We start from the raw sequence: 288,358 nt of genomic DNA on the forward strand, positions 1-288,358 counted from the left end.
GTGAATGCAACACAGTTTCACAGAGCTACATCACAGTCAAGAGACATACTGATCTTTTCTTTTCTCATGAACTGTATATTTTGTATTTTTTATAATATCCACATGATCACATTAGTGAAATTGCATGACAAAACAAATACCCTACCCAACCCACCAGTAACAAGGAGGGGTCGTACCAATATAGTGGCTATTAATATCTCAATCCAAATCCTAACTATAACCAGGGAGAAATATGACAGACATAATAGACATTATGTAACCTGAAGAAAAGAAAATATTAGAATTAACCCTTACATACTGTTCGGGTCAAATTTGACCCGTTTTGACATTTCACAGCAGAAAAAATACCCTAAACATCATTCTTTTAGGCTGAAATTTTATGACTTTTCCTAAAGTGACCCAAAATACACAAAAATGAAAATATTTTTAAATTGTATACTTTTGAACAGGTGCTACAAATTTTTATACACTGAGGCTGTTTCGGGTCAAATTTGACCCGTATCTGTTTAGATGGATTTTAGATCCACCAGTGTGGGTCAAATCAAGGAAAATTGTGGTTTTAGGGAATCTTGAAACTGTGGAACTGTACAGGCCATGTTTTTGTGTATGATTTATGGGACAGTGGTGACAGAAACAGAGTTCAAGGGGGACTTTGACACTGTCACGAGAACTGCCTGTGTTCCCACCACATTTGCCCAGAGACAGACACCTGCTGGTCTTTGAGGGGGCATGGGGGACCTCGAAACAGTGAAATAGTAAAACAGCATAGTAGTGATCATATATGGTGCACAAATGGAACAGAGGTCATCTGAGGTCAAGGGGTGCCTTGACACAGACACGAGATCTGCACCTGCAAGCACCTGCACCTGCAATGTAATAAAATAATCTATAAAGTAACAAATTTGAATCAATTTGCGTTGGGAGGGTGGTGGTGGGGGGTCATGACATAGAGGTTCCTGAGCTGCCATTTCAGTGACTGACATCATGGCAGCGAGACTTGGTACAACAGGCCCTTTATCTGATCTTCCAAAAGGAGGAGGTTGATAGTGATTTGGTGGAGGATGTGTCAGAGCAGGAAGACAATGCCAAAGAAAACCATATTATATATAAAGCAGGGAGAGTACATTTTTTTTATAATAAGCATTTTATTATTTAATGTTTTTGTGTTCTAAGTGGTAAATGTTGAATTAATATTGATAATTATGATTTCTTATGATATAGCATCTACCTTATAACATATAGCACCTAATGGTCGCAATTGTTAAACATGGTCATATTATGAATTCCAACAGTTTCACAATGTTCATGCCATTTTAAAATTCAATGAAATATATTTAAATCATTGTGGCTTTTATGTGTTTATGTCTTATGTAGAACAGGATGTAATACTGTGTAATAGTAGAAGTTTTTCTCCAAAAACGAGTGTTGTAAAACTTAAAAAATGCACTCTCCCTGCTCTCTGAATTTTTTTTTAACACTTAATCATACATTAATTTATGTGTCATAGGCTATTTAAACATTCTAAATAGATCTGTAGTTTAAAATTCAATATAGACACTTACTATGAGGGAATTCTTGGTCCGGGTCAAAATTGACCCGAACCATACTGTGAAGGTATCAAATTTAAACAGTATGTAAGGGTTAAATAGAGAAAAAACTTTGAATTGTAATGATACTTATCATCATTGCATCACCATCACATCTCCACCTTATTCACTACAAGTAATGTGCATCCACTTGTTCTTGACACGTTGTCTAGGTACTTGCCCAACTTCAGGGGATACCTTTCTGTTTTGGTCTGGTTTGTTTCAATAATTGTCTATATTAACAATAGATTACATGACTGCAGGTTCTTACAGCTCAGTACTTTGGTTTTACAGTCTTTAACTTTCTGGTTTTGTCTCACCATAGTTTCAAGCAGCTGTTCTGGGACAGAAAGCTCTATACCCACTGTGTAATGCCTGCCACACTAAAATTGTAGTGTAGTGTTAGTAACAATCTGGTAAACATCTTGAGCTTTTAGCTGCTGAAGAAACGTTTTGAAGATGTTTTTTTCCCTCTTGAACCCAAACTTAAAGAGCACCCAGAAATACAACTCCACATGAACGTAGAAGTGCATCAAAGTCCTGCAGAGGATAATGATGGTGCACCTCTACGCTGCCATCATTGAGTCCATCCTCATCTCCTTCATCGCCACCTGTTACTCTGCTACCATGCCAAGCACACCAGCAGACTGCAGCATCATTCACTCTGCTAAGGAGGTGAGTGGCTGCAGTCTGCCGTCCCTACAGGACCCTGAGGTGAGCAGTGAAGATTGAATGTGACCTTGAGTTTTCAAATCTCAAACCACAAGAGTAGCTTCTTCATGACCTCAGATAGCATCATAAACAGGACTAGACAGCTCAGAGGATCTGCAGATATATTGTTACAAAGTTCAAAAGTTGAACATAAGTTAGATAGATAGATAGATAGATAGATAGATAGATAGATAGATAGATAGATAGATAGATAGATAGATAGATAGATAGATAGATAGATAGATAGATAGATAGATAGATAGATAGATAGATAGATCACACACCCCCTCTCACAAACTGGCACAAACTGTTTTTATCTACCTGTGCCTTGCCAGTTTCCTGCTGCTATTCATCCAAAACTGATCACAATATAAGACAATTCAATCCCCACCTTGGATGTTTGTATTTAAGACAATGGAAGTTTCCCGCAGACTGAAAGGAGCTACTTTGTATGTTCTGTGCTTTTGGTCATTTATAATTGAACCAGGCACCTATGATTGATCTTGATCATTTGGTGGCTCTCTCCCATCACCCTGCAGTGTTTCCATAACACTTCTTGTCTGCATATGCTCACATGAGCACATCTGACTCCACTTGAAATATTGAAGCTAAGCTGTATTTTTTATAATATGTCTTTAAAGTCCCACTCCCGCGACCCTTTTCGGCCATTTTAAAAGCAGCTCATTAGCCATGCACATTAGCAATGCACCTCTGGAGGGTTCACAGCAGTTTGAAGGCAGAAAAACTCTGAAATGCAATTTTGCACTTCCTTTTCTGCTGATATGTGCTCTAACACAAGAAAAATGCCAGAGGAACACGTGAAAAGCTCAAAAAACACGATTTTCACGGGAGTGGGTCTTTAAGGTCTATCACAGCCACCGCACTTGGCAGGAGCCGCCTCCTGCACCCCATGTGGGTGGTTGGCATGAAAGTTGCTACCTTCTGACCCTGCGTCTTCAACAGAGTTGAGCCAAGTACAAGAAACTTGATGCAGGACCTAGGACCCTAACCTGTCACTCTGCCTACCAGTGAGCAGTGGCTACTGACATGTCTCTGGGGGGTCATCAGGTGGGAGCCTCCCTTTGTTGGTGTTTCACCTTCCTAGTGCCACTACACCTCCAGGGGGCTAGGCGGTGAGCTCTGACATCCCAGTGTCAGCCCCCCTAGTGCCAGTGTCACAAAGCCAAGAAGAGACTCTTTATTTTGTGTGTATTATTCACTGGTGTGTTTTGCACTTTTTTGGTGTGATTTCATTTTATTATGAGTTTCTCTTCACTGCTCAGAAGGACCTCCCCATCACACCTGCAGCGAGTTGCCAATTACTGTGCCATGCAGTGAATCAGGCAGCAGGCTGAAAAGCATTCAGGGCAGGACTGTGTGCGAGCTGGCTGATTAGCGGAGCTGAGGAAACAGACGCTGATCGACGGCAGGGCAGCTTCGTCGGTCGAGCTGATGGAAGGACTGTGAACGAGAGACAAATAGCGATGGCTCGTTGGAGGTAAAGATTGCCAGGGACACGCTGCCTCCCACGAAACCAGAGAAATACACAGCCACGCTGTGTGTCGGGACCAGGACCACGCCGCCTTCCTCACTGCACGTCGTCTCACCCCCTCCCTTTCCCCACTCCCGTCCACTGCCCGAGCCAAATCATTGAGGTGAAGTAAACGCTTAAAGACTCTTTTAAAGACTCTTTTAAAGACTTTATAAAGACTTTATACTCCCCCTTGCCACCAGCGTCCATTATTTTAGGAAGTTTGAACAATTTTCCCTAAAAAAATAAACTTCATTTGCCTGGAACTTACCTGTCTCTGTCTGTTCATCTGTGTGCCAGAGAAAAAGAAGTAAACCTGTGACACTGCCAGCTTACACTGCTCGACCAAAACAGCACTGCCACGTTCAACTAACCCAGGTTCTGTTCTTGTGAGCTCCAGGTAGTAGCCAGTGCCGATGCTACCGTCTCCAGCAACTACTGCCTGTCCTAGCATTTTACCCAACACAGTGTTTCCTCTACATTCATTTAGGAATGGCAGGCTGCCGCGTGTCTCCACCTTCACAGCAGAGTCCTGCACTATCATAGCGGAAACACTGCAACAGCACTGCCACGTTCAACTGACCCAGGCTCCGTTTATGCGAGTTCTAGGTAGTGGCTAGTGCCAATGCTGCAGCTCTGCCCCTCTCCTCATTCTCTGCCAGCATTGTTAGCCACGGCTCACGTCTCTTTAGCCACAGCTATCTGGATGCTGACTCTGCCTGCTTTGAGATGTTGTTCACCAGTCCCTTGGGTCGTTCCTCTGACCCCCGGCATTCCCAGTGCTTTCCAGAGTGACTTGCCTGGGAAGGCCGTGCACCCCACCTCCACTGGTATGTTCCAGGCTCTGTTGGCTCTCAAGGATGAGAGCCTGATATTTCCCCAGCTTTCGCTCATGTGCCTCTTCGATCCTTTCCTTCCAGGGTACCGTCAACTCCACCTGCCTCGACGCTTGGGACCAGAGTACGATGTCTGGTTGGAGGTTCGTGACGGCGATCTCTTCTGGAAACTTGAGCTGCCTTCAAAGATCTGCCCTCATTTGCCAGTCCTTTACTGTCCCTAGGATCCCTGAGCTTCCATCCTCCTTGGCTGACTTCTCTCCTGGCCTGACAAAGCCAATGAAGCGGGGTCCTTTGGCTTGTATTGGGCCTTGGATCTATTTCGCTTCCTCTCCTTCTCCAGAACCTCCACTAGTTGCGTTAGCACCTGGTCATGGCGCCATCAGAACCTCCCCTTGGTCAGGCTTACTCTGCAGGACAACAGAATGTGTTCCAGGTTGGAGGGATCATCTGTCAATCTCCATCTGTGGAGGTTTGTTGGTGTTGGGGACATCATAAACCGAGCTAAGGGGGAACTTTATCAGATTTCCCTCCATATCCCAGATGTCCTTCCAACTGCATGAGTGATCTTCCCCGGTCACTGTCTTACCAGGTCCAGCTGCCCTCCTGACCCATGGCTACTGCCCTAACCTACCTGGCCTCTTCCTCCACTGCCCAGATCTCCTTCTGCACCATCTCTCCGGTCCTTTTGCTTTACCCTCTTTCCAGCTAGATTGGGTGATAATTCCCAGGCCCTCCCCCAGGTCACTGTCAAGTAATGTCAATATACAAAGGTTAATACATTTCTGAATCTTGGGAGAACTGATCTCTGGTCGACAGTCCTCCTCCTACCTCTTGTCATGTAAAATACTCCCTGACGATCAAAAGGTCTCCAGATGTGAATTATGTCTCCATGTAAATTTCCATTTGATATATAATTTAGAAGTGTTGCTCTGTGTATTTGGATGTTAAACTGGTATGTTAACCATTCATCGCTAATATTGCTTTTTTTGAGACTTTTATTCCAGTAGCAAGGGGTTCTGTTATTAGTTACCTTTTAGATCCTTGGTTAGGCCTATGGTAAGTTTCACTGATTCATACCCTTAACCTCAGAAAATATAGAGTAGCCTATCATGTTCTGAACATCTGGAAATATTAACTCAGGTGCTAGGGTTGTTCATCCATGTTAAGGTCACTGCTTCAACCTGTATCTGCCATCCCTGAACTAAGATTGATTTGTCTTTAACAACAAATTATAATTCTTAAGAGGTGTACATTCTTAATTATATTCACCAATACTATTAATGATAGTTATCTTTAATACATTGGAGACAGATTGATTAATTACTTTAACGAAACCTAATTTTAGTACTGGAAGGACAGGATATGTACCTGGGGGACAAAGACACAGATCTCTAAATATTTCCTCCCCTACATCAGCCTGTCCAGTTTTGCATTATGAAAGGAAGGAAATGCATTATGTTTGATGATTTCACTGTGAAAATCTAAATTACTGATTAAAAATGTCTTTCATTTTTATTTTTTATGCTATATGAAAGGTGTACATAAGTTTACAATGTGTAATTCACTGCAACACATTATTTTATATCCATTAATTTTAAAACTGGTTCATTCATGTGCATCAAGCCAAACTTTGCTCCTCCTCCCACCTCGACCAACCAGCTGATAGGATGCATGAGTGTGTGTGTGTTTATCTGTGTGCCCAGTACAATAGAAGCGAGACACAGAGAGAGAGAGAGGGAGAGAGAGAAGGAAGATTTCAGTAGCTTGCAAAGTGATGATGTGGCTGCACTCGCACAGAGAGCTGCTGCGCTCCGCTCTCTCTGCCTCTCTGTTCCCGCTCACTGTTAATTAGTCTCACACATGATCCTTTTTTTGCCAGCTCTTTTTCTGCTTCACTCCTTCCATTTAACTCCGTTCAAGGAACATTTACTCCAACTTCTTGCCACACGCGCACACACACACTCTTCCGGAGAAGAGGGGAGAGCAGCAGGTTTGTCTTTGGCTGAGGGGAGCAGATGCTTAAAGAAAATTGCTTTTCTTGTTGAACCTGAAGTTGAAAAATAAACATTGGAAGAAGCCTTCTTTTTTCATTCATTCCTATTTGAGGGGGAGAGATTGTCCTCCAGATAACAAAGATGACTGAGAGCCACATGTGCTAAAACCCTGGATGGACGGATGACAACGGAGAGAAAAAAGACTTAACCCACGAAGAGAGGGAAAGTAACACAAACGGGTTGACATCATGAACACCACAGAACATGATGGACTGATCCAAGGCTACCACAACCGGAGCCAAACCTCAGCCGCTTCGCCTCTTAACAAAGACCTATCGGCTGAGGACGACTCGTCTGCGGGATGCTACCAGCAGCTGCTGATCTCCACTGAGGTTTTCCTCACTCTGGGCATCGTCAGCCTGCTGGAGAACATCCTGGTTGTCGCTGCTATAATCAAGAACAAGAACCTTCACTCGCCTATGTACTTCTTCATCTGTAGCCTTGCTGTTGCTGACATGCTGGTCAGCGTCTCTAATGCCTCCGAGACCATCGTCATAGAGCTCATCGACGGAGGCAACCTCAGAGTCCCCGCCACTTTGATCAGAAGCATGGACAACGTGTTTGACTCGATGATCTGCAGCTCTCTGCTGGCGTCCATCTGCAGCTTGCTGGCCATCGCCGTCGACCGCTACATCACCATCTTCTACGCCCTGCGGTACCACAACATCGTCACCCTGCGGAGAGCGATGCTGGTCATCAGCAGCATCTGGACGTGCTGCACCGTGTCCGGCATCCTCTTCATCATCTACTCGGAGAGCACCACGGTGCTCATCTGCCTCATCACCGTGTTCTTCACCATGCTGGTGCTCATGGTGTCGCTGTACGTCCACATGTTCCTGCTGGCGCGCCTGCACATGAAGCGCATCGCGGCGCTGCCGGGCAACGCGCCCATCCAGCAGCGGGCCAACATGAAGGGCGCCATCACTCTCACCATCCTCCTGGGCGTGTTCGTGGTGTGCTGGGCGCCCTTTTTCCTCCACCTCATCCTCATGATCAGCTGCCCCAGAAACCCCTACTGCACCTGCTTCATGTCCCACTTCAACATGTACCTCATCCTCATCATGTGCAACTCCATCATTGACCCCATCATCTATGCTTTCCGCAGCCAAGAGATGCGGAAAACCTTCAAAGAGATCTTCTGCTGCTCTCATGCCTTCTTGTGTGTGTGAGCTGCCTTTTAAATGCCAGCAGAGCTACAGTATGACCTTGGCGGCAACAGATCTGCAATTTAAATAAGAGCCGGCCAACGCGGGCTGTGAGGTGTTGTGCTGTAATCACTATGGACTGATGGGACTTTGTTGTTCCCAGTGCTTTCACCGTTGCGTGTGAAAGATTGATGCGTCGAGCGCTTGCCTGTGGCATGCTGAAGAGGTAGGTTGGCAACAAACACCCTGTAATATAGAGTATATTGCTCTGCTATCTTGTTATTTTGCTCAACGCTGCTCTAAAGTGCAATTTGGACTAAAATGTGACCAGCATGTATATAAACCAATACACATGCTTAAACTGTGGTTGATTTATGAATCTAAATGTATCTTTCTCAATTTAAAATCTGCCTTTTTTTCACAAGTAAAATCTAAATACCACAGTGCATGTTCTCTGTCTGGCATTCTGGATGTATAACATAATATATGACACACTACCTCCATGTTTCAGTGCAATCCTGCTCAGAAAAGAGATCAGTATTTGGAAACTTTATTAGGAACACTATACAAACACTGGGTATGGCCTGCATTTGTATTTTCAATCAGCCTCACTTCTTTGTGACGTGGATTCTGCTCCACTAATGGGATTGTGTCACGTCCTCATCAATGTACTGTCCTCTTATATCTCAACATTGTTCTACTGGACGGATCTGATAACTACACAGGCCACTGAGGTTCACTGTTGGGTCTATGAAGCCATTTGATTTTCACTTTGTGACACACACCATCATACTGCCTGAAGTGGTCATTAAAGGACATTAAGCTCTGATCACATGCTCAGTAACTGTACTTTGGCATTTAAACCGTGACTGATTGATATCAATGCCAAAGGTGAGCCAAGAAAACATCCCTCACACCATTACATCACCACCAGCATCAGCAGTCTGCACTGCTGACACGATGCAGACCGGACCCATGGATTCAGGCTCCTGATACCAGATTCCTGCAGTTGCAGGTCGGACGTGTTGTTCACAATCATCTTTTTTCCCTCTATTTTAGCCTTTCTCTCAGTCTGTACATTCTCCCCTGATGTCTTTCATCAGTAGTGTTCCTAATAAAGTGCTTAGTCCTTTTTTTCCTGCATCTGTAACTGCATCCATCCTCATGTGATACAGGTAATAGTGGGAAAGCCATCATACCTCATTTATTTCCCTCGTGCATTATGAGCCAATGATGAGGAGAGAGTCTGAAGTTCAAGTAAGGTGGAATTTTTGTCTTTTTATCGAGGTGGCATTTTAATAACGTCGATGCCCAGAAATCTAATACAGGGGAAAGCATCTGATTTCCTTGGCTGATAAGTATAGAACAGTTGTTACGGGTGATTTTCCAAGCTATTCTAAAAATGTAAAAGCACAAACATCAGACTTGATTACATCTGATCAATAGAAACAAGAGCTAAACACTTTATATCTGTGATTTGCCTCTCTGCTGTTTCCCATGCAGTGAACAGGTTGTTTTAGTGTCGTCATCGATGATGCAGGGTGGTAAAATCATGGGTCTAGAGGGGGAATCACACAAAAGCTGCACATTGAAATTAATGAAGGTTTGTATGCTGAAGATGTACAGAAAAAGAAATAACTGAATCAGATAATTTAGAGCATGACTATTTCTCAGGCAAAAAAGGATGGTAGATTTTGTTTAATTGAACCTAAAAGCGAGTGGCAAAATACTTCAGAATGGCTTCTGTTTTTTTCTTCTGTGTATTCCCAGTTGTATTCCCACTCTGTGATGGCAGTTTTACAGCCTACCTGTTCAGGGATGAAGCTTTTGTAGACCCTGTCTTTTGATTTCCTGTTGAAACAGGACAACAAAAAATAAAAATGAAACAAGTCTTTTTTTTCACACAGTTCAATAGAAACCTGCCGTGAATCATGATCTGCTCAAACAGACTCCCCATTCTCCATGAGGAAGCCGGTCCCAATTTTTTTTGTTTTTTTTTTGTTGATTTTCAATCAATGCTCTTGTGACTCTGTGGTTCTTGTAGACATTAGTGTAAATTTGCACATGTGGGCTGTTGACACGCTCACTCACAGCATGTAAATGTGACTGTACAGAGATCTATTTTTCATCATGTTCATGCAAACAGGGCTGATTTTCCTGAGTGTGTTTTTATCGTACATGTATTTATTCTGTCGTGTTATGCTTTTTATCCCTGCCTTAAATATGTCGCACTATGATGTAAAGACCAACCGTACCTGTGATCAGTATTCGCCACACTGACGTGATCAGTCTTTCTTTGTAGGTAAATGCTATTTTCAATATTGCCTTATTTATTCGTAGGCCTTTTGAAACTTGAAGTGAATTTCTAAGCTCACGACTTTCACAAAAAAAAAAGAGACTGACGTGGATGTGAGTCCGATTCATTTTTCTGCTTAAAGCTTCGCTGGGAGTTCAGTTTGATTCACGTGTGCCAAAGTCAAAGTATTTGCTGGACCACTGCATCCTCTGTGAATCACTGCTGCACAGTAACTTCAATAAAGCCTTCACAGCCACACCTGTATGTGTCATTGTTCCTCTAATGTGCACACTGCGACCTTCACAAAAAGGCTGTTACAAGCAGAACTCACATAAAAATAAAAATAAACATAATACAGGCACGATTTTATTTGTTTGTGTTCAGTTTTTTTTGCATAAACTAAACCTGAATAGCTAAATGTAGCACAGTTTCCCCCCTCAGGTGGGGAGGTGAAAACCAATGAAAACCCACACCAGGTTTTCGATAACACTGAATAATTTAAAAGTGAAGTAAACAAAACATTTGGAACTCTATAAAATTATTTGTGTGGTTCACTTTCTATAGCCCTCCGCCCAGCACTCACAGTGCTGCTTTGAGAGCATCAGCGTGACGAATGTGTACTGGAATGGAGTCACTGATTAAAGTCGATGCAACATCAGGGGGGACTTTTTTGTTTGTTTGTTTTTAATTAAGTGAAGAAACAAAGAAGTTAACAATAAGTTCACAAAGATTACTACCAATAACAGTAATTGAAATATTCAAATCCACTTTTAAAAGCACCTTCATTAATAAACCTATTCAAGCTGAAAAAGGGTGATAGTATGGAGAAGCAGAAATAAGCCACTGTTTTAAAAATGGATCCTGCATATTATTGCAAATATGATATAATACAAAGAAGCATTCAGGGAGACACAATAGGACCAGAATAAATAGAAAGGAAATAAAATCTATTTCAAAACCTAAAGATGCAATGATGCCCCATTCAACGCTGTTTTCATCTCAGACTGACAGCTTCAACTTAGACCCAGATGTATCAGATCCGCCTCTCACCCATTTACTTTTCTTCACCTTTGCACAATGAAAAGAAAAATATCACTGGCACAGGTAGGTGTATTTCCCTCCATTTAGAAGCTGTATTTGTGGGGGGCCTTCAGCAGGTCACAGTCACAAAGAATTCACCTCAGATATCAGCGGACTCCTTCCAGGCACCTAAGACCTTAAGTGAAAGGTGGAACAAGTTGACATTTGGACACTTACAGGTTACATATTTCTGTTTCACTGGGCTCCACGGATGCACTGAGGTGGCATGATGGGAAAGACAATTAACTGCATGTTTTTGTAGAGTTTCTGCAGCTGCTATGAAAAACAAATAAAGAAAGCCTGAACATATTCTTGCTCTAATGGAGGCTTGATGTTATGAAAGATTTTCAGGCTCACACACAGCATGTACACATGTACACACTGTGGTGACTTTCAGTCGATAGGAAAGAACAATGTTCACAACGGTTTACTGAGATCTTAGTTCACACAATGCAGCCTGACAACATGTATGTATCATCATGTGTGATGTAGTTCCAGTAGGAGGCAGAGAGTCAGGTATGGTAAGCTCTGCTCCTCTCTGTATCTCCCTGCATGTCATGAAAAGACAATCAAAGATGGTGGATTCACTTCTGCATGTATTTACACCATTAAGTCATTAGGCTTCATTTAGGACTCAGGAACAAATGAGTGGTGTAACAAAGGGTATTTTATTGTAGCAATGGAGAGTTGACAAAAGGACAGAGCACAGCACGGTCCTCAATCCCAAACGGGTGAAGGTGAATGTGGAGGGAAGGCTGCAGTCACAAGCATAGAGGGAGCAACCCACTCAGAGTCAGGGGTTATTTGAGTTCACTAAAACTGAGACTATAACTGAAACTAGCAGTGAAATCCTCTTCACACCCTGATTACAATCAATTAATGGACAAAAATGAAAAATGGCAGTAATCATGTTTCCATCCACTTGATCGAATTCTCTGAAGACTGATAATGCAAACAATGCCGGTTCAAGTGCGTTTTTATCTAAGACCTTTAAATTGAATAAAAAGCCATGCGCACTGACTTTGTTTGCTGTTTTGCGATGATATTACTGTATCAAAATGTTTTCTTGCAATTTGAGAACAATTTTCATATATTTTTGTGGTAAATCACAAAACAGAAGGACATCCATCCTTCATCTTTAAAGGGGAATTGCCGTTTTTTACTATCTGACCAATTATTTCTAGCATAAAATATGATCATTTCCTCACCCAGATAACTTTGGTGTCATTACGAGTCGTTCAATTTGTAGCTCCAGCCGAGAGCCGTGTATATCCATATAATGCAAAACTCATTCATTTCACCAATATTTTGTTATAATATGCTAGTGCTATTCCCATCTGAGTCTGGGGTTAGCTCTTATCAACATCCAGGGTCTGTAGGTTGACCTACTAACCTCTGACCTGGATGATGTCATCTATGAGCGCTGCGTGGCGCAGCTTGTTGCTACCGCTAATACTATGGCTCGTTTCTGTGTGTTTCCGACTTGTCAGAACAAAATGAGCAGCTGAACAAACTTCAGCTTCCACAGGCTTCCTCTCCGCAACCTGGACTTACTAAAGCTCTGGCTAGTTGCGCTAAAAATGGATCTGAATGCGGAAGTGGAATCATTATTATCAGAATGAGCCGTGCAGCGCTCGGAGATGATATCATCCAGGTCAGAGGTTAGTAGGTCAACCTACAGACCCTGGATGTTGATAACAGGTCAGCCCGGACTCAGAGGGGAATAGCACTAGAGTATCGTAACAAAATAATATTGGTGAAATGAACGAGTTTTGCGGCAGATACTGTAATGTGTTATTTTGAGGCTGCATTCCATTGCCCTGTAGACTCGCATATGGATATACGCGGCTCTCGGCTGGATCTAATTTGGATCTAATAACGGCTCGTAATGACACCAAAGTTATCTGGGTAAGTAAATGATCGTATTTTATGCTAGAAATAAGATCCACATTGTAAAAAACGGCAAGCCGAGGTCGGGCTGCACACAGGAAAGGTGTGATGAGCTGCTGGGGTCGTTGCCTGGAAACCACTGAGCCATACGCCTGCCAGTCAAGTTGAGTTTGTAAATAGGCAAGTTATAGGCTCTAGGCTGGTGTTCATAATGCAACATGCCTGTCATCAGAAGACAGTGGCGTGTAAACACCGTTTTGATGCAGATGACACAGGTGTGAACGGCAGCGCTTCAAACTGTTCTGGGAGATCGTGACATGATCGTGACGTGGGGGTCATTCCTATGTTCCCACAGCCCTATGTTCCCTCAGCCCTATGTTCCCTCATTTCTAACTTTTGTTGTCACTGAAAAATAGGCCCTATGTTCCCACAGCCCTTTGGTCCCACCATTGGTTGGGTTTAGGCAATAAAGAAAGGAGTTGGTTAAGTTTAGTAAAAAGACCAGATAGATTAGAGTCCAGATAGGTAGAGAGAGTCCAGAGGGAACATAGGGCTGATGGAACATAGGGCTGTGGGAACATAGGCACGCTCCCGTGACATGAAGCCAGTCTGTCCACCTGTAAAACATGATCACAACCCACATTTATCCAGCAAAGAACTGTTACCATCAGCAGTTGTCGCAAAACTTTGTACATCTGCCCCTCCCTCCACTAATCGCACATGTGCTCAGAGTCGATTTGCTATACGGAAAAGACGGCACCAGAGCCAGAGGTTATGCTAGCTTGGCTTGCTAAATTCCATCAGCAACATCATGGCAGAAAAGAACATGCATTGCAAGTTATTGTGCAATTGAAAACAAATGCACATGGCCTGGAGGAAGGTTAGCAAAACAGTGGAAAAGTGACTGGACTTGCATACCCTTTACCTGAAATAAAAATAAAAATGACCATTTAAAAGATAATGAAAACTAAATAAAAACTACGATGAACAATGCAGGACTAACTAAAACTAAACTAAATTGCAAATAAAATTAGCTTAGTTTTCATATAAGTGGCTAAATTATAGGAAGAAAACACCACAGCCTAATATGATAGATAGATGAAAGTAAATGTATCGTGATGAGGAGTGAGGGGAACATTGTTTAAAACTAAATTAAAATGACTCAATTCCTCAAAATAAAAACTAAACTAGAAACGGCATAATCACATGTTGAACTAACTGAAACTAAACTGAAATAAAAAGACAAACTGAAAAACTACTGTAAATGAAAACTTATGGAAATTTAGAAAATGTAATAACCTTGCTCAGCGTTTGGCTGGTACATAGACTGACAATCTATGATAACACAAGGCAGTACGGGAGAGACAAAGCTGATACCTCACAAATCAAAGTGTCTAATTAAGGTAGCAGAGCTGAACAGCCTGTTCACAGTGAGAGAGAGTATTTGTTCTCTTTTTCTTTAGCCAGCAACGAAAACGTAATCAAAATCCTTCATGCTGTATTCACCACAACAATGACTCAGTTTCTAGGATGTCTGATTTACATATTGGTTTGGTTTTTGTATTTTGGCAGGGTGGACATGGATACTTAGCATTGATACAGAGGTTCCAATTAAATCCTGCTGATACATGCTCTAGTTCTGGATTTTCTTTAGTGAATAAAAAGAAAACCTTTTTTGGAGGGTCAGCAGATGGTGATGTGATGAGTACTGTTTCTTTCCGGGCTGCTTTGTTAAATAATTCAAAATGCTCACGGTTGCAGACGGTATCCAGCAAGTGCAGCTGGCAAAACATGTCACCTTTGTATAAAGTCTAGACACGGCAAGCAAACCAAACACCTACTGTACCAAAAGTAGACAGAAGACAAAAGACTGAATGATGGGGAAACAGTTGCTTAAGTTGAGTCACTCAGCAAACCCTGACCTTAAGTGAGGACATGCATTCCTCAGTGTTCATGTAACTGTAGTTGGAAAAACATCAACAATATAACAATAAAGTCTAATAATTTGATGATGCACATTATATGGATCCAAAGGAATCTAGGGGAAAATGCTATAAGGAGCCAAAGAGACAGTGATAAAATGTCATTAACAGAGGCTACAGCTAAAGTACAATGTGATTTCAGACACTGACATTGAAGATAATTATTTTGATGTGAATGATGGGCTGTAACGTCTGTTAGGGTAAGGGATAGGGCCTCTGTTGTTCAGGGTTTTGTAGTAAGGAGGTGGGCGTGGCTTCATCTCAGACTGTACATAATGTGCCACCACGCAGCTTTTCTTCATGCTAATGTCCTATTTCCAGCCTCCACTTTTTTTCCCCTTTATGTCGAAAACTTTTGAAATGTCAGACCACGAGGATTGACTTTTGGATTCAACCTCAAGTGGTCCTTTCAAAACCGCAGTTTTCAAAGTGGTTGCCGCTTGGTTGAAAAAGAATGGAGACCAATTACGCCTCAACATTAACTTTAACTTATTTGGACTGTCCTTAGTTAATCCATAAATTATCTTTGTTATCTTTGTTATCTCATCCAGTATATCCAGAATATCTTAAATTGTATTTAATCCTCTTCATAAGATTTCCAAAACTTTAACAAATTCACTTTGTGGTTGGCGATCAGTGATGTGCTGTAACGCTCCGTCTCCCCTCTGCTTACATTGTGGTTATATCATCTTAAACCAGGCTCCCATTACAGCTGAATCCTAATAAGCTTGAGGGAAAGCCGTGATATCACCAGCTCCAGCCTGCAGCGCCGTGCCTGACTGCTTCCCATGTATCATCTACACACTCATTACTACACGCAGCCACACAGTCTGCAGAGACTCCTCAAAATTATCAATTCAATCACGCCTTTTTAACATTGATTCATTTCCCCCCCCCTTCAATTTACTGTGAACAGGGTATTGGATCTTCTTTTTCTCATTTTGCAGTGCTTTACCTCTGACTAGCTGTCTCTATCTGTCCTTATCACTCTGGCCTCCTGGGGATTTGGGCGGAGAGCTGCTTGCATCAAATTAGTCCATGTTGACTCTACTCTTTTCTTCCCCAGATGCACCAAATAATGCTGGAATTTACTTCCAAGTCAGGTCCTCCCTGTTAAGTTCACTTAACAGCATAAATTGGACTGTTAAAAATGCATGCGTACCATCCCCAGCTCTCAAAAAAAAGAAAGCAATTCTCTTTTTGCATGTAGAAAATACTCATTGTCCTCTATGGGATTGGGGAATTACAGTTTTCCAATTAATTGTACAAGACATTCAATCTTAACTTTTGTCGCTGTGATTTTTTAGTTAACTTTTATGATTACAAACTGTATAACCATATTTGTTCATCCCCTGAAGAGTATTAAACAGTGTCTACTTAGTTTGTGTATGAATGTGTGTGTGCTCTAGAGAAAGTGGAGTCTCAGTCAGTGGGTGTCATGGTCACCATAACAACGCAATATATCAAAGAAAGCCTGCAAGGGAACAGAGTTCTTGTTTTTTTCCTTCAAAGTAATTGACTAGGCACTCCTACAATCTCAAACCCCTGCATGACACATAAAATTACAAAAAAAATCAGAGGTTACAGATTACAAGGTCTGTGAATTGTGAAGAACACCTACACTTGAGCCAATCTGGCAACTCATGACACATCTACTGTATGTGACAAATCTACCGCTCAGTTACTGTACAGTTGATAATGTCTTGAAATCTTATCTGGCAGTACTGTGACTAGTTTAGTGTAATACTGGTTTACAAACTGAATATTTAAGTTATCAATGTCAGCATGTTAGCCAAGCTGGCCCTCCATAAGCTACACAAGACTGAGTTAGGTTGGGTGCCTATGTTAGAGTGCAAAATAATAAAGCAAATGCTCCACTTTCAATGTATGCCGTCCTCACTTTGTTGTCATGTCAACTGAATGACACCTTTTTTACTGTTTCTTTTTCCTACAAAATAAACATTTATGTTGTGCTGAAATAATTTGTACTCAAATCACATCAAATACAATTTTGTTTACCTGCATTGTGCAGGTGAACATGATTCATATTCGAATTAATTTACTACTACACTTTTAATGTGCAGGCTGCACATTTAATAGTCAATGAAATGAAATAGGTTACACCACCATCCATCTAAACTTGTGGCCAGTCCTATTTTAACAGGGACCAGACTAGTTATAAATTTGACCACTGGTGCATCTTGTAGAAGACTTATCCAGTTTACAAAATACAAAAAAATGGGACTATCCAACAAGTAATCTATTGAGCTTATGGCTCACTAAAACTCACTAGGAATATGACAGACAATGCAGGCTCTCTGTCACAGTGACAAAGAGCCTCAGAATGAAAGGAGAGGGTGTTTGTCTTTTCCCCGTTGTTTCTGCTCAGTCTGTGTGACCTTCAGGGAAGCAGATAGCCTAATGAGCTGCTCAACGGATTGTTTATTTAAGAATCAAGCACGACCCGAACCGAGCCAGTTGGCCCCGACTGTCGGCGGTCGATCGTCAAGCGAGCCAGGCCGGTGGGAAATGTCCTGGTGCTCCCGATGGCCAGTCCGCCGGGTTAGGGCTAGTTACAGTATGTTCTTCTTCTTCTTCTTCTTCTTCTTCTTCTTCTTCTTCTTCTTCTTCTTCTTCTTCTTCTTCTTCATACTACTAATTATTGCAAGTTTTCACAGGAAGTATTAGAAGCCTATCATATAAGCTAGTTCAGATAGTTTGTTGTTTTTTTATGCGCTATTTGCTAATAAAGTAGATAACATAGCCTTTTTGCTAAAGTTCATTTTTGCAAAGCGCAAAATAAATCCAGCTCATATAGGGCCAAATGCTTGTTTTCTTCTTGCCCATTATTTGCCCAATTCCACAGCCCAAATATGACGGTCCAATGATTCTGCCATTTCCCTATCTGGACCAATTGTGGTGCAGTGAAAAGCCTCCAGTTATCAGCGAATACCAGAGGAGAACTGAATCTATATGAGCTGGAGGTTTCAATTTTAAACGTATAGACTGTGGGGAAACAAGCCTATTTGCTACTGTGGCAGAAAATTAGATGAGGAGATGGATAACACATTTAGGATTGTACATCAAGCAACAGCCAGAAGCTCATTCAGGCTGTAGCTGTCGAAACAACAAGTCTGACTTTGTTTAAATGTAATAAAATTCATCTTCCATCACCTCTTATTATCTCACCCTGTTTGTTTCTGACCATGTGTCTAACAACTCCTTGAACATTGTTTTTTATGGAGACTAAGGGCAGGTTCACACCTAAAGATCTGTTATCTGATTCAAATCAACCCAAGTCAAGCCAAACTCAAGTAGTCCAAAAGTTATAAACGAAAGTTGTGTGCCCACAAATGATGCTCTTGGTCATACAGTTTAAACTAGACAATACGTTTTTGCATTTACATCATGGAGCATCGTTTCTAGGCCCTCTGTGTCCCTCTAAGCTGCACTGAGAGCAGCTTATTTGGGTGCAGTTACGCCTGGCTCTATCTCTGCAGCGGATTGGGTGATTTGAGTGATTGACAGCTCATTTGAACCGTTAGAGCCAATAGAATGATGCTATACCCACGTTGATGTGATTGACAGTACTGGCAGTCAATCAGAATGTGTGCAGCGCTCACAAAGGTTCCCCCGGCTCCTAAAGCCCGGCCGGACCGATTTAGATGTAACACTGGTCAAAGGTCAAACTGGAAATATTGTGGATTTACCCATAAAACAAATGTAGGGTTCTCTAAAAATGTGTATAAATATTCATTCTTTATTTTACTGGGTTTCTATAATCTTAGTGATGGTAAAAAAAAAAAAATGCAGATTATCCCTTTGCTTCTAGAAGACGGAGTAAAATAGGACTTCATTTCCCAGAATCCTCTGTTTTTTCTCGTTTTGCAATAGTCCTGTTACAATAAATATTGTTCATATATTAATTCTGTAATTCATGAATTATATTGTTTAAAAATATTCTATGGTCTTTAAAAAAAAGATAAAGGTTAACTTTTTTTAATAAAAAAAAGACTAGAACTTTCTCCGGGAGGAAGTATACCACAGTTCACCGGGACAGTGAAGGAGCTGGCTGCATTTTCCTCGGCAGAGAGAAAGAAGTCAATGTTTGGAGACTCGGACTAAAGGTTGGCCCAGATATTGCACTGCCCAGAGAGACTTTTATCGGTCAGAATACTCTTTGCACGTAGCTCAGTCGAGTGTGTCTACTTTACACGACGGTGAAGTTTTTTCCCGAGCCGCGTCAGCGTGGTCTCCGCCATTAGCTCCGACATTAGCTTAGTTAGCAGTGTTGCTAGTTAGCTCCTCGACAGAGAAACCAGACTGTTTCACAACACGGACACGAGGAAGTCGCCACCGGACATTCGTGCGGGTGCGAGCACGAGCGGACATCAGGGAACGAGGACGTGTCGCAGGTCGCAGGTATCCGGAGCTACGAGAGTCGGCGGGGAGCTGTCTGGACATCGCTCTGCGGCCTGGCTGGCTACACCGCCATGTTGCTGCTACACTGAGAGGTTGGTGAGTACTTGACATTGGAACGATACCGAGTGCAGGATACAGACACGGGACTGTGTTAAAACAGACTGTGAACTGTTTCAAAGTTAACTCTTCTTCTCATAACTGGATACAACTTCATGTGCACCAACCCTTCAAATGGGCCCCAACGGTTAGGGAAAATTATCCAAGGCTTGGGTTAGACTTTTTTTTTTTAGTATCATTATCATCTGTGTGAACTGTGAAAAATACTGTGGTACAAGTGTGGGTACTGGTACTGTGTTTTGAATGCACTAAAGCACTATTATTTGATATTTCTTTGCATTTGGGTTATTGAAATCATGTTTTGCACATTTAAAAGGTGTGAATACAGTAAGTGAATGGTTTATTAAAAAGAGAACCATAATTTGATTTAGTTTGCAACTAAGCTAAAAAAATCTCATTTCATAGGTTTATTTTCATTAAAGAGATTGGGTTGAGCTCAAATTAAAACAAATTCATTTCATTGATCTGAGGTAGCCTAACTGAAAGGGTTAAAAACACTCTTTTGATTAAAACTTAGATATATCTGGTGGTGATTAAAATTTATTGGTTGGTTGAAGTAAACTAAAAACTGTTCTATTGATATAAAAAAGGTTCAGTAACAAGCTTCAGGTTACTGTGTTGATTAAAGGATACAGGAAATGTTTGTTTACTATTTTCTATTTTATTTTCTATTTGCTGAAGCATTTCAATTTAAAGGTATCAATACAAAAATCTAAAACGGTTTAATAAAATAAATATTTGTGTCTTACCTTTACATATTGTTGTTTAACATTCTTTTAGAGTAATCTGTATTTCTGAGGGCTTACATAATTTTTGCTAACACCTAGCATAGTAAGTTTTCAGTGGAGGCACCGCGCTAGTATTTTCCTTTTTCCCACTCTAGTGATAAAGTCCCTTGTTTAATTAAGAACCACAGCAAATTCACCATCCATGGCTGAGAACCTAGGACCTGTTTTATTTTATTGGGTGTGACCACAGTGTAAATTGTAAACACTAAGGGAAAAAGGGGTTACACAAACTTTTCACGGCAAAACAGCAAAGGTAAGAGGAAATTTACAACCATGTTTTGGCCAAGCAGTGTCAGTGTTTGCTCGACTTTGCTCGTTTTTGTCTTCTCTCTCTGCCGTGCTTCTGTGTAGCTGCGGGTGCTATGTATCGTTCGAATCTTTGTAGCCGGTTCTTTCATATGAGCGGTAGCTGATGTGTTTTGCATAATATACAGTAGTATACGAGCCAGAAATGTGGTGACTGGGTCCACACAGAGGTGCTTCATGAAGTTTGATGTTTAGTTGTTTATTTGAGTAGTGTTTGGGCTGTGTTTGGGTCATAAACATGGTTTTTACACATTGTAGGCCAGTCCCCCAATTGGGGGATACGTGAGTTTAATAACCCTGTTTGCTCATGCATGTAAATGGGTTATTCCGAATGTTTCAGATACCGGAATACTGACCTTAACCTGAATATTGACTGCATGAACGTACTCCATGTGATTTCGGCCCCACCCTTCATTTACAGACCCCTCAGGAACTCTGACCCTCAACCAGACATGTTATGGTCTTCCTAACCCTGCCTTTACCTGTTGCCAGCTAATACTCTAGAAACCTCTCACACCCTGTCCCTGTCCCTATCCGGTCTTAACACTCATAAACGGCCTCTTTGTTGTGCTGCTTTTGGGTCCCAAAGCACTAGCCTACCTGTTAAAGTGTTTTATAAAAAAAAAAAGCTAATATCTAGATAACAATCTAAATGTATGCACATTCACACTCCTAAGAGGGAGAAGCCATTGATTTGTTGAACCTATAACCTTTACTCTATCACCAGTCTCAGTCCAAAATATCTCAGAGCAACATGGTTACATGTATTGATCACAGTGGGATGGACCTGTGTGTGTTTGTGTTTGTGTGTGTGCGTGTCGTGTGTGTGTGTGTGTGGGAGTGTAATATAGTGTGATCTATTGATTTAGGAGACCCTGTCGACTTTTCCTGTAGAACCAGTGTTACATTTGCTCAGTTTTAAAATGTATCTCTTGACAAAACACTGCTTCTCAGAAGTAAACAGACCAGTGAGCGCATGGCTCAGAATTTTGACACAGTGTTGACTCTAAAAGTATCTTCTGAGAGTCTGAGATTATTACATCTCACCGTCACTGATGTTTGTCTTTTTCTGTGAACACTTTGCTGGTATTTTCCAAAGAAGCATTTTTAATGATTTCCATATTAAACAGTTATGCAGGGAGCACTGCTTATGAAAAACAGTGGATTAAAAATGAATGCTACAGTATGAATGAATCTAACCCTTTGATTGCAAGGGTATTTTAATAGTCATGAATCTAAATTTGCAATTTATCAAACATGGATTAATATAGAGATGACTTACTCTGTAGTATGAGACACTCATTTGCTGGTGTGTGATTCATTTGGTTACACCTCATTCTGGTCAGGGAATAGAAGAGGAAAGGGGATGACAGTATCTGTGGAATTGAGTGTGACTCAAGAATTTGACTCAGCTGCAGAGTTTACAGGATGTCACCAGCCCCACTGTTATCTGATGGGCCGCCGTGTGTGCACCCTAATAGTGAAGCTCTTAGTGATGATTATGTAAAGTTGCCACCCACCCTTCTATTTTAGCCATCTCTGAATGTTTGTATTTATTGTGTAGTATCTTGCCCATGGGCTGGGCATGACACTTGAATAAACAAATCAATCAATCAATGTTAAAATGGAAAGTTAGACCAGGTAGTGAATGCAAAGTAAAGGAATGGTGCTAGATACAGGTCAATTTGTGCCAAAACTACCAGGCTGACCCAGAGGCTCTTTCCTCAAACTGTCAGGCAACTGACAACCCTAAGATGAAGTGTGATGATGATGATTTGCATTGACATGCCCGAAATAAACAAATTGATTGATTGAACCCATTCTATACCCCCGACCCACCCCCAGAACTGGACTTTGCATTGTTGCAACACTTTCATTGCACTCCTCCTGTAACCTGCCCCACCAGATCCGACATAAGAATGCTGACATTTTATTAATATTCCATCTGGTTTAACTGAAGTTAGCTAAATTAGCATGGTGGACCGCTTCACTGTTGCAGCAATGGCTCTTTTTTGCAACATGATCAAACAGCACAAGTTTTTATTGTGTTTGTAGACATCCTGGTGCCGCTTATTCTGCTTAAGGCAGGTTCAGACACGATTTTTGTGTCTTTCATGATGGTCACCATTACAAAATTGCTGTTCTTCAGTTACACTACACATCCGTTCGTCATTCCTGGCGTTCATTATTGATCCCAAAGCTGGAAATTTGTTGGCCACGACAAAATCGTTTGAAAATCGGGCCGATATCATGTAGTCTGATCCTTAAGTCTACTAATTTATTTAGTAAAGAGGTGTCGGTGGTGTACGTCTTGATCTTGCACAATTCATCGCACCCACAGAAGAGTCAGATGTTGATGAGAAGGTTACAGGGAGAGATGTTGATCAGGGGCCGTATTCACAAAGCCTTTTATCTTACCGCTAGGAGTGCTCCTAACTCGCACTAAAAGTTTTTACGTAGGAGTTTTTTCTTAAAAGCTATTCACAAAGCCGCTGAGACCTACTCTTACTAAGGATAAATCACTAAGAGCAAACTAAGAGTGACGCCCCTGGTGACGCCCCGTTGCTATGGATTACGTCAATTCTCGTGCCCGAATTCGAGGCGCTCAACACGGTGATTGGTTGTTGAGTGCCGGCGGCGCCTCCCCTCCCCTCCCTCCTCCTTCTCCTCCTCCTCCTCGCCGCCGGCCGCTCCGCTCCACTTTTTTTTTTTTTTTTTTGCCGTCAGGTCCGACGGGGCTTTTTAGACAGCTTCGAGTCCAAACCACTCTCTCTGCTGCCAAGTTGGGCTCTGAACTTTCTGTCTTTCTCTCTGCCATCTGCATCTTTCTGCTAGCCTACAGTTTTTGTCGCGTCTCACTTTCTGCAGTGTGACGCTGTGCAAATGCAATGAGGGTCAGTGCGTCCACTCGCAAAGCAGCCGCTGGTTTTTTTTCTTCCCACATTTTAATATTAATTTTCACATTCGTTGACAGCCCTGTATGGTGATTTGATAGGATTTGGACCCAGACTAACAATAAGTTTAGTTTACTGGGGGAGCAGCCTTATCACATGAGCTATTACTACTAACAGATGTGTGTGTCTAGCGCACCCACCAACTTTTTAAAAATATTTTTGGCTCACATCAGCATGACTGCATCGCAGCAGTCGCAGTTACCTCGGTCCGACCGTTGTGACGCCTATATTGGACAGTTTGTCACTGTCACTACTCCCGTTTTATAGCGAAAATGTTGTAGATGACCCAAAAAAAAAAAAAAAACCACCGACAAAAAGGCACTTTGGGCATCAAAGGGCAAAGGGGTAGGTGCTCCAGCTCCCCCCTCTGCAGCAATTCGCAGTCCTCCATACATTTGCCTGGCTGCAGCCATTTCTGATTCTTTGTGAATAGGTCTTACTGAGTTAGGAGTCCTCACGAGGACTTTTAAGCTCTCCCAGACTTAGGAGCTACTTTTAGGCCTAAAATACTTTGTGAATTACTCTTATTTTAAAAAACTAGGAGTCCTAAATTTAAGACTGACGCGCCCACTTTTTTTAGGAGTTGCTCCTAAATTCGGCCCTTAGGAGCTACTTTTAACCTTAAGATTCTTTGTGAATACGGCCCCAGATGTTTAGTGTTTACCGTGGAAAATGAAAAGGCATGTACACAAGTTTATGTGGACAGCTAAAGCTAAATGAAGTCAGAAATGAAAATACTTTGGATCTGTCCCTGATTGGACCAAGCCATAATCAATGAGACTAGACTTTATTAAAGCAGAAGTAAGCGGAATGTTTGTGTTAATATAAATAGATAGTTATATCTTCTGACAGTAATCACTTATATAGAGTGTTTGGTCTGAAACACGGGTCTGTCAGTCACTCTGCTCTGCTGTAAGCCGAGGAGAAAACTTTCCTTGTATCCTACAACCTTTATCCAATGAGGAGAGAGAACGGCATAAAGGGGCGGTCCTCTCTGTGTGTGCAGCCAAGGGATGCACGTAAATGTGGTGACGTAGGGATGAGGGCGGGGACTGCTAACTCCATCGGCTGACAAGAAGTTAGCCAAAACGACCGGATCGCTTACTTCTGCTTTACTGTAACTTATAGGCTATAACATTATTAATTTATTTACACTGTCAGAGGAAACTTGTGCTGCAACTCACAACTTCTTAAAAATTTAAACTGACAAATGATTCTGTCGTTTCAGTCTGACCTGGTCTCAGTTGGGAGTCCAAAACTGCTACATCATAAAAAAGAGAAATTACCATGGTTGCCATTTTCATTAATTGTATATGGTTTATATATCGGTTTGTTGGTCAAACTAAAGCAAAGTAACATTGTATTTTTAAGAGGTAGAATATTTAAGCAAGAGAGCAAACGTTGCTTCAAGCTGTTTGAATGACTGCAGCTGAATAGTACACATTAAGCTTAGTGCATGAACTGAAAATGGCCAAAATATATCTGCAGGGTGTTAATGTGATTGTTGACAAATACCGCTGATTCAGTAATTACTTCACCGGGAGCTGATGTGTCTAGTTTTCAAAGCACCCAGTTTTGCAGTAATGGGGACGTGGCTCAACATTAAATAGTTAAGTAAGAAAAGTGCTGCAGCAGAGTTATTGAAATTGTTTGACGTGATTCACTGTGACAATCAAAAAAGCAAAAACTGACAAAGTCACAGCCCGTAATTACATCTTTATTCATTGCTCATCATTCAACACATGAAGAAATAAGTGGAAACAACTGGCCTTAAGTGCAGGTTCCATCCAATCGCTCTAATCACCTTGATATTCAGCTGCACAGAGACTAATTAGTAACAAGCAACATCCCAGCAGTGGTTGTGTCAGTGCAAAGTCATGCAGCCTAAAATATCACTACTTCCCATTCTAATGGAGCTTCAAAGATGCCTGTACTCCACTGATTGCTTTATATCAGTAGGACACCGACATTCAGATTTGACATACAGTAGTTAATCATCATACTACTGTATGCAGGGGTGTGAACAGCAGTGTTGTTTGTAATCTGTCAGAAACAATAACTTGAATTTGTTATGTATAATTCAAAATGTTGAGTTTTAAGACATTTGAAAAGTAATTTATTTGAACCACAATTAATAAGTTGGCACCCTAACCCTATTATTGTTTAGAATATTAAGTGTAAACTTAAAACTCTAAGTTATTTCAACTACATAAGTTGTCTCAACAAAAGATAATTTGTTTGCCTACAGTAATTTTTCTTCAAAACCTAAAGCAGAAGTAAGCGGAATGTTTGTGTTAATATAAGTTAATAAATAGTTTTAGAACACGGCTCTCTTGAATACTCAATTCTGATTGGTCAATCACCAATATTCTGCGGTGTTTATTTCTCGATAGACCACCGCTGAGCGGACCGTTGCTAGGGACTCCATAGCAACGGCCGACTCTGCATGTCCGGTCACGGCCGCTGTTTTGCTGAGCCTCCTCCCGTTCGTGCATTTGAAGCCTTTGATAATCAATCAGTGGATCGATAGATTACCATACACGTTACGGTGTATTTTGTGTAGTCGTATCTGTCAAAAACAAGCGATTATGGGGTGCGTTTGTGTCGCAGAGGAGAGGACAGGGGAGGAGAGGAGCTGTGACACGGGTCAGAGGCTTTGATGCAAGTTTGATTTTCAGCCACGATGTGGAAATAAGGAGACTCCGGCCTCCACTCTCCCTGTAACAGGTTACAAGTCGTTTATCTAACATCACAATTAGTCCGAAGCTGTTTAATGACGGTAAAAATTAAACATAAAGTAAATATCCTGCATAGTTTCTCTTTTCTGTGCTGCGCTTTTCAGAGCGGCGTCCCTAGCAACGGCATAATTTTACACGAACATTATTTTGTGTTACATTAATGAATGATTTAGTTGTAGGCCGTGTTCTAAGCGGGATAATGTATAGTTGGTCGGTTGTTATGGAGAAATAAACCCCTTCATGTTGTATGAAACCCCTCCGCTTCGCGTCAGGTTTCCATACAACCTGTCGGGGTTTATTTCTCCATAACAACCTCCGAACTATACATAATCCCTTACATATCTTCCGACGGCAATCACTTATAGAGAGTGTTTGGTCCAAAACACGGGTCTGTCAGTCACTCTGCTCTGCTGTACAGTAAGCCGAGGAGAAAACTTTCCTTGTAGGCTACAACCTTTAGGGGCATAAAGGGGCGGTCCTCTCTGTGTGTGCAGCCAAGGGATGCGCGTGAATGTGGTGACATAGGGACGAGGGCGGGAACTGCTAACTCCATCAGCTGACAAGAAGTTAGCCAAAACGACCGGATCGCTTACTTCTGCTTTAAGAATTTTAGTTCACACCCAAAACACAAAAATCTATCTCAGCCAATTACATGCTAGACATCTTGTTGGGGCTTCGTAGAGCATCCTAGATGCAAAATCGCTGTTCGTCAGTTGCACCATACCATTTGACGTTGCCGACGTTCATAATTGGGCCCCACGCTGGAAATTTGTCGGCCACAACAAAACTGTGTGAAAATCTAATTTGTGTAGTCTGATTCTTCGCCACTAGTCATTTTCACTACAATGCAGACAGTACAGACTCCATGGCTCCACCATGTTGAAATAGCTTCAAAATCCCCTGTCATTTCATTCATTTCCTGCACTGACTCATAGGATTCTTGGGCACAGACGTCAACTCAAGTTTCATATGGTTTGTTTTTGCTGCTGCCTCGGTGTACAGACTTTTGCTCATCACAAGTGGAAATGCTGTATGTATCCAATGGTTTTCAATCTAATTGGCCATTTTATTTTAATTCCTTTGGTGCAATGAGTATGCACAAAAGGCATATTATCTGTAACACTTCATCTCTGAGTTTAACTTTAATTCCAGTCAGATGCTGCTTTTATTACAAGTGCAGACTCTCCAGAGATCTGGAGCTGGTGGCTTGTGGCTGTGTAAGTCAAGTCAGCCGTTAAGTAATTAATGGGCTCGATATCCAGCGCCTCCTGTCAACACGTCGATGTGTCCTACAGCAAGACACGCAACCTTGATTACCCCCGATGGTCTGAGCTAGTGCCTCAGACACTAACCTGCTGCTGGGGGTATATGAGTGCGAATGAGGGGCAAAATTGGACAGACCCTTAGATTCAAAGTGCCACGCAAATGCAGTCCATTTATCTTCTAGATCTGGAATAACAGCATGGTGAAACACTTTGATGTTTAGACATTTGCACTTGGCACGCTCGCATCTAGATGCTGTCAGAGCAATTTCAGCTGAGGTAGTAGAGGACAGACTGGTAGAAATAAAAAAGGAATTAGGGTTGTGAAGTCGTCCTGGTTACTGAAAGACAAGAAGGTTGACTGTTTTCTTCTTAAACAAGAATAATGACCTCGGCCTTAAAAATGTTACACCAGTCAGCAGAGCCAGCCCTAGCCAGTTTGGTGCCCTAGGCAGGATATTAACTGGCACATACTGTTCCTTTAACTTCAGTACCGCTAACCGCCACACGCTGTTACTTCTCCTTACTGGTACTTCGTGACTGTGACTATACCCGCAGACCTCCGTTACACTTAATAATAATCATAATGTACTTTCAGTTGATCATTTATTGCATATTACTTTGTTTACCTATTGGAAATTATTATAGGTAAACATGTGTAACTACCAGGGCCTGAAGTTAACTTTTTTGGCCACCTGCCACAGCAACTTTTTACGAGCCAAGTTTTTTTGTGCCTAAAATAAGGGTGAACAACACGGAAAATGCATAAGCAAAGTGCTGTCGAGTTAACCAACCTAACCTCATTATAGGCCAATACAGTATAATGACTTAACAGTGTATCTGACATGGGTGCAGGCATACAGAATAGAAAATAACAGAAATAGAAACAGCCAATTAAGACTCAACTGCACAATAGCAGTTCATTAGCCATTGTTTGCATAGCTGAGGTCATTCAACCAAGTTCGACATTATCTTGGATTTTTAGACATTTAGACATTGGACTTGATCCAGCTGAGAATATTACTACTGCCAGGTAACCCTCTATTATGAAAGGATGGTAAAAATACACAGGATATGTCTGTTCTCAGGCTGTGTTTGTCTTCTAAAATAGACATTCTACATCTCTGAGTAGTCTTCCACATTCAGGCTTCCCTCTCTTCCTTCTCTGGGCTGAACTCGGCAGGAAACAGTAGGAGAGACACGAGCACAACACCGGAGGGAGAAGCAGGTCCATGGAGCTGTGTGCCATGGACTTGCACAAAAAAACAAGGGTGTCGCACCAAATGCGCGCTGCTACGGCGTCGCTTGGGTTGTGAGTGCGCATGATACTACGTCTACATTGAAAGTTATGGGTTTGAGTGCGCAACTGGCAAAGTGAGTAGAATCTGCAGTCGGAGTCAAACAAGTCATATGGGCCCCCATTTGGAATTTGCCTATAGAGAGCCGAAGCGGAAGAAAAGTATGCCATGGGACCTCAATTCAGGAAAAACCTCCATTTAAGTGAATGGGAGTCAACATTTTATTTTGTGATCTGATTGACTTGTGTCATGAGAAAATTATATGACCTTAACCTACTGAAAACATTGCGTTTCATGCCAAAAAATTATCAGTTTGTCGTAAAACGGCAACAGAAGAATTTATTTTGTGTGGAGACCGCTCTACAGACTACAGTACAAGATTGGGTGTCTCACAAAAAAATACCTTATCAACTGACACGGGAAAGGGTGACATGAGGTGTGTGATGTCAGCTCCGCGACCTGTAGTCTTTCTGGTTACGGATTTTTTGGAATTTTATTTTATAATAGTTTTACAACAAACTGCTAATTTCTTGGCATGAAACGTGATGTTTTAAATAAGTAGAGGTCATATATTTTTCTCATGACACAATTCAATCGGATCACAAAATAAAATTCTCAGTCCTGTTCACTTAAATGGTGATTTTTTCCGAATTGAGGTCCCATGGCGAGCGTTACTTCCTGCTTCCACTCCACTCTCTATACCAGGGGTGCTCATTACGTCGGTCGATCGCGAAGACAGTGTGGGTCGATCGCGTGATGAAGAACAACAAAAAAAAAGTATATTTATAAAAACACAGTTGTCTGGACAGTAGGCATTTTTCTCACAACGGACCCCAAAAGGGCAGGTCCGCCGAAGCATCATTCCGGGTGAATCACGCTCTCCGCCCGTTGTCTTTGTTGTTACTTTGTTGCTGCTCCACAGAGCGCACATGGCTACTTAATTATGCACGTGCTGACCATATATGGTTGTGCTGAGACATTCTGGGGGCGGAGTATGAGGTGTGTTCATGTCCGCACCATTCTTGGGTCCGGTGTGATTTATCAATGAAATATTGCAGAGAGTTGTGCGTATGCACAGCTTGATCAGTGTTTCCCACTAACAGAAAAAAAAAAAGTGTCCCAAAATTTTTATTATTTTATTTTATTTTTTTCTCCTCACGTGTGTTTACGTGCGGTGCGCCCGCACGCGAGAGTGGCGGCAGGTTGAGAGGCTGACGGCTGACAGATGAGAGATGGTGAAACGCTAGCATGATTATTAAAAAAACACCATCTCCCATCTCTGCCGGCACATAGACAGACACAGGTTCACATACAGACAGGGGCGCACGGTAAATGCAGCTGCAGCGCTATTAACCCCCCGTCGCATAGTCCGACAACCAAAAATTGGTAGATCATTTTGACTTGGCCACTTTAAAAGTAGCTCTCAGGCTGAAAAAGTGTGAGCACCCCTGCTCTATATTGCCTACGCCACGGGCCGGCCCTGCCAGTCAGAAGTAGTTATCAGGATTCGATGGTTTGCAAAAGTAGGTTAGTGCAGGTGAAGTGTTCTGACACCCTGATACTCACCTGTAATTGTTTTTGCACAGCTGTAGAGAAAAAAAAAAGAATAAAAAAACAGTCTCTCACAATTTTTTCATCTCACTTATATTCTCACATCTGTAGCACTGAAGCAAATGGAATAGTGGAAACTGAAATTGGCTGAAATGAATGTTCAGACCCACTGAGATGACGCTCAGGTGTAAAGGACTGATAAAAACACCGATCAGCAGTTTGCTCTGGAGAAAAACCAAGAACTTCTCTAGGAATCCTCTCCAGCTCTAACTTCTCATTTTGTGGAAATGTAATAAACTCCTTCGATTGCTGCTCCGCCAACAGGAACTGCCTGGGAGGTTCTGTCAATATTTACTGTAAAATCATCAACCACCGTGTTTGTAGGCTTTACTTTCCTCTGTGGGAGCTGTAACAAAAGAACACAAAGAGGTTACAGTTCTTGGTAGCAAAGCTGAGCCGGTTTCTCACCACTCGTGGCTGCAGGAGAGACACGTCCGTCCCGGGGGGTCGTCAGCAACAGAAACCTTTCTCTTCCTCCTGACAGCAGCTGACATGATCATCTCCCCTCCATACTCCCCCTGCTGCCTTTATGCGTGCTACTGGCATACTGATCCTCTCTGTTGTCTCTCAGTGTGTTGTTTGAGTCTGTTATTTATTCAGGTTTGATGCTCTGTTGCCCAAACTGTTAATTACCCACTGGGTAACCAGGCTTTGTGATACTGAATAAAAACACTCGAGCACACAAGAATTAATTTAGCAACTACACCAGAATGTTTTATTCTGTTTTATTTATTTATTTTTACTTTTTGTAGAGCAAAGCCTATAAGTTATCTGACATCAGCTTTATGTCATTGCTAATAATACACATCTCTAAACTTCTTCAAACAAACATCATTATAAATCCATTTAGACAATTAAGTACATTTATCAGTCCCAGAGACAAATGACTGCAGATTTAACCACAGGCAGACACATTTAGCACTTACTGTAGAATTTCTAAGAAAGAGCGTCTAAATAGAACCACTGAACGTTAATGAGAGACTCGGCTATGAAAATGGTATTTACTTGCTAGTTACATGTGACATGCTCCAGTTAATGTAGGCATGGTAACTCTCCGCCTGTTATTTTGCTCCGCACGACATTTACATAAGCTGTTGAATGCATTAATGAATGGGACATGGAAACAGATGAGCCACGGCCACTGGATATCATTATGAACAACACTCAGTGTGATGTGATGTATTGTTCTTATGTGAACTGAGTGACTTTATCTATAGGCTTTGTCAAGTGCAAAGATGGGTCGATTGCCTTTTATTGTCAGATATATATAACAAAATGTACGAGTGCTTTTCGTGTAAGGTGCTGTAAGTAGGAAAAACATAAATAAAAAACATTCAAATACTGCAGCAGCCATTCACACACACATATGCAGACATTATACACATCTTAATACTTAGTTTTAAAGAAAACCAAGTTGGTATGAAAATGTAGGTGCATAGCGTTAGCAGCAACAAAACAAGAACATTAAGTATGTGTTTGTGTTTTTATACTCTTTTTGTGTGTCAATCTATTTCAGTAATACAAATAATTACAATAATCATAGATATCCATAATTAATTGAAAACTAAAGGCTACTATGAAACCAATTAGGGAATCTGAAATGAATGTTCAATGCAAGTTTGAAACTTTTCATTAAGTAGTTCATTCACAACTGTGTGCAGCTCTCACATCAGCCTGTCTATTCTTTACGGCTGGATTTTCGTTTCATAGTACAGAACACTGAATTCTTCACAGCTGCATTCGGACAAAACAGAAATCTGGAGCATGAGTTAAATAGGATGTCATTCAGTCTATCATGGGTTATCAAACCATCGACAAGGACTCCTTACGTCATGTTTGATGAAAACCTGACTTCTCACTATCGCATTAAGAAATTGGTTCAATCTTGTTGTTTGAAGCTCAGAAATATGGTCCAAATTGCAGCACTGTAGAGTAATTGAGAAAGGTATTTACGGTATCTCTTTAGGTGTGGATGGCTGTACTTTTCTTCCAGCAGATCTGTGATTTTACAACTTCACTTGAGTGTAGCAGCCTGCAGTTTGGTGACAGACAGTGAATGAATACAGGCAGAGCATATTACCCCTGTTCCACTTACACTGGCTTCCTTGTCTCTGTGTAAGATCTTCCTTCACACATCAAATCCCTCTGTGGCATCCCCCACACTGCACCAGATAAGATAAGATAAAATTCATATTTTCTGTGTTTCTTTATTGTTGAGTACCTGTTTTCATTTTAAGAGTTGTTTTCATTCTTTGTACCTTAATACCTTCTCTGATGCACCACACAACTGTTGTTTGGAAAAGTATTGCATAATGAAAGTTATCATTATCATAATCACGTTGCAATGTAACTGAGCCTCATAGACTCTAAGAGGCTTATTCTCTACTTATACATGTGTAATATCTCATCAACTGACACCAGAAAAAAAAAAAGAAAAAAAATCCTGGAGCACCTCTAAACTTAGTAACAGATAATGTCCAAACCTCAGTAAATAGAAGCACTATAAAGCCTCAAGATCTGACTGCATAATGAATGGCAGCAGGAATTCAGCTGGGAGCACCCCCACATTTTCTATTTATCAATTCCCTTTCTCTGTTGAAGCAAAGTGAAAGCTCTTTTTCCCTGAAAAAGAACAACCTGGCCTCCTCTTTACATACATTATGCTAAAGTCTGCTTAGAATTCCATAGCTTTTACACATTGGAAGAGCTTAAAGGCAAAGAAGAACTAGAGGGACATTTTCACAATCACATACACATGAAGCTAGAATGTCCTAATGGAATATGCAAAGTTATAATAACACAAACAGTACTCTGTTGACAACTAGCTCCATTGATTTGGATAGTGTTGCTGCCGTGCTAACAGTGTGATTAATTAATGCTACATTGTTGGTGTGCCGATTTGAACAATAATAATAAAATGTATTTGTAGACAGTATGAAACAAATCTCAGAGTGCTATAAAGGAAAACATAGATATACATAAAAGAAAAAAACAAGGAGACTAAAAAAAGTTAATTAAAAACAAAGTCTTCAGTTTTCAGACATGAAACTCATTGAAGGCTTTGGCAAAAAGGAAAGTTTTTAGTTCCTTCTTGAAATTTGGTCCAGCTACTTTTGCACAGACATCGCCAGAGGATGAATCCCTCTGACTTTCATGGTAGCACCCATAATAACACCACAGATTTGCTGCTCACACCATCAAAAACCAGTCCTCATAGATATTGCCAGTTTTGACTGTTTGGTGTCTCCATGATGGATATTAGATCCTGAAAAAACTCTAGAAACAAATAACAGAAGTTATCTAAAGTAAAGTGGTATTAGAAAGCTGTATTTCTGTTCATCATGTTTTCTGCAGCACACAAAGTTGATACTGAGTGCTTTTACAGTTGCTATAACAAGTTGTAACCTACACCTACAGTATTACGAGTACATAAGCACAAGACATTTGTTGACCTCTTGCGTCAGGTTCAAACCCTTAACATTTCTCTTCTTTTACCACAAATTGCAGAATGATCCAGTCACTCCATGTTCTGTGTATTTAACCTCCTTGCTCCAAAGTCCAACCCTTTCTCTTCCGTCTCACAGAGGTTACAATAAAGGAGCAAGGTTGACTGGTTGCACTGTGAGGCAGCCATCAGCTATCAAGCTTTGCAACTTGATTTTTTTCTTTTTCGACTCTGATCAAAAGTACTATTTTCCTCTGGTCAAATATGGAAAAATCAGCAGGGTGTCATTACAATCATTTCAGGTCCACTTTGCGATTTACTTTAATGACACAGATGTATTTTTGGATAATGAATAAAAGCCGAAACAACTTCAGCTGCCTACTAATCATGTTTTATTTTTCTTGCTCATGCTTCACCGGACAGTGTGAATCCTCTCTGTTTGGGCCATCTCCGAAAAAAGCTCTTCATCCAACGTGAACTGAAAATAAATAGGACTTTGCCGGCACTGATAGCGGTTTCCAATCCACATCTCAGCTATAGATGCTTTCCTCCACTGATGAGAAAGTATCAAAGACATTTTATATTCTTCAACGGAAATAACCCTCTTGGCAGAGGCTTATTTCTGCAAATTACACATAATTCTATGTGATATTAAAGCAGAGTTTCCCTCAGGAGACAGTTGCTTGAGAGGCTCTGCTTTAAAATTACATCTCTGTCATTTATAAGGAAATGAAATCTGAAAGTGGAAAGTGTGTTCGTGTATTGCTATGACTGTGCTTGAACTTTCACTGAAAACTTAAGTTTATAAAAATTCAAACCTTTGTCAATTGGTTTTGACTCAGTTAATACGATATAGATGTAGGTTTATACCCAGATCAGGATTTGTCTGATGGTTCAATCATCCTCATTTAAACCTCCTGTCTGACTTATCACGGAGAGGTGTCTGCAGCACAACAGGTTGTAAACACTGTAAGTCACACTCTGTTAAATCATGCAATGCTCCCGCTGGGGCAGGCGACTGAGAGATCATCGCTTGTGACGCAAAACTTCATTTGATGATCAGCACCTGTGGAAATCATTGCGAAACAAGTGTCATTTTAAATCATAGTATAGCAGAGGCAGAGTCACTATAGGAAGAAATCAGTATTCAAAATGAATCTGTTTCAGATCTCCCAACAGACTTACTTATTATGAATGAGTGTCCATGACAAGGACTCAATCCATCCATTATTTAAACACATAGTTATATTATAATTCACAACTTAATTTAAATTCATTTAGCAATGGAATGGATTGATAGTTTAAAAGAAGCTTTTGGGTATACAGTATTCTGACTGTTCATAGCTATAGCATCATCATCAAGTTGAACTTTGAATCTGTTCAAAACCAATCTAGTGAATGCCATTTTTTGTGTACATTTCTAGTTTGATAAACTGAAACACTACAGTAATCAGGAAAAGTATAGTCTCACTAATTAGGCTGCTGTTAATTATGCACTTTCTTGTTGACTTCGCCTTCACAAACAACATCATAAATAAATCTAACTTGTTTTCTGACAGTTTTTTCCTGCAGGTCGTCCACCTGTCAGAAACAATGAGTTAAGTTACCACGGGGAATATGTGTCATATTAATCCTGTCCAATTGTGGTTTAACACTGTGACTAAAGGACCTTCTAACCTTCAAAGAAGCATTGTTTAACGGTGCCAACAACTCTACACAGTCCAAGATGAAGTGTTCTTTGCTGCCTTTGTAGCTATTAGAAGCCTTGGTGACTGATCCATATGCTTTCCAGTCTTGCTGTGATTGATTAAGACAATTTAAATTGATCTTTTGTAGATCTTAAAAGGGAAGACAGGCCCTCTGGTGTTTCAATAGATCTTTCTCTGACTTGCAGCGTATGAGTTAAGAAACACATGTACGTGTGATATAATACAGGGTCATAAGAGTATGATTTTTATTAGTACAGAAAACATGTCATATGAAGTCTATGTCCTCCACAGCTCTTGTTATTATGTGAAAACTCCATCCACACCACTCAGGAAGCCGTGCGATGAACCATGTTACACTCATCTGGCTTTGATGTTAGACGTATTATCCAGCCCTGCTGTGCCAGGCGTCTGCCCTGCTCCTCATGACAGTGGAATCCCTGCTGCTCATCACTTGTAAAGGTCATTGTATTTCTGTCTCTCAGGGAAACACAGAAGGAACAGACTGACTGACTGACTTTGGCGGGATACTGAGGAGTCTTCTCTGTTGTTGAAGGTAAAACCGAGTACCGAATAAATTCTGTCACTTTGAACGGGGTCTTGCTGAATGCCAGGAGTGACTTGACTTTGCTATTGTCAATCTACCTTAAAAAAAGAAAAAAGGAAATAGGTATGGTTTGGATGAGGGTTAGATGTGTTGTTTTTGAGTGAGTGCATAAAACTTGAGGCAAAGGTAAATCTGGTAAAATGTAATTATTTTACACCTCCTTATGGCCTTACCTTAAAGAGGATTATGCAAATTCATTTCAGGGGCTTTTAATGTGATGTTAGACCCCAGTAGGGCGCTATTGAAAGTTTTGATCGATAAAAAACTCAATACTCTTAACTATCAGATATAACAACATTGGAGATGCTACTCCTAGTGGTGCATAAACACAATGCATATATAGCTAAATAGAATTAATTAATTAATTAAAAAAAAAAAAAAAGCAGCAGTCATCTCATTCACACATCACACATAAAATAATCATAATCATAATCCATAGTGCAAATTGACATCAGCTGCCATACTACAGTGCATGACAGTAGTGAATGGTCATGTTGTGAATTTGTAGTGCAACAGTGTTTATTGAGAGTTTAGTGCTGTGATGGCCTGGGGGAGGAAACTGTTTCTGAATCTGGATGTGTGTGTCTTAATGGACCGGTAGCGGCAGCAGCTGAAACAGGTTATGGCCAGGGTGAGTGGAGTCTATTGCAATGTTGGAGGCTATTTTGAGGTAGCAAGCAGTGGCTATCATTGAGGGAGGGTAGTGGGCAGTTGGTGTTTTTTTCAGCTGTGCAGATGATCCACTATAGGGTCTAATAAATAAAAGGCAAACAGGAAGCACAAGACAACGCAATGACACAGTAAACAATTAAGTTTTTTTAACAGGTGAAATTGGAGCAGCATCAGCTGGTGAAGAGGGAGCTGAGAGCAGATGGAAAGTGCTCTTCAATTTACTGGTCAATCTTCATCCCAGCACTCACCATCATGATCGTGAGCTCTGGGTTCTGACTGAAATAATGTGATTATACATACAAAGGCCTGAAATGAGCTCCCTCCAAGAGTATGGGCAGAATTTGATGTGTGTCCAAAAGCAATCCCCAGATCTTTGTGTTGTCCTTGGACAAGACCGTGAACCCCCAACATCCTGGCCAGCATAATAACTAAATGCAATAATGCGGCCATTCGCCTCTTTGACTATCTGTATGTATGAGCACAACTAAGCAATGAACCATCTCTCTTCAGACCAGCATTGTAGCACTGTATCAAATATAACCTCCATTCATATTACAGTAACATTCATGACTGTTTACCATGCAGATGATCAGTTACAGAAAATACTATTGTAGGAACAGCCAAGACAGTTCTAGCGTTAAATTGCATGATGTAATTACACAACAGACAACAAGGTCAATATAACTTGGAATTCACTTCCCATGATCCATTCACCACTAGTAGCTGTGACTGATGGGACCCCATCAGGAGGCAAAGCAGGTCTCTGTATCATCCCATTCCCTACCAAATTATGTGCTTGCAAGTCCAGACTATAAAGTAAGCTGCAGTGTGTCTAGAAGTCTAGGTTTAAGGATACTAAATCTCCAGAGTAGTATTGATGCCACTTGTAAGTAGCCTAAGGCAAAAGTGACATCTTTTAAAATTCACATTAGACATGAGCCAACTTGTAACCAACTCAAAAAAACTATAAAACTTTACTAAAAGCCACCACCACTGCTGAGGCAGGCAATCTGACTGTGTATACAAAGATGAATAGAGTTCCATAGTTTGCAGGCAAAGTTTTGCTGAGTATGTAGACATTAAAAGAAAGAAAAATAAATCTTTTGGACATTCCAAAACTCCAAAGTGTTTGATAAAAAAAACCACCCACCCTCAGACTAAGTGCTGGACACTTTAGACACTGTTGGAAAAAAAATAGAATTGCTTTGGAGGTTTTGATGGAATTTTCTTTAGAAGATTTTCTTTCTTTTTTTAAGAAACCAAGAAACCTGATCTTTCACTTTTCACTCTTTTTACAAAGGCAGAAGTATCAACTAAGATAAAACATCTCACAGACCGAGCAGAGTGCAGGGTGGTGAATATGGCAGAGCTTTTTAGAAGCTCTAATGAACCATTTACACTTACCCACAACGCAAATAGCTTTTTCTAAGCATTATTAAGTGCAGTGATTTATTTATTTATTTATTAATATTAGGGTGCTAGTCCTTTTGCAGACCTCTTTGCCCCCATTCTGATCCATTATCTGGAGACTCGCTCCTCATTACACTAATTGTGTAAAGTGTTTGTGTGAGTGCCAGATTGCGGGCTCACTAATTGATTGCAGGTCAGTCATGTAGTGTTTCATATTGCGAGGACAATTAACTAAAAATGGTTAAATTCAGACAGATTCAGTCGTCCTGTTCTGGCTGCAGCACAGGGCCAAAAGCTTTTGTACATTACAAGTGCTACTGGAACCTGTGGCCTTAAAGCATTAATGATGACTCCAATTTACGTAATCATATAATACGTTAAGGTGTCCTGATTTACCCTTGTTATACTGACAGAGAAAAGGGAATTTCACTTCTTGTAACTGAGAGGTTTTTGCATGTAGTTTGCAGCTGCTCTCAAGCTGAGATGGAAGACTGAGCAGAGGAGCTGAAGAGAGAGAGGAAGGTGAAGTGAAATGGAACTGATTTTGAACAGATGGAACATATTCTGGCAGAAGTGGTCCATGGGTTTCAGGTCGACTAAAGCTCCCCTGAATACTGGACACTGGTGGTGGTGGATGGAGAATGGAGCTCAAGGATGATTAGACATCCTGGATGGTTAAATAGGAGATGTTTGACCTTGAATGTTGAGGTGGTGAAGGGTTGGTGATGTGTCAGGAAGTGTTCACAAGGGGAAATGACAGGTAAGAGAGAGAACACTTACACTCTGACTGCTTACAAGTGATTGGCTAAAGGTCAGGCGTGTACAGAATATATATACAGAATAACTATTTTCTTTTCTTTGGAAAACTGACAAATCTTATCAACTCAAGGTCCACTTCCCTAGCTTTCTTCGCTGCCTTCATCAATCTCCATCAACAGCTGATGTTGCACATTTGTCAAATGATAACCACCTGTCATCGTAGGCCCAAAACTCCATCATGGGATGGAATCCCTATCCACTGACAAAGACTGAGGTGTTCAGGCAGGAATTGGTAGAACTTCATTAATCCTTTAGAGGGGAAATTAGATGTCACCTTTACACAAAGACAGCAAACATACAACAAGGAAACAAGATAAGTGCAACGCATCACCATCATACAAACAATCAACAGTTAATAACAATGTTCATTCATTAAAAAAACGTCACTGCACCAGGTATAAAGGACCTTCTGAATCTTTCTAAGAAGCACAATGGCTTCACTTATTGAGCACTAGATGAGCTCTTCATGTCACTAAAGACATCATGCAGTGGGTTGTCCTTATCGTGCAGGATGCTCCTGAGTTTCCTGCCTACTCTCTTCTCCATGACCACCTCTAGTGAGTCAGGAGGCAAACTAATGAGGTACAGTTGAAAGATGGTCAGTGGACATTGCTGAAATTGCTCTGTCAAACTCTGCTACATTGAATTCCTTTACAGAATGGTTGTACTCTCTTTGGACAAAATTTTCTTTTTGTACTTTCTTTCCCCCATCCACAGACGCTTTACGTGTAATTTACGAACCTGTACAATTATTAGGCTCCTTATGATTGCAATCATGTTGACGGGACGTTGCGACGTTGCAAAGAACTGTGGGTTTTCCAGATGGACTGAATTTTCAAAAATTTCAATTGCACAATACTGGAATATTTGAATTAGAAGCTCTCTCTGCATAATCTGGCAGGTGTGTGTAAAAATTTACAAGCTCATTTCCTCTGCAGTGCTTTCCATGACTTGCAGTCTGTGTGAGCCTTTTTCTAACCCGGTTCAGGTGATTGAAGAGTTGGCAAGAGAAGCGAAGTAAATGGTCAAATAACAGTGGATAAAAGACAGGTGCTGAATGCATAAACAGAGCGGATAATCAAACAGCTGCCCAGCCTTCACGCTAAAGTATTGGCTTCTTTACAGTTCTGAAAAACAAGAAAGACGAGATTCACTGAGGGTCAGAGATTAGCAAAAGCTCGAGGCAGATATCTCCCAGGTTCACGAGGTGCCAGTGAACCCATCGTGGGCAGCATGGCTTTGTGAACCAGCAGAGGTTGTCATAGTTGCTCACTCTCTTTGTCTGGCATTTTATGTAAAAGAAGTTCAGATAAAGTTCTGCCAAACTCCTGCTTCAGGGGAAGTTGAGCTGTCCGATAAAAACAAGATTGATTTAATATGAAATGAGTTACTGCCTCAATTTAACCTTTAAAACAAAGTTAGTCACTACAGCTGACACTTATAGCGTTTGATGGCTTTTGGTGTGAAACCTTTGATGCTACATAAACTGCACTACTTATTATACATGTGTAGAGCTCAGAGGCTGCTGATCCCATGGTGACATTTTTCATGCAAGCTGGCCACAGTAAGGTGCAGAGACGCTTTTAGTTGGGAATGTATGGGGAGTTAGGTGCAGGAATTTCTTTTTCATGTGTTCTTTGATCTGAACGTTTGCGAAACACTCGTCTAAACATTAAAGACGGGATTATACATTTCTTGCAGCACCCTATTGTCACGGGTCAGGAGGAGCTGGAGTCAAACACAGAAATCAATGAGGCGATGGGTAACAAAAGGTCATTTATTGAAAAAAAAAAAGGGGGTGGGGGGCAAAGAAGGCTCTAAAAATGTGTCAACAGAAAAGGTCAATGGATCTGGGTCCTGAAACAAAAAAAAAGGAACAAAGGGTCAAACACAACCAAAAATCTGAAAAGCCAAAGGAAACCTGAAGAACCACAAGGACAAAAACACAAACGAGAAATCACGAGGTTCAGGAAACAGAGGAGATACACAGAAAACAGTACTACATAATTTAATACAATACAATACAACATTGGTGCTAAAGGAACAAAACATGATTTTTAAAAAAGAGGTAGGCCTATATTGTTTTATTTTGCACAATTGTTAGTTGTTAGTGTTTATTTTATTAATTTAGTTATTTGCAACATGCATCATCATTTCAACCAATTCAGTTATTCTCTCTTGTGTTTATGGGTAAAAAAAAAAAAGTGAAATATTCTTTATCGTTTTAATATTGTTAGATGTATCTCTAGTGTGATTGGGGACAGGAAGAGTTCAGACAGGAATTGGCTGTTGGGGATAATTGGAACTGAAATTAAATGAAAAATCTGAGCTCCCTCTTGAGTTTGGCCTTGGTGTCTGTGTTTCCACAGATCCACCAGAGCTCCATCTCTTTTTTTTTACCAGGCAAATTGCTTGAGATAAAAAAAAAATCTCTTTTACAAGCATGGCCTGGCCAAGAAAGCAGCAACAACATATACACACAAAGAAGAGGGGACAAACATGAGAGAGAGAAAAAAAGAGAGAGAGAGAGAAAGAGAGAAAGAAAGAAAAGATGAATGACGTCCAGAGTTCTACAGTCCGGCGGGGATATGGGGGGAAAATAAAATCTCTCTGCATCAACCACCCCCTTCCCCTCTCCCCTGCTGTTAAACCAACCTGCCCTCCCTTCTCACGCACCAGTCTGCCATCCACTACTCATTAAGCTGGCCTGCTCCCCCTGCCTTTCCTCCCACGAGAAGCTGCCTTCATCAGCTCTTGTTAACATTTCCATGTTCTGTGTTATAAACTGTTTTCTTGTCTGTATACATCTACTGCACCTCTGCCCGTCCTGGGTGATGGATCCCTCCTCTGTTGCTCACCCTGAGGTTTCTCCAATTTTTCCCTGTTAAAAGGATTTTCCTGTGAGTTTTTTCCTCAGTGGATGTGAGGATCTAAGGGCAGAGGATGTTGTTATGATGCTATGTACTGTAAAGCCCTTTGAGACAAACTGCTTGTAAAAATGGCCTACAGTAGCCTATACAAATTAAATTGCCTTGCCTCTTGAACCATTACATAAGCCTAATATCAAAATGACTGTGGGTGTAACAGAGAGTAATGCTTTTCAATGTCATGCAAATAGAGGCTATTGCAAAACAGGTACTTCTGTTATGCAGACCCATGTGAACCAAAGGCTGGAACATTTCCTCTGCAGAATATTATCAGTTGCTTATGGGTTATTTATTTCAATTTCTGCTGTAGGTTTTACTTCTGCTGCTCAGTTCTTGGTGTGCCCGGGGTTGCGCATTCATTTAATGTTCTCTGATTTGTAACTGATTCAAATGAAGCACAAAATGAGTACAGAAATTGAAATGGTTTAAAAGTTTAACTTCTATTTTCTTTGCACCTCCACCTCCAATCTGTGTCTGCCTCCAGCTCACAACTGCCCTCTTTCTACTGATTTTGATTTGAATAGTTGAGTTAAATACCTGGTTTTATTCAGCAGTTTTTATATGAAACGACCTCAAATGTAGGCTATTTAGAAATGTTATCAGTCTCGACGGTCTTTTGGGTTTATTTTACATTATGCTAGATATCTATCATCTCTGTGAGCAGCTGCATTATTCAATCAGATTGCTTGTTATTCATCAAGCAGGCAATCTAATCTGACCGTAAAATGACCACATAACCATTTTCAAACATGAGTCCATCCTTGTTGTGTGGTTCTGTTGGTAAAGTTGATTTTTTTTTTTTTTGATTGAGTCATCTGCTTAAATTCCACTGTAGGCTATTAAGATTTGTACCATGCTTTGGCTTCTTGCTTCTCTTTTCCTCTCCTCACATCTTCATCTCATTCCTCATGAGGTTCATCTAAATAGACTGAGGTCCTTACAGTCAATGGAATTTATACAAACAAATCAACTTTCCAATTTAAATGTAGCACAAATTTTAACCACATTTTCAGAAACGTAGCCTCAGTAAATGCAGATTATTGTGAGTTTCCATCCTCTGCTACTGTCATATTAGGAAATGGGAACATTGGGATAAACATTTTGAGGCTAGAGTCACATGCTTCATGCTAAACCATGGGTCCATCACTCATGCATATAAAGCAACTCATATGCATAGTTGGCATAGAGCCTGTTTAATCTGCAGTCTAAACAGCATGAGGAAAACATTCACTGACTCTGTGCCCATTCATCCCTCTGCAGCATTACAGCACAAAACCACTTCCCACTGCATGCAACAGGCAAAATACCTCATGCATTGTGCTAAGATGAACATGTTTTGACCAGTTCTGACCGGAGATTAGAGTGGCAAACTTTGATTTGTTTACCTATGATCCAGGATCAGCGATGTGTCTTTTATCAGGCGTCTGACAGAGCTCTGGTTCTGCCCTGCTCCAGCAGCCGGTCACAGACCCTTTAATAAACCTCATGGCTTCCGTTCACAGTAACTTCGCTGCTCAGCCTGCGTGATGGTAATCCCTCCTTTCTACAACCAGACACAAACATCCACATCAAAGAATGTGATGTGGATGTAAATGTGTGTGAACATGTGCAGCGTGTGGTGTGTGACACTCGCTGCAGCTGATTGGAGTAGATTTTTACGTGTTTTTTTTTGCCTGTTGCTCTCCTTCCCTTCCAGAAATTGGGATGTTTGTGAACTTATGCACATTTTTTTCAGTGTGTGTGTTTTTCTAATTAGATCATCATGTCCCTCTGCTTGCCAAGTAAACAGCCCAGATGCGGTACATCCTCTAATGCGTTAAGTGCCGTTTGATATCGCATGCAGGATATTGTTCTCTGGTTTATTTCTGGAAGAGTCATGACAGAAGAAGAAAGACGGTGTGTGAGGCAAATTGCCCGAACCCAGGTGTGGAGCGGTCTGCTAATAATATTCCTGCTTTCACATGGACACCATGAGAGAAATGAATGCTCCCAGTGCTGATAGAGATAAAAGTCTACCATGCGTAATGGAGCTGAAAACCATAGACACAGTAATAGCTCTTGACCATACTGTTTTTGTCACATTTCTCTGCAGATAAAGTAACTTGCGTCTGACTCATATGAACTAACATTCAGCCGCTGGTTCCTGGCCAAAGCTGGATTCTATAACTTAACAGCATCTTTCAATAAACCTCCTTTGCACACATATTTTACAGTTCACAAGTCCATGACCCCTGTTAGTAATGTATAATAGATATATCTTTAGACAATATAGATAATATAAGAGAGATCTCCAAGTCCATGCTGAGTCCTCCAGAGCCATGAAAGACATTATGTAACTGTTTTACACTGGTAGAGTAGAAATCCTTTGATAAGTCCTTTGTCATCAGGCTTTTTTTATTCTTCTGCATATGGCAGATGAGCTGAAAGATAAATGAATTTCCCTTCAGGGATAAATAAAATCATTTGTTTTCGTATTCATAGGTAAAATGGCCTTCATGTGTAAAGAATCAATACTGTTTCACTTTGACTAAATAAAGTTATGTGGCTATATAGAGTGTCAATGTTTTCAACACAACTTCATTTTGTTGCAGTCTGGTTACATTTGATACAACAGGCTTTGTCTGAGAAGACATATCTTTTCCAGAGTCTGTTTTGTTGTGTTTTGCTCTTTGTCATGTTTTTCTCATCACAGTTCTGTTCAGATGTCTTTCAGCTGGCTGTCACTCTGCAGTTGATCGGAGCTTCTCAGAATCACAATAGTTTAAACAAACAAAACATACAAAACGGATGCAGCAGAACCCAACAATCAGGTGGGTATACAGTAATACAAAACTCTACACAATGGAGGGATGTATACATGTGTATTCAATACCTTAAACAGAGGCTCTGGATGTGCAACAGACAGTAAAGCAGCATTGGACAGATAAACCTAGATAAAGAATACAAGTTTAAATGATTAATGTGTATAAATCAAAAGTAAATAGTCTGTCTTCATTAGAGGAAAAACCTGGAACATGCTGCAACTTATTACACAAAGTATCAAGAGGGATCTGTTGTAGTTGTAGTATTGGTATTGTTTCCATGTCACTGATGAGCTGGAAATTATTCTACTACTGACACGCTGGCTGTGTAGGGAATGTAAAATGACACGCATGATGATGAGTTTTGACAGATCTGGTCTCATGCATCCGCTCCAGGAAGTGGTCGGACACAAGAAAAAACAGTGAGCTAAACATTTTAACAACAAATCCACTATGTTTTTAGCCTGAAACATGTGTTTGGAAAACTACCGGTGTGACTAAGGCATAAATGGACCCTCATCGGTCACATCCTGATTTTGAATCAAAACCCTAGAACCGTCATGGGAGGACAAACCCCTGCATGGTTTGTACCTCATGTAGATAGAAGGAGTGGATCATGTGGAAAAACCCTACCAGTGGCTGGAAAAGGCTTGGCAGCATAAAGGCAGTAATCATGGCAGCACAGGAGCAGTCTTTGATCACAAGATCAATAGAAGCTGGGGTCTACCTCACCAGGAAGCACCCCCAGGTGTAGACTGTGCAAAGACCCCCCTGAGACAATCCAGCACATCAGCGGCGTGGTAGGGTGCTAGGCAGGGTGCACATGGAGCACCATATCCAAAGGGGGTCCCCAACTTTTTCTTGAAATTTTACCACTTTTTTTTCTAGAATTTTCTACAAAGTTTTTTGAGAAATGTTTACCACTTTTTTCAAAATTATTATTTTTTTACTTTTTTTTTTTTTTTACATTTTTGGAGAAGTTGTACCAGTTTTCTCCAGAAATGTCTTTACAATATTTCCAAATTTTCATGCCTTTGGCCCTGTAATCCGTTCTTCAGTCTCAGAACAAATGTTTGTGTATTTCTGGTTTGAAAAATCCGGGGTCTGTGGTCTAATTTGTTTCAATTTAGGTGTCCTTGATGTAAAACAAAAAAAAAAAAGTTTGAGAACCAGTAGCCTACAGCAGCATCTGTGCTGAGTATGGGCTGGAAGTTCTGTGGTCGAAATGAGACACGCCTCTGAAGATGGTTGAGCCAAGACCATGTGGGACTTCCAGACACAGACTGATAAACCAGACATAGTAGTGGTGGAGAAGTAGCACAGAAAAGCTATAGTGATAGATGTATCAATCCTTACATATCACAGAAATATCAGAGAGAAGGAGTACCAGAAGCTGGAGAAACACAAAGGGCTGAAGAAGAATTGGAGAGAGGAGGTGGAGAGTGGAGGCAACAGTGGTCCCCATGGTAACTTGGACACTCGGGGCTGTGACTCTCAAACTGGGAGAGTGGCTCCAACTAATTCCAGGAACAACATCCAAGATCTCTGTCCGTAGGTGTGGTCCTAGGAACAGATACTGTCCAGGACCCTCTAACATCTCTATCAGTGCTGTCATTTTGTGGTGCTGCTGAAAAGCCTTCAGAAGCAGAATCCTGAAATGAAAACCGTGACAGTGTGTAAAGATGAAAGCTTTTAAAGAGATTCATGTCAGCTGATTGACAGTGACAGTAAAAACACACATTTTAAGTGTATTTAAATTAGCCTAGAAATCTTGTGTTACGCTAAAACAGTGTGGCAACTCTATAATTAGGTTATAATAGATGTAACATTTGTCAAACAGGAGAGTTTTCTCATATTCATTTTAGGAATGTCGCAGTCTGGTCCACACAGATATGATGTTGATTTTCCTCTTTAACAAAACATAAAAATCAATCTGTCTGTGGTAGACATCTAATCATGACAGTTTTGGTTTTCATATTGTCAGCACAAGGAGAGAAGAAAAGGATCCAGCCTGTGCTGCAGGAGTGATTTTAAAAAGCCTCCTTGGGCATTTGTATGGTTTGCCTTCACCATGAACCAGGGTTACTGTTGGAATTCACGACGTGAATCCAAGCAGACGAGAGATGTGACAAGAGCAAGTTCTCAAATCCGTTCAAACGGCTCCTGCTCTCGCCTGAGACTTCCCCTCAAAGATTTGGGACAAAAATCCACTCAGTCCTGTAGAAACCATCGACATATTCTGAAGTAAGTTGTCTAGGTCCGTGAAGTTATATCATCTGTTTTAGTCTGTTTATTTTTGTCAGTTTTCCCTCGCTTCCTGTTTTATTTTGACAGTCTCTGGCTTGTCTGGGGTCATTCCTCACCTGTCAAGTTTCTCTCCTTTGTGATTGCTAATGTCCATGACCTGTGTCTCATTGGCTCTTCCCCTTCCTCTGTGCATAAGGTGTGTTTCCCTTCCTTTCTGTGCTGGATCTTATACAGTTGAGGACGAAATTATTACCCCCCCTATGACAATTTCACTTTTTTGTTAGTGCCATTAAACAGAGCAAATCATTTTTTAACACAGCTTTTTTTTCAAACGTCATAGGTGTACTTTGGATGCTTGCATTGGTTTACTTTGCACACAGAAACAGAATTAGTTCACAAAAAACAAAAACTACCCGTGTCAAAATGATTACCCTCCTGATCCCTGATGCTAATAGTCAGTTGTGTATCATTTTTGCTGGATAACAGCCTCTATTTGTTTGTTTTAGTTTCCAACCAGACAAAGCAACAACCCAGACCCAGTTTTACTGCTGACTGCATAAACTTTTCTTTCAAAATCATCACATATTCTTTTGATTCCTTCCACCTGATTCCCACTTCCAGAAGCACTGAAACACCCCAACAGCTTAATACTCCCACCACTGTGTTTCACTGTGCGGACTGTGTTCTTTGGGTTATACACCTCTCCCTTCTTTCTCCAAACATAAGCAATGTGTCAAAGAGTTGTAGTTTCATCTCATCTGACCAAATGACATGCTTCCAGTATGCTTTATTATTATTTTGTTATTGTCCTTAGCATACTTAAAGGCAAGGCAGCTTTATTTATATAGCACATTTCATACCAAAGGGCAGCTCAATGTGCTTTTCATAAAAACAAAACATTTAACAGTAAGAATTGCAAACGGAAGAGAGAAAAAAAACTTCAGTCTGACAGTCTGAGTTGTAGTTGACATTTAGAGATAGAGAAAACTTTATCCCTGAAGGGCAATTCAGTTTCTACAGTAGGCTACACGATCATAGAGCCATTCATACAACATAAATTCATAAAAACATACATGGAGATGTCATGAATATAGAAATAAATAAAACAAAACACTATTGCTTACTGCTGTAGGGTTAGCATTGCACAAATTCTCAAATGATTTCACAAATTCTGACATGCAGCTATAGGAAAGGAAAAGGAGACATGGTTGCTTCCTAAGCTGCAGTGGTGCTCACACACAAGTAAAAGTACAACATGCCTGTTGAGTACTCAGTAATCAGAGAAATTGTGAAAATTGTGTTGTAGCTTGTCACTCTCGAGCAGGGACTGGCTGTTCCTGCCTGATTCGCAGTGCTTTAGTGGGAAAAAATAAGTGTCGGTATAGCCTACTCCCCTTTCCAGCTGTTGGCTGGTAAATTGGGCGGTGGGCGCTCGGTACCAGAACATCATTAAGTGATGAGCTACTGTAGGGTGGAGTGAGTATAGTTGAGATGTGTGTACAGTTGAAACACCCTTAATTTCTTGCCGCTGCAAGCCTGAGCCACCATTTTTACTCAGCACAGTTTTTGTACAATACAATCTGTTCAAAAATTGAGAAGCAAAAAGTGTCTACCCTACATTCAAATATGATGCTGATTTTTTTTTTTAAATAGTTCAATTGAACTTTCCACAAAAAAATGTAACAAGTATTTTCTTGTTAAAATCCATTTGTGAATAATCTATGAAAACAAATCAGTGTTTGTTATTTGAAGTTTACCCACTTCAAATAATAATCGGACATCCTGTCCTAATTGCCGTTTCTTTTGTGTCAACAAATTATTGCCAACATGAGTTTATTCACTGCTGTAACTGTTTCTACAGTAGACATAGCAACGTTACAACAGCAAAGTCATAACAAACTCAATATCTGGAAACAAAGATACATTTTCACCAAGATTGATTCCTCCTATTGTTGCTGTGATTCACTACATTCAGGTAGCCTAATGTTAACACAGGGGCTTTGTCTTAGCCAGAAGTTTTTGTGATAAGTGGCAATTAAGACAAACAGCCTCCACAGACAGCTGTCATTTAGGTTGTTCCTAACAAGCTGACTGTAAGCTTCACAATGTTTCTCAATAAGAGCTTTCATTTTTCAGTGCTAACAAGTAGTGTTAGCCAAACAAGCACAAATGGGCGCTTTTCTGAAATACTGTACTGTATGACTCATATAAGAATGTGAAATAACTGGTAGGCTAGGTGTTCGTATCTAGGCAACCTGGCACTGGGAAGTCATGTTGATGGCTTTATAACTCACAAAGGTTTAAGTTGCTCCACATTCACGTCTCATCTACAGTATGTCTGCAATGCATGGAGTTATACGAGGCAGCGGCAGGCAGCGGTATGTGCATGTGAGAGAGCCATGGATGTAGCTACAGTATGGAGAGAGCGTCCCCCCCTCAGTGAGTCACAGAGAGGAGCAGGAGAGAACAGAGGAGCGGCAACAGGACCTTGGTGTTCAGTGTGAGAGCAGCATCACTGTCACGAGTCGGTCAGAGTTAGAACAGGTATGTCCTGACTCCTGACTCCCAGTACGCCCCGGGATGCTGTAAAAACCAGGGATTAAAATCTAGAAGTGCCGGTACACGGCCGGTTCGTTCAGTTCTGTTCTGATGTGATTGATTTAACCCTGTGCCCTGAGCAAAAACATCATGAAATATCTAAAAAAAAAAGAAAGAAAGGAAGAAAAAAAGACAAAGCCAGGACTTTGAACATCTTCAAAGGATGAACTGAGAGAAACATGGTCCATAATTTAAATTTTAAGAGGAATGAATGGGGTGACATGCAGGAAAGGGCCGCTCAATGCAGGATTCGGACCAGGGCCTGCAGTGAGGACTGTAGCCTCAACACATGGGGCGGCTGCTCTACCTCCTGAGCTAAACACCGCCCCATGCTGCTCACATTCTTGATGAAATACTCCTCAGTCTGATTCCTCTGAGGATAAAGATGTTCAGTCTCACTTCTAAGTCAGATGAGGCTTCATCTTCTTTCAAAGAAAAAACACCATCCATGCAGAATGTCTCATTTCATGATGCTGCTATTTCTGTATGGAACATTGTGTTCTCAACAACACCATCATCTCGACACCTTCATTTACAGGGGCACTGCACTCAGCAAGTAGATGCATTACTAATGGATAGAGGTATGTACATGTCACCTACAGTAAATGCCAGGATACAACAAGCTACTACAACTACTAAAGCTTGTGCAATGTCCACAAGAGAATGTAACTTTTTATTTTAATTATGCATTTTGGGCTTTTTATGCATTTTTATTATGATGGGACAGTTGGATTTGAACCCAGTCCCTGAGCATCCTGTCTCTTTTTATTTTGAACCTGAATTATTTCGAATGCTGTTTTATCACATGAAAAATACGGTACAAACTAAAGGAGAAGTATGTAGCATTTGTTTAGACTGCAAAGGAAATGAAGGCCTTTCTGCCTTCCACCACCATTAACATTAATGCCAATATAGCCTAAACTTAGTACAAGTAGCAAAACAGCTCCTTTAAACACTTTAAAGTCTTTAACTTTGTCTTTCTAACTCCTTGGTTCACAGAACTCCAGCAATGAGGCTCAAATCAAGTAGCAAGCATCTAAAACACGTCTCTGTGCATACAAGTGAAGGGGGTCAGCCTCTGCTAAGAGATGTTTGGTGTTCAAACACACAACCCTTAGTTCAAATGGCGCTGCTCTGTTTGGAATCCCAGGCCCTCTAACAAACCCTACAAGTTTGCTTCTACTTAGTCCTCGACCAACATGACTTTTCCTTGTTATGAGAATTGCCTGCATAAATCATTTTTGCAGTGATGACATGTTTGGAAATAGAAAATCACTTTTGTTTGGATGTATTGGAGATCTCTGTCATAGAAAATCATTATGTAAGTTGATTTACTGTAGTGCTTAAAGCAGAAGTAAGCGATCCGGTCGTTTTGGCTAATGCTGCGTTCCAGGCAGGCTTTTGAAACTGTAAATTACAGCTTCTAGTCACGACTTACGACTTTGTAGCGTTCCAGGCAACCCACAACTCGCGTTTCTCCGACCTGTTGCCTGTGAAAGTCACTATAACGGCCACTCGTAACTTCCGACCTGTGAACTCGCACCAGATCGAACTGGTACGACTTCACAGGTCGGAAAAACACGAGTTACGGGTTGCCCTGAACGCACCATAACGTCTTGTCAGCCGATGGAGTTAGCAGCCCCCGCCCTCGTCATGGATCTATTGGTCCTCGTCCCTACGTCACCACATTCAGGCGCATCCCTTGGCTGCACACACAGCCCTTCATGCCGTTCTCTCTCCTCATTGGATAAAAATTGTAGGATACAAGAAAAGTTTTCTCCTCGGCTCAGAGCAGAGCAGAGGGACTGACAGACCCGTGTTTCGGTCCAAACACTCTATGTAAGTGATTGCTGTCGGAAGATAGAACTATTTAAGACTTATATTAACACAAAAATATTGCTTACTTCTGCTTTAAATCTATCAACACACTGGGCTTCTACATTTCAAAAAGAGAAATAAACTGAATACGCCAATGCACATTTAATTTGTGTGTACGTTCTTGCAAGAACAAAAAAAAAAAGAGCTTGTTGAGAATGTCTTCCATACTGTTGTACTGTCCACCTTTGCATTATACCATTACTTTAGTTTTGTTATGGTTACTCCTGTCATGTTCTGTTGGTTGCTGTCGGAAGATAGAACTATTTAAGACTTATATTAACTCATTGAGTGCCGCGCTCCTTTCCAAAGTTTTAGTCAAGTGTACCGGCAAATTAGACCATATTTGACTTTTTATTTTAGAGCCATAGTGTATTCTATATTATTGCCACCAACACATACTGTAGCTCATTTGAAAGGTTTAACTTTATCCTTCAAATGGCCACAAACCGTTTGTTTCTACGTGCCTCCGTTCCTGAGAAAAGTCAAGCTAAACATGGCTGGGTTTCACCAAAATCCCTCCTTTTTTTCTAGAAAAGGAGATAGAGCGTCTTTTATGAAAGCTGCGCTGTTTGTGCCTGTCGCTCTTCAGACACTCGCATTTCTGGATCAAAGGGCTCGTATAAGATAAATATACACAACAATTGTTGTTCTATTCACAAAACCACCATCGGGGGCGGGGGGGCGCCACTAAACAGCAATAACACAGACGCACCGTGCCGTGTCACAGCCTCTCGCCGCGGAACGTGAGGCTCTGTCGGCCACAGCGGCTCGGGAACACCGGTCCCGCCGGTGGTCGCGGTCCTTCTGTGGTACGGGTCGGTGGTGCCGGTCTGCTTTGGTCCAGAGACCATCAGATTTTACCGCGGGAGGACTTTGGGGAGGACACGGTGTTGCTCCAGATGAAGACCGGGCGGGACAGTGGGCTGAGAGCTTCCTGGTTCAGCTCCCAGCTGCTGCAGCCTCGCGGGTGAGAGCGGAGCAGCAGCGGAGCAGCTGCTGCATCTGCATGCAGAACTCCGTTTGCAGAAGCTGAGTTATGATAAAAACTTCCAGATCATGAGCTGTCATGTGACTTTGATCGTCATCTATTTCAGTTCTCCTCGTCGTAGAGTCCCCAAATTTACATATAATGTGTATTAAAGTGTCTATTTTCATAATTTAAAAAAAAAGCAAAAAACGAAAAATTTCGTTTTTGGCACTCAACGCATGGGAACGAAAAACGAGAAATTACGTGGTTGGCACTCAATGAGTTAACACAAAAATATTGCTTACTTCTGCTTTAAATCTAGCAACACACTGGGCTTCTACGTTTCTCAAAGAGAGATTATATTCATAGACATACTATTTTTACACATACAGTTGTGAGATCTATGATGAAGAATGAAGGAATGAATGAAACATACAGGTTGTGTCTGATGATAAAGCAACATAAAAGAAGCTCCAATATTTAATTGGGGAGTATCCACCTCACTTTTACAAGACTGTACAGAGAGGACAGACTGAGGGAGGGAGAAACATGATGAATCATTTTCTCCTTTATTTGAGTTATGCATTTGTGCTATGTTGGTTATTTTAACTGGAGCTTCTTTCATTGGTTTGTTTTTTTGTTACCTGCTTGTCCCAAAATCATTTTCATCTGTCATCTCTGTGTGAATCGATCCTTCTTTTGTGCCTGAGATTGTGTTGTTCCTGCTGATAGATTCTAACATTTTGGTCGGAGAGAAGAGAAATAAAGAAAAATAGTAATGACAGCCAGACTGAAGGACAAATCTTATGGAGATTTCAACATCAGTGACTCAAGCAGTCCCAGCTGTAAATTTGTAAATCTGTTGACTGGAGATAACAGTAACGTAGTCACAATGAAACTGTTTTCCAACAAAATAGTGATCCATCAGTTTCAATCCTGCTGGTAGATAGCACAGCAGTTCATCATGGCAACACTTAAATGGTTATGGTTAGACTCAAGCATCTCTCGACTGCGGAAAAAGTCCAATTTCCCTCATTTCTAAGGTATATTGCTATGCTGCCCTTGTGTGCAATTTCTCTAGCAATTATCTGCTGCCTCTACAAACATCCACTGGAGATATGGATGGAGAATGGAGAATACTCATTCAAAGATTGTCCTGGAATCACTCCATTACCAAAATTTAATCTTCAACAATTAATATTTTAACAATAAAAAAGATTACCTCAAGGAACAAAAGTGTTTTCAAACATCTTTGTCTATATTGTGTGTTAGCTGCTTTTGAAGGTCCTGTAATTAAATGTGTCTTTTATGATATTAAAGCAGGTGTATGAATACTGTGAAAGCAGCAAAGCTTTCAGTCTATAAAGAAACACAGCTATAAAACAAGCCATCACCAACCAAACCAGGGGTCAGTCCCCTCAGCCTTTGGTTTGTGCAAGTGTTTAAACACACTGACGATGGATGAAGGGATGACATTTTGAGTTTTAATTTCCCCATATAGGGGTCGTGTCCACCCATCACGCTTTTTGCACTGACAAAGCCCTCGACCTTACTTGTAGAGCACTCTCTCTCTCTTTTCAGAATAATGGTGCTGTTGCTATAGGTTACAAAACAAATCCTCTTGGGTTCCTGCCTTGCTAATGTAAACACTTCACCAACCGTAAGAAATACACAATTGCAATAGTGGAAGGTTTCGACATGGGCCTTGGGGACGCTTGCCTTTAAAACAAGTGTGGCTGCATGCTATAAACTGAGCTACGTTGCAGGTTGTGTTGTAATGTACTATGTCCCCCCTTTTTGTTTATTTGATTGGTCAAAGTGGGAAAAGTCACACTTATGGCTCAGTATTCCATCATCCTACCACGCATCACTCAGAAAACAGATCATCCCCTCTGACTGGCTGACTGGCCTGTTGAGAAAGCTCAAGGGAGAATAATGGCAGAGGAGACATATTGGAGAAGTTTCATCAACACCACACATACAGTACTGTACATGTAGATCTGCACTTCTTGTGGATATGAAAACCTAAAACATATAGTAACACCATAAAAGTGTAATATGGGACCTCAAACTTAATGCATTATGGGCAACTGCAATAATCACATAAAATAATGGCATCAACAAGAGCCTCAGGATTTAGGCTGAGTACATCAAAGTCAACTCTGCGACCCCTTATTTTTCTGTGAAATCAATTTCCTGTTCCAAGCAAACCATCATCTCTTGCCAGATGGAAATTGCACCAATCTCTGCATGTTACCTCTGTAATTATGTGTTTCCATGTATGCACAGGCACTACACTGCACAATAAATGTGATGAAGGCCAACCAATAAAGAGCATGTTCCACTTGAAAAGGAAAATTAAGAAAGTGGCTTTCTCCGGTTTCAGTCATCAGAGCCAGAATGTCTAGCCTACATATTTTTTATCTTTTGAACAGAAAATGGCTTCAAACAGCAGTTGAAATTATAATCTGAAGAATCTAAATTGCTGTCACTTGTTTTGTAAATGTGCTCAGTGTAGCGCAAACTGTTTATCCCTGGACTTTATAACCTCACATAATGAGATGTACAGACAGAGGGAGGATCCTGGTGGAAATGGGGGGGAACATAGTTGACTTCTGGGTAAGTAATTTAGAGGCTTAAGACAGCACAGGTACGCTCCACGTAAACAAAAACCACACACTCTGGTACAGCTTCCATCTGCACAGTTATGAAAATTCAATGTAAAAATGCAAATTAAAAGTTTGTGCGCATTTTGTACAAGTTTTGTGCAGGTATAGTAAGGAGAAAATGCACTTTGCAATCAGTCCTAAAGTATATGCTGCAAGAGTTATACTATAGCGTTAAATGGTGGATAACTGCACTGCATTATATGTCTAGACAGCCAAAGAGACTGATTTTGTACCAAGGGCTGAATATCAGTTAAATGTCTTTGGAGTTAATCAAGTGAAGAAAAAGTCTGCTGATGTCAATTATTACTTTTTTGCTCTTTTCTTTCTTTTTCCAAACACTGACTTTTCAGACAGAGTTGCTTGTCACTGTCCTCTAGTGGACAAAGAAAAAATAAGAGATTTCAAATATAAAGTCATGCAAATCAGCATCAACAATTTGTCAACATGTGCTACAAATAATAAGAATGAATGGCCTTTTGCACCGTATCATCCCCCCTGACTTCCCTTTCTTTCTCTCTTTGAGGTATACTGTAGAAAGCACTAATTAAAGTAAAAAAAAAAAGGGGATGATCCTGTAGGGACACATGTGTTGATCAATGCTTTCAAGCTGCGCAGTAACACTTGGGCATTAGTGTCCCCTGGAAACACTTGTGTGTTGTGCAAACTTGTGGAGCATGTGCTGTCAAGCCGATGAAGATATTTTCAAATATATTTGCAGCGTGCTTGCATGGTTTTTCTTGTGTTGTGTTGAACTCCCAGGGCCACCATATCCTTCCACATACCGCTAACTGTGGGTAATTTATTTAGCACGGCAATTAACTTTCTTCAAAGTCTATGTGTAACCTCCGTAGCTGAATTATCCCACTTGTGAAAATTAAATAACTCTTCAAATATTCTCCAGGGTGATTTTACACCTTGCATTTTAAGTAATTTTTTCTTTTGATTGGGGTGGGTGGAGTTAAACAGCTTTGATTTAATGATTTGATTTTGATTTTCATACAACAATGAAATTACCAGTGGATTATGAAGGACTTCCATAAAAGCCTTAAAATACATCAAATAAAGTTCAGTTAGAGCCAAGATGACAGTTTATATGTGTATATATGAAATCATACCAGGTTGTTTCCTGGGGATGGAGAAGTGCTCAATGTAACAAACAGCTGAACTTTTTGAAAATTATTATTTGCTACAATGATCAGAAAAATATGCCTGCCTTTGTTTTGTTTTTTACATCTCATCAACAGCCCAGTTGCTGAAGGGTCTAATGCTGTGCCCAGTCATATACCAAACTGCTTTGGCAATACAACGATCATTGTCAGAGTCCTTGTTTCCGCTCCCGTGCACCTCTCTAATTCCTGAGCCCAGATAATACATTGCTTTCCACCATGCTGCTCAGGCCTCTTCTACCCTCTCCTTCATTTGCCACCCTGCAGGCTTGAGGCTGATATAATAAACTGTGCAAATCTGACTTTCTCAGAGAAGTAACATAAGTCCAGAAACTGAGTCATTGTGCTTCTTGGTCCTGTTTGGTCTTATTACACTTTTAGATTTCAAACAATAAAATCAACTCTTTGCTGATCCCCAAACTCCAATTTAAGATGAGTCTTCTTGGGGATTATCCCATTCCCAATACCTTTGCTCTCATGAATCACTTTGATGTCAACAACAGTTTTCAAGACTGCTCTTCATGGTTTTCGCCCAAAAAGATTAGAAAAAAAAAATATAATATTAAAAAATAATAATACTTGGACTGTTTGACTATGACGGTTTTGAAATTGATCATTTGTTAAATCTTTTTTTTCTTTCTTTGAATAATTACATTATCTGCTTATAATTGAGAGAAAAACTGTTCTACCCAGATTCAAGTAACTTCATTTCCCTTTTATACAGGCTACTTACAAAGCACACAGATATTGGAGTTATTCACCTATGCATACATTAAACTAATGGGTTGACATTCTAGATAATATGCTTGTTCGTGTTCTGACCATGGGTTAAATTAGAAAAACTATTCTGTTAAATATTAAGCTGGATCCAGGAGGTGAGTTTAGTGGGCAGCTTAGATTAATATAAAGGAAAGGGATGGGAGGAAACAGCAAGGGTCCAAGGGAAACCTAATCACTGTAAATAGTCCAGATATGCAAACTGATGACCTGCAGAAGTTCTATAAGGCTGGTTTTCCCTTGTTTTGAGTCTTAACGTTAAGCCAAACTAAGCAACTCCTGCTGTAGCCTCATCTTTACTATAGTACCAATACTCATCTGTATGCAAGATCACAAAGAAACATTATTTCCCCACATGTCAGACTATTCTTTGGCACTACAGGCAAAAACAAGACTTTGCATTTGCATATATGCATTTACATGGCTTCTTGGTGAGAAAACAACCCAGATATGGATATAGGTGGCCATGCTTACTGCACTTTGTCTATTCGCATCTGTAGATTTTTTTTCCATCTTCATTCTTAAAAGGAGTTTTTGAGCCTGAGATCTCCACTTCTACAGCACTTAGACACAGAAAACTCTCCAATTTTATTCACATTTATATTCTAAAGGTTTTTGACAGAGTTGTCTGCTCATATATCATTCATAGCTTGATTTATGAGTAAGATTTTATTCCAAAAACATGGAAAATGGATTTTCATGGTTTTTGGAAAGTATTTTTCTTATTTATGGAGTGATAAAAACTGATCTCTTCCCCGCTGTAAGACCTGTAGCTCTATACCAGGGTTTACCCAACATTGGTATGTTTTTCCTTTATGCAAACAAATGTGCACAGTTAGACGCAGAATTTGCAAATATATTTTTTAACCTATTCACCTCTGTGCCCCTTTATTCCAAAAGGGTATACCCTGAGGCATGTGATGTATACACACATATTATGATCATTTTGCAGAAAGCCTCTGTGTGAGGAAAGCTTTCAGCTTTTCACCACATACTGTATGAATGCAGAAGCAGAAAACATCAAGGGAACATGGACATCAAATGTCCAAGAAATTATCATCAACATGGTGTAGGCTGAGAACGGCATTACGGAGACGTGAGATGTGCAGAAAAGAGTAAATGCAAGGACCAGGGGCACAGATGAGTCAGACGCACTCCTCCATTTTCAATTAACAACCTTGAATCAAAATAAATGAATAAGAAAAAAAGGATTACAAGTTTATCATCACGGTGCAGTATGAATCAAAAACATATTAGTCAGAGTCTAATACGTCAGCTGAGATGCTCTGTTGTTGCCTCCCTTACCACTGCTGCTACTCAGTCTAATCAAAGAGGAGAATCTCACAAGATGATTATAGGTATCACATGCTGTGTGCTCCTCGTTGCTGGGTAGCTCAGGGGTCTAATTTGTTCTGCATTCATACTGATCTTTGTTAGAGCCATGATAGGCTGTTTGACGTATATCAAATATATATTTTGCATTTGAATGATGCTGTGAGGAGACATGTTCCCTTGGCTTCTGCAAATAGAAAACTTAGACATATTTGGTCAGATATAATTGCTTGTAAATTCAATTTTAAAATGCAAATGTCAATTAAAAGCCCACTCACAATGTGACATTTGAGGTTATCTTTCTCTGGTACTGTCCACAGAAACTATCAAGTAAATCCTCCTGAAATGTTGCCACAGAGCTCATCCATTCGTGTTAGGAAACCTGTTGCATGCGAGTGTTCCCTGGCTCAACCTTCACATGAGTACACTCTACTCCACTTTCACTTCAAGTCATTCAAACATGAAAAAAAAACCTAACAAACCCCCCCCACACACACACTTTTTTCCTTTTTCAGATGGTGCAACATGTTTGTTGTTGCAGAGGTGGTGTACATCTACGTAACGTAGCCTCAGAGTCTGACTAGCACTCTAGGGATCTGCTTTCTAAAAATCTATAAATGCAACTTTTCAGATCCTTGAAACCTACCAATAATTTTTAATACTTGGAAAAAAAAATCTGAAAATTCACAAAAGCAGAGAGGACATTTATCTGCTGAGGAGGGAGTGCAAACTATATTTTCGGTGGAAAGTGACCCCTCACCCCTGTCTCATGGCATCACATTCTTTCTAAATACATATTTTCAACATGTCAAGTGAATATGATGCTTGGTTTTGAATTCCTCTTGAGAAAGAGAAAATCACTTTTTTTCCCCTTTCTTTTGAGGTAGAGAGGGTGAGAGACCGGCACAAAAGGTGGAGAATATTAATGCTGTTTGAGGAGACCTGCAGTGCCTCATAATTGAGCTCTCCTGACCATCAGATGTGTCAGAGCAAAACTAAGGAGAGATTAAAGTCAGGAGTCAGATTAAAATGTATTTTTTCTCATGAATTCTGTTCATCTCACCTCTGGCATGGACATGGATGACAGGTGTGGCATTTGAACCTTGTACTTAGTGACGGCTGAAACACTGTGGTGGAAAACACACACCTGTGGAGGGTAAAAAGACAAATGACGGGTTCATTGCTCCAAAAGGTGAATGGAATACAGATCGATTGGCTCATTTCACACAGACTGTTTAAAGAGGAAATCCATAGTCTTCAGTTGTTATCTCCAAAATACAAAACACATATTGTGGACATCTATACTGCAAAACTGTGAACTTAAAATGCTGCTTTAAATTCAAGAGGAACCATGGAATATTTCCCTGCTGATTAAACAGCAACATACATACAGGAAAAAATGACCTTTTATCTTTTAAGAGATTCTTTGACTTTGGTTGGGAGAACTCATGTTTGTCCTATCTTCCTTTTTAACATCACTCAAAACACTACCAGAAGTATTAAGAATATGAATCAAACCTAATGTGTTGGTTAAATGTCACTTAAGGCCAAAAGCATGTCGGCACCCAAATAAACTATTTGAATACATTTCATCCATGGGCAATAGTGGAAATTAATTTAAAGTTGTTCTCTTGGAGTTTAACAAAGTGTGAATTTATTTTATTGTATGCGCCATGAACACATCGCTGCAGAAACCACACACCCACTGTACACTCAGAGTCTGACCTGTCTGGATGTCGATGCAGGGCCTTAAAGGGTCAGCCAGGGCATACACAGGAGTCATTTATTCCCTATATGTCATACTGGCGTTGAACCCAAACTGACAGCACCAGGCAGAGGTTGTTAGTTGTCTTGTTATTTTCTAAGATGTATACCACTGCTATCTGCTTAGTAAATGTTGTGGTTTAATGTTCTGTTGTGTGTGTTTTTACTGTAGGCTACTTAGGAACACCCCCCCCCCCCCAAAAAAAAAGAAGAAAAAAAATCCATTCAGATGGAAGATTAAGTAGGCTAGCCCACATCAATCAATCACAACAACAACAACAACAAGGAAATAAAGAAATCAGCCTGTTATCAAACTAAGAGCTAATTGTGGCCACTTACACTGTTCCAGTTCATCTAGTTTGGGGCTCTGTGCCAGTAGCCTAAAGTTTTTCTAAATCAATAAGCCTACTAGGAAACCAATTTCTTTATCGAGCTGGTGATTGAAAGAGGAAATGGCTTCCCCAAACTGCTGAAATAGCCTATAAAATATGGCTATGCTGCAATGATCCTTCATTGGGGGAAAAAAAACAAAACTGAAAATAAATGAGCTGTGTCCACATACTTTTGGCGTGAGCAGACGCCCTATCTCCCAAGATAGGTGATTAGTGGTCAGAACAGAACGTAGGTGGTTTCTTCGAGCAAACTGTGTGGGCTTGTGCACTTTGACCTCGCTCTTCCAACAGTGATTCATCCAGTGAGGATACACCGTGCATAACAGATCACAGCAGGGACTGGCGGCAGTACTACCACACAGAGGTTAACAACTGGGCTGTGGCGCATATTCATACCACCATCTCCTGAGACAGGTTTAGATCAATGAAGAGCAGAGGTTTAATAGATTCTCCATTCAGAATAATGCTGGAGAAGCTGCTTGGACTGAGGCCAAACTGTTCCCCTGATTCTTCAAGATTTCAATAACAAAGTTTAGCCTTAAGAAATAAATGTACTATGTCATGTGTAGTTTTGACTCTGGAAAGGACTGTGATGTGTTTCCATGGCAATGTTATACAGATACATGGGTAGCCTATTGTATGTTTTTTTTTTTTTTTAAGAAAAAACACTGCTACCCTCTAGTGGATGTATAACCATTGCACACTGTAACGGTTTAGGTCCTATAGATGCATGTTTTCTTTCTTTGTTTTTGGTCAATCATTAATTCGTTTCATCTCAAAACATTAAACTTGATGACAAAACGAGGCGAGTTTGATTTCAATAACTAAAACTAATTATCCTGTCACGTTTCTATGTGGTTTACAACCTCTACAACACAGATTCAGTATTTTCTGTGGAAATTGCAGACTATTATGTTCCTCTTATGTTTTAAGACACTTGTAAACATCAAAACAATGTTGATTATAATAAAAACAAAGCAATGACACATAACGCAGTGACTCTACTTGATAAAAACCATGGTTTGTTGATGTGCTACAACGAAAACCGACCCGACGAGAAACAACTGGGACCGTAACGCTCTCTCATTGGCCGAAGGACCGAGGTCCTGAATGTGATTGGTCAATCCGCGCTGCACACCCTAACGGGTCCGACCAGAAACACTGCCACTCGGAAAGCGTGACACCTGCAAGGTAACTCATTGTGCTGCACGTAGCCTCGCGTAATTAAACAAGTTCAAGATAATTTAGACTGATATAATTGTTCTGGTTTGAACTAGCAGAGAGACGGAGTGATGAACGTCATTTCCTAGCTCCTCTTATTTTCTCCCGTTTTCTCTTTCCCATGTATCCTGACATGATGCGCTAGCTAGCTTGTTAGCATGTTGCGGAGTTACCAGTGGATGCTTAAACTAGCTGCTGCTAGTAGTTCATAAATATAATGTTTATATTAGCCCAGAGTGACCACTTCCTCTTCCTACAGCAACATAAACGTGGCTGCTTTTGTTTAGGTTTTGCGTTTTAACGTAAACGACGGCTTCACCAGAGGTGGTAATTGTGGCTTCAAAAAGTCATCTCCATGCTATGTTACGTTACCATATTTGTTTCGCTCATACACTTAACCAGCTGATTCCAATCAACACAGCTCTTCAGCCAGGAAGATGAGCTAATTAGTGAATGCACCTACACCTGGTTCAGTGACTGAGCAGAACAAATACATGGCATGGAGATGACTCGTTGAAGCCACAGTTCCCATCTCTGGTATTCACTACTACTAGTAACGCAGAAGACGAAACTGTTTAATCGATGCTCAGCTCTTGCTCATGCTGTAAACTTTATCACTACGTATGACGTGACATTATTGCCATTGCATTGTAATATGTGATAACTGTGTTTATTTATTTATTTTAAACATTTAGTAAAGAGGGTAGATTGAAGCAAGTCAGTGTGACCCTACATTTTCAGCTTGGACCCCTAAAATGTTAAGTTAGGGGCCACTGTGCTCCTAATAAAAAAGATAGTCTGGAGCTCTGTAGTGATAATGATCTGTCAAGAGATTATTGGTCACCTCAGCTTGCAAAGCAAGTATTCACATTTCCCTCATCATTCACCTTTTCATTCATGATCCTCACATACACTGGCCTGCCACTTGTTATGATAGATTGCAGATTATTGGATTCCCTTAAATTTACTGGTTGCACATTTTTAGGGGCAAAATGCCCACATTTCTGGAGCCCTGTGACAGCTTCACAGAATGAACCACTGAATACTTAAACTTCTGTGTAGAAAACACTGAACGCCCCATTGTCTTTCAATGTCAAGCTTTCTTTTTACTGCTATTTCTTTGCCGTTGTTTGCTGCTGCAACCCTGTGAATTTCCTTTATTTTATCTTATCTTAAATCCAACTAGTCATCTCTGTAATTTCTAACCATAACCTCCTGGTGAAAACCCTGCATCAAGCCTTAGCCACAGAATGCAGTCTCATGAAACACTGTTAAGAGGAAACGCCCTACAACGGAAGAAAGGGGTAACTCCTCAGAGTGAAGTTCTGAGAAAAATGAGTTTAAAGTATTTTTGTTGTCCAGTCAACTGTATTGAACTGTGTAAAAATATTTAACTTAACATTTTACCTACCTTATTTCAGAGACACCTCTGTCTGTTTGTGTTTCACAGCAGTTTTTGGGTGTTACTCTGAAAACCACCCACAATATATACCAAATAAGATAACGTTGAGTCAAGATATTTATCCACATGATGTAGCAGACCTTTAATGTCCCAGAAATGACAAAATCTCATTTTTGAAGAAAAAAAAAGAGTTGCCCTTCTTGCGTTGTAGGGCAACTCTCCCATAGTTTACAGATGGTGCCTTGGTCATTTAAAAATCCATTCTATGGTATGAAGTCACTGTTAAGAATTAATTAGATTTTTACTTAATTAAATATCTAGTAAAGAGCAGGCGTTTAATGATGTAAATGAAGTAAGTCTCAGTTCTAACTCAATCCTTCTGTCGTGTCCACAGTCATGTCTTTCCATCAGGATCGTGGGGGTCCCAGAGGGGGCATGGCCCAAGGTCAGCACAACTCCCCTCAAAGCTACCGACCTGCCAACCTGAGGCCTCCTCCTCCCCAGCCCCCCGTGCCTCCGTACCACTACGACCCGCAGGCTCCCCCCAGCTCAGGGTACCACGGAAACAGCAGCTACATGCCGCCGCACTCTGACTTCATGCAGTACCCTCCCCCGCCGGCGTCCCAGACCCCCAGCTCTCTCAACACGTGTCCAGTTCGCCCGCCTTTCCCCAAGCCCCCGGTCCGGCAGGGCTTCCTAGAACCTCCGCCTAACTTTCCTCCTCCTCCGTTGCCTAGTTCCACGGGGGGTCCGACCTCGGGGTCGCAGGTTTCTGCTCAGAGTGCTTACCACTCTTACATGATGCCGCCTGTGCCCCCTCCACCATTACCACATCCGCCCATGCCTCACCCCATGGCCTCTCAGTCCATGAACTACCACCCTCCGTACTCCATGAACTACCCCCATCCTCCCCACCCTCCGTTCCCCCCTCCCACCTTCAGCCCCGGCTACACCCAGAGCGCCAGCTCATTCAAACCAGACCACAGCTTCAGACACGGGGGGCAGTATAAGTACGAAAAACCCATGGACAACAGGAGGTCTCCGGAGAGAGGGTACCGCCATGACGACCACAGGCAGAAGGGCTATGGGTACAGTAGCCAAGGCGATAGGCACAAAATGGAGTTTCCTGGGGAGAGGAAAGATCGAGGCAGAAGCCCAGACAGGCGCGTTCGGCCGGAGGGCGGGAGGTACAGGTCTGAGTACGACAGAGGCCGGACCCCGCCCCGGCACAGGAGCAGGGATCGCAGCAGGTACGCAGAGAGCAGTTTCCTAAATGGAATTAATTTATGAAACTTTTTCTTCTCACTACTCAACTACTCTGTGTTTGCCCACAGAGAGAGGCATCGTCACAGAGACGGCCGGAGATCCCAGTCACCTGACAGACACAGGAAGAGGCCTCGGAGGTACACATATAATCCCTTATGTATCTTTTCTTAAAGCTGTTGTGAAATATTTAGCTCCTTCAAACATTACCAGATAACCACTTAGTAAGTGTGGCTCAGCTTCCACCCATTCTGTGAACTTAAATATATGGAAGACACTTTGTGCTCTAAATGGAAATGTTCAGTATCACAGCTAGACATGGGCCGGTATGAGGACAAATTCCATGATTTCACAATATTGCGGTATTGCAATTACAGCTCTAAAATGTGTTGTTTTGAAATGTCTGGGTAAATACAACTTTTACATTGAACACAGTCTTTTATTGTTAAATACAGTGACATATAGAATATTTGGATCATTAGTACATGTGTATCAAGTTAAAATAAATAATAAAACAAATAATCATATTCTTCTAAATAAAATTAAAATAAATGCAGTCCTTTAAGGGAAGACAGTTTTTGTTGGAACAGCCCCACCTCTCTAACCTGTAACATGAGCCACACCGCTAGATGTAACATAACAACAACAACAACAGTAACAGCAATGGCCAAAACATGTCTGTTGAATTGGACCGGCACGACTCCCAGTTGACATATAGTTGATAATCTGTCTTTGATGAGATAATAAACTCATGCCACAGATAAGATGGAAAATTTTAGTGGTTTTGAAACGTGACTTTTTCATACCGTGGTTAATCACAGCTGAAGGAACTGTACTGTTGAGGTTGTTGCAGACCATATGGAACACTGAATACTCCTAGATCTATCATTGTGTTATTTGGAGTAGGAAATCAGAGCACAAGCAAATTTTCTTAAATACAAGCACTTTCCCCAGCATTATTTATTCCCCATGTTTTCCCGGACTACGGATGATTTAGTGCAGATTATGTAATTTAGGTAATTTTCCCAGACAAAGTTCTCCCAGAGCCACTATCAGATATTTTACAACCATTAATGTTCGCTTTGTAGCACCTTCAATGACTAATAAATAGTTTTCAAAAAGACCAGTGTATACTATCAGGCAGATCTATATGTGACACTGTCATCTCAACTCATTGTGATCCTCCTTTTCTGTTGTTATTCGCAGTCGGTCCACAAGCCGAGACAGGAAACGCGGCCGCTGGGAAGAGGAGCGGGACAGGAGGTCGGAGGCCTCGTCGGGGCCGAGCAGAGAGCGCAGCTACTCGTCCTCCGTCAGGAGCAGGGACTCTGACGAAGCCTTCAGCGACAGAGAGCGAGAGCGAGAGCGAGAGAGGGAACGAGACCGAGAGCGAGAGAAGGATAGAGAGAAGGGGGATGAGGAGAAAGAGGAGGAGGAGCTGCTGAAGCCCGCCTGGATCCGCTGCACCCACGCTGAGAACTACTACTCCAACGACCCCATGGACCAAGTGGTACTGTGGCGCTTTATTTAGCTTCTAATTATATCTGTCCTGTTCGGCTGCTAATTGCCTGTCATGATAGATATTTGTTGTTTTTTGCCTGGTACCCTTTTGCAACAGAGTCGATAAAAATATCACTACCTGCAGTCTGATGTCATTAGTTACAAAAGAACAGCTTTAACACATCGCTCATTAACAGTGACAACAGATGGGTTTCATATTGTCGTATCCAGCTGATGACCGAAGGGGACTTTCCCCAGCCTGGTGTCTGTCCCTTTTATTAATCCTGTCTTCCAAAGTGTTGTTGGTGTAGTTTCTCTTTAAGACGATATGTTCTCAGGCTCTCACTTAATTGCGAGCACTCAAAACACATTCCCTGGTCGACCTTTACAAATCACCACCTGCCTTCCTCGAACGCTTTTGGAGCTTTTGGATCGCGCAGGCGCCCTCTTTTTTATTCTCTAAAACTTTGACCTTTACCGGGAGTCTCTCAGCGCTTTCTTCCTGCTGTCCTCAGCTACTTCCTCTTCTCTGCAAATTACATATTCTAGGAGAGACCTGACCCGTCCTTCAGTGAAATTAAAGCAAAGGAAAATGTCGAGACAGAGTCCAAGTCTATTTCTTTACAGATGTACCACTCTCTCTGTGCTGCTGCGACAGCGAGGATACAGGTGTCACTGAGAGAACAGGATGCAGCGATATCATCTATGTGAGGACAAAGTCTAGATATTATTTTCTAGCTGTGTTTGTAAACGGATCTTTTTCCTTTTTTCTTTTCGTGACACCAAGTCATCAAGTACTGTATTTTGTCAGCCAAGGTTGCACACTCGGCTGCATTTGTACTTAAATTTAAAAAAGCCGTTGCCTCCCTGGTGGCCTGTGGGTTAAAGACACTGGTGGTGTCATCTCAGTGTCACTGGCTTCTTAATTTCATGTCGACACCTCAGAGCTCTCCTTGTATCTTGCTCATTATCCAGTGAAGGCATGAAAGATCCCTAACATTTATATCATTAACACAGCATCAGTCTCTATCAACAACATTTAAATACCAAATGAATAAAAAAAATCATCTCTGTCACAGATTTTCATGTATTTTATTTAAATGTGTTTTATCACAGGGAGACTCAACAGTTGTGGGGACCAGTAAACTGCGGGACCTGTATGAGCGCTTTGAGGAGGAGCTGGGGAGGAGACAGGAGCGAGCCAAGGAGGCTCGACCCAAATGGGAGCCGCCCAAGACCAAACTGGACGAGGATCCAGGTGAGTAACGCTGAGACACTAAACTGAGAAATATCTAAACCAAAAATACAGACTGTAATTCAGTTAAAGAGGTGGTACTTCAGTGAGTTTGACATTTTTAGCGCCTGCAGTTTGGATTTTGGAGTTATGCTCACAGGTGTTTTTTTTAAAATTAATAATCAGACATACCTCTCTGTGTAATATCTATATGAATAACTTAATTGGTTGCAGCTCAGAAGGCAATTTCACTGGGTTTTGTTCATTTCCACTGTCCCTCTTATTGTTTTTTATTTTTTTGAGCTTTTTGCCTTTAATTGACAGGACAGTAAAGATAGACAGGAAAAGGGGAGGCAGAGGGAGGGGGAACAACATGCAGTGCACAAACTCAGACATATGCAGTGCCCCTTCTTTTTTGTGCCCAGAATTCTCAAAGAAATCGGTTGCAGGTCTTAACACACAACATAAAGCTCCTTCTGACTGGAACAATTTTCCTCCTTATTTGAGATCCTTGACCTCCTTTCACTGCTTTAGGTCATCTTAACTTTCTTTTCTTAAAACAACCTGTTCATACAGCTTGTGTATAATCAGCTCATTGTATTTAATTGAGCTTGTACAGCATTTGAGGACTGGGGGTGTGTGTGGGAGAGGGCGAGTGAGCATCTGTTTCTGTGTACTTGTAGTTATTGTTTTTGTCCTTTTGCATTGTTTATTTTGTAATACTATTTTTGATGTTAGTATGTATGTGTTATGTGTTTTGTAATTCGTTATTTGTGTACTTGAAAATGAGATGCTGCATCTGAAGGGGCTTTCCTCTCAATTAAATCTAGATATAATGTAATACAGTTCAATAGCACCACAAGTTCATCCACACTTGCAGGACTGTTGCATTAGATTTAGCCTGGGGTAGGTGATTAACTGTGAACTGAATATACTTGGTTATAATAATAATAGTAATACAATTATTTATACAGTGACTATATAGATTATTGGTGTGTTCTCTCTGTGATTTTCAAACATCATAATTCCTGTAGTAGTAAAAGATTTTCAGTGTGTAAAAACTACAATCGCTTAGATTTGTTGAATTAATATGAGAAATTAACACAGATCAAAGCCAAGCCAATACTGCACTCAGAAAGTAATCTGAGGTTTAATTGTTCCTTTAATCTTGCAGCCCTAAAGATCACATCTTTTTTACTCACAGCAGCTACTGCGACTGAGTCTGTAATTGAATCTTGTACCGACTCATACTTCCTGTCTTGTTACTTTCGTAAGTTGTTGTGGATGCAAGCGCGGCAGCTAAATAACAATGAACAGTTAATACACCCCGTCGACAAGCCTTTGTTATGGGGCGCGCACAGAAACTGGCTGTGTTCTCAGCGGTGCATTGGGCTGAGACAGAGATTAAGTTCGGTGTTTATGATGTTATCTGCGGGGCTGTCAGCTGGATTGTCTCTCTCAGCGTTGCAACGGTATCAATCTCGCCCAGGGAGATCTAATTTTGCTAAATATGTTGCTCAGGGCCCTGACTTCACAGTCAAGTGCTCAAGTTAAAAATGTTTGATAAGAATTGAAGACTTTGCTTCCGCTTAAAGCCACAAACTATTCAGCGGAATTGTATTTATAATCTTCATTTTAGTGTGACGTTTCTCTCCAGTCAGGCAGAGTGACAAGTGTGAGAGAGAGAGAACAAAAAAAGGAGAGAATGTGAGATGTCAATATTGGCAACTGTGCTGCTCTCATAGAGATTCAAATCTGCAGATGGAGGAAAAAGCAGATTGTAATAAACCTGAATATTTAAACAGTGAATCCAACATACTTACTTACTTACCGGTACTTGGGCCTTTGTATTCCTTTCAGAACATAGGCCATTGATCAGTTGTTTCGCCCCTCGTCTGTCTTTATCTGTGCTCCTTTTTTCGGTTCTTCATCTGCCCTGTTTACCTTGTGGATTTCATGTTGGTGCCTGTTTAGTTATTCCGGTTTTGTCCCTTCTCAGCGTGTGGCCATTCCAGCTCCACTTTCCACTTACAGGTAGGGTTAGTGATCCTGGAAAAACGGTTTGAACAGGCCACAATTTGAAAATCCAAGTCCAAGCCCCTGTCCTCAGACTTTTCTCCGAAGCCATGCCTCCAGAGCACAGGAATACGATGCTGTGCAGTGAAGCCCCAGCTACACGCATCAGTATCGCCCAAAGCTGCGTCGCTCATAGTCAGCCAGTGTGGCGCATCTTCCAATTGGCTTTATGCACAGCTCCACTACTTCCTGAAATAAGACAGCTCTTTTATTTCCTGTCTTACATTATTGGAGCAACTGATTAATCCAGGTGTGTCTGACCTCACAGCAATGGTCAGGCACACCCGGCTGGATTAATTAGTTGGTCCAATTATGTAAGACAGGAAATGCAAGCCCATTGACTTGAACTTGGGCGTTCAACGTGATTGGATGGTGTTTTCACAGGGTTGTCTGTTCCACAGGTGACTTTTTTTTCACTTTTGTGAAAAAGCATTTAACTACTTGGTGGAGTGAAGAGGATTTCAGGCAATTCAGTAAAAAATGCTCCGGGAAAAAGATTTCCAGCCCTTCCCTTTACAGTACAAGCGGCACTTCTATTGTTTTTTGTTTGCCTTGTTCCCACTGGTTGATGTTATTAATTCTATCGGGCTGGATGATTCCAAGGATGTGTCTTAAGGCTGATTTGTACTTCTGTGTCAAGCCCTCTGCGGCGCTGCGAAGCCCTACGTGCTGAGGCGACGCAGACCGCAAGGGCTGTGATTGGTCCACTATGCCTGGACTCAGCGTATCAATTTATTGTAGTGACTTACGTTTCGAGCAGTGAAGGTGTGCTCTTCACTGCTCGAAACGTACGTCACTACAATAAATTGATACACTGAGTCCTGCAGAGTTGCGAGTACCCTCGTTTTTTTCTATGTTGCCTATTTTTTGTACTCTGCACCTGCCCTCGCTGGTGTGATGTGCGTGTCTACTCTGGTTTGTTCTTGGTCCACTATGTCTACCATTATGATGGTGAATTGCACAGCAACACATTCCCTCGATGCAGAACTTTGAAGGCCCCGGCGTAGTTACGGCGTGGAGTTTAGAGTTTAGGCAGTGGTTGATGAAAGTCTGAAGTTTATTGGGGAGGTTTGTGGTGGTTCTCCAGGTTCTGGATCCGTACAGAAGTACAGTTTTAACACTGGAGTTGAAGATCTTGAGCTTTGTTGGAAGTGACCTTTTTGTTTTGTTGTTTTCCAAATCTTGTTTAGGCTGTTGGAGGTTGTTCTTGCCTTCTCTATTCTAGTCTTTACTTCCTCATCTGTCCCACCATCCACAGCTAATATGCTTCCCCAGGTATGGGAATTTTCCACTTCTTCGAAAATGAATCCAACATAGTGATTGGTAAATCATGATGTCCCCCTGAAGAACACTGAGATGTGAAAGTTTGCTGTGTCATCACCATTGTGCGGAAAAGTATTCCTCTACAAGAACTGGCAAAGACAGAGAGTGCACATCATTTGAACACACTGTAACACATTGCTTTACTGAGACTTTATGTTCAAGAATACTTTGTGAAGGCAAAGCAGAGCGAGGGGGCGGGGGGGCTTAACCACTCGACCGGCTCCGGCAAATTATGTGTTGAGTCGTTGGCCCTGTAACGTTGTAATGATTAAAGACCTTTTTTTTTTTGCTCTTTGGTTCCAGACGACAGCAGCAGTGAGTCAGACTGCGAGTCAGACGGTGAAGGAAGCACCTGCTCCAGCAGCTCCGACTCGGAGGTTTTCGATGTCATCGCTGAGATCAAGAGAAAGAAGGCTCATCCCGACCGGCTGCATGAGGAGCTGTGGTACAACGACCCAGGACAGGTCGGTGTTAACGGAGGAATATAGAATTTCTTATGCTGCGGAAATAAATCTTCATCATCTACATCTGTCTAAACAGACCAAAACAAAAACATCCTGTATTATGAAATAGATAAATGGCAGGCAAAGAGTGCCCAGTAAGCCAATGCTACTATAGAATAATATTGTACGTGTGTGTTAATGTAAATTCTGATAAAGATGATCTTGGAACATGTGCTTGTGCCCCTATGAGAAAAACCACTGCCTCTGTGCTAGGATATTTGAACAGCACACTCTGCTCAAATGAAGGCCATACACTTAAACAGATGAATAAAACGAGCAAATAATATAATCCAATTAATTTAAATTAAACCTGCAACCCTTGAATTTTAAACACAGTTCTAATTTTACGGCTTTATCAGAAATTGTGCTGATAACATTTTTTTCCTGAGGCAAAAGCAAAAGCAGCACTTTCATCCAGCCATCACTGAAGCAGGCCACTGTTTGTTGAGTGCGTAGTGCAGAAACAGAGCATGCATTTGCATATATGAGTCATTTTTTTTTATTAGTTAATGAGCCTAAGCTGCTGTAACTCTGTTAACCCTAACTTACTAAAGGAAAACTGATTCTGCCGTTGGATACAAACCGAAAACCAACAGAATTATGAATCTATTTTAAAAGAAACAAACAGCTGATGCATGTTCAACCTATAGACCTGCTACACTGGGAATCTGCCACAGAAAACAAAGCAAGACAGTGATGCTAGAGTCTGTGGCTCAGGGGCCACAATGTGTTTTAAAATTTGACGACAGGGCTGGTATCGGATGGAGTGTTTGTGTGAACTCATTTAATTACATGTAAAAGCCATGACCTAAAAGTAAACTTACATTCAAATTATATCAAAGTTTGCGGTCTTTGCTATAATTTGGACAGTTTCGTACCAATATTTGAAGGGTTGGATTAAAAAGCCCAACGGGCCACGGCCACATATGGCCCACAAGCCTTAGTTTTCCCATGTTTGTATAGCTCAGGTAGGTTGAGGAGGTAGTATAGAATAATTGAGAAACTGTGTCTCTGTAAAATGTCTCAGTTTCTTAATTAGTGTGACTGCTGAAGCAGTCACACTATTGTTCTTCTGTTTGGCCATTTTCTTCCGCCTTTTTACGGTCTTCTTCTAGTCCTTCATACTTTGTGCTATTTCAACAATTCATATATCAAAACGTGCAGCTTCTTTTGAACTTTATCGGCATTACTTTTCTCTTTTTAACTATTTATACTTTTTCAAATATTTAACTTTTTCTGATTTTTTTCAGCTTTATAATGTGTGTGTATTGCGTCTAACGAGCAGAGCCAGAGTGGTGTCAGAGTGGAGAGAGGCAAAAAAACATTCTAGAGTTTTTCTGGCTAAACTGTCAGCACGGCCACAAATTAAACTCTAGACAAATTATTTTCTCCAGTTTTGTAGCCACACTTGTCTTCTGGCTAAAATTCTGGTCAAAAATGCAAAGAGACTTAGATAATAATTTTAAATATTTTTTAAATGCAGCCAGGGAGCTCTCTGCTCTCATTAAGCTCAATGCATTTTTTTCACATCAGCAGGAGAAGGAGCTCAACTTTGTAACTTGCTGTTAAGTGCTTTTTAATTCATTTGAATTCACCAAAAAATAGTCACAGGTCACAAAAAAGTCCTCTTCTCACTTGGTGTGGCTAATTTATATTAATTTATTTTTGTTTTAAGCATCATTGAAAAATCTCACATTCATCAAAGTCTCAACCTCTCTTCTTAATATCTCCTCTGTAGTGTAGGGGTTAGGGTAACTGCCTGCCAACCCTAAGGTCACTGGTTCGAATCCAAGGGAAGAATTCTTGTTATGTTATGTTGAATTCTGCTCTCCTCCCCCGCCTTCAGTTGGTTACAGGTGTTTGTTATCTCCTTGATTACTCGTACCAGTTTGCAGCACATCATCACATTACAATGAATGACAACAGTCTTGAAAGCAGTGTGCTCTCTGTAGCCGAGTGGCAGAGTAAAGGTTTAGTGATCATATGGTCACGGGTTCGATTCCTGCCTCAGTCATTGCACATCATTGCTTGACTTTTGATTCCAATTATTCAGCTGTCATTGGACAGTCTTTGATTCCTCATAGTATAAAGCTCATTGTAACTCAGGTTCTCTGTGGCCATATGGTTAGTGTGTTAGGTGTTGTGCTATTTCAACAATTCATATATCAAAACGTGCAGCTTTTTTTGAACTTTATCGGCGTTACTTTTCTCTTTTTAACTATTTATACTTTTTAAAATATTTAACTTTTTCTGCAAATTAAACTCTAGACAAATTATTTTCTCCAGTTTTGTAGCCACACTTGTCTTCTGGCTAAAATTCTGGTCAAAAATGCAAAGAGACTTAGATAATAATTTTAAATATTTTTTAAATGTAGCCAGGGAGCTCTCTGCTCTCATTCAGCCCAATGCTGAGAATTCTCCACAACTCTGTCTGAAACATGCTTATGTCTGTGCTCTCTGTGGCGAAGTGGCAGAGTAAAGGTTTATTGATCATGAGGTCATGGGTTCGATTCCTTACTTTTTTTTTTAAGCAGAAGCCAGTGATCCTCTTATCAAAGGTTTTCTTTACCCCTCACATACTGTCTCTGTCTGTAGCCTAGTGGTTAGCTTGCTGGTCTGGAGACCTGAAGGTTGCTGGTTCAATTCTTGCCTCAACAACAATTATAGTGAATTATTTTCCCAGTTGTCCTCTGTTGACTTCTGATAACTTGCTTCATGTTGAAACTGCTGCTCTCAGCCTGAAATTCACAGAAATTTTCATTCTAAGTCATTCAAGCTTGACTCTCAAGCTTTCTTGATGTTGACAGTGTGCAGATCATTAACAGACAACAGTCTCTGCAACTGTGTGTGCACCGTGGCCTAGAGGCAGAGTGGAAGTCTAATGACCATGAGGTTGTGGGTTCAATTCCGACCTTGGTCAAACATTTGTATGGTGATCACTGCTTGCACTATTTGCTAATTCTGCAACAGCGTTCAGTTGCTATCAGCAGTCACACCATTTCCATTCTTGGAAATGCTTTTTCTAGTTCCTTATCAAGATTGTTTTTGTCTTGTGTTTATATTTTAATGATTTCCAATAAGCTGTTGTCAGGAAAACTCAGGGAGAAAACACTGGCACATTAGCAAAATGATTAAAAGCATAAATTAATCACAGACTGTACTAAATTCTACAGCGGGGACATGAAAAAGTCCAAACTTTAATCTCATTCAAGTTCAAAAAAGGCACAAATAGTAAACATAAACATAGAAAAAACACAAGACTAATGCTTGGATCCACTTCGGTCCAAGTTGGTGTCTGTGTGTCTATAATGCAGACAGATACACAACATGGTGTGATACAAGTGCATTTCCAACATGACTGGATTGTGAGCACCAAGTTCAGGTCACTGGCAGCTTCTCATCTTACTTAACATTTTCCATTTTTCATCAGATGAGACAGTTTGAAGTCTGACTTCACACTGTGCGATCTGCAAAAAATGCTCAAAGACTAATGAACAGTTTGTTTCTCCTGTAAATTCTCTTAATTACCAGCTGTTGATACATTTAAAAAATGCATAAAAACATCACCGTCAGTGAAAGTCTGAATGCGGTCGTGGGCTGGCAATTTGTCATTTTACTGAACAGCTGTGTCAGACTTTGTCAGGGAGGACTGTCACAAAGCAAAACTTTAAAAACTCCAAACTCCTGTGGAGGAGTAAAGGTCAGGAGCGTGCGGTTTAGAGGTGGGAAAATGTTCAGCGGCTCCGGCGTTATACATGGCAAACGGAGCGGTCGTGTGTCTGATTTACGTATTTTCTTTCTGTCCAGATGAATGATGGTCCCCTGTGCAAGTGCAGTGCCAAGGCCAGACGTACAGGGATCCGCCACAGCATCTACCCGGGGGAGGAGGTATGACACGCTGTGAATAAATCACCCTTTCATAACCTTGAAGTTGTGCCACGCGGGGGCAAGGACGTTATTCTAGTCCACCAAAATGCATTCTCTATACAGAGGCCGTTTTCTATTGTATTAGCGGAGGACAAGTAAGTAAGAGTTTATCATCCCAAAGAGCCAAATGATGATATTACATCTGTAAGGATTTGGCAGGGGAGTTGGTCTATACCAGTGATTCATGGATTCTTTTGGCCACCTGCGGAGATTTCTTGTTTTCATGACTCATTTTCTTGTCTTGACTGTGTTTTGGAACAAAGACTCCCACGTAGATGCATCTCCAGCTGACCGGTGTAACACATCACAGCAACAAAGACAACAAAGCGGCAACAGATCTCAAAGCTGCTTTAACTGTTGCCGATGCGATGGCTCATGAAAGGGAGGCTTCATTTGCCATTAATTACCTGATGAGGTTTATAATCTACGTTAAAGCAAATTAACGTCAGCCACTTTTGCGAGCGTTAGTGTGTTACTTGAAGGTCACGTCGTGTCCTAAAACACTGTTTGGGTTTGAAAATGAATGGGGCACGATCCCTTGTTAGTCGAGCAGTTGACTTAATTGCTCGTTACAATCTTGGTTGACTGGGTTATTATTAGTCAATTAATTGTTTTTTAATGAGCAGTATGGCTGTATTCATTTAAAGATGGAGATCAGGCATCACTGAGACGTGTTTGTCACATCTCTGTCTGAGCAGGAATTTTTCAATCATTCTCATAGGTAAAAAAAACAAAAACAAAAACAAAACACATTAGGAAAGTAGCTATTGGTTTAAACTCTAAGATACACGATTTAACAGAAAATGAATCAGCAAATGGCAAATATTTCAAAGCCACAGCTTCTTAATTGGGAGGTTTTGCTTCCTTTCTCTGTTTTATATAATTGAAAATTGATTATTTTGGGGGTTTTGGGCATTTGTCAGACACAATGAGATGAATATTTTTCATTATATGCTGGTAATAGTTGACCTTCTATTTCCAGGTAGCAAACAAGGCAAGGTTAATTAAAAATGACAATTCACTTGATTGGTAGACAAAAATACCTCATGATTTGTATCTCCTCTAATCGTTTTTGACTTGTGTATAATGTGTATTATGTAATATGTGTGAGGTGCTGAACTGAGTTTTAAACCGAGTCTGTGTGTCTCTCTCTCAGTCTGTCAAACAGTGCCGTCTAATGAACAACAACGCGGGGAAGCTGTTCCACTACAGGATCACTGTCTCTCCTCCCACCAACTTCCTGGTAAGAACTGATCTTTTTTTTCTTTTTCTTATCGAAGATATGTTTTCTGCTGTTTGTTCATTTTAACCATATTCGTCCAGCTGCAGCATGTGTGACCAGCTGTTCTCTGTTTCAGACCGACAGGCCGACGGTAATCGAGTACGACGACCATGAGTACCTGTTCGAAGGCTTCTCTCTCTTCTCCCACAAGCCTCTCACTAATGTAAGCCTGCTGCCAGTCGTTAGCCACGTAGGCGATACAGGCCGTGAGTTTTTACACTGCAACAGTTTCAGATTTGTTTGACAGTAAGTGGGTGTCGCTGCGCAGTCCTTCTCCTCAGCTACGCCTGTATTTTTTTTATATTTTGTGTCATTGTTATTTACTTTTTTGCTTGGAGTCTGCAGAGTTTCTTTTGCATGTTTTTTTCTTGAGGCAGGTGTCACACTGGGTTTATTTTTTTTATGTATTTGGAAGTATTGAGATGAAATCAAAAAAGTTTACACGGTTACTTACAACTTCTCTGTGAGCTTTAAAACCCACATTTCACTATCAAGAGAGCTGTTTCATACTCAGACACAGAGTTTTATACACATAAAAGAAGGCTTTTACTGTAAATAATCTCATTTATGACTCAATGAACCTGATCTAATAGGAGCAGGAAGAACAAATTTATTGTTTAACCGCTATGCCATAGGCATATCTTTAGAATCAAACTTCAATAAAATCATATCATGATGATATAATCATGTCTCACAGTTAAAAACTTTGACTTAACCCTTGAATGCCAGTAATTCTCAATTGATAGTTGCACAGGACTGAGAGGGAACAAGGCTTGTTGTACTTATCTGGGAAATCTCAGGAGACCAACCTTCATCATGATGTAATTTGATTTCACTCGGGTGTCGGATTTCTCTGATATTTATATTGTCAGATGAGATAAGATTTACTCATGACTGACACGATGCAAGGTACCTAATCTCCCCTTAATTCAAAACAAACAGAATAAATGATTGAAATGCGTGCATCACTATTTGATGATATTTTTCGACCTTTTATTACAGGAGGAGGTGTTTTTATTAATACTGCCTATTAGTTTCAGTTGTACGGGCCGAGTCCAGGTGTTCCTCCCACGTCTGCTGTAAACTCCGCTCTCTCTCTGCTCTCATGTGTGCGCCTGCCTGTGTGAAACAGGTTCATGATGGGTTTTATTACCACTCACACACAGGCGGATTGCTGCTCTTCCCCAGCCATGCACGACACTATTTCTCCTTCTACATGTCTGTTAAGGCAACACATATAATTTAGGTCAGGGTTTGAGTGAAAAATCCCCTCCTTCCTTTAACTCCGCTCTCCTTTGAAAAAAAAAAACAACAACTTCAAAATCGGCTTCTGGCTCAGGGTCGGCCTCTTTGTTGCCGGACAAAGTGCTCCTCTCTCGCTGTGGTGACCTTGTCACCAACTCCTCTCCCCACACGTTTGAAGGCCCATCAGTGGCTGTCAAACATTAGAGAGGTTGTGACTTAAAAGGACCCTCTCTCTCTCTCTCTCTCTGTAGCCATTTCAGCTGTGGGCCCGACTTCTTTTTCTTTTATTTCTTATTTTTATTTCCAAGGAGGAAGTTAAAAGACGAAAAGACATCGACAGGAGGCAACAAAACCAAATCAGCAGCCACGCACGTGTGTGTGTGTTATTCCTGCATCATGTTTGAATAATAAACTACTTGGTCAATATCCTTCTAGCTTGAAAAGAGCCCTGAGGATTAGGCATGATTTGAACTGGATAATTTAAGCAGCCCTTGTTAAAAGCTGGGCTAAACGCTTCGTGGCAGTGTGGGGATTAGGAACCTCGGAGCGTGGTGATATTAGCCACCCCCCCTCCTCCCTGCTAGTTAGCCGCCGGGATGGGCAAGAATGAATGTGACTCCCAGGTTAATCTCTTAAAATGGACCCCTGTGCTCCGGCAACAAAGACCGTGTAACTAGGGAGATTAAACACAGAAGAGCAGGCTTATCTATTTAGTGAGATTTGAGTTACTTAATTTTCAAGAGTCAGGTGCACCGCCTGTGTGTGAGTGGTGGAGCATATGTAGTCTTTCTTTTCTTTTTTTTTAAGTTTGTGCGTGTTCCAAGAGTGGCATTTCTTGGGCGCCCCTTCTTTTCTTTACGCACACACGTGATGGGTTTTTTGCGAGCGCCATTTTTTTCGGGGCCAGCTCGGCATCAGAGATGAGGTTTTAATGAGTTTTCCTTGAAAAGCTGTAACCTCTGCCTAACGCCATGGTAATGAGTCGGCCTGTCCTTTCTTCTGTTCGTCCTCTGCTCCTTTCATCATCACAGATTCCATTGTGCCGTGTGATCCGCTTCAACATAGATTACACCATTCACTTCATAGAGGAGATGACACCGGAGGTCAGTAAAACCCCACTTTATCTCCCAGCTCTTTCTCTCCCCTTTCTCACCCCCCTTTTTTTTTGTTTTTATCTCAAACGCTGAGTCTGAGCACAGCTGAGCCACACGTAACCCTCGCACCTCGGCTCCTGGGTGAGCGAAGGTGCTAATCCTTTTAGAAGAGAGAGAGGAGATTCTTTTTAACCTGCTGAAGTTGATTACATCGATAAGGTGGCTTATGTGATAAAGTTGCACTGGATTTGCTTATCAGTCATATCTACATGAATGCACTCCCGCTCTTTTTGAGTCTTGTCTGAGCTCTGTTCTCACAAAATGTTGCTATCAAACCCCATCTCCCTCCTCCATACAGAACTACTGTGTACGAGGCCTGGAGCTGTTCGCCTCCTACTTATTCCAGGACATTCTGGAGCTGTACGACTGGAACCTGACAGGTACGAGTCCCAAAAGACGGCCCAGTTTAACCAGGAGTGACTTCTCAAGGTTATGCACGGGTCGCATGTGTGACATTTGTTTTTATAGTATATAATACATATGAGATATATAATTTAAGGTTAGCGAGGAAATGATCTTATCTTGCACACTTCAGATTCAGTTTCCTTTATTGGTCCCAGAAGGGCAGTTCGTTTTCATTATAGTCAACCCATTCATAATAAATAGAGTAAAAGAATAAAATGAAATAAAAAACACAATAAATTCAGCTGCTGACATCCACAGTCATTCATCTTAACAGCATCGTTACAACAACATCAGCACCAACCAGTGACAGCACAGTGAACAACGGGATGCAAAGAACTGGGATTCAAATTTCCTCTGTTGTTGACTGTGGGAGCTGATTTTCTTCATTTCGGGTGGTTCTATAGGGGTTCACATTCTATCATACACTGTGAAAGTTTGAATGATGTATTCAGTATGGACTAGAACATCACAGTGATGTTCATGTTATCAGTTGAAATTGATGACATTTGTTCATTGTTGTCACTTAAATCTGACTCCATTAAAAGAAACATCTATACATCATATAGACCCTTTCAGAGAGTATAAACAAAGACAGGTGTGGCTCATTAGAAAACGCTCTGGTACACTAAATGGAATGGAGCCTTAATTAGTATTCTTGGTAACACCTGTCTTTGTTTATACTCTCTGAAAGGGTCTATACAGTATACAGTACAGTGACAAATAGATGAGGTTGAGGAAAGCACATTAATTTTGTGTGTTGTTATTCTGAAAGTTTTTTTGTTTTTTTAACCTTTATTTATACAGTCAGTCTCACTGACACATGGGGTCTCATTTCCAAGAAAAATATGTTTGTTCTGTACCTGAAGAAATTATCAAAAGAAATAATGTGTGCTCCTTTGTCCAGGTCCCGATTTTGAGGAGGATGCCTCTGGATGCCAGCGCTTCCATTTCATGCCCCGTTTTGTCCGATTCTTACCCGGTAAGACTCTTTATTACCAACCTGCACAGACTTGACTGCTCCCTGTCTCCCTCTGGTGGCAGCTTAGTTCTCCAGTTCAAACCTGCCACAGAAAAGGGAAAAAAAGGAAGCCCATCTCCAGTGTAATGTCTACTCCCAGCATTTCTGCATCTGATGTTGATGTATGTGGTGTGCAGTCACAGAGCCTGAGCAGTTAGTGCAGCCGCATGGTATTCACCTTCGATACACATGATGGTGCTGGTGCACTACGGTATCGCCGCCGAGCTTGTTATGACAGCCGTGCCACCTACCTTCGTTCCATCATGAAACGATTTCTCTCCCAGCTTTTCCCAATTTAGTTTGCTACAAACACTTAAATGCCTCTTTCACGAAAGGAAAAAACAACGGTCCAAACTGATGTGATCTGTAGAGAGGGAGAGGGAGAGAGAGAGGAGATGTGGAGCTACACTGAGAGTATTATGATGCTGCATTTTGAAGTTAGAGGGAGAGTGTGTGTGTGTGTGTGTGTGTGTGTGTATGTGCCTGCATTTGTTATTGTCTTAATGCATTTCCAGGACTGAGATCAGAGTGCATTTTTGTGTGTCTGTCCATTCCGACACTCCTAAATGGAGGTCAATCAATTTTGCATGAGTGCCTATTAAGTAGCCTCTCTCTGACCCGGCAGATTGCATGTGTGCTCAGATTTATTTCCCTGCGCACGCACTCGTATGTGACTGTCGGCCTCGCTCTTGATTTTTTGCAACACAGATTTGAATGTGATTTCATGCGCCTTCACGTATCGCGCGGCATCTAACCTTTCATCAGAGCCCGTGTTCACCTGTGCGTTTCCCTGAACAATGCGATTGTGATGCGCGGGGACATTTTTCACAGTATGTAATATTGGCTCAAAAACTGTGAGTTGGCAGAGGTGAGGTGGGGTGAGATGCTTGTATAAACACAAAGTCTTTCTCCAACATGAACGCTGATTTGGGGCCAAGGATTTTTCTGAACAATGAGGGAATACATTGTAAGGAAGCTCAAGTGAAACATTTCACCTCCAGGAAAAAGTCACAGCTCGTTTCATTCCACGAACTGCAGCTACAAAGACTGAGATCTTTGTTTTTTTCTTCTTTTTTTTGTATTCATGTAATAAATATTTCTGTCTTAGATGGCGGGAAAGAGGTGCTGTCCATGCATCAGGTGCTCCTCTACCTGCTGCGCAGCAGCAAGCCCCTGGTCCCCGAGGAGGAGATTGCAGACATGCTGCAGTGGGAGGAGCTGGAATGGCAGAAATACGCGGAGGAGTGCAAGGGCATGATCGTCACCAACCCGGGCATGGTGAGGCCTCAGCTTCTCTGTTAACGACAGGAGGTGGCCTTGTCTGCCGCTTTCAAGGGCATCGGCGGCCCCCGGCTCGCACCGCAGGAATAAGGCTGTTCATGTTAGCCTGTGACATGAGCAATCTCACCTATTATCCCCAAGGGCGTTTGCTGTCATCAACACTAGTCCGGCCGAAGCTTTTATGTCTCGGTGAAGTTGGTTAACCTTCTTGTCTTGGCCCATATTTTAAAGAATGTAGAGTAATTGTGTTTGGGTAAAGGTGAAGATGTCAGCGCTAGCTAAAAGGCTGCATATGAACAGTGAAGATGATTGTGTAACCTTTGGCGTGGGTGAGTTATTGAGTCAACTGGCTCCTCTGGCAGGACTGAATTGTTGCTGTCAGGTCCCCCCACATACAGTAGGTGGGTGTATAATAGTCTTCCATCCTTAGACTCAAGTTAAGAGATTGCTCTGTCCGTCAAACAAAGTCTATTAATAAGGTTATATATAGAGACTTTGTGAAAATAGAGTTGTGGTGACGGTCAACATTAGTCATCCTCACTGTCACTCTCAGACAGAGTTTGGTGGTTTGTTTATTGGTTAAAAGGCTGTTTTATTAACGTTTCACTGAAATCTAAATATTCTTCTAAAATAAGTGTCACTGAATGTCACATGTCAAATTACTGCCAACACCAGGCGTGTCTGGATCAGCCATGATTGAATCAGTTTCATCAGCAACAGCAGAAAAGACATTTTATCACTAGTAGCGCTGTCATCAGCGTACACAGGAACACAGGAGTGACAGAGTGGACAAACCGCCCAACCAGCTACGTTAAACCCCCTATAACTGAAGACATCAAAATGTAAACAGAAGGCTGCAGCGTGCTGGACAGTGTGGGGCGGAGCAGGGCAGGCCAACCTGTTTTTGTCGGCCACTACGATCCTCTCAGCCGTTGTGTCCGGCTGACAGCGCTGTCAGAGGCATAGCAGGAGACACCCGACACAACTCGTGCTGTAGTAGGGTTACCAAACTAAACTTTCTCAAGTTTCTGTGTGGAAACCTGATATCTTGACATCTCGCATGATGAACAAAGACATTTAACACGAGTTTCTAGGTAGAACATCAGAGCCAGGTACAGTAGTTGAGCTGAGCTAACACGACATGTGCAAGGGAGTGCATGGTTTAGTACCGCCGGCTGCCTCGACTCCAGAAATCTGAAACTGACCTGTGGGCTCCACTAATCACATGTTCCTAAAACTCAAGGGAATATTTAAAACATTGTTTTATCCAGCTAATAGTCCAAAGCCCAGAGATATTCCACTTTAAAACACAGAAAGGTCTTTTTTGTTCTTTTTTTTTAGTCTAGTTTATTTTTGCACATATAGTTAGACATGGGATTTCATAAAAAAGAGCTATTTGAAGCTATTAAGCTTTTAAATCCCTACCACAAAACCTCCCCATTGATTAACCCTCTAAAGCTATTCATAATTTAAATCCAAACATATATGTCCATAAAGTAATGTGTAATAAAGTTAAATGACACAGGGAATAAGTATTGAACACATGAAGAAAAGGAGGTGCAAAAATGGAAAGCCAAGAAAGCAACTGGAGTCTGTCAGTATTTAGAAAGTCATCCTGTCCCCTATTAGTGCAAAGTAATATCAGCTGGTTTAGTCCAGTTGTTGCCTATTAAAAGGTTTCTCATCACCAAGGTGTTGCAGAACATACTGATGGCATCGGTTACATATGTGTCTGAATGCACCATTTTATTTATTAGTGCTGTTATCCAGAACTGAACAGAACTTCATTTCACCATAAACTGGACACAGCCAGGTCTTCACAAGATTTCTGACAGAGTCAAACGAAAACTAAGAGGAGTTGTCCAAGAGCCAAGGAGCCCTGACAGAGAGCTTTAGAGAGACCTGCAATTAGCAGCTACAGTTGTAAAAGAAAAAACAATGAGTAATGCATTTAACCGCCATGGCCTCTATGCATGCTCACCATGCAAGTCTATGGATGCGTTCAATACTTATTTTACCCACTGTATATGTTAACTCATTAACCCATAAAGAACCTATAATCATCAAATGAAACCAAGACACATGTCTTGCAATTGAAAAGTGGGAGCCAGTCATTTTTGCCTTATAATTATCTGAAATGATTAACCAATAAATCATTCACTGGTCATGATCAAAACTCTAGAAGTTGCCTTGACAGAATCATTTAGATTTGATCCACTAAACTGTCCTCTCAGCTCGGCGGCCCGTCTCGGCCCACACATGCTCTTACTTCGTGGACATCTCAACTCATGTGCCGTGCTGAGGTCACATACCTCTTCCACATGATGCCAATCAAACCCCACACTCTCAAGTGATTATTTCAAACTGAGGCACGGTAAACAAAATCAGGGCACACATGTCATCAGCCTTTAAATAGCTCATGGCGTCAGCATTAAAGCTGATCTAAAGAGCCAGTCGATGCTAAATGTTACACTTTAGCCTTTACGTGGTACTTGTGTCGGGACAAATGTAAACAATGTGCAATCATGGAGCCTTCCATCAGGACAATCTAACCTGATTATGTCGCTTTCCTGAGAGAATCAAAGTTGCCCGGTGACCTCTGGCTCTCAGATCAGAGTTTGTATGCAGGCTGTGACGAGCGTGCTCGGCTAATGTCAAGGTGAGCCCGGGCCTCGAGCCATCTGCCGCACCGCTCATCACGCCTTATGCTACAACAACCCCCTTCTTCTGATCTTGCAAAAAAAACAAAAACGGCTGACAGGCTAACTGTGATTTGGGGGAAGCCAGCTGAGGATGCGTCGCATGTCAATCTCCCTCCCTGATAAGAGTGTCACAAGTTAGCACACGGCCCCATCCCCAACATCACTTTATCATTGTTGCTCCGGATCTGAGCCTCATCTCATTACGTCCCTGTGACAGACGACCCTCCTGGCCTGGATTATTTGTTACTCGGCGTATTGGTAGCGGTATGATTGAATGATGGCTGCCTTGTAGCTAGATGAATGTGTTTATACTGTAACATGACTGGCTTTACTGACTTCCTCCTCCCCCTCCTGCCCCCCCACCACCACCACAGAAACCCAGCTCAGTGCGTATCGATCAACTGGACAGGGAGCAGTTCAACCCCGATGTCATCACCTTCCCCATCATCGTCCATTTCGGGATCCGCCCGGCTCAGCTCAGCTACGCCGGAGACCCTCAGTAAGATTACATACATGTGCACACACACAGACACACACACATATACACACACATATAAATGCCGATCAGCCATCCGCGCACAGCTCTTTCCACATATAGCTTCCACCTGCTGGGCATCATCTCCCTCGTTCCCCCTACTCCTTATTCACCGCCGCTCTCCCAGGACACTGACGGCAAAATCCTTGGTGTGGCACATTGGGGAGGACGTGAATGGCGTATGGCGAGGGAGGGGGGTGACGGATAGATGGAAAAGGGGAATAGAAGGATGAGAAAACAAGTGGCATGACATTTTCACATGCGTCGTCACGGGTCCCAGGTTTCCGCTGGGTGCCTCCGCCACGGGAGCTGCCGCGGTTTATGTCTTGTGAATAGTAATGCCACACACACACATACACACAAACACACACACACACAGGGCTGCAGTCGGGGAATACTGTACTGTGCCGCTGCATAATTAAGAAAAGCAGTGTATTAGATCATCTGAGCCGCTGGTCTCCGAGGTGTTCAGGAAAAAAGACGCGGCAACACCACGCCAAGCACCAATCAAAAAGTCAGTCCTCTTCTAAATTTAAACCTGTGGATTTTTCTTTTCAACTCAAATGTCTGGTCTCGATCGCAATGGTTCGGGAGGAGGCGCCGGAGGAATGTGGCGATGATGAAGACACGAGCAAGAGGGTGATCAGTAGGAGATCCATTTAGGCAGAACTAGTTTGCTTCCTCCCTCTGACTAATGTCCCCTCTCCCCTGCTGCTACATTTTAGCTGTCTGTCCGCCGAGCTCTTTCATCCCCGCACGCCCTGCTGCCATGTCAAACTTCTCAAAGTGGCAGACTACGACAAATTTATGGATGGACTGGGACATCATTAGCTGATGCAGACACGAGTAGTAAGAGACCAGTGGAAAGGATTTCCTACCACTGCTAATGATGCGTGTAGCGAGGGCAGGAGTCGGTGTTGATTGCGGCGGCAATGCCACAGAGAGGGAGCCTTGGACACAGCAGCAGCATATATTAACTCAGGAGACTGAAGAAGCTGTGTTGTCTACTTCAGCGAGAGAGAGGGATGGAACATGAGTGAAACATAATGGAGAAATGAAGGGAGATGAAAGGATGTAAAAAAAAAAAAAAACTAAAAATGAGGAGATGTGAGAACAGAGGAATTTAAGAGATGGAGGTTGAGGCCAGGAGATAGAATCCTCCTTATTTTCAGACGTGTGTGTGAAAGTGCTGTCAGCTCTCTGCATCGGGCTCCGTCGCTAAGCCGCCGTCTCTGTTCTGTGAGAGTCGCGGTTGCAGTCTTGCTCAGTCGGATCTGGTGACGTTCCCGCAACACCTCCGACCTGGCTCAAGTTTGAATTTACACCTGACTGTGCAGATTCAGAGCAGCGAAGTCTCTCTCCTCTCACAAGTTGAGCATGTAATTTACACACTCAGCTCCGATTGGGCCGTTCTCCCCGCCGCCCCCGGCAGTACAGTCAATCAGTTCATTTCCTGAGCAACCGTGTTTCTGTGCATTGTTTTTCTACGCTAACTTATTCAAATTATAGTGTAAATAAATTCAAATCTTCTCCTCCATGTTGCTGATCCACGGTGAAAGCTAAATGAATCTGATTGGCTGTTGCCAGGCCCTCTCTTTCTCCCGCGCGAGGACATCTGCAAGAGATGCTGAAACCATTCGCACCTTCCACACGTCCACACCTCCCACTGCTGGGCGTCTTTTGAGCCTTTGAGTTGATGTGGGCAGCGGCAGCAGGCTTTTAGAGGTTTGCTCTTCAACAAGTGGCGTTTTATCACATCCGCTGCCTGAGCGTGTGTCAGCTGGTCGAGTCTCGGCCGCAGCAGCGCAAAGGTAAATGATTGCCAGAATTATCAAATGCAAGGCTCGTCCTGTAGTATAATAATAATATAATAATGAATGAATCACAGCCCTGACGTCCTGTTGGTTTTAACAATCCTCTGGCACTCTCCGATTATTGATTATGTAATTACAGATTCTACATTCTAGTATAAATCTTAATAAAGATGATGTGAATGAGAAGATTTATTCGGGGACCTTTCTGATTCAACTGCAAAATAAGTTTTAAAATCGATGACTTGTTACCTTAATTTTCCCACTGACCTTGAGAGCTCCCTCCAATGGCTGTTATACCAGAACAGAGCGATATATAAATATATATTCTGCTCACTTGAGCAGATAGATGGAGCCAGCGATGTTAGAGGTGCTGTGTCTGAAAAGGTTTAGAGAGTGGAAGCAGAAGAAGTGGGGGAGAAGAGAGAGGAAGAGGCAGCATATGCTAATGAAAGCATGTGCAGGGAGTGGCGAGAGCCGCGGCAGTGCTACCCTGAGAGCACACAGCGGATCTGTGGAAAGGTCATTGGAGCGGATTGGGGACGAGGGGGCCTCCCAGGCTGCATACTTTCTCTCTCCCTCTCTGTCTCTCTGTCTGTCTCGCTTTCTCTCTCTTCCTCTCTCTGTCTCTCGTCTGCCTCGGTGCGGAGGTGGTGGTGAGCTGATAATCGGGGCGGTAAAGCCGTCTCATTCCCTCGTCTCAGTCTCTAATGAAGTCCCCACTATTAAAGCTCTATAATTCTTCCATTCCACAGTACACCCCCACCTCCCTCGCTTCTTCTTTTCCTTCCCCGTTTCTCTCTCTCTCTCTCTCTCTCATTCTCTCCCTTCACAACTCTCTCCCTTTCTCACCGTCAAAGCGCCATCCTACCCCCCCCCCCCAACCCTTACCTCTCCATCCCACCAATCATAATTGAATAACTCTGGGTAAATGAGGAGAAAGTCTCCTGAATGGGAGCAGAACGGTCACACTTGGCCCTCAGTGCATCAATCAGGAGGTCTGATTGAAAAGAGGGGGGTGGGGGGACAGAGAGGAGGGGGGTGGGGTTGGGGGCGGCGGCGGTGGTTAGTATGGTGGCTACATGTCACCTTGCCGATAACTCCCTTCCTCCTTTCAGATGCAAATGAGAGCAAAGACAATGGGGTTTTGTAGAAAATGGCAACGAGGAGGTTGTGAGATTGTTCCTGAGCCGCGTGTCGGGGCCGTTCAGACGCTCCACAACTTCACATCTTCTCACCAGAAAAGAAAACCGAATGGTCAGCCAGACCTCTGCTCACGGTTCAAACGGCCGACATCTGAAAACACTGGATCTTCTGTGTCTACTGCCCTCATACACACACAAGCACACACAGCTAATGCAATAACGGCCGCAGGCAACTGTTAAATTATGTTTAATATCGGCCAAGCTGCAGATGAAATATTGATGTGTTTTCACGAAGCCGGAGAGCAGAGGGGGAGATAGACTCCTGTCAGCCTGACACCACCTTTTCTTTCTTTTTCTTTTTTTTCCTTTACTTTTATCAGGTACCAGAAGCTGTGGAAGAGCTATGTGAAACTACGCCACCTGCTGGCCAACAGCCCCAAGGTCAAGCAGATTGACAAGCAGAAGTTGACACAGAGAGAGGTGGGTTCAGAGAAAACAAACACACTTTGATTTTTTTCTTTGTGTGTGTTTCTATTGATGTACTAATACTCTAACATGGCCAGGTGGCTGTTTCTGTTTGTTTGGATGTATTGCGGTGTGCTTTCAATTTAAACCTATTGAAAGTTCATTTCCTGCAGATATGAAAGTGGGGCACTTGCACACTCTGCAGAAATGAGAGATTTGCAGCCATTAATTCCAAAACAAAACTATTACTGTTACTATTATTCCCGCTGTGTGCACTGATTCAAATGCTGCTTATCTGGAATCCACCGCTGGTAGTCGGGAGTTATTGCCTCAAACTAACAAGGACGCTGCCTCGCTAAACAAAAATGCAACAGCCCAATCTTAACTTCATTCAGTTATGGCGGTCAACAGTCGGCACAGTCACACTTTCACAGATTTAATATGTAGCCGCAACAGAGGAGCATTTAAATACGGCATCCAGGGTTTGAATGTTGATTTGCACATAAATACCATGTAAACCAGACATGTTGGAAAAATCACTTCAAATGTAGTGAAAGGTTTTATTATTATCTGTCGCCTCACCTTGACTGAACAGTCAAAATCCTCCGTCTTTACACGAGCAGCTTCGTCTTTATTCACTTAACTTTCAGTGAACACTCCGGAGAGTCTTTGTTTATCAATTTTCTTCTGGCAGTTGCTCCAGATTTCTGTTTCAGATTTGGCTCAGAGATATGTCATTAACTTCCTTTCCTTTTATCTTAACTTCAGATATACAGTCAATTTCCAGCTCTTATTATAACGTGGAAGGGTGGGGCAGCTTCTCTCTTAAACCGCTTAAAGCATAGGTTGAAGTATATTTCAGTGTGTGTATATCTGAGTGTTTCCTCCTGTTCACACTGGCTGTTAGGAATAAAACATGTCTCAAAGTTGTTGTGAATGCAATATGAGGCCTGAGCAGACTAACTCATCTGGGCCCCTGACTATTGTTTTAAGGTGACTTGAAAAATGTGAACCTGTCCTTTGATGCGTAATTCAGATGAATGCACCGCTCAGAATAAGATGGCGGCACGTTCTCCGCTGAGCCCAGTGTGAAGGTCAAATCACCTCTAGGGGACGGAGAATGGAAAAGGTTTAAGGTTTAGTGAAGTAATGACCACGTAGCCACTGGGAATCACAGGTGCGCCGCGTGTGGCCCCCGAGCACGAGCTGCTCAATCGTCCCGCCGTATCTCTCCTGTGCGGAATGCCGTACCGGCAGATAGTGCATTTCCTCCCTCTGAGGTCTGGAGTGTGCTGCAGATACAGCCCCCCCCCCCCCCCCTCCCCACCCGGTCTGTCTGATACACTCTGAACCAATAACCACGAAGAACTCGGAGCTCAATTAGCTTGTTTCCCGGTGTAACTCGGCGAAAGCTCTCCAGCTAACAGGCCCTGACTATCCTACTGTCAGCCTGCACTGGAGCAATTACTGAACCCCAAACACATGCACACGCACACCAACACACACACAGCAGGTGCATCAGGCTCCACCACAAACATTAGCCATGTCAGTGTCTTTTCACTGCAGTGGCAGTGTGGCATCGCTACTTATCTAATGCCTGAGGGAATACTGAAGCTTCCTGTGTAAATGGCCTTTCACTGAAAGACTAAACACCTGTTCCTCTGATAGGCATTTGCTGCCCATAAGAATCATCCTGTCAGAGGTGTTCACAGCCATGTTGTGCTCCTCCGGCCGGCTCTTTGATACCTTTATGCTTGGTTTGAAGTCCACTGAGCTCCAGGGAAACCGGAGGTGTCTGCTCTGGTGAGAACTGGTCTTCACACCACGGCGTACGCTTCAGTGTCCATTTCTACAGCTCATGCTAAGACGATGGAGGCTTGTGTGTGTGTGTGGGTGGAGATGGGGTGTTGTTGAGTGACATGCAGGCTGCCTGTGTGTGCTGCCCAGATGGATCTCGTGCGGGTCCCTCAGCCAAACTCTGGTCTGGGCCTCAGACGTACAAATAGACAAATGAACCAGCTCCTCCGGTCTGATGTCTTTTACACCGTGAATCATCTCTGAGTTTTCACCCGTTCAGTTAAGAGCGTGCACAGTACAACCTATAATAACAAGGTGAAAACGAAACCGCACCGAAAATGAAATACATAAGTATGTTACTTTATTATCTCTCATCTCTAATTTGAATAAGTAGTCAGCTCCGAGTCAGTGCCTTTGGCAGTGAATTCAGCTCCGAGTCTTCTCTATCAGCTCAGCATATGTGGATTTGAGGATTTGCTCTGATTCCTCCTCGCAGATTTGGCCAGGCTCGGTCGAACTGTGTGAGGAGTATCTTTTGAAAAGCTATCTTCAACTCATTCCACAGATTTTTTTTCTCCCCCCCTTTGGTTTGCAGTCTGGGCTTCAGTCTTGGCCACACAAGAACTTAAGACTGTTTTTCTCAGTCTATTCCAGTGTTGATTGGGATGTGTTCATAAGGATCATTGTCCCGCTGCAGCGCAGTCTTGAGATTTTGGCACTCGGATCCGGCTTTTCATAAGAAATTTTATTTACTCGGCCCTCAACAGTCTATGAAAGATACACAGAGTAAGTGGTGGAAAGATATATAGGTTGTGTGAAATGGAAAGAAAATAATAAATAATAACACTGTTTTTTCTATTGGGGCAGAAACAAATAGACTGTTGACAGCTGCCCTGTCCTGTTGTGTTGGGGTTTAAAAAATGGTTAACTGATGAATAGTTTCATAGAAACTTGTCTATTAGATTATGAGATACAGATGTATTACAAATGAAAAGCACAGTTTGTAACTTTTGCTGCGAGGGGTCTCTGAAGCAAAACAGCAGTAAAAGACTGGGTTGGGAATGGGATGATGTCATAAAATAACGGGGGTCGTGGGAGTTGTTGTCTTCACTACCAGAAGCCTCTCCTGGTTAGGATTCCTTCAGGGAATCAAACAGGGCTGGCAATTATAACTTTGTTTCAGTGTTTCACTGTTGCTCTAATACAGACAGGAGATGCCAGCAGTTTTAGTTTTTATTTTGGACCAATACTGGATTAATACTGATAAATGAATAAGCAGTCTCACTTTAAAAATCATTGATTCACCAATGTTCTTCCGAGGACACAGAGCATCCGGAAATTGAAACTGCTCGTTTTTGTTTCTTTAATAACTTATGAACAAGTTCTACAGGCTTTTGCTGGCAGCCAAATTATCCACAGAGGTGTTCTCCTCTCCACAACAAATGCACCAGGGGATTAAAGCAGGCAAAAGAGCAGAGCGGATTCACAAAGAAATCAGTGATTCGCCAACGTGTATTTGGTAGTAGCTGGAAACTGAGACAGCTTACCTTTGTTTATTTAATAACTTATTAACCAGATGTTCAGCAGTTTTTAACACTGAGCCAAATTATCCACAGATGTATATTCCTCTCTCCATAAAGAGCAGACAAGAGGATTAAAACCAATAAACAAATAAAGCAGTTTCGCTTCAGATAAAATAAATAGATATAAATAAGTGATTCACTAGTGCAGCATAGCAACATTTACTCAGCTTATATCTGTGATAACTTAAGATCCAGACGATGACTAAAATTCTACACAGAGGGAATGTGATTACTGTACATTGACAGGCGATTAATATTGATTAGAAGTATTTTCTTCCGACTTCCGGCGAGCGTTTCGTTTTCCACGTCTATTTAATACAAAAACCCACCAAACTACGAATATTGCTCTCACAAGCACTGCATGCATTAATGAAACAAAAAACAGGAAAACTAAACTCAAGATGAGAAGAAAGGAAAAGGAGCAACGAGCGACAACGCAGCTGGCAGTGAAGAGGAGGATTTCAAAATCTGAGCAAAGACAGCATGAAAACGGAAGTCAAGCGGGATCTAGTGGACTTGAGGAACAAATTTAACAACGACATTAAGCAGAAGCTTTATAATCACTTCGGAGCAGAGATGGATGTATTTCTCCAGATTTGAGAATTGATGGAAATATTTGGGATAATGTCAGAGCAAAACTTTTTGAAAAAAAAATTCAATATATATATCAAAGTGGAAAAGTTATATAACTCGTAGAGAAAATGAACATGAAGTGTCTTAGCAAGGTGTTGGATCACTGTGTGCTGCCCGAGCAGCTTCAGTACTCCTCAGCACCACAGTAATAGTCCAAGTCTCTCAACTCTACCGGAGGATGAACACAATTCTTTCAAAAGATATTCACTCATTTGATATTTCGATAATGACGGTAGAGAGAGCTGCCTCACATATTAGTCCACAATCTCCCATAGTTTTTTTTTTCAGTTGGGTGGAGGTTTGGTGAGTGTGAAGGCCACATCATATGATTCACATCATTTTCATCAGTGACCCTTCTTACCCTTTGGATAGAGGCATTGTCATTCTGCAAGAGAGCACTCCCAAGAGGACAGAATAAAGGTGAACACTCAGACTAGCAGTGACCCTTCCCCTATAAGGGAACAAGTGGACCCCAACCATGCCAGCAAAATGCCCCCCCCACGGCACGACAGAGTCGACATATCCCCTAACTGCAGGGGTCAAGCATTCAGGCCTGTGCTGTTCTCTTGGTGACGGGTGACTCATCTGACCACATTTTTTTTTTCCATCTCTGTCTGACCAGTGCGTCTGATTTATGCACCACTGCACTCTCAAGTGTGCCTTCATCTTTGTGATGAGAGGTTTGTTCACTGTAGCCCCATAATGTCCCTCGTTATGTAACCATGGATGGACTGTTCTGTCTCATTGCAACTCTAATGTGACTTTCTCAGTCACCTGAGGAAGAGTTGCATTTTTGTTTTTCCCCATATACACTGATTGGGCATAACATTATGACCCCTGAACATGGGCAAGCAAAGGATTTTTAAGGGCCAAACTGTGACCCAATTCAGCGGCTGCGGCCTTCAGAGGACCCAGCCTACGCCATCTACGGAGGCAGCAGCTTCAGAGGCTCCTCTGACGGCCCCATCAACCGTTCAAATGCAATCAACGTTTTAACATTAAACATTTGAAAGTGGCAGCTTTTTTACAATTCCAACGGCTACTCAGCTCCTCACTTCGGGCTATGCAGCCAGCAGCGCCATACTCAGCTGGTGACCATGCCTCCAAGCCCGCCACAGCAGAGCGGGGTGACCATGGCTACAGCATAGAGCCGCCTCAACATTTGAAAGCTAGCATGCTAGGTGGCTAATAATAACGGTGTGCAAATAATCTTGGGATACGGGAGGCCAGGAATGATAGGCACGGTGTGTCCTCCTAGAACTGGCAAAGGAGGGACAGATTTGTCAGCAAGTCTTCGATTTCAGACAGGCCTTGTCGCGACACTGTGACGTAATTGGCCTTCAAATGCTGCCTCCATGCAGCCTCTGAATTGGGACACTTCTTCTTCATCTGCAGTCATTTGCAGTGTTTCATGTAGTTTGCTGTCTGACTTTATCTTGTTTGAACATTTGACATTTTTTTTTACATCACATTGCATTCATTTGGAGGGCTGCTTTTGTGACTTATGATAAGTGCATTCAACCTCCATACCAAAAATGTAAATGCAGCCCTTTTTAAACAGACAATATTCTGGCCTAAGAGGTAAAGGTTAGATCTGTCCAATGGAAACCATGAATATCTACAGCACATCTTTTTTTTTTCTGTAAATGTGTACGGTTCATTTCAGGAGAGACCTCATTCTGGACGACCTACAAGTGCAGCAGTTTTAATCGTCAAAGCTTTGCCTAGTTCAAACAATACGAGAAATGTGATGAGAATAAACTAAAGCCACCAAATGAACCTGCAGAAGCACGAGCAAGCAAAGGGAGCACACATGCAACAGATGTACCCTCGCCGTCTGCAGGCATTGAATTGCAGACGGTGTCTTTGGTGTTTGACCCCAACCTGATCCAAGAGGCAAACACTCCTCTCAGCAGAAGGATGCCATGATATAAGTCAAATGTGCCATGACTTGTCTGTTTGACCAGCAGAAAGTTTGTTCTCTCTACCTCCCATCCCTGCTCAATTATTTAGTTTTTTTTTCTTTTCATTTCTGTCCATTTCCTGACCCTGTAGAAATCCCAGCATAATAAACTATTTACATATCATTCGCACTTCTCTGTGATTACTGCTTTCCATATATACAGTTGCTGCTGCCTGTGCATGGGAAGATTTGCTGTGTGTGGTTGCGCATGCATGTGCGGCGCGTGGGCGAGCGTGTTCACTTTGATGCACAGTTCAAAGTAGGATGGCATTATTTATTCATGCCTTTGTTGTTCTTATTTTCTCTGCGAGTCAAAAATTCCTGGCGTTCCATTTTAGGCAGATCATGGCTAACTCAGACTCTGAGTCGATAGCATCTTAGTTGAATGAAACACACGCGTGCACCCAGACATTAAGGAGGGGCGGCCTGTCAATATTTCTTCCATTTTAGTTATTTCTAGGACCCTCTTTTCTCTCTGAGTTATTTGCTAGAGGGCTGACATGATGCTGTGTATGTTTCTCTAATGATCCCTGCTGCTGCTGCTGCTGCTGCTGCTGCTGATGATGACGACGATGATGATGATGATGATGGAGCTACCTCTAGGCTCCAGTGAGATGGTCTTAATGGGCAGGCTGGTGCCTTGGCTCATGGCTGCTGGTGACTGAAGCCTCGGCATCAGCCTCCCTGCACCCACCGCCATCGCTACCACTGCCCACAGCCATGCTGACCTATTGCGGTGCTTCAATTAGCCAGGACCAGCAGAGCTGTCACTTCCCCTGCTGCTCCTGTCCGCCAACATACCGAATGCGTGTCATGCCACTGAGGTTTCACTTTATTGCATGTGCCAGCCTATCTGTTGGGAGAGCAGGAGCGAAGGGAGAGGGAGGGGTGAGGGCGGGGTGGGGCTTTGAGGTTGGGAGCTGTCCCCGTAGGCTGTGCTCCTGCAGATCAATAATTGACTGGCTGGTTGTTTGGCAGGAAGCTCTTCAGAAGATCCGTCAGAAGAACACCATGCGCCGTGAGGTGACGGTGGAGCTCAGCAGTCAGGGCTTCTGGAAGACTGGCATCCGCTCCGACGTCTGTCAGGTAACACCCATCCACCCAGGCACATGTAAACCTGCTGCAGTCATGGATTAATTTTACCATATTACTTTCTTTTTTTTTTACTTTTATTTGTTGATTTTCACAGGGACAGTGCATTAATTGACATTTCTGTAAATGTGCCAGTATTAGCTAAGAAGCTAGTTTTTCACCGTAGTCCCTGGGCAAGGTGTTGACTGCCTACTTGTGACAAAACAACATTACATACTGTATACAAAATACATGGTACAGCCCTAAAATAATACTACACGAAAGCACATGCGTCACTAGATTAGTAAATGTAGAAACACATAGGCGTAAATAGAAACATAACATACGTGTGTAGCATGTGCAGTAAAAGCAGGTATGTTACCTGCCAAAACAAGAGCGCAGCAGATTGATGTTTCCAAAAGGATTCATAGATATACGTACAGTATTGTACAGATTTCCTCACTGACACAGTTGGACACTACCATCTACATTAGAAATAAAGTTAAACAAACCTTCTTACAAAGTGCTTTAAAAAAAGAAAGAGGAACATTAAGATCATTAAAAATAAAGCACAGAAACAAGAACAGTGTGCTCGGGCAGAAGATCGACATTAGTTTCATTATCAGTTCATCATTTTGTTAGAAAAGTCATTCTGTTAAAAAAAAAAAGACAAAAGGAGTTCCACAAGTTCCCACAGCTTGAAAAAAACGCCTTCAGATTCATTGTTTTGTAATGACTAATAGTTCACATCCTCAAAACATTCAACTTAATAATGATAAGAAACAATGAAAAGAGCAAATCTTCACATTCAAGAAGCTGGTTGAAGAGTGTTTTAACTTTTTTTTTTTTGGGATAATTGATTTTAATTAATGAATCACTTGTGGAATAAGGTCTTTAGGCACTGAGACTGTTGGAGAACTAAAATTGTTCTAATTGCAAATACTGTAAAAACCTATTGAGGACACCATTAGGAAACTTTAGACCGTGCTCTTCTATTTATGTGGTCAGAGTCCCAGCAATGTAAACGACAGCCTTAGAAGTTATTTATGGATAATTCTGTCCTGCTAACAGCTTATTGTTTAGGTTTTGGCCACATTTCCTGTCTGTAATAATAGGGCTGTAGTTGCCAGGTAAAGTGCTGACAGTAAAATTACCACAGGACCCATCTGTTATACACACCTGTCCCATTTCCCACATACACTTTCTCCCCGTGCGGTTAGATTTTATGTGGCGTTCAGGGTGTGCACAGTTTGGGTTTATTGGCCAGAACTCCAAAAATCTGTAATACTCCACAATTATCCTTTAAATGGGCAGATACATACATAAATCCACTCAGACGGACACAGTCCAGCGCTCGATGCGCAGCCACGCTCAGAAAAAAAAAAACTTGGCTTCTGATCTTTCCACAAATTGCGTCACTTCTCCATTCAAGTGTCAAAATCTGTGTAAGGAAAGTGGACTCCCACAGAGCCTCAGCAGCCATACCCTTCATTAAGTAATGTCTCAGACCTGACAGTTTATTTATATACAACTTCCCTACCACCACCACTCACTATGGTAAGAGCACATGTACCATTATCTCCTACACGGAGGATGCGGCTCCATCTCCACATGGTTCGTGCTGTATGTGATCTTGTTCTCGGGGGAAGTGGGACAACATATGCAGCTTACCATTCCATGCGTGCATACAAGTTAGTATGAGCAGCCCCTAATGAGACTCGAACCATAACCTCGGCTGTGTTAGTCCCATGCCGTGCCCACTGAAACATACCCGGCCACATTTGTTCATGGATTTGTGAACGTAATGAAATGCGCTACTCTTCTCTTATTTTCTAATTCTTTCATTTATTGTCCGCTCCACTATTTTCTGCCTGTTACTTTGAAAATAATTGGCATCAGCGTTGCACGTCCTCTCCCTCTGAACGCATCTTCCCATCCCCACGTTGCAGTAAAGATAGCCCACAGCCGATAGCTCCGCGCTCAAACTTGGAGGGGAATGACAGAAAGTTCTAACCCTCGCAAACCAGACCTCTCTTGACCAGCCGACCAGTGAGGTCTAGCAAAGAAGGATCCAATCCATAATTGCTGCCCAATTATATTTGCTTCAAGCTGTACTGCTGTAACTAATTGGTTCATGAATAATTTCACCTCCAACTTCAGTGGTACAGCCTGCACAACATGTGACACACACCAGAGATAACGGCGATACTGACCTATAGTTTCTTGATTCTAAAAAGCGAGGATCTCTGTTTGGAACAAAATCAGCCCACTCGTTACCGACAGCGCTTGGCTACGCCAAGGTTATTTCACTTGAAAGGCTCCGTCAAGGACCAGGCTACACACACACACACACACGTCGAAAGGCAGGGGATGGGATTTATTTATTTATTCATCAGCATTTTCTGTTTTAATTTTATATTTGCATGTGTATTTTCTGACTTCCCGCTTTGTCTTCCTTCTTTTGTGTGCCCCGTCAGTCAATCCAAATCATCTCAAGGGAAAGGCAGCTTGTTTTCTCTTATACTACTAGAAAAAAAAGTGTGGGTGGGTCTTTATTCACCCCATGCATTAATTTATTTGTCATCACTTACCATATACATTAATCCACCGACTTAAATATCATATGACTGAGCCAGGAGCATGGAGGAATGCTGCTATCTCCGTTCCTATTGATGGCAGTAGCAAAGAAATGGATTAAATCTCTCCTGCAAATTTGAACTGCTTTAAAGGGATAGTTCAACATTTTAGCAGATTGGCCCATTGCCATAATCCTTATAGTTTTAGGAATAGGTTACCTTTAATTGTTGGTGCAAGATATTTTTAGAACGGCGGAGCAGAGCTGCAAGCTGCTCAGAGCTACGCTGTGGAGGCTCAGGGAATTTCAAATACACAATCCAACAACTCCAAAACGCTCTTGTGGACAACTTGTGACTTGCACATTCACCACCCATATGAGATAATAAGGGAACGTTACGAGACAGAGTTGTTTTTGAGGTAAATTCATGCAAAACCTCTGACACCAATTTGCGAAAATGTTGAACTATCCCTTTAATACTTGGCAACGCTGAACATGCAGTTGCAGCAGAGCAACGTAAGCTTTTAGCCTTAAGGTGAAGTCACACTATGCCCCACAAAATTGCGGAGTGTCGTGTCGTTCCCATTGAGAATACATTGGGTCGCGCTGTCGGGTATCCCAGCATGCCCAGCGCAACGAAGGCGATGCCCAACAGTGCAACCCAGTGTATTCTCAATGAGAGCGACATGTCACTCTGCAATTTAGTCATGTATAGTGTGGCTTCACCTTTACACTCACATCTCCATCGCACACTAGTACAGTAAATGAGCCTTTAAACAAAAAGATGCACTTTATTTGATCATTTTACTCCATAAGAAAAGAAACAGATAAGATGAAACCTGGAAAAAAAACTGACGTTTTATTGCATCCCAGTTAATAAAACGATGATACAGTTAGTTCAAGTGCAATTTAAAGTTCATGCTGGTAATATTTCAGCCAGGGGGAAAAGAAAACTCCAGCCACTGGTGCAGCTGGATGCCGTCCAAATCACCCAAACATCATCTGTGACTGTAAATTAGAAATTTCCCGCCTTTTAATTACTGGAATATCAACTCTAACAAGCCCCCCCCATACCCTTTCCTTTTCTTTCCCACTCACACATACACACACATATGCATAGCCAGTCACTCAGGCAGTCATCAGAACAGGTCAGGAGCTGTAGACACGACCAGGGCCTGGCTTTGTTAATTGGCTGCTTAACAAGGCCTGGGGAGTGTGTCACCACGGCCCCTGTGATGGCCCCGGGGCTACGTGGCAGCACCGCTTGTAGCCGCCGGGCCTCGGGCTCACCCTCCCCAGTAGCACTAATTAAAACATGCATGGCTCCCTCCTCTCTCATGCGGTGGCACGGGGTTAATGTGTGTACACCAGCCTTTGCTACAGTTTCTCAGCCCACTCCGACTGGCTGACTTGATAAGCCACCGCTAATGATTCTGTAGATTGGCTCTCTGACTGTCACATTCATTTGCTGACCACTGGCTGTTTTCTCTCCTTCGCTTTCATTCTCACTTTCCCCGTGTCACATTCCACTTTCACTCACAGCTCATCCACCAGCTCCTCCTCTCACCCTCATCCCCCTCACACTTTCCTCACTTGTGTTGCACTCAAACTTTTTCTTTTAATATAATATAGAAGGGTCACAGGGGGGCTGTCAGTGTTTGTCTGAATGTAAGTGTGTCAACATGTCGAAATGGCCTTTGATTTGACTGTCCGGTCCAAATGTGGGTTTCCCTCCTCTCTTGTCATCGCCTCTCACAGTGCAGCAATTGGGTTTTTGATTATTTCATCTCTCTGTTGCAGAGCACCACTTAATAAATAATGACTGGCTGATTGATTTCTCCCTCCCCGTTCCCTCTATCAACCCTCTCCCCTTCTTTCTCACAATCTCCTCATCACACTTTCTCTCAAAACCGCGCTCTCACCACCGCTCCTTCGTATGAGGCACGATCCTGATTCTGTCTCTTCCTGTTTCTTTCCCCTCTCCAATTTCTATCTCTCTCTCCTCTATCCCGTCTTTCTTATTCTCCTTTTTGCCAATTCTCTTTGTCTCTGTTCCACAGCATGCCATGATGCTGCCCGTTCTCACACATCACATCCGGTACCACCAGTGTCTGATGCATCTGGATAAACTCATCGGCTACATTTTCAAGGAGCGCTGCCTCCTTCAGGTAAGACACAGTCATGACCGCATCCCATTTATAAAGCGCTGAGACTCGGTGCCCCCAACCCGAGCTGCATTATTTAAAGCCTTGCAGAGTTGATAACTAACAGGTAGGCAAATCCCTGTGGTTCTTTTAGGCAGGTTGCAGTGTAGCTACTGCTGGTTAGATTGCCAGATAAAAATGGTAAACATTTTTGTGCTGGAGCTTCCTTTTTGTTCAGAGTTTGCCTCATTATTGTGCCCCGTTCCTCCTCTGCAGGGATAGTTCAGGTGGAAACGGGGGCCCTTAGAAGTCAGCTGAGGTAACCCACACACCGGCCTGAGTTATATCTCTGCAGTGAAGCAGCCCGGGTCTGCTGTGAGCCGCAGTGACAGTAGTCAGGACAACAACAGCCTCCTCCGTAATGCCAGCTCTCCCCTGTCAGGGCTGCAGCCTCAAGCTCTGTGCTCTCGGAGCCAGCCCCACGGCCGCCTCCAGCAATATTGAAGAGCTGTCATAACCTGATACATTAGAAATCAATGTGTTGTAGCCTATACATAGTTAAAAAGGGAAAAGATGCATTAAGATTCGCTCAAGGCTGTGTGTGTGTGCAGGGCGCGCACGGCCGCTCGGCACTCCGGGTGTGTTTATGTGCGGTGGGATTTGCACGTATCGATCAACGATTGGCCTTTTTGTCGTTTGTATAATGACGAGCTGTCATTAAGAATGCTAAAAAGGAAACACTGACCTGCTGCCAGCAGCCGACAAGCTGTGGCCCTTTAACCGGAGAGACGCCCATCGGAGGCTGACGTCTCCGTCCCTTGGGGAGAAGTTAATGGATTTATTCTTTGTCTTTCTCATTCAGTTCCTTCATTCCCCTCTGCCACCAAAAAAGACAAACAAAACAAAAACAATATTAATATACAGACAAACGTAAAGCAATCAGTTTGATCATGACAGCCCACATCCAAGCCCCTGCAGTGTGTGTTGCCCATCTGTCTGCATCACACTGCAATCCGCTGAGGTGTTAATACCGTGACATTGCTCTTTGTGTGCATGTGTGTGTTTGTGTGGATGAAGCCAGAGCTGTCAGCAGCTCACCACTACCGGGACCGAAATGGCCAAAGTAGGGAGCCATCATAGCCGGGCTTATAGCACCTTCCTCATCTGCTCCACACACACATCAGTGGCCTAATGTCCCACAGTACACACTCTGTCTGCCCAGATAGGTCTGGACAGAACGGCTGCAGGAGTGCAATGGTGCTTGTTCAAACAGCCTTCTCCGAGTCGGAACTCATTTCAGATCGGCCATCACTTCCCATTTGCCTCCACTCTAATGGGATGATCACATTTAATGAGTTGAATGTTTTCCAGTGGCAGTCAGTTCATTTTCTAATGCGAGAGGATCCGGTGCCACTCTTTGATTGCATTATAAGTTATTGGATCAGGAACTCTGATACAGCTTAGGGTATTTAGAATTCATTTCACTGTGTTTATTTGTAAGGTATGGGCGGAAGTGAACTTTTCAAAGCCACATTTGGGACTTTAAGCATCTACTTGACCAGACACAAAAGTCATATATTTTAGCTAATGAGAATGCTAATGAGCATTTTGATGGATTTTTGCAACTCAACATCAACATCCTCTACACAAGCTCTGCGTGGCTGTGATACAGGAGATAATCACAGGGTTGGTGGGTCAGTCCCCTACTGTCCATGTAATTGTTCTTTTAGAAAATGAATTGAAATCATCAGGCCGACACCTGCATGTTAGGTTGCTGTCATTTGTGCCAGAACACATGTTTTTCTGTAAATGAGTGAACAACAAACAAGCAGCTCTACAGTGTTTTGGATTTGCAACATGAAGGATTTATGACTTCTCCAAGCCACGTAGCCTCAAGCCTACAGTATGTGAGTATTTGATCCTTAAAAGACAAGTGTAGTTTAAAAAGTAGTTTTCCTGAAAGACAGACCTTCCTATGTTTCCAACAGCAGGGGTCCCTTCTTGAAGATTGACCAGGTTGAAGAGGTTTCTGGGTGAAATCAGACAAACCTGCCAGCGGTCTCATTTCCCTTTACAGATCAGTCTGGATAAGAAGCCGTTGAGGCCGACTTCCAATATCTTAAAAACTGGGCAACCTATCACAAACAGCTTTTTTACATATAGGCAGGCTTAACACGATGATGACAGAGAACTGATGTCTGGCAGCTTTTGTTTACATGCAACATGGCGGCCACCGAACAGCAGCTATTGTTTGGTTTGGCTGTTGCTTTGATTTTGAGGGACTCTGCTATTGCTTTTGAACAGGAAATAGAATTAGCAAGATGTTGTCGATTTGGTTTGAGCTCTGTCCAATTGTTTACAGAGGCATTTTGATCGACGTCCTCTGGTCACGCCTCTTGGAAGTCAGTCGGTGGTGAATACACCTTCCCCAGACCCATGCTCATCTCATCTCCAATAAGTTTGCGATGCATTCCAGTTCAGGCAAGCTGTGATGGCCAGGAACTAGATATATTACAGATGGACTCATCTTCATGCAAAGCACCAACTTGAGAAACATTCTCTTGAACAATGGCTGAGCCTTTGGCTCCTTCTGAGGACTTGCCCAGAATGATGGACATCGGCCAATTGAAAGAATACTAATGCGGACTGGGTTGAGTGAGTTTTCCCAGGAGAATATGGTGATCACCTCAATGCATATGTGTGTTAGGGACACAACACTCACTAAAAGCCAAATATATACTTAGAAAATACTGATAAAGATGTTTTATTTTAACACACACTTGGTCTTAGTGAAAGCCTGTCAAAGTGTTTTTGGGAGGAACAGAGCCTGTGTGGTCATCATTGGTCTGGGAAAGGCGAATTGGTACTTCAGAATGGGAATTTTGGCTCTGGCTGTGAGGAGTAATGAGCTGTACTCCCATTAAAGGAAAGAGAATTTATCTCCCCTTTTTTCATATTTTCCTTAGAAGAGATGAAAGCAGTTGATCATCTGGGAACCCAGAGAGTTGGGTGGGTCTGTACAGAATCAATGCTTGTTTCCAGCTCATTCTCTGTAATGTTTTAATCAAGGCATTTCGGCAAATGAAAATCGTGAGTAGAACATATGTCGTAAATGAATTATCATCACGATACTCGGCCGGGAAAGACACGAGAACATCATTTGATCATTCCCTATGCAGCAACCACACCTGTTATTGCAGCACTAAAGAGTAACATGACCCTGGCATGAGGCAACCGACAAAAGCCCAGCCTGAAACCGGGAGCCTCTGCGCTCGGCGCTTCCCCCCGCCCCGGCACCAGCGGAGCAACGGTCCTTTGAAGCTTCTCTTCTGAGAGCCTCCCCGTTAAACATTTAACATTTAAAACTTAGGGGGTGGGGTGGGTTTGGAGAGACATGTGTTCATGGTCGCCACATGCTCCCGCATCCCCACATCAACCAGAGCCTCATAATCCTACCCGCCCCCTATTGTTTCATCCCCATTCCTCACTTTTGCCCCATGCTGGCAGAACGAGAGGCATCACAGAGGATCTCAATAATTTAACTGTACAAGTCCTCGGCCCCGGCTCTGATATCGCATGCTTTTGTTTATGTGCCCCCATGAATACGCCTGTGACTCTGTATACAGAGTACAAGGGTATTTTATTTGTTTTGTTATTCATGGCAATGCATGCCTGGCCATGTGATTGAGGTGTCCATCTTTTTTTTTCCTCAAGTAGGGCTGGCTTGAATACCATTTTACAGGCTTTGAATATTTTCTTGCATTTCTGAGTGAATATTTGAACACTGCTCATTATTAAAGGACAATAATGATGTTGCATATTTTATGAAACAATGGAAGGCATGTTCATGTACTGCCTCATACCACCTCCCCTATGTCAAGCATATGGCCCATATTAACAATATAGACCAGACAGTTTTGACACACATCAATATATCAAGCAAAATTACACATCAGTTAAAAAATGATTGATGCCAGCACAGACCCATCTGTAAACTGTTAGAGCTGAACCCACACGCACCAACTGAAGTCACAGCTAAAGCTAAATTTATACTTTTTGCACAGCATCTCAGCAGCTTTTCATTTCACCAGACTGTAACACCAGAGCAACAGCAAACGGATGTCATGTATGTCTTGAGGCTCTTATACTTTCCACATGAACTAATTTTTGTGCTATGATTCACCAACATGTAACCTCCAATTTAGCTCGAGAGTGAATAAGTTCACTAAAAACACTGACATATCATGAACTCGTTAACAAACAGTTCCTCATTTACACATCCAGAAGTTATAGCAAAATTCGGGTAGTTAGTCAGAAATTTCAAAAGGGCTCAACGGTCCCGGAGGGCACGCACCCTAACGCTAACCATCTCACATCTCTCCCAGCATGGAACACACGGGCAAAGCTAGCTAACTGTAACAACAGTCATCCTCTTACTCAGTTGTGCTGTTTAGTCAGTCATTGTCAACGCGGGCATCAGCATTTTTATATTTTTCGGCTACTTCTCCGTTGCGTTTGACAAGCTGATAGTGATGCTCTGCAGTACCTGCCTGCACCGCAACGAGCTGTGGCTGCTCCTCCTGCCCCCTCAACCTAACTGGTGGAACAGCTCCATTACAGGCTGTAGGTGGAGCTAGAGGAGTCCGATTTTTTTCCTAAATTACCCATTTCATGTACTACTATCAGAATATAGTGACAGTTCCAGCAAATATGACTAAATAACTGTTGCCAACTGTAGCGTTAAGTTTAATTTGCAGACATGTTGCTGGATGACTGCCAAACTTCAGCCCAGTAGTCTCTTCCTTTTAGCTCAGCTTTTGTTCTCAGACTTGTCTTGTGGGAACTATGTTTAGCTACTGATTGTTCTAATTTGTTCAACAGCCTGTTGTTAACTATATCTGTCTGTTATTTGGTGCTGAGCAGGCAGTGGGGTTTTTAGAGCTCTTGCTCCACACAGGAAAACAGGAATGTATATTTGGACCACACAGCTAAAAAAAGAGCAGAAAGTGGAACTGCAAATCCAGGTGATAACTGTTTTTATCACTATGAGCAACATCTTTCAGATTGTTTTCACACTGTCGTTTAATAGATTGTAGTTATAGAAAATATTAATTATAGCCACTTAAAGAAACTGTAATAATGTTGGAACCCTCTTCACAGCTTAATCAGGACAAACTACTAGCAAACACTTACGGCGATAAATCAAAAGTAACTCACCACTTTGTCTGATCTGAGAAGAACAAAAAAGTCCACAGAACAGATAATTCAAACTTTTTTGCCAACTGGTGAAGTTGTTAAAATTTCCTTCCATATTTCATGTTCTGCGGCCTCCATAAATATCCGAAGCAGTTGGCTCGTTCTGGCTTTCGTAACTTGTTGGAAGTCAGTGGTGTGATTGTGTAGATCAGTGAGTCCAAGGGACGGAAGTTTTATTAGAAGTACACTCTGTTTCATTTACTTTAAAATGGAGAGGATCGAATTAAAAAACATGTTCCCAGTTCCTTTGTTTTTTTGTTTTTTTAAAGCCTGAACCCTCATTCACCTGCGCACACTGTACACAGTAACTGCATTGTCGAGTTGTGTTTGTATAGCAGGCACTTTGCCCATTAGTTTCCGCTGCACACGGGTACAAGAGGCGCACTCCTTCCAGTCGAGCCTGTCGCTCTCCACTGAGCGATGATGTTTATTCCTGTTTAGCCAAAGGCAGTTGAGCAGCAGCTGAGGCAGTGATCACTAAATCCAAATCCCTGCGATACTTTACGCAGTCATTATGTTGACAGGAACAGTTGCAGACGTCAATCCTCTCCGCAGATTCAGCTTAAGAGCCGTTGTTTGATGTCGTCCTCAACTGTGAGGGACCTGCAGTGTTTACAAAATTACTGATGTATTTCGCTTGATACATTTCCTTCAGCGCACCGAACTCTGTAGTTGAGTCTGTGCAGTAGGCAGTCATTGACTTGTATCTGACACTGCACAATGGGGGAGTTGAAATAGGAGGCCGATGTGGTGGTTGTTGTTTTTATTTGTATTTTGTTTGTATCAAACTGTCGACATGGCGCTGAGAAATGCTAGATTTCTGCTTGTGTCATGTCAAATAACTGGCTCCTTCCTCCCTCAAAAAAAACACTGGAAAAAAAAAAATTACAACTGCTGGTGAATTTGTCGTCTGTGTTCAAGGCTACAAAGCTGAGGGCCTCTTGAGCAACTATAAATATTGAAACCTCTGTGTTAACGTTTTACATATATATCTCATTGGAGCTTGAAATTGATTTGAAGTTGGCTGAAAGGAGACAAGCATTTTGAAAAGCAAGCCCAGGGGGGGAGAGTAGATGGATTTCATTTTTTTTTTTTTTTTTGGCTGAGATTAACATTCTCATAATGTAAGATTGATAAAGGCTTGACATATCCTACTGAGCCCTATCTTTTCCCTTTTTCTTCCCTCAGCGAGTTTGAGTTCAGCCGCGGCAGTCTTTCCAGGCACAGCAGTTTTTGTCCTCCTTTCAAACAAAGCTGAATGTCGACTAATGCGTTTGCTTCGGGGTTATTTTACCTTTAATTCCCACTTTTCAGTCTCTTCACAAGTTTGAAAGTTTAATCATTAATTTTCATACAAACAACTTTTGGCTGTGACAAAGAGGCTGAGGGACACCGATTCCCTCTCAGTTGCTCACCTCCCTCTCTTTTCCCTTTGAGCAAATTGCTGATCAAACATTATCAGACAGATTTGCTTTGACCATTATTGCGGTTTGTAATCAGGCACAAGAAGAAATGGAATAGATCAAACTCTTTGAAGGCTTTTCACAGTGCCTGGGGTTGAGCCATACTGTTGATGTCTAAATGCTGTCTAATCCAAATAAGGTGTGAATTTCTTTGTCACGATGTTAGACAACAACAACACTGTGTCTTTGTATTTTGTAATTCACTGCTCAGCAACTCTAATGTTTGAGTTGATGCTGGAAAGCAGAGGTGGAATCAGAGACAAAGACAAAATGCCAAGTTCCGGTTTGCCTTTTTTTACTGGCTCCGTTGTTTTATCCCACACCCGAGCACGATCACTGTATTCACATGCACAAATGAACAGATATTTGGTCTCAAATGCTCTATGTTTGGGAACAACTGCTCCAAACAAGCCGGGTCTGAATACACCCTAAGATTATCTTTAATTGCTGTCTGTACAATACAGTGTAATATTGTTTGAATATGGGGATAACAGTGCACATTGTCAGACAGTCTCTCCTGGAGGGCATTTGTGGTGTTTTACTTGAAAAGTGACAAAAATAATTTTGTCAGGAATGAATAAAAAAAAAACAGGGCAAAAGAGAAGCAAAGAATCCCTAGAAACTTTCTCACCTCCACACGTCAGGCCAACCACAGTGTGATGAAGTGGGTGTGAATGTTGGAACAGTCATACATAGAAAGTGGTGGGAGATGTCAGAAAGGTTTAATATGGATGTGGTTTGGGCAGTGTACCACCAGAAGTTCAGTGGAAGCACGCCGCTTGCTCAACAGGTCACTTCACATTTGTTGCTTCGGAAAATGTTGCTGTCATGCATTTGCATTTACCCTCCATTTCTCCACCTGTGATGCAGAGTCCACGCTGCTTTTACATGGCACTTCTTGTTCAGTGCAGCTCGCCAACTTCTTCCACATAACTAAACAAAGAGGAGAAGTCCCAGGAAACCGACAAGCCAACAATAAGTCACAGTACATTTTATGACTGCCCTCTGGTAGTGAACTTATAAACCCCAATCCCGACAGATCATTAAAGTTGACATTTCCCCCCCATATTAGAATTAGAGTCTGAATTTCGTATCAAGCGACAGCTTTACTGGAAAGTGTTTATTTTTCCTTTTCTCCCTGCTTTAGAAACTAACTCCGCTGATTCACTCTCTTAGAATCGACTGTCCTCACACAGCCCTCCCTGCTTCCTGAAAATAGTCCCCGTGGTCGAACAAGTGTTAAATCACTCGTGGTTGCTCACCCATGTTTCCCTCTCCTTCCTCCAGCTGGCCATGACTCACCCCAGCCACCACCTCAACTTCGGCATGAATCCCGATCATGCCCGCAACTCCCTCTCTAATTGCGGCATCCGGCAGCCCAAGTACGGGGACAGGAAGGTCCACCACATGTACATGAGGAAGAAGGGTGGGTCATTTTCACCCCTGTTATCCCACTGTCTCCCTGTCTGGTTTCTTGTCTCTCTTGTTAAATGACCACTCTGTCTATAATAGTCTCTAACCCTTCAATCCTGTGGGTTTTTTCTTTCTTTTTTTTCAGGAATCAACACATTGATTAACATCATGTCTCGTCTGGGGCAGGATGACCCCTCCCCCTCAAGGTAGGCTGCCTGCGGGCACATATCTGTTCATGCTATCACTGACCACAGGAGCAATCAAAGGGACGATTCTTGTGATTAATATACCCGGCAGGCCTGCTGACAAGAAAATTAACTTTAACTGTGAAAGGAAGGGATATCTCAGGGGAAATGAAATGAGCTAATTTTAAGGGCAGCCACTACTTATTATTGAATGTGAGCTGCTGTTATTCTCAGAGCACTGATGAGGTGAGCAGCCATGTGTGTGTGACTATATGTGTGTATGTACTATGTGTGTGTGTGTGTGTGTTTGCCTACCTGTCTCGCCGCTTCCTCAACTGCCACGTCTCCGTCTCCACCTGTCCACCTCTTACCCACTTGTCTCCTTCCCACCTTTAGGATCAATCACAACGAGAGACTGGAGTTCCTGGGCGACGCCGTCGTCGAGTTCCTCACCAGGTGAGAACGCGTCTGCACATCTTTGATGGACACGATCGCTAATTGAAGCTGACTACAACACTATCAGCCTTTCTTACCCCCCCACCCCCCCACCCTCTCACTCTATTCCCCTCCCTCTCTCTCATTGTCTACATCTATCTGTGTCTGTCACATCCACGCTCCTCTCGTACTTTGGACTCATTCAAGACAGTGATTCACTGGTAATTGGAACTGGGATGTAATTTTTCTCTCCCCCCCCCCACCTCCTTTCTCCCCGTTAACGGCCCGAAATTCTCCATGACAACTTGCAATTAGCTGTCTAGGACGGCTGTCTGGAATGCTGACTGTGTTATTGACTCCCAGGTGAGAGCGGACGCTGTTGCCCAGCACTTACCTAAGCACAGCGCTAATTATATGTAGCTATTATTATTCTCATACACTGCCCAGCAAGATGCGAGGTGTGTGTGTGTGTGTGAGCAAAGCAGAGTCCACCCACCCACCCCCTGTCCATCGTACTCTTCCCTCTGACTGGGTATCACTATTAGAACATACAACAAAAGGGCCCTCCTCTTTCTTGCCACAGGGTTCAGCGCTCAACTCGCTCATGTACACACACAGGTTGCAAAAAAAAGGAAGTGCAGATTTTTATCTGACTTTCATTTGCCCAACAGCATAACTTCTACTACCCAAAATCTAATTTGTAAGCCTCAGTGCTAACACTTCCACAACAGTGAACATTCACGAGCAGGATTAAACCTTAATAGGAGCTGACACTGGGGTATACAGGACACTGCCTCCGCTCTTTATGCAGCGAGAACAGCGTTACAAAGGAAGGTGGTTAGCCTCTGTTTCTCTGGATATCTGCGGGCATGTTTTGCCACTTTTCTCTTCCTTCTTCCCCCTCCGTTTCCCTCTGCCTTCCTTCTTTTGATTGTTAGCGTCTGACGAGACATGCTTGGCCTACACTCTGGCCCTCTGAATTATTTATCAGCCTCTTGTCCAGTTAAATGGGTACAGCAGATCCAGCCAGCTGCCTCGTGCACCTCCAGCGTGTGTGCGCCTGCCCTTGGAGGCTCTCTGCGCCGCTGCTTTCCCAGCCAACGGAATATTTTGCACATCTGAGTTCAGACCCAAAGAGTTGAACCAGGAGGTGCGTTCAGGGGTCACAGGGGGTCGTGGGATGATTTATCTTAAAAGGATGAGCAGACTTTACAAAAAAAAATCCTATATTTGTCATCCTTTTCCTTTTATGTAAGACTTATGAATTTCCCAGGTAAGTTTTAAATTAGTAATAATTATTAACTATAAAGGCCTTTTGGGAAAATTTGAGATTCGTTGCCGCAGAACATGTAAGGGAGAGCACATGAGAAACTGATTACAGATCAGCCTCAGAGTTATTGGCTGGAAAGAAGCTCAGTTAGTTTTTATGTTCACTTAAGGACCCTTTGATGTATTGCGTGGTCACTGGGGTCAGTAGTTCACCGCATCATAAAGAATATATTTGAAAACCATTTGTGAATTTTAGGTTATCCACAAAGTACGGCCAGTCTGCTTCTGATTAATAAACCGGACTTACCGGGACAGAGCATATCGGTCCAATCATTCAGTTTGTGTGTGACTGACACTCGTGCCAGCAAACCGAGTGTCTCTAGTGTAATTATTTTTTATTACATAAATTGGTATTTATTAATTCCAAGTGCTTTGTTTCCAGACTAAGATCACAATACCCTGACAAATAGACCTCTCATGGATTTAGTGGGAAAAAAAAAACAAAAAAAACAGAACGCCACCTGCTTTCCTCTCTTTGCATTGATTAAAAATGACTGAATTAAATGGCCTGTTTTAATTCAAATGAAATCAAATGACACGCTGCGATTTGGGGAGATGCTGGACCGTAATGAAAATGGAACCTGTTCGCCCGGAACCCAGCTGTGGAACCACTGAAGCGTCTGCGGCCGTTCCCGGGTTCCAGCACAGACCTGGAGAGGCTGGAAATCTCTGGAAAATTAATTAGGCGGGGTATTGGAAAAAAAAAAGGCAAATGCAAGATGAGCAAGAACGGACACGCATGTATTTGTCAGCGTGAAGAATAACTTTAAGTGGGTTTCGTATCGGTCTTATCACTGTTGCTTATTTCAGACAAGAAATTAAACTAATGGGAAAAAAAATGTGGAATATTCTTCAACTGTTAACCATGAAATGTGAGATGCACTGACCTGCTCTTCAGTTTGTCTGATCCATGTTTCACTTCTCCGTCCTCAGTGTCCATCTGTACTACCTCTTCCCCAGTTTAGAGGAGGGCGGCCTGGCCACGTACAGAACAGCCATCGTGCAGAACCAGCACCTAGCCATGCTAGCCAAGGTAACCCCCCCCCCACCTTCTGCACCTCATAACAAGCCGTCCCTCCGCAGGTCAACACAGTGAAAGGTCTGCGAACTGACAGGAGAACACGCCTGAGACAGTTCTTATTGTTTTCTGTCTTACCGTCATGACTTAGCTTCTTTCTAAGGGGGCACTGGGGAAAAGAGTAATTTTGTCTCGCTGCCATTCGCACCCTTTTTTTTTTTGCCCCCTTCAGGTTTGTAATTGGAGATAAAAGGTTGTTGTTTTGGAGGACTAGACTGGTGCGGCTGGGGTCCCAGTGGGCCCCTAGAGGTCTTCCTGAAACACTCTCCAGTTCCTGTTATCGCTAGGCCCCCTTGCTTCCCTCCCTCTCTCTGGCTGGCAGCGCTGTAGAGCCAAGCCGCACTCACTGGCACGTTTGTAAAGAACACAACAATAATCGTCCCGTGATGTGAAGAAAGCAATTAAAAACTTCAATCTTTCATGTTGCTCCCCGCTGAATACAAAGATGCAGCCGCCCGAATCTGCATTAGTGCTGTGTAGCAGTTTGGCTTGTTTCAATTTGCCGCTCGCGGTAAAGTGAGTGTGATACAGTGTTCGACGTTGCCAAGTTGTTTACCAGGCTCCTCTAAAGCCGTCTGCTCAAGAACACTTGCAATTATCTTTCAAAAAATATCGTCAGCGAGCGACGGCACAATCCACCACTTCACTTGGAAGGCTTAAAAGTCAGAACGGGTTCCCTCTGAGTTGGAGTATTTATGAATCGTGATTTAATTTGTGTGTGCAATCGCGGGGGGTGGGATACCACCGACAGTTAGCAGCCGTAATTAAATAGCACCCTGACTGTTTTTTGTTGGGTATTCATCTGTGGTGCACTGCCAGTGAAGTCAAGTTGGGCTACTTTTGACTTGGCTCAGAGGAAGTGTTGGAGAAAGTTTGACTGACCCACACATCAGACACACACATCTACATGGAATGTAAACACTGTTATTATCATCATCATTAGAGTTGGCACACATTAATGTAGATGAGAATGAGTGTGTACTGATGAATCTGTGTGTGTTGTCTATGAAGTCATGGGGAAAGTAATTTTACAATACAGTAACTTATAGGGATCTAACCAAGTTTTTATCAAACCAGCTCCACTGGAAGTTCAGCAGTAACTTGTTTGCTGTTCCTGGGTCAGTTTGGAGAGAGTTTCTCATTGAGGTTTTTAGGACATATTTTCTATATTTTCCATGCATGTCTCTACTAAGGTTTATTCGTACAGACGCAGTTATGACATAAACTGTGTCAATGGTCTTTGCAGGCCCACATGAACAATTGTTCCCAGACCAGTCCAAGTCCTATGACAAAAAAAGTCCCAGAATAAAATGAAAATGCAATAGGGACAGTAGAAAGGAAAAAAAAAAAAAGGTACTCTGAGTACCATAATAATCCCAATGGGAAAAGATGGTGTTACAACAGCTTAGTCACATGAATCATAAAACAAATGGACACTGGAGGAGATAATGTGGGTAGGAGACTGAAGAAGCTTCATATAATAAACAAGATACAGAGAATAGAGATGTGAAGTAAAAACTAGCACCACACTTTCTATCTATCTATATTCACACAACATTGATCACTGTGGCAAATGATTATATTGATCTTGTACATATTGATATACAATAAGCAGAGTGTATTGTAAACATGTAGATGTGATGTATTGTAAACACAGTCCCAGGTAGAGGTAGGTTGAATTCAGCTATGTAATGAAACGGGGATGCGATGTACCGACTACCATTCAGAGAATCAAGGTCACTGTACTATTTCACAATTTATCTTGGGATTAACCAGCGAGTCCCTCTGTGTGTGTGTGTGTGAGAGAGTGAGAGTGTGTGCCAATGTAATTTTGTGTGTGCATGTATGCACATGTGTGAACACTTTCCTCCTGTGTCGGCTTAGTGCATCATGCCACAGCTGGACAACACATGGGCACATCTGTCAGTGCCATGAAGTAGAACCTTTTCCAGCAAGGGCAAGGCAATCTTTCTCATTTCCCTTGAGTTTTTTGGCCCCCTTTTTTTTCTCTCTCTCCCTTTTTATTTTCCATGGAGGGACCTGTGAAAATGTGCAATACCAAAAAATGCTATTACTTTTTCAAGAGGCTATTACCGAGGTGTCGGTGGCAGCACACTGATATGAATGTGTTTGTCTTTTTTTTTCTTCTTTCTTTTACAGAAGCTGGAGTTGGATCGCTTCATGCTCTACGCTCACGGGCCGGATCTGTGCCGGGAGTCGGACCTGCGACACGCCATGGCCAACTGCTTCGAAGCTCTTATCGGTGAGGTTTTCCCCCAGCCGTGAGACGGAGATAGACGCCACGGTGATGGTTGTGCAGGAGAACAAAAACAAAAAAAAAGAGGAATCCATTTTGAGTGAACTAAATATGTAAATCTATTCCTAAAAGGACAGATTTACATACACTGAAAACAAATACTGTCTCTCCGCTCTTATGAGCACAACACAAAAATTAGTAGGGGGTTTAATGCGCTTTAATACCGCTAGTTTTAGTGGAGTGCTGCTTGGCTGGACTCCGCCGTAGCATGGATGTATTTAATCTGGAATGCTTTTAAGCGTAAATGTGTTAAATTCCTCTACTAACTTCATGCGCTGTGAATAAAATTGAATCCTTTAATAGTTTATATCAGGTTTTGCGCACGTGTTAAACAGTGTAAATAGCTGCAGTGGATCTCCCATTAGTCCCAGGGAAACATTACACAGATGTATCGATCTCAGGAGATGCGGTTTGACCTCTGAGCCGGACAGGCAATCCCCCAGAGCGCCGCTCGCCTTCGGCCCCGCACCAAACACATACACAAGCTCGCTATTCATCTTGCCTCGCAGTTGGGTGATAGAGTTTGTGCAGTGATTAAGGGGCCCCCGTACTGGAAACCACACACACACACAAAACACTCAAAAACGCACTCACGCGCGGGAAACCTCTCGCCGGGGTCGATCTCCCTCTCCCTTCCATCCCACCCCATGGGCAGCGCTAAGCCGAGGCCCCCGCTCCTGGAGAGCTGCAGAGTCGGCAGCTTTCCTCATCTTATCACCATCTTGATTGAACCAGTTCAGCCATCTCTGCGCTCCCCTGATGATAGATACAGAAAGTGGGTGGCTTTAAAGAGATCCTCCTCGCCTCCCTCCCTCTCTCCCTCTCTCTCTCTCTTCCCCTCCAACAGCCCCACCGCACCAAAAAAAGAAAAAGAAAAAAAAAACAGCAGTGCGCAAAAGAGCGACGGAGGAAAAGTGCTGACTGGCACCACGGCCCCCTGTCGGCCCCGGGGCCCCCCGTTCTTGTTACGGGTTCATTATCAGCAGAGACGAAAGTCATAATCTATTCTGTCCCGTGGCTGTCACCGCCTCATTGCTGCACACATCCCAGCTAGGTAGCAGGGCCACGACACTGGGTGCTCTTCTTCTTCTTCTTTTCTTTCTCTCCTCCTCCTCTATCTGAAAGCTTCAACTTAATAAAAGTGATGAATAAACAGGGCTGCTGTTGTATCGGAAACCTGTGAGAAAACCGCTGTCAGAGAGCACCCTGTGGTGATGAGTTCTGGATTAGTTAACTCAAAAATATCAACCCTCATCTCACCGCAGACACACACACTCACACACGCTGAGGGGCGAAACGCGCACACACACACAGATTCAAAGTCACTCGCATCGAGAATGCCGTCTGATGTTGCCTCCTTCCCTTTCACCGAGACTTTTGTCATCTTCATTTCAGTTTTTTTAGCTCAAACGCCTCCTTTTAAAACCTTGTTGTCGAGCAGTCTGTCTTCTTTCTTTTTTTTCCCCTCCACCCCCCCCCCCTCGTCTCTGACTTACTCTTTATGATCCTTTGCATTCTTCTGTCTCTCTCCATCCCCACCGCCCCCCCCTCCCCTTCTCCTCCCCCTCCTCCTCCACCACCACCCTCCCACTGTGATCTAGAGTTTGGGTGTTATTAGGTGAAAGATGTGCCACGCAGATGATGAGTCATCCTGTCACTCTGTCACCCCCCTCCTCCTGCCCGCCAACTCTCTCACTTGAACAGGCACATTTTTTTCTCTTCTTCTTCTTTTTCCTCCTTACAAGACAAACTCGGATCGTTCACACTCACGTGCCGCGGGATGGTACAAGGGGCACGCAGACGCTGTCATTTCATCCTCACGTACCTTTCCAACTGACACGCCTGTCAAAAACCACCACTTTGCCGTAAAAGCAGCAGGCACTGCGTTCACTTGCAGACATGCTGCCTTGTTGTCTAAAGCTATCGTCATTTCTCTTTCTTTTTCCCCCCTTTTTTCACACATTTTTTTTCTCCTCCAAGTGTAGAATTCAAATGGTCCTCTTTCTATACACTCTTTTGAAAGCCCTGATGGAATATGACATGCTCATAATATTTCCAAGGCCCTGGCAGATAGCTCTAACGGCTTACTGTGCATGTTTTCTGACCTTTTGTTTTATTTGTTTCTCAGCCACGATGACCGTTGAACCTGGTCTGTGTTGGAAATGGCAGATAATCTCCTGCTTTGCATGGGCAAAGCTTTTCCCTCCATGGAGCCGAGAATGTGTCTATCTCCTAACCCCGAGGCAGGGCCATTCTCTTGCTGGAGACACAGAGAGAAAGAAAAACCGGAGAGAGCCGGGGAGAGGGAGGAAGAATGGAGGGAGAGCTGTAGAGGAATGGAAAGCAAAGGCATCTGCAATGCAAATGGGTGCCCTGCAACCCTGAATAATTCAAAGTGTTGAATGGAAATCTTGCTTTTCTGATCCCCCGTCATTAACTTCTGCCGGAGTGGGCCATTCTCATTTGGGCTCTTTTGGCCTGCGCGCCTCCCATTCTGTACCAGCCTCTCTCCCTCCCTCCCTCCCCCCCGCCGTCGCTCTCGCTCACCCTCTCCCTCTGTACTTTTGCTCTCGCCCACTTTACCTCTACGTCTTTTTAGAAACCACTTTCCCCTGCTTATTCATAGAAACCCTGCGCGTCTGTTGCCCTCCTGTTTCTCCCTCTCAGGTCTTCTCTGCCGATAGATAAGCCGCGTCGCTTCCTTCTTACCAAGCTGTTTGAAAAAAAAAAGAATCGAGAGAAGAAGAAAAGAGGCCCCACTCTGTTTTTATGGCCCTAATTTCCTTGTACAGTTGATCGGTGGATTATACGCTGCCAGCAGCCATGGGGGATACAGATGGTGAACCTTTGTGAGGGCCCTCTCTAAGCTCTCCCTATTAAAAGAACGGAGAGAAAGGATTATCTCTCACTTGCTGAATATCAGATTCATACACAATGCAGCCTCTGTATTCATTGAGCAAGTACTGTTCCCTTTGTTAATTGCTGCGATGGTAGCAGTAGTGGAGTTTCTTGAGTGCCCTCTTTCTTTTCTCTCTTTTTCTTTTTTTTGTTTCTCCATCTCAGCCTCTGCTCCGAGCCTCATATTTGGAAAGTAAGATGTTTGATGTGACAATGCACGCAAGGCCGCCTTTGTTGCTTCTGTGGTGAAAATTCTATTTTCATGTTTTTGGTTTGGTTTATTCATTTATTTTTTTTTGCCTTTCTAATGCGTGGTTTTCTGTGTCCGTCTGCTGCCTCAGTCCCCATTGAGCTGAGAGGGAGCGGCTTAATATATTATTTGATGGATTAGAGCCTGAGCGTTTTTGAATAATTCATTCTAGGTTATTAATGTGACTGTCAGCCGCTGGTGTTTCATATGCCCCTGACTCTGGCTTTTTATTGGTCACTGAAAGCCCACAGACATTGGAATTCTATTCCTAAACATAACACTGTACAGTCGGCATGGCTGTCTGAATTAGACGTGTGACAGATGTGGAGATTCATTAGTGTCTGGCCTTCTCTGGCCGTGACTGATACTCTCTCCACAGCACTGGATGGAAACTTGGTCCAAGTTTGCACGCTGTTCTTCCTCTCTCTGAACCTGAATCACATTTATAAGTTAAAGTTTCTTAATTCATCAGCTTTGGGTTGGGCATCATTAAACTATGGGTCCAGTTTTAAGTCCAGTTCAAAGTTGTGGAAAAACCCCAGCTTCATTACCCTCACTACCTAATGAATCTCAAAGTTAAAGATTGCAAACAGTCGGCGTTCATGGTTATTAGACAGGTTATCTACCTTGAAACAAAAAAAGGCCAGACTTTGATGTTTTGTACATCATTCCTATAGAGGTTTTATTAAGTTTGAAAAGAGCTCAGGGATCAAATCAGTGTTTTTAGGTGTCAAAGGGCAACAAGCACACACTCAGATCCTTCATGAGTCTTCATATACATATTCTAGGCAGTTTGATCTCAGTCGTAGACTTCCTGTGTTTTGTGTTGGCTTCCCTGGCAGGGTCAGGAACTCAGCGGATTGGATGTGCCGCTGCACTGAGACTGCAGAGTGATTTGTGTTGGGCATGATGTTACTGCAAGATGAGCTGCGGAGAGGTGCTAGCATATAATTGCCGGCTGGGCGTCTTCGTGGGCCGTGTGTATTCATGGCGTCAGCTCACATCGTCTCGCGAGCCGATATAGGTGGACTGCGAGACGCAGATCTCCGTTTAATGATTACGGCAAGTTGTGCGATTGATTGAATCGCTTTGGGGAACACTTTTTGCACGGACAGCCTCCTTGTCAAGAGTGTTCTCGCTGGAATTAACCGCATATCTTGGTTTCTTCATCTTCAGGCCCTTTGATTGACACCAAAGGTGTTGCTTTGAGATTTTTAATACTGTTTTAAATCCCTCGAGGCTCTCTTGGTTTCTCCCTCCCTCCCCTATGTACTCCCCACCTTCTCCTTCTTCTCTGAGGAAAAAAAAAAAAAAAGTTTTGAAAATCTAATCAGAAGCAAAAACTTGTGAGTTTCAACAACTTTGAGGCCTCCATTTGGGGAACTTTCCAAATGTGCTGTATCATCAAAACATGAAGAAAACTGCACTGCCAGCCCCACCCACTCCTGAATAGCCTCAGTATTCACACATGAATGCACTGATGAGTGGTAGGTGAAAGACATTCAGAGCGTCAGTCCTTTGAGGGAGCTCTCATCCTCCCACATCTGGTCCCCAGAGGAAACATCTGCTCCGTAGCAGCGTCTGGAACCGAGGTCCACATCGCGGTGAAACCACGGATCTCAGCGCCGGCGCTTAGTGGAAAACATCCTGCGAAGAACCGCTCCCCTCCCGAGGGGGCCTCCTGTGGTCTGCCTCAGCGAGACGCTCGCCCAGTCACGCCAAAGATTACAGAGGCTCTCTCTTCGCTCCTGCACATCTGCAGTGGCGCTCCCTGTGTGTTTGTGGACTGAAAAGAGTTTATATTGATGGGCTTTTGTTGTCTTCCAGATCTGAATGGTCATAAGCGTTTCAGTAAATGCGCGGTCTAAAAAACCACAATGGATGATACCCTCTTACATTCACAAGCTATTTTCATTACTCCACCACTCAACTAGAATCCGATGTTAGTAAAGAGCCTCCAAAATGAATGACAGTCTGTTATGTGCCAAAGTGGCTGCTGGGTGAGACAAAGTTGTCAGGCTTAATCAAATTTTGCGAATGTTCGGGGGGGGGTAATTTCCACCGTGGTTAGAAGCAAAGGGCAAAGAGAGGCAGATAGAGTGGGTGTGCAAATGTGTTTGTCTTTGAGCTAGGTGGTTTGTTTGTATTTCTTTATAGTGTTTTGGTCATGTAGGCTGCATCTTCACTCTTTGTGCGCGTGTGTGTGGGTGTGTGCACGCCCGTGTGTAAATGGCCTGTTAGCCATCTGAAAGCAGTTTCCCTCCCCAGATGATGAATCCCTCATATGTTTTTGATGCCATCCATGAAAGCAGTTTGCGCATTTAGACTGGCGACCGCACCGCGCCCCATTTCCACCGGCTCATTTATGCACATAATAAAAACCGCTGCACGATTGTATACCCAATTTGCCAGGTGGTTATTGCTTTCTAAATTGAATGAGCCGCCCTAAGTGTGATGGTTCGAACTTGTTCGCGGCTTAAAGGGACGATGATGGCGCCTCTTGATTTTTATCAGAAATGGAGGAAGAAGAAGCAAAGCAACAGAACGCCACATAGAGGTGACACGTACAATGGATCTGGAGACGCTGCATATCGTCCTTATAGATGGAGGAATTTGGGCTACTCGCTGTGACAGCTGTGAAGTTCTCCCTTTGTCCCTTGCCTTGTGTGTGTGTGTGTGTACAAGTTGTAGAAAATCCTGCACAGATAAGTCATATCCCAGAGTGTAGGTGAGTCATAAAGGACATAATACTTTTGTTCACACTGTCCATGAGTGGGGTGCGAGCATGACATACTTGAGCGAGCTTCTGTGTGTTTGTCAGGCCTATTATACCTGCGCACGTGACACACACTACTATTGTTAATTCAACGAGGATGTTTATGTGACCTTCGTCGGTTCTAGTCGCAATACAACTCTTCCTTCCCCTCCTCCTCCTTCTCGTCCTCCTGCGCTCCAACAAGGGGGAGGTGGATCTGCACAGGAACCCCGGGGTCATTTCACCGTCAAAAAGCAATAAAAATGCACTCCTACTTTTAATAAAGCAATTATAACTCATTGCCGAGTTCAATTAATTTTAAGTTTTCCATTAGGAGAGAAGTCTGAAATTGCCTCAGAATTGCTAGAATTTTTTTTTTTTTTTACACCAGCAATGTACTGGTGGAATGTCATGCTTTTTCACAGTTACTTTAAAATTGTGTGGGTGGGAGGTTGGCTGCTAATTTACCGTTTCACATGTTATAGAAAGTATCCCTGCACAGTTTCCAGCAAACACTCCACTCAGAGTGCACACTTCTTTCCTGAATAAACTTTGCTGTATTGATTTTGACTCAAGCCATCCTCGGCTTCCTTGTTTCCTGTTTTTCATCTGTGTTTTTTTTCTCCCCCCCTCCAGGTGCTGTGTATTTGGAAGGAGGCTTGGACGAGGCTCGACAGCTCTTTGGTAGATTGCTTTTCAACACCGAGGTAACTGGCGAAAATTTATAACTGAGCTCTAATTTGATATCTGCCTCCTGTCACATTGTTTTATGTGCAGGATGAGCGTCACTTACAGTGTCGACACACACATGAATGTACACATCAGTCACGGAGAACAGCCGCAGACGCTCAACACGAGATATTCCTATCCTGAACCGTGGCAGACCGAACTGTGATGTTTCACCAATCTGGTCTTTTTTATTTGTTCAAACCCACACACTTCATGATTTGGCAACAAGCCATGTATTGCACAATATTGAGGCCCTGCCAGCCTCTCCAACCTGAAATCTTCCATAATCTGGCTTTATCCCGTAGTACTTTTGAGTAGCTGCACATTGTGTGTACACTGATATGCATAAAGATAAAACAATGAGAAGGAGAAAAAAAAGGAGATTTGGATAAAGCCATGGCAGTAAAAAACAGGATGAGCACGGCTTGTATATTCTGCAAAATGAACTGGAGGTGTTGAACGTTGCAGCGTGCCAGTCTTGAGCGGGACACCTGCTATTGTTTGCGAGTGTGCGCTCGTGTGTGTGTGTGTGTGATCAGCAGGCCTGAATAATTGATGAATGAATCAGTATTTGCGTTTGTCTTGGCGAGAAGCGCTAGGACTCAGTTAAACGATTGCAGCAGGTCTAGTATGTAGCAGCAGGCCCGCTTCTAATTGGCTGTTGAGCGTGTTTGTCTGAGGTTCAGTTGGCGACTCCCACACACACACACGACTACAGGAACACACGGCGATCCATCAAATACGTTTGATCCAAATCAGATCAGAGACATCAGGAGTGAAACAAAAGGGGGGAGATTATTGTTAATTAGAAATCGAAATAAATTCTCTCAAAGGAAAAAACAAGAGAGAGAGAGAAGTATGTTTTTTTTTTATTTGCATTTTTTTTTCTTTCTTTAAGCACTGCAACATTTGGCCTTGGGTTGTTTGTACACACGGCTGAATTTACTCTGAGTCTGTTATACTTTGTGACCAGCAGCTGTGTTGTGAGTGTTGAGCGTACAGTAGAAAGCTGGAACATCCTTGGTGCTGTTTTACTGTCACTTCTTGGCCGTGAGGGTTGACAGCAGTTTACTGAGTCGTCCCAATGTAGAGGTCTGTATTTGTACAATGACAGATTCTCAGATAAGGACTTTTTTTTCTTTCGGAGCTGCTGAACAGATGTGAAAAAAAATATATCTAAATTTCAGAGTAGTACAGCATCAATTGGAGCGGACAGAGGAAAAGGTTCACTGTTGTCAATATATACAGTAGATGACGAGAAACACGCAGATGCAGATTCGTCCTGTGAAGCAAAAAGAAACCAAACGGCATCGAGCACATCGGTATCCCATGGCTACAAAAGATGCCCTGCTGCTACGCGTCTCTGTGATGGTCTCACTGATGATGGGACATGGAGTGTAGTGTTTGTTTCATCGCTCAGAGAGACAACAGATGAGAGGAAAGTTAGACGTGCTGATGACAGAGTTTCCAGATGGAGCATCCGTGTACGAAGGGAAACAAAAAAAGACAAGGACGGGGTGGATCTGCAGCAAAAAGTAGAAAGTGAATATAACAGATGCGGAAATGTTTAAACAGCGGACCATCTAATATGATTTATAATACAAAACTAATCAGTGAGATTTTAGAATGAATGCTAAAAGGGAGCCTGTGAAAAGGAGGCTGTATGTGATCTATATTCTTTGTTCTACTTATAAAAGCCTTCTTAGAATTTCAGATTCACTGGGGATGAGTGTGAGCTTTACAGCATGTGTAATACAATCTGGGATTCAAGTGGTCAATACATGAGAAATAAAAGCATAAATAACGTTGTACAAATTGTAAAAGAAGGTGAGGAATAATACACCATAAGTCACTCAACTCAAAATGAAACCTTGAGGAACTCAGGGAACAACAGTAAACTGTTAGAGAATCTAGGAAGTAAACAGCGTAGTAACGTTGTTTAAGCTTTTTGTTCACTGTTTATTGAACAGCCTTCAACTCAAAGTGAGGTTTCAATAGTCACAGTAAATCACAGATAAACCTCAGGAAAATGTTTTTAAAAAAAGAATTTGATATTATCAGATGTACCCAAAATGAAATCGTCAATGTCCTTGATCGCCCAGCACCTTGTGTTCCAGCTCTGACTGCGCTGCCTCTGCTCTCCCATCACTCAGCTGACCAACACCGTCCTCCATCATAACTGTTCAGGACTTACCACACAGTGTAACTGTAAATGGAAACACAAGAAACCTTCCTATGGCAAAAAAAGAAAAGAAAAACATGAGTACTTGTCATACCCCACTCAAGTCTTCAAGGAGGCTTTGAAAAGAAAGAGTCTCTACTTCACTTCAGCTCACCCTCTTATTAACCAGTCCAATCCCCTTCAACCTGAAAGCCTATAATGTCAAATATGGACCTGTGGCAGCTTTATGTACACTCCAAGGTGCACCAAAAAAAACCTTTACAGCATATAAAGTACAGTACAGCTCAGGCTGTAAAGAGGACAGCACAACCACGGATGCAGAGGGAGGCTGAGGATGTATTCAGACCTGTGGCCCGTTTGCTTTGTTCCCATTCAGGGGCTAAAACAATACAATTGTTGCATTTTTCTTTTGGGTCATTTGTGTCCACAAGGTAACAACTGCCAACAGTCCAAAAGTGTAGACAAAATGTCTTGCATGAACCAACTGTTCTCTCATTGGTCAGAAATCTTACTCAGAAGGAGGAGGAGGTTACCTGGGAAAACAAAAAACATGGAAGAGAGGTCTCAACAGGCCTGAAAATTAAAACACAACCTGGTCCGTTCTGCGGTTGAAGTCTAGACCTGACAAGTCTTTTGTGTCAGTTATATTTTCATATGACCTATGACCAAACAAACCGCTCCTTGGGCTGAAACGCTCCTTGTTTCGGAACAACTGCTCCAAATGAGCTAGGTCTGAATAGAGAGCCTAAGCGGAAGCAGGAAGTAACGGTCACCATCACCTCTGAAAAACTATCCATGCAAGTGAACGGGACTGAAAGTTTTATTTCGTGATCCGATAGAATTGCGCCATGAGAAAAAAATATGACCTCTACCTGTTTAAAACATCACGTTTCATGAAGAGAAACCAGCAGTTTATCGTAAAACTATTGTAGAATAAAATTCGGAAGAATCTGTAACCAGAAAGACTACAAGTCACGTAGGTGACGTCACACACCAAATGCCGCCCTTTCCCGTGTCAGTTGGTGACGTATTTTTTGTGGGACACCAGATCTGTAGTCCGTAGAGCAGTCTTCACACAAAATACATTCTTCCGTTGCCGTTTTACGATAAACTGCTTTTTTTTCCAGATGAAACGTGATGTTTTAAACAGGTAGAGGTCATATTTTTTTCTCATGGCACAATTCAATTGGATCACAAAATAAAACTTTTAGTCCCGTTCACTTGCATGGATAGTTTTTCAGAGTTGAGGTCCCATGGCGACGTTACTTCCTGCTTCCGCTTAGACTCTCTATACACCCTGAGGCCTTGTCCACACGGAATGGAGCTTCACCAAAAAAGGTCTCTTTTTTTTTGTTCGTTTTGAAAAAGTTTTCTGTAAACGTGGCATCGTTTCAATTAATATCTGCATGTACACACAGATCCAATGAAACGACTCAAAACGCTGTAGTACATACTCCAGGCCTGTGTGGAGCGTCTGTGGCCCTGTAACGCTGCCAAACACATCAGAAACAGAGAAGAAGACTGAAAACTTCTCTGCTCTATTCAAACTCTAAACATTATAGGTCGTAAATGTTGACTGGTAGTCGTGCCAGGGTAAAAATTACAATCAGTGATGATTCATTGGGCATGATTCAGCCCCAGTATGTGAGGGACCAACAGTAGTGGGTCGTTGACGTTGTTACATTACGTCCATAGACTGTATAGTGTCAAACTGTATACTCAGTATCAGTGTCACACAGTGGTGGGCAGTATGACATCATTGTTTCACAAAAGATGCTGGGGCGAGGTTTTTAGATTTCCCCACTCTGGGACCCGTTTCCAAAAGATACAGTTTTTACCCCCCCCCCCCCAAAAAAAAAAAAAAAAAAAAAGGTGTTTCTGTGTAGATGAAATGCAGAAACGATTAAAAAAAACGTATGCAGATTGACTGAAACCCGTATACGTGTGGACGGGCTCTGAGACTGAGAGAATTTGCACAAAGCAAAGTTGAGTCATTTTCAACTTTGGTTTTTAAGTTTTCAGACGTGCAGACTGAGGATGGAAATAGTATGGCTGGTCACCCCCACCCTCCCACCTACCCCCCTGCTGAATCCTCCTGATGGCTGCCCTGTCACACAAACTGAGGGGAAGCAGATGGACACAGATGGGTGGGGAGGGGGGGGGGGGGGGGACTGTGGGGCAGACCAGGGAGATGGACGGACAAGAGGGTGAGATACATTTCTTGCGGTTCATGCAGGACCGCTCCGGCGCTTTTATTTTTTTTGTGTGTCTCCAGCTCACGGTGGTAGAACGGGTCTTCACACAGCACATTACACAGACGTAATGAGATGCAGTGCAAAACTGAAGGACGATACTTTTTTTTTTCTCTTATCACACCCTGGAAGCTTTTACCGCTCCCGTTCCTTGATATGGTATTTCATTCGTTCACACATGGGTGATCAGTGCCATACCCTCCTTTCCTCTCTGGAACAACAGGATGCTGGTTGGTGTCTATTTTTTTCTTTCTTTCTTTTTTTTCTTTGCCATTCCTTTCCATTCTCTCCTCTCTAACACTCCAGGATGTCATTACCCCCACAGCTGTTTCACTCTAGCTCTCTTATGACAAGTCAAAACAAAGGCTTCACAACTCCGGAGGTAAAATTCAGAATTACCTACCTAAGGCAAAGCATGCGTGTAATTTCCACCTCAAGATCTTGCCAGACAAACAGTGGCCCCAGTTTTTTTTTTTTTTTTCCTTCCCCTGTCTATCTCTGTTATTCCCTAATTGGTATGGCATTCATGACTGGAGCGCAACAGTTATTTCCGTCCCCTTGTTTTTCTCTCAACACATCACCTTCGCTGGCACTGGTTCCCCAACAACAGTGCTCTAGCCGCGGATGGAATCTAGCTTCATTGCACACAGAGGCCTGGAGGAAACAATAGATTCTAATTTGCTAATGACATTACTGTGGAGGTTATTAAAGCATCAGCAGAGAGGCAGGAAGCGGCTTCTTCGGGAGGGGAGGGGTGGGGGGGGTGTTCGATTGTTCCCAACCTGGACTCAACAACAGCAGTGTGGTGTTTCTGGGAAAAAAGGGGGAAAAAAAGATGTTGATGGCACTGCGATGTCCTGAGGGAAGTGCCTGTTATGAGGAGCAATCACTACGACGACGATGATGATCTCACTTAGTTGCCTATGGGCTAATCTGTTAGCTTTTATTAACACCGCCCCGCAATGCTTACACACTCAAAAACGCCAAATGTAGCCGAGGTTGCTGTGACAACCGAGATGGGTCACCGTCAGGCGCCGTGACTGTTGCTTCTGGATAGTGTGAGCGGCGGTGCAGCCTTTTTGCTGCCTCCCTCTCATTTCTTTTCTGGGTGCAATGCCAAAGAAAGGGTTTCAGGGCAGCCTGCTTTCAGCCCTCGACTCGAGCCGAGCTAGCAGCTAACAGTCTGAATCTTTTTAAACCTTTCAATTTTGACAGTCTTAACAGGGCTGCTATGTAGTGTGGTTTGTGTGGCTTTGCAGAAATTGCCTGTAAACAAGGTTTTAACTGTATTTGATAGTCCTGACTTCCTGTCACATCATCATTCTGGTCTCTTGGCACGCCGGTAGAGTGTGCTAGGCTTACATGCTCATCCAGGTGAACGCCTGGCTGACAGCTCCCTACATATGAAGGCCGCCCATCTTGCTGGCAGCAACAGTAACCTCTGCCTGTGTTGGCTGGATTCAAGCCAGTTCTTACAGCAATAACACTGATCCGGATCTGTTATTTTTACCCAACAGAAGTCGTTCTAATGAGTGAGAGTTTCTATTTTCTGTTGCATGAAACACTTTTCTTTTCACTTTTTTTTTTCTCTTTTCCTGCCGAGATCTGTGCAGTCTGCACCCTTACCCCGCGACAGCTGCGGCTAATATTTCCAGTGTTTGAATGAGGTAGCGTATACATCTTCTCTTCAGAAAAGAGAAAATAGAAAACCAAAAAGCACGGGCACATTCACCAAGCCACTTTCTCCCATTCGCTTGCTCACTCTGCCCGCGCTCGCAGGGAACTGTAAAAAGGTGTGCGGACATTATTCCCCCCCTCCCCGTATTTTGGAAGAGCACCTTGACCGTTGGCTGATAGAAGCCTCCGTTTTGGAGTTAGGGCTGCTTTTATGTTGGTATTGATCAGCAGCGCTATCTCTTATCGATCCCTCCGCTGCACTACTGCGTTTGATGGATTGATTGGCAGCCTGTAGCTAGAGACTAATTTGTCAGGGAGCACTGGACCTTGTCAGAGAAGAACACCATTATGTCCCAATCATGGATGGCCAACAATCCCAGGGGTGGTGTGTGTGTGCTGGTGTGTGGGTGTGGGGGAGTAAGGGAGTAGCGGTCTTGCCTATTCACGGATGGCTTGTGAGCCCTGAGTATGTGTAAGACCAGACTCCCCCGTGGGTTAGAGCAGCACTGATTGAAGTCCACCTTAAAACACAGCTCATACGCAGTTCCACCAAGTTGCCTTTCATTCTGCTTTTAATTTCCACTCTCATTATGGCTAGGCCGTTGACACTCAAATAAACATGTTTGCATATGTTCCCCACCACCACCACCCCCTCCTTTTTTTCTGTTTCGAGCACAAGAGCTTCATCCTCCAAATGGCTGTGATTCAGCTGCTGCACATGATGATTTGTGCCCCCAGTAATTATACCTTCCACGTGCTGGGAGGGAAAGAGAGAGAAAGAAAAAAAAAACCTGTTGTTATTCTTAAATCCCCACTCGATGCTGGCTTAATCATTGTCTGCCTTGTCTTTGGAATGGCTGTAATTGAAACATTAGCTGTTCGGGTCTATATACAGCGTGTGGGCGGCTCGCGTGCGCCCTGTGGACGGATTTTAATCATAAGCCTCGATCACAAGCCCAAGCAACTTGTGCATACTTCACGTCCCCTCTGTTTCTTCTTCATCCCCATACACTCAGCTGTACGAATACGTTTTTTTTAGCTGCGTTTCTTTCTCGTATGTGTTTGGTTGCAGCAAAACCACAGTGGAAAGCAAAGTGATCCATTAGCGGGCGCTTATTGACTTTTCCCTTTAAGTGATGCCACCCTCCGCAGCCAAGAAACCTTGTATTGTATTCACGCGCAGGATCGGCGTCGACTTGATACCGGCCATGAACTTAGTGCTTTTCAACTCCAGTCCGAGGCTAAGAGACAAGCGAACCAAAAGGAAGCATTTGCTCCGTATTGACTGCTTTCATGAATTTTTCATCGGCTGCTCAAGGCGATGGTTTGCCAGCTGGGTGGGTTGAGAAGATGAGGCGCCCATCCGATGCCGCTGACCACACACCGCTCCCTGATGAGCCAGCGCTGCATTTTTAAAAAGGTCTATCTCCTTGAACCTGTTAAACACCTGAGCGTTACTGTACTTAAGAGGTTGCTCACCACATCTGCATCGCCCCTACGACTCAACCAACGTCAGACCCCAGGCCCCGAAGCTGTCGATGCCTGTGTCGTCCATGGCGATAACTTGAGAGCCACAGCTTCTCCTCCTCTCTCTCTCTCTCTCTCCCTTTCCTGTCTTGTTTTACAGCCTCTGTCTCTCTACCATTCAATCTTGCGTGGTTACCTCAGAGCAGGGTTGAGGAAACATGTTGATCTTGCACATATTTCACTCCCGGGGGGGGGGAAAAGGGAGTCCAGCACTGTCAATGTGTGTCTCCTGAGACAACACACCTCTCAAAGCCAAATCCCACAACCCCTCCACCAGCATCACCCCTCCCCTTCTGCTCAGATCTGCAACCCCCCCCTTCATGTAACTCCCCAGTGGGTGGTCAATATACAGCCCTCTAGGTCTGAAAATGAGATGCTGACTCATTTGCTGTTATTCTTACACCCCCATATGGGGCCAGTGAAGGCACCTTAAATAACCTGCACTGAGGAATCTAGAGAGTCCCCTACACAGAGGCATCAGTGGCATATCATCACAGTCAGTTTTTTTTATTTTTTTTATTCCACCATAGATATATATACGTTCATACATAATAACACAGATAGATATATAAATAACACAATTTAAGCATTAGGTGTTAAATTGATTCTTAATGTTGTGAAACAGAGCTGCTGTCTGCTGGCGAGGACCAGGTTGTCAGGGCCCAAAGGTGAAGCCTCTGAGGCGTTTTAAAGCTGCTCTAATCAATATTTTTATATTAGCAATGGATCAAATGACTGTGTGTAATGTGATAGAGGTTGCTCAGAGTAATGACCCACACAGGATTATGCATAGACTGTCCAGTTTTTCCCATCTGTATTAAGTATTTTAGTCTCTTGGCCCATTGTTTTAGTTTTATTTCTGTTTGATTTCCTCTCGCTGTTCTTATTAACCAGTGTCTCGCAGCAGCAGGCAGCCGAAAAGCTCTGGTAAATATACTCTGCACTCCCCACCCAGCACCAAATGGCAGGCAGACAAAGTTAACAACAAGCTGGCGGAGCACTTAAGTTGCAAAAGAGTCAGATATTTCCTGCAGGTATTGGGTTGAAAAGCAAAGCAGCGCTATATTGAGCAGAAATGACTCTGAATGAATGCTAATATTACTGCTGCATGTGTAACTAAACAGCCAATTAAGAACTAATAATTCCTATCTATAAGGTGATAATCTGCCAATATTGTGTTTACAGTTTGTTTCATTGCCCCCGTGTGGCTTCCCCCCCAAAAGAAAATCAATGAATCCAGCTTTAATGAACGTGGTTAACCGGGATGAAAGTAGTTAACAGAAGCCAAGAGAGAGATGCTCCTTGTTATCGTTGTGGACAGCGTTATATCCATCGCAATGTACATCTGTGGCTCTGAGGAGACGGCGTACTCCCCAGCCTGTTTACCTCAACATCTATACAAATTAGCCATGTAACAGCAGCAGTCTATAGAAATCTTACCTGAGCGACATCGCTACGTGTTTGTTAGAGGAGCCAAATAATATACAGTATGTTTCACTGCGCTATTATGTCCCTGAAAGTGCTGAAATTCAATAAATATCCACATTTAAACACAATGTTTTTACTCTGATGCTGGGACCTTAATGGTGGGGTGAATAAATATTTGGAGCTCTAATTACCTCCTGGGGAGGAAGGGAAGATTACACACTTTTTTTTTTTTGTAATGCTCAAGTCACCAAGGCACCTGTAGAGAATTAAGTTCTTTATATATTATGTATTGGTTTTAACATTGTACTTAAAAATTCATTAGTGTTAATGTTAATGAACTGTTAGAATGATATTTATAAACGCAGATGAGATGACCCTAATGACAAGAGAAACCTTGTACTCTCTCCTCCCTCCCCCCCTCCTCCCCCCTCCTCTTCTGTCTTCACAGGACCTACGGGAGGTCTGGCTCAACTTCCCACCACACCCCCTGCAGGTGGGTTGAGATATGTTTCATTATTGATGTTTATTTTGGCTTGATGCCGCTCATTAAAACTCACCTCACCCCCAAGACACAAAAGCGTTCTCCCATCTTTGAAGTTTTCCAGCCAGAATGTATGTTTTTTCTCATGTGTGTGTGTGTGTGTTGCCAGAGGTGGGCAGGCTGTTAGTTTTTCTGCCTGAGGCTGACCGAGTGCTTTATAGCTGTCACAAGGCCCACAGTAGCCCTCCACTAGTCTGCATTGTCTGCCCCCATGTCTTGCTGCTCTCCATTTTGGTCAAGACCGTAATCCTCTTTTTCATTCACTTCATCTTCTTCTTCCCTCTCTCATCTTCTTCTTCCCTTCCATTGCCCCTCTCTCTGCTGCGCCATTCTGCCCTTCTCCACTATCAGGTTTTTATTTTTTATTTTTGCAATCCCTCTCTTCGCTCTCCCTCTGTGCTGTCGTTCTTTGCTTTACATGATCTGCCCAGAAACATTGAACATGTCAGCAGTGTTTGTTTGAAATTAGGATTTGGAAGGAGAGATCAAAGATGCCATAACAGGATTACAGTCCCGAATCACATGGGGCCTCCAGGGACCGTCAGGCATCCTTCTCTCTGATGTGTCTGTGAGGAGAAAGTGTTTCTTTGTGTGTTTGCCGAGGCTCGTCTTTAAGCAGTTCATTCTCTTCATCTCCCTGCGTGTGTCGCTGCATTTTCTCATGTGCATTTATTTTATTTATTTATTTATTTTTTGCATATCCATGTTTGGCCCAAAATAACATTGTGTTTCTGTTTACATACTTCAGAGTGTATACATAATATATTTGTGTCTCCACGTATTTGCCTCCTCACCTCTGTATTTTTTCATCCCTGAACGTTGCAGATGCACAAAGCATCTGGATGTTTTTTTCTTTTTCATTGTTGGAGTTTGCAGCGCCGGCGCTCAGAATAAACACATTGTATCCAGCAGTCTTGTTGTTTACCTGGTGGGCTGCGCGGCGGACGCCCCAGCGGTGGGCGCCGCGGTCGGGGTGGAGCCCCGGGGTCAGCCCCTGCAACCGCTCTGCGGTGCGAGGATGAACCTCCACAGTGTGCTGCATGAGTAGTGATTAGCCGCTTCAGAGCCACAGCCTCATTACCACTCACTGTGCGTGGCTGAGCCTTCCTCTGGGTGGTCCCCTGCAAGTGGGCTAAGGCCTGTTAAATTGTGCCAACCTCTTGGAAGCTTGATAGCATCATGACCTTTTGGCTTGAGAAGATATAATCCATGCAGTTCCACATGAAGAAAAAAAAAAAACAGCTCTCTTGATTATTTATTTACTCTCTAATTGATAAAAGCCCCCGGAGGACGGGGAGAAAATTACTCCCAAAAATAGTTAATGTGAGGCAACAAGGTGTCACCCACTCCCCCCCTGCTCAACAAGATGACGATGACAAAACGGAGGTGAAGAGGACCCGCCGTAATGAGGTTTGAGCGGATGGCGGTGGCAGCTCGCCGCGGCGTGGGTAATTATGCGTACACCCGTCTTCGGCGTGCGCGCATACATTAGCCCTGCCACCGCCGTGCCCTGCAGAGCGCGCTGGTAACGCTTTCGTGGTTGACAGGCACATCTTTATGTCTTTCGTGTTCGCTCGATTCGCTCCAGCGCATCACCACACACACACACTCACACCAGCTCTCCAGAATAATTTACCAGAACGTCATTTACGTTGAGTCTGGATTTCAAAATTTCTCCTTTGGTTTATCAGGGAGATACATGAGTGTCAGGCTTTTTGGGCCTCAAAAGACCTCGGCTCTGATTCCGCTTTCTGTCTGGACTGAGCTGAAAGTGATGCTTTGAAGCCTTTTCAAAAGTGTGTGTGTATGTGTGTGTGAGTGCATGTGTGTGTATGTGTATTATTTTTTTTTATTTTTTTCCCCCCATAACTGCTGTTGATTTTTTTTTCTCCCCTCCTCTCTCCTCTGCGTTTGAAGCCTTGCTGCCGGCCATTCCCCCTGAAGGATAGCTTGCGCCTCTGAGTGCTGAACTCGTCAGATGTCGTTAGTTGTGATGCATGACATTTAAACGCCTTTCGTTAATTAACAGAGTGGAAAAAAAGACAGGAATGGAGTGTTTCTCAGGACATATTGGATGATGGAACCATGACATTACCGGCAGCGCTCCAATTAAAATACTGAGTTTAAAAATACATCTCTGCTCTGCGCACTGTCTTGACATGGGAGAGAAAACTGTTTACTTGTCATTTCTTCATCAAAACAGACAAAGATGCTCGAGAAATGAAGAAAGTGGCAATCTTTCCCGGAGAGCCTTGAAAAGTTGCTTTCTTTATTCCTTTTATTTTTTGGGATACTTTGCACTTTGCAGCTAAATGGACCAGGCTAATGTGCTTTAAGTGTCCACATGAAATCATGTGGCTCAATTCTACTGTTTTCTTTGGAAAAGATGTCTTGGTCAAGCTTACAGCTGCACCACACAGAGACCAATTAGATGTTTCTAGCTGCCTAATTAATGCACCCATAAGGATATCTCTTGATTCAACAAACATCGGTGCACATATTTTCTTAGCATATCATTTCTTTTTACTAACGAGCATAGGCAAGAGCAAATACTGCAGTTAAAACGGAGCCACGTGATTCCGGCGAACCCGTCTACCTCTGAACTCACCGTGCCCTACAGCTATTGTTGAAAGCGCAATCTACAGCCGTTTTCACAACAAGAGCCTAAAAAGCGTTCTTTCAAGGCTCATCAAAGTCCCGAGGGCAAGAGTCTCGGATACATTCCGCTTTGAAACAAGCGAGGAGACGTACAGCGCGACTGAGTCATATCGTATTAATTGACCGTTTGAATCACCAGATTTAGAGAAAGAGAGCGAGAGAGAGAGAGAGACTAAACCGAGCTGTTTGACTTAAAACTTAATGACTAAGAGATTCCATCTGCTGCAGATCATCAGAGTTTGTTTTGAGGCGGAGTAAAAACACACACTCTAAACAGGCCCTCCAGCAGCACACAGTGTAGAGGTTCATCTCATTTAAGGAATTCATCTGACGCTCTTATGCAGAACGACTTTATTAAGTAGTGTTTCTTTTTTGTGTGTGTACATGTGTGTGTCTGGTTTAAGAATCCTCGGAGTGGACACACTGGTTGTTACTGAGAGACTGAGAGTAGATTATGGGATCTACACACTAAAGACCAACAGAATCGCAAAAGCATTGAACACACATTAGCTACCCAAAGTTACACAACCAAACTTTCCCTCCCTCTAATTCATAGAGCAAACTGCTGTCTTTTAGTACAGGCTTAGAATAAAACACTTTAAGTTAGTTGTATGTATAATGGACAATAGTAGTAACAAGTAGGCCTACTTAATACACAAGTTTGAAATACTCTAGTTTTTTTGTTTTTTTCACCAGGTTATATTTTCTCTAGTCTATGCTCCTCTTCAGCAGAACTGTTTCAAGCATTGACTCATGAATGTCAACACATTGCCAAGTTTGTGGACAGCTGAACGTGACACTTTGTGACAGTTGAACATCTCCATCTCATCTGATCCCTGATGAGTTTGATGAGGGAAACCAAGAAATCCTGTCAGCCTCCGTAGCGTAGCTCTGAGCAGCTCGCAGCTCAGTTCCGCCGTTCTAAAATGAGCTACCACCGACAATTACAAACCTACTCATAAGACTATAGGGATTATGGCAATGGGCCAATTTGCCAAAATGTTGAACTATCCCTTTACGATTGACATGAATCAGTTGACAGTGTTGTACAATTTGCAAAGGTCACCAGCTCATTACAAGAGCTCTAGTGTGAAAATGAAAGTTGCTATTTAAGCTAATTGCTTGTAATTGAAATTGAATTGAACCTAAAGAAATACCTCCAGTATGACCTATAACACCTAGAGCTCTACTAAACCTCCTGTGTAATATGTTTTCCCACAGGTCCAGGAGCCTCAGACAGACCGACAGCTGATCGAGACGTCCCCGGTCCTCCAGAAACTGACCAGCTTCGAGGACGCCATCGGGGTTTTGTTCACGCACGTGCGTCTGCTGGCCAGAGCTTTCACCTTGAGGACTGTGGGCTTCAACCACCTCACCCTGTAAGTACAGTGGCAGTTTGCTTTCGCCGGTAATAGAGTTACGCAGCCAATAAAAATGCAAAGCGAGGCACTAGTTGGCCAGATGTAATTAGCAAGGATGCTGCAGAAGTATCCACAGTTTGTCTGCTGCTCCCTTCACAGGCGATGCAGCCTGATGCATTATAATATATAATGCGATCGGAGAGACTGGGAGTTTTCTCTATACATGGGGCATTTTAAATGGTTGCGACTGTTGTGAATGTGGCAGCCTCCTCCTCCCACATCATCATTATTATGTCGGCCCCCTGCAGCGTATACATTTTCTTGCAGTCTCTACTTCTGCCTCCGTGACAAGCTATGTCTCGGATGTCATGTTTAAAGTGCCATAATGGAATATGGACTATTTCACCGCTTTTTGACCATGCGCCTCAGCTAAGAGAGAGAGAAAGAGAGAGAGAGACCCAAGAGACTCTGAAGTCCCCCTGTCTGTAGTCTGCCTGTACCTGTGAGGCCATAACCCTGCTGCCCCATGGGAAATGGGGTTTTGATTCACTGGGTTGTCCAGTGCAGGAGCTTTAGAATTTCTCTTTTTTTCATTCACTGGGGCCACATCTCTTATTTGACAGACTTTTTTTATTTTATTTTTTTTTATCCCCTCCATCTCATTGTCATGCTTCATTCCACCTTGTAAATTCCCGGATTCTCACTTAACTCAATCCAGATTTAATTTTCAACCGCTTCCAGATAGAATCTCACAATACGCTCCTCTGTTCGGAGAGATATGAGTTTTTGTTTGGGGTGTGTTTTTCGCTTAATTGCAACGCATCGCCGTGATGCTACAGTGATTTAGCTCTGACGCTGCAAGTTGTTTTCCCCACCCCCCTCCCTCCCCCGGCCGCCTGTGCAACTTTCATTCGATAGTGAGCAAACTTACAAACTTACAGCAGAAGAAGACTCTGAATTGATCTGAGACGGGAGCGGCTGGGTCTGTCTGTAACAAACGTGTCGGCCGGAGCGCAACCTCGCTCGCTCATGGACAAACGTGCGGCCGCGAGTCGAGGCGACCGCTATTTTCATATGAAATTGTTTCTGCTAATGAGAGCGTTCACTCCAATTTGAGGTGTTTCAGATTCAGAGAATGAGAGGGTTATTTGCAATGGAGGCTTAACTCACTTCTGAGCTTTACAACACAATAGTGAGTCTGACAGCTCCAGCAAATTAGCCTTGGCAGCACACCTCTGATATCTTATTGGCAGGCTGCACTCTGTAATTGCTTGCTTAGTTTTGCCACAAGGACATTTCTCTGTGTGTGTGTGTGTGTGTGTGAGAGAGAGAGAGAGCATCATGTGCACACGTACACCCATACTGTACACAGCTGTGTATGTTCTAATCCATCACTTAAATGTCAAACCTCTCCACACTCTTGGTCAGGGAAGTCGATTAGAGGTCCAGAGGTTCGTCTCCCACTGAGCTTTACTTTGAAGACTTTTCCAGCTCAAGGTTGATGCCAATGATACTTTCTACCCCGATGTATATTTTTATTTCACACAATTGTATTGTTACTTTTCCCGGAGCAGAAAAAGGAAAGAATTCATATATTTCTTTCCAGGGTAATTTATGTTCATTAGCTCATTAGTGGCCAAAGGCAGGTTGACCCAAATAGAGCCGACTGACTTGAAAGCTGGAACTGAGCTACGGCTACCCACGAGGACCAAAGGTTACACCAAAGTAGGTCACGCTGTCGTGATGGGGAGAAGAACGAGGTCAGATAACAGAAAGTAAGGTCAGACAATAAGGTAGGCAGCAGATGAGGAGACAGGACCCAGGTTGGCCTTCGGCCTATCACTTTATGCACAAGTAGAGGACAGACCGACCTAGAAGAAGACAGGGATGGGAGCTGACCCTGTCGAGAGTCAGCGGAGACCGGAGGCTTCCATCAGACAGCGCAAACTCAGAGCCGCGGGCCCCCAGGCGCCGGGCTTCCTATCTCCTCTCACAGCGGAAAGGCTGGGTGTTGCAAGAATTTCACCGTTAGTGAAAAAGGCTCCATCTCTCTTCATGTTCAGTATTGTTTTTTAAATCAAAGCACACTTCACTGTGCCGCTTTCACAGTAGTTATTTGAACATTTGCACATTCAGTTAAATTTTATTGAATAGATTTGGGTTACATAAAAAGGGGAAGTTATGTAAATCAGTGAATGCAACATTTCTGAGACTTGCAATTACCTGGAAAGTAAAGAAACCGACTCTAACTTTTATTTTTAGTGCAAAATAATGTTTAATGATGATGAGACCTAATTTTCTGTTTGAAGGAAACTGACTTGTGTGATTAGTTGATCAAATAGCTCGTCTATGAAGACTTTAGATCCAACACAGCCTCTTCCCTTAATTCATTTTTTGTTAAATGCTTTTTTTTGCTAGAAAAGATTTCATTATATTGAAGCACTATTTGCAGTTTATATTGATCTTTTGAAGTTGCAAAGTGTATTATCATACGTTAGATTTCTTTTTTTCCTGCTATTGCCTCCTATTTCTCCAAAATTGCACTTGGTGTTTGACTCCGGTCCACTCGCCCCCCCCTCCCAGTAACACTTCATCCCAAATAGCTGCAGTGTGCACATCTGAACCTTACACTGGCCTGCACATACGAAACAAGAACATAATTTCCCTAAGAAGCGGGAGGAGAAATGGCCTGACAAAATGAAGCGCTCCCCTCTTTTGGAGTGGCCAGCCTGTTGCCGCCTCTTCAGAGGGGCTGTTAAAGGTATTTTAGATCAAAGTCAAAGGCGAATAAAGACCTCGGCTCCACACTTTACTTCAATTTCCCCCCACCTTACCGGAGCATTGTGCCTCCGCTGTTGAAGTGAATAAGGGATGGCTCTTTGTGCTGCTTCACACGGCGACACATTCCCTCTTTGACCCGCTCTATCTCTCCTTCTCTTTTCTATCTCTTCTATTTTTTTCACACACACCCCCCCTCGGTCTCTCACTGACACGTCACTCCTCTGTTCCCTCACCTTGTCTCCTCTGCTTCCTATTGGCTGTGAAATTAGCTCAGACTTGACCTTCTGGATCTGTTCCTGCACAGCGTGAGCCCCTCTGTGCATGTTCTCAGCTCTCATACAACATATAGGCTCGATTCTGAGAAAAAACCCTCAAATCTCATGTTGTACGGTGCTGACGAGGGGAGAGCTCTCTTATCGTCTTGTCCTCGACCCTTGGAGCCCCCGTGTGTGTGTGTGTGTGTGAGCCTTTTCATTAAGAACTTCTATGATTTTTTTTTTTTCTTTCTTGGTCGGAGTGTACTTTTACAATGTCCCTTCCCTCCTAATGAAGCTCAGTCCAAGGTCTCACAGTGCAGGAGTAAAGTAGCTGCAGTATCTGTAGGCGCTACATTGATCAATCAATTCACGCAATATAAATGAACAATGTTGATCATTGGTCATTTTTTCAGCAAAAAAAGGCCAAACTATGGGGTGCCGTGTGGTGCAGTGGGTTGAGCAGGTGCCCCATATGCAGAGGGTTTGAATCCGGCCCTTTACTGCATGTCATTCTCCCTCCCTCTCCCTCCCCATTTCCTGTCTCTCTCAACTATGCTATCAAATAAAGGCAGACCCCCCCCCCCCCCTGCCAAAAAAACAAAAAAAAAGAAAGCCGAACATTTATTCTGCTGTGCTCTCAAGTGTGAGGATTTGTACATAGTGTGTGTTTGCTGCTGTTGTGGATTAAGTATCTTTGCGATCTGGGCTGTTGGTCGAGCGGAACGAGTGATCTGAAGATGTCATTTTGGTCACTTTTATCTGTTGCCAGACATTTCCTGAAGTAAACAGTGTGTGTTTGAAAAATCAAATCAATCAACAAATGAACTGATATCGCTTAGACACACACACACACACAAAAAAGAAAAAGTTTTTGCACACTTTCGTGCTGTCAGTGTGGTTTCTTCAGCTTTATTATACAACAGCCACGTTGACAGGAACGTCAGTCCTCATAATCACTGTGGGTCTTCAGAAACCCCATGCTCACTTTGTTTTTAGAATAAATATTTAACTGTAGTTAATAAATACATTTTTAAACAAATCCTGTTCTGGGGAACAGCAAAGTTGTATTTTATCGAATATGAGACCTCTCTGTTTTCCCTCCATCACACACTGAGTACCTGAATATGAGACTTTTTTTCAGGCTTCCATCCATTAAACATTTAGACCACGGAAAATACAAGAATGACATTAATTGACGACCAAAATAGATATATTCCAGCCCTGCTGAAGGTGCTTAAACTGCTGTTTCACTCATTCTTTAGTGCGCATCTCTCTGGCTCAGATGCGCCGCAGCTCATAAAAGGTAGCGGCGCCAGGAATCGGACAATAAACTTTGACCTTTCTCTCCCTTTGATGTCCGCCTCCTCCTCGTCTTCTGCCTCTGCTTCTCTCTCTCTCATCTTCAGACTCCCCCTCTCCTGCCAGGAGCTCATAGCTATAGATGGATATATGCTCTGCTGCTGTGTGTATATATGTGTGTATATATGTGTGTATATATGTGTATATATATATATATATATATATATATATATATATATATATATATATATATATATATACACATATATACACATATATACACATATATATATATATATATACACCTCACTGCATGCATCCCCCCTCACCCCACAACCCAACACTCCCTGCCTGTCTGGCACAGCACCAGCCCACATCTGCAATGCTAATCTATAATTCTGTTTAATTAATGACCATTACAGCGGCAGCAGTAGCACACACACACACACACTCACACTCAGTGGCACTGCCCTGTGGAGCAGTGTACAGAGAGTTACAGTGTGCTCCCTGCCTCTCAGTGATGGTGAGGAAGGCAGGAAGCTGATGTACAGTATCACAGAGCTGCCATTAGCATTTTCTAGGAATTGTTAGAAGGTTTAAAAAGTTGTTCTCTTGCACACGCCACGGCTGCTTTTATGGGCTTAGGATTTTTGACAAGCACTCCTGCAGGTGTACCGGAGGTTTTTTTCAAAAGCATTTTTTTTTTTTCCATTTATATTTGAATTGCAATCAAAGCCCAGCATTTTCCTCAGAAGGGGCTTGCTACTTCAGGCAGCCTCCAAGTTGTCACACAGCCTGTCAGTACAGCTGTTCCCAGAGGCCACCCATGAAATGTACATCAGCCAACTTCACCGTTTTCTGTTAAAAGACTAAAAGCCTGGTAGATTTGTCGAGAGAGCATGATGCCTTTTCATGCCTCGCTGATACGCGACTGCATAACCTCATGTGAAACCTTCCCCGCCCCCCTCTTATTTACCCCAGTTCTCCCATAACCCCTCCCATCTTACCCTTTTTGCCGTTTAATTTCCCCCTGTAACCTTTTTCTTCTTTTTTTCCCCTCCTTCTTGTACCTGAACTTCATCCATCCATTTTTTTTCCCGTCTCTTGTCCAGGGGCCACAATCAGAGGATGGAGTTTCTGGGAGACTCGATCATGCAGCTGGTGGCTACAGAGTACCTTTTCATCCACTTCCCAGACCATCATGAAGGACATTTAACAGTAAGCTCCAATCACTTTTATATCATCACACTTTACATCTTGGTCTGCATCTGTGTTTTATCTGCTTCTGCTGTCTGAAGCTCCCTGAAACCACAGTTCACAACAAGTTTACGTGAAATGAAGTCACAGCTGAGCTTTTTTTTCTTTTTTCTGTGTCTGTTTTTTTCTTTTTTTCTTCCTCCCTCCTTCCTTCGCCCCCATCAATCTCTGAATCTCAAAGTGCCAGCCAGGTACCCAGCCCCCTTTTTCCTCTTTTTCTTGTTTCCACCAAATAACTCTCTTCCACTCCTCACCCCACACTGTGCCTGTGTGTTTGCTGCGCTCCCGGTGATGGGCATTGTCATGAGACAAAATTGTACAGTGGTTTTCAATAACACATCTTTGTTGGCACATTTTTGCTGAAGCTGTCAAGTGTCTGAAAAATAAAGTTGCGCTGCTCCGTGTATGTGTGTGTGTGTGTGGAGCAGCTCACACAGCTTGGAACACAGGTACAAAGCAAATGATCACACTTTGAACATGCAAGTCCATTTTCTGACAGCGTCAAACAGCATTACATCTCTCCTCTTTTCATTCCAGCATCAGCGTTTCTCTTTAGAAGGCTGACTACTCAAGGCTGGAGGGATTGAACTGGTCTAAAACCGAAAAAGAACCTTCTGCAGTTAGACGCTGCTTGGTGGATATTCCTTATAGATAGACGCTATGATGTTAGTTATATAAAAGCTTCCAGCGAGCTTTTCGTTGAGAGACTGAAAGCTTCAGCTACGCGTATGCCCAAGAGTCAAGATGGGGTACATCTGAAATGGATTTCAAATCGGGGAAAAAGTGCTCATTCAACTAGTGTGCTTGTGTGTGTCTCTGTATGTGTGTGTGTGTGCTAGTGTGGCTCTGATTGTGATTGCGTGTGTACTGTTAAGGAGGGCACATCACAGCGAGACGGAGTCAGACAGTCATATTTCATTCCATTTGCTCCTTTTTCCCCGCATCTTGTAGCTATATTTAACATGTTTGTGTTTTTCCTTTTAGAGACGTAAATGCACCTCGACCATTCTAACATGTTGTCATCCGCTCAGCTCCAAGTCCCGATGTAATATTTAACAGAGCAACGTGCAATCTCCCTAAAACATTTACTCTGCATTACCATTCCTGTCTTTGATGAATTATTCCATGTGGTGGTTTATTTTGATGTTTTTTTGTGTTTGTTTTTTTTTTTTTTTTTCCTGCTGCACTTCTGTTGATTTCTACGCAAGCGCACATCTGTGTGATGTCTCCACGCGGTCACATGTTGACACCTTGAGTGTGATCCTGACAGGTGGACATGAAAAAAGTGACGCGCTGTGTGTGTGTGTTTGTGTGTCTGTGTGTCTGTCCCCAGCTGCTCCGCAGTTCGCTGGTGAACAACCGCACCCAGGCCAAAGTGGCAGAGGAGCTGGGCATGCAGGAGTTCGCAATCACCAACGACAAAACCAAACGACCAGTGGCACTGAGGACCAAAACTCTGGCTGACTTGTTGGAATGTATGTTCATTCATTTATATCTTCTATCTTCTTTTTTTGTTTTTTTTGCTTTGTGTCTCCAGAATGTGCAAGATTTCAACATAAAGTACCTTTATTAATTTCCTGGTTCCCTTTCCTCGCTGCATGTCAAACAGCCACTTCTCTGCTGGAGACATGGAAGATGCTCCCAATGCGCTTAGTGTGACGGCAGGAGTTTGAGATGATTTTTCCTGTGTGTGTGGTTTTCTACCAGCCTAATAGTTTTTTTTTTTGTTTTTTTTTAGTAGAATAAGACATTGAAAATTTGCTTGGAATAAGCGGATGGTGAAAGAGTTTGTCACCTTTACAGAAGATGTTCAGCTTTGTCTTGTGGTTGTTTTTTTCACCCTGCACCAGGTGGACCTCAAGACCTTGTTGGTTGCAGGATATTATTTAAAAAAGATTAGAGTGGGCAGTTGTGTTGGAAGGCAGAGAGTCTCATCATTAAAGCATTAGAAAAATTCCAACGGAAAACACATTGACACTGTATCACCAGTTCTGTGTGTCAGCTTCCCTCCTGTTTAAACCCTGACAGTCAAACTGCATTGCTCATAATTCAGTCCTATTTAACTTCCTATATTACATAATGTTTCAAGCTGCATGTGATTGGAGCTGTACAGAAACCATATCCTATTAAAAAGGATCCCATGTAGAAAGTCAAAGGGTTCTCCTTTAAATCGCTTCTTATAGTAGCATTGCGTTTTTGTTTTGTGTAATAAAAGGAAAATAATGTGCAGTGACAACTGAGGACTCTTGTTAGGTTTACTACCATAGTGAAACAATGTGTTTGGCAGAGTGTGTGTGTGTGTGGGAAGCCTGTGAGGGATTATGATTTTGTCAGTTTTGTCCTGGTGAATTTCTCCCCTGACACGTGGAAGAAGAAATCCAGGACCTTTTTCACAGAGCAATCCCTGCTGACCTTTAATTCTATGAAGTCACACTCATCCTGGTGTGGAGTCCGAGGTTAACCGTGGCTTCTGACGTGGCAAACTGTGGAGTGGGCTCTCTCCACAGGAGAATAAAGCAGATGTTGGCTTCTTCTAGATGTGCAGGTGTCGCTGTGTTTTTCAGCTCGATAAAAAGAAATTACGGAAAACTAATTAGTCAAATATGTTCAAGGTCATTTAGAAACACTGTACTGTTTCCATTGCTTGCAGAATTCCTGTCCACCAGAGACCATTGAACACATTTGTATTTCCAGTGTGTACTGCAAATAAGGTCACCATACTGATATTTCACATTATAAAAATAAAATCATCATTATCAGTCAGTTTCCATTAACACAAACCCTTTTTGATTACATTCCCATGTATTAATAATAGTTTCATCTTTAAAAACATCCAATATTGTTGGAATAATGGGAACAATTTTCTCGCTCACATTTTGAGTTTTATTTCATAGCCGACTGTTCCCAGCTCCTGAGACGAACCCACAAACCTGCCTCCACAAACTATTCTTCCTTTATTGATGCACATCAAGAGACAAAATGATGGTGCTTTGTATTTAAACTTAACTGTGCATTTCCCCCAATTTTAATGCCGCTACTAAAAGGAAGTCTAAGGAAAGTTAAGCAAAAGTTTATGTGCATGTCCAAAGAGAATGAGGTGACGGAGCCCGAGGCAGGAAGGCCTTTGTGGCCCTGAGCTCATGCATCATTGGAGACCTGATGCAGTCCACATTAGACCTAAAGAGGGCACTAGTAGCAACAATAGAGACTTAAATATAACGGGAAGATAAGAAATGGACCATCAGAAAAGAACTGAGAAAAGACAAAGAAAGAACAAAAAAACATCAATGTGCTCCAGGTCAGCATTCAATAGGCAGACTTTAATGCATGAATAACACACATTCACACACACACAAGGACAACACAGAGCTTCATATCATTTGCCTTCCAAATGATCCTTCAGAGTTCAGGCCGGAGCAAGAGTGGATGACACAGGAAGAGGACGAGGGTCAGCTCTGGAAATGAGCGCAGCTCTTCCGCATATGAACAGTTGTGCCCCGCAGCTACGGCAGGGCCCTCACTGGCCCCCTGAAATATTACCTATTATTCCTCTCTCATGTCCCGCTGTCTTAGTCACGGAGATGAGTGAATGCCGAGGCAGTTAATGGAAGAGGAAAACAAAAGGAAAGCCACAAGATGAAGATGACACCCAGCACCTACCACTTACATTTCCAATATTTTTTTTTCCTTCAGTTCACTTAGACTGCCAGGTATCCTCAATTCAGCATGACATTGAGTTTTATCTTATATATTATATAGATGTTTCGGTGAACTCTGTGTGGCCCTTGGTTTACCAATTTCCTGTCTGATGGGAAAAGGCAGGCGGCTACAGAGCCATCCTTTCCAATTGTTTACATTAACATCACATCAGTTGCTGTGAAGGGCCACAGCTGAGCTCTGTCCTCTGGTCTTTGTTAATGTTTTATTTGCTTCAGCAGGAGGGAGTCAACTGTTAAGCAGAGCAGAAGAAAAGATGCCTCACATCAGCTATTATTTTTTTTTCTTCTAAACACTCCCTTTTCTTTTTTTTTTTTTGTCTCTGCAGCTTTCATTGCCGCACTCTACATTGATAAAGATCTGGAGTTTGTGCACACCTTCATGAATGTCTGCTTTTTCCCCCGGCTGAAGGTGAGTCCCTATTGATGGTTATTCACCACCCACACCTGATCAATGAGCCGCCGTACTGGACATCTCCCAGAGAAAAGGAGCCAGGCAGATGATGAAGAGCAGGCAAATGGTTGGGGCCCTAATGGTGCTAGCATCGACGTGAGGCCTGAAGTGGTGCTCGGCTCTTGAATGCCTCTCACAATTGCGGGCTGGAGTTGCTATTTTAGCCTTCTTTGATGGGAATCGCAACGGCGGCTGGACGCATTTATCGGGTTGTTGACGTTAGTCGTCAGTGTTTTTTCATTGATCCGAGAAGTGCCGTTGATGGCTTGCACTTGTGGAGTGCTCCAGGAGTCGTACAGCTCTGACAAGATGCCCATGGCCAGATGTGAGCGAGGATGCTGCTGTCGAGCACCAGTGAATTGACCAAAAAATTAGATAGAAGAGGCTAAAAACTGCTATTTTCCCATTAATACGGATTCTGTGGTTGAACACCGGCCATTACATGCGCTCCAGTGTCCGAATAGTCATGCGCGCACACATGTTCATGTACAAGTAACCACAGTGTGGACCTCTCCTTGAGAGGCTGCTGCAGTGGTCTGATATACCATGCTAATTGCTGTCTTGGTGTGCCTCTCCAGGGAGAATCCCTAGCTCCGGAGGAGCTGAGCTTTGCGTCATGGTCGCTGCAAGAGAGCATCTCATTTCCACTTCCAAGAGAAAAGTTGTGAAACAGCCAGCATGTCTCCTTACATAGCCTTCTGGAAACCACAGTGTTGCACACTGTGCTGCTTCATCCAATTTGGATGGAAATAGAGAGGCAAAACTAGGGACATAAACGCTCCTTTCCTTATGTTCCCGATTTTTTTTTTTTTTTTTTGCTGCTACACTGTGTGATTACGCATATAGAGCGGGGTTTGCGTGAGCGTTGGTGCATCTGTGCACTTGAAATGGCTCACACCAGAGCCGGGGCTATATGCTGCGCTCTTTTCAAAACAGCCAAATTTCTCTGCTTTAGGCAAAAGGAGTGTAGATGCCCCCCAGAGAGAGGGAAAAGTGGGAAGGAGAAAAAGGGAAGTAAAGCGCGGAAGCAAGAACAGCAGAGATGGAAGGGGTTGGGAGGCAGTAAAGCGAAAGAGCGCGAGCAACAGAAGCAGAAGCAATCTTTGTAGAAAATTAATAGGAGCAGACAGTTCTGGATTCAAAGTCTGCCTTTTTATGACAAGGCTGCTTCCCTGTTAATGGAAGGGCTTTTAGAAGTCCCCCTTGGATAAGAGAAATGTATCAGGGCTGCACACCTGGGAGACTCCCAGACGCTCTTTATTTCTGGCCGGGGATTGGCTTTTGTCTTAAGTAGCCTGTGATTTGTACTCAACGTGGAGAAACAGATGGAGAGCCAGTCAGAGAGAGAGAGAGAGCAAATAAGTGAGTGCAAAAGGAGGAGGATGGGGGAAGAGGTTGGAAAGGGTCACGGCAGGAATGAAATAAAAGCATGGGCGACCGGGGGAAGGAGAGTTTGTAGCCGCAGCTCTGTTCCTCACGTTTTCTGATTCTCTGAACAAAGTTTGAGTCGTCTGATTGCGTGTGTGCTGTGCTTGATGTGTGTGTTGCAGGAGTTCATTCTGAACCAGGACTGGAATGACCCCAAGTCTCAGCTGCAGCAGTGCTGTCTGACCCTGAGAACAGAGGGCAAGGAGCCCGATATCCCACTGTACAAGTAAGACTCAAGAAAACACTGTCAGGCACACTGAGACTGGCTGCTGGGAGTTAACACAGGTGGTGAACCTTTGGACACTAGACAGTCACTGTATCTGCAGAGATCGATTTTTCATTTTTCACAGATTTAGGTTGGTGTGTTTTTTCTACACAATATATCTTGAGATTGAATTGACTTTGCCACTCACTAAATTTTACCTTTGAAAAAAAAGTTTAATCTAAACCATGTTCTTTTAAAGGACAATTCCGGGCGAATTCAACTCTGGGGTGTATTTTCATATCATTTTAGGTCTAAAAGAATGAATCTGAAGATTTTCAGTTTAATCGCTCCTGTTTTGCGGTAGTTGCGTCTGTCCCCGCGTCCCCACGGCAGCAATGAATGGGAGTGGATGTAAGTTCCGCTGTTTAGGCTGTTTCCAGCCCTCAAAGCCGCAATTTTTTTCCACAGACAGCATCAGATGGCTACTCAAACATGCACCGAGAAGTTTATTTACTTCAAGCAAGCCGGCATGTTTGTAAAAGTCGATCTAATTCAAAGTCTCCCGGAGTCTCGCGCGAGCCCGAAGTTGCAGTGCTGGTGTATTCAGGCGCAGTCGGAGCTACCGCTTGTGTCATATGCTGTCTGTGGAAAAAAATTGCGGCTTTGAGGGCTGGAAACAGCCTAAACAGCGGAACTTACATCCACTCCCATTCATTGCTGCCGTGGGGACGCGGGGACAGACGCAACTACCGCAAAACAGGAGCGATTAAACTGAAAATCTTCAGATTCATTCTTTTAGACCTAAAATGATATGAAAATACACCCCAGAGTTGAATTCGCCCGGAATTGTCCTTTAAGGACACATGAATCTAGCAGTAAGGATACTAACTACTGAGATAATTTAAGGTTTTCATACTTGACAAATCAAGTTATTTCCTCACATCAGTTACACTGATAGAGATGATAAGTGTCCCCTCTGTGACTACGCCCTTTGTTACAGCTACTTTTAGCTATGTCAATTGTTAATTCTGTAAATTATAACAACTTCAACCATCTAACCATCATTTACTGTAGCTACTTAAACACTTTATCCACTACTTAAAGCCGTATGTTTTTGGTCCATTAATCCATTTGATCGGGACGGGCCGTGGCTCAGGAAGGTGGAGAGGGTCGTCCCGCTAATCAGAAGGTCGGTGGTTCGATTGTCGGCTCCTCGAGTCCACGCTTTGAAGTGTCCTCGGGCAAGATCTTGAATCCCAAATTAACCCTATTGTTGTACCATGTGTGTTTCTGTGTGTCTGTGTGTGTGTTAGAGAAGTAGTGCTATGTATAGAACAAGTGCTGAGTGAATGGGTGAATGTGACCTGTGGAGTAAAGTGCTTTTAGTGGTCATTAAGACTAGAGGAGCATTACATAAATGTAGTCCATTTAGCTTCCATGTAGATTCAAGCTAATTTGTCTGTTTCTCCATCACTTGAAGCTCTCCATGTTCATGCACAGTTCTCAGGTCTTTATCTGACTGTTTTGTATGCATTATATATCATCCTAAATCTCTATCCTCAATATCATCCATTGTAAGGGATTCTATTTATGTCTGATTAGTTATCAGTTTTATTTTGAAAAACCCGAGATCGGTATTCACGTGTAAGCTAACAAAAGCACACATGTCCCTCTTTTCAGAGTGGAACCACAGTCCAGAGCAGAGGCGGGTTTATTCAGGCGTCACACGGGCCAGAGTGCACAAGCTGGGAAATGAAATGGCACAAACAAAATTTAGAGGACTTTTCTTTCTTGTTATTGATCCCTGAACATTGTGAATAACTGTGTAAAGGTCTCTGTTGTTGTGGTAAATAAACACGCCCAAAGAGACCTCCTATTTGACAAAAGGTCAAGGAGCAAGTGTCATTTGACAGAATGCTTTCGAGAGCCGCCGTGAAGTGTGTTTGTCACCATGGAAACTGGCAAACAGTGATTTTTTACTTTATTTTTTTTCCTGATTTAAACAAAAAGAAAAAAAAAGCGGGGCAGCGGCTCAATGTGTAAAGGCGGTCAGGGATGGAGCACTTTTCTGTGCAATAAACTCAGGCATTTTATCAACTCTCTCTCTCTCTCTCTCTCTCTCTCTCTCTCACCTCCTTGTATTCATTTGAACGTCTTTTCAGCTCTCCTCTGTTTATTATTCTGTCTATCAGCCTGACGGATGGTGATTTTTGACACAGCACAACTCTGACACTACAATCAACACTTCCCTCCAACTCAATTGCCCACGAGAAACGTGAACGAGAAACAAATAGAGCTCCTGGGTGACTTGAATTTCAACATTTCGGCACACAACAAAAACAGAGTTAAACTTGCATAAAGCCAGCCACAGATGAATCCCAGGCTTGGGCCACACCCTTGTGTGTGTGTGTGTGTGTGTGTGTGTGTGTGTGTGTGTGTGTGTGTGTGTGTGTGTGTGTGTGTGTGTGTGTGTGTGTGTGTGTGTGTGTGTGTGTGTGTGTGTGTGTGTGTGTGTGTGTGTGTGTGTGTGTGTGTGTGTGTGTGTGTGTGTGTGTGTGTGTGTGTGTGTGTGTGTGTGTGTGTGTGTGTGTGTGTGTGTAATTACCGCTTCCTTTGTTCCTGATGATCATCTCCAGGACTTCCTTCACCCTCCTCAGGAGATGACCTGACCCCTGTTGGTCGATATGCAAGAGTCACACGTCGGCTTTTATAGGATTTCATACGCCAGTCGCCGGTTTTCGATATCTGTCAAGCGGTCTGGAGGTTCCATCTAATTTGTTTGCAAGTGTGAAGAGCAAGAGGAGAAAATAAATAAATAAAAAAATAAATGGAGAGAGAGTGTGAGTCAGACAGAAAGCGGCTAAATGACCGCGGCAGGGCAGGAAAGGACACGGGGAAGGTGGGGGGGAGAAGAAAAGGAGTTAATGCACCGAGCCCCCTGCTAAAGGTTCCCTGGTGAATGTGTCTAGCTGATGACAGATCCACACCTCAACCCCAGCACCATCACTTTACCGTACATCTAGTCTGGGCAGGGACACACCAGGGAGCACACACACACATATGCACACACACATGTTAACATTGTGCAGAGAACGGCCTGAGTCAGTGAGTAGCTGCTTTTAGCGCGAGCTGAACCCTCTGCGGCGTCCTTTCTTCTTCCATCTGTGTGCCGCGCCAAAGCCGACAACTTCCCAGCAGCCTCCCCGATCCCCTCCTCGCCGCGTCTCCTTCCGTGTTATTTCAGCGCCGCGATAATTCCTAGTGACACTCGCGCCCGCGTGTTGAGATTTGGCTACAACGTTGCGCACGGGAGTCGTATCAGCTCGACGCGCCACGCCACGCCGCCTCTTCATTTGTGAGTGAGAAAGGAGACTGAATTATTGATAAAGTGTCATAAGTGACCACATTGCATTAAAAATGGATCGCTCTCCTGAAATAAGTAAATTGTCTGTGAATAATTTAGGTGACTCACAGCTTGGGCCTGAGATGTTTATGCTAATGTTAACATTTCAAACATCTCCCAAGTTTTGTCTGCTGTCTTGTTCGTACGTCCCTGCAGGAACGCAACAGAATTGACAGCTTGATTTTTTTTTTTTTTTGTCTTTCAAACATCTGTAAATTAGCTGAGTGATACTCTCTTATCATCCCTCTCTCAGATTCCTTGGTCCCGCTTTTATCTTTTCTCTCTCATTGTTTACCCTTCAAGCGCACCAAAAGCTCGTGGGTCTCTCAAAGACTATTGTCATTCTTTAATTTCACTTCCTCTCCCAACATGTCATATCTTTTTTTTTCTTTCTTTCTTTCTTTAACCAAACACAGATCTTTGGTATCTGAAGATGATGGGTGTGGGGAGTTGGGAGCCTTTAAAAGTTGTTTATATGTCCCTCAGATTGCTTCTGCAGCCTCTCAAAGCACACTAGTGAATCAAAGAGCTATTCCCCTCCTCTCAAACCACCGCTTGAGATGAATTATTTTTGTTCCAATTGAAACCTTTTTTTTTTAACCTCCCTTTCTAATGCTATCTCTCTGAATGACAATGTCCCAGAGTGTCCTTGCACCTTTCTCCTGGGTGTTATTTGTTATTTTTCAACTCTTCCCTCCTCCCTCTCACTTTCTGTATGTGTGTGTGTTTGAATCTGCAGGACGCTGCAGACAGTGGGGCCCTCACACGCCCGGACCTACACCGTCGCCGTATATTTCAAAGGGGAGCGTATCGGCTGTGGCAAAGGCCCAAGGTGAGTATGACAGTACGATATAATAAGACACAACAGGACAAGGCGCTCTGCCTCTCAATGCACCGCTAATGGGCTCGAGAATAATGGCTGCACTTTATTGATGGTGTTTATTATAGCAATTAAGCTCTTGTTGGCCTATTCTATCAGGAGAGACATTATGCAGAATGAAAATGAATCGATTCATTATTGATTTGACATAAATTGTGTTATGGAAATATCACTTTGTGCAGGAGAAGGGTCTGTGATGAGGCTGACGCCGCATCCACTGTACCGCTAAGTTCAGGTCTAAACCTGCACAGCGGGGATAAAGACGTGTGTGTATAATGTGTGTGTTTGTGTTAAACCGCGCACCTTTTTGTGCATGCTCACAAATTCACGCCTTTTGTAAAGTAAAGAAAGTGAATCTCCACACGGAGGCCGCTTTCAGGGTTGGAGGGGTTGACGATAAAGCCTCGGCTGAGCCTGCGAGAAATGAAACCTAAATCCATCAAACATCTTTTTGCCCCCCTCCTCCCCTCCTCTACTTCCACATGTGGAACCCCCCCCCCCCCTTCCACGGCCCCCTACTTGAAAGCGCTCTCTCTTGCTCTAAGCTGGCGATAAGTTTGTCCCCTTCCATAGAATCTTTGACAGCTTACTGTTTTTGTATTTACATGACTTAAGCTCCCAGCCACCTCCGCTGTGGGCTATGATCACACAGCACATAATGTATACGGAGGGACTGTGAATTGGAGGCATAAACAGTGCCCGGCACAGAGCCGCCAATAGGCTTACCTTATTGAAATGTGTGCACTGTGTTACCTGGGATTGTTTGGCAGAAAGGGGCTCTTTCAAAACAAATAAAAAGCACTTTTCATAATCCTCTCGATATTGGGCCGTTCTTTTTTTTTTTTTGACAGAATTTCAGAATAGGGACAATTTTGAATATGCTAAAGACCTCTCTCTCTCTTTCTCTCTCCCTCTCTCCCTCCCTTTTAAAAAATACTTCTAATCTAGCATCCAACAGGCGGAAATGGGAGCTGCGATGGATGCACTCGAAAAATGTGAGTTATTTGGCAACGTGGACCCTCCCTCCTCTCCACACACACACACACATACGCATTTTCACACTTTAAGCCTCTCACAGGCTTTTGCCTCAGTGTTGAATATTAGCCTTGGCTGTACAGTACGCAAGATGGCTGGCGAAGAGCTGTGGCCTGACCAGCCGGTTGGCTGCAGCATATAGGACATTAGGCTGTTTGAAGTGCTCGCCCAGAGCACAGGCATGGGGCCGAGCCAGAGATGGAGAACCAATGAAACAAGAAGGGAGCTGGGGGTGGGGGGAGCTGAGCATCCTCCACCGTGTCCATCATCCTGAGGGACCGCAGGAAGTTTGCGTTGAGGGTTGTGAGAAGTTGGACTTTTTTTTGTGTGTTGTTGTGTTTTCGAGCCCTTTTGTAAACTAGAGAGCGTTCGTCCGCTTCACACTCTCTCCTGCTCGACTCTCCTCTTCAGGTCTGAAGGAGTGTGGCTGATGCGTTGCCCCCCTCCCCCTGTGTGCTGCTTCACTCCTTGGCTGTTTTTCATCTTGTCATCAACCACCACTTAAGGAAAAATAGATAGTGATTTTTTTAGGCATTTACAATGACTTGTTCGCTGCCAAGTAAAAACACAATTACAGTGCTCTCAGGAACACATCCACGGACCATTTCCATCATCTCCCATTCGCCTCTTATGCCCGATGCATATGCATGCGGGTGCATAACACCACGAGTTAGATTTCGGCTTGTTAAGAGTTGGGTATGTGCTCTAGAATAGTTCTTGGAACCAGACTCCATCGCCATCCCTGTGACCGCCGCATTAATCAAATGTACAGTTTGTTCATTACTCAACTAATTAGCTGGAGGTGAACACAAATGGCTTTGTTGGAACAGACCTGTAGAACTTGCGGAGGGCAGGGAGGTCAAACTTTGATTTCATTTGGCTCATAAATGAGGCCTCCAGCCACTTGTGATTGATTCTGTTTGTGCACCCAAGCTTTAGCTCCTTTTTTTATGAAACATTAGTGTTGGGGTGTTACTATTTAAAACTGTTGATCTTAGTCCCCCCTCCCCCTTTCCCTCACCTCCCTCTCCCTCCTTATCAGGGGGCGTAGTTCAGTGCACACACTCTCTCTCATGTGTCTTCCTCCCTCCCTTAATTCCTCCCATTTCCTCTCCCCAGTGTACACCTCTGTCACCATGATTGATATATGCTCATTGCTAGTAAATGAACATTTCCCCCCTCATAAATTGCGGTTTCATGTGACTAGATTAGCAATGCCTTTTAAAAGGTCAGTTAATTTAAAATCATCTCTCCAAGTCGTCCTCCCTTTGGTGCAGAAATGCTTCCAGTTTGAGGGCTTTGTTTGACTTTGTGTTGTCACTTAATTTAACTCCTCCAATTTACAACTCTGCTCGGAGCGCCCTCCTCTTTCACCTGTGGCGAGGTGAGTCATGACGTTATTCTATTAAATGATTCACCAGAAAAAATCAGATAAGCTGCTCACTTTAATAGATTCCTAATACGCTGATTGGTCTCGAGAGAAAATAAGGACAGTGTATTGATTAGCTGATCGACTGCCAAGTTACTGACAAACTGTTATTTATCAATTTCAGTATTTGCTCTTTTTATAATTGAAAATTGAATATCGTTATGTTTGAAATACACAATTTAAAGACCTCGGCATGGTCGTAGATTAGTCTCTTGATAATCTTATCAAAACTGAGAAATCAATACTGAAAATAATCAGTTGTTGCCCTAATAGGAATGCACCCGACTGAAAAAATGACCACCAGTGAATGTATCGGTTGTGGTTGATCAGATCTGATCATTCACAGTTTGTGCTCATCATCTAGAGGTCGTGTTTCCCTCATGGGGTGAAGCTGGGACAATTATTTTTTTTCTAATTTTCAGAATTCAGCAGTCAGACGTAAAAAAGAATCACTCTGGTGTTGGCGGTCGGGCCGTAGTGTTTGGATTCTGTTCTTCCGTTGTTGGAACGGCTTCTCGTTGAGATAAATATGCAAGGTCAGTGAGCGGGGTTCAAACACGCCTTTGAAGGATGTGTGTGTCTCCTGACCATGAGCTTCTATAATGAGACCGGAGCTCATCTGCTGCGGAACCGCCTAGCGCATCAACTCCTATTGGAGCCGCATTGTCTCTCATGTGATTGTCAAGGGCCTCGCTTCATTTGTTCGCATAGCAAGACTAATCAAGGACATTAGCCTCGGTGTCATGTAATTCGTCATTGATTGTCTTGTTGGCCCTCACTGCAGCATTGGCTACACCATTACTCCTCTTGTACAACAGCCCTGCCTTGTGTTACTCTTCGGATCGAAAAAAAAAAAAAAAAGAAACCTCCCCGCAACGTGTCAGGATTCATTTCCATGTTTTATTTAAGGCCTCCTCAGGTATCAGCAGCGCTTTGAGCAGGACTGAAGTTTTTGTTTCTGCTGTAGAGCCCTTCCTGGCTGACAGGATCGGCGGCTCCAGCGGTGTCGGAGAGGTGAGAGACATGGCTGTGTTCAGTCAGACAGCTCAGAGCTCATTAAAGAGGCCTGGGCCCCCAATATTTGGTGTGTGCGCTGTCTGCAGCCGATCCGCTGGTGGCTCGGCCGCTTCACATTTCATTATTTGATGGCCCCCGCGTTTTGACAGTCTCCTGCCTGTATCTGTCAAGGCAGAATTAAATGTTAACCAAGGCCCGGGCCGGGAGAAACATGAGTGCAAACAAATCGAGCTGAGAGCAGCCAGGTAGGGGGAACAGAAACCGACGGAAAGAGAAAGAGGCGGCGGTGCAGAGTTTCGCGGGGGCTCGGTGCACCACGCGCCGTTAGGTCTAAGGCGACATCAAATATACATGGAAACGGCTTAACCATTTATCATTCATCCTCACAGATAGTACCGTCTCTGTTTAAAGTCTCCAGTCTCTCTCTAAGACTCCCCTCCCCGAACCATTTTTTTTCAGCGTCCTCGCAGCTGCTTGTTTCTCAAACAATGCAATATCTGTTGAATAAGAGAAGGAAGCTCGGTCTGGCTAGCAGCTAGAAGGGAACTACATTCTTCTCTCGGCTTTCTCTAAACCCCTTAATCTCAGGATAAAAGCATTGGATGGATAGAGGCAAAGTAAAGTACAGTATGCAGGATCTTTATTCGCTGGTTGGAGTCTTTTCTTTGCCCTTTGGCATGGCAGGGAAATCCCTTCATCAGCACCGCCATAAAGGCGCGCTATTGGCTTGTTGACTGATGTGGGGGCACGTGAGCTGTAGGTGATAGACTCAGCCGGCGCGACGCATTGTGGAGTCGTCTCACAGCCTGAGCTGAGGCTGAATAGTGAAAGGAACACAGTATGTTCTCGTGCCCCGTAGAAAAGTGTGTGTGTGGGAGGAGGGGGGGGGGCTGATCCCTCATCACAGACTCCACATCCAGCCGCTGTGTGTGTGTGTGCGTGCGCATTCGTCAGTTGGGCACAACAGGCAGCGTTGTTGCTGCACAGACCTCAGCTAACAGCGGCGCAACCCAAAAAGCTGCAGCTACAACACCCCCCCCCCCAAAAAAAAAAAAAAAAAAAACAGAAACCCTAACCTGCCATCTCCGTCCTTGAGAGGAATCACTGCATTGTCGATAAACAAAAGACCAGTGCGGCGCTAAGTGCGTTAACACCTTAAACAAAGGTAATCAGTATGCAGAGTGCACCGCTCCTCAAAGGTGCTTTTTCCTCCACAACGCCAGGGCGGCTGAGAATTCTCAATCTGTCTTTGTGATGCCCAACACAGGCTGAAATGAAAAGCCTTGTGTATTCTTTAGCAACCCCATACTTTGAGGCCCCGCTCTTGTGCCGCATGTTAAACAATGTAAATGGCCAAAGCTGTTTTTTTTTATTTTTTCTCTTCTTTTTCCTCCCCTCTCAAGTGGGTTATTCTCAAGTCATCTCCCAGGGAAAAATGCTGGTGATTTCCATATTTTAACTGCAATATGTAGTTTTCTCTCCGAGGCTCACCAAGTGTTGCTTACTCACTGAAAGCATATTGAAATTGATTGTGTGTTTCCGTGTACGTCCATGCATGTGTGTATATCTCAAATTTCCCTACGAATGATTTTTGTTTTTCTCAGCGTATTTTTTCTCCGTGATTTTTTTTTCTTTCCCCTACTTGATGCGTCTCCTTTTTTTAATAGGATATTGCTGTTATCTTGCATTTTCCTCTCTGTTGCCGTAATGACAAATTAGAGTGTTGCAAGAGAAATAAGACGTTCTCCTCCTCTATTCACTAGTCAGACACGTATGTTATGTGAACGGCGGTCTCTGCCAGCGTTTGAAGAACTGTGATTACAAGAGCTTGCCGCAGACAGCCAAAGCAATACACGGCCTTAAGATGTTCAGGGCCCATTCCTCATGACAATCAGCTGAAGAATGTGTTGTTCTTCTGCTGCGTTTCAATTACTGCCGCAGCCGTGAATGACTGGGAATGTCATAACCATGTTAATTGTGTTCCAGTATGAGAAAGAAACTGTTGTTGTTGCATTATCAGGTCACAATGCAGTGGTTTCCGCATACATCGTAGCAATGTGTCCACAGATAGAAGTTGGATACTACTTTTTTTATTTTAAGACTGATTCAATCTGATACAAATATCATGTAAGTGCTATTTAACAGTATATTTGTACCGTTTGATATGCTGAGCAGTCAGACATCATTCTCTATGGGACATTCCAGTTGATGTGTCTGCAAATTGAACGCACCATCAGGCCCAGACTGAAGCCAAGTACTGATGACTTCATAAAAAGGCAGATATTAAAAAAAAAACATATACACAGCTTCCCAGAGTCCATTGTGACACATGTCAAAATGTCCCTTGTATAACCAACAGTTTGAAACCTATAAATAGTTACTGAGATGATGAAAATCTTCACATTTACAGAATGTATTGCATTTGCAAATCTGTCAGTGATTTAAAAGCAGAAGCTGAGCATTTAACACAAGAACAACAATGATTATTTCCGGCCGTGCTGTTTATTACACATCACGACGAGGGATTCTTCAAATAAACCATCGCAGTGATCTGTTTTCAAACGACTGATTTGCTGACTAAATGCTCGTCGGCACCAGAGAGAGAGGTTAAACACAGTCCAGATGGATAATGCATGCCTCCAACGTGTAGGAGCCGTTTTTACCCGGGGCTCCTGCCGTGTGCTTCCCCAACCATGGATCTGGGTCTGCAGCGGTGCAGCAGCGGCAGTTTCCAGAAAAAACACAATATCTACGCCAGATAGTCCAATAGTTGGCTCAAGCCCCGAGGCAACACATTATCAGCTGTGAGTCCACTGTCTGGACAATCGTCATAATTAAATTTTCCCATTTATCGGAGGACGATATACACTATCTGCTCATGATACAGTGCAGGCCCTGAGTATTTAGACAGAGACACATTCTTTGTTGTTTTGGCTCTGAACTGCAGGATATTGGAATTGAAATGAAACAGTGTGTGAGGTTAAAGTGCTGACTCAGCTTTAAGGGTGTTTTAGTGTGTTTACATCCACTCACATATTAGTCAACCTTTATACACAGGTTAGCCTATGAAACAGGATCGTCCCAGATGTATGATGTGTTTTTTTGGGCCCAGTTGTTGTTTGTCTCAACAGAAGACATTTCCAAATAATGATCACATATGTTATAAAATCGATATTCTTTTATTCAGGTACATGTGACTCTAAAAAACTCAAAGCCACTGAGAGGCTCTTTAATGGACTTTGCATGATAATGGTCAGCGGCTGGAAAAACTGCACCGTCATGTTTGTGTCTCAGCGAGTCGACACAAACCACCGGGCAGCTGTCATGCATGCTGTTTGAAATTGAAGTGTACAGCGGGTAGACTGACGAAGGTAAACACATAATAGAAAATTGCCTAAGCTATGAATATAAAAATTAAAAAGGACCCCCACTGTCATGACTGAACTCTGGAGCTAGAATTGAGGGCTCCGCTATAATTTGGGCATTCATTCCCTGTAATTTAAATACCCTGGTGTTTAGTAAATACATTTCAAGGCATTGTCATGGACTCCCAGAAAGGTGATTCATAAAATGAGTTTCTGGATTAATTGATTTTTGTTGTTGTTGTTGTCATCAGTGATCTAAGATAGAGTTGGTTTGGACTTTTGGTCAAACAAAACAAGCAGAATCCTGATGGCTGTTTTCTCTAACAGAGTTCAGACCAAACAGTTGATTCATCAGGATAATGATCTCATCAGTGATGGAAATACATTACAGCTGTAGATTTAATTCATCAATAAATCTGAACAGACGTTAGGTCAATACTAAGTTCCAAGTATGGCTGTTTAATGAGAGCCTGACATTTTGGAGATAGGTGGTTTCCCTCGGACATGGTCACTGTGTGGAGATGACAGAGCCTGCAGTACCACCACTCACCACTGACCACTGACCACTAGATGCAGGCAAAAGAGAATCGGAGATTGCTCATTGCTTTATTAAGTAACAAAGCTGATTTTAAACAACACCTCTAGCTTAAAGCTAATTTCAGATTTCAAAAAGAATTTGAAAAAGTTCAGGTGTGTGTCTTTGGTTCTTTGATTCCGTCGCCATGGTTGCCACCCAGGCTCTCTCTTCGAATTTGCCAAAATTTTGGATCATGTTGCTGCAGCCAAGTTGGCAGCGAGTTAAAAAAAAAAAAAGACAAAAAAGACAAACTGTGGCTTCAGAACTCCTATTTAGAAACAAATGTCTGGTGTAGTCAATGCTACATTCAGGTTTTTCTACAGTTTCCTGTTTGAAAGCCAAGTAGCAGCATTTGTCAGCTGTACAAAGACGACTGGCAACCAGACAATTAACATGAGAATATTAAACCAATTTAAAGATCGTCTTTGCTCCGGCTGCGGAGGAAACAAGCTCTTTTGTTAGTTTGTCTACTAACTGTATGTTAGCATCCAATCATCTTGTATCTGGTTTTGTTGTGTGTGTGTGTGTGTTTTTTTAATGCCGTCACACTACAACATCTTATTAGAGATCTCATTTAGAAATGTTCACTTGCAATCACGTTATCAGATCTCAGAGTCACTGTGCTGAAACCAAACAAGGCCTGTCTAATTTCTTGTTTCTTCATCATTATTAATGAAATAACAACACGAGGGCAATTTAACCACAATACCGCCTGCAACGCTTCCCCTCATTTGACCAAAGTGACAGCATGACACTTACTTGCTATGTAAACTATCGTCGGCACGATTTGAGCCTGAAAATTGCCGCCATGGCCTGGTTGGAAGCTGACCTTGTCTCCTCACACCCCTGCCTCTGTGACTCTCTCTTTATCTGTTCTCCTTGGTCAACCTCTGTTTCCCGCTCTGCCTCTCCCTGTACCAGATAACTTCCCACAGATGGCTCATCAGAAGCGCTTCATCGAGCGGAAATACAGACAGGAGCTGAAGGAGATGAGACGAGAGCGGGAGCGGCAGGAGAAGGAGACCGACGAGGTGGAGGAATGTAGGAAGTGACAGTGCCCGTTTTTGGGGGGAGGAGGGGAGCCAATCAGGACGCGAGTCTACAACTGAGGCAACCGCTGGCGCAGGAGTCGGTAACGCGGAGGCGCCAGCCACAAGGTGATCATGGAGGTGTGTAGTTTAGAGGGGATGAGCAACTGTTCCTAAAAGTTCCACGTAAACTTTAGTGGGACACAGGTGAGGGTTTCATGGTATGTGACTCCAAACATGACGTGTTGGAGTGAAATACCTCTTTTCAAAGTAAAAGCAGGATTAAAACAGCCAGACTTAGAAGTGAAGAAACATATTTTGTTTAGTCCTGTAGCCCTGTCAGAGGTGGCCTTGTGTTAACATATATGTGTGATACTTGTGTTAACATATATGTGTGATACTTGTTGACTAAGTATTGAGCTGATGACTGATGACTGACACTACAGCAGGTTCACTGTTACTGACACATGCCAAAAAAAAAAAGAAAAAGTGCATTTTTAAAAGGACTATGAAATGTTAAATAAACTATCAAAATATTGTAAATAAAGTTTCACATTCTGTTGTGATTGGTCAAAAACCAGGCTCTTTGCCTTGATTGTAAACCTCCCAGTGCTGCTCCAAGAGAAAGAAGGTTGAGTCGATTATATTCAGCCACATTTGTCTCATATCTGCCACTCATCCTCTAATAATCAAAATGTGATTTTTTTTTTCCATTCCCCCTTCTCTCTTTTTTTTAACCTTTCTCCAAATCTGATTGGCTGTCAAACAGATCTTAATTATAGATTGTCTAATTAACAATTTCCTCAGCTCAGTAGCCTCTGGATCCAGCTATTTAACAGCCACCGTCATATTAATAACTATCAGACGTCGAGGTGAGTCTTTTTATTCTGTGAGTTATTGTAGATATTATATACATACCTAGGACGGTGGTAAATTACTTGCCTGTGAGCCTGTGGCTGCAATCACATCCTTCAGATAAGTAAAAAATATTTCCCTCCATAACCAGAAGAAATGTGCATTTTAAAGCTGCTGGAAACCTGTCAAATGATAAAGCACCCAGTGTTATTTTTTGTGAGCGTACCTCGCAAATAAAACAGAGAGGGATGATTTTAAAGATATTTAATTGTGTCATATAAATATTCAGTACAAAATATCACGTTTTACAAAGCAGATTGATGGATGGCCAATGACATCGGGCCCCTTACACTACCACAACCTCTCAAATTGTTTCTACATTGACAAAACTCGACTGCTCAATCACATTGTCACCAACATAATATAGCGTAGTAGAGGTGAGGCCCCGGGGCCAACCGTGTCTACACATCAACAACCACAGATCTATTGTATCTGGAGAAAGAAGACATCAGCGTCACCATCTAGTTGCCTCAACTTTAAAAAAGAAAAAGAAAAAAACAAAACAAAGGAACCCGGAGATGCGCCCGTTACGGCGTGCAACGTTTTACTGTTATCTTAGCCGAGCGCGGCACCGCTGCCGCTCGGAGGCAATTATTGTCTCCGCGGGTAAGAAAACACAAGCAGGTCCTCGTAAACGGCAATACGCTGACATCTCGTACGGAGACGGAGAGAAGAGTGAGGGATGAAGTAAAAACACTTTTCGATGAGTGCTGCTGTCATGTTGATTTCCATTCGAGGCCTCGCGTCGCACCTGGAGGCAGAAAAGCAGTTTTTTTTGTTGTTTTTTTCTCTTAGAGTGACAGGTTTTCAAACCCTTTAAATGCTTAATCACACAGTCTGAGAACGGCCACTTCTACAAATGGGGGGGGAAGTTCCTGCAACGAGCTCATGAACAAAAGGCATGTGTATTATAATATAACGGAGCGTAAAGAATAGTTTAGCAACCAGATTGTTGAATGCACAGCAGCGTGTGTGAAGTCAGGCCTGATTCAGAGGACAGGAAGAAAAAAGTAGCACTTTGGCAATTATGCCGTTGTGTTTTGTTATTACTGTTTCAAACGTCTGATAAATGTCAGCCTCTTCACGGGTTGGCCTTTTAGCTGAAGTGAGGGCAGAGCTTGTTTCATCTGGACTGTTTTTTTTCCCCTCACTGATATCATTCTGCCCTCCCAGTTCAACCAGCCCACTTTATTCCAAAGCTGTTTATTCATAGTTTTAGCTCTTAACACAACAGTAATTTGACTATATTGCTAACTAAGGATCTTTTTCTGTTTTTTTTTCTTCTTCTAAATCACAGTTAAAACTAAACTGTGCAGTGTGTCCTGACTGCAGAATAATGTTTTGACCTTCTCTCGGAGCAGAGGACACACCTCTGGGTTTAAGGACCTTATTCCGCGGAACTCCAAAGGTCAGGTGCCCCTTGATAAGCATCTTTATGGAAAAGGCTGTTCGTCCCACAGGAAATCAGCCGAGTAAAGCCCCCAACACTCGGACCGGCTTCATGTTCGACACTACGTACAGTACATGTAATGAAGGGCAGGGAGCAGAGTACAGTCAGAGCAGGATTATCTGGAAAGGAAAATACTGGTGTTCTTCGCTTGTTGGCACATTTCAATTCATGCTGTGTGTTGCAGTATGATACATTCAACTGTGCAGGACGGAGCCGTTTCTAGGACGTGAAGTCCTGATCACACGAGTGAAGATTTTATCTTGAAAGGAAGAGAAACATTTTTATTTTGGGTTTATTTTTTGATACTGAAATGGTCGTTTAGATGAATTCTTTTCATCGCGAGAAGAATCCGACCTTTAGTCTGTTGGCCTTTTTTTTTTCTTCATAATCTAAGGCAGCTCCTCTGATTCACATCATGGACTTTGATTCTTTGTCACATGAAGGTATGAAAGTTTACAGATGCTTAAACACACACAGGCTGTTTCTATGATTCCCAACAATATCAGTGCTCCCACTCGGTGCGGCCCTGGTCCTCCTCTGTAATCTGAAGTGGTAAAACAAACCATTTAAGGGGAGAAAATAAAATCGCACAATGAATTTTAACAGTAACTGTCCATGAGACGTTCCATCTAATCTAATTTGATGTTGTGGTTTCAGGCTCAGCAGTCAGTGAAGCGCCATCACGCTGCACAAAGTGAAACGTTTTAGCTTTGCGAGAGGAGACGGGCGAGAAAAGTCCAACAAGACCAGTATTTTCCCCTTAACTGAGCCTGCCACATATTAGATCGGTGACTTTTTTTTATCAGCGTAGCATAAAAAATAACACTATTGTATATGTGTACTTCATTTTTCAAGCAGTCGGCTGCACAGAGAAAATGGTTCTGACGACATTCAGCTCAGTAAGGAAATATTTGGTATTTCAGCTCACCGCACAGCAAATGCAAAAAAAAAAAAAAAGCTGTGTGGAGATGAAAATCAGATACTGCAAAAAAATGACATGTTTGCAAGTGTTTCTTGTGCCCAACCCCACCCCCACCCCCACCCCCCTTTAAATCCCACAGTCCTTTACCACAGGTAAGCTTTAAAGAACATTAGCCACTTGTCAGCAGCCAGATGCCACAACAAACACAGACTTTCTCTGATGTTTCACCCTCCTTCCATCCGGTCTCTGTCCAGAGTTCAAGTTCCAGAGTCAGCAGTGACCATAGAAAAATCTTCTTGTGGCTCGAGCACGGCTGTAGATCAGCGGCCAACGGCAGGAGGCCGTCGGTAAACGGAGGAGGAGGAGGTCGGGAGTGGGGGTTGGATGGGGATCGTCTGGACAATAGAAATCCCTAGAAAAACAAAACAACTGTACAGCGTATTGTATCATATTACCGTACGTACACAAGCTAAGATAGAACTCACAATATGCAGCATGTTTTTTTTAGTCCCAGAAACACTGAAAAATACAATAGGCATATCTGTTGGTTTACAAAACTGCTTGTTGAACGTGTCCATCATCACAGGCAGCTTTGGAAAAACAAACAAAAAAAATATCGGTATAGATATATTTGGGCCTCATGTACACCCCATATACACACACAAAAGAACAAACAAAAAAAACAGTCTCGACACAAGGTCTCTTTTTACTGTGCCCTCGCAAAAGAAAAACGCAACTAACACTGACTGGACACACAAAGCCTACGTCTGGTCACCCGAGGGACAACTGAATGGTGATCAATGGCGGTGAAAGAGCACCTGGACTGACAGCTAGCGCTCCTTTCTCGGTCCCTGCGCCATTTTTTTCCCCCCGCCACACACACACAAACAAAACACGCGCGTCACGAGTTTTCAAACATGTGTTTTCCCACGTCGCGTTTCTTCCTCTTCTGCCCCGTCCTGTGTGCCAGGTTCTCGTTAGGAATCCCTGTCGCTGTCGTCGCCCCCGTACATGTCGGCCAGTTTCTTAAACCGCGGCCCCCACTCGCTCAGGTAGTTGTAGTCCTGGTCGCCCTCGGTGGTGGCCGACTCCAGCGAGCTGAGGGACTCGGCCACCGAGCCGTTCCCCTCGTACGCGTAGGTGGCCAGGGAGTCGTAAGGCGGCGCCGTCGGGTCGCTGTCGTTGTCCTGGAGCCTCTGGTTGATGAAGTCCCTCACGTCCCCGTTGTTGTCCCGCGTCGGGGGCAGGACGGGTCGCCGGGCGGCCGGAGGGTAGAAGGTCTCGGGGACGATGTCCCGCCGCTGCTTGCTCTCCTCGATGGCCTCTGGGTTGCGCAGCGTGCCGATATCAAAGGCCTGAGTGTCCTCCTCTCCACCCCCTTCATCGTTGTAGCTGACAACGTTGTCTCTGACATCCTCTTTGGAGATGATCAGAGGCTCCTTCTTCCTCTGTCTCCTCAGGGCAGCAAACAGCACCACGATCACTACAGCAAGAACAAGACAAAAAAAATAAATAAAGAGAACAAATATCAAGAGTTTGGTGACTTTTTTTTTTGTTGTTTCTTCGCTCCTTCTTCTCGCTCTGACGGCCAAGTGAGTGTCCAGGGGGAATTGTTGATGTTCACTGATGTTCAGGGACTTTGTCTGACTTTGTAGAACAGGCTCAGCTACCACCAGGATGCATTATGTATTTTTCTTTTTTTCGAGGCCACGGCTGCTCGAGAGCACAAAGGGATGCAGTTTAAGAACACACACCTTGAGTACCATTAAGGTGTTTTTCAAAGCAAATGAAGGATCTTTAGTTTCAAATCAAGCTGCAAAATTGAAAATGTGCAATTGAAACCATTACCCTGAAGCTTGGTTTGTAAAACATTTGACCAAGCCCTGTCTTTATTTATGGAGTGTCCTATTATAATTATATATCGATTCAAGTGAAAAAGCACATTCAACATTCAACAAAAGCACCTAGAAGAACATGTAATGATGATATTCCCTCAGGTACAGTAGCGTAGCGACACTGCTGATTGAAGACACAGCAAAGCTCAGTGTGGGGAGCTGTTCAAACCAATATGTTTAGATTTTCCACCTAAAGAAAGTGATGAGTCTAATTAAGGAGTGAAACCTGTCTCTCTAACACCTGTGAGAGGTGCTTTGCCGCGGTGAGAAGCTCTGAAGCTGTCAGAATTCTCATTTTATTTGGCAATTAAGAAAAAAAAAAAATCAAAAAACACATGTTTGGGGAAAAAAAAGACATGCAGGTGCATTGTGGGTGGTTTTCTTGCAGCCATTACTCACTGAGCAGAATGATGACACAAAGCAGGATGGCCACCAGGGCTCCCGTGCTGAGTCCCGCCCTCGCCGTCAGCGCCTCGGCGTTGCACAGCTTCATGTTGCCCTCGCGGTCGCAGGTGCACACCCTGATGGTCAGCGTGTTGGTGCTGCTCTGCTTGGGCAGGTCGTTGTCGGAGATGACCACGGGCACGTGGTAGACGCTCTTCTGCAGGCTGTTGTAGCTGTTCCTGCGCGTGAGGATCCAGGCCGTGTTGTCTGAAAACAGTCGGATATCTGGTTACCGGCGGCGGAGGGCGATCGATAAACCTGAATAAATATTTCAATGAACTCCGACTAGAAATTTCATTTGGTCTGTGAATGTGCTTTTAGTGCTGTGTGGGATGAAGAACTCCAGAATATCAATAAATCACAACATGCAGTGTACAACGGTGGACGTGGTTAAACGCAACAGCGAATCCGGATCCACTGTAAGAGCCTTGTGGGAGCATAATATGGAAGGTGGAAGTTAATCTGATGAGCTGGAAACGTGAGTGGAGAGTTTATTACCTTTGTTATCACGGACGGAGAAGTTAGCCTTCCCAGCAGCCTCTTGTGCGAGGCTGAAGAAGAAGCTTTGTCCTCCGATGGGATCGTCGGGATCTGTGGCGCTCACGGTTTGTATCCTCTGAGATAAGAAAACAAGACAGGTACGTAATACATAAACCTTCTGCAGGAGCCACACTGAGGGAAGAACAAGAGTGGGAATTCTATCACTTCATACTAAATCATTACATGTGTGAATAAAATCCAATGAGGCTGCTTATGGTTGAAACCAGTGAATCAAATACCAGACAAGTCGAGGTGATGCAACGATTGATGAAAAACTGTGAATCAATCAATCGTGGCACATTTACACAGTTGATAAATTCATGTTGTCTCACAATAACTGACCCATGTAATTATCAAACACGATTGATTACTTTAGCATTTACTGTAACTCTAATATGTTAATCCAGGTTAAAGCGAAGACAGATGTTTTAGCGAGCTAACGGCCTCATTGATTGTGCTAACAAATATGTATTGAGGCTGTGAACAAAGACACAAAACATCTGTTTATAAAGATCAGTGTGTTCCATCTTCTTTCCATTTATCCAACTGTATTCATCTGATGGTTGCAGAGTATTAATAAAAAGTATAATCAGATAACTGAAGATATATTATTGTAGGCCTAGTTATAATCCAATTATATGTTATTTTGAAATGATGGATAATGATTTTTTTTATGTTTCTGAATTGAAGCCTAATTTACTGCTAAACTGCTGTAACAATGTCTGAATGATCTTCCAGCAGCACAGCCGAGGTCCAGCATCTACAAGATAACGCTGTCGATTGTGAATAGACTTTTTTCCTCTTTTCTTTTCTTTGAATACTCCGGAATTCAATCTTGACAAATCAGCCGAGCCTCGGGGGTCACCGCACTTCCTGCGAGCGCCAATAAACTCTAAGACAGCGTCACACTGAAGTGTGAACACAAAGTGTGTGCGGCAGAATTTACAAACGACACCGAAGCTGACGGCTCTGTGTCACGGGTTCATGTCTCGTCTTGTCGCCGCATTTTGGGGTTTTTCAGCCACAGCAGGAGAACAACTGAAGGAGACAGTGATGTTGCGTTCGAGTGTTGTACGGTAAATAGTCTCTAATCCGGCAGCTTCCTTTTGAACCTCTTGACATCTCTTTGACAGCGGATGTGCTCTTGGCTGCTTTAATCTTAGGCGTACGTGGACTTGTGCAAACTGTATTTCTCCACCTGAGGTTTGAGCTTATGCAAAACAAGCCCCCAGATGTATTAGGCATTTACTACTGTAGCTTTAAACACGTGACAGATGTACAAATTCTCTCAGAGGATTGCTAATTACATGCTGAGCTGCAGGAAACAAAAAAAAAAAAAAGAAAAAGAACATGAAACCATGACTACCACTTTGTGTTATCATACCAACCTGATTAGCCTTTGCATTCTCGCACACAAACGTCTCGTAATTGGTGGCAAATGTTGGAGCGTTGTCGTTGACGTCCAGCACTCTGATGTATACAGGCACGCGGCTGATCTGTTGCGGGTTGTCTAGGCGACACAAAGGTAGACACACTGAGGTTAGACCAATAATTATTTCCTCACCTGGCAGAATTGTAGCGTACATTGTGTGCTGTGTCTGAAAGTAAATAAATGAAATGTGACATGAAGAAAGAAAATGTTGAAATCACTATATATAGATTAGTACAGCAAATAAATCAGCCCAAAAGAGAAACTGTATAGGTTTTAATTGGTTTCAACACAAAGTCATAATTCATTTTTTTGAATGGCACATCTTGATTACTAATGAAGCAGCGTGAGCAAATAAGAGACAGGTAATAAGATGTGTAGGTACTACCACAGCAAATCAACAACATTTTTTATTTATTTCTAACTCATTAATTTTGCTTAATTTTGTTTTTTCCAGTCACTTGTTTCCTGCTAATGTTTAACAGTAACAGCCAAAAGACATAAAAAAGTGAGAATCTGTGCCCTGGATAGAGTTTAAGGTGTCAACTCACTGTAGGAAGTGTTGATTGGAGCTTTACACTGAACATGACATTTATGATAAATTGGGTAACTCAGACTAGCCAAGTGGTGACGGTGGTCTGACCACGGTTCTACAGATGGAATTAGTCCTTTAAATATAGAAACGGGGAAGTTGTCAAACAAAAAAGTTTGAAAAAAGTGACGAAGGCTCTCAGCCGAAATGCGTCAAAGCGTCTTTTTTTGTTACTGTGTTTGGCCCTTAATACAATAAAGGCATTTTATATTTTTTATTCAAGATGAGTGCCTTGGTATTTTCTCTTTTTTTCTAACAAAAAAAAAAGTTTGTTGGAGTTATAAAAATATGGTTTCAAAAGAGGGGAAATTTGGATTCAATGCAAGTTTCTAATACAAGCTTCTTAGGTTTAAAGAGGTCTGGTTCTTTCTTGGGTTAAAAATAAATAAGAAGCCGCTGACGCTTTTCGAGAGTGTGAATGTTCTGAAGGAACAAACATCAGCTCCCAGCCAAAACTGGCTGAACTGGAAGTGTCTTGCCTTTAGTGCTCCACAAGCCACCACACTTTTTCACATGGCCACACAACATTCAGAGGTTAGCATCTTTTCCAAAAAATCCAATTAAGGCTGGCAGAGTACTCGGAGGTGGGTGAGCGGAATCGTCTGCCTCCCGTCCTGCTGCACTTACTGAACTCTGTGGCGAAGACGGAGATGTTGTGCCAGGCGTTCTCTTCTCTGTCCAGCTCCCTGAGGATGAACACTGACCCGTTGCCTGCATGGATGTTGAACACTCTGTCCATGTCCATGTGCCGATCAATAGAGTACCTGCACACAAGAACACACACAGACTCACTAAACTTGTGCACCGAGGCTTGGTGGTGGGAAGTGTGCTGTGTTCCCGGGGTGAAGTCGCATTTACAGACTTCCTCAGGTGTGAACCTGAGAGGAAACGCTCACATTTACTTGGTTAAGTTGGCGCCGTGTGGGTTTCAGCAGGCAGGATACTCAACACAACTCAACATGGACGCACTCTGCCATTATTTCCTCTCTTTGTTACTCATACTACTCCAGAATGCGTTAAGAAAAGGCTATACTTTATTATCAATCCGGCGCTGTATTCAGGCGGCGGTTTGCCCTCACAATGAAGACCGGCTTTGAGGAAAAGAATAAAATTGGTTTTGCACCTGCAGCTGAGCCGAACCACAGGAGTTCATGAAGAGTGTGTAAACATTTAGACTATTGTGTTGAGGGTTCAGTTACACAAATCACAGAGAAACACATTTTCTCACTTACCTTTTAAGCTAATAGTGTCAGGTTGATTTCTTACAAGTGCAATAAAGGTTTAAAACATGAAAAAAATGTTGTCATATGAAAAACGTATTATCCTTTAAGGCAGTAGCCTAGGTTTTCTATCGATGACCCAGACTTATCAGGACATTGTTTCTTTTCAGTTTTTTTTTTTTTACATCTCCACCGCGTTCAAAGATTCAATCCTGATCCAGTGTGAAGTGTGGCGTCCTGCCCACACCTGGAACCCAAACCGATGCCTGGACCTGGACGCTGCTGTCTCTCCTTCACACACTCTCTCAGCTGCTTTGGCTCATTGATTTTTTAAACACAGCCCATTGTCTCCCACTGAATTTCACATGGAATTGAAATGCTCTGCGCCAGAGCTGAGCCAGCGATGCAACCGAGTTAGATCAGTGTCTGATCAAAATGGATTATGCTGCCTTTTCCATTTCTGCTTAGGCGTATTCGTCACATGCAAAATACTGCAGCCGACTGTGACGACCTTTCAAGATATAAAGGTTTGAACAACCTTTCCGCATTAGAATGAGTGACAAGAATGAATAAGAAGGGCAACGCAAAGCTGAAACTCTCTGCAAGTGGTTTGGGTGAACTGTCCCTTTTATGGTATATACGGTCTTCTTTTCTGACACCAACGGTCTTTTCATGTGGTGATGACAGATTTATGTAAGCGGTAGAGTCACACTCACACAGGAGCCAACAGGTTATCCAGTCGTGTTGTTTTTCTCTCCTTCCCAGACTCCTGTGATACATCAGTGTGATTAATGGAGTAGCAGGCATCAGGAGGGTCCACGTAAGAGGAAGGAGACCCCCAAGGGGCGACTATGAACCAGGGCTCTCAATGCACCAATGGCTACTGTCCTCTCTCTGCAGATCCACCCTCCCCCTCCACCCCCGCCTCCGCCCCTCCCTGCTCCTTCTCCAGCATCAACCATTTTAGTGTCTTTATCTAAACACTCCCTCCTCGTCTGCTGCGCCCGCCCGTCCCCTCTCCCCCCCCCCGCTCCCCACCACCTAGCCCGCACCGACAGTAACTCTAACCTCGTTAAATCTCCGTCGGCCGTGGGCTTTACTAATTGCTTTTCTAATATTCCCAATAATTCAGCTGGCTGGGCTCTAACCCTTTCCCCTGATTAATGACTGAGAGATAACAGCGCGCCTCGTCCTGACCGGGCATCCAAAGTGCTGCTCTCAGCAGGCAGGCAGCTGGCTGGATGGGAGGCCAGGCAGAAGGACACGGAGGGTTACAGAAATGTTAGTGATCAGCGTGTTGGGACATATTTCCTCTTTCCTCTTTACAGAGGCTACATGACCGCCTGGCTCTCTACAGTATTTTCAGAAGACACGCTCAGAGAACAGGACTCTGTGGGACTTCAGTGTTTATTTCAGGATGCGCACATGAAGAGGTATTTAGATAGTTTGACCTGGGCTAAACTTGGAGGAAAGTTCTTTTCAAGCTCAGATATAATGTACAGTACACGCAGGTTTCCATGTATTTTTTTTTTATGATAAATCCTGTTCAGGTTCTATATTAATACTGTCAAAGTATCAAAATTTAACACACACAGCCTGTGTTTAGAAACTGAGCCTTAAAGGAGACATATTCTGCCCCTTTTCCACAAATTAAAATAGTTTCCAGGTGTCTTAAAGACATGCCTGTGTCATGCTTTGGGCAAAATACCCCAAGGATCAAACATCCCATCACTCTTTTCATCTGTTGGCTCATAAAACCACAAGGATTTTAACCTCAGGAGCCTGCAAATTACAGAAATCACATTTTAGGGGCAAGTCAAACAAAAGAGCCTTCAAAAAGTGATAATTCCATAATTTCCCCTGTAACTTTGTGATGTCACAACAAAGCAGATATTGCTCTCAGGCCCCAGACTCCGCCCACCTGGCCATGCTAGATTTGGTTTCTCTGACTCTTTTCCTGAAATCTGCTACATTTCAATGAAATCACTCAGAAATCAGAAAACAGTCTCTGATCCTCTCTTCTGATTGGTTCACTGACCTTTTTTTTTTTTTTTCCCAGCGCTGTACAAGCCTGATGGAGGAGATGCCGAACTACACAAACTAAAAATATATCTTCTTGTGGATCACCTCACCTCAAATGAAACATTTGTAAAATATGTCACCTGACGGCAAAGGTGCCGGTGTTAATTCAATATTATTACAATCACATGAGCTCTGCTTAACCAGTTTTTGCAGGTGTTCATTATTTCAGTCCCAAGAAGGTCCTTACTACACACAATACACAATATAGTCCATTGAAAAGCATGGAACATTGATAACCAAAAAACTCAGTGTACAAAACAATCCTCAAAATTCCGTGTGGTACGTTCCCTTGAACTTTTGATCTATCAGCGGCTGAACTTCATCATTTGCTATTTATCATTCAAATTCCAGTTTTTATTTCAAGGTCTTCTGACATGGTCCGCTGCTGAACCTCTGATTGAAAGCATCTGAATATTTACAGCAGGGATCCAGAGGTTAAGCTCTTTCCACCAGGGTTAAATAAACCTCAAATTTAGCCCAATTCTCTCCTGTTATTAGAACCAAGCTTATTGGGCACTTGTGTATGAACATAGTCTTTGTACGTGGTTGCATTTTCAAACTGGAGGATGAATGATATTCCCAATGAATATTCGGTCTATAAAAATGCTCTTTTTCATGCCAAACTATTAAAAGGTTTTTAGTGTTTATTTCCTGGGTTCGCCCCTTGGTAAGCTGCAGACTGGAAACAGCATTTAGAGTATCACAGCATTAAAAGGCTCCATTGAAAAAAGGACTAATAAAATTCTAATAAAAGAGTTGGCAGCTTTTTTAAGACAGCGTGACCCATCATGCCTACAGCGGGAGGAACTGTGGGATCGGCTTGTGACTTGAAAAGAAATAACATGTGTTAATGTGTGAAAGGAGAACAAAAGCTTTTCATCCAACAATTTCAAATTTCACCACCTCGAAAAAAAAACCAGGGGTTGACTTCCATCACAGCCACGCTGACTAACTAATCAGCTGTAAAACAGCTCACGATGGCCCTGATGCATCAGCTAAACCTTGATCTTGAAGGGTGTGCACGTTCAGAGGAATTTACATGTACGTGTGTGTGTGTGTGTGTGTGTGTGTGTGTGTGTGTGTGTGTGTGCACCCAGGCCTTAAAAGTGTGCACGTGTGTGGTGGCCGGCCATGCGTGCTAATAAAGATAACCGTCTCCGTGACTTCCTCATGCCAGGCAGCCCTCAGGCTTCCCGGCGCTCTTCCTCCTCCGCCGTGCGGCTCTAAATGCCACGGGGTAGCTACCTCCTTGATGATGGGCGATAAAAGAGAATGATATCATATTTGACACCTGCAATAAAGTGGTGGAACTTCAACCTTGAGAGCCAGCTCCCTTAGTGCATCATAAAAATGAAAAAAGTCTTTGAGACGGGGTCGACGGCACAGCCTCACACCTCGCTGCCATGGCTCCCATTTAACAGAGTCCTTGCATAATTTTGTATCCCCATGAACTGAGTTGTGTAAGTGAACTTTTGTCACATTTCAGTATTTAGTAGCATTTTTTTTTATGTCTAACAGAATGATGTCTCTCTCTTCCAAGGCCTCATAATGCACCATAATGCATATGGTCCATTTACTACCTCCAGAGCTTTTAACCATATTTCACCTTAAAGTTTAGGTTTAAATAATTCACTTGGCCTACTAGGAGCTCCTGAATCAAATGAATATGGAACGTATTAAGTTCCACAAGCGCTGTACATCAAGATTACAACTCTTTTGTTAAAACTCAAAGAGCACTGACTTGGTTTTTTGGTAGCTCTTAGTCATTTCCTTCAGAGATAGCCTACCAAAAGCTACGAAAACAGCTCAAAAACTTCAATCACCACACTTTTCTTTTGCATAATTTTAAACATTTTAGATGGTTTGTGGTGTTACGTCATGTTTTTGGTGAAGCTATTAGGGTAAAGTCAAAAAGACAAGCATTCTGTACCTGACGAGACTTTTCTTGTCGTCGGGATCGGCGGCGCTGACGGAGCCGATGATCGTGTTCCTGGCCGCGTCCTCCCTGACCTTCATATCGTAGCTGGCTTGCTGGAACACCGGCGGCTCGTCCACGTCCTCCACGATGATCCTGATGGTGGCCTCGTCCCTGAACGGGCCCATGGAGAAGAAGCGGGGGTTGATGTGGACGTTCTCCACCTGAACGCGGAGGCTGTACTGACGCTTCCTCTCGTAGTCCATGGGCTACCAAAAACAGAAAGAGAAGAGCTGTTTAACACTGTAACTTTACTGTTTTCTTCTGCCATGTTTCCCTTCTTTACTTTAATCACAGCCTTTGTCCTTTAATATTTACTTTTAAACATCCATTTGTATGCGGCGGCACGATCAGCTGTTGATTTTCAGGAAAACTAATCTCCGCTCGTGGCATCCTGCCACATTAAACTTGAGGTCAGATTGGGATTTTATTCATTAAATTGACAATCTTTTTTTTTTTTCTTTTTCCAGAGCATCTCCTAATGAGCGCCAGTGACGGGGCTCAGTGTCGTGTTCAAGGTGGACACACATGAGCAGCTGCACACATCAGACCTGTGCTCCTCTGGCCATGGTAAGGCTGCTCTCTAACTGCCAGCACAACCTGAATAATGTGACTGATGTGGCATTTCAGTGGAGTTTAACAAGATCACAGTCGGGTTCATTTACAAAATACAAGGAAAACAAAGAAAAAAACTGTCATTCTAAGGTTAGAAATCTGTTGAGACATAAACTAGCATAAACTTTATGATTCAGGTGCAGTTTGAGAGAGTATATACATGTTTTAGTTTCATTTTCTTTTCCCAGACAAACACTTGCCACATTTTCAATCAATTTCTTTGATGTTTGTGTTTTTCAGCTGATTTCCTGATCCCTTCCACACTCTATGAAACAATAAATCAAAGTCGTCTCTCCGTGTTCGCTGGGTGACATCTGTTCATTTTGGTGTGTTTTTTTTTCTTTTTGCTAAATGAAGAGATCAGTATGGCAGATTAGTCTTGCACGCAGACACAATTTTGCAGTGTTTCATTACCTCTGCTGAGCCTGTTGTGTTTCCATCCATGTGTGCGTTAACAGGATTGCGCAAAAAGCACTGAGCCAATTTGCGCCATGCGGTCTCAGTGGACAGCGATGGACTCATTAAATGTTGTGCCAGATTAAGATCTACTTAAGTATAAAAAGTTGTATTTTCTTTTTCCCATTGAGTGTGCTGCTTGTTGTTTGGCATTGACCTTGGGGGGCGCTGCTCTCTGACTTTCACTATGAGGGAAACATATGAATTGTTCGGTTTTTAATTTGGTAACTTGTGTCAAGGTTTTCCACATTTCTAAATAAATAAAGATGTTTAGAAAATGATTATCGGAGTACGAAAACACAAGATCTCAGGAGGTGCTGCGGTGAAGGACACATCCACTATTTCTCTGTTAATATTTAGATAATATATTTAGTGATAAAGCCTTCAGTGAACTCCCTTGCAGACATGGGTATTGAGCAACACAATTTTAAAGTTTGGAAATCGCAACCTCCTTAAAAGCTTAATAAGGCTTTATTTTGTGTTTGCTGCTTTAGACAGTAAGTGGTTCGGTTCTATTTATACTGGACCTTTGTTGTTGGCATACAGGATTTCATTTCATCCATTTGTTTGCTTAAAGGAGAGCAGCTTTGTTGCTTTTAATGTATGACTGTGCATCCACTGTACACTACTCTTACATCCTGTAATTTATGGGCAGTGCAAGATGATTAGTAGCCTGATTCCTGCACGGCTGCTAAAGTTTTCTGTCGTCGTGCATTTTAGCGGTTATGTTTTTTGTTTTTTCTCTTTTATGTTCCTTTCCTGAACTTTTTTTTCTTCTTCTTCTTCTTTTTTTTTTTTTTTTTTTGAAGTTGTATCCACTGAAGGTATCCGCCTATTGATGGAAATAATTGGGGAGCGGTGCATTATAATGACTGTTCGCCCCGTGCTGAGCAGGAGCAGCCGGATCAGAGCTGAGTCTCCTCGCGGGCTGACTGCTGTACATATGAAAGGATGCCGCGTCCGTGATCGCTGGAAACAGCCCATGAAAGCTTGAAGAATCCAGATGGAACAAACCGTTTTCTGAAGCCATGAATAATAACATAATGTGACTCATTGATTTCTGCTGTTACCTGTTAAGGGAAAGAGATGGCATGTGTGTGTGTGTGTGTGTGTGTGTGTGTGTGCACGTCAACCGGGGGAATATGTTGCTTTGAAGGACCTATGCATGTGGAGATGGGACACACTCCCACTTGACAAGCCCATTTAATTAGTAGGTTCAGAATTAGGGCATGCTCGTTCCCCACACACGCACACACACACACACACACACACACACACACACACACACACACTTCGCCCATACAGCACATCCACTACAGCACCTCCGCGGCTACAAACGGCAATTATGTCATCTTCCACTTAATGATGGCATGATGGAAGCGATCGATCGGAGGCTGCAGAGAGGGCGCTTGATAAGGCAACTGCCAGATTCTGTTGAATACATCAGAAACACACCACGGCACAGCGCTGAATGCTGCGATCCATACTGAGCATCAATATTTCTGCTTTGGTCTCAGCTGAGAGGAAGAATGAATCTCGCTCAAAACACATGTAGTGGAAGTGTGGGCAATGTGTAAGCTGAAATCTAATAACCCTACTGTCTATCTTCTGGCTGTGTGAGCATATGGAAATAAAAAAAGTTTTCTTTGTCAGAGTGAGCAGCGCAAGTAGATTTGTTCTGAGGGAGCATAATGAAGTGGATGGTCCTTGAACAGCAATAGAAAGCAAAGCTGTAACTGAAACTATGAGAATATTATTCCCTGCATTTATATATCAGTGTAGTAGAAAACTCTGTGTTTCATTGATAGAGCCTGAATATACTGTAATGATAACATCTATATGGAAACTACACTGTCCTCAAAAGTCATATCTAAAATCAAACCCTGTAGATGAGTGACTACAGCTAATGGTCAAAGTTGTTTGACAGCAGCCATTCACATCCTGTAATCTGTAGTAACTATTTAGGAAAGTAATTGCGGTTTTAATATACAGAAGCAGTTTTTTTTTTGTCGAAACCACACAAAGTTGCAAATGGCTGCATATGTTTGATATAATGTGAATAAAGCCTGGTTTTCTCTCTAATATTGCTCTTATTGGACAGATTTCCAGGTAACACGACTCGCAGACATTCTGTCACAATTTCAGTTGGAATGATTTCATGGCATTTGCATTTCATTGTCAAAGAAAAACAATTTTAAATGACAATCTGTTTTTTGTTGCATTAAAGGTCCAGTGTGTAAAATGGGGGTAAAACCGTTACATCTAGCGTTCAGATTCTAGATTGCAGCGCTCACTCCCTCGCTCGTGATGGTGGCCTCCGAGGACAAAAAAACTTGTTTACCACGACTGGGATGACTTGGAGTATTTCAGGAGGTTTAAGATCTAAACCATTTTAAGGTCTGCGGTTTCCTACTCCTATTTATTTCCTTCCACCTTCTTTGTTGGTGTAATTATGAACGTGAAACTCTTGAAACATGCTCTCTGGCTGGCTGGCTGGATTCGGGCTGCCGTACAACCATGGCGGCGCAAGATGGCGACACTCTCTGAAGCAAGACCCTTGCTATATGTAGAGAATAATACGCTACGAAAACCAAACAAATTTTATTTAATAGTGATTATAGCACTAATATATACAAATTAATATATTATATACTAATATAAGCGTCTTTGAGCACTTGGAAAAGCGTGTTACAAATAAAATGTATTATTATTATTATTAATATATTCATGGGTAGTATATTCAGATTTTGCCAATAAACCTTGACAATTATTACACACTGGACGTTAAATAAACATATGACAGGATAATGTGTTTACAGACCAAGACATCTCTATAACCAACACTTATGGTACTAACATTATGTGCCAACATTATACACATTATGGTGCTTACATCATGTGCTAGCATAATGATTTTATGTGCTAACATTATATCTTATCACCATAATATATAGGCTTACATTATGTGCAAGCATCATGCTCTTATGTGTTAACATTATCTTGTGTGTTAACATTATGCTCCTACAATTTGAAAATTGCACTAAATTTGAAAATTTCAAATTCCATCAGTATTTTATTTATTAATTTAGTTTAAATTTCAAATTGTGCGCTAAGCAGGTTACTGGAAATTCATGTAGTGTTAGTGTTGGAGTCCACCAGACTGTTCTCTCATGGACTCACAGGAAACAATGAATGACTGTGAACCAGAGTGAGTGTCTGACTCTCTTCCTGTCAGCACTGCACCGAAACACTGAGTGGCTTTTATTGTGAAAATGGAATACAGTGTTAGTGTGTCAACAAAACAAGATGGTGGCCATCTTCTGAACCATTATTTTTTCTTCTTCTTTATTTGACACAGTAAAAATGTGGATTTTGAAAAATAGAAGACACAGCCACGCCCATCGGTCCCCAGTGGGAGCTGCTCCTTTACCTCACCTCCTCTCATCTGGGCCCCTCCCACACACTATAAAAACAACAGAGAGTCCCTGACCTTCCTCAGCACGATGACGCCCTCCTGCGTGCTCCTGTTGGTGACGATATCGAACATCCCGGGGCCGTCGCTCCCGGTGATCCTGTAGTCCATCTCCTCGTTCTCGCCGATGTCTGCGTCCATGGCGCGGATCAGTCCCACCACGCCCCCGAGCTCCACGGACTCGGGCACTCTGAACTCGTACAGGGCTGCGGAGGAAGAATTTGAATCTTTTTTGTGATTTAGGCGGTTGCACCAAAAGAAGAAATTGGTCAATCGATGTGAAAAGCTGGAGAAAGAAAAGGCACAAGGGCTGAAATCGAGTGTGCGAGCACGGCCATGACAACCAAAATTATGTCCTTGACACTTCTTTTCATGTCCTGTTCCATTTTCCCCACACAAAGACGCAGTTCATGTAACAGGCGCATCAATGGCGCCATTACAGATTTTATGAAAATCTCAAGGCTAATCTAGAAGCACTAACGGCCTAAAGTGCAGCTCAACATAATAAGACAGAAAACAAGGACGCGGCGGCCAAAAAGACAAACACCATCGCCCCTGACACCCAGCAAACGTCACAGCCTGAACATGTTTTATGACCCCGTTAGTGAATAAAGAAAGACTGTGAGCGGGTGAGTCACAGAGCAAGAATACAAGAGAGCAGGTCAGGAGGAGAAGTGAGTCAGAGCCAATCAGAGAGCGGCGATGGAAGAGGCAGCCGGGGAGGGAAGAGTGTGTGAAAGGAAGAAGCCGAGTGGGAGATTTAGTGCTGCAACATTTGTAGATCAGCTGTGGAGCAGACATTTCATATGCGGTAAAACATATTTCATTTCCCAAACAGACATTTGGCCTTTCAACAGAAGTTGCTACAAGCGATATTGACTCAGTGCTCGGAAGTTTAGGATGTGACATAAATTCTGGGCCAATTTGCTCGACGTAAATTAATTGCTTCTTCTTCTTCTTCTTCTCCTTCTTTTTCTTTTTTTTTCTGGTTTTTATTTTGCGAGATGATTTCCTGGTTTGAGGCCGGATGAATTGATGGCTGCCTGTCGGCCGCGGCGGCGCCCCGGCTGCATCTCGTATGCTTAAATAAATAGCTGGACTGCAGGAGGGAGCGGGCGTGATATACACACTGCCTGCGGAGACAAACAGCACTGACACACTAATAAAACATGCTGACAGTGTTTTGGCAACGCCTGAGTCGGCAGGTCGCCGTGACGCTGACACTTGCCTCCACACACAAACACACACGCAACACACACACACACTGGAAGTGACACAACGCGAGAAGGCTTCCCTAGGCTAACAGGTATTTAGCATTGGGTGGAAAAGAAGAGGCATCACTCCGGCAGACAACAATGATATCGCTTCCTGACACTCTACCTCCTCTGGGTGTCCCATTACAATATTTCTTTCTCTTTCTCCCTCTTTCAACCCCCCCCCCCCCTCCACCCACCCTCCCACCTAGCCCCTCCATCACTGGCTGTCTCTCTGTCGTCTGCCTCACTCTTCCTCTTTCTTCCGCTATCTTCCACCTCCTGTCATCTCCTCCATCCCTGTCGTATCCATCTCCCTCCCCCTCCCCACTCCCCTCTCAACGTTCATTTATTGGCGGTGAAGCTGAGATGACAGTGCCTGTCTCCCTCCCCGAGCCCCCCCACCCCCCACCCCCCACCCACCAACACCAACAACATGGAGGGGGACAGTTCTTGCGGTCGCGTGTTTGCCTTGAGTTGGCGGCTGTGCGCACGCGTCGCCAACTGTACACTCTGCGCTTTTGCTGTTACTAAAGGGAGGGGTTGTGTGTGTGTGTGTGTGTGTGTGTGTGGGGTGGGGGGATGGGGGGGGGTGCGACGACACCAGTAATCTGTCAATCTGATCTGGCTGCCGATGCTGTTTGTTGCCACGTGCGCGGGAGGAAGTCAGACGGGCGGGAGGGGAAAATGTGTGAGACTGAGAGAGAATAAGGAAGGAAGGATTGATGATTGATGAGTGAGAGTGGAACAAAAAAAAAAAGGGAAAAAAAAGTGTGGGGGAGGGGGGTTGTTGGGTGGGTGCAGCAAGGGCAGTTGGAGCACTAAATTGAGAACATTGGTTTTATGGAGTAAAAGGCAGCAGAAGAAAGACTTAATAGTGTCAGATAGACAAAAGAGAGGGGAGGAGCAGGGGAGATAAAACCCACTGAATGTACTCTCTTCATTTAATAGGGATTACAGGGATGATCTGATGCACTTTGCAGGACCCTTCGCTCTGTCATATGGCTCTATATTTAATTATTCACTGCCTTTAAGAGGCCCGCCTTAGTGGCGCAAAAAAACCCAGATCTCCCTGCCATAATCCAAATTCATTCTGAAACTGACACCAGATGGGGGCTGCCTGCCTGGCACCGGCTCACAACCGACGCGTGGTTTTCTCGTGGCCCGGGGATTGGTCACTCCATGTGTGTGTTTAGTCGTGTGTTTGTGTGTGTGTGTGTGTGTGTGTGTGAGCTGGTTCCAGGAGGTTTGACTCACTCTTGGTGAAGCGTGGCGGGTTGTCGTTCACGTCGGAGAGGGTGATGCTGACCGTGGTGGTTCCTGAGAGGCCGCCCATCTGTCCGGCCATGTCTTTAGCCTGGATCACAACCTGGTAGTTTTCCTTGACTTCTCTGTCCATGCCAGGCAGGGCTGTTTTGATCAGGCCTGAGGAAAAAAGAAAATATAAACAGAGAGTGTTCAGTGTAAAAAAAAAAAAACATCCATCGTATCAAGTCAAGTCTATTTTCATAAAGCAGTGGTAAAGCAGCGTCTATGGCTCCAATGGATCCATTAGTGTTTGCTTTGTCGAGTGGTGAGAATCTGGGAAACACAAACAAACAGTATAACACAAAAAAAAATCTTGGAGGAAATCCACCGCACAGAACTCAAACTGTAATCAAACCACTTATTTCCAGTATTCACACAGACTCCGGTTGAACAATCAGCGGCTCGTTTGTCCATTTTTCTCTTCACTTTTCTGTAACTAGAATCATTTTTCTGAGGAGCGCTCGACACCGGAGGACCCCGCGACCTCGTCGACACCCCGCCTGCGGTCACCTGTGTCATTTTCGGAGCGGCAAACATGAACTCTGGGATTGTGTGGGAACATTAAATCGGAGTGAGCATCACTTAAAACCTGCTGCTTTTCAACAATCAAGGTATTTTTCTATTCAAATCCATGAAAAAGACACAAACCGGTGACCTTCAGTTGTGCAGCACATTTGTTATCTCGCCATTACTCAAACATATGTAGATAATATTAGATACAGCCTCTCTGCATCGCATTTGATCACATTAGAATAATGTTTCTTGTTAGCGTATAACCTGATTATTTGTTTAACCACAGGGTGCAAACATGAGCAAAATGCCCACATATAGAGAGTAGATGAAGATGAATGCTACATTAACATGAACAATAAACCAATAAACAGTGCATGTGACAGCATTAACATTAACCCACTAAACAGTGTGGAGCTGAAACAATTAGTCCATTCATCAGCTGACACATAAACATGACAGAGTTTGACCATAATTCAATTATTTAAGTAATGTTTGATTTGATATGCCTTATTATCTCTAATTAAAGCATCTCCAGTGTGAATATGTAGCTGCTTTTCTATTTTTAGATAACTACTGTATATGATATGAAACTGAATGTGTTTTGGTCTTAGTTGGACAAAAAAAAAGACGTTTATATGGACATTTGTTCCTGTTTTTTTAAGCTTTTTTTAACATCAAAATCTGGCTTAATTCCTGCAAACAATCATGAGAGGATTCATGTATAATTAAGCCACACAGTGTGTGTACAGTAGACTATGAAAATAAACAACGCAGCTATTGCTCTTTAGCTCGGTGGTAGGTCGCTTTTAAACCATGCCAGACTGACAGGGCAGTGTGCAACATTCATAAAAAACCAACCCTCTGTGTGACATAGAGCAGTGAATTGTTGCAGGTGGAGTGCATATATCTAAAAAAATATATATTTATATACTGTATGTATCCCTTTGCTCATCTAAAAGATTTTACATCAGCTGTATTGAATTAATGATGTTTCATTTTTGAGATTTATGCATCTACAGGCCAGATAATTAAACCACTAAGAACATTTTATTACTGAAAGGTCAGTGCTCTTGCTCAGTATGCGCGGCAGCGTGGAGCTCAGTGGCCACCCAGGAGCACATTTTGGTGTCTGTGTTCTCATGATTTATCTGGTAAGTGGACCAAAGGGCTGGTCTGACCAAAAACCACAGCGCCTTCCTTTAATTTTCTAAGTGTAGCGTTTGGCCCCTCCAAATGTATTCCACATCATTTATCTCCTCTTTGGAATTAAGACTCCGTTAATGTTCAGCCTTTCAAGTGTCGTTGCAGTTGCTTACTTCTCGGCTCTGACGCGTTAGATCTCTAGTTTGGAGTCAGGACAGAGACCGAGTGAAGCGGTAATTGGCAGCATATTCAAAAGGTGTGCTCCATCTCCCATCAGAGCCGGTCTTAAATCCTGTCTGCTATTACACGTTTGAAATTGAAGCTTCATAAAAAGAGAAGCAGGTGGAGAGAGAGAGTGAGCGAGGAGGGGGGTGAGAGGGGGCGGGCAGAAATAGAGTGGGAGAATAAAAGGTGAAAAAAAAAAATCACCCTAAATAAACCGCTTTGACAAACTTCCACCTCTTCCAGGGTGATAGATGATTCAGTGCACATCAAACAACAAGGAGGCTGACGTAGCACATCGCTCAGGCCCAGATCACACCGGCCTGCACTCTGTAACTTATTCTTATTCTTATTCTTTTTCCTTCTATACGGCAAAAAAGGAAGAGCAGCCATAATGCAGCTCAACCCCCTTCCTGTCTCTCTATCTTTCTCTTTCTTTACAAGATGTGCAATTTATCTCACATAGTTAACGGGACAGCGATCACTGAGGCATCGTGGCGGGACAGGAAGCCAAACGTATAGCAGCATCGCGCTCGCTCTTGTATCTCCGTCTACCTTTGTTATTGCTTAATGACTACAATACACACACGCGCGCTGAGGAGTAGGAGGAGAGGGGAAACAAATCCTGCTTATAATGTGATGTCCAGGCATGTCTTTGTGTAAGAGGGGATGTCAGCTTACATACCACATGTGGGATAAACCATATTACTGTTAATCCCTCCGCTAATCTCCAAATGGCTTTTTTTTGTGTCGTTTCCCTTTTGTTTAAGCAAAAAAAAAAAAAAAAAAAAGACACGAGCGGGATGTGTTCCAAAGCGCACATTAATGATTAAAACTAGCAAGCGGCTAGAATTTGGGGTTGGTAATTTGCCACTCTCTCTCTCTACTACAGTATATCCCAACCTTCCTCGTCCATCAGGGGGAGGCTGATGTGATGTGTTTTCTCCTTTGTTCTGGTTAAAGGAAAACTTCCTGCATTCCAGGAGTTATTTTGTGATAAATTGTTTTAATTTACCTTCCCGATAAAGCTCAGCTTGCCTTCTCTATTTCTGCTCCAGTTAGTGATTTGTTATGGTTTCCTCCCTCCCAGATCGGCCACCTCCAGACAAAGGGTGTAAAAACTTGTTACATTCAAGCTGCAGGTTACATATGTAGGTGGAGAGCAGCGCTGGCAGTGGCATAGTTAGAGCAGGAGGATGAGAGCGGTTCCACCGGAGGAGGACTGGGGAGTTGTGCACATTTGTCAGGAAACAGCCAGTCTTTGTGACTGCAGTGCATGCTGGTCTTTTCTTCTTGCTGCTGCTGTTGTTGTTGTTGTTGTTGTTTCTTCACGACACGGGCAATCACCTCCAGAACATGTCAGATTGTTCTAGCTCTAAGGCCTTGTCCACACCGAGACAGAGCTTTTCGAAAACGTTCTTTTTCTTGTGCATTCTTAAACAGTTTTTTTGTAAATGCACAACACCACTGAAAATTATTCTAAGCTTTGTAGTCCATATGCCAGGCCTGTATGTGGTGGTGCTGTAAGTCTGTCACACACATACACAAAAAAACAGATACAAACTCCAAAAATTATAGGTCGATGAAACACTAAATGTTGACCAGGAGTTGTGACAGCCCAGATATGACGATTTAATGGATTAGTTTTACTACCGTATTGACCTGAATATAAGACGGTACTTTTTCCGTCGAAAAAAGTCTGAAAAAAACGGGTCATCTTATATTCTGGGTCTAGATATTTATATGCAAATCAGCCGGTAGCACCAAACAACGTCTGCCCAAGCAAGTCAGAGCTTTTCTTTCTCTCACACTCACATACACCAGCGACCTGGAGAGATGCAGCCGCATCTGAGAGGACGATTGTGCATGTGTGTGTTGCCCCTTCTCCACTACAGTTCGGATCTACTCGACTTGATTTAGGTGCTTTTCCATCACAGCTGACTCCTTCACAGTTCCTCCTTAGAGAGGGTGGGGTCGTCATATCACAGCAGTTAAGGCTGCGCCGTCTCACTCTCTTTTTTCTCTCCTCTCGTCAGCTCCAAACTCACTTTTCTGCACCGCGATTACAGAGCACAGTGTGGTTTTCAACACAGCTGTCATGTAACTTATGTGTCAGAATAACAACAGTCTCAGTACAGACCAGTGGTCGCTGCAATCTACCAGGTGTTATTTCACTGATACTGAAAACTGAAAACTTTTGATTAGGTCAACATTTTACAAAATCAACATTTGATTTTATCTTATATTGGGGTCAATATGGTATTTCTTTTGAACAGACAATATGTTCAGAGATGTTCTTCTACCTTTACATGTTCCTGCAGTCTTCCTCACAAGCGTCAGCTGAGGGCGTGTGATGTGTTGTTTATCAGCTGATGTGGCCAGCCTGGCGGACTTGACAGACCTGGCAGGCTGGCCGCCGTCCACTGGTCTCTGTTGATGGTGTCTTTTGCCTACTTTCATATTTCCATTGTCTCTTTGGTCCAACATTTATGTTTGACTCTGACCCACTGACTTTTGTTCTGTCCCAGTCCATGATTTGTTTCTTTCTCTTGCAATGATCCGATATGGCTGATTTTAATGCCTGCCTTTTCTTTTTGCTGATGAATGACACATCACAGTCGTCAGCTGTCACTTTAGAGGAAGACTACAGGTTGACAGTCGAAACATGTAAAGGTAAAATAACATTTCCTGACTTGTTTGTCGTCTGTTTAAAAGAAACAGTAAAACTGGTGATGAAAAGACGAAAATGAAGTGACTTACAGACAGTGATTTACAGTCCACCATTGTTGTTAGGTGACGTCTGCGCGGTGTGGCTCAGGTTACAGGTTAGAGAGGTGAGGCAATGACATCATTGTTTCGCGTTTTGGTTGTCTACATGAAAACCCTTGGGTGGTGTTTTGAGATGTATTCCCTCTGGGACCTCTTTGAAAAAGGCTACCAAAAAGCCAAAACAATAAAAAACTTTTTTTGTGGATACCCCTGAACCTGTCTCTGTGTGGACGGGCCCAAAGTAAAACTGAGTTTAGGGCTCAATTAAACAGAAAAATGACATCATGTTTGAAGGAGGAAAAACAACACTCCACAAATACCACCAGAGATATCTGTGTATTGACTGTGTGTGTAATAGTATCCCCCCCCCCACACACACACACACCCGGGTGGGTTTCACATTAATGTCTCCACTGACCGGTGTCTGGGTCCACGGAGAAGTAGGGCTGGCCCTCCAGGATGCTGTACACCACCCTGGCGCTGTTCCCGTATGTGGCGTCGTCTGCGTCCGTGGCTGTCACCTGAATTACCGAGGTGCCTGTGGGAGGGGGGAAGAGGGAGGGAGGGAGAGATTCATGACAATGATTTAGATCAACTCCTCAATACTGCTGGAAAAAAAAAATTGCCTGCTGGATAATTGGTTAAGCTGATGCACCTTCTGATGAGGTGTCGGATCCTCTTCTAATCACGCTCATGCAGAATGTGACTGATCATTTCTGTCCCTTTACATTACCCAAACCAATCCTTATTCCTGGGGCACTTATACCCTTACACGTGATTGATTTTTGCGGGTAATCGATAAGTCCTAATGTATTTTTCTAAGTATATCTCTCTAAGAATACAAGCGGCACCAATACCAGCTCTTTGCAAAACCCCAAGAAGCCTATTAGTGCATCCACATATCTGGAGTGTCTAAGAAGCCAAATATCTGATAGCGGGCGAATGACTGTGATCCATTTTCTCTTCCAGAGAGGCTGAGGCCCGATTTCAGCAGAACAAAGGGAAGCGGTTAGCCAAGTGCTACCTCCCAAATGGCGCCTTGCAGGGCCAAGTGTTGCCTCATTACATGCAGAAGAAAATTAATTGAGTAGAAATATTTAATGGCAAAGTGGTATAAATATAGAATTGTGCAATACAATGGGATAACGACCTCATGAAAGTTCTCTAATTCGATGTCGGCCGAGATCCGAGAGGATGAGGGGAGAGTTTCCTTCTCTTAGGATCAATGTCATTTCTATGGATGAGGGATGCTGAAGGCAGAGAGAGGAAGACCACGGCTGTCTGATTTGGTGTAAGTGACAGTTCGGAGGAGAATCCCTGAGCAAGTTCACCGAACCTTGATCACTAATACCTTTAACTAGGGAATTAGACTCAAAGAGGCTTTTCTGACATGGCGGCTTTTAGAAAATATCACTGATCCACATCAGCCATCTCATCGCCGACTTTAAGCTTTTGAGAGAAGAATTTTCTGACAAACAAGTCAGGAATAATCACAGTTTTTGTGCAGGCGGGGTAAATTACCTTGACTGTAATCATTCAGTTGTCAAAGGATGAGGTGGGGAGGTGGGGGTGCGCGTCAACGCCATCGTCCCCGACTGAGTGTCCGAGAGACGAATGTCACAGCCGTGAGACTATAATAAAACTCAAAGTGTATGTCACATTTAAAGGGGCAGTGTCTCGACGCAGTCGCTCGTGAACACATGCTCTGCCGAGCAGTGACATCACACCTCGGTTGTTGCCATGGGCGCCCGTGCTGCCCTTAGATAAGTGCCGTCCTCTCTCTCGGGGTTGCTGAACCAAGTGACGACTCTGTCACATGTCGGGGCTGTGAGAGCGATGTCCCTCAGTCCCCGAAGCACAGCAGCAGCAGCAGTAGCAGCAGAACACAGAGTTCACTCCATGTTTTCATGCAAGTATTGATTAGGAGCCTTTTTATATTGTTTATCTATATTCATGAGGCCAGTATGTACTTTTTGGACGAGGAGCGAGAGCCAGAGTGCATGGTGAATTAAAGTTTAATTTGGTGCTGAATGACAAGAACAAATGATAATACGAAAACAGCAAATGGTACTGTCTCAGAAACTGGCACTCCAGAAATAGAATCCGCAATTATTCACTGTGATGACACAGCTGACAATGCTGGTAATTAAATTAAATACTGTTTTAATAAGATACAATACTGTATTTAAAAGATTATCTGCACAAGTGCTGTAACCATCACACAGATGCTTTACCTTGTTTATTCTCTGGTCAGAAAACAGCTCCCCGCTTTTCCTCATTTAATTAGCCGGGCCCTCTTTGTTGAGTCGGCGTCATTATTATGATTGATAAAGTCCCATTGATCCAGTAAGACTGGCGTCTTTATCCTATTTGAATCATAAGCCTTTTAATCCAGCTCCCTGCACTCACGCACACACACACACCTTATTGTGTGTAAACACTTAATTATTGTCTGTTTTATGATCAATATCCTACATTTGGTTTCTGAATAGAATTTGCTTTGACAGCTGCACACACTCCAAACGCTAGCATCAATTATGACTGTTTATGTATTTACTTTCTTTTTCATATACGTAGGCTATTATTGTCATTTATCAATTAATTAGTTTTTTGTTAGTCAGTTGAGTGTGGAGGAGGGAACAATGTGCAGATGCTAAAAATGCTGTTCAAAGGGTTACCATATGATCCGCCTTTAGGTTAGTATCCCTTGCTAACTTAGCATTACCGTTAGGCCTAACCGCTGGACTGGCCATCGGGCATACTGGCATTTGCCCGGTGGGCAGATGGTGATTTTGGGCCGGGCCTTTTTTTTTTTTTTTTTCTTTTTTTCTTTTACAATTTTTTTACTAAAACGACTAGTATTAGTAATGGTATTAGTCATAATACCTATTGGTACACAAAACTGGTAGATCGGCCCATTAGTCATGATTGATTCTGGGCTGGACCAATTACAGCCGAGGGCCGATGCCCCCTCCCTCTTGGGCCTCGCTGCCAATCAATCACTCATACAGAGGAGAGGAGATCAACAAAATGGAGAACAGCAAAAAACAGAAAGGAGGCGCGGAAAAAATAAGAGACAAAAAGAGACAAGCCCTTCAGGCAGATGCTGCCAAATGTGTTAAAATAACACAGATGTTTGCTGGTGACTATGGCGGAGCTTCTTCTTCAGCAGCCGCAGGTAACAATGGCGGAGGTGACTGTCAGGTGGATGAGGGGAAGGGGAGGCAGGAGGAGGAGAGACCCGCGGCCGCCGAGTGGAGGGGAATCTGAACTTCAGGTAAGAAGCGATGAATTTATTTTCACTGTGCTAACTATTAACACAATAGTAGTTACGTAGTTACGAGTAGGCCATTTAACAATTTAAAATAAATTAAAAAATAAAAATGAAATAAAACAAAAAATGAAAATACTCATTATAATGTGTCAGATAAGATTAGATTAATCTGTATTGTCATTGCACAAAGTACAGTCGAAAGAAAACGTTTTGCATCTAACTTGAGTCCAAACAAGTAAAGTGCTCAGAAAATTAACGTTTAATATGTGTGGGAAACCGATGTAGAAATCAGGTTATGAACAAGAGACAAAAATAAAATCAAAATTAAAAATACACCACAGCAACATCCAGACTCATTTTGACTCAATTATTCTCTAAAACTGAAAACAACTGTATTACAGAAAGTGGCCAAGCTAACACTAATAAACAATAAACATATTCAAGGTCTTGGATATATGATATGATAATGATATATACTACGGGTGGGAATCACCAGAGGCTCTGTGATACAATATCATATTGTATTGTATCGTATTGCATCGTATTGTATAAAGACCTGTGTCTCCATACAATATTATTGTAATATTGAAAATACTACAATATATTTGAGCAACATGCTCAAAATCCAGATCACAGAGCTAATTTTTATAATGTAATAAATGTATGAGAAATTATGCAAATTTAGTTAATTTGCCTGTGATTATTAACATTGTATTCAAACCACATCTCATCCTCTGTAGATGGATGAAGCATCTTCTGGTAAAGACCGTGTTTGTAGTCGACCTTGAGCGTGGATGAGCCTTTGTACTTATTGGTGACCATTGGGTCAGTGGCGGCGGTAGCGGGGACTTACCGATGTCGGACATTTCAGGGACCCGGGCGAAGTAGGGGTCCTTGGTGAAGCGCGGCTCGTTGTCGTTGATGTCGTGGATCTTGATGATGAACTCGGACTCGCCCTCCAGCGCCTCGTTGGTGAAGCGGTTGACGGCCTTGGCGCGGAGGATGTAGTAGGCCTTCTCCTCCCTGTCCAGCCTCTTGGTGGCGTGGATGTCCCCCGACTTCTCGTCGATCTTGAACAGTCTCCCCGCCCCCTCCCCGGTGAGGACGTACCTCGTACTTCCATCTCCTCGGTCTCCGTCTGAATGAAGCTGTGTGGTGAAAAAAAAAGAAAAGAAAAGAAAAAAATCAAGAAAGATAATAACATGGATCCCTGCAGCTCCAAAACAACAATTTCAAGCAACGGTTTGTGGTGTTTTCATTTTAATAAATTCCCACTTTGCCGCTCTCTATTGCTAATTGTTATAGCACAACAGTGATTCAAACTCTGGTTTATGAAAGCTTTCACATTTGCTTAATTTGCTCTTATGAGCACAGAGTGTCAGCTCGCTCTTTCCTGAGAGAAATCTCCTGCAGTGGTTAGCATGAGCAGAAACAGCCACAGTGAAGATTAAGCTGCACTGGGAAAAAAAAATTGATTGACAGGTGATCTCAGAGAAGTGCAAAAACACATCCAGGAAATGTGAACTTTGCCTGTAACTTAATGGAAAACCTCATTTCAAAGCGGAATCTCAGTTTTTTCCACTCGAGTATTTCGGCTGCTCTGTGCAACAGAACCACAGATCTGACCAATCTGGGCCCTGGCACAGAAACACTGACAGCTTTGATAAGTGCACTGGGTGTTATTTAACACATTCCCATCATCTTTAGTAAACTGTCGGCGACGATACACATCCGTGGCTTCACCTCATCTCGCCGACACTCGCCTCCTGCCAAGAACAGAACGCGCACACGAGCACTGAGCGTTGAAAGTGCTGTTGTGTGGTACTGGTATTGTTACATTACTTTTTTTTTTTTTTTTTTTTCTTACCGCAGGGCCACAGTGGCATTTTCACAGCGCTGTAAAACAGAATGCCAGTGGGTCGGAGTCTGTGAAGTACCAGCGTGAGAGCAAGCGAGTCCGCCATCCCCTCCGCCGCCTGCCAATCCCTGATGGATCAGCAACATGAGCGACATGCCAGAGGACCACGAGAGTCCACTTGTCCGTGGAGCTGCTCATTATTATTTGCTCTCTCTCTCTATATCTCCCGTTTTATTTTTTTTTCCTGCATGAATAGCAGCTTAGCATGCTCTGACATTTTAATTCCGCCGCCAAATCCTCCCCCCTCCCAACATATTTATCTCAGGGAACTCATCAAAAGCTTGTCCAGCGGTTTTCCCCTCCCACTGCTTCCCTGACTACTTCCCGTTCCTCCTGCTTTTAATAACCGAGGACATGGTAATAATTGCAGGGCGAAGTAAAGGGCAAAAGGAGAGCACATGTTTGCAGACATGGGCAAACACGTCAAGCACAAAATGAGGCAAATGCCATCTGAATGTTTTCCTGCAGATAAGTGGGCGCTGAGACGAGTTACTGACACCTCGTTAACTCGACTGAGCCGACAACATTTGATTTTGATGGGTTGAGTGCGTGTTTTCCTCTCCAGTTTGACTTTTTTTTGTTTTTGTTCTTGTTGTTGTTGTCGGGTCTACAAACGTTCTTGGCTCCGCCGGTGGACAGACTGAGGGGGGATATTGAGCGTTGCAGCTGGGTCACGTGGGAGCACATTGCAAAATCTCCCTTCTCATCATATATTAAAAAGCTTTTCATCCCAGGTGCTCGGAAGCTTTACTAATTCATGCTGTTTTATCAGGGCAAAGCTGGCACATGTGAGATGAACAGCTTTGTGGATTAGCATCTTTAACACTATTTTGTTCGCCTGCTTGAATGCTGGTAAAAAATGACTGTTTTCATTCCTTTCTCTGTCTAACAGAGCCAGTCGAGTGTGTTGCAGAATTTTTGCATCTTCGGATTAGGATCTAGTGAGGAGCACTGTTTCATTCACCCACTTGAATTCTGGTCAAAACAACTCTTGCTTTGTCTTTTTGTTTTTTTTTGTTTTTTTATTCTCCCTGTCTAACCAAGCCAGGAGAATCTCCTGCAGAATTTTATTTGTTTTCTGTTCTGCTTTACAGTACATGCTCCCAAATAGAGACTCTGGCTGAAAACAATCCACTTCAAAATTATTATCTTCCTCCTGCTGTTATAGCTGCAATGTCCTTTTCTATGATTGTCTATCAAGCCGCCTATCTCTGCCGGCACGACAATTCAGTTAATAACTGTTGAGTCCTCTCCTTTCGACTGAGATGGGAGATAGACAGTGTGACATACGCTGTGTCGACTGTCATTTCTATGGAAACAGAGAGATCTTGTGGTTCTGAAGGGTTCCTCCTCTCTCCCCCTGAAGGATATTACAAGGCAGCTCCGAGTATCGAACTCTATAGCGGCTGCTGCAGTGACCCCGTCCCTCCCGGTTGCCCACCTTGCCGGTGAGGAGAATTTACTGCTGCCCTTCTACTCAAATTAAGAGGAGGGGTTGGGGGGAGAAAAAAAAAAACCTCTCCCGGAAATCAATGTGGCAGCCCAACGTGCATTCACAATGGCCCTTTGATCAATTTATATCGAAAATACAATTAAACTGTCACAGGGTGAGAAAAGAAACCCACATGTGCATTCAGCATGGTCACCAAGAAGCCCGGGAACATCGATAGTGAGGCTTTTTTCCTCTAACCTCCTACGGTACCAAATCGTAAAAAAGGCAGAGAGCATGACGCTATATCCATTAACACTGAGACTTTTGGTCTTTTCAAGAGAGAGGAGCACACTAGAAGAAGAAAAAAAAAAACCCTCCATATTATCCAATTATTCTGTCTGCTATAGAAGCCACGTTTCCCTAAAGGAACAGAGTGGCATTTAGAGAAATATTTTCTGTCTCGCGGGGATGAGAAGATGAGAAGATTGATATCAGCTTTTGTATCCGTCTTGGAAAATACAAGGCTGCAATCATGAGCTGGTTAGCTTAGCTTAGCTTGGACGTTGTTTTAGTACAGACCAATTTGGTGAGTCATTCTCAATTATTTCAACTCCTTTTCTTCAGACTTTCAGTCATTTTCAGAGAATAATCATGACAGAAAAAAAGGACAAATTAAGAAAAATAAGGCAATTTAAGAGAAAACTGGAAACAACTTCATTAGCACTGGAAACAGTATCCCACCATACTGTGAGGAAATAAGGCTTTGGATGACTCAATTACAGTCATAACTGACTTGAGAGACAGATTTCTTTGCTGTGACTCAGCTGTGAAGCAAACTTTAAGGCATTTACGTAGACACCATTATATCATCAATGAAATGCTATACATTTCAAAAGCTCCCACTCAATTAGCCTTCTCCGCTGAGTGATACCACACCATTTCCAACGGTTGGCACTTTTTCACAGTGGAAGATATTTATTTTTTTCCCCTACGTGCTTCATCTCCCAGTCTGAAGTGGGCTGAGAAGTGAAGTGGTACTCATCAGACATCTGTGCGTGAGAACTTATAAGCGAGCCGTCTTTGTTTGTGAAATTAATCAGTTTCAAGTGCAGCAAATGTTAGTGCAGGCTCGATCTGGACGCCATTTGTGCTTCACTCAAGTTAGGCCAAAAAGATGGCACTTGGAAATGGGCTGCTTAGGGCAATTAGCCAGTTAGCCTTTAAGGCCTTGTGTCCTGGCCTGTCGAGAACTGGCTGCCTTCTCCATAGCCAGATGGTAGCCTCAGACTGTGCACAAAAATAGCCTATCAAATGTCTGATGATGTGTAAAGTTGAGACACGCGGTCAAGAGCTGCAGAGACTTAAAGGTGAAATGTCAGCCACCATACATTTCTCTCTTGTGGACATCTTTTGTTCTGTGTCCCATGCATAATTTACAGCATGCTTCCCTTTAATCATGGACAATTCTCAAGCGTTTCTATTTACTTTGCTACAGGGCCGAGGCTACAAATCAGGACAGTGAGGTCACGTCCTCGTGTTGTTGCAGAGGATTTAGGGCTTTAAACAACCTGAGATGGTTGTTTACAAACCACAGTGTTTTTATAAAAGGATTTTAGACTCAGTATCTGTACACTTGTCATTTTACACTGCAAAAATTGTGATTAATTCTGTCATGTTTTGTAGAAAAAAGAACCAAACCCACAAGAAATTTACTAATTTCAAATGCAAATTCATATTTTGCATTTGTCTTATCTTTTTTAAATTATACACAATAAAATCTGGGGGGGGGGGGGTTTGTTTTTATTTCTACTGAAAAACTATTTCAAATATTACCTGTATGTAAGATTGCATTAAAAAAAAAAAAAAACTTGTAATGATGATAAACAGCAACAGCAACATTGAGATCTATGCTGAAATAACAGATCATTATATAGGCTGATGATAAGAACATGATACATGATTAAATTAAGTTAAATTAGTCTAAAAAATGTGTAATTATCTGAAATTGGCATTTCTGGGTCAAAACTTCATTCAGGTGGTGATGTCTGCATGGGGGACTCTGGACTCATGACCTCAGGCTGAATCCTGGCTACAGCCCCGCCCCTCTGTCATACCCACTCCCCCCTCATTAGAAAACAACCTGGCCAACTCCATAGTGAAATGTAGAGGAGACGCCTGAGTGTTTAATGATAGGAAATCAATTAATCCCACCCTGTTAAAGCAACAGGTGTCTGAAGCAGTAGCAGGCGTGTGACATTATTGAGACAATTGCGAGGTGCCGCGGTGACGGCGGCAGCATATCTCGCCCAGACATCGCCTCGCCCCTGCGACTCCGTCAGACAGATGTTTGCGGCGCCGCACGACCTCATCACACCCTCTCCCTCCACTGCTCATGCTGTGAAGGAGGGGGAGTGTAATTGAAGTCACCCCCCTCCCGGTGCACAAGCGGGAACTTATTGCCTAATCAACAAACACGGCCGTTGTGTGCTCCAGGTCGCCGCTGGGGACCGCAGGGGTTGCCATGGCGCGGGTACGGCCAGGCCTGCGCCATATTGCAAACTCCTTGCCTCTCTGCCAAGGTGAGCAGCTGGTAATGGGGGAGCATGAACGGAAACCAAAAATCACCCCACCCCCCACAAACAAACACACAAAAACCCTGCACCTTTCCACTCCGCTGCCATAAGATGCTCCAGTCTCTCCCCCAGGATGCCTCAGCCGCTGAGTCGTACAGGACTGGGAAGCATATTATGTCTGTGTTCATCTGCCTTTTTCTTTTTTTTTTTTTTATTATTTCTTTCTTCTGATTTCCAGCCCATTACTGGAGGCTAGCGTTTGCAGGCGTGTGTGCTTGCGTGCACGCGGATGTGTTTGTTCAATACGGAGAACACTGCTCACTTGCTAGGGACTATGTTGAGGAGTCTACCCACCAGGCCCAGAACCACTGGGGCCTATCAGGGGCTGTAAATACTTTATGAGATATGATAGTGCAGCACAAACACTCTTCAACCACAGGCCATTAACCATTTTCGGTGGATATGTGCCCTTTGGTAAAGTAAGAAATAATGAAATAAACAAACATTCTCTTCCCCCAGTGACAGCTCAGGCCCTCCGAGGCCTGTATGCAGCTTGCCTGCTAATGAGAGGCAGTGTACGATTCTCCTCCTGCAGGAGGAAAAAAAAAAAAAACAAGAAAAAAAAGAAAAGAAAGAAAAAAATCATTGGCCAATACAGCAAGATTAGCAAGATTAGCAGCCAACCAGCTCCCCAACAAGACACTGCCAGAGTCTCCTTCTCCTTCTTCCTCTCCTCTCGATTGCTTCTCTTAATTCCTTCCTGTTCCAACTGCTTTTGTTACGCTTGTTCAGGAAAGATTGCAATTTGATTTGTTAGCTCTTCACAACATGATAAAGCCGTCGTTAAAAAATGAAAAAAAAAGAAGAGAAAAAAGCCAACTGGGGGAGAGAGTGAGTTTACCAAATAACTGGAGACAGGATGTTGTAATTCAAGTGCAGTTTCATCATTCTATCTTCTACTGTGTGTCAAGAGCTGCTCCCTTGTTTGTAATAACATGCCATTGTGTTATTTCCAATTCTTTTTTTTTCCCGGCACAAACAAAAGTGGTTTTGTTCCATGCTGCGCTCACTGGTTGTAATGATGTCACTTGCAATGACAAAAAAAACCCCTCTCTTTTGTGTTTCCCCACCCCCCTCCCGTCTTCTTTCAGAAACCACTACATTGTGAAAATATGGCCTCCACCTGAGGATACAGATGCAGATGGTTGTTCTCCGTGTTGAGCCATGTGTTCAACTCAAAAGCTATTCATTCCCTTTAGGGCCCAATTCATCACTTGTACTTTATCTCGCAATTAACAAACAGTAATTGCAATCAGATAAGATCTACGTACTGCGGTCCTATGTGACAACCGGCTAGTGAGCCGACAATGAGGGAAAGCGCCCAGCTGCATGTACTTTGGGGAAACAACAAGCGCTTGGAGTCATGATTAAGTGTGGTACTCGAAGGTTGATGCCTTAATGGCGTCTTCAGGAGCCGGGCTCTTAGGCTGCAGCCCCTGGCTTTCTAAGTGTACACCGCACTCAGATAATCCATTCTTCTTTTGCTATTAGTCCTTTTACAACCTAAAAGGACGAGTGGCACATCAATCACCACTCTCTAAAGACAAAGTGGTTTGATCATGCTTGGTACTTACTTTTGATCTTCATTCACTCTGTGTGTGTTTTTTTTTTGTCTTTCCAGCTTTTTTTTTTTGTTCATTCTTGTATTTGCTCGCCTCGTACTATAGCGAGCAATGTAATCCTTTTAGACCGGGGCTGAAAGTCAACCCTCACTCCGGGAGGACGTATGTTGCAGAATCTCATTTGGTTGGATGACTCTATCCTCCGTGGACACATGATAGGAATGCAAAGCACTGGCCCCATTCAACTCCTCGCACAAAACAGCCTTTCTTCCTCCTCAGTCATCCTGACCTTGCCACGACGCTTCACAATCTCCTCAATTACAGTAGGTTGGAAGAGGAGACAGATATCTTGACTTCCGCTCCGCTGCATGTAAAGCAAGCATTATTTGGCCCGTCTTCGTGTACCTCCCTCCAGTGTTATCTGGGTCGACATTGTATTTTCATTTTGTTGAACAAATAATACCTTCGGAGGAAGTCATATTTTACTTTAGGGCAGGACGGCTGCTTTAGGATGGCTTGATGTGAGTGGAATGGACATTGTGCGGGCAGTCACCGAGCTGACAGTAAGCACAAAGTGTATCAGACAGCCAACAGAAAAAAACAAAGCCCGAGGACTGACGGATGGACCAATGGAATGGAAGTCAGATTTAAGAGCATCAGACGTCCAAAGTATCACGTCATGTCTAGTAACAGTTGATGGGATGATTCGCATTTAAGTCTGTAAAAGGATGATCATGTTATCCAGAAACCCAATGTGCCACCAAGTAAAGACCCAACAGGTAGTTAGGCCGCCTTATAGAAAGTTAACATTAGAAGAGTTGTATCACAAATTCAGATTTGTATCTGTGTGTTATTGTAATATGCAAATGAGGCAGTATCTGGTGGAATTTGCATTTGTTTGGTTTGATGGATGGGAAGAATTTAAAAGGAAAAAAAAGGGAAAAAAAAGTACTGTGTCTTCATAAATATGTATTGACAAGACAGTACATAATGAGACATTTTTAAATGAACAGAAAATGGCAACTTTCCAAATGCCGCCATGTAAAAAGTTCAAGTTCAAGTTGTGTTGTGTTGATAGTGGCTTTCTGGAAACAAAAAAAAAAGAAAGAAAGAACTCCCAGTAGAATAAACAAACAGAGGCAATTGGGGAGAATACACCAAATAGGAGGAGAGAAACTCCAGGAGGCTGAGAGTTGTAGGCTGGATGCACAGTGACCAAAGATGCTTTTTTGAGTTTAAAGTTATAATTTGTGAGATGGAAGTTGTGGCTCTAGCTTTTGTTGTTAAAGTGATGACCTCTGTGTGGTGTCTTCACTTCTTAGAGACCACTTATCAGCTCAACAGTGCAGCCAGTCACCCTGAGCTGTCTAATGATGAAGTTTAGAGTATGGTGCCCCTTTCTCTTTTCTCTGTTCAGCCTTTTTGTGGGCGGCTATGGCTCCTCACACCAACCACTGGGTACTTTCATTCTTTCATTCTGAACAAACTGCTGCTGAAATTGAAAAAGGGAAGGAGTTTAAATTCTGAGGGAGTTAGGAACTGGGCTAAGCTCCTTCCACAGATCTAAGCCTAGGCTCTGCAAACTGCAAGTTTGGATGGGTCAGAAGAAGTGACAATATGCCGTCCAGAATATAAACGGAGACAATTCCACCAGTACTAAATTATTTATTTTTTAACCTTTATTTACCCAGACAAGCAAATTAAGAACAAAATTCTTACTTTCAAGTGCAGCCTGAAAGAGCTAGCTAAAGGAGATACACATTGAAACACAATGCGGGCAACAGGGTAGAAACAGGGTTTAAATTATGTGACAACTAGCATGGTTGGATTCCTTTGTTGAAATTGCAGTAAAAACAACAAGTTTTCTTAACCTTAATGTTAGGTTTGTGTCAATAATTGGCATTACATGTAATTAGCAGAGGCTAACTATGTATGTATCTTACCTTATTGATTAGACTCTGCCAAGTATCAAAGGTTGAACATTAATTTTTAGTTAGTTTCTACCTTAAGCCTTAAGTTACAGCTAAGCTCTTGGCTCTCATTTGTCAAATTTTTGTGAACAATGAGGAATAATTGTCATTTTAACAGTTTTCTTGATTGTCTTCTACCTGTTCTTTCAACATCCATCTTTATTTTCACACAAAAATCCAGCAGTTTCCTTTCAACCAAGACTGAAATCCATGTGTGCTCAACCCTTAGAAGTAGCTGTCCTAAGAGCAGTGGAAAGTAATTGAGTACATTTACTGTAAGTACTATGTTTAAGTGTAATTTTGAGACACTTGTACTTCAGTATTTCCATTTTCAGCTACTCTACTCCTCCACTCCACTCAATTTCAGAGGGAAATATTGTACTTTCTACTCCAGTACATTTATTTCCTAGCTTCAGTTAAATAAGCAGGACACTGTACAGACTGTAGCACTTCATTAAAGCACCTTTGCTGGACTGGGTTCACCACTGCCCTGGACAAAAACTGACCCTCACTTATTCACTCTACTAACTAGTAACATGGCTTTACTGTAGCCTATACAGTACATCAGATATTAGTCTGCAACTTCAAAATGTTGAAAAACTCCAACACACCCTTACTAAGAATATTTTGTCTGCATGTGGTTTAAGTTGGTTTGAGCATTTTTTGTTGTTGTTGGCTTGTTTAATTTGAAAAAGCTAAACTACTGAAATGTTAAACTGTGCAAATGCATAAGCAGCTTTCCCAGAGCTCTGCGCTGTAACACTAGTATTTTCATTCAAATCAGGAACAGTCTCATCAAACAATCTTCGGTAAACAAGATTACAAATCTGATCTTTTTACACTGACATTAGGTGCAGCTTTTTCTGTGTACGTTTCATTCCCTTCCTCATATGCATCTGTCACATTTTAAGGCACTATCTGCTCTACAAGAAATTACACTGTGGCAGTGAGTCATTCAAAAAGTACAAAATAAATGTGAAAAGCTCCACAAACTCATCTGACTTATACAAAGGCAAATCTGTGCCGACTAACTGATGCAGATATTCTAATGTTTTGTGTTGTTTTCTTTAGTCTATGTGTAACAATCATGAGTTTGTTGATCAAGTGATCTGGCCTGAAGCGGCCTCATGTATGATGGTCACATGAAGCTGCAGTGATAAGTCAACAACAGGCTGTGGTGTAACAGAGCAGCTGGAGGAAAATTAAAATAATAGAAAAACACATTCTTGAATTACCTTTCCGACATACTGCAGGTCCGTCCCGGTGTACTCCTCCAACAAAAAGAACTGGTTCCACATCCAACCTCGTTTGGAGCGCCTGAGCGGCACACCGTTGGCGTCCTCTCCCGTCAGTCCCGCGGACCCCCTCCTCCCCCCTGTAGTCCTTCGCAGGGCCCTGAGCCCGTACCCTGGAGAGCTGAGGTGGGCCATGGCCCACAGCAACATCAATACGCAAACTTTCCTTCTATCCATGGCCACACCACCACAGCCTTCTGTCTTCTCCCCCCACCCTCAGTGGTCTGTGTCCAGTGGTCTTTGGTCAGAGTATCGGATCAGTCGTCATGCTGCAATCTACTGAAGCAGGAACGGCTCCCCAGGCTCACATAGGGTGGCAACCAGCACCTGGAACATTTACACAGAAAAACAGAGAGTCAATACTGGGAGGGGAGGCGGCAATTTGTTACCGCACAAGCTCCCGTCTTGTTTCACAACCTGTTAGTCAAGACCAAGTCGCCGGAGTTCGGAGCTTTTTGAAGATGCAGTGGAGTTGAAACTAAATCAAGTCCAAGTGCAGATGAAGTGAAAAGACCCGAGTACAAAACACACACACACACACTCGCCTGCAGATGCTTCTCAAAAAACGATGGAGTTTAAGAATCATGTTAATTTGATTTAGAGTCACAAGGTCTGACATTTAAAATAGATCAAATGAAACAGCATTATACACAAGGAATGGATATTATATATAGTACATGAATAAACTAAAAAACATGGGACAAAATTGCAAGACTGTCAACTTAACACAAGTTAACTCCAATTACAATTCACTCCTGTACACACAGGCAGTTTCTGATATTGAAATGAAGTGGCCTTATAACTATGGGACTAATAACTCAGTTTAGTTTGATCCATCAAATATCAACAGGCATGTCATTAACAAGGCAGTTCACTTTACAAAGCCTTCCCCACATTGAAATGTAGCAAAAATCCAAGACTAAATGCACATAATTAAAAACAAAGAAGCACCCGCATGCTTGCAGCCTTCAAATTTCTTGTTTCCTCTTTTTATTTATGGACCATTTTTTCTTTGTTTCCTAAGATTCGGTCTTGTTTTCAGTTCGGGTTTCTTATGATTTTCATTTCTTAGTTCCATCAAATGTTTTGGCCCCAAACTGAGTTCAAATAAAGCGCTGAAATAATTAGTCAAATGATTTTGTTAACCAAGTCACTTATCAAATGAACGTACCAAACTTCACTTGGATTCAGTTTCACACGTGTGGATTTTTTTTTTTTTTTGCTTCTCTCTCTCTTTTATGTTGTTTTAAATAAAGATTTTCTCATTTCAGGACTAATGGAAAACAAGCCATTAAAAAAAAAAACACACAACACACATCACCTTGAGATTCTCTCCCAAACCAAAGGGTTCAATCCAATAAAAAAACAAACATAACCTTTAATTGCTGCCTTGTCCTCTTACAAATCCATCTCCAAGAAATCTGTTCATTAACGTGGGAACACTGAAGGAAGAGGATTTTGATTAATCAACTTCAGGCCAAACAAAATGGTCAAAGCTGTGACTGTGGACAGAAGAGTTGAAACCTGTACCACAGCTCTGTGTGTGTGATTGATTTCCCAGTTCACACACATATCCCCATCCACACAAGCCCTGATATACATTCATGTGCACACGCATGCTGTATGTTGAATGTCAGTCATCTGATTGATGGGCAGGCTGAGTGCTGCCTAACCTGATAAATATCAGATTAGAATTTTTTACACATCAATGTATAGGCTTACATCTTGTACAGCACATGTAGAGCTATTTTATCTCCATTAAGCCCCTGAATCAACATCTAATAGAGTGCACGGCTCTATGTGGAGCTGCCTGTTCTATCTTTTTAAACAATCTGTTTCGGAACACTTTGTTATCAGACCCAGCAGAATGCCAATGGAGACCCTGGGCAATGTCAACCCCAGTTTATTACCTTAAGATCAGTGTAAAGATACTGAACAAAATGACTGTTTGCAAACCACAGAGAAGGGCCCTGATGTTGGCAGTGGAATATCTCTGCTCTCCGACTCTCAATCGTTTTCTCCCGCCCCTTCCCTTTCTGCGCTGTCTTCTGTCCACCGTCCTCCGAAGGCCAGAGCAAGAAAGCGCTGGCAAATGTGAGAAGGAAGCGGAACAAGAGGAACAACGTGGGACGGAGGTGGTGGTGGAGGAGGAGGAGGAGGAGGAGGAGGAGGGGGGTAGGCAGAAAAGAGAAAGAAGGCCATGTATTCTGCTTTTGTTCTCATTATTCCTCACAGGCTGGGCGATATCCAGGCTGCCAGTGTTCCTCGGCTGGGGTTTGGTGGGAGGGTTATCAGAGGGCCCGCTGGGGGAGCGTCTGCAACGTTCCTCCGTATCGCACGTTCTCAGAAGACGTGGGGAAAAGGGGGGGGGCTGGGGGCAGCGATGGGAGGACAGAGGGAGAGCAGTCCAGAGACGATGTATGGCAGGTCTGGTCGGCTTCCCTCACACACCGCGTTGGGGAATGAGGAAACGATGTCTCCGGACATGAATTAAGTATCCTGACCTGCATGCAGAAGTGGAGCCAGACAGGCTGAAGGGGAGCGAGGAGGGAAATGGAGCGAGAGAAGAGTGGAGCGAGAGGGAAAGGTGGCGGCTGAGGGGGAGCGGCAGGCGGCAGTGGAAGCTGTCACAATACCCACCAACTTTCTCTTAGATACCGGCGCTAAGTTTAGTATCTGAAAATCTTGATCCAACAGAAATAAAGAAAACACCATCAAGCGGTGTCACAGAACAACCGCTGAGCTTTACACAAACACATGTCTCACCGCCATCGACTGGGACTGCTGGCTTTGTAGCAACTTTTGTGGCGGTGGAGGTTTTGATGTCGACTGGGTGTCTTTGTTGGCTCGATAAAACAAAAAATACAGTAGCTGCACATTTCACTCCTGTGCCCGTCTGTCAAGCCACTCGCGGTAAAAAGACGGATTCAGTTCAAAACATAATGGAGGGTTTGATAGTCAGCGTGTTTTCAGCTATTTGCCTCTGTCTGTTCCACTGGCTCATAAAGACAGTTTGACTACCTTGTTTACTTTCCCTCCGACAAACCCATCCAAGAGTGCGCCAAGGGCACAGACTCCAACGTCATGTAGAGACGCTTGTCGACAGCGAACTATTCTTTTATCAACAATGCCGCGGTGTAACAGCGCTCATCACAGCCCCTCGGTATCCAGGAGGCTGAAAATAGAGACTGTCATATAAACAAAACCAACGTCGATTAATTCTCAAGCACAAACTAACAGCTAATCAATTCGCCAATGGATACAAGTTGAATGGAGATGATCTTGGGCCTTTTCAAAATAAAAAGCAGCAAGCTGAGCAGTTCAGGCTGCTTGTATTTGTGTCAAGAAACATAGTGGAGGAGTGTATGTGCTGCTGGAGGACCAGCAGACAGCAGGTTTGTGTGTGTGTGTGTGTGTGTATAGTGCATTGCCAAGTGTTGGATGACTTTCTGAGCAAACACGGTGACGTCAAATTGTCTTTTTCGCAAACTTCTTTAAACAAATTCCAGCCCCGGTGTTTGTTTACACCCTCTGGATGTGACGGCGAGGTGTGTTTGTTTCCTTTTCCAGCACGCCGCCGAGACACTTGCTTAAAAAAAAGTTTTTCGATATCAGATGTAGTTAGCGTGAGGACACTCGGGGGCAAACAGGGGGTAGGGAAAAGAGAGAGAGATTGAGAGGGGGAGTGAAGGAGAGGTAGGAACGTCCTGTCAGAGCAGTGTCAGCAGTCAGGCTGGGAGACTGGCCCATCCATTACGCTACCTGTCTTCCAGTGGCAGCCAAGGCATGCCCTGCTTTCCCCTTATGAGGCAAATTGCAGGCGGATGAAGCCGAGGGGTTAGGTCCCCTCGTTCTCTTTTCCCCCGTGCGTTGCAGTTTATAGCACCACCCCACCCCACCCCTCCCCCTTCTTTGCCTCCAACGTCCCATCCCCATCCCCCCACCCTTGTCTCTGCCTACTTTGCTTGCATAGGCCTGAGCTGATATGCATTATCGCAGGGCTTTTTTTTTTTTTGCTGAAAGCCAGTCACTTTGCATGTGTCCTCTGCCTGGCTCAGCACAGAGAAGGGGTGGGGATGTGGGGATGTGGGGATGTGGGGATGCGGGGAGGGTGGGGGGGGGACTCCCGGGTCAACAGTGCGTGTGCTGATGGAGGCAGGTGAAAGTGAGATGGACTGTCAGGCTTCTTAATAACACCCGCAGAGAAATAGTCTCTCAGACCAACACTCTACTTCCTCTAAGCTGCAACTCTCTCGACAGAAGCTCTGTTTCCTATCCAAATTTGCAAGATGACTGGATGATTTTTTCCCCCCTTCTCTCTCTCCAGTATTTCCCTTTTTATTTCCCTCCCTTCAACTCCCAGCACACTCGACTTTATGAATTTACTTAATTGACGCTGGTGAGGAGCATGTGGGACTTTGAGCTATTGATTTGCTCTAGGCTTCAGCGTGGTTGGAAATACCAGTCAGTCTCTTGGGTGGACTCATGAAGCTTTCTACCTCGAGTCCCCCAGCACTGGGAAGCCGGCCTTTTCAATGGATTTCTTCATAATGTCACCGTAGAAAGCTAATGCTTTCACTGTATGGAGGGCTCCGCCGTCCCTAAGGAGCGTTCGCCCCTTGACCACATTTGTCATACCCTGGAAGCCATATTGTACCGCTCCCTGCCCTGATAATTCTCTTGACAAGGGACCACGACCAGGAGTAAGTCAGCTAAAGCTTTATTTTGCCACGTCAAAAAGTGTCACGGCCGGTTAAGAATGCTATGGTGCCACATGTAGCCCGGTGGCTATGACAAAATGCCTGCCTCTTTACATTTGTACTGTACGAGAGTGAAGTACAAAAGAAAAAAGATGGCAGCAGACTTGAAGGGAGTTAAAGGCCCGGTTTCTTTCAGCTTGGGTTTTAGTCATGACACTGGCCTTCATTTCTGTTGGCACCAAGTTAATTACTTGGGTTAATGATGATGAAAATATGGCAACGCTGCGAAGAAGAGATCAAGAAGCACAAACAGTCCAGACAACGAGACAAGTTGTACATGCCACACTAAACCCAGCATAGCTTCCGTGATTTGGAAAAGAAAACAAACCACAGCAGTAGAATTATTACTCAAATATCAGTTGCAAATGTCCACCCCTCTTCACAGCCTGGAGTCAATTCATCTTTGACCTCCTGTACTTTCTGTTTCTGTGGGCAGGTTTACTACTGATTATTCTCAACATTTCAGGTGCACTCTGTTTCAGATTTACTTCTAAATACAGCTCTCTGACCCATTACACTTTATTGTGACAATATCACTGTGACAATATGAAGCCGTCTAAGGCCACATTTTATACATTCCCTGTGTTTTATTTTATGTGAAAAACCATCTCTGTGTAGTTTTACATCTCCTCTCTCAGGCTTCTCTCTGGATCTCGAGAAACTCTTTCCTGATTGGCTGACTGTTTTTTTAGTGATACAGAAAAAATGTAGCAGATTTAAGGAAAAAATCAGAAATCAAATGCTGCAATGTTTGGAATGACTTAACTGGAACAAAGAAACAAGGATTGCTTTCAGTCAAATATACATAAATTCTGATAACTCATTTTGAGGCTTAATTTCTGAATACAGGCTGTGTCCACTTCTCTGTGGACTGAGCAGTGCAACACTTTCACAGTATAAATATACAGCCTAGACCTGCTTAATAATCAAATAAGACAAGGAAATCACATTAAACAATATGGGACCTTTAAAACCACCAGAAACAAGTGAATCCAAGCAGAAACAAGTCCAAAGAAAGCCAAAGTGGAGCGAGACGGTAACCATGACAGAGAAAGAGTGTTCTTGTTCGCAGCCATCTTCCAGAAACACTCGTCGCTGTAGGTAATTTTTTTTTTTTTTTTTTTTTTTTAAAGAGCCACAGGTCTCGTCTTTCCCTGTTCGCCTTCTCAGGGAGCACCATCGTCATAATGAAGGTGTGTAATAGAACATGACACCATAATTATATTCTCCCAGTTAAGAGGCAGTGTTTACAACAAGCACGGGGCTGCCTTTATTTTCTCCCTCCCTTCACGCACTCACTCTCTTCTTTGTCTCGCTCTCTCGCCTGCCCCGTCTACGCTTCATATCATGTGCCATTTAATTGCATTTAAAAAAAAAATGCTTGATGAAAAAATGAAAAAAAGTAAATTGCTTTAAATTGCCTGTCACAGATTGTGTGGAGTTGCCATCGAGCAATAAGACTTGTGCATTGTGTTGGATGTTGGGGTAAGCAAGATTAATGTGTCTGCTGCCAATTTGTTTCGAATGCCCTGTGATTCCACACTCAAAGAATTGCCTTGGATAACATTTTTAATCAGAACAATTAGATATTAAATGTATCTATTGGCTTTATCGAACACAGGGCTGTGAGGATAGAGACAGGGACACAGAGAGTCACACAAATGCATTTGTCAATACATATTGGATCTGGCCAGCTAATGGCCTTTCCACTGCACATGTGCTATTAAAGACAATAGGCCTGGGTGGCATTTCAGGTAAATCTAGACTTGTGAGTGACCTCTTAGAGCAAGACCTACTCCTCTTCTCTCCTTCTTACCTTCCTCTGCCTCTCCCACCTTCTCTTCCTGTGTTTTTTCTTCTATTCGTTTTATTTTTTTATTTTTTCCTAACGAGGGGTATGAGCGACACGGCAAAGCACCCTATCGCGCCCGTTGAGCCGAAGACTTCCACAGCAACCCAGAAAGAGCCCCAGGGGTGCAATTAAAAGTGAGAGAGGAGAATGTCAGCCAGGGGGCGAGCAAAGGGAGAGGAGAGGGGGTGAGGGAGAGAGGGAGGGGGGTGGGGGGGGGGTGAGGGTATGGCACTGGTGCCACAGGTAACGTGGTCATGTTACAATCCACAGAGGAGGCCCTTAAAGGCTGCTAATGCATGGAGGTGTCAGCAGTAAGTTGTTTCACCATCTCTGCTCTCTTTGGCCTCCTCGTTTCCTCCCACCTGAACCACCTTCCTCCTCCTCCTCCTCCTCCTCCTCACCTCATCTCAGACTGAGTTTGTTCAGAGGACTCAGACTCAGAGTAGATGTCATTCACAATACACGTCATGCTGCTCGCTGGAGAAATTTACAGCCAAATCCCAGGTGTAAATTGGGGAACCGTGCGCTCGCCACCGAATCTGGGACTCTCCATTTGTCTTATTGCCCATGTGGGTTAGTGGTTCACAAACTGAGTAAAAACAAGCCCGGCGTGTCCCTTGTCCTTGCAGCAAAATGGACACAGATGCGACCAAACAGAGGAGGGAAAAAAAAAAAAATTCCCTCAGAAGCCTGTCAATATATATTGATCTTTTGTTTAGCTGAGAAACACAGTCTAGACACACTGCCGCATTGTCTTGAAAATAACTTCACCCCACTCCAATATTACGTTGCGACGCACACGCCTCACAGATTAAGGCGAGGAAATTGATCACTAAAAGGAGATTTCAGACAGATGGGGGATATTACCACAAAGGAAAATAAAACATGTCTACAGATTGAGGAGGGCAAAAATCATCATCATAAAATGCGGGCGAATAAACAGCTGAAAATCCCCGGTCAAATTGGAATGCAAAGCTGAACCAAAATTCCTGAGTGAATGTCAGCACTGTAGTGCAAAACACACCGAGTCCTCCAGTCCAAATTAGGATTCAACCTACAACACTGGAATAGCACCAAGATTTAGTTAACGGTTCTCTAAACCCTCTTTCTGCTTCTAAATAGCACATTAAGTTTCACTACCAGATATGTTACCAACATTTCAAGTCACTCTCTCCGATATCGTTGGAGTTAAAAATGCTTATTGGATATTTATCCACAAACTTGTAGCATGCCTGAGGAAATATGGGAAAGAAAAAAAAACAAACCTTCAGGCAGCAGCTTTTTTTCCTCCACAAAAGATACACAAAGTCTTTGATATGAAAACCTCAAATTACTGACTTATGTAGTTAATCAGTTCCCCTGATCATACGTGACAGAGGTGACACCGTGCCTTTGACTGAATGACAGTAATCCAAACAAATTAGCTCATACTGTGCCTGTCAAAGGCAGGGGTGTGCCCACGGCATTCATCCCAGTGCACCGCTCCAGAGCTCACTGCAAACACATTACCTTGCCTCGCTGCCCAAATGCATACCAAATAACCCATATAAATCATACAATCTGGGCCAAGTCAATGAGAGCCCCCTATTTTCCCTGTTTTCTGCTTATTTCCACAGTGCCATCATTCAGCCGAGCTCGCATCACTCAGTCCGAGGCTCTCGCAGACGTCGCCGGAGTGGCCCAGTTTAGAACCCACAGAGGGCTCCTGAAGTAACCCTTCCTCTAGTGCACTTGATTTTTATGTCTCCGCAGTCTGGACTAAATTGCGGGTTGCCAGCTCTCCACGCACCGCTCTCTCTCTCCCTCTCTCTTCTCCAGCTCACTCCCTTTTTCTTTCTCCCTGTTGTCACTTTGACAAAAACAAAGATGGGCTCCTGTGAACCTGCGCCAGTGTTTATGGCAGTGTTTGCAATCGAGCAAAACAGGCAGCTGAAGAGGACCCTCTCAGCATATTATTTTAAAGCGTCCCTCCTCTCCAAAGTCACTTCTGATTCTCTTAGTGTATCGGGGTGGCACAGTTTTGTTCCAGCTCTAGTGCCAAATAATGACTTACAGCCCTGAAATATGGTATTGAACTGTGCCATCATAAACAACAGAGTCCCTCACTTTTTAGCGAGCAGTTTCTGATTCCACTTCTCAGAATTAATTGACTAAATGGGAGCTTAAAGTCATTATCTCCCCTTGCCAGTTCTCCAGCCCTGCACTAGGGGCTAATAAATCGAGGTTTGATTTCGCTAAATGTCCTCTCGCAGATTAATAACGCCCAGTGCCCCGGTGGCAAACAGATGTGGTCATCCTTGCTCGATGGCAGAACAAATGGGCACAAGACGTCCTCGCAAATAAAGAGCAAAGAAATAATAGCTTACTGGCATTCATCCTGTGACACGTTTAGCAGATGAGACATCCTCGGTTGTTTGCTTTCCTGTGTGTTCACCAGAGCACATGTTTTGTCACCAGCGGCCGTGTGGTCTAACACGGCTCTCTTCTGAGGGGACTGACAATGACAGCGGGGGGAGGGATGGGAGGACGGAGGAGGCTCAATGGAAGAGGTCTGCCGGCTTCCTGCTTTCCCCACTGTGGCCTTTGTGGTAATACACTGGTGGTTATGGGAGCCTCCGTCTCTATGCAAATCAGTGTTTGCTACCCAAGTGTTTGTGTGTGCCATGTGCAGTGAAGCGCAAGAGCCTGTTTTTTCCGTACATCGGGTTTTGCAAAGTCTGAAGCGAAAGGCCAGAGCTGCATCAAAGTAGGAATAATACTCGCTATAAATCTGTTAATTAAAGGCTTGTTGTTTCTATATCAATAATGTTGTTTGAGTCCTAATATTATTGCCCGACCAGGATATTAGATCATGCTGCAGTCTTTGCCATTCAATGAATAGTGCGTCTCTGGAAGTAGAAGCGCTGATTGGACTCCACAAAGGTCAAACTTGCACGGAGAATTGAAAATCAGCGAGGGAGTTGTGTTCCCACGTTTGTCTCAGCCTCCCCGTTGTGACAATTACATGAGAGGGAACGACGTGGAAGCACATTTCCATTCAGGCGTATATCGACTGTAACAGCGGGTCAGCGGTGAGACAGCTACAAACACAATTGTCACACAACACTAAATAATACATGGAGCTAAAATAAAGACATCACATACCTAAAATATGGTCCCAATAAAAAGACTGCGCGGAGAAAACGTGCCCCCACCCCACCTACAACTAAGAGTAATGACCTTTCCCCGAAGCCCACCATAAAATAACACAGACAGTTAGGAGCACCTGTTTTTACATTATTAATAGTGGAGGCTTCACACACTCAGAAGCTAGAGAGGGGCACTGATACTTGCTTTTGACTGTTCTTAAATTGGAGCAAAAAAAAAAAAAAAAACTAAAACTGCACCAGACTAAAGCCACTGAGGCACTGAAGTGTTAAGAAAGCCATTTGTCACAGGCAGGACTTCTGCCAGGGTATCAGCCTGGCCTTGGGATAAAAAACAAATGGAAATAATATGAATTGCATGAATACCATTCAAGAGTAAGCTGCGCAGCTTTCATCAAGATGGCATCTGCGTTCAGACTGCCTCGTATGGATGTGCATTTTTTGTTTGTGAAATTAATTAAAGGTATGTATTTGCAGCCTTTTCAGCTCCTGCTTGAATACGAGTCTTTTCTGCACCGTTCTCAATCCAGTCACGTCAAAAGGGATTCGAATGTCCTCTGAGATGAACAACAGACGGCCATGATCTCCTCTGACCTTAACTGTGACTCATGTTTATTTACCTCGGCTAGTTATCCCCGAGGGACGGCTGCCTCATCACTGAAATGAGCGCTGTGATGGGTGTTTTTTTTATTTATTTTTTTATTGCCACTCCTGGGAACGGACGACTCTAATGAACAAAGAAGCCTGATTGATCCAGGTTAGCATTTGATTCCACGGCCCTGCGGAGACACACGATTCAATATGCTGGCATGCCGGTGGAGCACCCCCTTGAACTCTGCTGTACACACATCTTTAATCACACTCACCTTTTTCTCGTGGCTGGTGCGACTTCCAGCTTATTTGTAATTACCAAGCTCCTCGGGAGGGTTGGCTCAACAACAGGCCCCGGCCATAGGTCAGGGAGAGACACTGTAGCCGGCCATATGGGCTCCGGGCCCAGGGGCATGGAGTGGGTGGGACGCAGGCACTGGCATCGTGGAAGTTACCAGAATGGTCAGAGCAGGAGATTGAATTATTCGGAGACAGGAGACAGCCTTATCGAGCCGCGGCCACATTGCACCGACTTTTGCACCCCAGTTTCTATTTCCCATTTCACACCTGGACTATTGCCAGATAGGATATGTTCAGCCACCTCGTTTTACCCCCAGATTCACAATCGCCAGCCACCAGTCAAAAGAGGGTATAGTGTGTTATCTATCACCACCTTACCACCCGCGGCACCCTCCCCCTCTATCCCCCGAACCCTCTCCTGTTTCCCTACCCCCCCTTACACCTCCCTCCCCTGTTGTCACCGGCGCAAGGCAACAGCCACGGTGTTATTACAGATAAACAATCAATACTGCATTAACGTGTCCACGGAGGCTACCTGGAGTTAAACAGGCAGACGAGGAAAATAATTCAACCCAATGTCATGGGTGGACTTCAAGCAACTAATCATGCTGCTCATGCTCATGAACTGGCAAACCAAATATATATATATATATATATATATATATATGAATGTGTGTGTGTGTGTGCGTATATATATTATATACACACAAGAGCACCTTAAAAATTCAGGCCACTTTCTTTCATTATCCTCAGCCATCATTTCTTTGTGTTTGAGGTCACCAGATACATTTCTTTTCCTTCCTCTCCTCACTGGTCACAGAATGAAAGCCCGCTGCATTATAGAAGTAATACCCTACTTTATAGCAAAGGTGACCATGGATATTGGAGAGCAGGGACCCATACGATCGATTTGGAGCGAGGAATGGAAATTTTAACATGATTCCCAGCCAGGCATTTTAACTCAGAAGTATTGGACCCACTCTTTTGATGACTGCTTCCAACTCGACTTACTACTCCATTTCAAAAAAAAAAAAAAAAAATTCTGATGACATCTTTATATAAGGGGAGTCCAGTTTGAGGAGAGGCGAGCCGCAGTGCCCCGCTGATGGCTGTGTGGTCCTTATTGCTCTTTGCAAAGCCTGCCATGCAGCACATTTGCATCTACATTCCCAACGCTATTGAAGAAAAAAAAAAAAAAAGGAGGCTTTTTGTTCAGAACCTCTGTGAAAAAATGAAAACAAAGGCGTTCTTATGAGGAGGCTCCACAAATAGGCCCTGCCTCTCCTTCTCCCAGACTTGGAATTAAATACTCCTCATTCCATCCTCATTCATTAGCCCCCCACGCCCACAAGCCTACCACCGTATGGGGGGCATGAAATACTTTGCACACAGACACAAAATAAAGGAGTTGGACTTGGCTGAATGATTGTGGAGACTGTTTACTAATACTGCTGCTCACTCTGCTTTATTACAGAGTGCCAGGCTTTCCATTACTGCAAAGGGAGAGAAGAAGAGAAAGGGGGGGTGAGAAGCAGAGGAGGTGGGGGACACAACAGAGAGGAGAGAGAGAGACTGCCAACGTCAGATTAAAAGAAGGAGGAAAGGAAAAAAAAAAGAATGGCTCAGTTGATTTACACCTTCATTACTCTCCCCTAACTCTGCTTATTGCAAATCATGATGCTGCTTTATGAGCTGAATCCTCTATTACGACAAGGCCGGGAAGACAGTGCTTTAGTCCATAAAGCAACCGTACAGTAACCGCCACCCGCCAGCACCCGACCCACTCATCCTGACACCCCGGCTGCCGGAGGGGAGGAAGTTGAAGCAAGACAGGAGACCCGAGTGGAAACCGAAAACTTGTTCCGGGTGCACGAACCCTGAGCTCGCTCGTTTTTGCTTTTCTTTTTTTTTTTTTTCCTTGCTGTTCACTCTTCCTGGCCCCATGCCCGTGGACAACACACCCAGATTTCCCCGAGCCAGATGCCAAGGAAGTATGACTTAGTGAGCGCAAAGCTCCGAGGCTGCGACTGGGAGAAGGAACACACAGCGAGTGTTTAATGTTAAGTGAGCTGTGCCATATTTAAGTCAACAAACATGTAGGGCACTGGAGGAGGTGTGTGTTTACCACCTCCCCACCACCGAGCGAGGAGGTGCCACTGATGCGTTTACTCAGACAGCTTTTGGGGGGGAAATGTGTGTATTTAGATAGAGACCAAACTGTATCTTTTTTTTTTTTGTACTTTCTGTTTATTGAACGGAGGGGAGGTCTTCGGAGCAAGTTTGCTCTTTTTCCCGCAATGATCGAATTTTGTTTGTGTGCGTATGCCTAGTGTGTGTGTGTGTATATGTGGTGAGCAAGTCCAAGAAGAAAGCGGTGGAGGATAGGCGGGAGCAGGACCTAATAAATCAGCAGATAGGTTGAGGCGTGTAGGTGAGCGCGGGGTGTCAGTGTGCTGATGTAAACAGGGCGGCGGGTGCATGAGACACACTGGATGAAGGTTTGTTATGTGTATGTAACACGCTGCTCTGGCCTGGCCTGTCTGACTCCCATCTGGAACAGGGTTGACAGAAAAGTTGACAGATGCTTCACCAACGTCCATTATTTATGAGACTGAGGAGATCCACACTGCATTTCACAAGTGTCTGCTTCTGCTACTGTAGGTCGAGTTCTGACATTGTATTCTGCGTGTGTGTCCACACATGCACACACACACATCCTGCTGCTTCCTTGTGTTTGTGTGGGAAGCTGATGAGTGGGAAGCTGAATGTACAGGTGCACTGTTTTTTTTTCTTCATTTTTTTTTCCAGATTTGCTCAATAGCACGAGAGTGTGCTTTTGTATATTTGTGTTTTGCACTTTCGCTCCAGCGTACACGCCAAACCCAAGCAACCACTTCACCTGCCTCTGTGAGTCTAACCTTTGACCCCTGGAGTGTCACTAAATCCCTGCTAGACAGCAGCCCCTTCAGCTCCTGCATGGAGGACCAGCAGACTCCAGCTCTCTTAAAACCCACTTAGAGGCTTACAGCTGGGAGCCCCGACCATCGGATTGAATTAAGGCTATGATTAATTGAATCTGGTGGTGAGTAACTTGAGTGACTGATGTCTCGCAGGACCAAAGGTCTAGACACAATGCTTCAGAATAAAGCTATATTCATTCGCACGGTGACATCACAGGCGGTTTCAGAGTTGCCTCAGGCATGGATGGTTGCCTTTAATATTATTGCTTGGAGTGATGCTTTAAGCCTAATACCACCAGCAGCATTGCTGCAGCTGCTAAGAGCGCCAGTGTTAATGAGAGGCACAATATAATTAATACAAATGGAATGTTTAATGCAATTTTTCCATTTCAAAGAAATTCCCCTGGCAATTTTCCCCCAACAACGAATTCGACTCTCTTGCATTGTCCTCGGGCAAACAATAACCCAAGTTTGGCATCGCCTTCATTAGATCAAACTCAATTATTGCAGAGCACTTGCAGCTCCTCCAGCACAGGTTTGTGTGTTCTGAAGGCAGCTTGCTTTTAGCGACTTGAAGGTCCTCTGGCAGGTCCTGCCCCATTTGTCTATGACGGACAGCGGCGTCAAACAGTAATTGGAGGCCTTTTGAGACCTAGACACATCCGTTGTCAGTTATTCATGTCCAAGAAGAGTGTTCAGCTGTGAGGGGGTCTCCAAGAATGACCTTTTCTAAAAGGAGGACGGGTTTCCCCCTCTGCCTGAGAAGACGCCCTGGGTATTATTCAGCCTGATACAGTGGAGCACTGTTATTGCTGCATGTCCCATGTTGCTGCAGAAAGCTGCTATTGTGTCTGTCCCGGAGGAATATATGGTTCCTGAATGGTACGGGCGCTTTGATTTGTCAGGCAGTTTGTGTGGAGGTCTTTCTATCCAACCCCATTCACAGTGAACCGTCCTAATGTTTTGAGAGGTAGCAGAACAATAGCAGAAACCTCTCTTTTTCACTCCGGGGATAGAAAGTAAACAGGACCTTTGCTGATGTGTTTGCCTGTTCATTTACAGCACCTCAGAATACGGCTTGCACATTGTACCTCTACGAAGGGGAAAAAAATGAAAAGAAAAACTCACAAAGGCATTCTGCAGGACAATAGCGCAGTGGAGGAAAAAGACGCACAATGGAGTCCAGATATCATTCACAACATAGACAGGAGACCATTATCCACAGAAGGAGGGGCCCATCTGCAGGTGACAGGTTTGGGAGACAGAGGAATTGTGCACAAGGTGCTGCCACCAGGATAACAGCCTCCCTGAAGCCTTAACCTATAAGGACAGGTTTTTGTAGCGCCACTGCCCGCTGGGTTGAGGTGTTACACGTCATCCGCAATAACCTGGGTCATTACTCCTGGAGGCTGTTAGAGGGGGAAAATCACATCACTCTGCTTTCACTGCTGCCAAGAAAAACTGACACGCTAGAAGTCACACAAAGACACACCTCGATATATGCGCACGCACGCAACAAAGGGCCCACAAACACCTTCACTGTCACCGTGACTCGCGAAAACTGGAAAGAATAAAAACAACACACACGTAATTACACAAACGCAATCTATCACATACTGTCAGCGGTGTCTGGGGGGTTAACATACCAAGTGGCATCCCAACAGCGTCCCACCAGCCAGTGTTGCCTGAAGCTGACAGCTCTCGCTGCGGCTGCCTTGCAGGAGTAAAGTAAGCATCATTATCGCCTTCTCTCGCCATACCTCTCTCTACTTGGAACAAGCGGAACGCTCTCTCAGAGCCGGCCTTCTTTTATCCACCACCAGACCCCTTTCCCTTCGCTGCCTTCTGTCTTCATTGTACTCCAGTCAGGCACTAATGCTCCTTGTCCTGTGGCTGGACTCTCTGATCTCCTATTACCCTCTCGTCATCCGACAGTCAATATTACACCACCCCCCTCGAACCCCCCGCTCCTTATTCAACCAATCCTTCTCTCGTCTACCCTGTGCTTCAACAAAAGTCTCAAAAGTCAGACAGACAATGTTTTGCCCCCTCGCCTCCCCTCCACCCACCCACCTCCTCCACTCCTTCATGCACTTGCTCATCTTCCATACTCTTATTAACTGGCTGTCATGTTCTGCAGCCTTCCCCCAGACAGTGTTTAGCGTTCCTCAGTCCACTTACTGCAGCCGGAGTTAAGCCTCTGGGCTTTGCACAGACAGGAATCCAACTAGAGGGGGGGGAAAGGCAGGACCTGCGGACATGATCTGTCTGCTGCACTCACTCGCTCACTCTCTTCCTCCTGCACCAGCCACCTCAAGGCAGAGCTGGAGCACACGCATCATAGGAGACATTAGTGGGATTTGATCTTCTTTATTGTAGGACAAAGTAGAGTAGCTGATTAGAGGAATTAAAATAATCTACCTTTCGCCCCAAAACTCAACAGAATTGCCACTGGAACTAAAAAACTGATTTTCCATACATGTATTTCCTATCATTATGATTTTTATCACATAATGGAATTAGTTTTACAATATCTTAAAGTTTTTTCAATGGAAACAAGACACCATCTTGTGATGGAATCACTAAAAGGTTATTTTTATTGCAGTGCTTAGTATTACAGTATTACATGACTACTTAGCACTCAGGGGTGCAAGTAGTCGAAGTCACACCCATCTTCAAACTCAGCCTTCATCTCAAGCTCAGCTACACGCCTGTAAAGTTTAGTGACTGTATCTTACAGGATGTGACACTGTCACTGTGACAAAATCTCTAAGAGATAAACACCTGCCAAACTTCTCCACTGAATCCTCTGTGCTGGTTCCTGCTGCAGTAGGTGGATCCAGGGACACGGTTTGCCCTCATGACACACACATACACACACACACACACACAGAGGCTGAAGGTGAAAACAAATTCAACCCATGCTGGTCCCACTGTTAATCAATGAGTATTATTTTTTAACAGCGCCAGCCAAGGAAGTTGTATTGTCACCTTTATGTCCCATAAGCTCATAAAGGAATTTCCATGAAATTCAGTGGAGCGATCAGCCTGGAGCCAAGGAACACTTGATTAGATTTTGATAGTGATCTAGATCTGTGATTTCCACTATTAGATGATTATTGTTTCTCCCCCCGCCCACATATTGGATGTTGAGATTTAATTCCAAATCCAATCCAAAGCCTAACGGCACGCTCGTGGGGTCAAGAAATCGATTTCACCTCAAATTTAAGCAAGAGGGACTGTTGTGCGTCCTTGAACATGGCTTCCTTCCTTCCTTCCTTCCTTCCTTCCTTGCTTGCTTGCTTTCTGCTCAGATTTTAGACGGCACCAGAACAGAATTGAACTCCCGGGCACAACTGGGCTTTGTGTTGGTAGCCACAATACTGGGTTTGTCATCTGCCCCCTCCTTCTTCACCTTCCCCCTTCCCGGGGCAAATGGTGTAAGAAATGAGACGTGGCTGGTGGATAGACTTTCATGCCCCTGCTTTACCAGTGTCATTTCCGCAACTCTGAAATTGTGCCATGGTCTACAGGGCTTTGTTGTAAATCACTATCTCCCACTGTCAGACTGCAGTCTGCTGCACACTGTGGATGCCTGGCTTTCTGCTGCCTCCTGGGTGACTAATATATCTTGTTAAATTGTGCTGAGAAGCGTGCGGAGAACTGTACACCTTCCCTCTTTGTACTGTGTTTGTTTACTTGCATTTGTGCTTCTGTGTGTGTGACTGTGTATGTTTTTTACGTGCGCCCGCTTCTTAGATGTGTGTTAGCCCGTGCGTCTGACTGAATAGGTAGATGGTGGTGGTTGGGGGGTGGGGGGGATGTTACTTTCGTAAATATGTTCGCTAAACTCCACAAGTCTGTCAGGCTTTGTTGGTAATTCAGTTAGATTGCTATTCGGCCAGCTTCCGCCGCTCACCGCCACACTACAGTATCGGAGTTGTGAAGCTATCTCTCAGCCACTTCATAATTAGAAAAGCTGTGGAGCCAAGCCACAGTTTGAGGGGGAAGAGGGAGAAAAAAGCTGTTGGCAGACTGCATTATTCAACATTGGCAGCAATTTACTCTGTTTCCCACCCTAAAGACATGAATCTAAGTTATTTCATAGTCACATCCGTCCTAGTGTGCCACACTGTATAAAGCCGGACTCTTCTCTTATCGCCAGCTCTTAAGCCACGCGCTGTATACTACAGTATCAGCTCCATCCAGCATACTGTACTCTACATACACCACAGCATGCATGCACACCATCTCTCTGTCTAACCCCTTTGAAAATAGATTTATGAGTATATTTCTGTGTAATTGGTGTTCTCCTGCACAAAGCAGGGAGAGATAATTACCCATTGTTAAGTGAGGTGTAAATTGTCTGATCCATGTGTATTTATCTCCTCAGCACATAGAGAGCAAAATAGGCCTTTTTTTTGTTGTTGGTGGGGGGTGAAGAGGAGTGGGTGGGTGGGTCCAGACTCCACGGTGACGCTCCACTCTCATGGCCACCGTCCAGCTCTCAAATCCCTTTTGCTGAAACCTGTCGAGAAGCAGCCTTTCCCGTGGCTTAACTCTAATTCCGACGTCTTTCTTAGTCATAGAAAAATTCAATCTGCAACTCGGGTCGACCTTCATAGAGGAAGGTGACCGCGGCCCACCGCCAATAAGTGGATTTAACAGACGTGGCAGTTCCTTCCTTCCTTCTGCGAGAGGATACATCTCTCGCCTTGTTTTATTTTCATCTCTGTGCATTTACAGTTCTCACTGCTCTGTAAATAGACGTCTCTGAAGGGAATCTGTCTCATTAGGAAAGGAGCGGCTATGAAGTTGCCATTTTGCCTGCAGGAAATTTGCTCAAGTGGTCACAAGAAGCCTCTAGAAATGAAAGAAAACGTCACAGTATAAGAGCATTGGAAGGAGGGAGGGAGGGATGGGGGTCAAGTCTGCCACTCTTCTTGAAGTGGCTGAAACAAGCTAGTCCTGTACAGCAGGGGGCACAATTCTGGAGATAGAAGAAGAGAAGAAAAGAAAAGAAAAGAAAAGACAACCCAGTTGGCTGGCACTGAAACTAGCATCTCCAGATAAATATTTGGCACAAGAAAATCTTCGGAGGAATCCCGGAGCACTCGCAGTACAAACAACGTCATGATTTATTATCACATCATACAGACCGTGACTAATGCACTCAAACAATCAAGGTGCATCTACTGAACTACGGTGCCCAGGGGTGCTCTCTGCCACTAACTTCAAACATTTGTAGGCAAAGCACACACACACACACACACACACACACACACACATTTGCACACACATATTAGAGCCACTCGCTGCGCACGCAAGCTCAACAAATGTCCCCAAGTATCCAAACACACACGCACGCACACAGGGAAGAAGGCTGTGGATGTTCCCATAGGGACAGAGGGATGGAGGGATGGATGGGGGGGTTGATCATGGGGGTGTGTGTGTCAGCACACACAGCAGCCACTGGGACGTGGTTTTTTTATGAGCTCCAGATGCCGGCGTCGCAGAAGACTTGAAACATTCAATATTATGAGCAGGACACATCAGAAAATGATGCTGCCCATCTGGAGCACAAATAATGTAATCAGCTCGGGTCACCGGTCATCATGGTCTGGCCGTCGGGTAAACCCACCACTGCCGTGACGTCACCACTCACGGGGACAGGCTGGAGCCGGCCGGCCAGCGGATTGAGACTGGAGCTTTTTTGGAATATCCCCTTAAGCTGCTGTGCACGACCAACAGAGTAGTGAAGATATTTGGGGGGGGAAGAGGCAGATGAAATGTGAGGGACTGTCTATTGTAATCTGAGCCCTGGTTCAAAAAAAAAAAAAAAATGCAGATGGCTGTGATGCGTCTATACTCCCCTGCCTGTCATATCAGTTCTGCAACATTACTTTTAACATCTTCATACAAAGCACTCGTTCACCTCAGATCACAAACACATATACACTTTGTACTGTATGTTCCCTCCGCACGTGCATGCACACACACACACACACACACACACATGCACGCACACACACAGGAACTCTATTTGCAGAGCCGTTAAATATTCAGTACCTGCCGTGTTTTCTGTACGACTTTGATCAGTCACAGATTCTACCCTGTCCCTTTCATCTCTGAACTTCAAACCAGCGTATGAACAACCTGGACCACAAAACCTGTTCTGGTTCAGATGATCTTGTTTCACCACGCTGCTCCCTGCCATTGAAAAGAAAAAAAAAAAGCTGGGAGTTGATCCAGTTGGACAAAAAGAGAAAAGAAAGACAAGCAGTGAAGTTAAACTGAACTAATCTTTTAAAATGCAGTGCTTCTTTTTTTTTCTTTTTCTTTTCCAGAACCTCCATCATTGCCCAATCTCCCCTTCATGAGCACAAGTTGTTTGTAATCTAAAAAGTGTATGTACAGAAGTGATTATTGCGGAATATTCCCCGGGTAGTTTGACAACTCCCCCAAACAACTTCTTGGCCGCCTTCAGGCATATTACCTCAGGCTTACACTGAGCCAGCAGACTAACTAACATGGAGCAATCTGCAGGCAACAGGAAGGACAGTAAAACTTTCCAAAGCACTAAATTCAATTTCCATGATTGCACAGTGCGCCTGTTAGGACTCCACACCTCCGCCCTGCTTTATTCTCTCTGTGTTCTGTCAATACCTGCAACTTTTGAGCAAAGAAGCCGAGTTAATTCTTTTATAGGCCCATCTGCATTATTCAGCAGGGCCATTAAATATTCACAGGCACATCACTGATATCATCTTGTTGTCAATAACGCTGGAGGACATGTTGTTTTAGAAAACTTGAGTCAACTCAAGGTGTGTAATCCCCCCCCCACCCCCCGAAAAGAAGAAAGAGAGAGGAGGCAGGAGAGCATCACTGTGCAACTGCAGGCAACCACAGATAGACAGTCATCCGCCTTTATCAGAGCACGCTGTCCCACCTGCATCGATTCGCATCCCGCGGATTCGCCACTAGCTGCAGCAAGATCATCGGTGGAGGGGGGAGGAGGGGGAGGAGGAGGAGGGGCAGGGGGGGAGGAAGGGGGGTATAGGGGGGCAGCTTCACTGACAGATTCAAGCAAACATTAGAAAGGCCTGAAGTTTCAAACGTGAGGAAAAAAAAATCAAAGAGGCTAGAGAAGGTGCGTTCAAAGCCTGGATGCTGTGCCATGTCATACCAAGCCATGCCAAGCCGTGCTCGCATCACTACCAAACGCATCTACTGCGTCGTGCAGGACCCCTTGTACCGGAGGAGAGGTGTGCGTGCGTGCTCGCGCGCGCGTGTATGTGTGTGGAGGAGGGGGGTAGGGGGAGAGGGGGGGTAAAGGAGGACGTTACGTTCGGACAAAAGCGAAAGCGAATTACGCACAGAGACATAAGGAAAATACAAAAGTTAACTATCGACCGGTCCTCGCTGAGAGCAGAACCAAGCGAATGCGCATTCAAATAAGTTCCGATTCAAACTCATTCACAATTCAAAGCCCGAAGTTATTCCACTAATTAGTCCACAGCAGATATATATTTTATTTGGCTTCGGAAGAATATACACAAGCCCGTTTCAAAGCGACACAACTGTTTCGCATCAGTCACTATAGTGTGTGTGAGTGAGCAGCCCTGGATAACCCGGCTCGGACTGAAATCATGATAACCGCAGATAGAAGTAACGGGCGAAATGTGCCACACAAACGAGCCCGTTTCCTCAGAAGTTGTAAGCAAAAGGAAAAAAAAAAAAAAAAAGCCCCGCTCACCTGATAATGAAGTTTAATTCTGGGTGGAAATGTTTTTCCTCGGAGGGGGACGGTGGTGTGGAAAAGGCGCACGCCGGAGCCAAGTGTATCCGTTCACTGCAGATTTTTTTGTTGCCCGTTGTGTTCCACCTCAACTGCGCGTCTCAGTCGCGCTGCATCACTTCTCGCTGTGGATGTCAGGGAGGCTGAGAGGCTGAGGGGACTCAACCCTCCCATTGGCTGCCATTCACAAGTCCCCAGCAGAACACGGCAAAAAAAGGAGAAGGGGAGGAAGAGAGGGGAGAGAAAAACACACACACACACACGCGCGCAAGACCGACAAAAAACAAAAGGAGGATGGAAGAAAGGGAGATTAGAGCTGTGGGGAGCTGCGTCTCACTTCAATAATAAGAGCTATATGTTTTTATGCATGCGCTTTTTGTATAAATATATATTTATATATTTGCATAATCCCTGATTAATAGTTGCAAAGTCAGAGGTTGAATGTGGATTGGAATCAATCAATATGCGGTGATTTTTCTGAAAGCCTCCAGTTAGACTAGCTGCTTCCTATAAAACCTTGTAAAGCCATAGATCATGTATGATTACAATAGCTAATTAAATTTGGGCGGCTCTGTATGAAGTAAATGGATAAATGCACCAAGCAGAGACCATGCCAGCACAAATTAGCATGTGTTTCATTCTAGTATGAGACTGCTACAGCTCAACTGCTGTTTTCTAATGACAGTAGTTTCCTCCCCAGGTTCAAGCTCATGATAACTGCTATTTTTTTCTTTCTTTTTTTCTGTTGCGCTTCCAAAAGAGTTGCTACTTTACTTTGCTTTTGTTCAAGTTAGTCTAAACTACCAATTGTATGACTTAAATAAAAATGCTGCTTTAATATTCTATTGTAGCCTGTCATTGCTGTTTCTGCCAAGCTACTACACCCTGCTGTTTCTTTCCTGCTAATGTTATTCTAAGTAGCACAATCACCGCTGTTATTATTAGTAGTGAGCCTGAATCACATTATAAAATGTACCCTGGTGGTACAGTACTACAATAGGTACATCTAGCTAAGAGTAATAAGAAAGCCATTCATTGCTGCTTTCTATGCCTACATTATAGGTCAAGCATATGGTCAGTGTTTACCACACCGATCACCTCCTGTACACTTCTTAGTTTTGTCGAAGCTGTTGTATTGTGTGTTGAGTGTTATGGCTCTGATTTGTAAGTGAAAATACAGTAGATGTCAGATTCCCTTTTGGAGAGCGTTATAAGGGGGGAATCTGATTACTGACTGAGCCTGTAAACTGTGGCGTTTTAAAGTAATCAAACTAATGCAGCTCATAAATGCTTTATCCAGCAACCCTGTCTGGACCAGATTACCCACTGTAATCTGTTATATTTTGTGTGTAACACTGTTATCATTTTACTGTGTCTGGCCTTAGCAAATTATGGGTGAGTGAAATATCAGCATGCTGTCTTATATTCATGAGTCTAAAACACAAAAACCATCTTCTCCTCTCTCAGGCTTCTCTCAATCAGAGGAGAGCAGGACTTTGACCTCCTCTCTTCTGATTGGCTTCCTTTTTTCATATAAAGATGTACTGTAACTACTCACTACTCTGATAAATACTCAGAGAAAGCAAATCCTGCAAGGTTGGATGGTGGGTCTGAGTGGGCGGGGTTTGGGCCATAGCTGAGTGCATTGTTGTGACATCACAAAGTTACAGAAATCCTCACAGCTCGTATTAAGGCTTAGTTTCTATGGACAAACTATGTTTTTTCTCTGTGGGCTGATGTTTTGATACTTCCACAGTATTAATATAGAACCATGAGCTGCTTTATAATCAAGTGGACGTCGAGGACTCAATTTATCCAATATTATGGCCTTTAATAGTAAGGTCATAGTAAATGTTTTTACACAGCTGCCTCACAAAATATGAGTCTGTCTTTCTTGGGGAACACAGTTGAAACTGGATAGAGCTGTGAAGTGAACACCACACTTCACAGCTGCTGTCTACGTATCTGCTCAAGGATTGCTGGTCAAACACTTGAGTCAAGTTTCCAGCCTGCATACACTGGAAGAATATTGTCTCTGGCTGGTCGTATTACATCACACCTCTCATATTTTATTTGAAGAGCATCAACTTGAGCCATCAAACAGCAAGATTTAGAGCCCCACAGGCTGAAGCCAACAGACTACGGAACTCTGTTTTGTTGTTTGGATAAATGTGGTGTATTTTTTTATTGTGTCATTATTATTTCTGTTGTTGTGAGAAACAGCACATGTCTTAGGAAGAAGATCCGGATGATAAACTCGATTCAAATGGAATAAAAGATGTGGGTTTTCCAGACAAGTGTTGATAATGATGTATGTGCACGCCACGTGGAAGACAATGACATGTACTGCTGCTGCAGAAGGTGCTAATGTGCATCAACAGTCAGGCTTGTCAAGAGTTTAAGCTTTCAATATGTTCAAAAAAGGTGTTGTGTTGCAGCTGCTTGAGGATGGAAACTCTTTTCAACATTTTTATTGAAAAGATGTACTTTGGAAAAGAGCAAAAAATATAATTGCTCACAATCATCATAACGCTCATCTAATCATTTCAGTGGCGGCCAGTTAATCACACATGAGCGTTTGAGTGTGTCACAACCTTTGAGCCAGCGCTGACCTTTAAAGGAAGGCAAGAGAGTGTAGGGGATTAACAGTGTTAAACAGAGATGCAACATTTTGTGCGGGCATGAGGATTTAATGTAGTGGGGGCACAACACGCGCAGGCAGTTGCTGCAGCCACAATCAGTCACATAATTAAGCTGTGATGTCGTGAAAGCAGTTCAGTGTTATCTTATCATGATGAGATACCGAAATTATAATCACAAGTAAACAAACTCTGATTTCTGGAGATAAAGGGATAATTAAGTTGTGATCTTAAGATAGCAGGAGCAAAATAAAAATTAGATGTTAGCTGCACTCTGCTTCCATGCTACTGTGTCAGCACTAATATGATTTCATTTACAAAGCTATACAAAGGAATGATTTATGTACTGGGGAGGGAAAAAAAAGTGTGAAAAAAGATCTTAAACACTTTACATATACAGCTCCATCTTTTATCATTTATCTCCTATAATTTTCAAAACACAGCTTCAGACGTGAGCCACAAAGCATATGTCACGTCTAATAAAAACGTAGCGCACATAAATTGTGCAATACGAAGATTGAAGTAAAGTCTGCAGGCTTTTTATGGTTTCAGTTCATTCTCTCTCTCCTTTTTTTTCCCAAGCCAAAGACCCCACGCTGTGCATGCGTTACCACCCATGCAGTGTTTGTGTCATGATGACCACTGGCTGCTGTTAGATTCATGAGTTTAATCCCTGGAAGCGCTCCAAGCATCCACTTTGCTGCTGTCCTGTCCTCTCAACCAAACATCAAACTCTTGCCTATAGCGCAAAATGCAGTGAGCCAAAGGGATGTCTGCATTTGGCATCATGTTCTATCAGGAGATCAGCCTGAGATGAATAACCGCTGCCCTTGACTGCATCATTGCTCCTGAATGAGCTTACATTGCCTGAGTATTTTGTGCAGTTTATTTAACAGCCTGCCTCTGTAAACACATCACAACAGTAAGAGCAAGCTGCAGAAACACCAAATCTGTCCCGATGACATATCTACGACATGTTAGAATTAAAATGTGTCTTCTTACAAATCAATACCAACAAATTACAGTGTAGGAATGTTAAATTATGTGCCTGTGTTTTTATATTATATTCTAAAATGTCTATAATGCTTGTTTTCTTTCAAGACTTCTTCTTTATCCTCGTGCACCATGTGCTACTTCCCAGATAAATGACATTTATGGGGCATGGAGTTAGACAGGGGATGTAGAGGGCAACCTCAGTACGAATTTATACTCCTATTACGCCTGACAGCTGAGATACTTCAGGATTTGTCAGAGGAAGGAGTTGTTCAAAGAACCAGGTCTGGAGATCTAAGCCTTATTTCTTACAGGGATGCTACGCCTCTGTCTGTGTCCATATTTCATTCATCTGTGTCTCACCTTTGCAGAGCCGGTGTGAAATTGACAGAGAAAAAATAATAATAAAAAAAATTGGAGGACACAATCACACAACCTGGTAATTGTGAAATGATCCAGCTCTGGACCTAGCACTCTAAGCCTTCACCCATACCCCCACCCACTATCTGTTGTATTTTGTTTAAAAAAAAAAGTGTGGTTGCATATAGTTTCGTACTTTTAAAGGCTCAGTGATTTCCAAAAACAGCTGGGTGCTGTATTTTTTATTTTTTTTCCACCAGACATTACACAAACTTGTGTCGACAGCCTATTTGTTGTTTGTTGACTGTTTTCCGTGAGTGGATTCATACGCGTACAGTTGTGAATATTTGCAGCAGCAGGACGGTGAACATGGGAAAGCTTCAAAATAAACCAGAGTGCCTATATTCGTGGTGATGAAAGAGCATGTCACTTACTGCAACAGTGAGGCTCACTGATGTGCTTTTAATACTTTTCAGATGACAATGGAGCTCCATGGCTCAGAGGGAAAAGGAGCTTTCAGACAGGGAGAAAATATAGAACATCAAGTCGTATCCTGAAAACTACTAAACTATCAGCTTTAAGGCGTCCTCACTCATGGGCTGACAATGTCTGAAATTAACAAAATACAACAGTTCCATGTGCACTCTTGCTCTCTTTTCCCAGTGGTAATCCGACTGCTGCAGTGATGGACTTCATGGGATTTGGCAGTGACTGGCACTTTGTCTGGATTCAGAATGAGCAGTCATGGTCACCATTGCTGTGTCATGCACCAGTCATTCTCCACTGCAGGAACACAGCAGAAAACTGAAATAAAAAGACTATTATGCATGCATTTCTTCACAATTGAGACTTATTATGTATGATGAAGTTGTCTTATTCTATTATGTGTTTAATTTTATGGATGTGACTTAGAGCTCTGCTGTGGCAGAACCCCAAAAAAAGGAAATCAATAGGTCCCCTTTTAGACACACACAGTCCTATAAACAATCCCAGAAAAAGATCAATACGCTACAGGAAAGTGAACAAGAGAGCACAGAGAAGTCAGGCGCCCGAGCACCCCATATCACAGATATCATAGTCTTTTTTAGGGAATATCAGATACACTGTTGTTCTGTGAGGCAAAGATAAGTTTTTATCAACATTGTTTCCCGACTCCCAAGAGAAATAAAAGCACAACAAAATGTTTGGATCTTTCGACTTGGAGGACTCCGCTGGCATAAATATTCACCAAGTCACAAATAATGCGCCTCCTGCGTTACCTGGAACTCTGCCTGAAGTCAAGCATATTTCCTCTGTCATCTTACGACTGAGACAAATTGACACTTAGCACCGGGAACCATGAAGCATATACTGTACAGTGCATTGTGTGATTATCTTTGGAGGCATTTTTTGAATCGGTCCACTGTTTTCAAGTAACTCACACTTAAAACAGCTGATGGTCACAAGTTTTCCACTGCATGGCACATTGTTTTGTTTTATGCTTTGGGGTGTGACCTTAACATTGGTTTGACATGGCTACAATGCACATTTTCTTCAACTGCTGACCAAGCTAAAAATAAATAAATAAAAATAAATCAGACAAAGATGGAGATACTGTATTACTGCAAAATACAGGCAAAGTGGAAGCTGCAACAGATGGTGGATTGAGGCAAAATAAACTAAAGCAGATCAAACACAGAGTTATGAAATCTTTACTTCGCCCTCTCATAGCCTACATTGAAACAGACTCTGAAGTACTCACACAATACTTTTCAAGCCTGTGTAGAGCTGAGAATATGGCCTGAGTGAACTGTCAGAAGGCTATTCACACACCAGAGATGCCTCTGTGCTCCTCTAATGACTGTGGAACATGTGACATTACCTTCGGTACATGTGAAGGAACGAGGGAGCCGCCGCAAGGAGCTCCATATTGCTCTCTGTAGAGTGCAATTAAAAGCTCATATATACACACTCTTTCATTTATAATTCTGCTGTAGGGCTCATCTGGCAGAGGACAATTTGTGCCAGAGTAATAATGACAGTATGCAGATAGTGTTTGGTTCCAGGGAAATAGTTGGTGTTAAAGGTCCCTCCAGATAAACCTGGGCAGTCCAGCATCCCAAGTGGTGCAGTTACGTTCAAGGGTTTCGGCTTGTTGAATATTGCTTAAAGCAAGACCATGTAACTTTTTGACAGAACAGATATCACATGACTTCTGTTGCAAATGAAAAGTTGAATTCTTTAGCTATTTTTAGCTAAGCTAACACATTGCTCTTTATTATAGTGTCAGTTGCCTAACATTACGACTATTGTTTACTTGTACAACTGTTACAATACCTTATTGATACTGTGAACTTTATACACTCCAAATGTGGACTGCCTTTAGCTAGCTGTAAAAAAAAGTGTGGGCTAAAGTCAACAGGCTAAAATGGATTTAAATGTGGGCCAAATGGATAACCCCCCACTCTCCGACTCCCCCCATTCAGCTCTATGTTTACACACAAAATCATGTTGGCCTACAAGTAGCCTAAACAGCTTTGTTTCTAACAATTAGCCTATTTCCATACAGGCCTACAACCACATTAGCTTGCATTGATCATGGAAGGCAAAACAAAAGACAACATAGGCTGTGGTCTGGCATTGATATCAGTTTCACTGTAAAACAAGGTTTTAAACCCACCAATTTCTTTCATTTTGTACTTCTTTTTAAATTTCAACAAAACTGCCCTTGACCAGATTGGCTACAAGTGTGATACTGAGTAAAAGATTATACATAAACAGTACCAAGGTAAAGTTTAATATTATGATATTTGGTTCAGCAGCTTCCTACTGATCAACTTTTTAGCCAGGGATGTTGTTAGAGTGGTGAGTCTTCCACAGAGATACAGAATGGTGCCGAGCCTCCATATAAAGTGGTTAACATGTTTTAATAGGACACTTGCACGGGCACCTAAGCATACACTGAAGCCAATTAAATTGTGGATCTGCATGTGAACAGTGAGACAGCTTTTTTCTGCGGTTTCCTCTATGCACATACTACTAATTTGGAAAAACTGATAAGGTCTTTGCACTTATGTTTGGCCTCAATGTGTACATTATGAACATGAGGACACGGCTTCCTCTGGTAATTCCAATAATAAGATGACCTTTTCCAGTTTCCAAAATACCCTTTTCAGATTCTAGGAACTGGAAGTTATTAGTGAATAGTGTTCCAATTCCTGCCTATTTAATATTTTAAAAAAACATACAAGGAATGGATTATGATCTGTCTTTTGCCATCTCTGTTCAGTTCCCACACATAATACTCTGAGTTCTCTCCACTGGGAGGGGATCGGTGTTACGCAGGGAGAAAGAAGAGCAAAACTGTTTCTGGAAACCCCCACGCAAACTCGACACAGATTTTCTGACATTGTGCAACAATCAACATAACTCTCTATTGACACAATGGCAGCCACACCTCGTTTTGATCAGGAGATGAGTAAATAGGAATATTTTTATAGGATTTTCATCTGCTTAGACAGCCGCAAGACTAATTTATCCCAGATCATGCATGATTTACCCGCAGACATCCATGTTCCTTACAGAGAAATATTGCAAAGATGTGACCTTTTTTTTTGGGAGATGAGTCACACATGGAGCCACATCATCTGGTCTCAATTGTCGCATTTGTTGAAAAGCTAATAGAAAAGCATTTAAATGTCTCGACTCATCAGAAGTTCTCACAGAGTCTGTGCAGCTCATGCACACCAGGAGAGCCAGTTTTAAAGAGGGGTGGTACTTTTCAGTCAGTTCAGTTATGCCATTCAATAAATCACGGCGAAGCATTTGAAAAGGATTTTAAATGGCACTTTAGACCCGGATCTGAAGACCTCATGCTCTACAGAAACTAAAAAGCAGAAGTCGAAACCATACTTCAGGCCACCTTAACAATGGTGAGTGGAAGTGGCACGACGGGACTGTATCAAACATGCAGAGAAATTGCCAAGGGGAGTTTATATTTGCATGACACTGTGACACCCTGTGTTTATTAGCATGCAACCTCAGCTTTTGCACTCTGCGTTGGCAAAAAAAAAAAAAAAAAAACCCTCTCCCCCTCTCCACCCCTTTACCCCACCCCTCCCCTCCTGGAGCCGAATCCATTCCACCTCTTTAACGGCAGGCCTAGGCGTCCGGGCATGCTCAGTGAGCGTAGCTAATCAGCCAAGCTGAGCCGTGTCCTTTGACGGAGAGAAATCCCTCTCCCTGCTGGAGCGCCGCTGCAGATGAACTGGTGGTGCTCTTGCTCTGGCGGGGGGCAGGGAGGTGTGGACGAGCATGTGGAGGGGAGTGGAGGGTGCGGTTGGCGGGGTGTATGTGTGTGTGTGTGTGTGTGTTGAGGTGGGGGGGTAAATGAATTAACCACACATCTAAACAGTTTGTCATGTTGCATTCACCCTCCCAGATTTGGCAGCAGATGCACAAACAAAGTGTCCCGTTAAACGATGATAATTCCACTTTATTCCAGACTTTCTGCAGAGGTGTGTGGGAGTATTTTCTACCGTGTCTTCAGAGGTTTGAATAGCACGGCTTCATGCATATGTAGAAGCATAAATTCAGCAGTTCACCATATACTATGGTGGTATTCAAAGCCTAATAGTCCCCTCTATGTAGATGTGCAGCTCTGCAGGTTTCTCTGGTAATTGGTGCTAACATCTGACGACTATGTAGGCATATAGCATCCGAGATACCGCACCTTCTCAGCAACAAAGGCAGGGAATGGATTCCATCGCAGCAATAAGGAATGAGGAAGGACATTAAAAATGCAAGATTAGCATTTTAACACCATATTCGGGCGGAGAGGATAAATGGACACTGACTGCTGGAGATTAGTTGTTCTTTTTTAGATGTGAGAGCATCGCAGCACACCGGGAGATAGAGGCATCTAAGACAACACAGTGACCCTTGGTGAAGCAACAGAAAAAACAGTGTACATTTTGACGGCATCATAAATCATGGGGCGCATGGCAGGCAGCCCAATTGTGCTGCGAGGGCAGGTTGAAGCTACCATCATCCCTCCTCCTATGTCCCCTGGCTGTGTCTGAAGAAAGAAGTGGAACGGCAAAAAAACATGTCTGCTCTCACTGTCTCCTACTCTATCGGCATTGATCTCTCAGTGGGCGGGGTGAGACGCTAGCAGTCGCCGTAGTGTGCGTTTGCATCGTTCCGCTATAGCGTTGACAAAGTGTGCACAAAACAGTACACGATCCCTGTGTGCAATGCTTGAGATGCACTGAAATGCACCCGGGGAGGAAGTCGTCTCAGGCTTTTAACTTAGAGAGAGAGACAGAGATAGAGCATGAAAGTAGTATAAGAGTGAGGAAGAGGAAGTGAAAAGAAAAAGCACAGTAAGAGTTTGCCCCAAAAAAAGAAAGAAAAAAAAAAGAGAACCTAAGTCAGACTTGGTGTGTGGGTTTGGAGGAGGGCCGGTGGAGATCATCTTTATCCTGAAAGTGGAAGTCTCCGGGCTTAGTGATCACAACAAACATGGTCAGCCTGGGTTTCAGCTTTGGTTAAGATGACTCCAGGGAGTGTGGACAGTGGGAGGAGGCCTTGGATGCTTTCCTATCCTGTTCCTTTGCCTCTCATCCTCCCCACCCACTCAAGCAGCTGTTGACGTGGGCCATCACAGGGAATTTGTACAGTCTCATTCAATCGGAGGGGAGGATTAGGCCTGAGCTCAACTACAGATGGACTGAGACTGCCCCCTATTAATAAATCCTCCTGTGATGCTGTATATTCATCTGGACATTTTCTCCCTCTCTCTCTCTCTCTCTTTTCTGGTTCAGAGCAGCGAGTGGACATGAGCACAGCGGCATGCTAATCTGCCCGTTATAAAAGCTACAGAGACAGAGAAAAAGTGACATGACGAATTGAAAGAGGGTGGAAGGAGGGGAGGGGGGGAAAAAAACGGCCTTCTTCTTCTTTTGCATAATTTGGTTCCTATTAGCGACATCATTCAGTGGGTTTTTTCAGATGATAATTTGGAAATCTGGGGTTGCGGCGCTAATCCAGCGGCATTACACTTTACCGAGGGATTACTGAGTGACAACTTCAAGTGAAACGAAAGATGTAAGGGCCTCTTAAGCCGTGTTCCTATTAAAAGCCACAGTGCGGCGTGACACTGTGGCAGGCTTCATTGCACACTTGCCAACTAGTTGGGGATATATATCCCCTGATAAACGCTCCAACGCTCATAGGGATTTCTTCATCTTTTTTTATTTTATTTTATTTTTTATTTCTTTGCTTGCCGCATTCAGAAAGTTTTGGAATTATTATTATTATTTTATTATTTTTTGCGACCACGCTTTTATTTATTATTATTATGATTTTATTTTGCGTGTTCGCCGGTTGTCCAGAGGGCAAGCCTGTGTGTTTAACACTTGAAATATTGAGAGAAGGCAGGAAGTCTTTGATGCTTTCTACGCCAATCTCTCTGATGCTCCTTTGCTATCTGAGGAAGCAGTAAAGTCATTTCACTCTTACTCCAGGTGACTCCCCAACAAAGTTTAATGAGTTTCCCTTTCCTCCGACCATCTGAAATCCTCTCAGGCATTCCTATAAAATAAAACACCTTTAAAGGACGGATCTGTTTTATTGCAGTTTGGGTTTTTATTTTTGTAGTCATCTCCAAGGGGATATGACCAGGACATAGAAAATGGCTGTAACCAAGCCAACAGTAAATGCAGCTAAGTCAACTACTCTAATTGTTTGTAGAGCTGATCGTGAGGATCCCTGTTGTATGTGACCTTTAACTTTACAGTGATACCTTGCAAGACAAGAACAGTGCTGTTTTTTTTTTTTACTTCCATGTCTGCAATGTTAAGTAAGACAGAGCTTGAAAAAGAGTTATTAATGAGATCCTATGGTACAGGATGAGGTAGTTTGTCTTGTAAAGTAATTAATTTGAGGAGAGCTCAGCGATACTTTTTCTCTCCTTCACAGGGTAAACAAAAGAGCTAAAGAAGAAGGATAAGAAGCCATTACCTTCCCAGTATCTCCTCATGGGGAGATATTGGTGTCCTATGGCTCTGTTGAAATGAGTCAGACTCTTAAGCCATATGCAGAGATCAAAGAGGCACACGGGAGGGTTAAAGTAGAGGAGGGAGTAAAAAAAAAAACAGTGTTGTTTTTTCCACAGTGACCTGAATATACAGCCAGTTCAAGACGCATCGCTTTCCCTTCCTGTCTGCTGACTGGATCCCTGGAGAGGGACAAAGTAACTGTTCAATCCCAGGTAATTAACTTCACCACGACCCAGGGAGCACTCGCACCAGACACCACAATCCTTTAAGCACAACACTCCATTAGTCACATCCCACAAGGCCTTGCAAATGGCAGGACAAAAAACAGGGGCATGCTGGGGGCTCATCCTACCCATATAATCACTGACACACAGAGGCAAAATATGTCTATTAGCCTGGATCATAATGAGAGGGTGTGTGCAATAGATACCGAGCGAGTTGGGATAAATTTGCTTTATCAGTATCAGTCCATTTGGCAGTTTTTTTCCTCCTCCTGTTTCCCCATGAGGTCGCCTCTCACTGTAACGTTAATCAGTGCAAAGCATCAAAATATGATGCAGATGTAGTCAAAAACAGAGAAAAAGACACAGAGGGGAGGCAGTGCTGAATCAGGTCCTTGGTGTAAAATGGACAGGTGCTGTTTGGATGGAGGGTACACATCGGCCCCTGCATGAGAAAACTCCATAAACACACACAAAGAGCTGCTTATTAGCTCCATTTACTTGAAAGATTTCCATATTATGTCTAATATAAGTCATTATAGAGATTTTCCACACAAAAACATAAGTGAATTCATGTAATTTTACAAATTGCAGTAAGACTTGGCCCTGTGATTATGCCATTTACCATTTTATGCTTTTTCATGGTGAATACTTTTTCTTTCTGCTTATTTACAGACGTGTACATTCATTTGACAGCTAGATTAAGATTTCACATTATGACTAATTAAGATTAGGATTAAATATGGTACATTGCTATCATAAAACAGGATACAAAGTCATTATACCATTATTTTAATGCTAAGCCGATGTGTTAACATGTCAGTAATAATAATCTGACAAAGCCATGATATAAAATACCATATTATAAAACCGATGGGAATCATTCTGCAGTTTTCAAAGACTTTGAGGAAATTTATATATTTATGAGAATAGATTTGCTTAACTTACTTTAATCTTGTCTTATGTTCTTACAGCCCTTTGAATGACTAATGCTGTTTTCAAACAGGCTCTAGAACTACAATAGACGTTTCAATTAAAGGGATATTACAACATTTTGGCAAATTCGCCCATTGCCAATCCCTATAGTCATAGCAGTAGGTTCGTTACCTTTAATTGTTGATGCAAGATGTTTTTCGATCGGTGGGGCACATATGTACAAGCTGCTCAGCTAACGCGAGGGAGGCATGTGGTATTTCCGGGTTTCCCCATCAAACTCGTCAAATACACAATCCAACAACTCCAAAACACTCTCGTGAACAAGTTGTGACCTGCACATTCACAATGCGAGGGCGTTTTGGGGTTGTTGGATTGTGTATTTGATGAGTTTGATGGGGGAAACAAACCACATGCCTCTGTCGCGTTAGCTGAGCAGCTTGTATATCTGCCCCACTGATCGAAAAACAGCTTGCACCGACAATTAAAGGTAACGAACCTACTGCTATGACTATAGGGATTACAGCAATAGGCGAATTTGCCAAAATTTAGAACTTACTGTTGTACTTAAAGGGATATCCTTTAAGTACCAGCAACATCTTTTGTTACTTTTTTCAAAACTTCAACTTCACTGGTTGAACTCTTTATGGAGATATATATGACATCACCTTTTCCAACCACATCAATGCAGAGAGAGAAATCTCTCATGACCCGTTCTGACAGTTGGAGAAAATTGAGTTTTTATAAAAGACCCTCCCTCACGGTAAGAGGCTGACTGAGGAAAGAGGTTTTCAGGGTCTTTATATACATTTTACTGATGTTTCATTGACTTTCAAAAAAAGAAAAAAGAAAAATGTCCTTCAATGTTACACTTTATATGCTACTGGAACATTTTACGAAGTATAACCATCACATTTACTTTATAGGACCACTTCTGTTTTAGCGTGCATTTTGCTGTCAACTTTCAATTCATTCATTTACATGTTAATTCATGAAATCCCCCTTTATTATGCCAGTATTAAGCTATACTGCAGCTGCACTTTCCTCACAACAGACATTACATGTATAGCTTCCTTATTGTCAATCCCTATGTAAAAAGCCTTGTGACTTTATTCATTAATATACAAACAAACAGTAAAGTGCAAGAGAAAATGTGGTTGGTGCAATGCCTTATGGACCCATTTACAGTCATTTTGATCAAGACTGGCTAGGAAACAAAAGGCGTAGGTTGATAAAGAGGTTTGGTTCAATACAGTTAACACACAGACAAAAAAAAACACTTCTTCATGTATCTAACATTATGCTATCGGTCAGATCAAATTCTATAGCAATTACTTTCATGCAGACGTGTGGTGTTACATGAAACAAAACATTATCAACATGCTTGATCTTTTCTTTCAGACGAGCGTCTCGGCTCATTGTCATACAGGCGAGGCAAATGAAATATAAATACAGCCCATGTCCCTCGGTGTAAAATAGAACGTATTCAGTCAATACAATATCTGCAAATGTCAAAGCGGCTTGAATCAAAAAGCTTATTGAAATTTCAATGCAGCTGTATGGGTGTCTCTAATGAGGTAAGAAAAGAACAGTGTCTCTCTGACTGTGCAGCAGTCTAACCAATTATCAGACTTCCCTGCTGCTGAACCATGGGAGAAAGTCCATAGGTGATGGTAGGGAGGACGAGGGGAAGCCACGTTGTTTAAGTGAGAGGGAACAGATAATGGACTCGGAGCTTCTCTCTCTGCCCCCCTCCCACCCCCACCCTACTCTCTCCCTTTCACTTCCTCCCTGACACTCTCAACAAAGACAGGGCTGGCGTTTCTTGCCGACAGCCATCAGAGAACCGGGCATGTGATTTGACTGTGTATGTCAAAGAGAGTTTGATTGTCTCTGGAAAATGTTTTATTCATCGGATGGGGGCTTGGATGCTGCTTTACCTCTGTTTCTGATTTGCTGGCAAAACAAGCCTGTCAGACAACATAATACTGAGCATGCAGCAAACTGTTACACTTGCATAAGTGTTCATTTCAACTTTGATCCTATCACTTTTGCTCCAAAAAGCGGAAGAGGGTGGTTGATTCCACTGCTAACCATCTTTAGAACAAACATTTTCTCCATCATCTCTGAAACTTTTGATGCATTTGGGGGAAATGCTGCATTTTAAATCACCTCAGCCCATCTGGATCACCTTTGTGTTGCTGCTTTTTTTTTTTACGAAAAGGTTGCAAATGTACAGCGCGGCATAATGTGATGCATTTAATGTGACAGGCCATCGATACTGTACGTTGCGGTGCCTTCTCCCTCTGTCAACCACCGCTGAAGTTTACTTTGGTGCTATTTGGCTCATTTAGATCGGCACTGCCCAATTATAAGCCAACCAGAGCTTGTAAACAAAAGTCACATGGACTCGCATGTAGTTTGCTAATTGGACAAAGTTTTCGTAACCTGTCATCCTGCCAGGTTAGAGATTTGGCGGGTGCTGTGGGGGGTAGAGGTGGGTGGTCGGGCAAATAACTCAGACTCCCCGCAGCAATCCTGCCGCTAATCATTATTGAATCCTCTGCTGTGACTTATCTACTTTGCTGTTAATACACATAGAGAAGTGGCTGAATATGAGTATTGCCCTCAGTTAATCCTGTTTTGCTTGGTATAATGAGCTGCTGGCCATCGGATCCCGATATCTGTCTCTTTATACTCACACACTCTTATGTTTCAGATTAGTTATGTGGTTTGGATGTCATTTTCTTAATGGTAAGAACAAGCTACACCGCAGTTCTCTGGAGGGAAGGAGGCAGTTATTTCACACCATATGAGTTTAAATGGCATTGTCCTCACCTGCCCAAGTAAAGCGAGCAAGAATGCAACCCCCCTCACCCCCGGAAAAAAAAAAAAAAAGTCTGTATGCCGACTAGTCGGACCTGGCGGCGACACTGGCGGGCAGGGAAGCGGACCCAAAGCCTGAGTTGCGCCTCTAGGTCATGCAGGAATCAAAGAGCGGCTATTCCAAACAGGTTCCTGCAGAGAGGAGGGGAGTCTGGCTGTGGCAGGCCGGCCTGCCTGCTTTTGTCAGTCAGGCAACGAACGGCGGTGAGTGGAGGTCGCGGAAGAGCAGGAGATGACTGATTCATGTGCTGGCTAGCAGGCTGTGTGTGGACTTGTGTAGTCTATGTGTGTGTGTGTGTGTGTGTGTGTGTGCCCTGCAGTGGATGACAGATTGGCAAGGCCACGGATGGGCCAGGCTCCATCAGCACCGCAGGCTGCTGTGATGTGTCCATTCTCCCTTCACTCACCACGGCCAGCCAGAGCAGAGCTGTCTGTGTGATTGCCTGTATACGTGCGGGTGTGTTTTGTTGTCTCTCTCCCAGTTATGGGTGTGTTGTTTCAAAATCAGAAGCACAATCACTTTATTTGCCAACTACAATAAAGGTAAAAGTTTGTCTTGGCGCCGCTGTTGCAGAACCATGTCGACAGCTAACAATTTCACTGAGAACACAGGGACACAGCTGCTGGTTGTGCCGCTGATGCGCATTGTGCTCCTATTTTTGTGTGTGTGTGTGCACGTCAGTAGATGATCTTGGGCGTTACAGCCCACATTTGTGCACGTTTTGTGTGTGCATATTGTTTCCGTTTACAGATGCATATTCACATTTATGGCCTGGGCAAGATAATGGAAAAGCCTAACAATCAGTCACAATAAGAGCTGCTGGGTTGTGGGAGAATTTACTGAGAGAAAGTAGAATAACAACATCTGTATCATTTCAAAACCTCCTAGAAATGAATTTTCTCAGAATTAACTTAATGATCATGGATTTGTCTCATTGTTTTCTTCCCTTATGAATTGAATAATCACTGATTCATGTACTTTAAATGAATATGAGCATGTTATTCCCACATTTGTTACAAAGTTCTGTTCTTGAGTTAAAAATAAGATCCAACAGATTGTTTGTGCCAGGTTATTATGATCCATGGCGACATCCAGAATAATTATGACAGGAGCAAAGGGAAAAAGTGTGGGGTGTTAGGAATATGATACAGGAGAGTAATGTTCAAGTCCCATGTGATTTAGCAGTTACGATGTCACCATGACAACAACGATTGTCTTATTTCAACCCAAATCACCATATTTTCTGAAATCTAACCAATTACCATTTGTGCCTATACATGTATGTCACCAAGCACAGACCGGTGTCATAGTGACCACAGAAACATATATAGGCATGCTACTGTCGGTACAATCCATGTGTTTATAACTGTAACCACGACAACCAAGGTTTGGTGCACCTGCCGCCATAATTGAGTCATTCATTATACTCCTACAGGTCAGATTGAAAATATACATGGCATGATTATAGAACAGATATAGAGTAAGACTTATATAGACATATATATGTCTGATGTGTTAATTATATGTTTTGTTCTGCTATCTTTTAAACTTTCTCTCCTCTCATTGTTATTTCAACTCACATGCTCCAGAGAGTAGTAATAAGTGTTGACTTTTCCATGACTTTTATTTTAAGTGTTGATTGGAACTGTTTGTCTTCCCACCAATGGTTCAAGAGAAATGTTCTTTTTTTCTCCTTCGTCTTCAAAAGAAACCATCAAAGTATCAGACTAACTTTGATGAGCGCTCACCTACCGTCGGTAAACACATGCTCACCACTGAGCTGAATTAGAGCGGACCGACCCACGGAGTTTTGTTTGACTGAAGATGAGATATTTATGCATTATGAATTTTTTCCCCAACTCCTTTTCAAAGTGGAGAAACAAGAGTTTAGTCCGAGTTGAAAGGAACGCTTTAACCTGGTGTTCGTCGCACTTTGACAGGTTCTGACCGATGAAGCACAGAATGTAACAGTCCTGGCACCTCGCTGACAGCACCCTCCATCCCCCACTTGTCAGTGTCAGGTAACCATTTCCCAAGTGCCACCTTCAATTACTTTGGATATTGCTAATGATTATACATTGTGTGCGAATGCAAATGTGTGCCAGGAAGTTTCATGATGTAAAGCTCCGAGTCAGTTGTAGCATGACTAATGATGTTCCAAATGAAGGGTGGACTTCAATGAGTGTCTTAAAGAGCAGAAGAGATTTTAATTACTCATCTGTCTGGCTGCTCGCGTGACCTTCAGTCAAGACCTGGACAGAAGTCAATTACAGTGTTGATGTGCTATCTCCATATCTGGCCGTGTACCTTGCGACTAGGCTGCCCGTGGAAATGGCAGATTGTCAAAGGTCATTATAATATTAATCTGAAGGTCAGGAGGGGAAAAAAAGTTAGAAATCAACTGTGCAAGAGTAGATTCTCTGTTGTCAGATTGTCAGAGTATAGCAGGAGGCGAGTACACTCTGTGCTGAAGGTTCTTGATTTATTACCCTCACTGTGAGCAATTTGTGTTCAGTGAAAATAAAGAAAGCTGGTCAAGTAAGAGTGTGAACTGTATAATTATTCCCTCATTCATTCATTTTTTAATCAGCCACCTTTTGGCTATTTATTTCAGTGTTTTGAGGAGGGTAGCAACACCAATAAACACATCTCTTGGCGGCATCACCACCCACAGCTGCACTGGGAGAGAGCTGTTTTACTCAGGAAGTCAGTTGCTCGGAGTCTATTTGTCTTTTGTAATTACCATTCAATAAAGGAGAACCCTTGGTAATTATCCTTGGCGCTCAGCGAAACCAATCATCGTGAGTTAACATAAACACAGGCCGTTTTTGTGTGTGTATTTTTTTTTTTTTAAAGAGGCTGATTCAGAAGCCAAGGCTGCAGAGCAAGCAGCTCCCACATCAAACACAGCGGCGAGACGCGGGCGACCGAGGCCCCATCTGCGGCCGTGGCCCCCTTAGAGAGCGGGGTTAGGACCTCATCTTAGAGTTCAGAGTGGAGGGGGAATGTTGCCAGGGTGGCGGCCCCCGCTGAGGACCGCATCATGTGCATCATTGGTTAAAGGATTGTCTGGGTCAAGTGAGACATGAAGACTTGGGGGAGCTCGCTGGCCTCGGCTCCGATGATGCTGCGGCGGCACGTGGCTTTAATTTGATGGAGTGGGAGGGGAAGTGTTGAAGAGGAAAACACAAAACAGACATTTTCATTCCGCAAAGCGAGTTTGTTTAATCTTATTTTCTTCATTTATTTGGATGGCGCCGGGCAGTGGCCTAGATACTGTGACTATTTCTCCATGAGCTGTTACTGTATAGCACTCGAAGGATGAGCGGCTGGAAATTAATTTGCTTCATGATTTTTTTTGCTTCCAGTAAATAAAAAATGCTTAAAGGGATAGTTCAAGGGATAGTTTTGGCAAATTGGCCCATTGCCATAATCCCTATACACGAATTCAGCGAGCGATTTGTGTATGCCGCCATCTTGCGGCGGCGCCATTGCTGCGGTGACATGTGTCAGTAAACTGATTCTCTATGACAGCATCATAAATAGGCTGCATTTGTGATGTTTAGTGCCCCCCAGTAGCTGATTAAGGTATCTTACATGAATACCAATATTAATTTAGGAATTAATCATTTGTTTGAGCGATTAGCAGGAAAGATTAGAGTAACAGGGAGATAAGAGACTGTATCATAAACAATATAACGTACCGGTACGTTATGCGTGCTGACGTTAGCAAGCCAGCAGCGGGATATTTAATCATGTGGACAGGCTACATGAATAAAAACAACAACAACTTCTGCTTTGTTTTAGATATTCAAGAATATTTTATTGACCAGCTGGCCTCCGATGATCAGAATAAACGTCAATTACAGGTCTCTTTTATGGTCAAAATTACCTGAGCTCCGGATGGGTCGGACATATTTTACACCGGCTTTTAGACGACCATGATCACATCATATTGAAGGGATCAGTGAGACATTCACAGACCGTCCACTTTTACCACGATGTGAAGGTAACGGTGAGAAGGGAGGGTAGCCAGGTTGTACAGGTCAGCTGTGACTGCGTCGCTGGCGGCTGCTGCTGCTGCTGCTGCACGCTGTACGTAACGTTACGGTCTAAACACGGACACTCCTCCTGAAGTAAGGGGCTGTGTTTTGCTGATATTAGAGCAGTCGAGGACGGCACACGTCCTCCCAGCCTTCCTAGACATATTTACAGAAGAGAAAAGGTCCACTTCTTGGCGCTTGCATTGTCATGTCGGTGCAATATATTTAGAACGGCGAAGCAGAGCCGCAAGCTGCTCAGAGCTACGCTAAGGAGGCTAATGGGATTTCTTGGTTTCCCTCATCAAACTCATCAAATAGCCTAATCCAAAAACTCTTGTGGACAAGTTGTGACCTGCACATTCACCACGCTACAGTATGAGATTATAACAGAATGTTACAAGGCAAAGCTGATTTTGAGGCAAATACAGAGACTGCTTGCTGGAAAACTGCCCCCGACGGGAATGCGCATCAGAGGTTTTGCATGAATTTCTCGTAACGTTACATTATTATCTCATAGTGTGGTGAATGTGCATGTCACAACTTGTCCACCAGAGCGTTTTGGAGTTGTTGGATTGTGTATTTGATGAGTTTGATGAGGGAAACCAAAAAATCCCATTAGCCTCCATAGCGTAACTCTGAGCAGCACGCGGCTCTGCTCCGTCTTTATAAAAATACCTTACACCGGCAATTAAAGGTAACAAACCTACTGCTATGACTATAGGGATTATGGCAATGGGCCAATTTGGCAAAATGTTGAACTATCCCTTTAAGGAAAATGGTATGGATACGGATGTCATTCACTAAGCAGGAGCCTTATCAGACCTCACCAGTTCAAGACCATCTCAAACTAAAGACAGCCAAAACTAGGAGAGATAAACTTTGAATTGGGGGGTGAAAAAAGCATTGCAGTCTTACACAGAGGGACTATAGCACTCGGCGCGCAGCATCCGTCAATACCTTGCACTGACACCTATACAATCCCCTGCTCTCTACCTCTTCCCCCGCATTGTTGAATGTGCCTTGACGCCGGTCGACTATCTGGGCTTTTATCTTCCTGACACGCCTTTGCCACTGACATTTACATGAAGGCTATAGGCCTGGCTGGGAATAATCAGCACTGATAGGAAACGTCTTGCAGCTGCAGGAGAAAGAGGAGTTGGAGTGCAGGCATCCTTCTGTGCCTGTAGTCTAGCTGCATCACAGGACTGCTTTTAGACGCAGCACACTCTGCGTAAAGAAATGCCTGCACACAGCGTAGAGATACAATCACAGATATAGCTACTGGGCTGTGCAGAGCAGAGGAGGAGATGCACAAGATACTGTGTACCTCTGTGCAAAAAAAAAATGTTTGTGTACACAAGATACGCGGAAGTTCCCCTTGTTATCCTTATCATTTCATTTAAGTCATTTTCATGTCCAGAAAATATAGTGTATACACAATATGCGCAGTCACTCCACCTGATGTTTTGCCACCGTTGGTTAAATCTCAAGTAGTGTGCCCAGTGTAAACACCCTTAACTTGGAAAATACGAAATGTGAGTACGTAAAAGTAGATTGAGGACTGTGACTTTTAGAGATCCATTAAGATCTGAGAGGTTGCAAATTATTAGGTTCTTAAATACAGCGATTGACGTTGCTGGTGAAAAACTCTGAGGCACTCTACAGTCATCATGGGAGCAATATGACAGCTCACGACAGGAAAGACAAGCTGTTATTACTCAGAGGAATGAAAGACTGTCTTGAAGAGAAATAGCCCAAAAAAATAAAAAATCTTTGAGTATCTTCAAATGTCGTGGCTCTCGGTATCAAAAGCTGTAGAGAAACTAAAGACTGCGATCCAAAAAAAAACCAAACAAAAAAACGGCAGGACCTAGATCGACAACAAAATCAAACAACAAGTTCATAAGTTGGTCTGGCTGGCGTAACACAAGGCTGGCTGCAGCTGACATCAAGGCACAGCTCATGTTGACTCACAGAATGAGAGTCAGCATGAGAAATTCAACTGTGCAGAGAAGACTTAAGAAGTAGAGCTGATGGGTCGTGTAGCGGCTCGGAAACCTTTATTAAGCCATCACAACGGGGTTAAGAGGCTTGCACGGGCTGAGGAACGTAAACACTGGACTGCTGCAGGGCGGCAGAATGTATTGTGCACTGATAAATCGGCTGCTGACATTTTGAGTTTATTAGGCGGCTACCTTATTTCTAACATTTATTTCATATAATATTATTTCTCATTCTGTTTTCTGTATATACATTACAGCATTTACAGCTGGACAGTGCTTCAGATTCTCCCCCAAAACGATGGATGCTTGAAAACTTTTTTGACTGGCAGTGAATCACTGCATAAAAACATGAGGGTAACAGCAAGGAGAAAACAAGACACATTGCTAATTAGCTTCGTGGTTAACACAAGAGCTGGCATGGCAACCAATAAAGCTGCAGAAACCATGCTTAATGGGAAATATCAGCATGGATGGAACGCTTCTTTGACAAATTAGATTGTGTGGTTGTCACATCGCGTCGCGCGTGTGTCCGTGTGTGTTATGCAAATGTATGGACGGAATAAAGGAGAGATGAGGAGTCTGATTCTCTCCCAACGCGTGGCACATCCAGGGGCATTAGCACGAGCACGTATCTTCTGAATGCATTTTAAACACCCTTAAAGAGTCCTAGGGGAGGGAACCGGCTCTCCAATCTTACAATGGACATATTTTCCTGTGTGGAAACAAGCCTTGGGCATGAAAAAGCAAAGCCTGAAAAAACAAATAAAATAACTACACAAAACAAATCTTTATGAATGATGAATGAGAGTGCTTTTAGAATCAGAAGTGGTGCTTAATAAGGAAGCTCTGTCTGTGTATTCATCAGCACTGAGGCCAACAAAACTTTTCTTCACCTCATTTATCTTGAATAAAATTCCTCCCAATAATGATAATTGTTCAAAATTGGTGGAAAATTAATCTGGCAACATGTCTGTATGAATAAATTGTGTCATTATTACCTCATAAGGGAACTGAATGAGGGAATTTATACTGCATCATAATCCAATCAGCTCATTAATTCGCGCAAATGTCTTTTATTCTGCTGTTGCAGGGGAACATGTGTGACTGAATCAATATTACACCCCTGCTCCCAATCTGCAGTGTTATTCACATCGAATTATCAAAGCACACACATGGCTTTTAAAATGTATGTCTAATCAACAGATCATTCAAACAAACACACAATTCACCTTGGCAACTCATTCGGTATCATATTATAGATCCAATCTGTAATGTTCTAACTGTATGAACTATAGTGGTTTTATTATTACATGGTAACGGAAAAATAGCTGTATGTTTACATAGCAGTCCTCAAAGAAATTGTTTATTTTCAATCAATTTGTGTCGTACAATATATTATAAATGAAATGTAATGCACATGAATTGCAAGTTGATTATGTTCACAGCCATTGTTGTTTTCCAATTTGGATGCTGTTAAAGGATGCTTAGGCTACAACATGAGACAACATTCGGGAGGAAGCATTATTTTTATTAGCAAAGTATTGACTTAATATCAGATATTTAAAATATATACTATATCTAAAGAATTATAATTTTTGAGAAAGATTTTAAAGTGCTTAAAGCAGAAGTAAGCGATATTTTTGTGTTAATATAAGTCTTAAATAGTTATATCTTCCGACAGCAATCACTTACATAGAGTGTTTGGACTGAAACACGGGTCTGTCAGTCACTCTGCTCTGCTCTGAGCCGAGGAGAAAACTTTTCTTGTATCCTACAATTTTTATCCAATGAGGAGAGAGAACGGCATGAAGGGCTGTGTGTGCAGCCAAGGGATGCGCGTGAATGTGGTGACGTAGGGACGAGGACCAATAGATCCATGACGAGGGCGGGGGCTGCTAACTCCATCGGCTGACAAGAAGTTATGGTGCGTTCAGGGCAGCCCGTAACTCGTGTTTTTCCGACCTGTGAAGTCGTACCAGTTCGATCTGGTACGAGTTCACGGGTCGGAAGTTACGAGTGGCCGTTATAGTGACTTTCACAGACAACAGGTCGGAGAAACGCGAGTTGCGGGTTGCCTGGAACGCTACAAAGTCATAAGTCGTGACTTGAAGCCGTAACTTACAGTTTCAAAAGCCTGCCTGGAACGCAGCATTAGCCAAAACGACCAGATCGCTTACTTCTGCTTTAAGCTTTTGAATTACATTCTAACATCTAATATGGCAACCCTGAAACTGTTTGAGAGAAGTCCAATTGTAATTGTTCAGCTGTATTGTGTTGTAAAGTGAAGTCCTTTGTAACAAGTGAAACCTGAACAGTGTGACATGTGCTACAGAACATATTTTTAACAGCACATAAGTAGAATGTACACTGTAATTATCAGCAGCAAACTTTTTGCTTGGTTTTAATTATCACTGCAACAGTTCACGTTAGAGTGACTAATTGATCCTTCTATTGGTGCACACTTGACTTGAAAGGATGAAACTTTTTCTTCACTGCCATGTTGCCACGGCACCATAAAAACCTTCAACTGAACTAAATTGTGCTAAAATTAGTACAATTAAAAAATTAAAAGGCTGTTAATGATGGAAAAGCTTCTGGATTGTGGCATCAACAGCAGCGAGAGCCAAGAGATGTGTCACGAGGGAGCTTCCTTTGTCATTTTGAGATAAAGCAGGGAAAAAGGAGGACAGAATCTGTCATTTTCAGGTAGAGGGGTGTTGAGGCAGAACCTATTCATTTTGACCTACATAGGATGGGTTGTCTAGAGCGAGGTTAACGCTCCAGCACCCCTTTCCAAGCGTCATGGGATCATTAGTATCCTTTGCTGTAGCGGTGCAGAGCTCCTTTGATGCCCCCGCATCCAATGAAACCACACTGCGGGACGGCCCATTTTCCAGGACCTCTTTCAAAGTGGCCATTTCCATTTGGAGGATGACTCCCCTCTTCTTCTCGTTCTCCTCCTCCCCTCTTTCTCTCTTTCTCTCTCTCTGTTTGAGTGCAGCTGTGCAGAAATGTGACGAGGAGGAAATTGGAGCGGGGTCAGCGCCGAGTGTCGACGGCTCCGCTGTCATCCTCACCTGGGAATGTTCACCTCGACAATAAGTGAGCCACATCGGGTAGATTGGAATATATTTTAACAATGGAGGGACTCTATTGGCGACAAGATAATAGAGGAAATGACAGGAAAGCATTGGTTTGGTTTGGTAATGAATCACTGACAGGTGGAGGGAAAGTGGCGCCATGTCACTTGATTCACATTATTCGGTCTAAAATACAGCAGTTAAGTGGATCCATTCCACTCTACATGCTGCCTGTCAACACTACATTCACACAATGCTTTTCCCCATTGAATGTGTAACATCTGTACAATGAATATATGCCTTTTTTGCTCATGGCGACACAAAATATTGATTTATAGATGATGATAAACCCACAGTGGTGTCTCCATGTCCCCACAGTGTTTACTGGAGACTCTGCTGCTCCTTGCAGAAACATGCTCCACCACACAGACTACCTGAGAGTTCAAATTTATTCTGATACTAGTTTGAAATTTCTCTCAGGCTTCAGATTGACTGCGACATTTGAGAATGTAGGGCAAAACAAGGCCTTGAAATTTAATAAGCTGCAGCGGTTTTCATTTGCATGAATACCAGTGGAACTGACTGGCCCGGCCTGTCCTTGCAGCACTGTAAAGGTTTTTTTTCTTATGAAAGCATGGGTGCCTTGCTCGATCCATTTCTAAACCTATTATCCATTTATTTTCATTGAGACCAAATGTTAATTTGATTACACATAATCTCACAATAACCTTTTATAATTTGTCTCCCTGCTCCCTGTGCCCTTATATTTCCCATTCTCTGCCACTGCACATCAAGTTTGTATCACTGTGTCCTCCTCTGCTCCAGCGCCAGTATCGCTGCCCCGAAATGTTGTCTCTCTCCTCTCAACAAGCCTCTCAGCGTCTCTCCTGTTCCATCTTTTCACTCTTCTCCTCTGCCATTTCTCAGGCCGATTCAAGGCTCTATACAGTTATTTATGTTCTTTGCAGGCTGTCATTAGGAACCATGTTGAAAAAAAAGTAATACAACAACACTGCACAGTCTATTTGTACATGCTCCAGTTGCTTGAACAGAACAATCAAACCACTCCACCTCTTTTGTCTCCTGTCAGGCTTCTGTTGCCATACCAGATAATGGTTTACTCTGACTGTAAACAGTGCTGTGTGTTTTCATACAAATAAATATGTATTGATACTCAGGACTGCTTGCTGATGTAAACAGACAAGTCTTCGAATGTATTAAGTTCATAGTAGGGTGATTCTGTAGAACGCTTCATTCAATGCAAATATGCACTGCCAGTGCAAAAGGTAGTGACCTTTCTGCAGTATGGAGAAACGTAAAGGCACTCAACATTGGCACTTGAGACTGGACGTCACTGCTGCCTTTTTAGCAGCCAGTAGCCTATATGAAGGATTTGAATATTATGCATTTGCCTTAATCCATTAAAGTTGCTCCAATTAAACAGCTTTTAGCTGACACATGGGAGACAAGTTACAGCCATACAGAGTTATAGCGAGCCCTGTACAGCTGGATCTGTTGGGGTTTTTGCTTATGCTCTGACTCTGGAGATGACTTGCACATTTGTATGTAAAGACATGCTGCGACAGACAAGCGCTGACGTCTGAAAGCAACAAGTAAATTACACCAATTTTCTGGGGTGGCTTGTGAAGTAAAAACGGGAAAACCTATTTTGCACAAGTGGTTGCAGTGTTTAATGTTCTCACCAGACTATAAACTATGTAAAAATACTTGAAATAATGAAATGAATGATACTTAATACTTATTTGATTTAACATTGTTTTCTTATATAATATAAAAAAAAGTGGGGAAAAAAGTAAAAGTAGGGTTGAAGTGTCATGTGCTATTTCCGGGTCAGGTCTGGGCCTTGAGCCCCACAACTGCTGCTAGTGCTAGGTTGACAGGGTGAGTTTTATAGCCTATTATCATTAAAGTTGGGGACAAGAGAGTGTTTTTTGAATGTTAAGCTTTATTTATTTCACTCATGCTGTTTGTTAGCTTGTAATTTGTAGTTAGTAGGCCTAGCGGATGCAGTGTTAGCAGTTGTGCTAATACAAACACCTTTTTTGTGCTACTGTCAAGGTGACAGGTGAAATAGCCAGATTCAGACGAGGAGCCTGTTGTGACCAGATCACAGTCTAGATGTAATGGTTAGCACAGTTAGCATCTTTTATTTGTAGCTGTTGTCTGTTAACTGCCAGGAGCTGACGCAGACTTTGTGGTTGTGCAAATGCAAACATGCACTCTCTGTACTGACAGGGTTTCAGGTTTATTTAGCCCCTTCATCCCTCAGACAAGTTAACAGACTGTCGTCATGGAAATAGACATTACTTTACTCATGATATGTCTTGTTAATATCATATGGATGTTAACAATGTTAAGCATTTGCTTTTCTTGAACATTGCAGCAGTGATTGAAGAATTGATTGAAACTGGTCCAATAAGACAAGAATAGCTGGACTAACATGTTCAGTGTGTCCCATAAAACATTTAGCTAGAGCTGACAAAAAAGAATCAAAGGAAAAAGTGTCAAAGCACCAGCAGTGTTGTGTGGCTGACAGGTAGAAACATCACAGCAATGAGGACTCGGCACGTAAGATAAAACAAAATAAAATAAAAGAAGCTTGTGAACATCTACTCTTCTTTCTACTCTGAACTAATATGATAAAATTATCCAGCTCAAAAGGAAAATAAAATGCATTTGGACTTGTTGCGTTGATTGTTTTCATGGCTGATCACTCACTAATAGAGGTTTTATAACCAACTGTAGCGTGGAAAAACAAACAATGGCTTTCCTGCTAATCCTGGTCAGTGATATTCCACTGGAAGCTGACATTATATAACAACACGAGGCAGGCAACCAAAAAAAACATCCATTTATTTCGCCTTCATCCCAAATAGCTCATAAAGACTCCTGCTCATTCTGGCTCACAGCTCAGCCCTTTTGGCCTCGGTCTCCGTCGTCCTCCACTCCCATCTCCTCGCATTCCTGTCCTGCCAATGTTGTTGTGACACTCGACTTCCATTACACCCCCATCACAGCCTCTGTCCACCAAGGAGGCGGAGGAGGAGGAGGAATTTACTACTGCACCCTTCACCCCTGTCCTCTACCCATCACATAGCCAGATAGAAAGACAGATAGATAGACAGGGAGACAGATAGGTCGACAGACAGACAAACAGATAGACAGATTGATAGAACGCTACAAACACAACACTTGCTATGTGTGTTGCCATGTGGATCTAATGACACCATGTTTTCCAGAGGGGTGTGTCTCTCTGAGGTACACACTTTCTGTGTCACTGGCAGGGAGCCATGTGTCATCTCTTACAATAACATTGTTTTACTATTACATTCTAACGTTTGTGATTTTACCAGACTCCACAGAGACCCAGTGGCTGGCAAACTTGGATTGCCTTCTATTTTTGGATCTCACAAAAATGACCTCTAATTTCAGTGTTGTATCAAAGAAGCAATATATACTGTAGGCAGGAGGGAGGGAGGGTGGATGAAGGGAGGGAAAACTGAGATGAGAATAAAAGAAAGAAAAGGTTTAGCTGGATTACTGTACTGTTTAAAAAAAAAAGAAAAAATCTATCGCCATCATGAGTAATGCAACACCGCTGGCTTCCGCAACAGATGTCAAATAGCATTCCCGTGGCTGCGTGCAGACGCAGTTAAAACAAGCTTGTCAATTATAGCTGAGATGATGAAAGTCTTTTTGTAACCCGCAGAACTGAGTGGTGGACCGCAGGGAGGCGTTGGTGGAAACTTCTCCATATGGAGCCCATGTGCACGTGGGTTATACAGTCAGAATCCTGACAAACGGTTTAATTAAAAATAATCATTGTTTCATACTTGAAATTAAGCTACATGTGCACAGATTGTTTAGAATGTGCACAATGGCCCCGAGCACAAGCACGCGCAACAATGGATTTTCAATATACAATAGTTTTGTAGAAAATCAAGATAATGCCTCGCAAACTGGAAGGAGGCTGAGTTATTATTAGCCAATATTGAAATAGTCCTTCTCCTCCAGCTGCAGCAAACTGCACAAGGTCCTTGTCATTGTCCAGGAGTCAGGTGCAAGGAGAAGAAAAATAGTGAAATTAAACATAAATCAAATTCCGTTGACTGGGCCTGGAGAGCTCAGCTGCTCTGCAGGAAGTTTTGGAAATATTCCTTTCATTGTGCATCAGGGTGCCCATAATTCAGTGCTCTTCCTCCAGTCTCTCCATGGTAGGAATTCACAAACACAATTCGCTCCTGTATTATTTCTGAAGAGGAGTTGCAACCGAACTCAAGTGCGTACGGAGGAGGAGGAGGAGGAGGAGGAGGAGGATGCAGGATGGAGCAGATCAGTTCATCAGAACGCTGTAGATTGATGTTCCCATCTATCAGCGTTCCACCTTTACTTTTCCGCAGTGTTCAGTTATATTCCTGCCAGATGCTTAGTGTAACACTCCCGCCGCTGTGCACCGACTGGTACCATGCAGATATCAGAGCGCAAACACATACCCCACACACACACACACACACACACACACACACACACAAAAACTCTACTTGCCTGCTACAGCACTTCCTCTCAGTCAGGACTTGTTAGATACTGTTAATTATATGCTGTGGGTGGATAGCTGATGTTTATGTAATTATCCTCGTTTGCATTCAGGAATCAAATCCGAATGGGGTTTGGAGAAGTTCATCAAAAGGACCTATTTAAATAGTGGCATTTGTTTGCAGAATAGCATGAGGCCTAGTGGGCCCACTGCTAGCTGGCTCGCTTTATGGGAATGTTTTTCTTTTTTTTTTTTTGGCTTGCATAGTATAGTCTTACTGAATATTGTCTACGGATTTTTAAATGAGGGGCTCAGCTGTTTTTGAAAGTTATAAAGAAATTAAAATTAAGCAGAGGAGTGGCCTGGGAATCTATTGTGAGCAACAGCGGCATTGTGCAGCGTTACCTTGGAAAACATTTTGTGATCTACCTGCAGCATTTCACTCTTCGCCTTCTAAAAAAGAACTGTTGTCCATGATGGAAAAAGTTTTAAGGCGCACCCCCTAAAATCTCACCTAGCGGGTCATCTATCTGCCCCGTTATCTAATATGATCTAATCTCTGGGTTTTTTTCTTTCCTCTGGCAGGGGACACACGGGCAGACAGCTAAACATGTCAGGGATATTGGATGTGTTATGGTGGTGTTTGCTAGAGGTGTCTTCCTCAACTTTGCCTTGCACTCTGATGAGCTAAGGGACCGTTATTCCCCAGGTGATCCTGCCCGAGATTAACTCTGCTGATTCCCACTGTGTCATTTCCTCGCGTGTGTGTTTAGCACCAGAACAAGTAATCTCACACAAGAATTGGGGAGGTTTTCCTTTTTTTGTGAGTGTCAGCGTGTGGGCTTGTTATTTGGAGGATATCATTTTTTTTCTTTATTCCTGAAAGAAAAAACACAGCTCTACATTATTTTTCAATCTTAAAATTCTCTGTTTCTTCTTTTCAAAGCAGCAATGAGAAGTTTAAGCAGAGATGAGATGTTTCACAGGCAATTGTATGAAAGCTACGATGCAACAGTATAATATTCTATCATGAGAGCAGGGATAGAAGTGCTGCCTTGAATCTCTACTCTCAATGAAATGTTGAATAGAGTTGCCAGTTTCATGTTTTTTTGTTGAGGGATGCCGGCAAATTGCGATGGGTACTCACAATTCAAAATGTCCTCATTCTGCAGACAGATGAAATTAATATGTGGTGGAAGTACATCTGATTTTTAGAGTGTCTTTTTTTCCTCCCCTGGAAAATTGTGACTGGCTAACAGTAAACACTAAACCATCAACAGAAGTGTCACTTTTATCATTATTATTTTTTAACAAAACAGGTACTGAGAGGGAAAAGGGAGCATTTTGAAAGCTTTGATAATTCAATCCCAAAATGCAAAACAATTGAAATGAAAAGGAAAAACAAAAACCAAAACAGGAGACTGAGTGGAGCTTGACCTTTCTCAAATAAACACAACAAAGGCTGAGTCACGGGGCAACTGCGAGGAATCGTGAAGTGTAGCATAAACAAAAGATAATTAATTTCCTTTGCGTCTTGCTTGTGTGATTAATTATTCAAAGAAACCTGCAGGCTGGATAACATGATAACATGATGATACATGTTTCCATATCAGAAACATGATATTTCACAGGATTTGCCCCTGGAGCCCTTCTGAACCTCGTAGGAATCATGTCATTTATATTGTGTGTGTGTGTGTGTGTGTGTGTGTGTGTGTGTGTGTATGTATGTGTGTGTGTTTAAATTCAGTCTGTTTGTGCCCAATTACCAGCAAACAGGGCTTCTAAACAAAAGCAGCTTATCAGCTGGACAGCGTTTTGGTAACCTGTCATCCTGCCAGGTGGTGATTGGAACAGATCCGCCTCTAGTCTCCATAACTTCAGCAACGCATGATGGACCTGTCTGAGCTCTTTGCTGTAATTTACCTCCTGTGAGACTCGACTCATTTGGAGTTTGAATACGCGCTCACCATGACTGCTTTACTGCGATTCACCCGCAAAGATAAAACCGACCCCCTCCCCACCCCCACCCCTCTCCTCTCCTCTTCTGCTCCACTCGCAGCCTCGGAGCGACAGCCTCTTCCTATATGAGCCTCTGATGGATGGCTGGCATTATTTTTATCACTGTAACATAATCAGCCTGCGTGGTGTGTAAGCTCTGTTAACGTAACTAAAAATACAACCTCCTAATATTTCATACATTACATGTGCAATCTATCAGGTGAAATTGTAGGTGAAAGATCATTTACGGCATTAAATATGCATGAATTATTGTGGATCCACTGCAGACTGGCATCAATCATGGCTGGCGCGGGCAGGAGAGTGCAGTTTATGCATCATACAGTGAGTCAGTAACTGTCTGACTAATTATTTCAGAGTATTGATAATAAAGTAGATGAAAGTGCTACATCGTGTTTTGGAACTTTTCTCAGGGTTTTATCTTGTCAACTTTATTGTTTCTGAAAGTGTTTTGATAAGCCACTCAAGATGCACGGAGATACATGTGGGTCATAACACCCGAAATTAGGCCAATTTAAGATTTTCTTCCCCTGCCTCTAAAGCTGAGAAGGTATAACTAGAGGGCTCTAACAAATAAATTATGAAATGCCTGCAGTTTTTTGATAGAGATAAAGCAGATACAATATTAAATCCTTCCCAAATTAGTGGTGAATGTATAATTCAGTAGGTGGTGAACATCAGCTGGGCTGAAAGCAGGCACTAATGAGATGTGGGCAAACTGCATCTGAGGTAACTGCCCTCCTCTGTCTCTCTTTTCCCCTCTTTCTGTCTTGCTCTGTCTTTGTCTTCCTCTTTAATGTTCTCCCTCTCTCTCTCTGTTTCTTTTTCTTTTCTTTTCTTTTTCTCTGGCTCAATCAACCACCCCACAACACCCATAAACACAAATTTGCTGTAGGCCTTGCGCGCACAAGCGAATGGGAAGCTGAGCACATGGCATAGCACAACAAAGACAGGCAGTTTCATCAGAAACAGAGCCAAGCTCAGTGCTGCAGACATTTCTTTATGAACCCTTGTGTTCTCTGCCATTTACAAAGTCGTTGCGATATTACAAGATTAACCATCTGAGAAGGACGCTAGACAAACACCGAGTTACCACATATGACCAGTTTTCTGAAAGGCTTTCTTTGCTTTCCACACAAGGGGAAAAACCTTGCCTGAACTGTTTCTGTGTCCTTCTGTGATTTTGGGTGTTGTAAGAGGCTCATCTGCTCTAGAATATATACCCTGCTCTAAGTAACACTTAGATGCTTATTTGTGATCAGTTTGCCATCTGTAGACTATTTAAATTAATGTGCATTATGTTCTGGTTCAGCGCATACACTAGGCAGTTTCTATAGGCTTTCTTTGCTTTCTACATCTGATGGTTTGTTTGATGTGTACAGAACCTTGGTTGAATGGTCTTTGTGTCCTTTTCCAGTGATTTGCATCTGTTAAGTATTGAACTGCTCCCCCCCATAGACTTCCATTGGTTTGCTGAGTAATATGACATAGCCAAAAGTATGTAAGTAAGACACCAAATGACTCCCATGTGTGACTGCTGAGTATCTCATCTCAACACCATCAGTGCTAACAGTAATCTGCTGCTGTAAATCCTTTGCTTTCAGGCTTTTCACTTGATTTTTGAAACTGGAGCTGCATGTTTTTGCTCCCACAACATTATTAGCTCGGTCCAACACTGATGTTGGTCCTCACTCAGGCTTGACAGGCCAGTCAAGCTCATCCACACCAACCCCTGGAAAACCATTTCTCTCTGAACCTGGCTTTGTACACAGCTGCACTGTCACGTCTAAAGAGAAACAGACAAAGAATTATCGTCTTAAATATCATAAAAGCTATACTGCATTTGACAGCACTGGTATTTCAAAAATGGTTAAAGGCTCCTTATTTCATAAATCCAGTTGATAATCTAGGTCGAGTTTCTATATTGATACTGTGATAGTGATAAAGTGCTCAGTACACATAAAGTGGCACACAGAATGTATTCAGAAACTGAACCTTAAAGCAAGCCATCAGCTCATCTTTAACTTTGTGATGCCACAGCAGTCACCATTTGTTATCCATGCCCCAAGCCCCGCCCACCTGGACCCACCATCCAACGTGGGAAGATTAGGTTTCTATAAGTGCTTCTGTATTTTTTTATGGTTATTTCAACCACAAATGCATCTTATGGAACCCTTCAAACAGGACAAATGTTAGGAAACAGAGTAAACAAAAGAGTACAGTAAATCGTAGCTAGCTGGTAGTGGAACATTTATCACTTAACTCAAACAATATATAACAAATATCTTGTATGAGATTGAGATATTGCTGAAATTTGTCCAATGGGATGGCATGGCACATACCTTTTGTTTGGGACACATATGTCAACCCTAGCCTCTCACTTAGAGGTGGTTGTCCTGAAAAATGTCCCTGGAATCTGACATAGTTCTTCTGTCAGCAGTAAATTCATTAAAAATCCCATCTGGAAGGTGTGCGACTTCACTCTGAATGCATCCATTTTTTCTTCAATAATTGATCCACACATATGTGTTAGTTCAGCACTCTGACGCTGAGTTTCTTGCCGCTAAACCTCAACTGCTGCACCTTCATAATCAGGTTGATACATATAAGCCCTCTCAGTGTTAGATGATTCAAAACCATGATCATAGCAATTGTTAATTATAATGATACTAGGCTAGTGATAGCCTTTGTATGATTTAGTATGACGTGAGTCCCATTCACTGTTGCTCTTCTGCTGCCAGTCAACAGCTATTATTCTGTGGTTTTACACACAAGGTTAGACAACATTAACAATGTTATATAGCTGTCCTGATGTTTTCCAGGAATCTAAGCTGACACTGATTCAGAGGATTCGCTTTATTACAACTGGAGTGTTGCTTTTTTTTTTTTTTTTTGTAGTGTCTCTCCTCTAACAGTTATATGGGGATGTACTCACTCACCAGAAACTATTCATGCACAGAAAACTATGGATGTGTGCAACTACAGCAAGCACAGTGGGTCAAATGGGACTTCCATAACAATCTTTATTCCCTTAAAAACAAGCGCATGTTTACAGGGCTGACACAGGAGAATAGTCTTTGATTCCCATGTTAAATGAGAGTTTATTTTCTTTTATCCAGGGGCCTTAACCACATTGTTACTATAGTAACCATGACGGCAAAGAACATAATTTTGAGTGAGCACTTATTTTAACTCAAATCCTAAATATAACATTGTAGTTTCTGTGTCTAAACCTAATCAGGGCATGACTGTAATCATAGTAAACCATGGTGACGATCTGTACGCCAGTCTTGGCACAGGGATGTTTATTATAATAACCATGACAACCGAGGCTTTGTGAGGAAGGCTTTTTTTTTCTTTTGTAGAAAAAAAGTGCAAAAAATCTTATTACAAACAAGATATCTCAACCTTTCATCATTAATCATTTTCACCAGCCAGGCACAGCAGGCCGTACACATACAGTCTGGTTTAAATAAAGGTTATATGCAACTGAGTGGCTTTTAAAGCTATTATCAACTTGTCATCATCCACTTTCCTCATGCCAAGCAGAGAGCTATATTCACAAAATAAAATAGCCTGAGTACAGAAAACGGACATTTTTGCCGGCTGTTGACGTCTACTGAGTGAGAAAAGTTCAGCTGCGGCCAACTCTTCTCGGCCAACAAGCTTGTTGACTGTCCACATGTCAGCCAGGGGTCCCCGGTCTCTCGGCTCTGTAGGACATGTTGACTTGTTGTTCACAGCCCTCTCAGTGCACAGTCACAGTGACTGTTACTGAAGAAGTGCCACTTCAGGATTTGGAATTGTCAAAAAAGAAATTTAATTAAAGCTACTATCAACATCAGTCATTTCCTGAGTCTGTCGGTGAAAGAATATGACACCAGAAAGTTTACTTCAAGCTAAAAATATTAAAGTTTTATTCACATTGTGAGCATACCACAGAAATGAAAGAAACATGTTGTAATGCCCACTAATAGAGACTGCCCATGCACTGCAGGGAAGCATATTAACAATTAACTTTAGCAACTGCTGCAGAAATTATCACCTTAGGGGACCATATGGGTCTACATGGCAGAGGCAGCTGTGGAGCTTAACTAAGTACATTTACTCAGATACTGTACTTAGATTAATATTTAAGTACCTCTACTTTGCAGAAGTATTTCCATATTCAGCAACTTTGAGATTTCACTTCTGCAGTTACACTGCAGTTTGATGCAACTATCCTGTCCTGAGCGTTTTACTGAACTTTGTGTATCTGGCACACAATGCTGTCACTGCACGACTAGAAAATATGTGCATTTAAAACAGGTAAATGAAAAGCTTTTGTTTTGGTGTTTTTGAAAGTCTTCGTGACCCCACATCTCATAGAGAGACAAAAAATGGGGTCAGTGCAGTACTGTACAGTGATGGGAAGTGCATTGTTAAAGAGACCCCGGGGAGTTTGCTTTTGCTTATAAAAGCGTTTCATATTAATGTGGATTAATCTACTGTACGTTACCCACACTTGTTAATGGGTCCATTTTCGATAAATATATCGTTTTGTCTTTATAGTTATTTTGATATTATTATTTAGTGGTCAGCTCGGCCAGCATTTCCTAGTTTTACGGTCGGAACTACAACGGTATCTGATCGTCTTTGAATCTCCAACTTGTTCTTGTTTAATGAAAACATTATTGGCAAATGTTTTCGCTTTCGTCCGTCTTGCGCCGGTCCAAGAATTTCACTGTGCGTGCAGACGCTCATGTGAAAACACTTTGCTTTCCAAAACTCCTCATAGTCCCTTTAAGTAAACTCATGAGAGCTACAAATGATGGTATTTGTAACAGTAGACTATAGATAGCTCCTGAATCACATATTTCATCAGGAAACCAAAAACAAACTTTTTTTGTTTTATTGTTAAAGTTCCCAAATCATATAAAGTTAGATTTCCATGTATTCTTTAATATCAAGGGTCTAGGTTCCACATTCATGCTGTGAAAGTGTCAATCCACAAAGAAATGCACATAGCTGTTTTGAGAAACTGAGCTTTAAAACAAGGCATCAGGACTTCTGTAACTTTGTGATGTCACAACAAAGCAGTTACCGCCCTCAGCCATACTCCGCCCATCTGGACCCACCATCACAAGAGAGGGTCAGAGCTTCTCTTTCAACCTGAATCTTGAGGATTTGTATGGTTTGTATATAGTAATTAACAAAACAACCAAAAAAGGATTTCTCTCTGCATCTCTGTTCTAATGGAGATTAGACAGGTAAAGTTTAAACTTAATGCCAATAACAGGTTAAACAGACAGCACAGTATTGCTGTTTGCCCTACAGTTCAGCATGCTGCAGAGAATCCTGAGCCACATTCAGCAGCAAAATGGACAAACATTAGTCCCATGTCTTGACTTTGACTCATCCGACCGTCAAACAACAAGCAGATGCGTTCGCTGCCACACAGCTGTCAGATTTGGTGAGATGTCATCCTATAGCCACCTGGTGCTGTCGCCAGTGACCTTTAAAGATGAACAGGCTGCCGCTCAACAGTGTTTAACAGCTTTAACTCAAGAAAAGAAAGTAACAGGAACATTCACAGTTGCATTTACTGATGGTAAGAGTTCATTATAGTATGCACAGTAAGAGCAGCAGTGGTAAGTGGCATATGGTAGCTACTTTGTCTTGAGCCTGCCTCAGACTGCATTTCCTCGGTCCTCTCTGAACAGTACATATTGCTGTAATTTGGTGTCTTTTCCTCCTCCTCCTCTCTTAGTGGCCATCTCTTTGAGCTCTATCAGTGTCCTCAGTCTTTCTTTTAGTAACTCTCTTATCCTCTTCCTCCATGCTCTGCTTCCACTCTCTCTGTCTCCTTGTCTTCTCTGTCTGCTCCCATGTTGTTAGGTTGTATAACTCTTTTTCTCATGTTGTTTAGTCTATATTCACATGACATCACAGTCTTTAATGAATCCGACACACGTTTTTCACGTCTGAGTCAAGTGGTGACTTAAATATCGGCTGTTCAAGCAGCTTGTTATACAGTACTGCTGTTCGTTTTGTTAAGACTGCTGCTTTGCTCTGGTAGAATCAGGATTACCTGTTTAAGGATCCTGATGATGTTGATGGTGTTCAGGTTGAACTCACTGTCACTGCTGTTTGTGTGTCCTTTCCATTCAGGATCCACTTCAGATGATGCACATTTGAAATTTTGTTGTTTGTTATCGATATGTCAATTCATTCACATTCATCATTCAAACCTGTCTGTATGCTATATATATAGCAAGAGATGCTGCAAGAGCATAGAGGGCTCCGTGAGTGCAGTGCTTCCGGTCAGTTGCCCCACATTGTGCACCGGGGCCTGCAGACTGACTGGTATGAGAAATCATTGACAATGTGTGACTATGACATATATACAGTAGTGCAGAACACCCATGCTGTTTAAAGTACATTTTCCACTTTTACCTATGGGTAAGATTTAGAATGCATGACCTTCACTTATAATTGAGAATATAAAAATATTGTGAATAAATTATTTATAGTGTTGGATATTTATTCAGGTTGTTATGATTAAATGAAGCAGCATCATTTGACTAGAAACTGTCAAGAACAACAAGAACTGACATGTCTTTAATGGATACCCTCTGGCAATAAAACAACAACAACAACAAAACAATAATAACACTACACTATAACACATTAATACTAAAAGTGTATACACATGTCTGCACTTGCACTTGCTATAACCGTGTAATACAGTACTGTATCAAAAAAAAAATAAAAAAAAAAGCTGTGAAATCATTATCAGATGCTTTGTGATTTTAACAGATTAACATTATGTTCCTGTTCCTAATAAGAAGCTGCAGTTCACTGTTGTTCAACATTCATGCCTTTTAAAACTGAGAATCAGGAAGTGTCCTCAAAGTGGAAGGTCACAGTTTTTTCCCCATCATTCCAGCTGACAATAGTTTCACCAAACAGTCATGTATTCTGCCAAAGTGTCCTTGAACAAGACTCAGAACCCCTGCCTGCTCACTCACTGCAAGCCACTCTGAATATGAGCGTCAGCTAAATGCCTTAAATGCAAATGCATACCATTTTTCACTCCAATCAGATTCAGCAAAAAAATGATGAAACCGTACCTTGCGGTAGCAATATTTTTTAAAGGCTATTATTTTGTGTTTAGGCCCAGAACAAATGCTGCAGAGACATATTTCTTTTCCCCTTACAAACGCTGGAATTTACATGATATTCATATTCGGAAGACAGCGACAATTAGGTTATTGTTAATTGGGAGGATCTTCATTATCTATCCCAATAAATTGTAATTTCATTCAGTTTTTTTTTCACACGCAGATGTTTTCCAATTAAAAAAAAGTAGGTAAGACATCTAATTGCTCTGTGTTTTGATTTGAAATGAGTCAGACATATCAGAAATTTAGAGTACCTCGTTGAGCGCTTCAGCTTATCAGAGGACTGCCTGCTTGGTTTATTGCAATGCATTCCCTCACCATCCATCACCTTTTAGCACCGCTGATTATCCTAGCAAGAGATAATTACACAGCGCAGCGCTGCGCCACAGAGAGGAACGCTAACGGTTATCTGACCACCTGAACAGCAACTCTGGGAGGAGAGGGAAGAAACAAGTGTGCAGCTCTGACCTCGGCATCAGCACGGGGCGCACGCTCGTGTAGGCTATGTGAGTATGGACTGCAGAGATTGTGCAAATTGAGCTCATGTTCGGCTTGTGTTTTTTGTTCTGTTGTTCCATTGTTAGAGCAGACAATTAAACAGCTATCGTTACTATTTTCTATTTTTTATCACGCTAACGTTTGTTATCCTTTGGACCACTTGGTGGCAGCAGAACTCCACAAAACCAAGGAAACCGCAAAACTATATTAATATTGTATTATCTTAATAGTGTAAACACGGACTACTGAAACAGACTGTTTCTGCTCTCCTAACAAATCTCAAGCCAGTATTCAGGATTATGTTTCTCCATTTTTAGCTATATTTTGGTTTCCACCATTGTTGCTCATAATCCCGTGGATGTTCACAGTCACGTTGGATGAGAAGATGGGTACCACTGTTATCTGGTATCGGGCTTCAACCCACAGTCAGTGAGCTTTGGCTTGGCTCTGTCCAATGGAAACAATAATCCACCAATCAGTATTGTAAATTAATTATAAAATCGTAAAAAAAAATGGATGCATGATGCAGTGGATGTGATATGAATCTTCCCATAACATATAGAGAACAGCAACAGTGTTACAGTAAGTGGAGCTTCAAATTTGAGCTGTTAAATATTCTGATCTATGTAGATGCAAAAATAAATAACAACACAAAAACAATTATACCGCCATGTCATCTGCCTCAGCCTCAAACATCTGTCTTTAAACTGAACTGTGACTACCGCTAAAAACCACCTTTACTTCACCTTTACGCTGTGACTAAGGTACAGCAGCGTTTCATTTTTTAACTTTTTTTTTTTAGGTTCAGCCGAAAATAAATAGGTGGTGTGTGCTGGTGGGAGGCAGCTTTGTGTGTCTGGGGTGTGTGCGCGACTGTACTGTAGTGTATGTGTGCGTAATTATCGCCTCTGTCTCAGTGGTGGTGGTCTTGTCTCATTACCGTCGTGGTGGGGTGTCTGTGCTTTCAGTGAACAGCATGATGTCTCCTGCCTCCCAGCCCCTTGAGCGGAGGACATGGACTCAGAGGTGTCCAGTTGTCTGCTGCACACCCCCTCCTAAGCTCCTGCCACAACTGTACCTGAAAACCTGCTGCTAACCTGCTGCTAATGGGCAGCCCCTATCTGCAAATAAGGCCCTATTTTACCTTGGATACAGAGAGTGATGCATTCACTTGGCCAGACCTATTATTCCCATTGCCTATAATTCTCTCCCTCTCTCTCTTTCAGCGCATTGTTTTCGCCACCTCTCCCTCTCTTCTCTTCCCTTGCTGTGTATGATGTGGTCCTCCTCTCATACAGAGGGAGTCGTTATCTCCACTAGATAATAATAACACCAATCTAACAGAGATTTTTTGCACCATATATATATATATATATATATATATATATATATGAAGAAGAAAAAAATTAGCCTGTCTGCCAGAGCCTGGGTCGTACAGCACTATACTGTCGAGTCAGAACTGTTTGGAAAGATATGCTTCAAACTACTGATGCTGCATCAGGGATCTGGAACTGTGCCCCTGGGTGTATTTCAGAGACCCCGTTCTCACCTCCGGATCACATCTGGCACCTTCAACCACAGCTACCGAGGTGTCTGTACTTGCTCAGTGGTAATTGCTAATGGTAATTACCAACCCGTGATTCAGGGGGCTTATATAAATAAATGACTAGTGAGTTGGGCATGGCAATTTCCCAGCAGTGCCCTGTATCTCCAACGCCGTCCTTCACCCTAATTCCACCGCCGAGACCTTGACTGCTTCTCAGGTTCTCTGGCCCGCAGACTGCACCTATTATCTTCAACGGCTGAGGCTATTAACCAATGCACTCATGTGCTGTATGTTGGCTCTCTTAATAGTTTGGCCTGGTAAGTCGGTTCTCCTCAGTTCCCCGAGCCTCTCTCCCCATCATTTACTCCAAAGCCTCATGTGGGCTGATACCTCCTGACCCTTTTGAAACTCTTTCAGAAGCTGCGCCTCTCAAGTTGGTTCTTTGAGCCTTGATACTGCACTCCCACCACCGATAGTCCATCTGCTGAGATTGAGGACTCCTCTCTGCATGACTACCTTTCCCCCCGGCACTCTCAACCAAGGCCACCTGCATTGCACAGACAGAAAAATGGCTGAAATGGCTGCAATGAGATTTGCCTCCAGTGCAATCCCCTCTACATCCAAGTTGGAGGCGAGTTCACTTCTTAAGACGGGGGGCGACCGCCATTCCGAAGGACCGCCATTCCGACGGTCTGCCAGTCCGAAAATTCCCGAAGGTCCGTCATTTCGAACTTCCCGAGGGGCCGCCGTTCCGAATGTGTTTTATTTTGAAAATTGACCGGATTCTCTCGTGGTTTGACTTCCTGCCCGGCTTGACACGACGCGCCGCGGGGACAGCGCCCGACCGGCCCCTCCCCCTCCCCCTCCAAAGTTTCACCCAGGTGCGAGTCTGATGCATTACATCCATCTGATGCAGCCGCGGCACTCCTGCTGAAAATAAATGTCCTTGCTCTGTGCTTTGGTTAGGTTTAGGCAATGTAGAAAGGAGTTGGTTAAGTTTAGTAAAAAGGTTAGGTAGAGGCCAATAAAATCGCAGTTAATATATATCTCCCCCGGGAGTCGAACCCTGATCCACCGCGTCAAAAGCAGATGCTCTGACCACTACGCTACCACCGCATCTGGACTTGTTTACTCCGTGCCTTAAACCATTCAAGATTTTTTCAGGTTCGGAATGGCACCCTTTCTTTCAGGTTCGTAATGGCACCCTTTTCCCATAAATAATTAAGGGTCGGCATTCCGACAAATTAAAGTAAACGTTCGGAGTGGCGGCCCTTCGGAATGGCACCCTGGAACCTCTTAAGACTGGAGGGATTCAGCGCTGCCTCCTACTGTGGAGAGAGTTACTGTGAGTACAGTGGAGAGAAAGAGATAGACGGAGAGAGAGAGAGGGAATGCAAGGTGGGAGCAAACAGTATGTGATGGTGAGTGAAATGAAGTCTTCCCTAATTAGGCGCTGGGCCTTCATTCTGCACATTTATAGTCTAATAAAGCATGGAGGGTATGTGGTGCACTGTGATTAAACAGACGTTTGCTTTAATACATGGTGGCTGGAACAGTACGTGGGGGCTGGTTCTGGATATGTGCCACAGACACGAACAGCCCCTGCTCATCTTCTGGACTAATTATCCCAATGTTCTCGTCTTCATGATTTTAGAGCTCGGCAGACAGCAGGACGGGGCCCGAGTAAGCCAAGGCAGCCACAGAAATTGTCAAAATCATTTAATCCATCTCCCGAGCATGCTAATGTAATTGCTTTTTGATTAATTGCGCCGGTGGAGAGAGAGAAAAAAAAGAGGAGCTTGCTGTTGTTGTTGTTGTCAGATTATAGTTCAATGAGATTTCTCAAAGGGATTGGTTGTAAACATATCCCTTCATTTTAGCTCATAATGAAAGGCTGCACTTGAAATCTTCATGAAATGTCATTTTCAATAATTATGTTCCGAGGTTCATCCAAATGTTGTTGCAGCGGTTCTGACCTTTTTTTTCACCCCATCATTAGAAAAGTCAGTGTTTCAGTGGCTAGGACTCCATGTTAGGCTTCAAGTCATGTGCAGTATTTTATTTTTGTGAAATACCAACTTCATGTTTACTTAATTCATTTAGCTGCTTCAGTTTCAGGGTTCTCGGATGAAAAGTTAAAAAGAAAAAGAACAATCACTTCCTAACCACTTTACCTTGACATCAATGCAGAACACCACAAGGTCATGAAGAGATGTGAAGGAGAATTCATAAGGAAAGAAAAGAGAGAGAAAAAAAAAACATCAGAGACTTACTGCTTGCTTTTATTGTAACCAACTTCATATATAGCACATGAACATAAATACTGTGACAAACTAAAGAAAGAAGAAAATCACACTCAAATCAAATTATGTTTTCACCTTGTGCGTACATAACAGTTATCCATTAGTTATAGGGAACAAAAAAGAAAACAAACAAGAGTGAAAGGTTGACATAATTAGATAACATGAAAGGAGGATAGATAAAGTTTAACTAAATAATATAGAATAGCCATAATAAATAATAAACAAGCAGAAGTATGTACAATTTTCTAAGGCTGGCTTTTTTGTACAGTTCTTAAGTTTTCATTTTCACTACATTGCACTATGGGGGATTTAATTATGTATATTTTAAGCTGGACTGTAACAGCGCCCCCCCCCCCCCATAATGGTCTGACTGACTGACTGACTGAGTGATGGTACTTCTACTGTACCACTGCTCAGTGGAGTGCCGACCTGCAGTCTACCGAGCCGCTACGGTTTCCCAGGTACTTGGGAACGGTGGGGAAATGAAAGAGTGCTGAGCCTCGCGTCCATTACAGCATATTAACTCTTTTCATTACATGTATCATTATTACTAAAGGAGGCAGAGAAATAACTAAACAGAAGACGCACCGAGCGGAGAGAGCAGGAGAGAGGGAAGGACAGAAGTCATCAGTAACTAGGCTTCACACTACGGCTATGACCAACAAAATAAGAAACATAGTCAATCTTGAAGCATACGTCCTGCAGCATGTGATTTCTCTCTCTCTGTGGCTGAAATTTAAAGGCCTGAAAAACTATTATTTAGGAGTAAAAGGAAATACATCTAAAATTGCAGCTCAGTCTTTGTTTGTCATTCATCTATTGTGTTTAGTCTTGTTTTCATTGTTTTTTAATATAATGATGATGACATTGTTAATAGCTGATACAATCAGTATGCTTGTTCTTCATGCTGACACACTGTAGAGACAACCATACAAGGATTTCAACAAGTTTCAGAGTCACAAGAATAGACATGGCTCCGTCACGGTGAAACTACAATGGTGTGTCACTTTAAATCTTGCTGCCACAAGGAATTGTGGGATGGCATTATCTCCTATCCTTTCATAAAGGATGGCCCGGTGTATCCTTTACTAAGGCAGATAAGATAGGAAGCACTGAAGCTCCTTTCCTCAACATTTAGAAAATTCAACCAGTTCTTATCGTGGCTGCCTCTCCGATACTTCCAGGTCATTTCACTCAGTTAGAAACCTTTTTTAAAAAGAACTTTTTAACCACAGCCCTGGTATTATGCATGTTTTCTCACTGTCTGGGACAGAACAGAGCCTTTGTTGATGTTATTAGTGTTTGTCCTATGACAAGTTGAAATGTCTGCTGTGAGAAAGGTCTGTTGTTATGCTGGTTGGAATTCATTTGCTGCAAATCACATATATTTTGCATCACAGCTAGCCATTTTACAAGATGCTGCTGTGTTTTAGAAATATGGGTGCATGTTTTTTTTTTTTACTATCCAAATAGGCACCCAGTGGTTTCTAAAAAAAAATTGCATCATATAAAAATGTTTTGCTGGACCCTTGTTACTTCTTTGAGCTTTATTCAAGATAATTTCAAATAATAGTCTGTGCTTGGATGGTTTTAGTTTTGTGAAGGCTCTCTGACAAACAAGCACAATGTTTTTTGTGCAGCAGGTTTTTGTGACCCATAGTTACGCTTCGTGATGGTCATAGTAATTACAAAAGGAGCAAAATAATAGTGTGGTGAGGTAGTAGGCCTATAAAGTTCCTGTCAGGAGGAGGTTGTCGTTGATGGACGGGTCAACAAAACAGGAATATGACACAGGGACGTGAAGTTTCTAGGAAGCTTCTTTGTTGTTGTTATTGTAACCTTGACAACATAGATCATCTACAGTAATGCTAACGCTCTAATGAGGGAGATATTTATTTAATCCAAATCATGATAATTTCATAAACCTAACTAGGTAACTCTTTGGCCTAAACCAAGGCACAGCAAATATAGGTGGTTTGCAGATGACTGTTCACGACTGCAGATGGGGGGCAGGAAGTGATTTGATAGGACTGCAATATGACTGCAAACTACGTATTTTAACAACTGTGGCAACAAAGGTAGGTAAGCCACCGTCGGTAAGTATGTTTATATATGTAACCTTGACAACCAAGGTCTGACACCACCTTGGGTTGTATCAGGCAGTTGAAACAAATGATGTTGTTGAGGTTGGACAACTTGGTGTTGTGTTACAATACAATGTGTAAAAAAAAAAAAAAAAAAGCCAAAGCATCTGGTCTCAAGAGTTTTCTTCAAAGTCATGGAGTGATTTGAGTATTTTAGGTCATTTGGCTGAACTGTTGTCTTGTTTACATCCTGTAGACGGAAATGATGAGCAAAGCTATAAATAACTATCCTTTGTGCTTCCCTTCAGGCATGTGACAATTATTATTCATTCCTGATATAATTAAAACAGTTGGAAACACGCAACTTTCTCACCGCACTGGCAGAATCCCAGATCTTAAGGCTTGAACTGCTCTGTGAACACTGGCTGTGGTACAATAAAGAGGGTCTGCAGTGACCGCAGGTTCTTTTACATTCAAACTCACCGACAGCTCTGCACTCTTCAGAGGTTTAGAAGTGGAGATGTCGGCGGTATCTGCGAGCGTTTATGCAAGCAAAAAGGAAGAGGGTGAGGCAGGGGGGAAGGACTGCACATGGAATGACTGCGCCTCTGACAGACAGAGTTGAGGCTAGTCTCCGGTTCTCAAAGGGAGCCTGCCTATCTTTTGTAGAGACAGAGACTGCGGGCTACCGTAGTCAGATGCAGAGCTTGACTACTAAAGGAGAGTTAATAGCTTGGCCTCCCTCAGAAAAAAAAGAGCAGAAAGAGGGAGAAAAAAAGAGCAGGAGATGGAGAGAGATGCAGTGTGGTAAGGGTCCATTAGCATTCCCACCGCCAACCTGACACTGACAGCTGACACTGACCCAGTGTCCAAGGTGAGCAGGAGACATGGCACAGGAAGCAGAAACCCCCCAGAGGCAAACCACCGTGTGTTTTTATGCTGTTCTCTGTTTCCTTTGTGGTTGCAGTTGAGTGGATTCTAAATGTCACAGTTCTGTGACACATGTAGATGACTTTGACCCTGATACACCTCAGCCATACCTTCCCTTTGCCACTTAAAAGCTGCACCAAGCAGGAATTTAGAAAAAAAAAGACCCCTCCCTTATCAGTCAGAATCGCAAAGGTGTTTAGTTGAGAAGACTGCTTCATTCAACCTGGCTGATACCCCATGGGCTTACCCAAATTACATTTGAGTGTCAGTGACGGTGACCTCGCCTCCTACAGAAAGAGACATTTCTGAACTGAATAACTGTCACAGAACTTTGTCTTTATCAGGACAAAGCTGGACTCTGGTCCTTTTGGTAGCGGTTTCATATATTTACATACATTTTGCTGCTCGTTACAACGGCAGCCAAAGGGAATTTCCGACTAATCAAAACATGAAAGCGAGCCATGAAGGTGAGATTTGGACAAATCAAAACCGACAGAGGTGGTTTTGTGTGCTGTGCATCTGCCATTCAGGGTTTGACTGTGTTTCTGAGACAGGCAACATGTCTGCTTTTGCAATTTTTTCCAATCAAGACGAGACTCGCTGTAGTGCATTCAAAGGCTTTGGCAGCCGATAACGGACATCTGGGCTGGAACAGCAGGCAACCTCTACCTAAACAAAAAGCATGCAAATAATTATGTTAGTACACAGATTCATATGCTTCCCACTGCACACATGTTGTCATTATCGCACCCGTCTCCCTGTGCAACTTTCAGATTTGATTTGAATTAGTGACTCCACCAGCCGCACAGCAGGGTGAGAGAAGAATGGGGAGAGTGGGAAAAGCGACAAGTTTTAATTGGTCGTGTCTTGCAGTGCTGAGCTGAGGTGGCTTCGGGAGACAAAGATTCCCTCTGAAATATAGCTGGTAAAAAACATCCCAAAATGTTCTGGTCAAAAGTCCAATCCTTGAAAAAGCCAGATAGGTTTTTTTCTTTCAACAAGGCATTGGCCCTTTACACTTTATTCTCTAACTCCAACTCTATTAAACACTACATTTAAATACACCCACCTTTGTCTCTGATGGATGTTGTTTCCTGGTGGCATTATATCACCTCATAACAAAAAAAGCCATGAGGAAGAACTCATTTAACTTGTAAATTAAGTGATAAATTGCATCGTATAGTGTCATTACAAACCATCTGAGGAGTCATTCCACCAGAAGGCGTTGATACCTTAGTGACTTTAGTCTTTTTCTTTTTTTATAAAGTGACTCCAGAAGTTTTTTCAGTAAATTGGAACTTATTTTCCTTAAGGAGAAGCTAACCCATACTGTGACTTTATTCAGTTACTGTAGTGGTGGAGGGCAGCAGTTTAGCAATCTAAACCATTCATCATTCACAATGAGCTGTAAAGGTGCTGAAATGGCCAATGGCTTATCCATTGTTTGTCTGGGCAAACTATTCAGCTTGAATATGTTTAGCTCTTAAAATACACAGAATCACAGGAAGTTCATCAAATCATCTAGATTTGTGATATTTTTTGGAATCAGAGTTTTTTTTTTAGATGCAAACTTATGATCACAGAAGCTTGACGACAAGAGATATAAGCTAGTCAGTGATTCTATCACATTTTATTGTATGTAAATATTGTCTTCTAGTTTTAAGTAGCAGTAGGCTAATATGTTAGCTGCCCATGAATGCTAACATGCTAACAATGGCAATGTGAACATTTTCACCATGTTCAATATATTTTCCATCTTAGCATGCTAAGATTGGCTTGCTAGCGTGAAGCAAAATGTTGGTGTCATATGTAGCCTACTGGCAATCCTTCTAAAAAACAAACAAAAAAACAAACAAAACACTGTCACTAGATAAACAACCGTACTGTAAGATCACCACAAACAGTTGGATGATCCTCTCAATTGAGTAGCCAGAGTGTTAGCATGGCTGATGACTTCAGGTTATTCAGATAGGTTACATTAAATGAATAGATCATGATATAAAGGTATTATGGTAACACTTTATAATAAGTACACACTATTAAGCATTAGTTAAGCATTGATAGATACTGAAGTCTTAATGTATAACCTGTGGATACTCATTATGTAGTTTAGGCCCATACATATCAAGTGCTATCAATGATGAGTAAAACATTTTTCTTTTTTTCAAAAATCTTTTTATTGATTCACAGTTGCGGTAAAACATTTTCAACTGTGTTTATAGACTACATACTAATGAGTATTCATGTGTTATAAATGATGAATTCAGTATTTAATGCTTAACCAATAAAGGGTTCGTTTCAGAACAGAGTTACAGGCCATTGGACTTAACTCACTGAATATAAATCCTGTAGGAAGAGAATAATTGATGCGACAGTGAGGGAACCCACATATCAAATAATTTCAAGTGTATGACACACTAATGCTGATTGTTAGACAGTATAACACAGTGTTCATTCAATGTAAAGCCACTTTATGAAAGCTTGTATAGTCAATGTTGTGTAGGCCTTGGGCTGGAAAAAATGCCTCGACACACAGTCAGCCATGAAAAAGAACGGTTCCTACGCACAAACTCAAATGTCAACAGCCGAAGGTTACAACTTCCCACACTGTTTGATGTTGAGGGAATTTATTTATTATGTTTAATGCAAAAATAGAAACACAACCACAGGAAAAGAGAATGTAGAGTAGGGCAAAGTTAATTTCCAACATTGCCCAGGCAGGTAGATATTGATCTGCTGCTCAAAACAAAACAGACCTATGTCTGCTTTGTAAAAAACAAGTTTTTTTGTTTGTTTGTTTGTTTGTTTGTTTGTTTTTTAAAATTGCAGATTATAATTCTAATATACCTCTAATGAAATCCCAATTAACGTCTGTCAGCAGTGATAGGTGCTGTGTGTGCGTTTGTGTGGATGGGAAGGTGGCTGTGCAAGTGTGCCAGTGTAGCTGTTCTCCGTTTTACAAAGCGGAACTGTGTAGCAAGAAAACAGTTGGCAGATGTTTTGAGGTCGATCACAAGTCTCAGAGAGCACTCCCCTCAGTAATTTTCCAGCACTCTGGAGAAGTCTGCTATGTTGAAATCAAGGTTCTTTCTGCAATTCTGAGCAGCAATCAATCGTATTTGAGATGCCATATGTGTCAGAGATGCAATTAAGTGTGCGTTTTGAGTGTGAGTAATTTGTGGTATCAACAGATGACTTCCAAATGTCTCTTAAGTTCAGGTCTATTAAGGCCAGAGTTCTGGTATTCAGCGTTCACTTGCCTTAACTCAGGTTGCTGAAGGTCAAATTATAGAATACTAGAACACATTACTGGGTTGTACCAATTTCTTTTTCTTTCTTTCTTTCTTTCTTTTCTTTTCAGTTAACTGGGACTGTGGAGGGTTAACAGTACAAATTACACCATGACTAACATTTCTGATCAAGAGCAACTTTGCCCTTGATCCCGTATGTTGCTTTTGCTTTGAAGTGAAACGTACAGCAACCTTGCACAGTGAATTAAAGGGAAGTAACCTTGCACGGGGTGTTTAAAGAGAAGCACTGAGGGTTCTGCTATACTCCTTATTTTTCCAAACTGGACAGAATAGCTTAAGCTTTCATTAATGCCATTATTCTCCTCTCTCTTTCCGCTACAATCCTCCAATCATTTCTGTGCCGTATATGTGTAGCAGAGTCAAGGAGTGACAGGACGCAATATATTAGGGTATAAAAAAGAGTGCAGTTTGACAAGTGGCATTGGAACCTTTCCAGTATGTCTCTATGAGTCCGTCGCCACCTATATCTCATCTTTGAAAAAGACTTGAGGCACCAAGAACTTGAACAATATATCTGCACCTCTGATAATGGAATATAGGACCATCTCTAAGCAACTGCACCCACATGACGACAGACATACTGGCCTTAAGTCCAGTGAATAATAAAGAATCAGCTAAGATGGAAAGTCTTGTAAAATAATCAATGGCGGGTTTCAAAACAGCCAGGTTCCATTAAAAAACCTTCCTTGTTCTGTCGACCACTTGACCTCCCCTTTTTGCTCCCGTCATAATTATTTCACAGCTAGAGGTCATCTAACAATAAAAGATAACTATGGCTCATAAAAAAGCTGCCGGCAGAGATGACCTATGGGCTTTGTTTTTACTGGAGGACAGTCTTGTTTCAGGTGGTCTGAACATGTAAAACGCACCAACAAGGATGGAAATGAAGCGCTTTCGACGGAAGAATGTGTTGAGCTCCTCATTACACCACTTAGCACCTCGTATCGTCTTTCATCTCTCTCGATGCATTAAATTTATGCAACAGAACAAGTCCAGAATTGACCCTGACTCATGCACGGGTTGACAAGTCCTAATTTCAAAGTACCATGTGCCACAAAATTAGCATAATATATATTTTTACCACACCGAGGATTACTGTATGTAATAGAACATGCTCAGTATATGATGCCTTGTCTGTCCGCATCAAATCACGCATTACTCCTGTACACCCCGCAGCCGGTACATTACAATCTTTTATGTGTGTTTTTCTCTTTTGATCAAATGCTGTTGTCAAAGGACTGGACAGGTGACCCCTGGGCAACGTGAGTGGAAATCTCTTTTGGGGTTGCATGATTTTAACTGGCAAGGTGTTGTCTCTCTTCATTAGTCTTGCAACCAATCATGAGTAATTCCAAGGTATTACTGTGAGGCCAGTGCATTTTCAACCTTAAGAGCTTCTGTGATAGAGATGTCTATTACCAACAACAGCACAAAAAAGCATGTTTGTTGCTTCTTCCACTGATTACCTTAGGTTATAATAAAAATAATGTATCTCAACTCAAGATATTAAGTCTGATCAGGGGTAGTGTGTGGTTATGTGGAGCATGCACGCAATATCGGCTGAGTGCTTGCACAGAGATGGCAGCAAAAGCAAGATACATTATCCAGAAAGAAAACAACAGGGAATAAAGGGCAGAATTTACTTTTGAATATTAATTTGACAGGATGTTAGAGTGAAGTCGTCACTCGTAACCCGCGCCTCTCCTCAATTTACAAAAGGAGGCAGAGCTGTTTTTTTAATTAATGTACCGAGTTTACGGCTCCATCTGTTTGTTCTGCAGGCACATGTGAGTTTCTCCCTCAGTTTATTTATCTTTTCACTAAGTGTGACCTCCCTCTGTTCACCTGTTCCCCTTCATTTCCTTCACCCTGCATAGCCAGTTACTGGCTTTGTGATAGCTCATTGCACATTTTCTTAGAATTTAAACTGACAGCGGCGAGGTGCTGCACCATTAGATTACTTTGTGATTCACGCTGAGAGTGCTACTCTGAGTGTTTCATGAGTTTGTAAACAACACTGATCTCAATGGTGGTGTTGGGTGGTTATTAAAACAAAAGTACACTCCATTAAAACCAACAACTTCTATGTAGCTTGCTTTTTCAGCAACGCTAATTTACAGTTTGTGTTTAACTGTGTCTAACTTTTCACCCTAATATAATGACCCAGAGTATGTTATTGATGTTTTGCACATAATGCAGTTAGGTCATAGGGATAATTATTGAATCCAGTTATTAACTCCTGTAGGCTCTTACATGCAGAGCTCCTCTAATCTCCTTCAAATGCTGCAAAATGTGCTTGATTGGCAGGATTTCTGTAATTGTTTAGTGACTCCAGCAAATCAACACTGAAAGCAGTTGTGACTGTTGACTGGAGTTAATCTAAAACTGCCTGTAAACAAGCACATAATTCACGATAAACTGCAACCAGTCTGGTGTTAAAACGACTCACTCAGGATTAAAACTGCGGTCTCTGCTGTTGCAAACTCCTACTTTGCCAGCTGAGCTAATGCAAAGAAATGTGGGCGAGAGACTCATAAAATCATTATGGCTGCGTGCTAAAACAGCACACACGTAGTAAGGGATTTTGAAACTTCTGGGACAAAGACTGAGTGATTACATGCAACAAAGAGGCCGAGGTTGTCACGTTTCTAAAATCGTATTCCATTTAGAAGTATTTGTGATTAACTTTTAAACACATCTGCAGGTTTATGCTGATTTAGGGAAGTCCTCTCTCACCCTTGAGGGTTGTTTTTTTTAAACTTATATGGTAATTGAATTACTTACTTAATATGCGCTAAATAAACATGACAAAACAAACATCTGCAGGTATCTCCGAAGTTGTGATTGTCAATTTATTTATTACAACAAATCTTCGGAGCTGTCACAACTTTACAAATTTCAAACTAATTATTCACTTGGGGCTGCGTTTCCAAAACACTGGTTCTGAGCTGGTTTTTCAAAATGTCCATTAGCATGTCCAAATTGTTTCATCAGAATGTCAACCACAGCGCCGGTTAAGACAATTAGCAAAACAACAGGGACATCATGCAGTTGCACATCACTGATTAAGTTCTTCGAAATATTAAGCAACTGGAGTTAGTGGTGCAAATTAAATATGAACCAAAAGCAGCGTGCATGGCTAGATTGGCTCATAATAACCCAACAAGGTTTTAAAACGGCAACCTTTGAAAACCAAGGTCAGACACCTTTGGGTCGAACAGATGGCTTCTGCCACAAACACCCTACATGATACAGTCTAATTGGCAGTAACGCATTATTTATTGACCATTTACTGAATTGGTCAATTAGGTTAATAGGTTACTTCACTGTTTACTCTGATTTACAAACCTGCAACTCATGAGCACCTGCCTAATTCCAGGCAATAACAATCACCCATCATACGGATGGTTAAAGAGCAGATACATACTTCAGACTGCGTGGTGGTGTGGTCGTTAATTCAGCATAAGGTTTCAGGCTTTTTTTTTTTCTTTTTTTTTTCCCAGCGTGGACTCCGATGTCTGTGAATGTTTAACAGGCCTATCAAGTTCCATTTAAAAGGCTCACTTATCTCAATGTGCATTTCATATGACAGACATCACATTAGAGCTAAGAATCTGTTTGAAGAACTGAACCAACACTCATTTAGAGCAATTTTTTCAATGTCAAGGTACGACTCCCCTCATTGAAAGACAGCTCAAGGGTAGTTATCTTTGAACCTGGGTCCATATGCTTGCTCAGTCCCCCTCCTCCTCCTCCTCCTCCTCTCCGACAAGAGCTCTGCCCATCTACGGCGGTGAGCTCTCTGGATCTCCCAGCACACCAGGTAAGACAAGAAGCTGCGAGTTTTGGGGGGACGTGAGGGGAGGGGTCCTGTCGAAAGCCCTGGCTGCCACCCGGTGTCACGCACAGCACGATACCCGGCACCTTGTCTTAATGAACACCCTGAGCTGTCACTATGCTCCTCACGTCCTGGAATACCACTTCACGTTGTTTATTTATTCATTATCTCTTATGTTCCTCTAATAAGATGGGGCTTGTGCGAGACACACCGAGAGGTGAGGTGTCTGCCGAGGATCTGAATGGAGGCACTGTCTAGGGCAACAAAAGTGCTAGCATCGAAGGGTAATGGGCCCGCCCACAGGCTGACAGATCTAAAAGGGTGATTAACGAACACCCTAGGGAGAAAGGCAACAGGGGGGGTGAGTGTGTGTGTGTTCGTGGATGCCTTTAGATACTTTCTCTTTGTTTCTACTTCCATCTCAACCTTGCTATTTTTTTCTCTCTCTCTCTGCTTTATGGTAATCTATACACAGATTTACTCATTCACGCTTTCACCTCGCCAGATGTGCAGAAACACACACAAACAACTGTACATGCCCAAATCGATCTTCCCACAGGCACCTTTCCCATGGTAATCTGGATCATTTTGCTCGCAAACATGCACATGTTGAGTGGCTGACAGGCTGAGCAGCCTCTATCAATCTAAATAAGATTCAGTGATGTAGCCCATACATTTTTTCTGCCTGAATGTCCTCCCCTTGAGAGCGAGCGTTCACAAAAGCAGCAAGTCCCTCAGATGGCGGGATAAGTTGAGCTCAATCTACAAGGAAACATGGAGGCCTATTTTATCGAGCTATATAAAGGCCAGGTTGATGGGGTTCTAAAAATATGGTGGTCTTAAATTTCTAGACATTCTCAGGCTCTAATAAAAGGATGCGGTGGCTCATTGTTCTACTTTTTCTTTTTTTTTTTTCCTCGGATATGTTCCGTCCTGAATTCCAATGCGGGGGACATCCTTTCTTCTATCACTCCCCACAACACTTTCTCTCTCTCCTAATCTCTCATCCTGTCTTTGCGGTGGGTAGCAGAGGTTATCAACACATGAGACTGAATCTGCAGCTGTGTGGATTCAAATTAGTTTATTTGCAAAGAATCTGATCGCCCAGGAATTACACTTGTATTTATACCATCATCATCGATCACGGGTTTCCTCTGTACTTTCCAAAATCCAAAGGCGGGGACTCCCAGGCTTCCTATTACTGACTCTCACCAGTACTCACATCCTCCTGTTATTGTACCCTCTAGCCCCACATTCATATTGTCCTTGAATAACCACAAACACATTGTCACACAGTCACAGTCAGCACCATATAAACAAAACCTATGTACATTCAATGTATATTAGCAGCAGTGGTTTGCAGATAATTCTAGACTGATTCACATATCTCTTCCCCACACTTCCCATGAACTTCCATGTGCTCATCACAACAACAGCTGGTGAACATCCACATCACTCCTCTTGTCTGCTCAGTCACACATTTTATTAGGGAAGTTGTTTATCATCATGAGTTCAGAGCTTCTGCTGAGTTGCAGCTCTTTAGAAGTGGTTTTTACAGGACTTCCAATGAGGCAATGAGTTTCATTTACAAACACCCAGCCTCAGTTTCACACTAGCAGGGTTAAGGGCACCAGTCTACTCTTTTATTCTTTTAGATGCTTTTGAGTTTATTCTAACTTTGTGTAATACCTAATATGTACACTTTGGGGTTCTCCTTTTAACCCTAAAGGAAACAGCCAACTTCAGTAGTGTTAGTGCATGCACATCTAAAGGGATAGTTCAACATTTTGGCAAATTGAACGTTATGCGACAGAGTTGTTTTCGAGGCGAAGCCCCCGATGGGAACGCCCATCAGCATTTTTGCATGAATTTACTTTGAAAACAACTCTGTCTCTTAACGTTCCGTTATTATCTCATAGCGTGGTGAATTGGTGGAGTTGTTGGATTGTGTATTTGATGAGTTTGATGAGGGAAACCAAGAAATTCCATTAGCATTTGTAGTGTAGCTCTGAGCAGCTCGTGGCTCTGTTCCGCCGTTCTGAAAATAGTTTGCAACGAGAAATAAAGGTAACGAACCTACTCCTAAAACTATAGGGCTTATGGCAATGGGCCAACTTGTCAAAATGTTGAACTATCCCTTTAAGTGACATCCAAAAATCAGTAGGAAACCACACACACAAAAATAGTGGCATAGGCCTCCAACCCTTTTCTTTTTTGTTACTTTTTATATGGTCATAGTGTCAGTGTCGCCCAGGGCCCAAGGTACAGCTGGGAGATACTTCTCTCTTTTTTTTGTGATGCCAAATATGTACTTTCCAAAATCCAAGGTACAGTAAGGTTTATGCCTGACTTTCACTGGTACTCTCATCCTCCTGTAATTGTACCTTCTGCCCCCACATGTCCTATTCTCCCTGCAAATTCACATGCACCATGTCACACAGTCACAGTACAGTCAGCGTCATGTGAACACAACCAATAGACACTCAATACACAGCACATTGTCTCCGCCACAGTCATCAACCTCGCAGCTCCTCCCATTTGTCACGTCTTGTTGTGCTACTCCCAGCAGGCAGTGTGACGCCTCAGACCTCTGGCTTCCACAGTTACAATCACAACTGCAGCATAATTCATCTTGCTTGTGATCAAAAATCATGCTTGGGCCATAACTTCTCCCTGGCAGAATGTTTATGTGTTTAACACCAGGCTGCCAACTTGGTGTGTATACACCAGATGCGTAGAACTATAAAGGATGGTGATGATGATGGATGATAATGACTGTGTCAAGGCTGGTAGAGAATTTCATACCAACAAGGATATTGGGGTTAAAGCCCAGATGGAAGGGGTTAAATGATCGCTCACCATCTCCCTCTTCCTGCCCACTTTGGAAAATGATAAACAAGCATATCCAAGGCAGTTAAAGAAATGAACACCCCCCAGCTCGTGGTACCAGCAGCCCTTCCACACTAAATCTGGCTGCTTTCATTTAAACTCCCTCAATTTTCAGTCTTTCTATATATCATCCTCATTCTGTCACATCCATCTGCTGGTCATTAGCTATATTCTGTCAGTGCAGGATTAAGGGGGAAAGTGAAGAGCTCGAGTGGCTCCGGCAGCCGCCACAGTCGCTATAACAGCAACAGCCGAGGTGCCTTGTTTTCAAATCACTGACCTTCATCAGACATATGCTCCTATGTGTGGGGCGCTAAGAGCGCTACCGAAAAGCATATGCAGATATGTGACACTTAATGCTCTGCGTCCCAGGCATCTGTCACGGCCACTGGCTTGTGTATTCGCCGGGGAGTCACCGCGCAGTGTGCTTTGAGCCGAACACGAGCGCTTTGCATCGCTATTCTGCTAATGGTGACGTGGCTTCTGCTATTTTCCCCCCTATTTTTGCCTGTTTACGGGCATCAGCGTGCTATTGTGCTGACACTAGGGTGGGGGGCTGTTTGATCACTTCCTATGTGATGAAAACAAGTGGGATTGTTGCGTTTCCATGGAGGGAAAGAAAGGGATTTTTTTCTTTTCTTTCTTTTTTTAAAGACAGGCCTATTACTGAGGCCAGAGATGGAGAGAGGGTGAGACAGATACCCCAACTTAGTTTTCTATTCAGTTAGCAGTGGGGGAAAAAATGAAATGCAATTTGTACACTGAAAATTGGCCATTGTCTTCAGGAAGATTGTTCAATTCAAATTATGACATTGAAACGACATTGGCCCGACTCTGCAGTCGGCACAAGGACACAGCAGAAAAGACACAGCTCTCGTGAATAGGGACTTCTTTTTCTTCTTCTTTTTTCATGATTATGGCACAGCCTGGCAACGAGCGGGAGCATGAAATTGAAAATGAATTGATTGTGAGCTGAATGAATGGCACTTACTTTGTTTTTCATCTTTTAAAACAATACATATCTCTGATCAACTCGAGCCTTGTTTTCATGCTGATAAACAACAGTCCTTCTTTTGGGCAGCGGGCTCTCTGGGTGGCCCTCGTCAGCCTCTGTGCGCGATAGTCTGTTATGATGGCCGCCTTAACGTTTCTGTTCATAAACTGTGTTTTTTTGTTCTAATATTTGCACATTTCCAATATGTGCTCATTGACATTTGGATTTCCCAGAGAGTGTCGAGGCAGGATGCCAGTCCCCCCCCCTCTTTTTTTTTTTATTCAGTTCCCTCTGAGCATGAATTTATAAATTGAAAAACCAGGCAAAAATGACCTTAATCCGCTCTCCGTCATTCTGCAGGAAATGTTCGTGCTCTGCAGGGACCGGGTTTACAGCTACCATCTGTTGCATTTTTCATTAACAAAATCTATTTCTTCATTTAACCATGCATGCTCAGACAATGCTATGGCTCCCATAACACCCCTAAATCCTGGATTGGAAAAGAATGAAAACACCAAGTTGCCATAGAGAACATGTTTTCAGATTAGTGCTGTAATTGCAAGTATAATGCAAATATATTCATCAAGGATTATGGCCGTGACATTTTGTGTGTATTCAGGTAACAGGGGACAGCAAATTCATCTAATAGCGCTGACTCAGAATGGACCTGAGAATAACTTCATGTAATGACTATTGCTGACTTGCTTGCCCTGAGAACATTACAATGCCCACAACACATATTGGAGGTCTCTATATCTTGCTCAAGGACGCTTAGAAAAAGATGCACAGCTGAGGTTTGGGCTTGGGCTCGCATCTTTGTTGTGATTGGAGAACTTCTGAAGCCACAAAACTAGTTTGCCCCCTTAGATTCAAAGGTCTGAACAACACTAAATCTTACTTTGGGTGATAAATGACAGGCTAAGACAACTACCGATAAAGTTTTGTTTTTACTGTGCACAGTTTATGATATTTTAAGTAGTCTATATTCATCTTTTCATGGCTTTGCCAAGTCCTTCTGCTCTCGTGGAGTGGCTGCCCAGCCAGCATATATCATGTCACCATTCTCTGATAGGTTTATTGATTTTGCACTCCCCTCAGCACCATCTCTCAAACTTTTCAACACAAGAACTAACTGAGACAGATATTTTCCAACTGCTCAAAATAGATCATTAGCCAATTGGAAAAGATGGACTTTAAGCCCCACAGATCTATACAAAAGATTAGGAGAGATGGAAAGAGGGAAAAATCCCAGCACAAGTCCGTGTAGAAAAGGGAAAAAAAGGGTTTGCCTTGTGTTTTGTGCTCTGCTGATGTATGCAACTGAGTAGGAGGGACAACAGCTGGGCAATGAAATGTTTATGGTTAATATATGGGAATAATATCTTGTCGGGTGTGATGATAATATGCAGCTGTGCCTGAACCCCCCCTAGTCTCATCCCTCCAGGACCACAGGCAGAGAGATGATGGACAGTGGAGAAACGAAGACCATCTCTGCTTTAAATCCTCTCCCTTCCTGATATGACTACAGGTCTCTATCACTGTGCCTGAGCACATCCGTATCACCGGGGACAATCTACCCTCTGGGATGGGCTGTTTTCTGAATGGTTTCTGCCAGCTTCCTCTTTCTTAGGACAAATAGGGTAATAATTCCATCAAGGAGAGAGGATGAGGGCAATAAAACATGCAAGAAAGGGAGGGGAATTTTTTAATGTGCTTCGTTGTCTCGGATGCAATTACAGTGCCCATCATGTGATGCCTTATCTTTCAGTCTCCATGGATTCTAGCTTTCACTCTCTCTCCCTCTCATTCGCGCACACACACATATGGACGTCGAAAAAATAAAAGCATGAAGCATGTGTGGCTAAAAAAAAAAGAGAGAGAGGGGGAATAAAAACAAGCAGAAGCCAAAGTACCATGTTCAATTTTAATTTGTTTGTTGTTACAGTACAAACCTGTTCAACAATGTTCTGTAAGTTTTAAAAAAATAACACCTTGAGCCAAATAAATTACGATAGCACATTCCCAGATCACTTCCCCGAGAGTAATCTGTGAGGATTTAAAATTAGGCTGCTCTCTATGCATACTAATTGCAGACAGCTTGGGATAAACATATGATTTCAGAATTTTTAATGTAGTTAGTCATTGCCGTGACATTTTTTCTGACTCTACTCCGACTTCAGGCAAGGTCTTTTCTGATCAAGTTAATTACTTTGAGGGGAGCAGTCAGTGAGGCTAATTAAGAAATATGTCTAACTGAACTATGGTCAATGACAGCCCTACTCCTACCACTGGGTTCTGGCCTAGATCACTAATGCCTCCTATTTAGGAATTACCACATGACAAATATCCAATCAAACCTCCCGAAACTGCCCTCCATCATAGCAGGCTGAACTGTCATTGCGGGCAGGTTTCCTGGGTGGCTTATGAAGCCACCAGTAATCAGAGGAGTTCACGCCAAGTTGTTGATTACTTCAAATTAAGTGTCCAGAGGCCACTAACACCCAACTGTGTCACCCATGGCTCAAAAAAAGACGACACAATAAGACACAGTGTGAATTATAATCAGTGATATTGGTGGACAGCATGACCTTGGCAAGCTGTTAATCAGTCTTCTTGCTTCAGAGGTGTCACATGTTGAAATTAAAAGAAGTTGCTTGTAATGAACTTTGGTACCAGAGGAAAAAAAGTTTCTGTTGGACTTCTTTGTGAAAGAAAAAAAAAATCAATATGAACTGTGATCTCTGGCCTAGACATATAAAATGCTGTGTAATATCTGACTTTAAGCATAAAGCACTGCAGCAGACCTCAGACATCAATAGACCTGAACACATAAGTGTAAGAGTAATTAGAGTTGCACAAAGCACCAGATTCACCTCATAGGTTCTGGCACCATTTGGTTCTGGTAGTGTGCAATGAATCTAGACATAAAACTGCATTCCTCTCCATTCATTTCAAATATGAGGAGTAGGAGTAGGTTATTTTCAGACTTAATGTCAGAATGTGATACAATATATATTTTCTCTATACTTTACAAAAATAAGAAACCAAGATTAATGACTAAATATCTTAATTTAGTTATTAATTGACACATTGTAAATAACCCACATACTGTAAGACCAGCTGCTGTCAACAACATAAACTCTAAAAGGACTTTCCTACTGAGGAGTGCTGGCAATTAAGTGATTTTCACACTAGGCTTTAGTTTTTAGATATTTTCCCCACTTATTTATTTATTTACTTACTTGTTTATAATATATATATATATATATATATATATAAACATGCAGAAGCTGCTTGAAACAGCTAATTATGTAAATAGTCACAGCCAGTTTAGTTTCACTTAACGATATATATTTAACATATTTGGTTTCTAGGACATGCTAGTTCCTATTACGTTATGTATCCTATAACACTTAGTTACTGTACAGAACACACTGGCTTCATTTAACAGTTTGTAGAATTCAGCAGTTTATATATCTGCCAAAATATTTAAATAGACAGGAAACAGACTTTTTAAATACATGGTTTGGTATTTTGGGAAAAGAAAGGAGCTTATTCCCTCTCTTGCTGAGCTTTGGATCAGCAGATTGACATAACTTTATGTCTGTAGGGTTAAATAAGAAGCCACTGCTAGCAGCTGGTTAGCCTAGCCTGTATTTGTTTGTTTGGACACAAGTAGACAAGGTGTTTCCAGTCTTTCACTATAAGCTAAACAGCTTCTTGCTGTAGCTTCCCATTTACCATGCAGACACAAGAGTGGTGTCAGCTCTTCCATCAACCAATCTGTGAGAAGTGAATGTGCATATTTATTAAAAAATTGTCTCGTCTATTTCTACATGTGTTATGACAAAGATTCTGGAATTAATCATATTCAGGTTCCAAAACACATCAGATCCATTTGACAAATTCCTCTTCTGGGACACATCAATCGTGATTGTGGGCAATTCTGGTTCCACAAAACCATCAGTTCCATTTAAAAAGATTGTAGCTCTGTAACACATCAGCCTCATTTAATGGGTGATGAGAAATGGATCTAACACTGAATGACTAAGAAGGACCACACACAAGGGTTGGTCCGGCACTAAGTGAAAAAGAGACAGAGAGAATTTCAGTCTGGGTGTGTGCGTGTGTGGGTGTGGATGGGGAAGGGGGGGATCCAATACAGAGGTGGGGTGACTTGAGCAGCCATAAACAGTCTTTTTCATGAAAATATCCCATATAGTCAGAGGCGCCGTTGGCCATAAAGACGACTGAATTATTTATGAGCAACATTTTGGAAACAGCAGTGAGAATTTGTGGATAGGGTGATGCATGTCCAGTGGCCTTATTCTGTGGCAGTACTCTAATGCTTTGATAAATGGCTGTTATCTACACCCTTTGGTGTATGACGGCCATCTGCTATGGACTCCTTAAGGGCCAATTGGAGACGTTCAGAAATCTGGGTCAGCTCAGGTGGCTGCATTAGAGGAAAAGGTTGCTGACCGTGAGAAGTCCGGCAATCTTGGTCTGTGTCACACGGCCACGCTGACCTCCTTATCAGTGCGGACAGAACTCAGTTTTCAGTTTGTACTCGGAGGCTCGCCTCAGAGGGATTGGCTCTGAATCAGGATAGATTTACCCACTGGACTGCCATTTCTGCACACTCATGTCTGCCTGAGCAAAAGCACCACCGCCTCTGAAAAAAGTCAAGTTTAGTATCCTGTGCATACATTTAGTTATAGCTCTCAGGGAGACATCGTCAGCTGCTTGTGCATGCTGCATATGCATATATACACACAGTGAGGCAGTCTGAACTTAATAAAGTTAACAATGAGAACCTTGCCAGTAAATTATAAAATTTTCATGCCCTCGCCCACTGAGGATTGCACTTGGATGCTTTAACCTACCAAATGCAGGGTAACCTTCATATATCTGCCGAAAGATGCAGGCTGATTAAGAGTGCAGTGTTGTAAGATTCATGCTTCCCTTGTGTCCGTGGCTGTCAGAGTGTATCCAGGTGGGTGGATTGAGTAGTAACCGGAGGTAGAGAAAACACTAAATGGTTAAGTAGGTTTGTTTGTTCCTCGGGGGGTTCAGAGCCTCTTCTGGACTAAAAGAGATGAGACCATCCGAGCAATTAATCATGCTGGTATTGGCATGGTGGATACAGTATCCACTCAAGGACAGCTTTAAGATGCATTAGGCCGAGTGCTGCCAATCCCATGGCACGGACAGCCCGGGGGAAGTGGGGCAGAGGGTGGGGGGGGGGGGGTGGTTGGTGGAGACGTTTCGCGTTAAACAATGATGCGTTTCCTTGGCCTTCCTCTCACCTACTTCTATTTGGGAACACCGGCACCGGCGAGCCCGTCTAACGATTTGTTACTCGGGAGCTGCTGGAGCTGTTTGGCTCTGTCAACGTCTTCTGTCAGAGAACAGGAAGCTGATGTGTGTTCACAGCTTCACTCTTCCTCGTATCGACTACGCCGCCAGTGCTTTAATCATCCTTTACAATAAATCTCAATCAATTCAGCGCCGAGGATGCGGTACACGTGCAGATGGCATGGGCTGATAGTCCTGACACATTGCAACTCAATCAAACGGTGGCACAATAACGCACCCCCCCCCACCACCACCACCACCACCACCACACCCCAACCCCTCTCTCCACACACACACGCGCTCCCCAACACCAGCCCCCTTCCCCGTCTCATAGGACGAGGATCTGTGAAGCGGCACTCTTGCTAATCTATGCCATCATTGTGCCATGTAATCAGAGCTAGTATCATCCTCCTCCGTTTTCCAATGTCAAGCCTTGACAACGATATGAGGACTTATTAGTTTAATAGGCAACATAAACAAATCACAACCACTTAGCCCAGCGATCATTTCAGCAGCACTCAGTGGACATCTTCTGCAAGACTCCAAAATTGAGACTGTGGTCGGGGGGATTGGGTTATGGCGTGATGGTGGTAAACAGGTGGCTCCAATCGGCGGTTTGCCAATACACGCTGCACCAAATGGAATAAAATGGCGAAACAGATGTTCTGCTGTGCTGTGCCTTGATTTGAGTGGTGCTCAGGCTTTTAAAGCCTACTGAAGTATACGCAGCGCCCTGGCATGGCTGACGGGCCTGCTGGAGGACTTGACAGCGGCTGTGAACCCAGTAAGTACTGACTCTGACTTCTTGCTGGGCACGGTCTGACAAGGGTGTCAAGCAAATGAGAGGAGCCTGTGGAGGGGGGCGAAAAAAGAGAGAGAGGGAGGGAGGGAGGAAAGCAGACATCCGGTGGTATAAGCAATGCAACCGATCCGAGACATGCCGTGGAAAAGAGGGAGGGGGTGACGTGAACAGAATGCAACAGAGGCCTGGGCGCTGCAGAAGCTGCAGAAGTGCTGACTGCGGCCCGCGTTTGGGCTCGCGTTCAACTCCGAGAGCGTCCAAATGTTTAGGTGCCTTTGGCAAAATCACTGACCTCTTCCCTCCGAGGCAATCAAGCAGCACTAAATGGCAGTTAGAGAAGTAGTAAATCTGCATGACAGTGAGTCAGTAATAACATTTACAGCCACAGATGAGCCACCCTCAGCCTAGAAGGTTACTGAGACACTCCTCCTGCAACGACGGCAGTTACAGGGAAGAGATTGGATGATCAACTAATAATTGCCATTTTGGATTTTGATATGCTTTTAAGAAAGGAGGAGGAAGTTCACAATGAGGAAGAGGGGTCTGAAAGCCCGTAATGACAGCGGCCTGCACACAGAGAGATGGAGCGGGGGCGGATAGTGTGGATAGCTGTGAAATTGATGCGACCTTGAAAAGATCTGGAAACAGGGAGAGTCTGCCTGGTAATTACGGTGAAAACGTGTGTAACTAACTACCATGTTCAGCCCGCCAATGAGCACAGGCTCCCTGACCACGCACCATACTCAATTACAGGGGAGAGAGACGAGGAGAGAGCCAGCAGGAGTGAGGAGAGGGAGGAACCGGGGTCATTTTCCCCTTCGATGACCTTCAGACTAATGCGGCCCAGGAGAGGCGGCTATTTTCTGAATCTCACTGGAAGATGTCCCCGCGCTCTTAGAGATGTTTTTCTTTCCCAGCCCACGTCTAAGATGCAGGTGGGGGGACAGAGGAGGAACTGGGAGAGAGTAAACAGGATAAAGTAAACACGTCCGCTTGTGTTAAACAAAGAAGAGCAACTTAATTGGATGAAATTGTGTTCGTTATTGAATTTGGTATTCCCTCTTTGTGTTTGCTTCATTTGTGTCCTATTGTGTTGCACATAGATTAAGTTTCATGTGTGGAATGTACAGTATGCTTCGTCGATAGCGTGCCGTCACTCTCAGGTGAATCCTTTATATCCGTGATGCGCCTCCCAGGATGCACCGGTGTTTTCCTGCTGGCTGCTGATGTGAATTCCCACCGAGACAGATTAAATGCACGTTTATTTTGTGCGGCAAATAAAGTGGCTCCGATGCGAATGCAATCTCCACGAGGCTGTTATTTATTTTAAGTCGCTGTGATTGGCACAGCGAGAGAAACTTTTGAGATGTTTGAATATAATTAGAGGGATGATGAAATTATTTTCTAATCGCAGGCTCAAAGCTCGTGGCGTGTTAATGAACTTTGCCTCCTAACTTTGAAGCCCCAAACAGATTGTCCATCTGCACGATGCCATATGCGACTAGAGGCTGCTGCTGCAGAATGAATAAGACGCTGTACGATCACACAGCCTGTTTGTTAGGAGACTGTGTTTGTATATGAACAGCTTTGTACCAAAATTAGACATACAGCATCTGAAGAGGGATGACACCAATTCACATTAATTGATTTATTGCACCATAAAGACTATATGGAATATAATTTCCCTGAAATAACATTCTGCATCGTGACAGTCTCGAGCCTCTAAATTTGTCAAGCTCAAGGTGAAAATTGATTTACTCAGTGATAAAAGGTCTTATGTTGTGTTTTCTAAAGTGAGATTCCCGTGTATTGTTTGTCTATAAATCATATCTATATCAGTACTGTATCAAATATCACAGCACTGAGTCCACACAGTGAAGCACATAGCATGTCTTCAGAAACTGAGCCTCAAAATGAAATGTCAGGTCTCCTGTAACATTGTGATGTCACAACAAAGTAGTCACCACGGGGCGGCAGTGGCTCAGGTGGTAGAGCGGCTCGTCCAATGATCAGAGGGTTGGCGGTTCGAACGTAAAACGTAAAATCTGCTCTACTTTCATTGGATCATTTAGAGAACACTCAATCAGAAGAGAGACCTCTGAGCCTTTTTTTTCCTGATTACTTCACTGACATGTTCTTGCTATGGAGAGGAGATGTACAGTAAAACTACACTAGTATGGTTGGTGATATATCTTCTCATGGATCAACACTTGAAGCAAAACACAAGAAAAAGAAGTGTAAAACATGGAGCTTCTGAGTCATGAATAAATTAGTGTTGTCATACCCTGCAATATTTGTCCTTTGGTGAATTTGTGTGTGCACAAAGCATTCTGCTAATACTGTATCACATTTTGCATCTCAAGCACAAAATAAAAAAAATAACAGCTGACTGCAGTTTGTTCAGATTTGCCTTATTTGACACTGAAAGGTGAGAAAAAAAAACGTGTTACTTTATACCTTATATCCCTGCAGGACTGTTTTCTCCTTTCTTTTTGCACTGGAATTATTTGATTACAAACATTTTCACACCTGAGAGAGACTGAACTAGCGGCGCAGCATCAAGGTTCCATGTACATGTAATTATCTTCTGTAGGAAATAACCTGATAAACTCCAATAACAAATAACTTCACTTGTCTCGCCACATGACAGCTGCTCTCTTAACTCTATATATTACACCAATTCAGTCGATTAAGAGTATTAAGTGCAACAGCCTCAGTTGATGCAGAGCTTATTGATTGTCTGTCACTGTCTCAGCTGTGGGTAGCCTTTTCTCCTATTCAGCATCATTACCACCAGTCACCATTATAACATATATGCACTATAGATGTGCTGTATGCAAACTGTAAACACAGATAAGTCTTGTTTTATTCAAACATTCATTACAAATAAATTGATTTTTACATCATATGTATCATATAACATGTGCTTCAACTGGGAGCAGCAAAGTCTGGTAGCACTGAGTTTTTACTCAACCTTTGCTTTATTTTTGTCGTGTTTTTGTTTTGAATTGCTGCCCATAGCTGTTAGCATGTTCTACTCATTGATAGCTGCCCCCCTTGTGATTCAAGTTTCAGAGTGGGGAGGTTGCACCCATGCATGTGAAGGAAAGCTGTTGCATGTCAAGTTACAGTAAAGATGCATCTCTAATGTTGAGATGTCGTTTTCAACCTCGGGCTGAAGAATGAAGTGAAAGTCCAGCCTTCGTCTGGACCACAGCCATTCACAGAGAGCACATGGACACACCTGCCTCCACACAGGCTGCTACTGTTTGGAAGTCATTTTGAGGGAATTTGAGAGGGACAAGTTGAGAGCCCAGCACAGCCTTGACCTAGTTGACTTTAGTTACTTTTTTTTCCAAGCTGGGGATTCACAGAAAGATGAACAACAACAAAAAAAAATAAAATAAAAAAAAATAAAAATCAAGGTCCTACGTGGGCTTTCCGGCACTTTGAAGGTGCTCTGATGCTCGTGAAGTTTCTTTCCAGTATACTTTCTGAGGAGACATAAAACAAAGCTGTACAGCCACACTCTGTCTGAAGTTACCATTTCATCACAGCGCACTACAGCGGGTGCACAAGGACTTGACTTGGCTTTCCTACAAAGACTAGATGCTGGAACCACACACTGAACTTCCTACCGTCAAAAAAGTGGATTTTAATAATTTAGTATAAAGTATGAATAAATAAATAGAAGTTCTACTTGACAATAACTGGAATGAACTTCATAGTTTGAACTTTGTGTGTTGTTTTGTGTTGGCTCCATGGAAGGAAATGTCTTTTAAGGCCTGTTCTGTTTTCTATTTATTTATTTATTGTCTTCTTGTGTGAGCATTTGTTGTGGTGGCTTGTGTAACATAATTATTCTGTCATTTTGGACTCTATAAAATGAGATTCTGATCTCAAGAGGTCACAGTCATTAAATAAGTGTCACATAAACAAATGAAATACATAACTTTTTCTTTTGGTTGGAATGCTTCATTGCTGAAGGGTTTGATCTTTGCATCCATTTAAACTGCTACACACCTTTTACGAATAATGTGTGTGTGTGTATACATGTGTGTTTCCGTATCTCCTCTAAAGCAGTACTTCTGTAGGGAAACAATGTCTCCACTTGGCCACAGTGAAAAGATCTAATTAAAAGCTTAAGTGCATTTTCCATCATTAGATACACACAAACACTCATGAAACAAACAAACAAACAAAAAAATGGGTCCAGTTTCCATTCAGTAGCTGATTAAGACACAAAAAAAGAACAAGGATTCCAAGAAAATATAATTTAAAGCAGACAGCTTGACTATCTTCACAAACTCCAGTCCCCTCTTAAGTTGGGAACTATTCATTTAGTCTCTGTCCCCATCTGTTTTCTATCTCATCTTGAAATTGTCAGTTTCACTTATTGTGCAGCTTCCTTGAAAAATAATATTCCAGTTGAAATTATGCTCATAATGATAACATTCACAGGCACCCCCTTGTAGATCCAGATCAAAGGCCTTTTTTTTCTCTTTTTTTTTTGAAATAGTAGATAAAAGAATGGGGAAGAAATTACATTACAGAGTGGCGCTGAGATCGACCCATCCAAGAAATTCAGTGCAAGTAGAATCCAGGCGCTTTTTGCGAGGCACTTCCAGCTGACATCAGAGAAACTGAAGTCTGGGACCATTAAAAAAATATTCCAAGTTAAGTTCAAGGATTTTGTTCGTAGTTGTTATGAAGCGTATTCATTAAACATCTCCAAATACACAGGCAAGCTTAAAAAAAAGAGAGAGACTAAAATAATTTTCAGCATAGTTTGTATCTTACTTAAAGGTTATTCTGCTTATGGCGAACCTAAGAATTTTTGTCAGCATGATGTTTGAAGTGTTTGTTACTTGGTGTAAAAACTGTGCTTTTCTAATGTACATTTATCAGGAATCACTGCTACACAAAACACATCCACACATCTAATTCAAAGCTTCCATATTTTACACTTTTCTGGTGTAGTTGAGGTGTTGATTCATAAGAAAATATACTTGTGAGTTCCCAAAAATGATTGCAATGTACTTTTATATCCCCTCTCTTCGCAGGTCAGTGAGCCAATCAGAGAGGAGGTTTTGACTGGCCGATGGTATTTAGTCGATGTGAGGGTCTAAGGGCAGATGATGTCGTTGTGATGACATGTAAAGCCCTTTGAGACAAACTGTTTGTAAAACCAGGCTATACAAATAAAATTGCCTTGCCTTGCCATTTATTGGTGATTGGATAGAAATACAGCACATTTCACGTAAACATCCTGCGAAGTTGGAATAATATAAGCACTATTAACTTTCATATAGTATTATGATGGAGCATAGCTCTGTTGGAAACCGGAAACAAAACTTTAACTGTCACCAGTTGGGTCCACAGCAACATTACAGCATTGATCTTTTTGTATGTTTGGCCATTATTTCTCATTGGTTATGATAACACTGCACTCACCAAGGTATCTATAGCAGCAGATGCACAAGAAACAAGAAACTCTTGCAGCCAGGCGCTCAGGCAGCTTTTCAACAAATCCCCAGGCCAACTGAAGTTATTTGAAATGGTAAACAAAAGTCAGATGTCCAAACTGTTAACTGCAAACATCCATCGCAGCATCCGGACTAACTTAAATTATTTGTGTGTTTACATCCTTTCTGTTCATTTGAATGCCTGTGATTTTTGGCTCTGGTGGACTTACTGGTAACTGAGGTGGTAACTGAGACGGTAACTGAGACATCTTTATTTCCCTGAACTGTTGTATTTAGTGAACATTTAAATGTGGATTAAGTGGATGTGCTGAATATGGCACAATGAACAGGTATAGAGAGACAAAGCTGTGGTGGACTGTTGGCCTCAACCCCACAGATGTACTGTATTTATGATGCTGTCACTCTGCCTCACTGCCTGTTGATCCCAGAGACCACTATTGGTGTTGTAACCAAAAACAACTGTTCAGAGGACACCTCCAATTACAACCAAACTACCCAATTTTTACTTGTTGTATCATGTGCTAGAGCCTAGACAAACAATTATTTTCCTTTGTTGCTCATAACTGCTGCTCTTTTCATTCATTGACAATATTGCAATACTGCATTTTTTACACTCTTGTTTTGACCTTGGGGTCAGAGGGAAACAATTTTGATCCCCTGTATGCCCTGCACATCACAGACATTGATAGTAAAGTTGGCTTTGACTTCATTAAGATTTCAAAGCTGATTTTTTAGGTGAAATTGGGGGAAAAAAATATTAAAAAAAGAAAACTAGTACATTTTAGGACAGTGAATTGGATATCAGACAGGGCAAGGAATGTCTATCTGAGCAGGGTGATACACACTCCCAGAATCTTTGTGCCACTCAATTTAAAACTGAAAATCAGTCGAGAACAAATTCGTAGATACTCGGAGAGAGGCAAAAGGGAATACTCTGATGATATGGAGACTTAACAACTGTGATTACACCTCTCTGAGTAAAAGAATGGAAATTTTCAATTGATTACCAATTCAACCTAACACATGATTTGTCCTGAATAAAAGCGGCACAATAGAGTAATAATCCTCCTTGAAGCCTCAGAGACTCCTTTTTTTGTCATCAAGGATACAATCAAGCATGCAAATCTCTGAAGCTTCTCTGGGACAAGGCCTATAATGCTGGAAAGAAAAAGAATAATGAACCTGGTTCAGCCAAAGGCCTTTTTAATGTAATCCAGCTACTGTCTCTCTCACAGCGCATTTCATCAAGCTTCAATAAAATGATACATGAAAAGTGACACATTATTACTGAAGGCAATCTGAGCTGCTCGGAGACAAAACAATCAAAGAAAGCAATCTGAAAAATCACAGACAACAATCTCGACAAGTGCTGGGTGAAATTAGAAAGGATTTAATTTTGGCGGCATGGTAACAATCAAGGAGCGCTTCAGGCTTCTGTAACATTAGAGGGCTAACTTCCCATGATGCAGGCGGACACGGTTTGTTTGATTGCAAATGAAAAAAGTCATGTCAGAGGTGTACTTTTGTGTTCAAACAAAGAACACAATCCCATTAGAGGGCAAAGCGCCCATTGTTGCTCTCTGGGCTCACAATCAATAAAGACTCACTCTAGTTCAAGTTTCTAAGATTAGATCCAACGTTTCAATGGGCTGAATGCTTAAGAGTGCTGCTTTGGTGCTGTGTTGGTATAACAAGGTTACATCAGCCTGAAAAGGCTTTGGGTACCAGCAAAATTAATTTAGGTGGGAGGGTAGATAACAACACAGGTCT

At 42.8% G+C, this 288,358-nt stretch overlaps 3 protein-coding genes across 4 annotated transcripts; 2 read left to right on the top strand and 1 right to left on the bottom strand.

Annotated features, from left to right (window-relative positions):
• The first annotated feature begins 6,909 nt into the window (after positions 1 to 6,909).
• On the top strand, positions 6,910 to 7,912 carry mc4r (melanocortin 4 receptor). Its single transcript, XM_085762648.1, has one exon. The coding sequence runs from the start codon at positions 6,910 to 6,912 to the stop codon at positions 7,888 to 7,890; it is 981 nt and encodes a 326-aa protein (XP_085618774.1). The 3' UTR covers positions 7,891 to 7,912.
• Positions 7,913 to 61,952: 54,040 nt separating this feature from the next.
• Positions 61,953 to 159,332, top strand: drosha (drosha ribonuclease III). The gene is made up of 32 exons (XM_085763430.1): positions 61,953 to 61,978; positions 63,805 to 64,660; positions 64,745 to 64,813; positions 65,880 to 66,183; positions 67,290 to 67,431; positions 71,110 to 71,270; positions 75,117 to 75,197; positions 76,393 to 76,479; positions 76,595 to 76,681; positions 78,795 to 78,866; positions 79,216 to 79,297; positions 80,227 to 80,301; positions 81,449 to 81,618; positions 84,698 to 84,822; positions 88,195 to 88,294; positions 95,234 to 95,341; positions 99,962 to 100,069; positions 108,052 to 108,190; positions 108,323 to 108,383; positions 108,759 to 108,818; positions 111,060 to 111,159; positions 113,365 to 113,467; positions 120,061 to 120,131; positions 129,668 to 129,712; positions 133,640 to 133,797; positions 139,229 to 139,334; positions 140,707 to 140,848; positions 143,419 to 143,501; positions 145,094 to 145,197; positions 149,319 to 149,411; positions 150,408 to 150,454; positions 157,804 to 159,332. The coding sequence occupies exons 2-32, from the start codon at positions 63,807 to 63,809 to the stop codon at positions 157,932 to 157,934; spliced, it is 4,068 nt and encodes a 1,355-aa protein (XP_085619556.1). The 5' UTR covers positions 61,953 to 61,978; positions 63,805 to 63,806; the 3' UTR covers positions 157,935 to 159,332.
• Positions 159,015 to 218,970, bottom strand: LOC146966810 (cadherin-6-like). Of its 2 annotated transcripts, none has more exons than XM_085763431.1 (12): positions 218,575 to 218,970; positions 197,150 to 197,536; positions 187,253 to 187,547; positions 183,544 to 183,663; positions 178,428 to 178,595; positions 175,936 to 176,123; positions 171,330 to 171,583; positions 166,725 to 166,861; positions 165,465 to 165,586; positions 164,035 to 164,152; positions 163,492 to 163,743; positions 159,015 to 162,680 (listed from the first exon to the last, which is right to left on the bottom strand). In XM_085763431.1, the coding sequence occupies exons 2-12, from the start codon at positions 197,384 to 197,386 to the stop codon at positions 162,175 to 162,177; spliced, it is 2,397 nt and encodes a 798-aa protein (XP_085619557.1). In that variant the 5' UTR covers positions 197,387 to 197,536; positions 218,575 to 218,970; the 3' UTR covers positions 159,015 to 162,174. The 2 variants fall into 2 exon arrangements, with proteins under 2 accessions (XP_085619557.1, XP_085619558.1); XM_085763432.1 differs by lacking the exon at positions 218,575 to 218,970 and adding an exon at positions 206,188 to 206,292.
• Positions 218,971 to 288,358: the final 69,388 nt, after the last annotated feature.

Source organism: Trachurus japonicus, chromosome 20, assembly GCF_045865225.1.
Source record: "Trachurus japonicus isolate A0001 chromosome 20, Traja_1.0".
In the NCBI taxonomy this organism is placed as follows: domain Eukaryota; kingdom Metazoa; phylum Chordata; class Actinopteri; order Carangiformes; family Carangidae; genus Trachurus; species Trachurus japonicus.

What these genes read in the sequence shown, in the direction of transcription:
- mc4r (XM_085762648.1), top strand. Translation starts at nt 6,910, where the DNA reads ATGAACACCACAGAACATGATGGACTGATCCAAGGCTACCACAACCGG.
- drosha (XM_085763430.1), top strand. Translation starts at nt 63,807, where the DNA reads ATGTCTTTCCATCAGGATCGTGGGGGTCCCAGAGGGGGCATGGCCCAA. An exon ending in AGGAGCAGGGATCGCAGCAG is followed by an intron (nt 64,661 to 64,744) that starts GTACGCAGAGAG and finishes GTTTGCCCACAG; the next exon opens with AGAGAGGCATCGTCACAGAG. An exon ending in CTCCTCCCACCAACTTCCTG is followed by an intron (nt 76,480 to 76,594) that starts GTAAGAACTGAT and finishes TCTCTGTTTCAG; the next exon opens with ACCGACAGGCCGACGGTAAT.
- LOC146966810 (XM_085763431.1), bottom strand. Translation starts at nt 197,386, where the DNA reads ATGGATAGAAGGAAAGTTTGCGTATTGATGTTGCTGTGGGCCATGGCC. An exon ending in CCCGCCACGCTTCACCAAGA is followed by an intron (nt 176,124 to 178,427) that starts GTGAGTCAAACC and finishes CTTCCTCCGCAG; the next exon opens with CCCTGTACGAGTTCAGAGTG. An exon ending in TTGTGTCATCATTCTGCTCA is followed by an intron (nt 162,681 to 163,491) that starts GTGAGTAATGGC and finishes TTCTTGCTGTAG; the next exon opens with TGATCGTGGTGCTGTTTGCT.